This window comes from Hippocampus guttulatus, chromosome 1, assembly GCF_054856545.1.
Source record: "Hippocampus guttulatus isolate MCC_2025c chromosome 1, RoL_Hgut_1.0, whole genome shotgun sequence".
Classification (NCBI taxonomy): domain Eukaryota; kingdom Metazoa; phylum Chordata; class Actinopteri; order Syngnathiformes; family Syngnathidae; genus Hippocampus; species Hippocampus guttulatus.
Window position 1 is genome coordinate 4,285,121 of NC_141261.1, and position 283,427 is coordinate 4,568,547.

A 283,427-nucleotide genomic window follows, 5' to 3' on the forward strand; every position below is an offset into this window, starting at 1 on the left:
GTGTTTTGACCCCCCCCCCCCACTCACACACACAAACACACGCCTACCTCCTCCCATCACTCCGTTGCCCAGCTTCCATTACCTCCTCAGAAATTTATTTGCACATAAACTGAGACAATGCAGTGAGGTGCAAAAACACTAACGAGGGACTGATTGGGCATGTAATGGTTCTCATTACATCTGAATGGGCCGTTAAGGACCCACCGGAGTCCTGTGGGGGGTCTAGGCCGGAATACTTTTGTGAATGTTTGAATGGCACCCTGCAGTGAAAGCTCAGCTGTTGACCAAAGACAAATGAAGCTCAGATAAACGTGTGTGGTGGCCCCTTTGTGCACTACCAAAATGACTTCTTGAAGTTTCCCACATTGGGTCAATATCCCACTTCAGGAATTTGGTGACCCGAACAAGCAGCTGTGAGGACACTGGAGCTAACGCTCCTGCCAATAAATTTTAGGTTTTAGGATGTGAAGTTGTGGTGATGTTCTGAAGCGTGAGAATGGGGGTGGCGTTGACAGGTTGCGCTCCAAATCGCATGCTTTTATTCATGACACAACTTCACTTTTAATTCTCAAACGTGTTTAAAAAAGTGAGACCAGTTTAAAATCCTGTCTTTGTAACGGCTTTTTATATCCATTCATCCGATTACTGTACATTGGGAACACATTCACATTCTATTCCAAATCAAAACATCAAAAGGTGTTATTTTATGTCTCTATTTCTCTTTCTAAACATTGGTTCTGGAAACTGCTTCACATCCGTGTTGCATGAAATTGACCAACAGACACCTGTGAGCTCCTATTCCAGCCAACAGCAAATAACAAAATAATTAAAATGGGGGGGGGGGGAAATCATTGAAGAATGACATAAAATCAAAGAAAACTAACTGAAAACATGTTACGTTTAAGTAAACAACCACTGATGAACGTCACTGTGATGGTCAAATGGTCATTTGCAAATTGTGGTTTACCTTGCTTCAATTACACAACACAAAAAAAAAACAACTAAAACTAAAGCAAGGTCTAATTAAAGCATTTCCGAAAAAAATTAAACTATCAACTTGCTCTTAAAAAAAATCTCATTAAAACTAACTGATATTAAGCCATAAAAGTCAAAGCAAAAATAAAAACTGTGTTGAATAATTCCAAACTATTACAACCCTGCCTGGGAGTATCCATCGGAAATGCTAATGCATTCATCTGCCTGGAAAAACAGCTCATAATGAAGATTTTTAACTTGACTTGTAAGCACACTGCTATAAATTTTAATCTAACTTTTATAGTTGTCAATCCCAAAGCAGAATTGGACTGCAGTATTGTAGATTAATTTCCCAATGTGGGATGCAGGATGTGTGCGGCCAACGCTTTCGGATGTCTGCTGTAAAGATAAGATAAAAAGAAAAAAAAATCATCTCCAAACATGTCATGGCGACAGGAGGTGCAATCAAATGAGCAAACAAGGAACAAACCTTTGAACAGTTGACTGTTAAAACAATGAAAAGCAATTCCACACATAGGTGACAATAGTAGAAAGGAACTGTTAGCTACATTAGCGACTTAAAAATTTCCTGCCTCAAGGGTACAAAATCAATGGGAATGTTGCATCAAGTGTCATTAAGTAACATCCCTGAAGGATTTCACTGAAAATGAGAAATCAACAGGGTTCTTCTCCCTGCGCGATAGTCTCTGGATTATGAACAGCAGCTGAAACAACTGTCACCTGCCGAGAGATCAAAATGTGAAATTCTGAAGAGATGTCGGCCATCTTGTGTTGAGCACCATTGAAAATCAAAAGGGCCCTTGTTGAGAAATTAAACATTTCCTGACCCAATGGTGAGGCAGATGTGCCAAGTGCTACCATGCTACACTTGGTCTCAGTTATTGCTGCCCAGTCAGCAAAATTGGTCTGGCCCAGCTCTGGGGCAGACACGGCACGTACACTCGGCCCACATACCTCAATGAATGACGGTCCTGCAGTGGCCCACGTCTGGCATCCATGATGTGGGCCGCATTCGGCCCAGATCTGAGCCGCACTGTAAAACCATATCTGGCCCTACTCCGACGCGACGCTGGGCCAGAACAGGTTCCTGATATCAGCCTGAATTCAACCTCAACTAAGCCACATCTTTCATGAGCCATATTTGACCCACATTAAAAAAAAAGTCTCAAAAACGACTGTTATAAAAATATGTTTATTGTCATAATTTGTGAACCTCACATATAACTCCACATACACTGGAAAAATGCACTTTTCTTTATTTAACAGTGAACACAAAGTCCAAATTGGAATGCAGCTTACTCTTGAACGGTATTTTTCTGTCCGTCAAATTGTTGCGCTCTCCATGTCCTCTGTTCTTCTCATGCTCTCCTTCCTGTCACCGAAAAAAAACGACCATGTATAGTAAGGCGTTTTTAGCCGAAAAAAAACGACCATGTTTAGTAAGGTGTTTTTAGCCGAAAAAAAAACGACCATGGAAAGTAAGGCGTTTTAACCCAAAAAAACGACCATGTCTAGTAAGGCGTTTTTCAACGAAAAAAAACAACCATGTATAGTCAGGCGTTTTTAGCCGAAAAAAACAACCATGTATAGTCAGGCGTTTTTAGCCGAAAAAGATGACCATGTAAAGTACATAGTAAAGCGTTTTTAGCCGAAAAAAACGACCATGAATAGTAAGGTGTTTTGAGCCGAAAAACCCGACCATGAATAGTAAGGCGTTTTTAGCCGGAAAAAAACGACCATGAATAGTAAGGCGTTTTAACCCGAAAAAAACGACCATGTATAGTAAGGCGTTTTTAGCCGAAAAAAATGACCATGTTTAGTAAGGCGTTTTTAGCTGGAAAAAAACGACCATGGATAGTAAAGTGTTTTAACCCGAAAAAAACGACCATGTATAGTAAGGCGTTTTTAGCCGAAAAAAACGACCATGTTTAGTAAGGCGTTTTGAGCCGAAAAAAAAGGACCACATATAGTAAGGTGCTTTTAGCCGAAAAAAACGACCATGTATAGTAAGCCGTTTTAGCCCAAAAAAAACGACCATGGCGTTTTAACCCGAAAAAAACGACCATGTATAGTAAGGCGTTTTTAGCCGAAAAAACCGACCATGAATAGTAAGGCGTTTTAACAAAAAAAACGACCATGTATAGTAAGGTGTTTTTAGCTGAAAAAAAACGCCCATGTATAGTAAGGCGTTTTTAGCCGAAAAAAACCCGACCATGTATAGTAAGGCGTTTTTAATTGAAAAAAAACGACCATGTACAGTAAGGCGTTTTGAGCCGAAAAAAAGGACCACGTACAGTAAGGTGTTTTTAGCCGAAAAAAACGACCACGTATAGTAAGGTGCTTTTAGCCGAAAAAAATGACCATGTATAGTAAGGCGTTTTTAGCCGAAAAAAAAACGACCATGTATAGTAAGGCGTTTTTAGCCGAAAAAAACGACCATGTTTAGTAAGGCGTTTTGAGCCGAAAAAAAAGGACCACGTATAGTAAGGTGTTTTTAGCCGAAAAAAACGACCACGTATAGTAAGGTGCTTTTAGCCGAAAAAAATGACCATGTATAGTAAGCCGTTTTAGCCGAAAAAAACGACCATGTATTGTAAGGCGTTTTTAGCCGAAAAAAACGACCATGTATAGTAAGGCGTTTTTCAACGAAAAAAAACAACCGTGTGCAGTAAGGCGTTTTTAGCCGAAAAAAAGAACCATGTATAGTAAGGCGTTTTTAGCCGAAAAAAACGACCATGTATAGTAAGGTGTTTTTAGCCGAAAAAAATGACCATGTATAGGAAGGCGTTTTTAGCCGAAAAAAACGACCATGTTTAGAAAGGCGTTTTTAGCCGGAAAAAAAACGACCATGGATAGTAAGGAGTTTTAACCCGAAAAAACGACCATGTATAGTAAGGCGTTTTTCGACGAAAATAACGACCATGTACAGTATAATAAGGCGTTTTTAGCCGAAAAAAACCAACCGTGTGCAGTAAGGCGTTTTTAGCCGAAAAAAACGACCATGTATATATAGTAAGGTGTTTTTAGCCGAAAAAAAACGACCATGAATAGTCAGGCGTTTTTAGGCGAAAAAAAAGGACCATGTATAGTAAGGCGTTTTTAGACGAAAAAAAACAGAGAACGCCTTACTGTATATGGTCCTTTTTTTCCAGATAAAAACGCCTTACTACATTTGGTCATGATTTTCGGCTAAAAACGGCGAACTAGACATGGTCGTTTTTTTCGGCTAAAAAAGCCTTACTACACATGGTCATGATTTTTGGCTAAAAACGGCTGACTATATACATGGTCGTTTTTTTTTTCGGCTAAAAAGGCCTTACTCTATACTTTACATGGTCATCTTTTTCGGCTAAAAACGCCTTACAATACATGGTTGATTTTTTTTCGGCTAAAAACGCCTTACTATACATGGTAGTTTTTTTTTGGCTAAAAACGCCTTACTATACATGGTCGTTTTTTTCCATCTAAAAAATGCCTTACTATATACATGGTCGGGGTTTTTTTCGGCTAAAAACGCCTTACTATATATACATTGTCGTTTTTTCAGCTAAAAACGGCATATGAGACATGGTCTTTTTTTTCGGCTAAAAACGCCTGACTATGCGTGGTCGTTTTTTTTCGGCTAAAAACACCTGACTATATGTGGTCGTTTTTTTCAGCTAAAAATGCCTTACTATACATGGTCGTTTTTTTTCGGCTAAAAACGCCTTACTATACATGGTCGTTTTTTTTGTCTAAAAACGCCTTACTATACATGGTCGTTTTTTCGGCTAAAGACGCCTTACTATTCATGGTCGTTTTTTTTTCGGCCAAAAACGCCTTACTATTATTCATGGTCGTTTTTTTCGGCTAAAAACGCCTTATTGCACATGGTTGGTTCTCTTCGGCTAAAAACGCCTTCTTATACATGGTCGTTATTTTCATCGAAAAACGCCTTACTATACATGGTCGTTTTTTTGGGTTAAAACACCTTACTATACATGGTCGTTTTTTTCGGGTTAAAAACGCCTTCCTAAACATGGTCGGGGTTTTTTCGGCTAAAAACGCCTTACTCTACATGGTCGTTTTTTTTTCGGCTAAAAACGCCTTACTGCACACGGTTGGTTTTTTTCCGGCTAAAAACGCCTTATTATACAAGGTCGTTATTTTCGTCAAAAACGCCTTACTATATATACATGGTCGTTTTTTTCGGGTTAAAAACGCCTTCCTATACATGGTCGGGGGGGGTTTCGGCTAAAAACGCCTTACTCTACATGGTCGTTTTTTTTCGGCTAAAAACGCCTTACTGCACACGGTTGTTTTTTTCCGGCTAAAAATGCCTTATTATACATGGTCGTTATTTTCGTCGAAAAACGCCTTACTATACATGGTGGTTTTTTTCGGCTAAAGACGCCTTACTATTCATGGTCGTTTTTTTTCGGCCAAAAACTCCTTACTATCCATGGCCGGGTTTTTTTCGGCTAAAAACGCCTTATTGCACATGGTTGGTTTTCTTCGGCTAAAAACGCCTTCTTATACATGGTCGTTATTTTCATCAAAAAACGCCTTATTAGACATGGTCATTTTTTTCGGCTGAAAACGGCTTCATATACATGGTCGGGGGGGGTTTCGGCTAAAAACGCCTTACTCTACATGGTCGTTTTTTTTCGGCTAAAAACGCCTTACTGCACACGGTTGTTTTTTTCCGGCTAAAAACGCCTTACTGTTCCTGGTCCTTTTTTTCGGCTAAAAATGCCTTACTACATGGTTGTTTTTTTTCGGCTAAAAATGCCTTACTGTTCATGGTCCTTTTTTTCGGCTAAAAACGCCTTACTATACATTGTCGGGGGGGGGGGGTTTCGGCTAAAAACGCCTTACTACACATGGTCGTTTTTTTTTCATCGAAAAATGCCTTCCTCGATACATGGTGGTTTTTTTCGGCTAAAAACGCCTTACTAAACACGGTTGTTTTTTTGGGTTAAAACTCCTTACTATCCATGGCCGTTTTTTTTCGGCTAAAAACGTCTTACTAAACATGGTCGTTTTTTTCGGCTAAAAACGCGTTACTATTTATGGTCCTTTTTTTCGGCTAAAAACGCCTGACTATACATGGTCGGGGTTTTTTCCCGCTAAAAGCACCTTACTACACGTGGTCGTTTTTTTTCATCGAAAAATGCCTACCTAGATACATGGTCTTTTTTTCGGCTAAAAACGCCTTACTACACGTGGACGTTTTTTTTCATCGAAAAATGCCTACCTAGATACATGGTCTTTTTTTTCGGCTAAAAACGCCTTACTATATACATGGTCGTTTTTTTTGTCTAAAAACGGCTTACGAGACATGGTCTTTTTTTTCGGCTAAAAACGCCTGACTATGCGTGGTCGGCTTTTTTCGGCTAAAAACACCTTACTATACGTGGTCGTTTTTTTGGGCTAAAAACGCCTTACTGTACATGGTCGGGGGGGGGGGGGGGTTCGGCTAAAAACGCCTTACTATACATGGTCGTTTTTCTCGGCTAAAAACACCTTTCGATACATGGTCGTTTTTTTCGTCGAAAAACGCTTTACTACACATGGTCGTTTTTTTTCTGCTAAAAACGCCTTACTATACATGGTCGGGGTTTTTTCGGCTAAAAACACCTTTCTATACATGGTCGTTTTTTTCGTCGAAAAACGCCTTACTATACATGGTCGGGTTTTTTTCGGCTAAAAACGGCTTACTATACATGGTCGTTTTTTTCGGCTAAAAACGCCTTTCTGTACATGGTTGTTTTTTTCGGCTAAAAACGCCTTACTATACTCACTGGTGTCAAACTCATTTCACATGGTGGGCCACATACGGCCTCGGTAGATGTCAAGTGGGCCGGACCATTAAAATGATACCATACTTTGCTATAAACAACCACAACAATGTCTTTCCTTTGTTTTGGTATAAAGAAGCACAAGAACATTTGGAAAATGTTGAAATTTAATGAACGTATCTTTTACAAAACATTTCATGAAGCACCTTACATTTTCTTCATCAAATGTGCAATTTACTTTTATCATTCACATATATGCATTGCAACTGATCCCATTGATTGTACAAACTTTAACAAGTAATTGGTATTGAAAAATATAGTAATGCACTTTATGATTAAAGAAGATTTATAAAGAAAGGAAGTTTTAAACCATTTACACGTGCATATAAAATCTAAATGTAATCCCTGCCTACACCTTACAAACTAAGGAGAGTGCTATTAAATGTGTAAATGTGAGAGTGCTATTGATAGTGTCTGCTGTCATGGGTCTGTCTCAGTGACGGCCTGAGGCTGCTGTTGTCTTCTTCTCTGGTCAAAACAGTGTTCCCTAGCGGATCCTCAATGAATTGCACCTTATTAAAAATCTTAATTCTGTCTCTTTTATGCATTTTTTTCTTTTTTAAATTATCCTGCGGGCCTGATTGAACCTCGCGCGTTTGTGTGTGTGTGTGTGTGTGTGTGTGTGTGTGTGTGTGATGAATGGAATTCCGCATTGGTGTGCAATTGTAAAACAAGGCTGTGTGTTGAAAAAATAAATCTGAAACTGCATTTAAAGGTGGCTCAATACTGGCTGGCATATACTGGCTGGAGTTGTAAATTGATTTCTGGCCCAAATACTTCACTCCACAACTGGCCCTCATCTGGTTTGCCAGAGTCAAGCCAGTCCCTCCTTTGCCACTCCTGGGCCGTGTTCGGCCCACATGCATTATGCCAGTGCTGACTCAAGGCCAGCTGTGCCAGCTTCATGCCGAATCCGGGCCAGATGCCTTTGCTGACTGGGTGACTATTAAAAGGGTACGTTCTGACAAAAAAATTAATTTACTAAATTCTTCAGTAAAAACTTTGACGACGTTTCAAGCGCTAACATTAAAGGGTTGAAATGGAAGCTGCCTTTCACTGGAAAGCCTCGAGTAGACTTTTGGACACACAAGAGGAAAATGTAGTCCTGCTTCAGCTTGTTCGATGAACGCCAAGCGCGCTCGCTGATCAATGTCGTTCGCCGTCCACATGTGGAGTCACACATCTGTGTTTGATCCAGTAGACGCAATTGCAGCGCTAGCTTGTTTAGAAGATGTCAGGCAACTCAAGAAGAAGCAATGTTCCTTTGTGGACAACAACGTCCAAATTATTGGTAGGGAGGACTGCTGCTTTGAAACAGCTGGAAAAGGATACATGTCAAACTAAAAAAATAAAGTTGTCTTTAAATAGGAGAACATTTGGGACATACTGTACAATACAATACAATACATCCTGATTTATTTAGCGCTTTCACAACAGCTGCAGCTGTAACAAAACAGTTAAAGTAAAATAATAAAATGCCTATATTGTCTCCCTATAAGTCCTGACATCTCTCCCCCTGCGAGGATTGGCTCATTCAACTGCAAGAGTGTCCCTAACGAGCCGTTTCACTACCAAACGACTGACTCATTGGCATGCAGAATGGTCATTTCACTGACCGTATTGAGCAACAACAACAACAGCAACACTCTCTCGTTGACCACCACTCAAGAACACACCTACCAAAGTATTCTGTATTTTGAGGGACTTGACACCTACGATATTGAACTTGAGAAGCTTTCGGATTCAAGGTGAAATTTCTTCAGGAAACAACAACAATGCATTTGCCTTGATTCAACCTGTGCTGATTCGTAATCAGATGATCCAACTACAAATAGCCATACTACCATTAGGTGGGGGGGGGGGGGGGGGAAACACAATGGCAATGATGATTGTGGGCCATTTTTAACCTGAACTGGTTATGTGAGACTGCTCAACATGGGGAAGGTGTACAGATGGTGTTTGCATGTTATCAGGCAGGTTCCTCTTTTGTTTAACGTTTTTAGAATGTTTGAACACGCACACACATACACGCACGCACACACCAGGCATCGTGTAACTTTTTTTTCCCCCCACTGCACACACTTTTTGCTTAATGGGGTGATATGCAGGAAACATTCAAATTGTATCCATGAGGCACTCAATGTGCTCCACACACCCATGGGCACAACAACAACGAAGAAGCATTTCACAATAAAACAGCTAAAGGCTGTTCAATGTAAAGCACAGAAATTCAAAGTATCTTATTGAAATTAAAAGACTGATGACATTTTAACACCTTTACAAAATATTCAAAAGGGATTTAAAAGTAAAGAAATAAAAAGTCGCTTTCAAAAATGACATACAGTGAAATTGATTTAAATATGCTTAAAAGACCATTAGCTGAAGGCATGGACAAAAAAACATTTACACTTGTGGCGGACTTGACTTCTGTTGGCAGTTTATCCTATTTGCCTTCAGCATAACAGCTAAATGCCACTTCACCATGTCTACTTTGAAAAGCAAAACACACATGTGGAGTTAACCTTTCAGCTGCTCACTGAGATAAAGGCTGACATAATTTGCTGACATCACAAATGATGACCGTTTGAACTACAAGCAGTTTCGATGCATCATTTTAGCAAATGTTTGAACTCAGACTGTACCGCTTTCAAAATTTGGCAATTATAGCATGCTAGCTAGCGAACTGTATTCACTTTTTCTTTACTTAAAAGTGAGACATACGTGGTCATACACGACCGCAAAAAACATCCATATAAAAAACAATTTGCTATGTAAAGGTAATCGTGATATTTTTTAACCACATTTATGGAACTGTCTTGATTACTGAAGTGGTTGTACAGCTGCCGTTGCTAATATTTTGGTCAGCTCTCTTAGCTTCGTAACATCGTCCAAATATTAGACAATTATCTCAGTACGATACATTTAAGTTCGACAATGACGATGATAACCAACAATATGTTGATAGTGATACCTCAAAGCTGTTATTGACGTCAGAACCTGTATCGGATCTCATCATACTGTGCAAGTTTACCTATTCAAATGTCTAGTGAGCGTGGGAGATGTTATCACCAATGTCAACAGGCGAGTTTCGGAGGAACATCTGGAAGGTGATACTTTTGAGTTCTGTGTTGAGTGTGTAACGTGCATGTGTGTGTGTGCGCGCGTGCAAGCAAAAACACAAAGAGTCTTCAAAGACAATAGCAGGAAGTGTCATGGGGTCGAGTTGAAAATACAGCGGGCCCGCTTTGAACTATTTTCCCAAAGAAAGACAACAAAGTTAGCCGAGATGTCACTTGCTCAAATAGCATTACAGATGTTTATGATAATGTTTGCGACAGCGTGACACCCTTCTTTCTTCCCGGCTTCCTCCTGTCTTTAAAGGCAGGAAGCAGCGAGGATCAGCCCGTTCTCATCGGCGACGGAACGTACTCATTGTGCGTGAAAGTGAAGCACGTTGTCCTATTGTCCTGGCGTGTCCAGTCCCCGCAATTCATGAGTGCAAAATGAAATCAACATGGCAGGCCGAGGCCTTCAGGAATGTTGCGAGCTGCGGTGTTTATCCAGGAATCTACAGGATATTGAGTCACGGGCTCTCGGAAAAGGCGAGAGGATGGAGCCAGCCGAGATATATCCTCGTCCTTTTCCAAGAAACATTCAAAGAGTGTAGAGGAAACGTCATCTTTATGTCAACGTGGAGCTTCATCAAATACAGTAGTGTGCTAAGGGCTCAGTCCATTTTTTTTTTAGCAACAGTTGTATTGCACAACTTTTATAGGTCAAACTTAAAATAAAAAAATCCCTCAAAAATCTGATGTGCTGGACAAACATCAAGCTTTTTTAAAAAATCTGTGTCAAAAGTAATTAGGGTCACATATGTGTTATTTTTAATGCGGGAATTTTAAGTTGTTAGTGTATGCAATGCCGGTTAATTTATTTTGACACCTCAAAATTTAGATAAATCTGCAACGTGTTCTTTCTGCCTACATTCTTGCTGCTGGAGGCTGTAAATTTCCCCAGTGTGGGACTAATAAAGGATATCTTATCTTAACGTGAATTTGCTTTTTACCTCATTAAAGGAGACACATATTGCTCTGCAGTTTGTTTTTCCAAAAAGTTCCCATGTCTGTGACATTCTTCGGTCAACTCAAAGGATCAACTGATTTTGCATTTTCCATAGGCTATTTGTTGCCCTTTCTCACGCAAGTGAGACGGGCAGTTATGTAAATGAGCCTTACTGTTACATGACAGTGGGTCAAACGTGCAGAATGGCTCGCTCGCAAACGCCCTTTCAGAAATAGGCAGAAAACAAAACAATGACTTGGTTGTTTCTTTTCACGTTAATGGCTGAGTCAATTTTCAACATACCGTGCAGAGGTTCCTTTGACTTGCAAGTTTAATTTCTTCTGTGACCACGCCCGTAACGCAAACCGCAAAATCAACTCTCCTCGTGGTAATGAATGGAAATTCCATTCATCTGTTCACAACCTACCAAAAACCAACATTTTTTTTGTGGTTTTTCAGAAACAAAAAAAACCAACAAAAATTTGTAAAATATAGATGTAAACATTAATCAAAAAGAATGTCAAGAAATGATTTTATCAAGTATAATAAGGTCAAAAAGCCAGCTTCTTTATAACACAGCCAATTGCGCTTTTTACTTTCTTGGAAACCACACTGAGAGCTCATTTTTAGCGGGAATGATGTTTCCGCTTTAACACAAGTAAACGCTCTCTGTGGAAATCAGGAAGCACAGTCCATAAACCAAGGCAACGTTTGCCCAAAATGTTTGTAAACCGATTCGTTTGTGAACTGAAGTTCCACAATAACTGCTCAACAATTGCTTGACGTTACTTTTTTTTTTTTTTTACATTGGCATGACAGTTTATTAGGTCAAAATGTTACATAAGAAACCACTTATGAAAGGTTTGACGATGGAGCATGTTTTCCCAGGAGCATTCTCGTACTTTCTTTATTTCCTATGGGAAAATTATTTAGCGATTTGAATAAAACTGAGGTTGACCTCAAAGGTTTCACTGGAGAAGCTCGAAGGCCTGGACATTTTCCATAGTACCGTATGAAATGATATGAGCAAATCGTATTTGCTTGTTCGACTAGCGATGTCTGCCCACAGAGCACAGAGCATATACGGAGCATGCGCAGTCGTTCGGCACTAGCCCGGCAGTTCTACAGATGATGCTGTTACGTTCCCTCTCTGACCGCGATGGCAGTCCAAAATAAATAACCTCTACTTTCCAGAAGTTGTATTATTGAACGAACCCGCTTGGTTCGTCAGGAAACGTGCAGAGATTGCACGTTTGTGTGCAATCTTGCTTATCGTATGTGTCCTGCCTTTAACTGTTTTTACTTTGTCAACACAAATGCTGTAAAAAAAAAAAAAAAAGTCCTTAAAACAGCAACGTTAGAAGTGGACTAAAATCTTTGCACAGTTGCTATGAATTCGGTAGAAATTTAGGAATGGTTTCAAAGAAGAAGGAGCCATTCTCACTTTCCAGCTGAGTGGCAGCTGTGGTTGTCATGTTGGACATTTTCTTTTCCAGAACGCCACCAGTTTCTTCTAGTGTGGAAGAGGCAAAGCTTTGCATTGTTTTATGTTGTTGTTGTTTTTTGTTTGTTTGTTTTTGCTTTGTTTTTTGGGAGAGGGGGGTGACTTCACCCTTTTGGATAGTTTCCCTGCTCATCACAGTCCAGGAAACTTTGAGGCAATATCAAGTGTATGTGGAAAACAAGCCCCCCCCCCCCCCAAAAAAAAGCAACGAGGAAAAATGTGAAGTCGAAAAAGAAGGGGGGTGTTCAGAGGATAGCCAACATTTGTGAGTCAGCCATGGCGACTCTCCCAGGCAGGCCCGGAGTAGACACAGAACAAAAACAGTCTATCGGAGGCCTGCGAGGACACGCTGCAGTTTCCTGGACGTGTACTGTTCTGCCTTCAAGTGTTCACAAGGCTTCCGGATGCTTTTTCCTGTGGACTTTGGAGAACATTGCCCACCTTTGTCTGAGTTCTTTGCTCGTAAGCGATGAAAATCTGAGGCGGGAATCAATGCAAACGTATTCCAGCTCACACGTGGCTGTGATTGTTTGCTGTAAAGTTATGGAGAGTAACCGAGTACTCTACTTCTTGAAATAAATATGCCTCGATTTTGTTCCTTGGACCACATCTGTTTCCGCCCCCATCAAAACAGAATTTATTGGTAATGTAGTGATATCCAAGCCACGCACTCAGTTCCCACTCACTAACTGCCTGAATATGATACTGATTTGGGGCCTGAGAACAAAGGTGTCCAACTCAAGGCCCCGGGTTCAGACCACTTCATTTTATGTGGTCCACAAAAGCAAATCAAGCATGTCAATCTCCGTGATGTTTGCCAAAATCTGGACCGACATGTCCAATTGTCTTATGTAATAAATAACAATGTTGACATAAGACAAGGATTTTCTTGTTCTGTTTTTACAGGAAGTTGAGCAATAGTTGAACAAACTATTATATTTGATTTTAAAACTAGTCGTCCATCAGTTTGTTGTGTACTGGATATGTAATAATGCGAGGTGAATAAACATTTGTATGTTGTCAATCATAACGCCCCTCCAAGGGAAACTGTAACTACAATGTGGCCCATGAAAAAAAAAGTGTAATGCCCCTGCCATAGAAGCTCAGTCATCATAAAAATTCAACATGTATAAAAAGTCAATATGTATTTGTATACTGTAGCCCTTAATCATGAAAGGGTCTCAGAGGGCTTTACAAGCCCACATTTGACAAATATTACTGCTTCTTCCTTATTCACCAAGCAGAGTTATCATTTATCATTGTAACATTTCAAGATTTGTTTTGTCTCATCTACTCCACAGTCTCCAATATGCTGCACCAGGCCCTTTCTTAGCTGCCCACAGTCTCTTTCCCGTGGCTGGGAAGTAAATAGAGGCAACAGATGATTGTTCTCCACTATTGTTGTTGTTCACGTGTCTTGTTCCCACTGATGCGTTCAGTGCACCATGTTTCTAGGGTAGCTACTGCAAGGCGACCGGAACTCATGCAGTAGCACTGGTGGCCTCTGTGCGGCCCAGTGTGGAGGAATGTGCCAGTAGGAGGGTCTCAATAAAGGGGGGACATTCTTGTCATTCACACAGTAAAGACATTGTCCTCCCGAGTGACAACAAGGAGCGCGATGACAAAAGCTTCTTATTCAGCATGAGCGCAGTTCGGGGTGTCTGATGTCACCACGCAGGCCAGGTCACTTTTACGATGGTTCACCAGTGAAATGTACGTCACTGTGAATACTTGAATGCTGAATGGTATGACAGACAAATGAGCGGCTCACAAATAAACATTGAGAAAATGTCTCAGTGAAAGTCAAACCTTGTTTCCGTGGGCAGAAAAGATGCTGATACTTACATTTTAAATGCATGTTTAAAGGAGACTTTTTCTAATTATCTCAATTTTTTGGGGTGGGGGGTGTTATACAAATTATATATGACAAAAGCATGAACATTATTTACTTTGATTTCATATTTTGAAATGTATCTTCTGTGCGTATTTTCGAGGCGGCATATTTATTTTTATTTTTGATTTGAGTTATAACGATAATGCCTGAGAATTAAATGTTAAAATTAGGGAGAGGAAATAAAAGTATTTTTTATATAATCTGTGTTGTTACATTTTACTTTTAGAGAATCTGCAACCTGTGTGAGTGACGACGAAACTGTTCTGGGTTTACACAGGAGAAAAAAATGTTGAGAACCACTGTCATTGATTAAAAAAAATGTAAAAAGTGAAAACTAGGCTGAAGATGAACTAATTCCAGGAAAATCATTGGAACGTCGGCGTTTCCAGTCAGCCCAGTTGAACAGTCTTGTGGCTATACTGCCCTCTTGTGTTCAATGTTAGCTGACTTGTGTTTACTCTGAATTGACTGTTTCATCAGGAAATTGCAGGGGGCACTTTTGAACGGACGTCAAGTGACTTCTTGTCAAAGAGGAGAAGGATTACGAGGATAGAGACATTTTGGGTCTAATAATCGCAGTGGACGACTGGTTAGCACGCCCGCCTCACAGTGCAGAGGTGCACAGTTTGATTCAGTCTAGGGCCTTCTTATGTGGAGTTTGCGTGCCTACGTGGGTTTTCTCCGGGGACTCCCTTTTCCTCCCACGTTTCAAAAACATGCATGGCAGGTTAATGGAACACTCTAAATTGTCCCTAGGTGTGACTGTGAGTGCGAATGGTTGTTCATCGTCTGTCTACATGTGCCGGCAACCAGTTCAGAGTGTACCCCACCTATTGCCCGAGGACAACTGGGTTAGGTTGAATAATCGCAGGGATTACCTGGATTGACGTTTCACTGCTTTCCACTCATCCATCCATCCATTTTCCGATCCGCTTGTCCTCACAGGGGTTGCGGGGGTTGCTGGAGTCCATCCCAGCTGTCTTCGGGCAGTAGGCAGAGGACACCCTGAACCGGTTGCCAGCCAATCGCAGGGCACACATAGACAAAGAACCTTTTGAACTCACAACCATACTTAGGGACGATTTAGAGCAGGGGTAGGGAACTCCGGTTCCTCGAGAGCCATTTCCTGCCTGTTTTAGGTCCCTCCCTACTCCAACACACCTGATTCAAACGATCAGCTCATCAGCAAGCTCTGTCAAGGCCTGAACAATTGAATCAGGTGTGTAGAAGTCGAGAAGGACCTAAAGCAGGCAGGATATGGCTCTTGAGTTACTGGAGTTCCCTACCCCTGATTTAGAGTGTTCCCATTAACCTGCCATGCATGTTTTTGGAATGTGGGAGGAAATCGGAGTACCCGAAGAAAACCCACACAGGGCCGAGGAGAACATGCAAACTCCACACCGGGAGGCCGCAGCTGGAATTTAACCCGGTACATCTGCACTGTGAGGTTGACGTGCTAACCACCGGAACCCCGGGCCACGCTTTCCAGTAATCATGCATCATGTTTATTTGTGTGTTTGTTCATCTATTCATTTAAGGCAGCATGTTGGCCTACTGGTTAGCACGCCTGCCTCAGACTTGTGGGAGAAAATTTGAATCAATTGAGTTGTACATCTTACAGGTCACAGCAATGGTGAAACGACATTATTTTAGGTTTCAATAAGCTAGCACTTGAACGGGGGTGTTCTAACTTTTTATATTCAAGCGAAATCACAGGTGTCAAAATCCGGTCCTCAAGATCCAGTATTGTAGGTTGCAGATGTTTCCCTCCTCCAAAAACCTGATTCAAATGACCAGCTCATCAGTAATCTTTTCAGGCGCCAAATAAAGATCCTGATCATTTCAATCAGGTGTGTTGGAGGAGGAAAACGCTTAAAACTTGCAGGAGTGGCCCTCAAGGACTGGAGTTTGATACCTGTGCAGGTCTATCATTCAGCTGGATTCCACCCTGCCCACTGTCACAGTCCATCTCACTTAGAGTATTTGAGTCTCACTCGGCCATGGCCAAAACGCAACTGTATGTGGAATTGGGAGACACAAGTGCACAATGTCTTAAGAGTTGCCTGAATAGGTCAAATCTGGTCATTATAAAGAGTCACAAGTTCTTGTAGAATTAGCTGAATTTAATTGCTGCCCATTTCACTGAATTTGACTTGGATGATTGACTGGCATCCAGTCCAATTTATTTTTCACAAATGGTCACCTGGGATAGGTTCGAGCTCACCCTGAGCAGGACACGCAGCAGAAAAATGAATCACGATTTCGTTCTTTGGGCTCAGGCCCACCAGTAGGGGGAGCAGTAGACTTAAAAGTGAGCAGCAAGTCTACATGGTGAGATTGTCATATGAAGCTGATGTGGCATTTGTGGCTCCTGGTAGGAGTGAATTAATGCAACATTTAAGAATCACTCATGAAAACGAAACCACTTCACATGTTTTATTCCAAGTTTATGAACACGTCATACTTTGAACGACAAACATATTGGAATGCTTTTGAGAAATTTCCTGTATACCAATCGAGTGCCTTTTAATATTCTTCTCCTTCCTCCTCTCCTTCTCCCTCAACGGAGTCAACGCCAACCTCCTCGTAATCCTTCTCCAGAGCCGCCATGTCTTCTCTGGCCTCGGAGAACTCGCCCTCCTCCATGCCCTCGCCCACGTACCAGTGCACAAAGGCGCGCTTGGCGTACATCAGGTCAAACTTGTGGTCGAGGCGGGCCCAGGCCTCTGCGATGGCTGTGGTGTTGCTCAGCATGCACACGGCCCTCTGGACCTTGGCCAGGTCCCCACCGGGAACCACGGTGGGAGGCTGGTAGTTGATACCCACCTTGAAGCCAGTGGGGCACCAGTCCACAAATTGGATGCTGCGTTTTGTTTTGATAGCGGCGATGGCGGCGTTGACGTCTTTGGGCACCACATCGCCACGGTACAAGAGGCAGCAGGCCATGTACTTGCCGTGGCGAGGGTCACATTTGACCATCTGATTGGCGGGCTCGAAGCAGGCGTTGGTGATTTCTGCCACGGAGAGCTGCTCGTGGTATGCCTTCTCAGCAGAGATGACGGGAGCGTAGGTGGCCAGGGGGAAGTGGATGCGGGGGTAGGGCACCAAGTTGGTCTGGAACTCGGTCAGATCAACATTTAGAGCGCCGTCGAATCGAAGGGAGGCGGTGATGGAGGACACGATCTGGCCAATCAACCTGTTGAGGTTTGTGTACGAAGGACGCTCGATGTCAAGGTTCCTGCGGCAGATGTCGTAGATGGCCTCGTTGTCAACCATGAATGCGCAATCGGAGTGCTCGAGGGTGGTGTGAGTGGTCAGGATGGAGTTGTAGGGCTCCACCACAGCGGTGGAGACCTGAGGAGCCGGGTAAATGGAGAACTCCAGCTTGGACTTCTTGCCATAGTCTACGGACAGACGCTCCATCAACAGGGAAGTGAAACCTGAGCCGGTGCCACCTCCGAAGCTGTGGAACACCAAGAAGCCCTGGAGGCCAGTGCACTGGTCCGCCTAAGGACGCAAACGTAACAGACATGACATTAGAGAAAAGACAAGTGTATTCTGGCTTCCTCCCTCAGTCTAAGACTATCCATGCTAGTGACATAGAGTCATGTCAAGTGTTTGAAAAGGTACACACCAGTTTGCGGATCCTGTCCAGCACCAGGTCAATGATCTCCTTGCCGATGGTGTAATGTCCGCGGGCGTAGTTATTGGCGGCGTCCTCCTTGCCGGTGATCAGCTGCTCGGGGTGGAAAAGTTGGCGGTAGGTTCCAGTCCGCACCTCATCTGAAGAGATTTATTCAAATTATTTTTAAGGTATTTCACGAGGAGTATAAACTGATAATGCATCAGAGTTTTACCAATGACAGTGGGCTCCAAGTCCACAAACACAGCTCTGGGGACGTGTTTTCCAGCACCGGTCTCGCTGAAGAAGGTGTTGAAGGAATCATCCCCACCCCCAATTGTCTTGTCACTGGGCATCTGTCCGTTCGGCTGGATGCCGTGCTCCAGGCAGTACAGCTCCCAGCATGCATTGCCGATCTGGACGCCAGCTTGACCAACATGGATGGAGATACACTCACGCTGTGCAGTGGGGAATAGAATTTAAAATTGAGACTTCATGTAAAGTTGCTTACATTTAAGTAATTTCACCACAAATTGATTTTTTTAACTAACCAAAACATCAACTTTTCAGGAGCAGTCTACAATGTATCAAATTATTTGTAAGAACGCAACTTTAACATGACATTGCAGGTTGGTGGTGCTTGAACAACAGCTGACTGTTGATCAATGTTAAATTATTAGCATGCATTTTGAAGACCCTGCGACATGGTGATGGTTCGTTGCCTCATCACAAACCACCCCCACCCATCCATCCATCCATCCATCCATCCTCCTTCTCCTCCGCCTCTCCCGGGATTGGGTGACTCTGGGCGTAGGTCATGTAATGGCAAACTATGTGCTCACCATCACCCATCCGAATGCGCAACTCTTTAATTCGGGCCTGCATAATGTTTGGATTCTGAAGGAATTTTGAAGAAAATGGCGGGTCGGTCTTTTGACATTTTTTTCGACTCCATCTCTTACCCGAGAGCAATGTGACACAAAGACGCCCACTACAGTCAGCAACTCGTGGAAGTTTTTAAAACCACTCTTACCATTTTGCTTCTCTTGAGCGGCCAGTCGAGGAAGTTACAAGAAAGTCCGTTGAGAATGTCTCACAATGCGACTGTAACGCGGTCGATGTAAGACGTTATGGCGATCGCCGGGACTCTCTACAGTATTTATACTCACGCCGCCGCCTGCTCTGTCTCCATTGGCTGATAGCAGGCGCGGCGACTTCAAGTGCTCTCCTATTATTGGGTAGTTTCCTATCAGTCAGCTAGACGCAGGCGATTTGCGGCTTTCTATTGGCTGGTCTCAACCGCGGTCACACAAACGGCCTCCCTGACCCCACCCGGCATTGTGCCGCAAGCATGGCTCACTGAGAGGAAAATGCTGCGTAATTTCAGCGTGATGCTCATGCTACCAGCCAGGCAGGCCCCAGACAATTAGTTGGAAACACAACGTTGAATTAAGTCGTGTCAGGCAAACCAATTGAAAACTGTTTTAGTATTTATTCCATAGCTTGAGGACCCTATACTAGTAACACTGTACTAGTTAGAATCCAGTGAGCTTCTTGGGCAACAGAACTATTGTCTTACTTGTGATTTTCAATATTTCCTGTCTGGGTGTTGCCAGAGAAGGTCACTCAAATGATTTGTTTGGCACAGTTGTTAGGCTGAATGTTCTTCCCCATGAAACTAAGGCCTATCCATTATTTTATTTTTTTTAATCAAGGCTTGTGCTTTGGTATTGGCGTGCTGGCCACAAATCAAACCCATATCTGGTTGAAAGGCAGCAGAAGGTACTACTTAGTACTCCTTTATCAAGGATGTGGAATAAACGCTGTTTGGAAAGTACCAATTTCCTAAGTAACACAACAAGGTCCAACTAGTAGTACAAGAGTATGTATCATGCCCTTGTAGGCTCCTCATCAAGGATATTGAATAGATGCTCAAACGGCTTTCCATAAAGCCATTTGCGGATTCATTTGATATCCATGACAAGTCCATGAAGTGGTATGCTGTTAATTGTCCACACGAGTAAGAAGATTCACCACACAAGTACAATGACTAGGGTGTGAAAGTAGAACAATTGTGTCCTACTTGGAACAATTTTTTCCACTACCAGCATCACTTTTGGCCTACTAGTATACAGTTGAATCTAGCTAGTAAACTACTGTGCCGTGCTTAGTATTAGATGCACAGGCAGGCAACATTATGGATTTACTGACCCTCATGCATAATGCATGTAATTGACCCACTAAGGCAATATCCATTTGGCTGTACAATTGACCCATCCTCCCAAAAAAGTTGTCCTGCATTATTGGCCATTGGAATTGGTGGCACTTAGCAAATAGCTGATGAGCTGATTAGCTTTCTACTCTCCGAGTGACAAGAGCTAGACAAGTTTACAAGGTCCCATTGTAGGTGGTCCCTGTTTATCAAGTAAACAACACATCTTTTTCTAGGTCCCAGACTGATTTTGTGCCCAATCTTTGTATCCAAAGGGTTTAGCTGACAAATGAGGTCATCCTGTCCAGTCAATGTACAAGCACAGATGGCCCAACCCCCATTCCTCCTCCCAAGATTTAACGGTTGCTAGGGAATGAATAGCACCGTTGCCTGGATACAGACCCAGTATCTGCATAAGACCGCCTTTATCTGCTTATCACGTGACCCGGCTTAAATAGCAGCAGCCCTGCAGCAGCTGCCCTGTGAGGCTGAGGCTGAGGCTGCTTCCTGACAACTTCACGTTGATGTCCTCAACTTGAAAATGCTTGCACTTATTCAGCTTTTTAGAACAGTGTTCAATACATTGCGGTGAGCATATACAACAGGATGTGTTAAACAGTTATAAAGATCAATACTATTGAACAGCTTAGCACCTCGGTTCCTAACACGACAAAAGAAATTCTTTGATTATTTGCCCAAAGGCGTGAAATTTTCTGCCTTTGAATCTGATGTGGCTTAAAATAGATATTCAAGACTGTACCAGATCAGCTCGTTTGGCCCCCTCCTTTTATATCTCAACATCAACTGACTCACTTTAGTAAATTACTGTACTTATGTCAGAATTCTTATAAAACTTGTGTTGTTTTACTTATGCTATAATGACCTTATATACTGTAGTGCGGGACTCTGCCAAGGTTGTTTTTAGGGCATGTTTTTTTCTAACTGCAACTGGGGTCTTAAGTCAAGGTGGAGGGAATAAAAAGCACTTGCAAATACCAGTTAGAGTTAGAACATCACCTTCACGTTTCTGCTGGAAAGCAAAGAAAAAAAAATCAAGAAAATCTTACGAGAACATGTAAACTTAATTTTGAGTTAATAAGAAGCCTTTTACATGGTGACATGTGTGCTGACACCCATCTGACACACGTTTGAACGTGATTGGTTAATTCAGAACACAGGCGTTGTTTTAACTCACATTTTAATGGAGAAAAAGGGTTGTCATTTTATTTATCACAAAAACCTGGTATTAGACTAGGGGTGCGTAGACTTTTTTTTGTAATCCACAGTAAAATGTCTTTAATTGTTTACATACAGATAAGTGGGTATTTGGGGTGTCAGCTCATCCATCAAATGTGAAATTAAACAACCAAGCGACTCTATTTCTAAAAATGTGTTTTTGAGGGACTTGTTCTGAATTTCGCAAATTCAGCTAATTTGCATTTTTTTTCCCCCATCCCTGCCTTTATAAAAATTTGACTGTCGTGCCTTTGTCTGAAAACCATTCATTTGGTGTCCAGTCGTCTCTGATTAGGCCACACAAAAAAGAATCATGAAATTTGTTGCTGTCGCTTTTTGAAAAATTGCCAGGGGGAGTCAGAAAAGCGGTCAGAAAAACGAGTTGGCAACACTAAGTAGTCGCTTGCTTTGTCACATGGCCTAGTTCTGTCCCTTGTCATCCTAACAAAAAACTGTAATGTGTGTTTGCGTGAGATAGAACCACCCCACAGAATGGAATGATTTGAACAAGTGACAAGTGCGCTGTAATTCTATTTCCTTTCAACAGTGTGACTGAAGAATGTCATAGAGTATTTATTAAGACACCTGGGAGCTGTTTTATATTGTATTTATTAAATGCAGAATTCGTCTCCTTTAACAGCGGGTTGATCGACTGTATTTTGACACTCATATGAAAAATGTTACTTCAAATATTGTTTGTACAGTAAATAATTCCCATCATTCCAATGTGGAAATGTTTTTTTTCCATTCCAAACAAAGTCAAGGTAGTATTGTGTTTCCTTCACCTTAGAGGAGTAACTGTAAATATGCCACGAGGTAGTTTTTTTTTCTGATACACTTGAAGAAAGCACTACATGACAAAAATCATCCTAAATTGGCTGCTGCAATGCAAAAATGGGATGAATATAGTTGTGCTGCGCTCAATGGAAAACATGCTCTGTCATTGGGGAATGGTGTCGTGTTCTCTTCGCACGATGCAGCCCAGTCGCTTTGGTGCCAGGAGAGGACCACTCCCATCTTTTCAGAATTCTACTCTCGGAGTGCAGCTGCTTCAACTCTCCCTTGCCACAGCTGCTGACATAGAAGAGAAGGAGGAGGAGGAGGAGAGAATGTTCTCGAGGCTTCACTTCCTGTGTGTCTGCCCAGCCGTCTGGCCTTCCATTCATCTATAGCCATCTATCCATCTTACTACTTACTGTTCCTTCCATAAGCACTTCAGGGTGTTCTCTTAAGCAAACGGTGCTATCTTGGCCTTATGCTGGCAAAAGAAGAAAAGGTCTGTGAAACTAAACACTGCCACATCTCATTGCTTCGCGCATCACAACAATCCGCAGCAGTCATTTTCGGTTCGCAGAGAGGTTAGAAAGTGAGGAAACACCCCAAAACCACAGAGTGAGTGACTGAGTGACGTGGAGGTCATGTGATCGGCCCACTGGATGACATCATTGCAGAAAACGAGGGCACAAAAGAGGGTGAAGAGGAAGGTGGGCAGCCATGATGGCGAGCCTATGCAACCATGGTAGCCACAATTTAGTCATTACATCAGACACGTAAATGAAAAAAAAAAGATCAGCTCCATGCTACGTTTGTTGTTTCTGCAATGCTATTTTAACCATTTCCCATGCAGTCTCATTATTGGAATAAAAAATTGAACACAATAATAATAATTATGACAAATATGATAATAGATGTGATGATGAATGAATGATGAGTACATATGACACATTGTGATAAAATCTGAAAATAAAATAGATGGATGGACAGAGAGAGAGAGAGAGAGACAGACAGACAGACAGATAGATAGATAGATAGATAGATAGATAAAATACAATACATCCTGACTTATATAGCGCTTTCACAACAGATGCAGCTGTAACAAAGCGCTTAACAAAACAGTTAACATAAAGTAAAATAACAAACACAGCACATAACATAAAACATGGACAGTCGTGCAATCCTAACCACTTTTTCCCCTCATACGCTTTGTTGTTTAAAGCAGTTTGAGATGAAAGAGGAGATAGATAGATAGAAGCTGCGGTAACCAAACCGTACAATAAAGGCACATAGAGGCACAAAATCACATTAGAGATACATAATGGCAAGCTAAAATTGTGACTGTTGCAAAATCCAAACTGAAAATGTCCAGCAACACAACACAAAGCGCAGATCACATCCATGTGCGTCATGCTGCTCTCTATTGATTGCTAAATGCCACGCCTTAAGAACTGCACGCATGGTAGGGTTTGTCCATGTCTCTGCAAGATGACAAGCGGCCATCACATTCTGGTTAAGTACAATGAAGCATGATTGCATACAAGTAGCAAAATTCATGACAACTATTTGCAATTTAACCTTAATACAGTCATAGCGGATTTTGAGCACGGCGGGTAAACGTAATGCACACACCGGCTAAATTCATACATCCCTAAAAACATATATAAATGTAACCAACAAGGGGCAGTAGAGTGGTCTTTTCGCTCTGCCCCAATGCCGCCGTGCGTGTATAAATGTGCTAGCACCGCCCTCCCATTCAGCAGTTGTTGCATCGACCCCGTTGGGTACAACACGCAACGCAAACGTCTTCAAAAAAAGACAAAAAAAAAAAAAGAAAACCAACAAAAAAATCTTTTTCTTCCTTCTCTCTCCTGCTTTGAGCCCTAGACGAAAACATGGTGAGTTCATCTTTTGCACAATGGTGTTTTTTTTTTTTTGGACAGAGGTTCTTTGGGGGGGATAAAAAGATGATTGTCGGGTCGGCTCCTTCCAGCACGCCGCCGTATAGGCTCTGTTATGTAATGTGATCTAATTTACAACATGTAAGCCAATTGTATTGTTAACACTTGATATATTTAACGAAGTCATTAAGGACTATCAATTTGATTTGCCCTATATCGACTGTAGCAGGTTGCGATGCCCTACGTGTGTGTGTGTTGTGTGTGTGTTTGTGTAGATGCGAACAATGACTGGTGGTACTGAGGTGGGAGAAGCTCAAAGCGACAAAAAACATCTCAATATTTAGTTTAATTTTCTATCCCAAATTTGGGACTACGAACTAACAAAAAATATTTACAAATAAATGTGGCACCTTGCAAACGACGTCGGATGACAGGGAGGGGCTCGGCTGTGTGGAGATGCATAAATGATTTTCTATTGCAGCTCATTTTTCATTTATAAATTAGTTTTTATTAATTCATAATTCATCACTGAATATATTTAAAGTGTGGTATAACATATGCATCGAAAACCGTGCTTCATTTGAATAAACTGGGAAATGTGTTTTTCCCCCCGAATGAATTCATGTGGATTCTCCTCTCTTTTCCCATTACGGAATTTCCAGTACGTAGAGTTTAACCGAGCATCGGATTTGGAACCCTTTTTTTTACCAGTACAACGCCGTGATTGTGCATCCTCGGTGGAGGAAAGCAAGTGGAATATTCCAGACCTTGTGTGCACGCGCATGCGCATCTCATTTGCATTTCCTTGTCAAAAGAGGAGAGTGATGCAGGAAACACAAGAGAAGAGAAGGAGTAAAAAAAAGAAGACAGCTCATAACAAAAGGACGTTTTATTCTTCTGTGGGTGGGGTGGGGTGTGTGTGGGAGATGTGTGTGTGTGGGGGGGACAGCAGCGATTTGGTGTGGGTTGTCATGCCGCAGGGTGGCGTCTCATGCTGCAATGCGTGCAGCAAACGATAGAGGCGCAGTAGACGAGTTCAACGTTAACGTTTGGTTTTATTTTTAGGTACAGCAATGACACTCGAAGTACAAAGTCATTTTAATTAACTTGAATATTTTTTTTCCTCGCACAGCGCGAATGTATCTCCATCCACGTTGGTCAGGCCGGTGTCCAGATCGGCAATGCATGCTGGGAGCTGTACTGCCTGGAGCACGGCATCCAGCCGGACGGACAGATGCCCAGCGACAAGACACTGGGCGGTGGAGATGATTCATTCAACACTTTTTTCAGTGAGACTGGAGCTGGAAAACACGTCCCCAGAGCTGTCTTTGTGGACCTGGAGCCCACTGTCATTGGTAAAACTCTCATACAAATCAGTTTGTTCTCCTCTTGAAAAAAATCAAAAAACAATTTTTATTGAATCTCTTCAGATGAGGTGCGGACTGGAACCTACCGCCAACTTTTCCACCCCGAGCAGCTGATCACCGGCAAGGAGGACGCAGCCAACAACTACGCCCGCGGACATTACACCATCGGCAAGGAGATCATTGACCTGGTGCTGGACAGGATCCGCAAACTGGTGTGTAACTTTCCAAACACTTGACATGACTCTATGTCACTAGCATGGATAGTCTTAGACTGAGGGAGGAAGCCAGAATACACTTGTCTTTTCTCTAATGTCATGTCTGTTACGTTTGCGTCCTTAGGCGGACCAGTGCACTGGCCTCCAGGGCTTCTTGGTGTTCCACAGCTTCGGAGGTGGCACCGGCTCAGGTTTCACTTCCCTGTTGATGGAGCGTCTGTCCGTAGACTATGGCAAGAAGTCCAAGCTGGAGTTCTCCATTTACCCGGCTCCTCAGGTGTCCACCGCTGTGGTGGAGCCCTACAACTCCATCCTGACCACTCACACCACCCTCGAGCACTCCGATTGCGCTTTCATGGTTGACAACGAGGCCATCTACGACATCTGCCGCAGGAACCTTGACATCGAACGTCCTACTTACACCAACCTGAACAGGTTGATCAGTCAGATCGTGTCCTCCATCACCGCCTCCCTTCGATTCGATGGTGCCCTCAATGTTGATCTGACCGAGTTCCAGACCAACTTGGTGCCCTACCCCCGCATCCACTTCCCCCTGGCCACCTACGCTCCCGTCATCTCTGCTGAGAAGGCATACCACGAGCAGCTCTCCGTGGCAGAAATCACCAACGCCTGCTTCGAGCCCGCCAATCAGATGGTCAAATGTGACCCTCGCCACGGCAAGTACATGGCCTGCTGCTTGCTCTTCCGTGGCGATGTGGTACCCAAAGACGTCAACGCCGCCATCGCCACCATCAAAACAAAGCGCACCATTCAGTTTGTGGACTGGTGCCCCACTGGTTTCAAGGTGGGTATCAACTACCAGCCTCCCACCGTGGTTCCCGGTGGGGACCTGGCCAAGGTCCAGAGGGCCGTGTGCATGCTGAGCAACACCACAGCCATCGCAGAGGCCTGGGCCCGCCTCGACCACAAGTTTGACCTGATGTACGCCAAGCGCGCCTTTGTGCACTGGTACGTGGGCGAGGGCATGGAGGAGGGCGAGTTCTCCGAGGCCAGAGAAGACATGGCGGCTCTGGAGAAGGATTACGAGGAGGTTGGCGTCGACTCCATTGAGGGTGAAGGAGAGGAGGAAGGAGAAGAATATTAAAAGGCATAAGAAATAGGGAATTGAATTGCTATGTGTTCTTGAAGGCATTCCAGACAAGTGTCAGTCAGTTTCCAGATTGGGTGTTTAAAATTCTTCAAAATGTTCGTCCGGGCTCCAAATAAAATCCTGTGACAAGTGACTTTGTCTTGTGTTTCATTTTAGACTTCATGATTCCATATGATGAAATGTTTGAAAGTAGAATACATTGATTTTTCACTTTGATTGCTCACAGAGCCAAGCTACACCATCTGTGCAGCTAATAGTTGAGGTTGAAAGGAAAGAGGACATAAATGCTCCAAGCAAAGTTTAATGGAAAAACATCAACTCAGTGGTGATTCAATACTTTGATTTGATTGGCAACATTTCTTTATCAAGGACAAAAAATTGGCATAATTCAGTGACATGTTTTGATTCACAAGAAGCTGATACATTTGTTTATTGTTAAAAAAAAGTACAAAAAGGGAGCGGTGAGGAGAATTTGCTACGTCGTCGAGATGCTGGTGGGGGCCTCATTCACACTACTCTGTCCTGCAGCAGAGGGCGTTGATCGACCACTCCTCGCCTGTTGAGCAACTTCCCCAGCATTGTTGTTGAGGAACCACTGTGACACAAGCCAGCCCGAGGGTCCTCGGCCCCCCTGATGTCTTGCTTCAGCTGGTGGTAGGACTTCAGGCGCCTATTGAGACAACCACATATCTTAAGTACAGTACTGTAAAAGTTGGTCTATTGAAGTCGTACCCATTAAATTTAACAAAAATGTGATGGTTTTTTCTCATACATAAATCTGATCACATTTAGTAGGCCTACAATGCAAATTAATTATCATCAGCTATTAATACCTTACTTTCTTTTGTAAGTGCAAGGAATCGAAAGTAAAGATATTTGTGTGTAACTCTATGGCTGGTGTGCCCAAGTCTGGTTCTCCAGAGCTCCTATCTAGCCTGTTTTAGATGTCTCACTCCTCCAAACACACCAGCTTCCATTGATCAGCTCCTGATCATATTTTGATACACCAAGTTGGTCTGAAAATGATTCGCTTCTGATCATTTGAATCAGGTGTGTTGGAGAAGGGAATCACGCAAAACAGACTAGATTGGGTCTCTCGAGGACCGAATTGGGTACACCTGATCTCAGGAATACAGGTCAAAAAAGTTTGGAGGTAAAGTGCACACCCTGCTGTCGGGCTGAAGTATTGCAGTTATGACTGAGTTTGCTGACCCTGTGTGGGATAACGAGATTTTGGTCGAAATGTTGGGATGATAAACAATAAATAACACTGATTTATTCTAATGAATTAAAAAGTAGTAATTCATCATTTTGTAATTTCAAGAAAAAGAAAAAAGGCAAAACTTTAGCCTACCCGAGCTAGCTAGCTCAATAGCTATCTAGCTAGGTAACTAGCTAGCGAGAGAGATCGATAATTTACAAAAATATTTACTTGTAAGAAAATGCCACTACTCCCAGAGACAAAGTAAGGAGCACCACACCCAGAACAGCGGCGATGATGCTGGAAGAGGACAGCCCCGAGCCTGAAACAAAGACAGGGGGTGTCAGTGAGCAGGTTTAAGGCAAAAGAACGAGTGAAATGGAGCCTAACTACACTTACCCATGTCAATGTTGACTTTGGCGCTGGTGACGGCCAAGCTGACGTCATTGGCCATGGACACGTTAATGCAGTAGACGCCGGAGTTGTTGAAGAAATGATGCAACACCAACTGGCACTCTTTGGAGGGCTCCACCATGTTGCATGTGGTGTGAATGGGCTTCAAGCACTCGGCATCCAGAATCACGCTGCACACCTGTTTGGGGAAGCTGAATGAACGAGAGAGACATCAACAGTAATCAATTCAAATTCAAATACCAAATGCATACATTTTGTGAAGTGGACTTGCGCTCAAAGCAGTACATCAACATATGCGTCAATTGCCATCAGGATAAACTAGACTGATTTACTGCGTTTACGTTTTACGGTCATAACACAGTGGTGTGAGTGGTTAGCGCATGTGTGTCTAGTTCTGAGGTTCTTCAAAAGATAACCAATGTTCGGAAACTGATTGATTAGATTCCACTGTAAAGTATTTATAGATCTGGGTGCATTCACCTCCCCTGGCAGGTTACAGTGAGATCAATAGCCTTGTTGTTCATTCCTGGTGTTGCTATGATGCTGTTGTCCATTTCGACAATTTCGACTTTCTTGACAGCCTCTGAAAAGCAAAGAGAACATTAACGACTGACACTGAAAATCAATTGGGAGAAATTTGATCAGAGGAGTGTTACTCAGTGATGACAAGGAACCCACCAACCACTTGAATTTCAGCGCAAAAGGAGCCATATCGATATGTCACACAGTCATCCTCTGTGGGGTTGTCCTTTGTTTCCCTTTTGGCAACGAGGACAACAGTGGCACGACCTGTCATTAACGATGGCCGCTTTAAACCTGCATCAAAAATAGAGTCAACACAGGGAGTCATTTGTGTCCCAATCATGACCATGGTCCTTCTTTAAGCGATTGTGACCTACACCAGTGTTTCCCAACTTTGTTTTAACCGCGGTTTCACAGCACACCATCCAAAAAAAATGTCCCCCAAAAATACTTGGAATTGACTCACAACTTGAACTAGTGTGAAATCTGGGCCTGTTTAATTTCACACAAGGCTGTTCTTGTTGTGTGAATGACACCACATGAATGCCGCAAATCAAAATACAATTTTCTAGGGCCCCAGTAAATCATGAATAGAATCATCATCACTTTTGTGCCACTGAGGGCACCTAATTTGGCAGCCATCTTTACCTTCCTTCACTGTATCGCTCCTCGCCTCCTCACTCAAAATGTTAGAGACAGGGTCAGCGTGTGCATCATAGTTGGTGGGGGAGGGAGTCTTGGCCGCTGGCGCGCCTTCCTGGACGGGCTGTGCGGTGGAGGTCTCGTCCTCACTGTTGTCTTCCTCTGCGTCCGAATGAATTGCGTTGGTCCTCAAACCAGTTGCTTTGCTGGAATCTAGAGGGGGGACTGCAGGTGCTATCACAGGTCACATGTTTAATAACAATTATGAGGCGAATCATGTCATGTCATCATGAACACGAGATGGTATACCCAAGCTTTCTTGCTCAATGGGCAGCGCGGGGGACTTGGTTGTGGTATCCACTGGAGGGTTGCAATCCTTGTCTGGTATCACCGCCTGGACCACCACGCGGGGCTTGAACGAGCCGGAGCTCACGTAGGTGTGGGTGACGGTCAGTTCTCTGGAAATGAGGGCCCCGCTGTCGTCCCCAAAGTCCCAGTTAAAGGTGATGTCGGCGTCGCTCAGGAACTGGCTGGGGTCATGCAGACTGACGCTAAAGGCAATGGCCCTGTTCAGGACAAAGCTCATGTCACCAGCCAGGATATCATCCACTTGGTCCAGGGAGACAGCAAATGGGATTTGATCTGCATTAAAAAAAAAAAAAAAAAAAGTTGTTCATACTATATTGATCGCCTTGGACGGAGATGGTCTTGAAACGGACCCAGATGCAAAGACAAATATACACAAACAGATGCATAAGGGATGCAAGCAACGTACAGCAGTGATGAAGGGCGGGATGCAGACAGAGGAGTTCGATTTCAAATCTAGGTGTTCAAAAAACATGAGGATCCTTGTTTGAGCCAACAAGGAATGATACTTGGTAAATTCAGTGGATATTATGTGAACCGCTGTTACATTTTACTTTGAATTCTTTCAGAAAATCAATGACAGTGAATCATGTCATCAATGTAGAATGCTTTATGTTTTGTTTTTTCCATGACTATATATCAAATAATGGTGTATCAGAATCACATGCTATTAGGAGGACAGCGACAATTCCCTCCTCTTCCCTTAACTGTTCCATGCAGGGTTCATATCCAAAATCCATCTGAATTTCCTACCGGTAATGGAAAATTGAGTGGAGGCGTAACCGAGAGGAATGAACTTTTCCTTGCTCCGGTAGTGGTAGATGACGATGTCCATGGTGAAGGACCCCAGTGGAATGTCGGCTGTGTCGATGGTCAGAGTGGACGAGGGACCATCTGCCACTTGCCAGTACTGACCTGCCCGGGGGCAAATAATAGCTTTTTTTTTTTTTTTTGTTCAACAAAATGTGAACAGCTCGATTAAATGACCTTTCAAATACAGTAATCCCTCGCTATTTCGCGGTTCGTTTATCGCGGCTTCAGTGCATCGCGGATTTTTTCAAACATATTCATAACTTTTTTTTTTATATATACATGGAGTACAGTACTGTATATGTTGCTCTATGTGACTCGCTGTTGTTTTGCAGCTTCTCGCGGACCGTTTGCGGACTTTTAGCGGACCCTTTTTTTCCCTGTTTATTGGTCGCTACTTCGTGGATTTTTGTTTATCGCGGGTGGTTTTGGTCCCCATTAACCGCGATAAACGAGGGATTACTGTACATCACCGATACCCTAGATGAGCTGCTAAATGTGAAATACATTGTAAGAAGACAGCTTCGGTTACCCCATGTCTTCCAGACAAACACATAGTTGGGCTTTTTGTCCTTTTTGATTGGTGTCCCATCAGGGAAAACTGCTTCCCAGTCTGTCTTCTGAGTTTGGAAAACAGTCTGAGACGCCAGGTATTTGGTTCCTGGATGAGAATGCGACATAAATCATGAAGAATATCAGCTCTCGGCAGTCACATCGTAAGGGGATTACAGTTTCAAGTCAGCTGCTCTTATGTGGGTTGTTAGTAGAAGTGGGTGTGCAATAAAAAGGTTGTGGGTGAAGTTCAATGGTGGTTCAAGCCATATTTGTTAGGAATACAAATCAAAATGATGTACCAAATAAGTGTGACATTCCGATGTTGTTGTAGCTCAGAGCGTATTAAATATTGTGTGTATGCACACATGTGTGTTACCATTAACAATGCAGTCTTGTGCCCAAACCACATTTCCATCAGCCTGAACTTTTTGATTGTGGGGGAATTCCAAGTCTATGGTGAAGGTCACTTTGGCTCCTGTCAGAGTTGGTGAGTCATTGGCGACATTGAATGTTACTTTTCCACCTGTTCAAAGAGCACACAGAAAACATGAAACCCTGAAGTGCCTGAACATCCACCTGTCCATTTTCTATGCCTTGATTATCCTCATTCGGTGAGTTTGAGCCTATATAACAGCTGACTTTGAGCAAAACACCCCGGGACTGGTTCAACGCCAGTCAAAGGGCGTGTGTCGTAACAAATATTTCAAAAGTACATTTTTGGTAGCCAAATACAAATATTTGAATCAATACCAACATGTTGAGATGCAAACCTTTCCAGGAGTCTGTGTAACGGAGGTCTCCATCTTTCCAGATTGGGTAAAGCTTGGTGTTCCAGGATGGATAGCGAATGAAGCGATTTCTGGACTCTAAAATGAATATTATTAAAAAAGAAGAAGGAAATTATTTAGTTCAGGAATTGCTTTGTTTGTGCTGGGTGGTGAGTGATGTTGAAGTCTTTGGTGGAAGTGCTAAATCATTTTATGAAAGATTTGGAGTTGGAACAAAGGTGGAAGCACTATCTTGGATGAATGCATAATATTTATCTAACAGTTATGTCACCCAGTATCACTGCTGGGGTTTTTTTTCATGATAAAACATGCAAATGTGTCCAACGGTGCTTGAATGTGTCCTCGCTTCCTTCAATCCTTCTCATGTGACCCTCAGCTGTGTGCGAGTTGAATGCAGATTAAAGAGTCACAGGTTTGAATTTGGATTAAAACAAACAAAAAAAAAAAAGAAAATGCCAGTTTTATTTCAAATCGTTTTAAAGTGTCATCCATGTAACTTTTGCTGCATTCAATATTATTATTATTTTTTTACATATACACGCGCAGTTCATACAAGGGTTGCAGACAACTTTTCTACCTGCTCTATCGACATCCAGATCTTATCAAAGATTACATTTGCTTAACTTTTATTCATATGTGGAGTAACTGACAGGCCACAGAAATGAAGTAAGCATACATGTTAGACTGGTGCAGTGATCATAAAATAAAATAATGTACAGTATATATTTCCTGGGGGGGGTGTTGCAGATTATAATTAACACTCATATTAATTTATGAGCATTTCAATAAAGTCATTAATATGTAAATATTATGCTACACGAGGAACGTGATTGTCATAAATTGCATGTCATGCTATTGCATTTGCCTTCGATTTTTCAATATTATAATAGCAGCAATTTCTAAAATTTTTTTTTTTTAAAAAGAACAAAAAAAAAAAGCACCTTCTCTACTTACTGGCCACAGCGTGCGAGGCGGCCACCAGCAGCACCAGCAGCCAAGCAGACGTCTTCATCATCTTCCTCCTTGTCAAAGATCCCTTTAGTGAGCAGCCAGCAATGGGAAAGAGGCTTTATAAACTCACGTTTGAGCGGGTGTCAGCAGACAAAGGAGGCCCTGCACACGCGCGCACACACACGCACACACACACACACACACACAGTAAGGGGAGGGGGGTCATCTGGACTGACACTGATTATGTAAAGTATAAATGCCCGTCTGGAATGAACATACAATATTGCGAACACATTTCGAAATGTGCACATGCATGTCGATCATGTGTGCAAAGATTCAGGTCGTCCCCACGCATGAACTCTGTGACTTCTCTAGCCTGTGAAATCTCTGATCTTGTAACTTGGAACACGGTTAGAGGCATATGATCTTAACTTTATCTTTTTGACTGTTAAAAGGTCAAAGAAGTAACGCAAAACATGAGCTCACTATTTGGCAAGCAGGAGGCCACTCTTGCTGCTCTAATCTAATGACTGAACTTTTTGGAAAACCAGTTAACTAACGAGCTAATGTGTTAACAAACCCTATATCAAGGATTCCCTTTTTGTAGTTTGTTTTTTAATATATTAGTTATCTTATTTAGAGACACAAGAGACCAAAACTAATAGAATAAGTCACCCCAGTATGATGCAGTGGAACTGTACGTGACATAGGCTACACCCTAGCAAACTACAAGCACAATGACAAACATATTGTTCAATTAAAACTTCAAAGATGAGCATTGGTATGTAAAGGAGGGTTGAAGGTGCGTGTAGGAGATACCAAGAGACAGGACACCTATGTGCAAGCTGAACCAGAGTAAAACACCACTGAGCCTCACAAATTGACCACCATCCTTTGAGCTTATTACTGCATGCATGTGTTAATACAAGCCAACAAAGAGTGGCTTTACAAGAAACCTGTAACCAAATCATTAAATTAGGGGTATTAGAAATTCAAGAACTCATGCGCTCTTAAAATGCCACACAAGTGCTTCACCTAAATCTTCTCAAGTCACCTGACCCATTTTGGGGGCTCATTATTACACCTTGTGTGCAGATTGCTGTGCTATGATAATGAACATCTGATGTCAGATCAGCAGGTCACACAAAACCTTTTAAACAATGAAAAACTGGAAATGTGTAAAAAAAAAAAAACCACAATACTTTGTATGTATGTTACTACAACAAAGGGTCACACATGACACAACGACAAGGTGGCGATTTGTTGGGGCGGGGGGGGGGGGGGAACTGGAGGAATGCAATGCTAAGGAGGATTATGGAAGCACTTGTGACTCCCTAAATTCATCCGGCTTTGTCATTCTCAACAGGCAACTATAAAGTCACTTTGTTATAAGCAGTTTTGTCTCCTTATCATGTGCATAACACTGACATGTACCGGTAGTTGCGTTCAAATAAAACGCCAACATGAATAAATAAACAGATAAATGACTAAACATATATACGGATAACTAAATCAATACATTGAAATACAAATAAAAATCAAAAATACAACGTCAGTATTCATAGTGTCGATCACTATATTGAAGCATCCATTCCAAAGGACACTGTTCAAACTCTTGATTTCTTTGCAATTTAAAGCATCAAAAGGTTACCGTCAGTAACGTTTTATTGGAAATAATTCTACATGCTCTGTTTTTAAAAAAGCATTTTAACATCATCACCCTCTGTGATACAAGGTGAAGTATAAGATAACTGCAGTTAGAAGGCTCATTAAGATTGTGTAGGCAAACACGAAAGGGGTCATTGACTGGTTTGTTCTGTAACATATTCAGAAAATAGGCAAAAATGCTGATCATTGTTTTCCAAAGTAAAAGAGAAGCAAATGTCTTATTTTGAAAAAAAGATCAAGCTAATCAATCTGGTTTCATTGAACACTACAGAAATCAGAGAATATCTTTACTGTTGAAAGGCTGAAATTCGGAGGATTTGGGCAATAATAACTTTAACAACATAGCCAAACAATTGATCGATTGATCAATAAAAAAGAATTAATTAATTTGATAATCCATTAGTTATTGATTAATCTCTGCACCTCTCATAGATGCTGTTTAATGGCTCTTTGTGCTAAGATGTAAATAAAGTGAATAGCAAAGAAATAAAAGATTGATTCTTGAGAAATGAGGGTACAGTACAGTTTAGTAAACTGGAGGTACATATTATCAGTGAATACTGTATTATTTTTCGCTTTCTCTGGCACAGTTAAGTGTTGGTAATGGTCTCATTTGGGTCATCAAATATACCTCGACTGTACTATGTATGAGAATCAGAATCATCTTTATTGGCCAAGTATGTAGAACACACAAGGAATTTGACTCCGGTAGTACAGGCTACATGAGTATCATTATACTTTTCCCTGGTGGCCAAGGCACCAGAAGGCGCATGTTTATTGTGTTAAAGTATGAAATCATGGTGCAAACGCGTTTAAATCTTTAACTGTGTTATTGTTGTATGTTTTAATAAAGTATAGTACTATAGAGTGCTATTTTTCTTATTTTAAAAACAGTCGATGGGGTGCTTTTGTTGTTGTCGTTCTTGTTGTTGTTTGTGGGGCTGGAACGTATTCATTACATTTATATTAATTTCAGTGAGGAAAAGTGAGATGAGATAGTCGTGATTTGATTTGAGTCGTTATGTCCTTTCCCGAAACAAATCCCGTCCAGGCTTTTCCGCTGCGATCCTCCGCCACACTAGGGAGCAGCCTTTAGTCCAATCCGCCGGTTTGAACTGACAAGCAGAACAAGCCGTTTGTCCCACCGGCGTTTTGTGAGCGGCAGAAGGTCGTCTGGAGCTGACTAGTATTTGGCACCAAACGAGCGAAATAAATAGAGCCGACAATTCCGCCGTAGTCGATGACCAGGAACGATGTGAGAGTGCGAGTGATGTTTTGGCTTTATGTCGCGCTACGTCGGACTATTACGATACCTCACTAGCTGGCTAATGTTAGCTCGCACTTAGCTAGCATCACTTGGACTCGTTACGTCGTCAGCTAGTCATCGAATGCTTCATTTGGTGAACGACACGTCTTACCTCTAGGTGGGCTGAAAAGCGGGCCCTAGCCCCCGTCTTTTTTCCGGCCTCTCCAGTGTGCTCCACACAGGTGTTGTCATCTTGACACCGGGTGGCTGTTTTGATGGCAGCCGCGACCACCGCCCGGAGGTTGCCCATGGGTGTGCGGACTTTTAGCGACTATCTCCAGGTTGCCGTCGTGGGCTCTCCTCGGTCTTGCCGCCCAGCGGTGTCCCGAATGTGCACGCGACAAAATATCAGGTAAAAAAACACCGACAATAATAGTATGACTGTCAGCTTGAATTACAATATAACGCCGGTTACTGCGAGTCAATAGTACACGGCGTCCTCGGTTTCGAGGTTACGAGGCGCGCGAACAGCTAAGTTAAGCAGTGACGTCAAAAAACCCATTCAAGCAAGGGAATGACACGGAAATTACATATCAGAAGGCCAAAGGCGAAGTTTGAATCTAAAACGTCACAACTAGGAGGAAAATAAAATGAATGCATATGTGCAAAGTACTTTTCATTATTCATAATACATTTCTAAATGCATGCATCACAGAACCAGTCTTAATTACCAACGGCTTTAAACAATCCAAAAAAATTGCGACTGAAGTTATGATCCTACATACGGAGTTAGCATTATTGCCACTTGCAAATGAGACTGATCAAAAGGTGACACGACCGATGGCAGCTTCCATCCGGTGGCTGCTGGCTAGTTAGTAGCGACTACACTGTTAATGGTTACGTGGGCAGGCTGTTTAACTCGACTTGCATTTTTGGTACTTGTTGAAATGATTCAATAGGTTTCTGGCATCGCCTTGTTTTTGACGACATAGCAGGCACAACAGCTTCCTCGCCCACGTCGCTCTGGCGATACCTCCAGAGGAGGAACTGCTCTTGTCAAAATAGTTTCATCTTCGGAAGTCATGGCTAGCCAGCAGCTGCACGTTTAGCTGTACGTTTGGTTAATTTGTTCCTTGATTACTTTCTATTTACTTCTTCTTTCATTTATTGGCGGATTCTGTTTATTTCAACTAGCAAACCAAGGTTCGAAGGGGGATTCCGATTGGCTAGAGTCACGCACATTTCCGCCACATTTGATGAAGCAAATTTGCTCACAGCTCACAGGTCTGTCTCTGTGCGTCCTGGTCCCAAACAGGCCGACGCCCGGAACGAGTCCGCGGACTGGTGGTTGAGGACCACCGGTTTAGAGGACCTGACGTTCTTCTACCAAATGAATGTGTTTGTATGTCTTCCGTTATAATTTAAAGACATGCATTAAGAACAAATCAAAAAAATAAGGAGCAAAACAAGCCTAGTGGGATTTTACCATGAAGTCATTTGACTGAAAGGTGGTTTGCGTGTAACTGAAAAGCCAAAAGCCTTTTTCAAAACACCTGTGTCACTGAGGACAGAGCTGGCAGAGATATTTCTAGTCCCATCTTGGCTACCAGAAGCCACATTCCAACATCACATGTTGCTGGAGCAGTTATCACATATCAAATGAGAAAACGCCAGCAAGAGCGTGCCAACTTTGTGCGTCCCATTGTCACTCAGGCCGGAATTTACCCGTGGTCACCTGCTGCCTTTTCCACACTCACGGGATGTCTTTTGTCCCCTCGCAGACATTTGTCCTCATGTGGCATTTTGATGACCAGATCTCCCAAAGTGCTGTGCCTTCACGACTGGGACGCCATGGCGAGTGTTCCCCAGAGCAGGAACTTCATCAGCCTCACCAACAAGAGGAAGGAGTACTCGGAACGCAGGATACTCGGGTAACAAAATTGTAACAAACGAATTTTGTGGAGAAGACCACCTGCATGTAAATGAATGCAATACATATTAAATGATTCTTGGGAATGTAACTGCTGGGTGAGCCTAATTAATGAAAGGAGGGGGAGCGCTTAGCTATGCGGAATCACCTGTGCTGAGGCGGACGCTCGTCCCCCTCCCGCGCCCCTTGCTGAGCGCGTGGCCTCTTCCGGCAGGTACTCCATGCTGGAGATGTACGACGTGGTGGCCAATGTCGATGACTACAAGCTGTTCGTTCCGTGGTGCAAGAAGTCTCAGACCGTGGCCAAGCGGGCGGGCCACTGCAAGGCCCAGCTGGAGGTGGGCTTCCCGCCCGTCGTCGAGCGCTACACGTCCATGATCAGCTGTGTGCGGCCTCACCTGGTCAAAGTGAGTTCCCAGCAAGACTGGTTTTATTTCAGTTTCAGGTGGAGTTATTTGTAGCGCTGAACGTGAATGGAATTCAAATGTGCATTGCGATGTAGTAGAATGCCATTTTCAAATTGTAATGGTTGTGATTTAATTTTGGTTTGGTAGGCTCTTTTTTTTTTTTTTTTTTTTTAAAATGCATCATAGTTTTCAAAGTCCCACTTTTTTTTTCTTTTTTGGTGTGTTTGGCTGGTCCTGTGACTTATTCTGAGGCGCAACTGACTACATATTAAAATTAGAGCTCAGACTTGCACTCAAAATCTCTGCTCCATTAATCATGTTGATGGCAGTGAACAAGTTCCGGTTGGATTGGAAACTTCCGCTTCGAACTAATGGAAAAGTTTTTCTTTATGGAAGAGTTTTCCTTTTTAGTTTAATATGGCATGTATGCTTGTCCAAGCTACCCTTGTGAGGATAAAGCGGATCAGAAAATGGATGGATGGGCTTGTCCAAGCTACATTTTAATGTATAAAAGTCGCACCTGAATATTAGTCGCAGGACCAAGCAAACAATGGGAAAAAAAATGTAACTTATAAGTCCCCAAAAAAATATGGTACATTATTTTTCAAAATCGTTTTAAAGGTTTTCGATAACAAATAACCTCAGTTGCATTGTTCTCCTGCCACTCATTACCTTCAGGCCGTGTGCACGGACGGAAAGCTGTTCAACCACCTGGAGACTATTTGGCGTTTCAGTCCCGGCATTCCGGGCTACCCTCGCACCTGCACTGTTGACTTTTCCGTAAGCCCCCCTCCGCCATTTCTCTGTGATATCCACCATGCCCATTTTGTCATTTTACGTGAGCGTCCCCCTCCCCTCTCTTGCCTCCCCAGATATCCTTTGAGTTCCGTTCCCTGCTACACTCGCAGCTGGCCACCGTGTTTTTCGACGAGGTGGTCAAGCAGAACGTGGCCGCCTTCGAGCGCCGCGCCTGCAAGCTCTACGGCCCAGAGACTCGTATCCCCCGAGAGCTCATGTTCCACGAGGTCCACCAAACGTGATGTCCGTCCGCAAAACGCCCCCCCCCCCCCTGCATGAAGCTGCTGCTTAAGTTTCCCCGCCCGCCTCCCCATGCTCCCCCGTCTACCTTTTCCTGAGGGACATAGTCCAGCGAGTTCATGTACAAAACAAGTATCAAATACACCATCAAAGAATAGGTTTTTATTTCTTTTTTTAAAGGCGACCAATCCCGAGTGGGATTTTGAAGGGGAGCAAGTCCAATGTTTCACCGTGACTTTGAAAAACCAACTTTGAAAAAGGACGCGGATCCTTCACTTTTAAATCTTTTGACACACTACTCACAAAAAGTTTGGGATATTAGCTGAAATTTCAGGAAGAACCTGAAATGCTCCAAAATTAACTTAGTTCAACCTTTTCATAACTTTAAAATGTACACATCCAATGTCATTAGTCATTCAGTCCTTTTTTTTTTCTCCAACTGGCTGTTTTGTAACAAGAAGCTGAACAGCAAAATTCATATTTCCATATTTATTTTTATTTCCAGGGACAGCCACATATATATGCCTTTCGGCGATTCTTCCAGTCTCCCTTTTGTGACTTCCCGATGTCACCGTCGACACTCAGTTTAGCTTTTCCGATTTTTTTCGTACATTTTAGATTCATGCTGAAAATTTCCCCCAATGTCTCAAACTTTTCTGAGTAGTCTGTGTGATTTGCTGCATTATATTGAGCTTGGTGCTAAACACTTTCATTAATTTATGACTTAGGTATTTTTATTTTATTTTTTGATGGAGGCAGCGCATATGATGTGCCATGTTTGGGACAATAAGAGAGTGTCAACAGGTTTGATTAAAGGGTTCCACCTTTAGAGGTTTTCTTTCTGCACTTTGAATTGCCTGCCGTCATGTGTGACATTTGCATGCGTGTGCACAGATTTGGTAGCCCAGCGGTGTTACTTCCACCACATGCTTTGAGTCTGGTAGCCAGCGCTTTAGCTTTTTCTTTTTCTTCTTTTAATCATCTCGGGAAGATTCACACCATAAATTATTCATTCAAGGGTGATGTGAGATTACATCTTAATTCATTATCATAGCATGCATTTATTCTTGTGGGACCTAAAAAATCATTGAAAATAAACTAATAGGGGAAATTGCAGAAAAACTATCTGAACAAGCGGAATCAGCAGTTGAGAGGCTTGAATGTGCAGCGGTTCAAGTTCAATTATTTCAGATTTCCAATGTTATGCAGCACATCAATGCATGACAAGCACATACTGTTGGGCTATGAAATAAATCATATTTTTGTCTTATTTCTGCACATCTATGCATAAGGTGTAAGTTGTTTGTGTGCTGCTCACACATTGATTGTAAGACGTACAAAACATTAACTGACTATTGTTACCAAGGGTCTGTGAATTCTATTTTTGGATTACCTCACCTTCTTGGCCCGTGCAAGAAAAACAACCTATTCAATGTGGCAAAATCAACCGTTTGGCAGTGCTGGAGTTGAAGACTTGGTGTTGCTTTGCTGCATTGATGATTTCATATTGTCCATCCATCCATTTTCCGAACCGCTTGATCCTCACTAGGGTCGCGGGGGGTGCTGGAGCCTATCCCAGCCGTCTTCGGGCAGTAGGCGGGGGACACCCTGAACCGGTCGCCAGCCAAACGCAGGGCACACAGAGACGAACAACCATCCACGCTCACATTCACACCGAGGGGCAATTCAGAGCGTTCAATCAGCCTGCCATGCATGTTTTTGGAATGTGGGAGGAAACCGGAGTACCCGGAGAAAACCCACGCAGGCCCGGGGAGAACATGCAAACTCCACACAGGGAGGCCGGAGCTGGAATCGAACCCGGTACCTCTGCACTGTGAAGTCGACGTGCTAACCACTGGACTACCGGGCCGCCATTTCATATTGTCAAGCTTTTTTTTTTTTTAATCTGCAGGGAAAACACTTGCAAACAGAAGTAATTGTACATTAATGTGTTGTCCTTATGTTGTACAAAGGCCGAAGTGTACCTTTGGAGGTGTTACTGTAAATAAATAAAAGTTCCTTATTTTCAGTGCTTGCAGCTTATTCATCCGAGTAACAGAAAAGTCAATTAATTAGCCATTTCCTCAAAAATTTTAACCGTCTCAAGTTCCACCATGTGTAATGTTGAACCAAAATATCTTTAAGTGTGAATTCCTTCTTGTACAGAAGCTTACCTCATTTTCGATTGACACGTCACACATTCAAACGGAAGCAGAAGAGAAGGCCGAGTTGATCATTCAAGCCATTTACCCTTTTTTCACTGTGCCTTGGTGCAATCAGACAACAGCTCCATCTTTTGCACCCTGAAAGTGTGTCTGCCGTCATGATGCGACATCCAGAAGTGATTGTCCTTATTAGGGTTGCAAGCGAGCTGGAGCCGATCCTTGCTGATTTGTGATGAAAGGCGGGGTACATCCTGCCAATTGCAGACGGCTTCCTTGTCATTTTTTTAGGGAAAGCAAATCTGGGTGACGACATGCAGTCCGGTTATTAATATCCCAGCAAATACAGAAAGGAGGGCTCATGTGACTGAGGAAGGCCATAGTGCCATTTAGCGCCACGACGCACAACTCAGATCGTTAAAAAGACTTCAACTCAAGACGTTGATGAGATGGGCACATTCACTATACTTAACCACACGGATGGGAAAATTCACATTACTTTGTTGTAAGGATGGGCATATTCACAATTCTTTACGGTGGGGATAGGTATTTTTCTTGGTTGCACGCACAAAACAAATCTGGATAAAGAAACATTTAAGGAGATGTACCTGTATATTCTACTTGATAATAAAATCTGCATCCAGATCCATTTTTAAGTGCAATCACATAAAATAAAAGTGAGTAAATTCAACAAAAACCTTTTTCAGTGAGTTGATGAAGGCAACAAGTCACTAATACGCACTCCATCAGGTGATAACTGGTTGCTAAAAGCCGGAAACTCAGCAACTATTTGGTTTTCATCCCTCTCCAATATGTGGATAGAATTCACGTTATTTTTCGGACGCTTCATTCGTTTGAAAAAATTGTCAAACAACAAACTATTTTAATAACATTAAAAAAACATTAGTATTAAGGTCAATAGGTGCGACTGTGTGCCAACATTTCCTAAAAAAAGAAAAAAAAGACGAGGCATTGTTAATAAAAACCTTTATTTTTACTGTACTTTTTTTTTTTTTAAGAGTTGTTTTCCACTATTTCTTGCCCTGTCCGACCCATCCAGCCCCCTGAAGCGTATCTGATGAACCCACCTTACATTTCATTCTCATTTATCACATACATCCTCCTCTACGATCAAAATAATGCCACGAGACGACAGACAGGAGGAGCACAAACAAAGCCAAAAAAAAAGATTCTGAGTGACAAAAATGGAGTGTTGACAAACAATGCCACAGATGGGCAGGCTGTCTTGGCAACGGAGCTCAAGAACAAGCTTGAAAACACCCTGGGGGAGAAAAAAAGAAGACACAAACATGTATGTACAAGATAGCTGCGGTTTCTACCCGATAGACTGACCGTTGACAGTTGGTACTCGGTGTGGCTGTTATGAGCAGAACTTATACATATACATTTATATATAACCTATGTACACAAAGTATAAATAAAACCACATAACCCAACCATAACACCAGCAAGCTCAGGAAGAAGGGACACAATCAAGCAAGGGAGCGAGCGGTGGCGAGTTGGGGCCTCTGGTTTCAAAGGATGAGATCCAATCAATCAATCAAATGCTGATGTTGAAGCAATCCATATTGATAAAGCTCTCACGTGCGCAAAAACCAAAAAAAAAAAGCAACAAACAATTACAAGGACGAAGCCCACCTAGGATTCAAGCTTGCTCTTACGCGTCAATACGCTTGCCCCACTGTGTCAGTCACCGGGTTAAACTAGCGCCGGGCTGAAACAAAGACGGGTCGGTCATTTTGATCATAGAGGGAAGACTGGCCAGCACTAAAAACAACAAAAAGAAAGTTTTATGTTGAAAGCGGCTTTTGTTTTCTGCTTTGTGTTTTATGAACTGCTTGATCACGGTGAGAATGGTGAAAACTGGAGTGCTCATAAATGGGAGTGAAACGTTGCCAAAGGCAGGAGAGCGGCGGGGATGCATAGGAGAAACCAAAGTGACTTGTCAGCTGATTGATGGGGGACGTGGCCTTAGCCGCTGAAACAAATACAGAGGAAGTGCAGTTCACTCCCACAATTCCCTTTAAGTGTCACCCTTAATTCGTAGAGGATTTGTAGGGTAGCTTAAAAACAAAAAACAAGCAAACAAACAAAAAAAAAAAAACTAAAACAGGTGGGAGTCTCTTATGTGTGGAGGTTTCACCTCCTGAGGAGGTAACAGGACAACTAGCAGTGGTGGGAGGAGAGTCTTTTTGTGTGTAATGAAATTAAAAGTAAATTGTCTCTCTAAATCCGGTGGAATTCCAGGGATGGACCAGGGTAGGTCAGGGGGTAGTCAACTCGTCGTAATCCGTCACGTTTGCACCTTTTCCCCACCACTCAAACCCCTCACGCGGTCGGGGCTCAACCCGACTTGGAGCCCACCAAAGACATGAGTCCATCCGTGCTCATGGACTTGGGGCGCTCCAGCGGGAAGCCCAGGGCTCGACTCCACACCAGCTGGGCCAGCACGCCGAGAGCCCGCGACACGCCGAACAGCACCGTGTAGTAGTTCATCTCCGTCATTCCGTAGTACTGCGGACAGGGAAGTACAGGGGTGCAGTTAGGTTCGATCGCAAGGACCCACATTTGCCGTAATTATGATTTTTTTTTCTCTCTTTTACTGCAATCTGAACTACACAAATATGCATTTGTTCAAATAGTGGCCACCACGACTGTGATTCCCAACCGGTGTGCCATGAGAAATCAGGTGTGCCGTTATCCAACATCCCTAAATTGATGAGTAAACATTTATTGCTAAAACGTATGCCAGCTACATCCAGAAACAGTACAGTGAAGCCCTCCTATTTTGTTTCGGTACACGCCACATACATGGTGGTGTTGGCGTTTCAAGATCAAATCAGTTTTAAGTGCTTGCTGCCATCTTGTGGCATTTATCAATATTACACACCCCTTTTAGTGGGAGGGTTGGGGGTCAGGGTCAATGATTCCCCACAAATAGTGAGGGTCCACTGCTATGAAAAATTCATGACAACACGATCTCTGTACATTCTGATATAAAGTTTGATTGATATCTGTCTAGCTAAATAGTGTGACCACAGTCCATACTTGGTGATGTTAATGAGGTATGAGTGACTTTTACAGATCTCAAAGAGAAGCTGAAATATTTTGAAAAACTACTGTGTAAGATGCTCTTTTTGTGTATCATTGGTCCTTCTTCAAAGAATACAAAATCATCTTTAGGGAGCAACGTACTTCCCTGCAAATGACGGAATTCGTACTTTGAACGCATCTAAAATACTTCTGGCAAAGCCATCTTGAACACTGCTGCAAAGCAATATGGCGTCATTTCCAGTTAGTCTCTTAGTTGAATTAGTCTTGCCATATGTTGTAAACTAGAACACCGTTTACCCTGAATCTGATCTCAAAGTTATGTCGAGACAGGCCACGTCCGTAACGATAATGTTTCCAGTCAACAGGTAACCAACTTGTTTGTTTCTCTGAGCAGCAGCTGACCAGACAAACATCTTTGGCCACTATAACCACAGACATTTGGTCAGCCTCTTGAACCAAGAAATCCTGAAAAACTGCCATATCAGAGCGGTTGCAGACGATTCGGCATTGAAACGCCTGTTCCGTAGAACATAGCAAAATTAACAGTGACATGGCATACAGCCATCAGATAATGAGATGCGTGACATCAGCACAAGTGTCCGCTGTGACGTCTTAAACCCAAAGCCAATGTGTCGTTAGTTAAGTCTGAAACTCAAGTTACTTTTACAGCAATTCAATCTTGAAACGTTGAAATGAAGTGAAATTCCATTAATCCGTTCTAGCCCAGCCACCTCCATAACATTCTTTATTGTCTTTTGTCCTTTTAACATGGGTGCCATCTTACTTATGTTAATCCCGCCATAAAGCCATCAATTGAGACAACCGCTGTGGCGAGGTTAGGACTCACCTGCAGCAGAACGCCACTGTGGGCGTCCACATTGGGCCAAGGGTTTTTGGCCTTGCCCTGCTCCAGCAGCACATTGGGGACAATCTTGTACAGCTGAGCCACCATCTTGAACATGGGGTCGGTGGGCAGGTGCTTCAGGGCAAACTCGCGCTGGCAGGTGTACCGAGGGTCCGTCTTCCTCAGGACGGCGTGACCGTAGCCTGGCACCACCTGATACAAGGATTGGATCCAATGTTATTGACGACTACATCTGCAAGTTTTAGTTTTAGGGACTTTGAGCATTGTGACAGCTGGGAACAAATCCATTCAATTTCGTTGTTACTCTGCAGTACAAAGTGTTAGTCCACTACTGTTTTGGATTAATTCGTTTTTTCACAGCAGTCGCACTGTCAATATAGTAGGATTACAAAAAATAAAAATAAATCAACACTTGCTCAACAACTCTTAATTGTGACACTACTATAAACCATTTGGTGTAAAACCAGCCCTAGAAGCTGCCTATCATTTACTTTCTATTCCATGGAAAGAAGTGGCGGTATTTACCCTTCCGGACTTGAGCGTGTTCCAGATGTAATCCCTCATCTTCTCATCTGAGACCTCCCCTCCGAGCTCCTTCTGCAGCGCGGTCAGCCACACTAGCACCTCCTGGGAGACAAAGAGAAGCAGAAGACATGTCAGCATAAACAAACCATGAATTTAAATAGGTGTTCTGGCTGTGTATACGTCCGTCAATGACCTTACCTGGTTTGCCAGGCCGTGAAGAGGACCGGCCAGGCCGTTCATGGCGGCGCTGAAGGACAAGTAGGGGTCTGACAGGGCGCTGCCCACCAAGTGGCTGGTGTGCGCACTGACATTGCCTCCTTCATGGTCACTGTCACATGACACAAACTTTAGCTTCTCTTAGACATGCAGTATAGATCAATTCAAATTACCATAAGTAGGATTGGGGCAAATCCCTTTACCCAACTCACATCCCACAAAAGAGATTTCCTTTTTTTTTTTTTTAGCTTCCGCTTATGCAAAAAAAGCAGATGACAGTGATATTATTCGAAAATATGCTGCTTTTTGGGGTTTTGTTTCCCCGATGCTGGGATTTGGTTTAGTTTTAATCAAACTAAACAAGCTTTGATATATACAGATTTTGAATGAAAACATTTAATCATCTTGAATGGAAAACGATTCTGGATCAAATCCAACCGATAGGCAATGGAAGACTCGCAGCTGTTAAGTATCAACAACACACAAAGCCAATTCTAAATGATCACACACAGTTTGACCAATTTAAAACAAAAAAAATGTGTAACGTGTTGTAGACATGTATATTTTGCTTGTGGAGTTCATGAACAGAGTTGCTGCACCTTAAATGGTTTGTTACTTTAACTTAAAAACCCTGAAGTGTTCTAACTGGACATGGAGTTCACTGACAGCATTTACTTTATTTTCCTCATTTCGTTCAGGCAAATATAAGACATCTTTGACCCAAGGGCAGTGTGTATATTACCTGTGAATAGTGAGGTAGAGTCTCATAAGCTCGGTGAACTGGGCATTGCTGTAACCCAGCATGTTGGTAAAATTATGAGACCAGTCTAAGTTGGAGTCGATGGCTCCGATGCTGCTGCCTTCACGGTAGAGGTTGCGGTAGATCTTGGCCGCAATGCACGGCAGCTTGGCGATCAGGTCCATGGAGTCTTCATAGACATACTGAGAAAGAGGTGAGAGGGTTTGAAAGACTCATTGCAAGTGATGTCGCATCAGTTTCTGCTAGTGTGTTATTCAGGCTAGTATGCTAGCTAACACTTATCGATGAGCCTCAAGGTAGAGATTCTTTGTGTTGAATAACTTAACTCTTGGTTGAGTATCGTGCTTTATGTAACATGGATGAAATGACTATAGATGCTCAATGCATAGAGTTGATGCTTTCTTATCGTCTAGATTTTAAGCGTTTCACCACCATCAAGGTTTATCTATAAGCAATTACAAACCCTTTTAGGGAGGGCGTCAGTTATTCGGATTTTCACTACTTGTGGCAATGCTCGGTGCCTATCTGTTGCAAATAGTGGTGGTTCACTGTATTTTTGTCTTCCGTACACATGCAAACTGTGTTTTAGGCAACTCGTTTGAGGATAAGGGTGAACCCATGCGGTGTTTTTCCATAGATGGAAAACTACTTTAATTGTACAATGGCATTAATTCATTGTGTTACTATTTTATTTTCATTTGTCTGTAAAGGGGAAATTGTGCTTTAGAGAGAGACAGAGAGAGAGAGACTTTTCCTTTCTACAAAGATGTTTAAACATTAATTTAAAACAGGACACATGAACAGGCGGAATGCCAATGCAAGCGTAACAACTCACCTCCCAGTACTTGGACTTGTGCACACCCTCAGAGTAGGCTCGCGCGAAGCTGCTCTCACTGTTAAGGGCCGTGATGGCAGCGCTAAACTGGGACATGGGGTGCAGATTCGTGGGGAAGTTGTCCAACATGGTGACAACGTGTGACGGGAGTGCCGCCCTCTTTGCCCACTCTTTCGATACCCAGTTCACCTGCCAATCAGGAGTGTACGTGGTTACACACATATTTTAGGCACATCTGTCTTACATATAACTTGACTGACATGGACTGTCAAGATGGTTTTTCTCTCCCAGCGCGTGTGGACACACGCTTATCAGTCTAGTCTGCCTCTTCCGTACCGGCAATAATGGCAATAAAATGAATTTTTTCTCCAGCAATAAATTTGTCAGACTGATTTCAGTCATAAATAATTTCAAGATGTTGCACAGCGACTTAATGTTTACAACTAAGTTTTTATGTTGTTTTACAACTGTTTGTAGTCACGTACTGTACACTGTGTCCCTAATGTGCATTTTACACTGCATTTTTAGTGCCCAGTCCATTTGTCTATTGTCTAGTGATCTGTAGGCCCATCAAAAAGAAATTTCAACTGCTCTGAAATGGGCAATGTTTAGATTCTGACCATCTCCCGTCTCTTCCTGGGAGACTAAAACGAATAAAGTAGAACATAGAAGAGTTTTCTGTGGCTCCAATACTCCACCCCGACTCTCACCTGCTCCTCAGTGGGCACCTGTCCTGTGACCAGCAGCCAGAAGAGGCCTTCGGGCAGCGGCTCCTCACCTCCTTCAGCTTTGGGCAATAACTTCTGACATTCAGGGATGCTATAGCCTCGGAAGCGGATGCCCTGTATGGAAACAGAAAAAGTCAAGCTAGCAAGAAAATTTACAAATATTTGTTTTCTTATTGTTTTGTCTTTTATTCATATAATTGTGAATCCTGCTACTGTGACAATCCAATTTCCCTCAGGGTATTAATCGATCCATGTATCAATCTATCTATCAAGGCATCCATTTATCTGTGTATATAGCAATGTATCAATCTTTATTATTATTTTTCGAACCAGGCAGAATCATGAGAAATGCACCGTCACAGATGCCAACAACGGATTTTTGGTCCATGATTGAGTTATTGTATGGTTGAAAACACATTTCAAATAAATACCAAGATAAAAGCATCACTGGAAAAACAGTGACAAAAATCAATGAGCTTTCTTTGAACATGGGTGTAAGGTGCAGTATTCAGGAAAGGTATGCCAAAACAGGAGCGGTCACCACTGACCTCATCAGGATCCAGCACAGAGGTCTCATATACCAGACCCTTCATTCCCCTCATCCCTCCATACACCTGGAGATGAAAACACAAGTGCATGTTAAAAATAAATAAATACACAAATGTCTTTCAGTTGCACTCCACCTCCAAAGGGGGGGGGGGGGGATTCTTTTGGGTGTTCGATGATATTGTCGGTGAGGCAGGTTACTTCATATATGAGAAGGGTACCAACGAACAATTTAAACAATAAAAGAATGTGATAAGCATTTAAATAACGTGCCAACCAAACACATTCGGTCTTTTTCATACCCTCAAAACTGCTCAAAGTCTTCCTCGCCCTCCGCCACAACATTTTGACAACACATCTGCCGGCATGGCTGCTGGTGCAAGTGTGTGGGTTAGATCTTGAGTGGTAATAAAAACTAACAGTGAAATGAAATATTTCCATTTGGCAGATTATATATCTGCATGCTTAAATACTTTATATGTGGTGAATTGAATGAGCAAGCCGCCACAGGTAACCAAAATGGACCAATCTGCTGTTGCTCTTCACCTGTTATACTTGTACAACACTTGAAACCACTCCCTGTCATACGAACAAAAGACTGTTTCTCAATACAGTATCTCTTGCCAGTACCTGTGTGAACGTTTGACTCATGACGCGCCAGGCAAGTAGCGCAAGTACTTATCAAATACCAAAGTCCATTCTTGGGCTACGATTTGTTGGTGCATTGCATCAGGTTGTCAAACGCTCCGTTTTAAAAGATGAGCACCCCCCCCCCCCCAAAAAAAGTCAGTGTGACATCGTGCACCCTTGTGTTGCAGTTATTAGCTGGCACAGAGCGAGTAATTCATTTAATCTGTAATATCAGCAGATTTACAATTTTGGGGGCTCATTCAGGATTGGGTTGTGAGGATTTTTCTGGTGTTCTGTGATTTGGTTAGTTTTAGTCTCACTGGTAGGACAACAATAGGGGCATACCGGTAGAATACTTTTTTTGCCGCACTGCATACTGATTTATATGCATGGGAGTAGGAGAGTACCTGGCTGTGGTTTAAATACCTGAAAAAGCACAGGACTGTGAAAAGCATATTGCTGTCGAAAGCGAACTTGAAATAATCAGCACAAAACAATTACATCAGTGACTATTCTAGATTTTCTGGTAAGTAGTGAAGTTTTTTTTTACCCCCCCCCATCACATAAAAACAACATTGGATATACTTTGCTAAACCTGTGGAAAAAATGAAGTTGATGGAGAGTTAGAGGTCTGCTCACCATATCCACAGTAATCTGCCCGATGTTGGTTTTGCCATACTGCTGCTTAAAGCTCTTGATCCTGCTCTGTTCTTTTGGGATGAGGTCTGACAGAACATCCTTCAGATTCTGGATTTGAAAAGAAGCCAAACAAACACACTTGAAGAAGGCACAAATAAACACCTCGTCCCAAAATGTCACACAGCTAAAATACAATGAGGGATTAGCTCAAAAGACCAATCGTAAACAAAATCAGCACAAAAATGTAATTTTCCTGAGCAGAATACTGCTTGGAGCAGTTGGAGGTCTGTGCGGACATACCCGACCATCTCATAGTTGACCAGGGCTCTAAATTAACTTTCGGAATGGTAGTAGTAATTGGTGAGACCAACTTTTTCAGTTGATCACACCAGCAAAATATTTGCTTCTTTGTTGGCAACAAGCAGCGGCAGACAAAACAGGTCAGGTATTTTATACAACTTTATAAGACAAAAATAAATAAATAATAATACTCTGGTTAAAAACTTAAAACAACAGTAAAAAGTAGTGAAATAATAGCCGACAGCTAAAAAACTTAATTTGTTATATTTATATTTGCCCGAGAAAACAGAAAAATACTAATTTCAATGCTTTAAAAAAACGAAACTGCTGATTTCAAGCCTTGCATGGAGTTGTCAACACAGGATTTACTGATCTTTACTCTAGCACAGCAAACTGAAGTGATTGCTCCCGCTGGCAGAAATGACGAGTGGATGCTTCACCCACATTGCTGTTATTTGAGACAATCGATGTGGAGGTCAAAGGGACTTACTGTTGGAGAAGCGCTGGCGTTTCTAGCAGCTGTAATGAAGTAGGTAGCATTCTGTGGGACAAGAAATAAGCAATGTTATAATTGTGACGCATTGTCAAAGGAGGAAAACAGGTATAAAAAAAAAAGCAAGCTCGATCAATTAAAACAGTAAATTATTCTTCAAGAGCAATATTTTGTTTCAAATGAAACCGTCTTCTGCGGATTGAACTCATCTTTATTTAGAGAGCAGGTTAAAGTAACGACATCTGAAACAAAGTGCTGCATGTAAATAATGCTGAACAAATAATATAATCTAAAACGGATAGTTCAAAGTACTCATCATCATCAAGGACAAAAAAAAAAGCATGGAGCTTTTACTGCACACCACATCAATAAAAGAATCAATAAGGCATGTAAATTAATAACAAATCCCCACACAATTCTCATTAATAAATAATCTTTATTCCCTGAGCTGGCTTTTCATAGAAGCATTGACCAAGTGTGCCTGTGGGAAGGCCTATTTTCATTTGCAGTTACTGCTGTGGTCAAAATGTTTACATACACTCTTGATGGGCGTGAATGTCATTACTGGTGGAGCTTTTAATGGTTACTTTGAACAGTTCTTTTTCCATAGTGGAATGATACAATATACTGTATACCTTCAATTTAAAAAAAAGTGAGGGGGGGCCAAAAAAAGTGAAGGGGTGGGCATCGTGAACAGTATCACATGTCCATTCATTTACTGACACAATTTCTTTTTTTTTTCCTATTCCAGCAGCGTCACATGATCTAACAATTGACAATATAAATGGATTCAAAATTATTTACATCTGCATGACAAGCCATTTGGAATCACTCCCAGCCCTCACACCGCAGTATAAAAAGTTTGGCCTGCTGCATTATGCCAGTCAAAAATGACTTCTCTGTCAGGTCAAGTTAAATGAACGACTGGAGGAGAGTCTGGTTAAAGGTTTTAGGTCACTTGGCTCTAGTCCCGCTGATATGATGACTGACTAAGAAGTGGTTGGGGGGATGACTCATGAGGGTCAGCCAAAACAAAAAAGTAGGATCTTATATCAACACACATGGCTGATGCTTATGTAACGGGCCGGGGAGGGCTCAAATATGGAACATGAGTCATTGCCCACTTCCTGAGAGGAGCACAATGGGGACGGGCTTTTTTTACTAGCGCTTGTTAAAGTATTACAATACGTAGCGAATGTTCTCTATCGCTGTCTATAAATGAGAAACCGAGACCAGTTCTGCAAATCACAAAGATTGCTTGCTTCTGTGTAAAGTCGAGGGGAAATTACAGACACGTTTCCTCTACTCAAGTGGGCCCCAGTATACTCAATTCACCTGCTTGCAGCTTCCCCACCCCCATTGTATTTGAATTGTTTTGGGAGGAAACAACCCCCATTTTTTTGTGGGAAACGCATCTTGGATGTTTCTCAGCATTTTTTGAAGAATTTTTGGAGTTTACACCCACAAGAGAAAAAAAAAATCGTAATGCATTTTAAGACTCGCCGATTAAATGTGGAGTTTCGCTATTCACCGGCAAGCATGCATTTTGTCCAGAATTAAAATGGCATTTTTGACATACATTTCGTTTGGAAGTCAAATACTGCTGATTAAAAATTGTGGTCGCCTCCATCATTTAAGTTGCCCATCCTTACCGTAGATAGTTGCCCAACATGTTGCAGCACAGCTAAGTATTACACTAAGTACGCTCAGCTGTGAATCCGGACTTGCCTGTTTCAAATTAAATAATATCTTTTATGAAAACCAGACCTGGAACTTTTGTGACACACCTCGTAATTTGCAGTATCTATTATTTCCTTGACACTGGTGGGTTAGGTTTATCTACCAAAGCCTTCTTTCCAACATTTCACCAAATTTCTTTCACCCCATCAGTGAGAATTTACTTATCAGTGGATGCGAGAATGATTTTGCCCCCTTTTCTTTAGGTTACTGCTGAAATATCCAATTATTTTTACTCCAGAATTCTTTGCACTCACTCTTTAAACCCCGCTTTAACTTCACAAATGGAATTTCTGCTGCGCGGGCAATGTGTGTTATGGTAATGACATCAAATGTGACTGGGTGGTGTCATGTTACTGTAAACAGGTAATTACAGCCCACTCTTGGCACCGCCCGTTACTCATTTCATGAGGGAAACCACAGAGGTATCTTTATCAGGTGTGTAATTTATTTTAGAGGACAAACCCTTCAATAAATTTGCATTGCTTGAGAAATTATGCAATTATAAATGAATATGTGGTCTTTGAGCAGAGAGGAAAAAAGCGGTGCATGAAGGACACCATTAATATATCCTACTTTCAACCTTGAGAAAAGCTCCTCTCCGAGTACGGGTTCACTTACAACTGCAAAAAAACAACCGTGTGAAGCTCCAGGTGTTCTGTCAGTCACTTTTGAGATTTTACAATCTTACAGGCTTGTTATACAAGAACAACAATAAAAAGAGCCAAACAGGGCAAAGCCTGACCCAAGAAAGAGGAAAGAGGTGAGTGTGACAGAGGTTATCTAGGAAACGAAGCCTGATAACCAATGCAGTTTGTACAGCATTATAAATACAGACTATCAGGTTTTAATGCAGTTTTACCTGATATGAGGTAATTTAGTGGAAGTCAGTGGAGTAAAGCAGTAGGTTGCAAGATGGTTGCAATCAGTGAAGACAGGCAATGTGCTTGATAATCTCAGGAGCAAATGCATTATACAACCTCCAGTGATTCAAGCTCAATGTAAAGTAATGTAAAGTTAAACCACGACTACATTACCCTTTGTCAAATGTAAAACACTGCAGATTGGCTTTATATTGGAAATTCGCACTGCAGAAAATCCAAGGAAGAAGTTTCTAATATACTAATAAAAAAGCCTTTCGAGGATTTTCTCACAGAACTAGTTTAAGTAATGGGACATTTTTTTAGTGAAGGTCAAACATGGTGGTGGAGAATTCTTCAGTGTCACAACACTGAAAATCTAAATTACAACACGAGTTAGATTCAGACAGCATTGCAGATTTAAAAAGTGAAGGGATTTGTTAATCCCTTTCTCAGTCTGCTCTTACACATCTTCAATTAACAAACATGTCCAGATATGATTTTTCACAAAGAGACATCGACATGGTTATTACTTGTTTACGCAATTGGAAAACAACGATAACTGCGTTAATACATCAAATCAAACGTTCGGGGTTAGATGAGTCACTATGCAGTATTTAATCCATACCACGACCACAGTTGTCCCACAATGTGGCCGTCGGAGCTAACGTTAGCTACCTTGCCGTTAGCCGGCTAACTTGACGGTTTAAGGAATTGTGATAAAAGTAACACGGAGGACGCGCGCCGTCTTCTTACCTTTGAATTGAGGAGTTTAGGCGCTAACCTGCTGACAGTCAGGAACGACATCGTGTCTGTGTTGAAGTGTTAGTCTGCCGTGTTCCAGGAGATCGAAAAGCCGCTAGCAGTGCACCTCGGAGCCGCTTGAAGGTGCCCCTCTAAAGAACAGAAGGTTGACGAGGGATTCGGGCCCGCAAGTAGCATCGATGTTGATTGGACGATGGATCGGAAACGTGGTGTTGCGTCGAGGGCTGTGATTGGCTAGAACCGGTTAGAGAACTGGCTAGAGAACCGCTGCACTTATGCTCATTTGACGGCATCAATGGCGCTATCCGAACATAACTGTGCACTCAAATTTGACTGTCAAAACTTGAACTTTACCTTAATTCCTGACAGGTCTGATAAAGATGACACAGAGTCAAGCGTGTGTTTAAAAAAAAAAAACTACAGCCACTACCATCGTTAACATTTACCAAATTTATCCATTCATTTTCTGATCCGTATTGTTCTCACAAGGGTCGCGGGTCGTGCTGGAGCCTATCACAGCTGTCTTCGGGCAGTAGGCGGGGGACACCCTGAACCGGTTGCCAGCCAATTGCAGGACACACAGCGATGAACAACCATCCGCGCTCACACTTACGCGCAGGGACAATTTGGAGTGTTCAATCAGCCTCTCATGCATGTTTTTGGAATGTGGGTGGAAACCGGAGCACCCTGAGAAAACCCACACAGTGTCCTGACTGACAGCTCGAATAAGCTCCAGCATGCCCCGCGACCATTGTGATGATAAAGTGGTTCAGAAAATGGATGGATGGATATTTATTTATTGTTTTTTTTTTTGTTGTCAATACAGTAAATAGTTTTTCATCCAAATAAGTGACAGTGGATAAATTCCCACAACAGACCCGATGACCTTTCACGGCACACTGGTTGGGACTTACTGACCTAGTCTCCAACGCGGGTACACGGGCATACCAATCACCTCAAATGGTTCATTTGAAACACAATGACAAACGAAATAAACGACCACAAAGAAATACGATTTTGCTGTAAAATAAGGTTTTAATTGTCAAGGTTTTGCTTAAAAACAAATGCTTGATGTGGCAAATCGGGGGCATGCAATCGTTTAGTTTGATGGGCTGAATCACTGTCTTTGGCCAGTAAATTCAGTTACGTCTCATGCATTAAGAGAGACTCATTTACGGTTGCATATCAAAACATGAAGGTGATCTGTTTCCACTGCGGTCTTTGAGTCTGGGCTTGTTGTTGAATTGATGTAATTGACAACTGCATTGTTAAATACATTAATTCACATTGTCACAGCAGTCCATTTGATGGACGTATTTTGGTACATATGCTCTGTACTATTTAAGTGGTGTAAGAAAATAGTTGTCACAATAACTCTAACCTTAAAAGGAATGTGGATTCTTTCCAACCAGCCTGCAAGCAAAATGACTCATGAAGAATGTGAGCTTCATTTTGAAATTTAGTCCTGCTGCACTCTGAACATGAAACCTGTAAAGTCTCTTTGTCTCAGAATGGAATATTATACTTCAAACCATGATGACAAAACACAGAAAATGCAATCTACTTGACATCATGCAGTCTTTAGGTACACTTTAAAACCTGTAAACATTTGGCACAATCATCAGCGTACATCATCATACATATACAGTGGATATAGAAAGTCAGTTAGAGCAGTCAACTCCAACCATCGGGCCACACAGATAGATTGGAGAAAAAAAAACTATTTTTTTTGTAGGAGAGCATATTGGCTCCCCTAGACCCGCCCGCCAGCAATTAGTTTTCCGATCGGGATTATACGTCTGCACCCCCACCCCGGTGTTGACGAATGGTTTCTGGTCCATGAAAAATCTGTCCCTGGTGGAAAAAAGGTTGAGAACCACTGTATTAGAGAGAGAATACAAAGCATGCATAGTCAGCAGCCATTTTTGGTGGAAGTCGATCAGCACAGCATGTCTCGACTTGAAAATAATCGCACACTCCAAAAGCACTCCAAATGGGACAGATGGCAAGGGCAATGCCTCCTTCAGGTCACTCCACACATTTTGAATTGTTTTACTTCAGCTTTCAGGCAGACATCAAAAGGATTTGCACCAAACTGGACAGATATTTGGAACTGTTCCATGGTGGCTGATGGCCTAGTTGCAGATAAAGAAAATCAAGGTATCATCACCAGAGGAATGGTGTTCTTCCAAAGATGCACAGTGTTGTTTTTGTGCCAACTATGTTCATCAGATAGCTCCATCCGTAACTCATTTTTCTCTCGTTTTTAAGACCTGATGATTTTTTGGGGGGAGGGGGTGGGGGTGGGGCAAATTTAGTGAAAAGGTGCAAAAACAACACAAGGGTGTGTTCACTTTCTATACCCACTATATTTTATAAACAAACGGGGTCCCGAGCAGACAGTAAACATCAGAAACAATTGTGTGCAATAGGTGGTGAGTAGCTGCTTCATTTCCCAAAAGTTGTAGGAGCTGATTTGCTTGGCTGGTAGTGTTTGGTCCGCACTCCTGAACTTAACATCACACTCACCGCCAAGGCGTAAAAACCTACGATAATCCTTCCAGAGGTGAGGGCAGTCAGTCATCCTCCTCCTCCTCGTCGTCATCCTCCTCAACTGTATCCAAGAGGATGCTGTGCTTGAAGCAGTTGTGAAGGTAGTTGACCACCGTGCGCTGGAAATGCTGGACGCTGCGCGGTTCCCGCAATGTGTGGCCTTCGTCTGGATAGAGCTGCAGGGAATAGTTGGCCTCCACCCTCACCAATCGGCTCAGAAGCTCCGCGCTGTGCTGAAAGTGTACCCTCGCTGTGGTGAAACGCACAATGCACTTTGCCTGTTAGGATTCGGGAAGGATAACACGCTGCTGATGATTTCAATAAGGATAGGAACCAGTACCATCCGCGGTTCCGTGTAGAATAAGAAAGTTGTCATCTTTCAGTTTGCTGACCTCCTCCAGCAGAGAGGCAGTCTGCAAAAAATACATTGGAATGAACTCAACAATAGCATAACCTACCGTTTGGAGGCAAAAAAATAACACAGTGTATCATTTCAAAATTAAACTTGCCTCTTGGGTGTAAATAATTAATTGACCCAAAAGTTTTTGGAATTGTACTTTGTAAGAATACTGTGGGCTCACCCACAACAAAATCTCACAGGGAATCCCACAACACATACGACAACAGAATGATTCCAATAAAAAGGGAAAAATTGTTGTGCACTGGTGTTTGCTGGCAATATTGCAGTACGTTTATTTGCTAACCCCATCCCTGCAATAGAACCCAGGAATAAACCTGAACAGCCCAGTTCAGAACAATGTGACTTCTCAACCTTACCGAGTAAACATGCTCCTCCTTTGTTGGAAAGCCAAGATACCGCTCGGAGAATGCAGCGCCTGAAATGGTACAATATACGTCAATATCTAGCTAACGATGCTATAGGGAGTCTGTAGGTAATTGTCTGATCAGTTTGTAGATAGGTCGACTGAGTGTTAGGTAGGCAAGTTGCAAAAATATACTGGCCCCGTGGATGGGTTGTTAGGAAGGAAGGATAGGTACATACGTTAAGTCTAGATTATAATAATATTCGTGAGGGTAATAATGACAATAACTTACTGTAAAGCCTAAAATCCGTTATTGGGGCCAGAGCAGCTGAGCATTGAAAGAGCTTCTCTGTTGCAGTTAACATTTTCAGTGTTAAGTGTCCACCAAATGCCTGTTTGGAAAACAAATAAATTTGAGTGCAAACAGAACATTTTGGAGTGCTACTGTAACTATTTAAAACAAAAAAAACCAAAACCTTTTACCTTGCCATAGAGAGCCATGCGGCGATCGTCAATATACGGCAACTTCATCAACAACCTGCAAAGTAGCCATTTATTCAGTCAGTGTGACCGGCATCATTGCTAGGTTTGCTGTTGCTACTGTGTGGCACCCACTCAACAACTTCCAAATGATCTTTGACGTGAAGTGAACCAAGCTTCCGTGAGTCTGTGGCAGCGGTCTTCTGTCCACGTCCCACCCTGCGCTGGCCATCCATCCAGACCAATGCCACATTGTGTGAGCTACAGAGGACCTGAGGCCAGCCAAGAGCAAACTCCTCCGTCACTGACTGACTGCCGGGAGAGCTGTCTCTGAATGATGACATCAGCAAGAAGACATTTGAAAGCCGAAAACTTGAAGGGCGTGGGTGGGTGCAAAACAGGGGAAGAATGCCAGCAGATGTGTTTACTTACACAATAATGAGCAAAGGGTGTAGGTTAACCTCGTAACCTTGAGGCAAAGATAATTTCAGGTGCACATCTAAGGAAAGACAAGAGGAAATTAATTTCTAACTAATGCATCTCAGGTCAACTAGTTGTTTGTTGTTGCGCAATTATTCTTCATATGAGTGTAATGCGGCGAACAAAATTTTTGCAAAATGTCAACGTTATTTATTACACGTGACAACTTGACATTTTGGTACATATTATAGCAAGGATCATGGGAGTTAACACCCATGATTTGTTTTTGCGGGCCACATAAAATGTCATGACGGGCCAGATCTGGCCCCCGGGCCTTGACTTTGACACCTGTGCTCTAAAATGATTAATTGATTGCTCGTGACTCACTGTCATTGAGCAGTCAGTTCGGATAGGCTTTAGCCCCCATGTGACCCGATCAGGGTAAGCGCAATTGAAAACGGATGAATAATTTTAAACTCAATATTTTAACTTTGAATTAAACAAAAGCAGGACTAAATACATTGTCAAAGTGAATCACGCTCATTTCCTCATCAAGAGCAAATGCGGTAAGAAATTGGCCAAGAGACCCACAATCAGTCATCAAATACTGTAATTGTTATGAATGCTGTCTTACCAAGGTTGTCAGTTGAAAGTGTCCTGAAAAGAGTCTCAGGAAGGCGCTTGTCTTCCAAGGCTTTGGACAGAGCACTGTTGTCCTCCAAGACAACGTATCCTCCAAAAGATAATAGAATATTTATTTCATCGGAACATGGAAAAGAATCCTGAAGAATCAGACCTACATCCATTTACAGTATGGGAATTCAGTGCAAGTGCAACACCAATAATTTAAAATAATTTTCGCTAGCTAGGAGCAACAGCAACACCAAGATTTTGTATTTTACAATCAGGGAGAGCCACAGGACAGACAGAGGCAATACTGGACCAAAATCAAACAAAATCAGACTTCAGGAGCACAGACGTTTTTTGACGCAGTGGTGCGCTTTGGTGATGTTTCCAGTGTAGTACATGAAGTGCTGCCACCAAAAGTAAAATGCTTTCATTGTCAAAGTTTTTTTTTGTTTGTTTATTTTTTTTACTCTAGGCTCTGCTTTCACAAAAGAAGCTGCTGTAGCAGAGGTCTGCCCCCCATCATCATTTTAACCAAAGCTGGACTCGCCATTGGCCCAGCAGTGTACGGGTGTGGTATATTGTTGCGAGCTTGTGCGAGGCCGAGTGAATCCCTTAAAATGGGCTAATTTCAGCAAGACAAAGACTAAGATGTCTTAACTATCCTATTATGTGTTTTTGTATTTTGACATGTTCTTAAAACACCCAGAAACTACTTAAAATTCTGGTAAAATGATCAAAAACCCTCCTTATCACTGCTCATGTGGCTCTTATACAAAATGAACCTTTGCATGTTTTTGTGTTCATGCAAAAGTGAAACTCACTGGAGGGATCCTTTAAGTTATGGACTGTCACTTTTGGAATTCCTGGACCTGGAGAATGTTTCAGAGGACAAACATTTTCAAACCATGATGAAATTTGATTTAAAAAAAAAAAAATCAACTTTTTTAAGTTAAACCGCTGGGTTGTACAATTGGAATGTGACCGAAATTATCAGGATAAATATTTCTCAAAAGACATTGGAGATTAGCAGCAGTATATACTGTAACTAGAGATGAGCAACAACTTGGCATAGAGCTCATTTAGTTGGGTTTTGCTTGCTTTTTCTCAATGCTTTTTAAAGGCCCCATTCAGAGCCATTCAAGAGAAGAAGTGAAGAAGAAGAATATACACACGAATTTATGGATTTATTGTATCTTCAGCCTCATTGGTTGTCAGTTGTTATCAAAGTTCAGATTGTGTTTTATTGATTCTACCGTATGAACAAAGCTTAATTTATTTACACACACAGGGCCACTGAAATGTCATGTACATGAAGTTCTCAGTTTGACCCTGGAATGGATTATTTCTATCCTGATTTCCCACCGAGGTTTAAAATAAATCCATTGTACTGAAATATGACCAAAACAGAGGACAACCAACTTTTTATTGTGTTTGACATTGCAGGTTCCATGACGACTATGCGTCTCACACTCACCCAGGCAGCGGAGAGTGAAGTGCGTGAAGTTGGGACTGAAATCGGCTTGAAAAAAGTGGCAGCCCTCGAGGAGTTTACATGTGATGCACTGCCGTTGAAATGCTCCTTCCACGTGCACACTTTTAAACAAGAAGAAAAGCATTCAGACTCACACGGTCACTCCAACTATACACACATTCAGATTGCTCTAGTATTGTACGTAGCCCTGCTTTGACATTTGAACATGCTTTTGTTTACATCTTAACACTGTGGCGCGGCAGGAAATAAATCTGGAAGTAAACTGAGACACGACATGAGTTCAGGCAACACTGTATACTTCCTGTGACATATTTTGCTTGGCGGTGTGCTGTGATATTTCACTTATATAAGATACGTGCCTTGGTTCAACGAAACATTTCTCTATGACACTGCGACTGTGTTTCCTGACGCCTAAAGCCAAGTGAAATTTATTTAGCAGCACAAGGAATTCTTGTCATTCTGACCATGTGTCAGGACGCCCCCGGCTACAGCACACCACGTGAACTTGAAATTCTTATAATGGGTGAAGATATGAAGTTGATAATGAGCAGCATTCCGTCAGAGTGAGCTGCATTGACAGTACATGGGGCGAGACGTTGACTGTCCTTTTGGAACATCAAATTCTGCCCAAATTTTAGCTGTCTGGCGTTTGAAGTATATTTGAAGCAAGCCAATGTATTGCTGTGTATGCTGTGTAATTACACTCCCCGTGAAAAATAATGGTTCACTTCACTCATTATAAAGCCCCAGTTTAATACAACATTAATGCCCATAAAGGCTGTGGGCTTTTCACTTCTAGCTACGCAACTCCACATTGCTGCTTCTTGGTGATGGCCTGGAGTTTGTAAATTGGACTTTGAGCTGCATCCCACCATACATTTCCTTGCGACAAGTTAGAAATGTTGACTTGCCAGTTTTCTGGAATGCAGCATTAATCTTGAAGAAAAATTCGTGCAATTTACCTGTAGAGGTGTCTGCCTTGTCTGGATTCCTCTGTACTCAGGAAATAGCTGAAGACCCACAAAAATAATACAAGCTAGTTATGCAAGAAGAAGAAGAACAACAGCAGTAATCTTCAGCTTTTCATGAAGGGCCACATAAAATGATGTCACGGGGTAGATCTAGCCACCGGGCTTTGAATTTAACACCTCTGGCATAGAAGATAATTGCCGTTTGTCCTGACCGGGATTTTCACCAAGGTCCCCGTTACCAAAGTCATCACTGTTACCAGTTTAGTCATCCAGCCATCCTAGCAGCAGCAGTAGCCCAACTCGGGAACGACCTCCAAGGTGTGCCTTCGGGCTACAAACAGTTCCCAATCGACAACCAACAACTGGATTTTTAGGTACCCGGGACGCAGCGGCTTTCGAAGTAACTATGAGGCCCAGTTGGAAGTTGCTCAACAACAACAACAACAACAAAAGCAGCAGCAGTAGTGGTAGTAGTAATAGTAGTAATAGTAACAACAGCCGTCATGTCAGTCTTTGTTTTTGTTCCAGCACGAGCTGGAGTGAAGGGTGTTTCCCACCAGCAGGCACACCCGTTCCTCGTTCCCAATCAAAGCCTTACCTAGTATTTAAGGACTGCCAAATAGCCCACTATGTGTCAGATTATTGACCTTGCTTGTGGTTGATGCTCAAGTGTTGTTTTCTAGACCTCTCGATGTCGTTCAGAGTTGTTTTGTAAGTATTGGTATGATTTAGGCTTTTTGATCTTGTTGTTTTTCGTGTGAATTAGACTCTTGTCATTTCATTGTATTCTCGGTGTTAACTTTAGCTTGCCTTTTGCAAGCGCTTTTTGTTCATGCCTTGTTTTTCTCCTTGTGACCACCGATTTCTGTTTGTACTCTGTCAGTGCATTTTTCTGTCAATAAATCTTTTTGTTATCGCAGTTTGCCTGAGACTGCATTTCTGGGATCCTGAAACATTATTCGGTTTGGTTTCGAACTGAACAACAACAATAATATTAATAATAATTTGTAATAAAATCCATTCCTCTCGACTGTGAGGCAGACATGGTAATTGCTACGTATTACCGGTAATTGAAATACAAAGCATCATCATAACAGTTTCAAACACTTTAATTATGAACTACCTGTACTTTTTTTTAATAGTTTGATTTCTTTAATTCAGTGATGGCAAATAAATATTCAGCACAGTATTGTGTGCCAGAGTCTTGACAGATTGGAACAAAAACGGGGAATAAGTAGTGAAGTGATGTACAGTATTTGTCCATCTGTGTATGAACAGACACTCCCTGGTTGACAAGAAAAATAAGCAAACTGAAGCTAGCATTATGAGTTTGAGGGGATGATGATGATGGCAAAGTGACACCAATACAAAAAATATAATAAATAAAAATCCATACTCTTATCCAGATCCTCCCTATAATGCACTGACTTCCTTGGCCCAGATTCCAGCCTTTTTTGTGCGTTATTGTGTAATCCCGCTCATTTTATGGGTCCGGCTATTTACTGTTTTGCTATGTCAAAATAGAATCTAATTGTGACACATTAACATTTGTGCAATCAGATTTAGCCCTCTGTGGGATTAAAGTCTCTTTTAATTTATCGCTAATCAGCGATTCTTGGACTGTGATCCATTTTTGCTTGAGGGCTTTCTTCACACAGCTGGATCATGACAGAATTACGCAATCATTTTTCTCAAGAATGAGCAAGTAATCACAAGCTCTAACATATTGCTTGATGTGCGAAAAGGTGAAGAAATACACTTGGTCCTGGTGTAGTGATCATTGAAAGAAAACGGGCAACGCCACTTACATCTTTCCAGCCTTCTCGTCCAGGGCGCAGAGCGAGGTGACATCCCAGCTCCCCGATGTCAAAAACCGAGGAGGGCTGGATGGACCGGTGGGCTGGGTGGACATAACGGAATAATCATAATAACAGGTGTAGGAATATATTATTTGTGAGTAACGAAGAGAGATTAAATTAACACTCAGGGAGAAGATCCCTCAATTGCATCTTAATAGGAAGGGCTCACCTAATGGCACATTCACATAAGTGTTAATGAGAAATGACAAACAGGAAATAAGGTCCATCTGTATCATTTCCGAAAGCACCATTGCTCTTTTTTTAATTTGCCCTGCCTGGGTGAAGATTAAATGAAGCGACCCAGCAAAGCATTACGTCGTGACTTGATCATGATTTATCTGTACTGAGGGAGAGAGTGCAGTAAATACAAACGAGAAGCCCTGCTTTAGTTTGCCCTCGCTGAAGTGTTAATGGCCAATTAGGAGGTGATGTATGCGAGTGAGCCTCAGATGGACGGACCTGGGCTGACAGAGCGGCGATGTGACGGAACTCTCCGCGGGCGCCCTGCTTGGCTGGCAGGATGGCGTAGAATATGGAGCCGTCATCTGAAAACAGTGGCACATCCTGCTGAGATAAATAAATAACCATCAGACACAAGTCAGGAGAAGCACAGTTGTGATACATATGGGGAAGGTTGCACAACAAAATACTGCATTAAGGTAGGGATACCATCATTTTAGTTTCGGCGAGATTCAGGTTTGTTTTTGAAGTAATATTGGTCGGCCACAAAAATAAATAAATAAATAAAAATCCCCAACTAGTTTTGCTTAATTTATGGTGCATTTTTATTTATTATTACTTGATCGGTTTCAAGTTAGTTCAGTGACCATTGTGGTGTTTGTGTCTTTAACTCATTCAGTACCAGCCAATTCTGGACCAAGTCTGAAAAGACGTTTAAAAACGTCTTTGGGAGTGAACGAGTTAAAAGAAGGATACCATCATTTGTACCCACGTGTGTAAGCGAAGAGGATTCATTGCAGTGCTTCATACCTGCCATTGGCTTTGCATTACGTCCATGGTCATCTTGTGTTTCTTTGGAGGAGAATAAATCAGAAATATTAGTGCATTCAAAATACAATGCATTGGTTTGGATCATTTTAAATTATGTGGCTTAAAGCCATGCATAATACACCAGAGTTCTATGCATGTGTTTCGTGTGTGGCATGAGGTACACGTGCAGCATGTCAAAGGTGCAACAGATGTGGAAAATTGCCGACCAAAAGTTTCGTTTTTAGGAAAATTTAACACCTGAGAATACCTGTCCACACACCACTGCGCTGAAATCAATTGTCGCTAGCATGCTGACATCACCACACTTCAAACTGTCTCAATTAGGTAATCTGCAACTGCGGAAAGCAAGCAGAGTTGGCCGTTGCTGTGCAGAAGCCAAATCAGAACTTTTTCCATTCGGGCCTTGAGAGGTGCTCGCATGTCATCGTTTATCATACCATTCACCTCACCTCTGAGCACGCCCCCGTGGTGGCCTCGCACACGCAAAGTACAGATTCGTTCTGAGCCCGGTTGAGCCAACGAACCGCCAGGCGGGTGCTGCTGGTCCAGGTTACCATGGAGATGTAGCCTTCTCTATCGGGAATCACACAGGTGTTATGGAAAGAGACATTTAGACAATTACTCTACAAATTGCACAGGTTAGGTAAACACTGAGGATTTTAAAATGGATTTAAACGACAGTTTTGAGTGCCCAATTGCCTGCAATATAATCATCTATTTGCATATATTTTCAAATGAAACAATCCCATGCATAGACATCCAAAATGCATGTAACCAAATGTCAATTTGGGCAGCGACAACATGGAAGTACTGTGAAAGAAATAATCCATGTTTCATACCATTTAGTTGGACTAAATTGAGTCATTTCCCAATAGGGGTAAATGGAGGGAACCTATGTTTTTCCTTCCTTAATTTCATAGTCTGTGAATCTTAAATGTAACCTTTTAATACACTTTACGCTCTGCCTGGATGTTTAAAAAAACAACAACATATGCACATATCCTATTTGTGTTGTTTCAGTGGAGGTGAGTCTGTTCATTGTCATTCAGAGGGCTGGTCGATCAAACGATTTTGCTGGGAATGCTGATTGTTTATTTATTAATTAATCAGATTTCTCCTCGCTGCTTCCATAGTTTGCATCCATGCTGGCCCTCACTGCTTGCACAAACAACATGTCTGCAATCAGAGATGAGCTACTACTTTACAAAAGCACAGTAAAGTAGCATAAGAGGTATTCACTGTTGAATATTTATGTTCATTTATTAACAATTGTGCTGATTTGAATGTTGTGACAAAGAGGACAATTTTCAAGGCGGAAGTGCTTACTTTAACATTACAGTGAAAGAAAAAATATTTCTTCATATTATTTCTGTGGATGGTGCAAGTTATTGCTGTGGGGGGGAAACTAATGTCATTGTGATTTGATTTATTTTCAATAAATACAGGGGGGAATTTTTAAATTGAAAATGGAATTTTTGTGGAGAAAAAAAATTACGATCAAGGCTTACTTCAAGGCTATATTGCCCAGCCCTAATGTAAAGCAGTTCGATGCCGTCAACCTCAAATTGATGAGGTAGATCCAAAGTCTCTCCTTTTTTATTGCCTTGACCCAGCTCCGAATCCGACCATTTTGGCATTACATATCAGAATTATTACTGGGCCCATGCACTGCAAACCCAGCATCATGTTCACTTTATTGTGGTATTGCGTAATGGGTACAACAGTCCGCCACATAAAATGGCACCATTGTAAAGTTTTATGATATCGTCCATGAACAAGGAAGGGGCCTTCAAACACACAAGCACGTACAATTAATTGTGTTTTGTCCTTTTCATTATTAGTGACTGTCTGCTGAGAGCTTCTTGGAAGAAGTATTAAAAAGAAATATTGTAAAGGGGTGGAAAACGTGCCAATTGAAAGGTTGTTAGATTTTAGATTCGAATAAACAAAATATATTTTCACTTTCTACCGTTACAATCCGCTCGCACTGGATCCAAGCGTCACAGTGACCAATCAGATCCACCAGATGGCGCTACACCCACAGGAATTGAGTGGAACAGCGCGGCCTTGCATATCATGATTTGTGACAAAAAAAGTCTCGGCCTCAGTGCAGCTATATTCCCTTCATTTTTCAAAAAGTGTTGGCCTACCTGGCACTGAGTGAGTCGGGGGGCATCATCTGCACCGTGTGAGCCGGGCCATACAGGTTCACGACAAACAGGCTGACTGATGGGATATTGGAGCCCGCCTATGAGCACAATCAGTGAAACGTGCATTGATGACCAGCTTCATGTTATACAGTGATCCCTCGCTATTTCGCGGTTCGTTTATCGCGGCTTCAGTGCATCGCGGATTTTTTCAAACATATTCATTAAAAAAAAAAACCTGTATAGGTTAATTGGTCGCTACTTCACGGATTTTCATTTATCACGGGTGGTTTTGGTCCCAATTAACCGCGATAAACGAGGCATTACTGTATTACAAAGTCACATTTATACGTTCTGCGTTACGTTTGAGTTACTGTTCTTTCACCAAAAATAACTGTGGGCTGTGGGAGTCACACACCTGTTTCTATTAGTTTTCAACTAAATAAGCCAATGGTTCACACAAAGTACCGGTAATCAGATTTGTGAGTAAACGGAGAAAAGATAATTTCAAAATACATCCTTTTGGTGACATTTCTTTTTAAGCAGTGATGTGAATGAGAGTATGTATGTCACTATGAGTTTTACATTTCTTTGATTGTAGACACAAACTTGGTATTGTATTGCGGCCCATTGTATATGCACTATACAACCACAATAAAGGCTTTCTATTGTATTCTATATATTCCTTGGCTCAGTGAGGGTTAGAAAACACTGGTCTAAGGAGACCTGCTTGTGTGTCTGGGTTTCTTGCGATGACAACACAGTTCAATATATACAACCCACCTTGGGGTAGGGAAAAATCAAATTGGAGGGGTACAGGCCACCCAAAAACTGAGGTAGTTCCACAAGGGGTGTGGCAGAGTTGTTGATGCTCAGGTATGCTAGCCGGGCGCCGTCCAAGGACCACCAGTGGGCAGCATAAGACAGTAGCACCTCTTCTGTTTGGTTTCAAAACACGTATACAATAAACATGCATAATAATACATTGACATACCTGTGCATACAAAGGCTTTTATAAGAATGACATCTTGATGTGCTAGCCGGAATGTGTAAATCCCACCCTCATAGGTCCAGTCCGAGAGCCCGTTCACCACACTGTGCCGGTCGCCGGTGGATGTGAGACGCACGGCTTGGCTGGTCACACTGGGCTTGTAGTAGATGTCTCCATCAAATACAAAAGCCTGGCAATGATACACACAAACAAAATCCTTTCTCTAAGACGGTACAGTTACAGGTTTTGTAGCTGGCTGCGGGAACAAAGGAGGGAGCGGAACAACATCCAAGAGGGAATGAAGCACTTGGCAGCACACATGCGGTTAGTTCCAGTCAATACATCTTTACTTGCCACGGTGAACATGATGAGTGTGACTCGCTCCATTACAGCAAAGTAGCTATTTTAAACATACAACAAGGCGTATGTAGGAATAGTTGTTACGATTGTATACTTGTCAGTGTTTTTATGTGATGTATTCTGTTGTATTATTGTTTTATATTAAATGTTTGTTACGGCTGCAGCTGTTGTGAACACGCCATACAAGTAAAGATGTATGCTTGTATGTATAAACTTGAGTTCATGGCGGCTTTACTTTAGGATATTTCATACACAAGGTAACTCAATGTACGTCACTTAATTCAAAGTACCGGTACAACATTTAAAAGCAGTTGTAAACCAAAGTGTTGAGGACATTTAAAAGCAAAGGAAAGGAATAAAAAGCAGCTTACGAAAATGACTCAGAACTTACAATGCAACAAGATAATTTAAAAAATGCTTTGAATGACCTTCGTTGTAGACATGGGAAAAGAGCATTTTTAAACCTGGATTTAAAAGCATTTACACATTATTCACTCATATTTTTCACTCATATAATAAAGGGTAGCAGCAAGTCAACTGCTTTTATGGGTGATTTTGTGGGGGGTGAACGATATAATCGTATAATTACAATAGTGGGGACAATTTGACCTGAGAACAGATTTCTATTCCCATGATTTATTTCTGGTGCTTGAAAAATGCGATTGTGTTAAGAATTGTTTGACACTGCAGTCAGTCACATTGCCAGAAATTCCATTGATATCGGACAACTGAGGCCTGATTAGGTTTTTCTCTTTTCTACTGCTCACGGAGCAATAACATATCGCCAAATTCTGAGACACGGAAGGAAAACTAATCATCAGCCTTGTAGTGTAAAGTCAGCCTGAGGTGATGCAAATGACAGAATCAGTGCCTGCCTCACCAGTTGGTTCCCCTGAGGCCCCCAGGAAGCGTACTGCAACCCATCCTTCTCCTTCACGGGTGGCCTAAGTTCCAGCAGATCCCTGCAACACACAAGAAACATCGCACATGATGCATCCACGAGGGACCAGTATGCTTTAGAAAAGACCTCCATGGTTCGTTTGCACCCTGGTCTGGAAGATGCTGTTATGCCTAAGCAAGATGCAGAGAGGGGGAAACAAAAAGAGAGAGAATGGCGTTGGTTCATGCAGGGTTGCAACATCTCCGATCCTTTTTTTTTTTTTTTGGCTTCACTGCCTTCAGGACAAGCCTCCCCAGTATCACTGGGCGATGATCTGCTTCACAGCTCCTCCTTGAGTCCTTTCCAGAACAGTTCCCCTGGAGGACCACCTGCCCCTTTTTACTCACATTATGGTGAAAATGATGCTCAGGCAGTGGAATCTGAGGAGAGAACACTAATGAATGAATGTATGTCTGACGCAAGCACGAGGCTCTGATCGGATGAGAGGAGTTGCTCAGTCTGCACGTCCGCCGGCATGCAGCCCATGCATTAGCATTCAGGATTCCACCTACCCAGTGGCCACACTGTAGATAGCATAGGTGGCTGTGAAGGACTGAGAGAACACCTGAAAGAGGTAGAGCATATCATGCATATGTACTGTATGTGGGGAGGCTGCGCATATCACCCCCCCCCAAAAAAACCCCCACAAACCAGCAAATGGAAAATAATGTCATTCAGCAGACACGTTTGATTTTCTTCTGATTAGAAACTGATAATAGAAATGCAGCACAGCAGTATCCATCCATAATCCGCTTATCCTCACGAGGATCGTGGGGGTGCTGAAGTCTATCCTAGCAGTCTTCGGGCAGTAGGAGGGTACATACTGAACTGGTTTCCAGCCAATCGCAGGACACATATAGACGAACAACCATTCACGCTCACAATCACACCCTAGGAACAATTTAGAGGGTTCCATTAAACTGCCATGCGTATTTTTGGAATGTGGGAGGAAACCAGAGTACCCGGAGAAAACCCACGCAGGCATGGAGAGAACATGCAAATTAAGGCCGGAACCGAAATCTAACCCAACACCTCCGTACTGTGAGGCAGACATGCTCACCAGTCAACTACAGTGCCGCCAATTGCATGCAGCAATATTATTTGTTATTGCTCTAGAGTAGACAGATGTTAACACCAGGGCATTTGAGAGTTGAAAGTTAGTCTACTGGTACATTGATTTACATCAACTGATATCTGACAGCAGATATGCAAAATTACATTATTTTTCAATTGTAATATCACAGTAAGATTCATAAGGATTTCACTAAAACACTGTACTGTATCGTACATTGCCTTGACAGTCAGAGGTAGCTAGCTAGCTAACTGCATGTCGCAGATGTACTGCTAAACACTGATGCGAACGAGGGCATTCAAGTTTGGAGGAAAGACACTCATGCCAGAGTCAAAGTGTGTGTGTGTTTTAATCAAGCCCCCAAAAAACAGGAAACATTCCATTTTTATCCATGTGTCTTGTTTTCCAAACCTATACTGTGCCCCTTCCTTATACAAATGTGGGGATTATTTGGGAATTTTTTTTAATCCTTATTTTTTCGTTTTCACCCCCCCCCCCCCCCCCCAAAAAGAATCGGAGCGCTGTCTGGCAATCTGTCAGGCTTCCAGTTCTGTCTCCCACTGTCATTGCTTTTTAATGTCTCTTGGACAGGTTGTAGTTAGTAAGTGAATTTTGTTGCTCTGTACTCATGGCATGTGAAATGACAAGAAATTTGACTCTATTCCATTGTAGAAAAACAGTTTCATATCTCTCTTCACACTATCCAGTGGGTCATAGTTCTCTGTCTTTGCAGGTTTTCAGCAGTTATCTTCAAAGAGATACGATGCCTTTGGAAAAAAAATCTCTGTATTGTCTTTACACGGTTAGTAAAGTGAAATTCCAAAAAACAAAGCAGTAAAAACGAATTATCACGACATACTTTGGTCTCATTGTTACTATTCTATTGTTCTGAGGTTGTTAGGTTTGAAAAGAAGAACATATACAAGACTTGATTTAGATTCATTAGGCGAAGTTTCATCCTCATTACATCACGATGGAAATCAGGTCTGAATATAAAAACATTGTATCACAGGAGTACTCTGCGGTACAAATGAGAAATAAAGTGGTGATAATAAAAAAAAAGAACACAGAAAAAAAAAGGTATTTGTCCACACTGCAGCCAACAATCTTCACAGTGAAATCTGTGGTAGCTGGCAGTGACGTTTTATTTGTGTGTGTGTGTGTGTGTGTGTGTGTGTGTGTGTGTGTGTGTGTGTGTCTGTCTGTCTGTTTTGGACTGTCTGTGTGGATGTGCAGGCTGCAATTGATCACAGCATCACCTGATGAATTTGAGGTGACACATAGATTCTTACAAACCTTTTTCCCACAAGGTTGAAAGGAGACAAATTGCCCTCTGGCATTTGAAAGCTTTCTGGAAAAAAAGTTCCGAAAGAAATGAAACGTCTCATCCTTTACAAAGCACTCTTTAAGAAAGGATATTGGTTTTGTCCCTTTGTCGACGGGTGTGGACTGACGCAGGGTGAAAGCGGCAGGGATAAAGGAAGGTCAATTCTGAAGCTCGTGAGGGGAACTTGGAAAAGAATTGAGCTAACGTAAACAAGCATGAGGTGGTCCGGCTGGACATCAAAATCAAACGAAACCAAAACGAAGAAAGTGCACTGAGAAACGTGGACTGCACCATCGCGTCCAAATATTTGAACAGTCAAAATTCGTGGATGTGGTCTTGAATTGGGTGAGGACTTGTGCGGCATTTTATGAATTACTCTAGTCATTGCATTTCTATTCCTTTTATTATATCTCAATATTAGAATACATTGAACTTGAGGTTCACAAGGTTACTGTGCATCGGCACGTAACTGCTCCAGTTTGGAGACCTAAGGGCCACATATCCAGGGATCTTCTTGTTCTGTCAGCACACACTGTCTATCTATAAGAAGGATTGTTTGAACTCACATCAACTCAATATGGATGATATGGCCTTAATAGAGAATGTGTAGCTATTCTGTCACCCAAACAACAGGAATGAAAAGCTGTATAAATTGTCGCCTGTGATTCAAACGGGCTCTCATACTGGCCAGGCTGCGTGCTTATTCATAACTGTCTGTATTTTATATTTTTGCTTCGCTCCTAAAATAAAGTCAAGGAAAGTAAAAATCGTTCTTGATGTAGCTATTTCTCCATATTGTGAATTCCACAACAGCAACATACAGTATTTCTGAATGAATAATAATACATGTTTTATTAGGGCCCAAGCACCATGAGGTAACAAAGGCCCTCTTGGAATTGTTGTTTATTATTATTTATTCATACTTAGCCGTGACCCTGGTGATAAGCCATTAGGAGAATTGATGTATGAATGGATTTTAGTACTTATGAATGGACCACAATACTGAAAACTAGCGCCGCAGGATTATTCCAATTGTAATCCTGATCACGATTTTACCTGCCATGATTAGATTAACATAATCATTGACGAGATTTGCATTTCAAATGTGGGCTCTGCTGCATATTTAATCAAGCACTTTCTCAACCAGTGGTCAGCCAACCACACAAGGTTCAACAGATGTTTAAGGCTTCATTAGCTGCCTAAATAAGCGAGCGCACCCTGCAGGGGAAGCCGAAAATCACTCAGTGGCCTGATGAGAGTGAGTTCCACTATATCGTCTTGTGATAAAACTGACCGTGGCTGCTATGTGTATTGTTATAAGCTTTGCATGCTTAAAAAAAAAAACAACACAAAAAAAATTAACAAATAAAATGGCACCTCTCCCGGTGCTGTTCAACCCTTTCATAAATCAGTGGTCTGAGACCTCTTCATGATGACTGTTAAATCAATTGAAGTGCAGCCCGGTAAGGCTGAGTAAATGCAAGGGAGCAAACACTCCATGGTTCAGTGGAACTAGATTGAAAAAGAAATCGGGCGGGAGGGAGGTCAGGCGTTTACCTTAACTCCAGATCAAGGTAGCAGCGTTGCCTGGCTGAAAGTGCTTGTATAAGGGTGGACATTCCTCTGTGATGAACGGTCAATACATTTCGGGTATCTATGCATTTTGTACCGCTTATCCTGTTGACAGGCATGGGTGAGCTGGAGTACCCCAGCAGACTTTGGGCGAGAGGCAGGGTACACCCTGGATTAGTCGTCAGTCAATCGCAGGGCATATATGGACAAAGAAGCGTTCACACCAATGGACTTGACTGACTTAACTTCAATGTGTGATCTTGAAACACAGCAGAGATTGTATCCTTTTAGCTATTCATCATTCTTAAACACCCCCCCCCCCCCCCCCCCCCGGGCATCTGCAGCAGAGTAGCACAGCTCCTTTAGAATCAATTCATCCCAAAGGTCCTTGTGCTCAGCTGTGCGTAAGAGTCCCAGAACCCCCCATCCCACCCCCTCCTGACCCTCTTTTTAACTTTGTATTTGATTTTCATCTCATTTTCAAATTCTCTTTCCTCCCTCCAACCTCTTTTGAAGGTATTTTTCTCCAATGATTCCTCCCCAATTCCCACGTGGCTGAATCTCTTTGACTGGCTTCCAAAATCTATTTATTGCTCCCCAGCAGGCATCTCTGACAGCCTAATAGAAAAAGGGACTTTCCACACGGCTTCTTCAATTGTTTCTCTCTGCTGCAGTGCAACTCAGTGAGAACCTCTTTTCAAACGATAATCTCTGTGATGGATTTTAACCGGCCGGTGTATCTAGTCACGGAATCTCATTTCCTCCAAGCCAATCAGCACTGCCACAACCTCCCCAATTCCTCCACCGCGACTTACTCTCTCCTCTTGCTCACGGCAGGGCTGCTGCAAACTGCACCAGTCAGCATAAATTGCCCTGAGATAGAAAGAAAAGAAAAAGTGAGTGAGGGAGATGAAGCAGTGGCGAAAGGAATCGGATTGTGCGGGAGTTGTGGTTTGTGAAAAGACCACCATGAACCATGGTTTCATGGTCTTTCATCCCTTCTCACTAGCCTGCCATGTGTTGGCAGGGTGGGCTCATGTGATGCCAGGGTGGGCTCATGCTCTAAGTCATGAATGCATGATTGACGTTTGGCAGGTCAGCGACCCCCATCCCATCTTTGATCATCTTACAATGGAGCCATATGCAAATGAGCGTGGCCTGAGCCGGACAATATCAAAGAATGTCTGCATCCAAATCCATTTTCAACCGTGTTTGTCCTCATTAGGGTCGCAGGTGAGCACTTTGGGCGAGAGATGGCAGAGGTCAGACAAAGCAAAGGTGTAAAAGCACCCAAATCTATTTAGATTCAAAATAGACTCAAAATCTTAGTCGGCGGCCCGGTGGTCCAGTGGTTAGCGCGTCGACGTCACAGTGCAAAGGTTCAATTCCAGCTCCAGCCTCTCTGTGTGGAGTTTGCATGTTCTCCCCGTGCCTGCGTGGGTTTTCTCCGGGTACTCCGGTTTCCTCCCACATTCCAAAAACATGCATGGCAGGCTGATTGAACACGCTAAATTGTCCCTAGGTGTGAGTGTGAGTGTGAATGGTTGTTCGTCTGTGTGTGCCCTGCGATTGGCTGGCAACCGGTTCAGGGTGTCCCCCGCCTACTGCCCGAAGACGGCTGGGATAGGCTCCAGCACCCTCCGCGACCCTTCGGAGGATAAAGTGGCTCGGAAAATGGATGGAAGGATGGAAATTTTAGTCTTTAATATTGACGTCGCTAAGTATTCCCCAATAAATCACAAAACAACCTTCACATTCACAATCACCCATACTAATCACAAACCTATGGACAATTTGGAGTCTCAGTGAACCTAACATGTGGGAGAACGCCCACACATGCACAGGGAAAAGAGCTGAACTCCCAAAATTTGAAACCTCAGATCTTGGAGGCAGATTGATGAACCAATAATCCACCATGGTGCCATTTATGAACATACCATTGTCTGAATAAGTAATTTGCAAAGGGTGGTATGATGAGCACTGGAGGCTCATTACATGTACAAATAAAGAGAATATGAAACAGTAGCAGAATCAATGGGAAACCCACACAGAGGTAATAGCACTCAAGTCTCGGTTTCGGTAAAAACGCACAAAGAAGTTCGTGCTGGCATTCGTTCCCTCCAAATTTATTTTTATTTGCTTGTAAATTACAGCTTGTCTGTCGATTGAGGAACACATCAGGCAGTTCGCAAAGATACTTAAATATAGATCGGTGCTGCCAACCCCCCCATGTTCATCTGAGACTACAGACCCAGACCCATGCCATTCAAAGCAGCTTTTCATTTGGACCTCCCCACTGAAACAGACGGCCAGTTCCATTGCCTTCATCTCCTTTATACCCCCTCCTGCTCACCCCTTCCCAACAGCTTTCTCCCCACCCCCCCAAAAAAAAAAAAATCTTTCATCCCTTCTCACTAGCCTGCCATGTGTTGGCTTAAATATTGAGCTCCCCGCGTGCTCGCCTAGTCAGTCACTTGGTGTCGGTTTTATTGAGCCAAAGAGCGATGCAGTATGGCTGGAGCACTTCTTTTGTGCTCACACCATCTCAATCGTCTTTTAAGATGTCAGCATCTATTGCAGGAATGGAGAACCTGTTTGATGTGCCTCACCCTGCTAGTCTTAAAGTAAATAAAAGCTTAGAGCAACTGTGATAAAAAAGCCCCAAAACAATTAATGTACTCTGAAATGCTCATATAATATACAGTGAAATAATAAACATTAGTTTGTGTACAGGACCTTGGGTACTAAAATGGCCTCTGATCAGAATAAGGTTCCCAAATGATTCACAGTCACAAATTGCCTGCATTTTATGTGTGCTGGTGAAAAATGCCTGCCATTTAGACACAAACGCAACTCTGTTGCACACTCTGGAAAGTAAGAAAAATGTAGTCACCGACGCTTGAATCACCATTTGACACAAAACGATACAGTGCATGAGTAGTTCAAATACATACCAGACAGATGGCCAATGCTAATTTGCTGAAAATCTCCGTCTTCGTTATATTGCGTTGGCACAGCATGGTTGAGAATTATGGCAACTCGACAAAAACAAGAAACTCTAATTTAACTTCACAAGAGCATGGCCAAATGTCCTATCTGCAATTAAGTTCCTGCCCCGAAGATATTCATCGGCAAATGTTCTGAATTAGTCACAGTGCCAACTAGTGGTGACAAGTAATGCATAACATATACATCGATTGTACCGGGGCTCACCGACTCTGGTCCTCGAGGCCCCCTAGCGTACATGTTTTTTGATGTTTCCCCCCAAAAGAAGCTGATTGAAATGATCAGCTCATCAAAAATCTCTGCAGAAGCTGGATAACGATCCTGATCATTTCAATCTGGTGTGTTGGAAGAGGGAGACATCTAAAACATTAAGTATAGGGTCCCTTGAGGAGCGGAGTTGGTGATCCGTGTGTTTCCAGTACAGTACAAGGATCTACAGGGGGTCCTTGGTTTACAAGGGCCTTGCGTTGCGTTTCTACTTGACCTGAATTTGTGCATAATTTGGAACACAAATAGATTATTGTTATCCTACCCCAGAGCAGAGGTGGATTTATAGTTATAGTAAATACTCTATTTGGATGAAAAACAGTTTGAGGACATGACATACAAAGCAATTAAATGAATAACATCAAGTACGGCAATAACTGAATATGCCTTCTTGCTTCGCATGGCGACGTATTCTAAGCCGGGGTACGCATGTTGATTTTAAATAGTGGAACATATTTTAACATGTGTGATACACATGATGAGGGAAAAAAATGTGAGGTGTGTGTTTACTCTTCTACCACAGTATCTCTTCCAACAAGTGAGTTCCTTCTCCCAAGTGAGAAATCTGTCGTTGTACCAAGAGCGACCTGTGAGAGGCAGCATGGTGCCACACCGCATCCAAACGGCCATAAAATACAAAAATGAAGAAGAAATAGAAGCTAGGCTAACTGTTAGCTTACCTAGTAACTACCTTAAAATTCAAACTCTTCTGCTTGTCATTTTCATTGCATTGAATGACATATTCAAACACTCAACACAACCAGTTTCTCGCCTATTTGTTTTTGTCAAAGTCACTCTTCGAACACCCCACACCGCAGGATCATCGCTCATCTATTAAAGAGCTTGACGAGGGAGCAAAAAAACTCAAATTGTTGTCCGACTGTCCTGCTGTGGGAACCCTGCTTTTATGCTACTGCATAAACTCGTTCATTGCACGAATTTCATAAAGTCGTCGTAAACCGAGGACCCTCTGGATTGGGTTTTTTCAATTCAGGTGGATGGAAAATGACTGTTAAGACTAGCTTGTGACTATCAACATTAAATTGTCCTAACTTTCCAAGAGGTAAGATAGCCATAAAATGTGTGGTGCGATCGTGTCAAGCTTTGCAACCGCCTGCATGTTCACAATTATTCAATGGTGTCCACCAAAATAGAATTTTACAAACTTCAGAGGGATCACTTTCCTTCTAGTCCTTTAAACGCACTCCTCCTACTGTACAGCCCAAATTTTGCAAGCTTCGACAGACGTGGGGATGAAAGGGCTCATTCGCTCCTTGCTGCTTTAACTCACCGGCTTAATGTTGTAAGCCAGGAGCACAAAGCTCCTGTCTGCAGAAACTTGGAATTTGGTGGTAGTCAGGTCCTGAAAAACATACATACACACAGAAATAAACAACACACAAATGATTTATGAGAAAAGTAGGATTCTATCGTTGAGATGAATGATTTGGTCCCATTTATTGCAGTGGTGCAGCTCCCCTCGGCTGAGTCCTTTTGTTTTCTTTTCAAGTGTTGACTGTTTTCTTTTATTCATGCAGTGGTTATCTATGTTTGGAGGGAGCTGTGGTTCAAGTGAATTGTGTAACTTTTAAATTGCCAATATTTGTTTTTAGGCTACCAGAATACAGTGCCTATTATAGCAGACATTTTGATTAATAATCTATGATTGAGGAACATTTGCAATATTGCTTTACCGGTATATGTGTTGTTTTGTTTTGACTTTTGCAAATATCATAAGAATTCCTCTTTACAATAACTCATGTGCACATTAACTCATTCAATCCCAGCCATTTTCACTGGAGCAACCCCCTCAATCCCAGCGTTTTACTGGATTTTGACTGATCTTGCAAGGCCCACAGAATATTTGGTTTTAATGCTATATAAACATACCAAAATAAAGTTTGGACTTTCTTCTTTCAGCAGAGAAAAAAAATTGTTTCTATCTTTTTCCATTCATCAGCAATCGGCATTACAAAATGGCTAAGTTTCATGAAAATGGCGATTCCTGGGCAAAAATACGGAGAAAAAGAGCTTTTTGTAAAAGCATGCATTTCAAGCACGTGAGGCACCACTGCCACCTACTGGTCGCTTTTTTTTACATGATTTACAATGCAAACGGCTTATTCTCATTCACAGATTGCATCAGACCCTCCTCCTCTCTATGATGCAAAAGAAAAAGAAAAAAAAAGGCTTAGACGTACAAGTACGTCTTTGGTAGGCTGGGCCTAATTTTAAAAAGACGTACAAGTACGTCTTTGGTAGGCGGGGCCTAATTTTAAAAAGACGTACAGTACGTCTTGTGGAATGAAAGAGTTAATGATTCCAAAATATTGTGGGCAGTCTATTTTATATATCTAAAACAAATATATATGTTTTTGTTTTGTTTCATCATCAATTTCTATGACTTTTAGTGTCTCTGCTACAGTTCTCTGTCAAAGTCCACCATTAGCTTTGTTGTCTTAATAACATCTTTCACAGCGGTCATTTTGATGCAGGAAAACAGCAAACAGTAAGCCATTACACCGGTGTGGTTGTCGTGTAGCTTGAGATACTTTTAAGCCTATTTTGTGTTTACTGGTTGCACTGAATCATCATTAAACCTTCTCAAAACAACACATCTAATGGTGGCCCTTGTGCTCAATACTTTGTTTTCATTTATTTGGGGAGACCCAATTACACCTCTTGGTGCATACCATATCCCAACACACTTCATCTTGAGCCTGACAACGGCAGCCTGCAGTGACCCACATACTGTGAGGATGCGTGTGTCGCACGCAGGCGGCTAGGAGTGATGATGCCCATGCCGGGGGGGAAAAAAATTCTCTTTGAAATAACAGAGTAGAAAAAGGAGCTATATTCTGTCACGCCGCCATATTATGCTCTGACTGCAAGGGTGTAACATCAGTGATTAGGCATATGCAGAGTTAGAGACAATCAAATGACCGGGTTTGTCTGACATAAATTGAACTTTTAAGACCCACAAACCGAACTCAATGGTGTTTGTCATTGTCGAGCAAACGCATCTCGATGAGCTTTTGGCCCACAGTATCCCATAGTTCTTATTTGTCTTCATAAAGCACATTTTGTCGTGAAATAGATTTGTTTTTATGTCATTTGTAATTGAAGTTAAGTGTATGACATTTATCAAAAGTTCAGTGCCTTGACGCTGGTCAAATCACAGTTAGCCTTTACACACATTACATCCAGTTTTCCTTCATCTGACAGTCAAGACAAATGTGTGCACTCACCAGTGAAGTGTTGTCCAGCAGGGTGGTCATCAGGTTGTTGTTGAGGCTGAATGACAGGACGTGTCCCTCTCTGGTGCGCAGGACAACTTCGTTTTCTGCCAATATTACAGGGGTCATATTAGGGGAAATTTACTTTTTAGTTACTTGTGAGTTGTATACAAATAGTTGAGTCTATGCTGTAGCTGTAGCAACTGTGAAATACAAAATGGAAGTCAAGTCAAAAATGTTCTTTACAATAATACAGTATGTGTTATGAGGCCCCATTAGTTTAAACACAGTATTCTTATTAATATTACTTTTGTAGAATATGAATTAATCGGCACAATCCACCCGTTTTTTTATCCATCTCAGGGGGCGGCCAATTTGGCTCTTGCTCTCAACTAAAAATGATGTCACACTTGCTCAGGGGTAATAAAGTCCGGTCTCATTCTTGATGCTTGAGATGTTTGGACAAAAGCATGTCACAGGTTTGTTATCAAGACACCATTAAAAAAAAAAAAAAAAAAAAAGCATAATAAGTCCCCCTCAAAGACAGTTTGAAGAAAGGTACAAAGCCTACATTTATGTGCAAGTCATCTTCAGGTTATTGATCTCTCTCTCTCTCTCTCTCTCTGTGTCTCTCTCTCTCTCTGTCTCACTCTCCAGGGAAAAAAAAAAGAATGAGTTATGAATCCAGCGACCTCTGCAATTTTGTGTTGATACCATTCAAAATCAATAGGAGACGAGTCAACTCACTTTAGCTCAAGACAACAAAGGTCCCAAAATAACTAATCAATATAGTACTTTAGTGACCCAAGAACACTTACAGGGTGCCGAAGAGTGGACCTGGATCCAGTTCAATAGGAAGGAGACAAATATGTCCTGTGCTGTTCTTTCCTTTTGTTGACTTCACATGTGACTTCACATTTGATTTCTTGCTAGTGATGTGGCTGATCCAACAATCCGCACTGTGCGCCGGATTGAAAGGAAACGCACTGTCGAAAAGAAAGACAGATCCTTACCCGTTAACCAGGCCACGCAGGGGTCGTGACCTTTGAACTCTTCCCTCTCCAGGTCTTCCAGAGTGAAAAAGGAGCGGCGTAACAAGTAAGATTCATCTGAGGATGGAAGCCGGAAAGAAGAATTAGTCCAAGTGCATTGTTTATTTTATAGTTAATGGTAAACATTTTTTTTTAGACTTGTGTGATAATGAAGACTGTCAGAAAACTAGATCAGTGAGGGGAATCACCAAGAATTGTGTAGCATGTATGTTTTAAAATACACTTATTTTAAACCAATGTGTCCAAGTCAAGGCCCGGGGGGCCAGATCTGGCCCGCCACATCATTATTTTGGCCCGTGAAAGCAATTCAAGCATGTCAACTTCGATGATGCATGCAAAATCCCTTTGAAGTCAAGATGGCGCCCGAGTAGGCAGCCGTCGGCAAGTGCTCTCATGAGCCTTGCTTTTTTTGTTGTTTTTGTGTTTGTTTTGTAACTTTGTGTTTGTTGTTACGTCGTGTGGACCTGATGTGGACTTTGTTCAGCATTTTTTTGGCCATGACATTCATCAAGGAGGAGACTCTGTGCTTGGTGGTTGCGCCTTCTCGGCAGCATGGGTATACCAGCACTGTTTTTGACTGGGAGGAATGTCGGCGCCATTTGACTGTCGTTGCTGGACAGTCCCGGGGCGCTTGTGTCTTGCGCCTGTAATGGGCAGCATTTTTCACAGCCCCGCTTTGTTCAGCGGACGGATCGGTGCTGTTGAACGGTCTGCGGCTGGATGGATGTAAGGCTTGAGGAGCCGACGATGAGAAGAAAGGAGCGTTAGCGCGGAGCGCCAATGCGGATTTGGAACTGGGAGTCGCGGCTTGGAGTTTGAAGCGGATTACGTGGGACAGGAGAAGTGAACTAATCTCTTTTCGTCAATGGACGCTACAGCTTCGTGTTTGCTTTCAAAACTTAGCTTGTAGCAGACGTGTGCACATTTTGGGCATGATGTCTCTGATCTACTCCGCTCCTCTTTCATCTATAACTGCTTCAGACAACAAAATGTATGCAGAAAAGTGGTGAAGATTGCACGACTGTCTGTGTCCTACGTGTTGTGTTGTGTTATTTTTGTTATTTTGACTTCAAAATGGCGCTGCAAGAGTGGCTGCCTTTCCAGCAGCTCCTATATTTTGTTGTTCTACTTCTTCCTTTCATAACTTTGCTGCTGTGAATTGGGAATTTCTCCACTGCGAAACTAATAAAGGTTTTCTTATCTTATCTTAAAGTCTGAACCAAAATTTCAAACTCTCATACATAATGTCATAATTACAATGTTTGAACAATCCATTATTCTTGACCGATGATTCTTTACTTCTAATGTCAAAACTAGTTACCCATCTATTCGAAGCTCGCCGAGTTTGGAATATGTGGGGGTGGTTCAACATTTATATGGTTTCACAAAATTCACAGTCTTAATGGCCCTCCAAGGGAAACCGAAACTACAATTGGCCCATGACAAAAATAAGTTTGACACCCCCGTTTTAAATGTGAAAAAAACTACCGGTACTCCAAACCTTCAGTTTTAACTGGTGACAGTTTGATGCTGGAAACACAATTTCATTATTTCCTTTGCATCTTTCTTACCAGGGGTGAGGACGATGACGGAGAGAATGACTAAAGACATGACAGCCAGGATCACCATCATGGCGATTCCGATGCCCTTCCAATTCCGCGGCGGCCCATCTGAGCTCCCCAGCTCCTGTCCCGAAAAAGGATGACAAGCAATGAATGTGCCCGTTTATACGGCTTCACTTTCACATTGGAGTAACAATGTCTTCTTTCAAATCAATTCCATGTCCATATCAAAGATGAATTCCCCTGTTATGAGATCAGACTTTCAAATGCTGCTGCAGCTGCTTTTTTGGTCGGAGCGATCACTTTCAATCACAGTGCACTTCATTTAGCTTAACTGACTGATGGGCAAAGTGGTGCAGCTTAAAACAAAGTGTGACGTGTGCGGCGTGCTAGGAATTTTGATGAAGCTGCATTTATTAAACCCCGTTCCCCCCGGATATTGCTCGGGAATGCTGAGTGATGCTGTTGCCTTGAGGACTGGAACACATGGTTAAACATGGCAGCACATCAATCCCATGAGATGCTTTGGGTAAAGGCAATTGACTGAAGTTTCTCGATAGGGAAGTTTTAAGATCAATGAATAAAATGACATGTACTGTAATTGGTTTCTGAGATGATAGAGAATATCAAGGATTACCCCCCCCCCCCCCCCCCAGGGAATCATCTAACAAGATTTGTTTTGAAGGGGGCATATTATAGAAAAACATTATTTAATGTTTTCGACACATGTAGCTGTGATTTTGGAATGCCTGCCCACCAAACATATGCCAAATTCAACAACCAATTAAATATTTTGTAATCGTCTTATTTCTTAAAATGTGTCTGTGAGCGAGTCATTCAGCCCCATTACTGTATCATCAAATTGTGGTGCACATTTACCTATAGTTACTCTATCGCTTTGATGTTGGCACTCGCGCCATTGAGTGAACATGTCATTCCCAGTCGACATCATTTGACAAAATGCTCCCCCCGCCCCCATTGAGATGGATGAAAACGTGTGGATTTTCACCTAATTCATATTCCACAAACGCAATATTAATCAGAATGCTATGTTTAGACTAGTGGGTGTGCACAAAACATTGTAAAGAGACTTTTTGACTTGACTTCCCCGTTAAATGGCCAAGTGAGACGTCTCGTTTCTCAGCAAAAGCCAATAAAGCTAAAAGGAGAGCACATCTCACATCTCTACAAGGTTGCAGTCGTCACATCTAAGCTGCTTGCTAGTCATCATTAGTCACAATTAAAGACAATGGTGCGCCGTAGGCAGGCGCTGTTGCATTTTATCACAATGAATGGCTGACACTGCTGGCTGGAGTTCAATCATCCGGTGGCCGTTAAACTCAGCATTCATCACGCCTCACCCACCCTCGCCGCTCAGTGCCGGCAAAGTGTACAGCCAGGCCGGAAACAAAGAGTAAAACAGACTGCCACCCCTCCTCGCTCTTTGGGGTGCACCAGCTCTATTTTTGAATCACGAATAATGACCACATGAGCATAAATAGTGCCAACGAAGGTGCTTCCAAGGAATATAACACTTCATTAACATACAATTACATCAAGAAGCACACTGCACAGTCATCACATGATAATCATAATGCTTATTCAGCACCGTGTGCATGACTGGCGCCAGAATTGAATCCAGTTAGAAGCATAAAATTGCCCAAAATGTTCTGATAACATGAAGACTTAAGATTCTGGGACAACTATGGATTGTATATGGTTGATTTTTTTTTTTGGTAAATGTTTTAACCCTTTCAGGGACAGCGGTTAGTACAGTGGACAGCTTTTCATGTTATCAGGTTACGGGGTGCATGAAAGCTTTGATATTTGCCTTTAGTGCGTGCTGTCTTTAAGAGTATTGACAATTTTACATTTAACATTTAGAGTTGCTCATACTGTATGAATGAAGACCGATTGCACTGCTATGGCTGAAGCACAAATCCAAAAATCTACTCCACAACTCCACTGATGCATGTGAGAAGATTTTAGGGGCCCTCAAAAGTAGAAAAAGATCCATCCATCCATCGCTCACATTTGCCCTCATTTGGGCCATTTGACTTTGCATAAGAGAAAAGAACAATGAACTTAAAGAGACATGCTTTTGGAATGTGGGAGGCACATACTCTGAGATTATGAGGAGAACCACGAACCTCCAGAAAGAAAGTAGAAGTAAATCCCACCTGTGAAATGTTTCCGCGCGACTGAGTTGCACTTTCACGCTCAACCTCCAATTACTCAATATAAAGGCTGAAGCATGTTCCCACATGCACACCCCCCTGCCCCCACCCATCACACATAGGCACATACATGAAATTAAGGATACGTCATAATTAAAACATCCTTACGGGTACAGACTATAGTCTGTCACCTGGGGGAAAACACGTGGATTTGGACGAGCAGGAAATGAACCCCCAGAGTGAAGAGAGATTTTGTGGCCACCTTGGCATACGTAAGATAAATGTGTCATGAAAAGTGCTGGCTCAAGCTGTACGTGACAATTGAGCGAAGGGAGGATCTTAATCAAAATGCTGATGCACCAACTAGTTCCGGTGAGAGCTTCAACACGCAGACCTACTACGAATAGAAGGAACTAGTTTACATTTCTTATTAGGTGTTTTCATTTCATTAGACATTTAAAGGACAAGTCTTTTGTTTTTATGCAGAGCAACATAGTTTTTAAAATTATATTTCCTGGACATATCCCTTCTTGCTCGGCCAAATTTGAAGGAAACAATCATTGATGTTGAGTCTTCACGCTTGTGTCACAAGTGTGTGTTCTAAGAGTTGTACAATCCTGAATTAAATCGTAAAGTTCAACTCTTGGCTTAGGCCCTCATATGTAAATTTCCTCCTACATTCCACAAAAAAGCCAGTTAAGTCCACTCAAGGCTCTAAATTGCCCATAATTGTGAATGAAATTAATCTTAAGTGCCTTGCTCTTGACTGGCGACCATTCCAGTCAAGTTTAGCTGGGATTGGTTCCAGCTCACTAGCGACTCTGAGAACAACGGTTGTAGAAAATGGAGGGATGGATGGAAGAATCTCTTGCTAAGGGTTTTTGCGAAGCAGAATTGGGTGGGCACAATGAATTAGCATGCCCTATGATGTTTCCATGGAGACGGGTAAGAAGGAAGCAAATAGAGAGCTGGCAATAACAACAAGAAAGTCACTAACGGGCGGCCCGGTAGTCCAGTGGTTAGCACGTCGGCTTCACAGTGCAGAGGTACCGGGTTCGATTCCAGCTCCGCCCTCCCTGTGTGGAGTTTGCATTTTCTCCCCGGGCCTGCGTGGGTTTTCTCCGGGTGCTCCGTTTTCCTCCCACATTCCAAAAAACATGCATGGCAGGCTGATTGGACGCTCTAAATTGTCCCTAGGTGTGAGTGTGGGCGTGATTGGTTGTTCGTCTCTGTGTGCCCTGCGATTGGCTGGCAACTGATTCAGGGTGTCCCCCGCCTACTGCCCGATGATGGCTGGGATAGGCTCCAGCACCCCCCGCGACCCTAGTGAGGATCAAGCGGTTCGGAAAATGGATGGATGGAAAGTCACTAACAGACCGCTAATGGATTGAGTACAAAATGAAATTTCACAATTGCATCACAAGCACTGGATCGCATGTAAAAGTAGCAATGCCATACACAAGATGTTGCTGTTTCAAAAGTTCACTTTACGAACACAATTCCAGCTAATCTTTTCCCTTAAACAATTCATCCAACAATTCAGATTGTATTGATCGTGCACAGACTCCCATCCGCACTTAAGCGCTACAAAGCAGACCATGCACGATTCAGGCACTGTGAAGATTTCATAAATTAGACTCAAGAGACCTTCTTTAACTCCATCTTCTGTGCCTTTGAGGCATCGTGACTCTGCCGATAAATCACATGAAGAGGAGTGGTGCAGGCAGTTGGGGGATACTGGTTTTGGATTTGCATATGCACCAAAAAAAAAAAAAAATCCTTCTCCACATCAGTCAAAGATGTTAGATAAGTTATTTAAGAAGGATGCCTACATCAGGGCTTCCGTGGCAGATATGCAGCCCACGGTATTTCCTACATGGCCCTGACTTTAATGATGCACTCTAATTGCACACAAGGGAAAGCTGTAGATTAGCAAGTAGCCCACGTATGTATCACCTTGTCAATATCTTGCTCAGCGCAGAGGTCGTCATTCAAACAGGCTGTAAGTTTGTACCAGTTGGGATAACCCAAGCCCCTCACTTAATGAGATACAGCAGCGGCGTCAGATTGATTCAGATCTCTGCAAGTCTTTAATTATATCGACAAGACCGTCACTCTGTGTTGTAACAGTCACCGAGAAACAGAGTACCACTAACTTGGCTGATTGTATTTTTTGCGGGTCCTAGAGGTTTTTTTATTTTTTATTTTTACGCAACAGTGGTTCTCACAAGCTGATGTTCTTTTGCTACATTCTTTATTAACAATATTACTGGGGAATACTTTCCAGACTACATCAGCGGCAACCGATACAGCAAAAGCAACATAAAGTAGAGCGCAGACCTCTGTCACAGCCAAAGAGTCTGAAACGTGGCATCCGGGCACATTTGATGAAAATAATCTTGAGACAGGGCAGGCCTCTCACACAGGCTAATTTCAACAGGACACAAAATAAGGTGTGTAAAGTTTATCAGAATTCTCTAACCTTGGAGTACTTTGACAGACGTGTTATCAAGATATCTAAGAAATGTTTGAAATGGAGGTGATGAAAAGCATGTCTCCTTTATAAAGGTAATTATTGCAACGTCACCTTGTTCGATGAGGAGATAAGTGACATTTTATAACCCAGTGACGCGACCTTTGTCGAAAAAACATGCATTCATATTGACAGCGGCTGGCTGTGGTGCGAAATGTCGCAACTTCTGCCAACTATGTGCTGTCAGTGAGCCCGGTGAGAGATAATAAAGCAGCAGAACTATTCCTCGGGTGTTGCACTCGAGTTTGCCTGAGATGTCATCACATCAAAGTAAAAGCACACAAAGTTCTCGTGTGACTTCGCAACAGACCTCGCTGGGCTCTGCATGGCATTACATTTCATTGTTTCAAAACCCTTTTCTCCACTGGGACCACTCTGCACTGATCTCACCAGCAGAAGGGAAAGAGTATGCTTGATCATACAGAATGTGGTAATTAGTCCACTCCGTGAGCTTTAGCATTTATGCACTTGCAGCATTAGAAAATTGAGCTTTGCAATGCATTACATTTTTATCCTTTGTTAATCAATTTACAGGAAATTAACCAAACTTTGGCAAGTCCTTAAATACAGCCACTGTGATGTCATAAATAAAAAACGTTATTATGATGTTATAATTACAAAGTGTATTTTTTTGTTTGAGCTAGTTAGTTAGGTAGGTAGGTAGTAACCAATTTACACACACAAAAAAAATCTATGTGGTGGATTAAAAAAAATGATACTGTTCCAATCTGCGTACATTAGTGCCGAATGGGGCAGTGATCATCTAGCAAATCAAAGCTGCGGTTGGAAAAAAAAAAAACGTGTGTAGCAGATGACATCCACTGTAATGTGCAATGTCTGCAGGAGGCCACTCTGGCTATGAATTGCGTTGAAATCAGCCATCAATATAATTACTCCGGTCTAAGAGTTTAGCACAAACATGAGTGACCTTTGGTGCATAGCACTGCAGCGTTAATGAGCCTTCGTGAATGTTATCAAGAACTACAAGAAGAGACCAGCATCACGAGGAGCTTTTATGGAGTCACTTTAAATTTCAGCTCCGAGCTAACTGTGTGTAACGGTTTTGAAGAGAAATGAAGAATTTCAAAGTGAATTCAATCAGGCAAAAATGATTTTTAAACGTCTCTCTGTCTCTCAGAAAACACACACACGCATACACACACAGAACTGCAAGTAAATAACCATCATTTGACCCCCCCCCCCCCTCAAGAACTTGATTTACTATCTTACCTTCTTTTTTAAAATTAGTATTCATGGATAACTTTTTTTATTTCAGAATGAAAAATATGATTTTGGTGAGAGTTTTTAAATGCCATCATTTTGTATGTCTTGTCCAAACATTTTAGTAACTTCCAGAGATGCTGCAACAGGGCAAACAACCCAGGCAATTTCCTGGGATCCTGAGCCGCAGGAGGCCCCGAGAGACTGCTGACATTTACCTCGATCAATTACAAAGCACTGCAATACAATGTGTCACTGTTGGGAATCGAGTTGTTGCGAGTAAGAGAGATGGTGCTGGAGATTCTATTGGTCTAAATCGGTGACAAAATTGCACTGTAAAAAACACAACTTGTATTTTGGGGGGCTAAAATGTCATCTAAATTGGGACAACTTTAAAATATGAATGATTGACATTTTCAGCAACAATGTTAGTTAGCACAACAAAGCGAGCAAGTTGTTGCTCCAAAACTATTACTGTAGCTGCATAGTTTTTTCCATATATTTTTAAGTTGGGGGAAACAGTTTACCACATTCTAATCATATGCAACCAATGGATTGGATTTGGATACAACTTTATTGTCAAATGTTTTTCCAGCCTAGATTTTATAACTAATTTTACAAATCTTCACAAATGTTCAATATGCGTTTCACTGTCTCCAAGCATGTTTTGACGAACACACAAAATGCATTTAGTTTTTATTGCAAATGAACGTCACTGTTCACCCTGTGAAATAGTAAAACAATTCAGTAAGTAAAACATGAGTATGCTGTAATATCAAAAATATCAATAAACGTAGTTATTGACAACTACACAATGATGTATCATATTCACATTGTAATATATGCTTTTTTAATAAATGAACGCCATTATTCGTTGTACAGTAATGATGTAATAACTATTTGCACATTTTTAAAAAAAATGCTGGCCCTAAATGAATGGCTACTTTCAGCAGTTGAGCAAATAACGGTTTTCAGTCGCAGAGGAGCGGATATTTAAAATCTTTGCAGTAAGAGAGACAAATTAATAAATAGGGCACACAGACACCATTCAAGGTACCAATGAGGGGATTCGTTTACTCCACCAAAGCAAAAACGGCTGTTATCGATGCAAATAAAAACGACATGAGCACATCGTCTGCACCACAGGCAGTGTGTGGAAAAGGATCACGTTGATTGCAACAAAGTCTGATTCGATACTCATCCTCTTGTGGTCATTCACGAGGAACTATCGAGCGCACAACCGAGGTCGGAAGATTTCACACTCGCAAGCACACAAATAAAGACACGTACCAGCTCGGTGGTCATGTTTTGTTGAGTTGTGGCAATCATCGTGTTGTCGTAATCCAACAAAGATCTGCAGCCTCTCTGTGTTTGTGCGCGTGTTCGCAAAAACCGCCGAGCATCTGCACTGTCTCCGCTTTTTGCAAGTTTGTGATCATCGGGTTGGTGGTGCTACCCGCTTCGCCCCTCCTTAGTCTCCCCACCTCCCTTATGCGGTTGACTGTCATGGTTTTGTTCTGTCCGTGTTTTGTTTTCCGCACCAGTTGGAGTGGAGGGCGTGCCTCTTCAACGATGCACCTGTTTCTCGTAACCTATCAAATTTCCACGTGCGCCCGGTGGGCCAGCGGTTAGCGCGTCGACCTCACAGTGCAGAGGTCGTGGGTTTGATCCCGGCTGGAGTTTGCATGTTCTCCCTGGGTTTTCTCCGGGTACTCCGGTTTCCTCCCACATTCCAAAAACATGCATGACGGGCTGATTGAACACTCTCACTCTGAATCGCCCCTAAGTGTGAGTGTGAGCTCGGATGGTTGTTCGTCTCTGTGTGCCCCGCGATTGGCTGGAAAACCGGTTCAGGTTGTCCCCCGCCTACTGCCTGAAGACAGCTGGGGTAGGTTCCAGCACCCCCAGCGACCCTTGTGAGGATAAAGCGGATCGGAAAATGAATGAATGAATCAAATTTCCACGCTACCGTCGGATTATTCACCTTACTTGCTGTTATGATCGAGATATTTTCGAGATTTCATGTTCATAGTCACCCCTTTTCTGTTAGTTGCTTGTTTTTAAAGTATCGTCTTCCAATTATTCTGGTTTGATTTAAGGTTCTTGTGTTTGGGCTTTTGCCGTTTGGTGTATTTTCAGTTGTCAAATTTTTCAGATTCAGATTCAGAAAACTTTATTCATCCCCGTGGGGCAATTTGAGTTGTGTGAGAGTGGCTTATTAAAGAGACAGTCAGAGCAAAGGAAATACAAAGGCTTAGCACTTGAGGTCATGGTTCCAGCAACAAAACAGTATTGCACATCGAGCAGTATTGCACAGTAAGGACACAGTAAAGACATTATTGCACAGTGAAAACCGTATAATTGCACGTCAAAAGTATTGCACAGTAAAACCGTATTGCACGATGGGGGTGTGCGAGTCTGTGTGGTGTTGGTGTCAGGGTTCCTTGGAATAAGAGTTTAAGAGGAGAACAGCCTGGGGAAACGAAGGTGGATCTCCTCTTCGCTGTCCTGCAAGCTGGGAAACGCAGCCTGCGGCCGGAAGGCAGCCATTCGAACGCGGGGAAGAGAAATTTGCCGTTTGCGAGCGCTTTATGTTCACAGTTGGTTTTCCTGGCTCTTTGTCGCCAATGATTTCTACTTATACTTTGTCAGTCCTAAATTGTTCTATAAATATATTTCGTAGTTTGTCTGTGTCTGCGTTTGTGGGATCCGCGTTTTCAAACTGTCAGACTCTTGAGTTTCCACAATCCAATGAAAGACTTGATCGGCACAAAGATTAATCATGGAGGGGTCAGTTGTATTTTGAAACCAGACAGTTGAGTGACAGTCTCATAGCCAATAATGACATCCATTTTTAGTCTAACTGTGGAGTATTGATGTAATATTTACTCATTTTGACAACAGGATATCATCAGTGTGTGAGGGGTCCTCGTTTTATGACGCCGTTCCCGCAACATAGCCTACAAATTTGGGTTACTGGAATGCGCCATAGGCTATCCCCTCACTAACCCAAGCAGTAGAAAATGAACATTACGGTAAATATTTGCATGAAAAACACTTTAAGGTACAAAACAAATAAAAGGACTATGACAGTAAGTGAGAGTGCCTTCTTGTGCCACGTGACAGACACAGTCGATCACTAATGTACGCTAATGCACTCCGAAAGGCAGAACTACAGTAAATATTCATAACACCTTGAAGCCGCACATATAAAACATCCAAATAAAAGGCAGTAAGTAAGGCAGAAAATGAGCTTGCCTTACGCTGCTGCTGCACAAATGAGCTCATTGCCGTCATGAGGTGCATGATGACGGAGGACCAAAAAAAGCAGGGAGGCAGGGTGTACTGAACAAAATGTATCAACAAAAACATTTACAGGGGCACACTAGACAAGCTAAATCAATAAAAAAAAGTCCTGAAAAACACAAAAGCTCAGGACAGTCACACAAAAATAGGACCTCGAGTGGTCGGCGTGGCAGTTTTTTCAGTTAAAAGAACTAATGACCAACAGGTATGACGCTGGAGGAGAAGCCCTTCCATGCCACCTGATGGTCACAAACTGAACAAAACCATGACAGTAAACTACAAAACAAAGCCTAATCTAAACAGAATCATGACAGTACCCCTCCCCAAAGGGACAGATCCCAGACATCCCAAAGTCACACAGTGGTGTTTGCAGGATGTGCGGCGCCAGAACTGAGATGGGCCATGCACCACCTAAACAAGAAATGGCTTTGGCCGCAGGCTGTGCACCGCCTGAACAGGAACAGGTGGCGGCCACAGGATGTGCGACACAGGAATGGGTGGCACCTGCAGTCCATGCGCCACACGAACAGGTGGCGGCTGCAGGCCATGCAGCGCCGGAACAAAGATTAGTGGTGGCTGCAGGCCATGTGCCGCCGGAACAGGTATGGGTGGCAGCCGCAGGATGTGCGCCGCCTGAATGGGGACGGATGGTGGCCGCAGGACATGTGCCAATGGGATCTGGTCCTGCAGGGTCCATTTTTGGTCAGAATCTTCTGTCATGAGTTCCGAAGGCAGTGGACCAAAAAAGAAGGGAGGCAGGAGAAGCAGGGTGTACTTGAACAAAATACATTCAGAAACACTCACAGGGGCACACTGGAAAAACTCAATCCATAACAAAGTCATGAAAAGCCCAAACTCAAAATAACAAAAAACAATCCCATGACAGTAACACAACAATGCGACCCAGAGCGGTCGGCGTAGCGATCCTTTTAACTGAAAAGAACTAATGACATGATGACCAACAGATGCGAGTTCTGCCATCTGTTGGTCACAAACGGAACAAAACAGTAAGCTATGGAATAAAACCAAATCCACCTATTCATACATTTTCTCCACCGCATATCAGGGTCACCGGGGGTGCTGATGCCTATCTCAGCTGACTTCGGGTGGAAGGCAGACTACACTTGGGACTAGTCGCCAGTCAGTCGCAGAGCACATATAGAGACAAACATTCATATCCAGAGCGATCCCACGCTTCACAGTCACAAGTCAGGCAAGTGTACCACGACACCATCAGCGACTACAAATCCAAATGTAATCTAAACAAAAACATAAATATGACAATTGTGCGTCGTTTGTATCTTTGGAATGTCATAATTGCAGTCAATATTTTCATCAACCAAACATGCAGCGTATAAATATAAAACAATCAAATGAAAAATTGTTGTTGCATCTGCAACTGAATGGTCCTCCTTAACTCCTTCATGGTGTCCCGTTCATCACTTTAAACTGTGTGGGGCTATAATTGACAATTATTTTAGTGATTGATTAGTCTGTATGGTGACGTTTGCCCACATCAATGACAAAACAATGGTACTGCTACTGCTTTCGGAATCCCCCTCTCGGGGCCCCTTACAAGATGTTGCTGGTGTGTGGCTAGGTAGGCGATATCAAGAGACGGCTGACACACCTGGAAACTCTTGCAATGACATGTCAGGATCCAGGAATCTTATTCAAAGAGCCCCTTGCTATATCAGGCTTGTTGTCAAACAAATAGACAAGAAAATGAAGCAAGTTTGAGCTCTGTTACTTTAGCCAGCGTAGCTGCCAATCATTAGCTGAGAAACTACACGTGTGGATAATATCGTTGGGGGTGAGAAGTGTGAAACAGGTAGCTCACAGACATTTTCAGAAATATGCAGAAAACTAAAGATTTACTTGCGTTTATAATTTCACACGTGAATGGGTGGGTAGGTTCTTACGGAACTCCAGAGATTCAACCATTTGTATGCAAATAATGAAAAACACAATTTTCCGTAATACAGTACAAGGTGTTTCTCGCTTTAATCATTCGTTGTCATACACATACTATTTTCGAAAACACGATTACAATCACCATTCAATGAAATTTCCCTGTTTTCCTACCTACCTTGTTCAAATTATATTGGGGGGGTTCACTCGTGGTGCTATCGTGGGGGCGGTTGTCAATCGTCTTTTGACTTTAAATTTGAAGGCTTCAAATGAAACCGTTATGTGATTTATTTTCCGGCCGTGACGTAGACAACCCGTGGGGCGGTGCGCTTTGCTCATTGGCTAGCGACGAATTTTTACACGCCGTTGCGGTCCGAGGCGAACTGAACAGCGAACTGGTGGCTGGTCGGTTGGTAAAAACTCGAAGCACGCCGCGCTGGTGCGATTACAACATCGCTGGTGCGAGTTTGTCGCCGGATATTTCACCAACCCTACTCAGAAAACGGTAAGTAAATAATTGCACTCGCTGGTTTACTCTTATTTGTTTGCGTATATTTGAGCGTCTGGCAACACTCCGTTGCGAGCGTCTCCTTCCCGGCTCACTATCGTAACCGTCATTCACTTCATCCATTCTTTGAATTATATGTAACGTTGGGACGAAAAACTAAACGTGAATTTAGTCGATCTAAATAAGTAGCCAAATTATTTTCTTGTTTCCTAGACTGCACAGCAGCAAGGTTACTGTTTTTTTTTTAATTTCGGTTGCTGTAATTTCACAGGCAACCCGAAGCCAACGTGATATATATATTAAAATAATCACGATTCAAAGGCATGAAGTGGAACAACAAATGTATTAGTACGCCAGTCTTCTTACGGATCGCTTGACTTTTTCTTTGTTCGGTTTGAAAAAAAATAATGCAGGCAGTTTAAGTGTCACAAAAGGGAACCTGACAGAGGCAAGAAACAGACATTAACTCAGAGGTCGTCAACATACTGCTCGCGGGCACCACATAGCATCAAACTAACATTTTTTTTTTTGTGAGCCGTACAAAAAAAACCTCACCAGAGATGGGACATTGTGACTTAGAACTCGTAAGCCAGTGCGCTCATCTTTCAAGCATTGATGATGTGTGGTTGCTGGTTCCAGAGCAGGATGCCCATTATTTACACACGCGTGTTTTTTTAACTTGTGTAAATATTTGTTTATAATTTATTCAGAGGATCTATAAACATGATCCGTGCCTTACTGTCATCATTTACTTTGGTGGATATAATTCCCATTATTATTACTAACAAAGTATAGGTAATTTAAACAGATTTCTTTCAAAGGAGTATGTTAAACTGGAAGTCCTTCATTCTAAACAGTACCCAAAAAGTATCAGTAATGATCAAAAAGTTTGATGACCCTGCTCTAAATTAACCATAACAGACATTTTCACACACTCATTCATAATATGTTTTTGCAACGGAGTAACTGCCCTATTTTAACAAATAAACTAGAAAGAAATTGCTAACATAGCTACGTTTCGATGGTGGCAACATCAGGGTCCAACAATAATCACTCATCTCTCTCTCTCTCTCTCTCTCTCTGTCTCTCTGTCTCTCTGTCTCTCTGTCTCTCTGTCTCTCTGTCTCTCTGTCTCTCTCTCTCTCTCTCTCTCTCTCTCTCTCTCTCTCTCTCTCTCTCTCTCTCTCTCTCTCTCTCTCTCTCTCTCTTCCAGTTACCTCAAAGACACCATGGAGACCGCCGTGCTGAGCCTCCAGAATTTGTATGAGAAGATGCGCTCTCAGGTTGAACTTCTCAGCGAGGGCGTAGAACCCAGTGAGTTGTACTTTTCTTCTTGAGCTTTGCAGTCTATTACCATAGAAATCTGACATGAGACAAAATTCAATGCAGCTTCCTTTATACAATACATGCTGATTTTTATAGCACTGTAAAAAAAAAAACTGTAGCTGTAGCTAATTTCAGAGATAATGATAAATGTTATTTTCCAATTAAAATACACAATAAAAGCTCCCTTCACATTGGTATTTGGCATACAGGAGGTCCAGAAATTTATTTCAACATGTTGCACAGTCTACACGTTGTAAGAAGTTGTTCGTTGATGAGAGAGAAAGTACCTGATTGAAGTCTCCATTGACCACCACGAGGATGCCTGGATGCTGAAATTGTAATGTTGTGATGGTAGCTAGTATGACGTCACTCGCCATAGCAGCAAGCTTCACTTTGAATATAAACAAACATCTGCTGTTTGCCAACAGCTGGTAGCTCATTTGTTGGCAAGGGACATACAAGGAGAAGGAGTGGTTCAGATCCCATGTCCTATTTAGTTCAAGCTCTCCCTCCTTACTTTATTTCCACGCTTGTCCCACTTCACATCTGCTCAACTGGGTGCTTTGAAGTAGATGTCCATGTTAAAGCGTCAAAGACAAATAGTATTCTCTGCCTCAAAAATCACTGCTAAAACACATTAATAGTGCGAACGGTACAAATGGAGGAGAACGTTTTCAGAGCTGCTTTATCAAAGAATGTCACAGCTAAACTGCTGGAAGTAATTCAAGGTTAGCATAATGCAAATTGAACACTAAATGGTGGAAAAGTCCAAATGAAGGAATAAACTTGGCAGCGCTTTTATAACAGGCTGTTGACTTAAAGCCACCTCTTTGACGTTCAAAGATGTTTTAAAAAAAAAAAACAACAACTTCATGTCTTGCCACCAGGCTTCATTCTCATGGCTCAGAACTTTGAAGACTGCCGACGCAAGTGGCTGGTGGCGGAGGAGAGTCTCACCTCCTGCAAGGAGGTTCTCACAAAAACCGAGACCGAGAGGTCTTCTTTGGAGGTCAAATTGAAGCATGCCCGCAACCAAGTGGACGTGGAGATTCGGCGCAGGCAGAAGGCTGAGGCTGACTGCGATAAGCTGGTGTGTGTGTGTGTGGACTGTGGAGCGTTTGTTTGCAATGGCCTGCTCTTTCTGTTTGTCTCGGAATGTATTTGAACAGTGTTTCTTTCTCCATCTACAATCTCTGTTGGCCACAGGACCGGCAGATTCAGTTGATCCGGGATCTTCTAACAAGCGAGGGCTCTTCCAACAGCATCCAGCTGAGTGCGGAGCAGCGCTCGGCACTGGCCTTCCTAAACACACGCGGCCAGGGAGTGGCCACTGTGAATACCAGTCAAAGGTGACGATCGCATGTACACAGCAAAGTCTTGAACTTTGTTTGCAAGTCGGAGCGTCCTGACGCCTCGAGCTCAGACGTGATCCGCTTGCATTTGCTCACAGTTGCGTCTCAAACCAAGTGTCTTCCCCTCTTCCTCAGTTCACCAATGCCACCGTTTTTCCCTTTTTACTTAAACCATTTTATAGGCTGACCACCATAGACGAATCGGTCTCCATTATGTCAGATATCAGCTATGACAAAACTGATGACTCTCTTGTAAGTTACTTTTGTAGAATGTTTCAACTCACTTTTTTTTTTTTTTTTTTGTCATCATCAACAATCAAGTCGCAAGTTAATCGTGCTTGACATGTTATTAGGATTGGGACTCGTCTACAGTGAGGCCAGTGCGACTCAGGAAGCGACAAAAGAGGGTATGTGAAGTGCTTGGGTGCCTCCGTTTGAAATGTGCTCCTCTGTGGAGTCCATGACATAATTTTCATATGCATTTCAGCGCTCGTCTAGACATCATGTTGATGGCCCTGCGGGGGTTTCGAAAAGAACTCGATCAACAGCTGTCACGCAGGAGGGGGTAAGAACTTGTTGTTAATTGCAATAGAACCATCGTGTGATCCTGAACATGATCTGCAAAACTCAATTGAGTGCCATTCATCAAAAAAAAAACAACAACCCCTGTGCTCATCAGTAACTCGGCTTTTATGTTGTTTGAAATGGAATTAGGTTTATATTGATTGTCTGACAGGTAAATGAGAGCCTCGTGACCACCACTACAACCGTGACTGTTCCGGTGGACGGCGGACCCGTTGAGGCAGTTGCTACCATCGAGACGATTCCTTACTGGACTCGTAGCAGGAGGAAGACTGGTAAATAAGCTGCGACAGTTTACTGTGGCGCTATATCCATAAATATAACCAACCGTATTCACTCATCCGGATGCCCCTCCCTCTCTGCAATGAACACACGCACCCCACTCTGCACTCTTTGGGTTGAGTCTGCTACTATGCAGACATCATCGCTCATCAGATTTGTTTCTGGCTCAGCTGCCATGGAGTGGGAGTCGCAGTCTGTCACGTCGGAAGATGTTTTTAAGCAGCCCGTCAACCCAGAGGCGGAGAAAAAAAATGAGGCCGGCACGCCGCAGAAACACAAAGGTGTGCGTCAGCATGAGTTTGTCTCCAAAACGGTAAGAATACAGTATTTGCTTTGTTCAAACTTTTGGAACAATGAAATTGTTCACCCGTCTTAGTTTGTGATTGTTACATCGGCGTAATTGACTTAAAGAATCTCTCTGGAGCTCTAATGTTGTTAAACTGTTAGTCAAGCGAAAAAAATCTCCCGCTCACTCATAGTCGCGGTTTGGAATTGAAGCGGATTTCCATGGGACAGGAGATGAGCCAATCTCTTTTTTTCATCGAGGGAGGCTACAGCTTCTTGTCTGCTTTCAAGCTTAGCTTGTAGCAGACGCACATTTTCAGAATGATGTCTCTGATCCACTGGTGAAAGGATGCTTTGATTCACTCCTCTTTCATCTATAGCTGCTTCAAATAATAAAGAGTATGCAGAAAAGTGGTTAAGATTGAATAACTGTGTCTTATGTGTTGTATTTTATTATTGCGTTGTTATGACTTCAAGTTGACGCCGCGAGAATGGCTCCCTTTACAGCAGCTCCTATACTTTTTGTTCTTCTACTTTCTTCCTTTCATAACTTTGCTGCTGTAAATTGGGAGTTTCTCCATTGTGAGACAAATAAAGGTTTTCTGATCATATCTTATATCATTTGGCTTTTCCAGGTCATCAAACCCGAGTCCTGCGTGCCTTGTGGAAAGAGGATTAAATTTGGCAAGATTGCATTGAGGTGCTGCGACTGCCGAGTAGTTTCCCACCCAGAATGTCGGGACCGATGCCCTCTGCCGTGCATCCCCAATATGGGCAATACACCAGTGAAAATCGGGGAGGTGAGCCAAGTCAATGTATGGGGGTGTCATGCTTGGCTTTCCGTGCAACTTTTTTTTTTTCTTCCCAGGATACAACCATGTAATTTTATGTTGGGGTAATATTGTGGTTTACACCTTGTCTTTGACTTTTTCTTATCTGCTTGGGTGATTGACAATGAGGTGACACATTGTGATGAAACTCATGTGACCCAGTCTGGCTCAAGAGTCCGCCTGTCGCAAGGTCTACTTTTGAGTAATTGCCAATACAGCGGATGGTTAAATTTTTCGATTCCGAGATTTCTCCAAAAATGCCCGCCTTAAAGTCTCTCATTTCATTTCCCAGCAGCCCAGAAGTTAAAACTGTAGTCAAACTGCATCAAAATAACTGATTAGTGAACCGCGAATATCATTGGCATCTATTTATTTAGCGAATCTTTTCTTCTTCCGCTAACAGTGGGGATTTGTGATCCTTTGAAACGTCACATTTGAAATGTTTTTGTTTGTGTCCAGGGCGTGCTTGCAGACTATGTCCCAGACATTTCACCAAAGATTCCACCTCTCGTGGTCCACTGCATCGGTGAAATTGAGCAACGCGGCCTGCATGAGGTATGGGGCATTTTCTCTGCTCATGATATTCTGTATTCAAGCTTCATATGCCCGTTGCTCTTATGTAACATATCTGCTAAAGCATCTATTATATACTACCGGTATATCCTCATTTTCAATTCACCTCCCAATTGCCGTACTCTTTTTATTTGTCTAAAAGTATGTACCGGTATGGTTGTGAATCATCATTCACAACCCGTGACCACTTTTAGGCTGGACTGTACCGACTGTCCGGTGCTGATCGCACAGTGAAGGAGCTAAAGGAGAAGTTCCTTCGCAGCAAAACTGTTCCTGTGCTGAGCAAAGTGGACGACATTCACGCCATCACTGGCCTCCTCAAGGACTTCCTGCGCAACCTCAAGGACCCTCTCCTCACCTTCCACCTGAACCGTCAATTCATGGAAGCCGCCGGTAAAATAGCTAGCCAAATCTTAGAGAAGACATTGGTTGTTGTTTTTTTGTTGTTGTTGTTTTTTTCCCCCCACAATGTAATTCTTGACTCGATTGCATCAAACACAAATTAATGTACAATTGCACATGAATTGTAATTTCATCTGTTAAATCTGCCAGCCTGAGTAATGCCATAATTACACAAATCAGATGATACCTGCCTTGAGATACTAGCGTCTGTGTTTGCAATTGTTTCCTTCAAGTGAAAGTAACACTCGCTTTGGGTGCATTTCTCATTACAGAGGCTCCAGATGATGACAACAGCATAGCCTTGATGTACCAAACCGTCAGTGTTCTGCCACATGCTAATCGAGACACTCTGGCCTTCTTGATCCTTCACCTTCAGAGGTTAGAGGATGCCATCTGCCAAGACATGAGATTTTGTTTCCCATGTGTTTCATCAACAACTTTCGCTGTCTGTGATAACATCTCAGAGTGGCTGAGAGTTCGGACACAAAGATGGGCATCAGTAACCTTGCGCGGGTGTTTGGTCCCACAATCGTGGGTCATGCCGTTCCCAGCCCGGACCCCATGACCATTCTGCAGGACACCAAACGGCAGCCAAAGGTACGGAATGGTTGCATTGTCAGCTCAGCTCAACTTGCATGGGAATTCTGTGTGGAACATTTTGAGCTAGACATGGCATGGACCACGAGTTTTTACAATCAACCATTTCCGTTGAGATTAAGTTTTCGTTAAGGACAACCATTTACAGTGAACCCGCACGATTTGCAGGGGGTTAGGCCGGTACGCACAGTAGGATTTAATTTTTTATCTTAGAGGATTTTTCATCTTTGTCAGGGTCCTCCATATAAAGACAAAAAAATCCAGCCATTTAACAGTTTTGGTTGTATTTTGCGAGGGGTGCTCGGGTAATCTCAACACAGCTACCCACGCACAAAAAGACTCTTCCACCACCGGTCAAGAATACAGACCTCCGAGGGAGAGCTCTTGTGTGATCACATGTGACTTGATAAACACAAAGATGACCGCAAGAGAAGGGAGGCCCACAATCCTTGGCCATGGTACTCAACCCCCTCTGCTCAGGTTGTGGAGCGTCTGCTGAACATGCCGGCGAGTTACTGGGCCCAGTACGTGAAGTCCGAAAACGAGCAGCCACACCCGGACCACCTGATCATCCAAAACTCAAACTACTACACTCCTGATCGAGGTGAGCATTCATCAGGAAGGTCCCCATCCTGTCCAAAGGAGCGGATGGTCCCACGTCCTACTCTTAACTGTTGCTCCCGTCCGCCCCAGTGACTTTGCTCGGCCCGCTGACGACTCCGGAGCAGCAGCTGAATAAAACGCCGTCCTCCAGCTCGCTGTCGCAGCGCTTTAAGTCCTCTCTGACACCTCGGTAAGAACCAGATCCAGCAGATTTTAACATTTTTAGCGATTGTTTTCTGCTCCAAATTACTTGATTGGGTTTTTAAACGCGGTCCATTACCCTCCACAACAAACCATATGACATCGTGAGGCTGTCTATTTCCACCTTTCACATAATCGATATGGCTACCAAAGGTCACAATGTTATATTTGGGATTTTCGAATTTACACACATATTTGTATAAATAGATTAAATGCGTGTATTGAAATTCTGTCCGAAGACGCCAACAATAAAGAAAATGCCATTTTAGGAAGTTCATCTTAAAACTCTCGACTCATTATGCTAGTTACTTTGTCGTACGTAGGAAGTCCGCTCACCTATTTCCCAGGTTTGGTGACGTGACTTCTGCATAAGAGTGCATTGCAATTATCCTTATAATTGACACACCTCTAATTTTGTAGCATATTTACATCATAGTATTGCGAGTCTCTGGTTACATTTTTTTTTTTTAGGTTGCTATTTAATTTGTTCATTTGAATTGTCACTTGAGCCAAACTGAAAATCAAGCTTTGTCAGCCTGAGACCATGAATTTTCGTGTGGAGGTGGGCCAAAAGGTGCCATCTCCCCTATCCCTGTTTTTAAGAATTTATGGAGTGCCCCCCCCCCCCCCCGCCCCCTCTAACTTACTGCCATCATATCATCAATTAAATTGGAAATTTGGTTTTCTTTGAGCTGACCTTCTTGTCACTGTGTCATGATTGTGTGTCTGTTTTAAAGATTTGGAAGCAAGAGCAAGTCTGCAGCAGCACTTCCTCAAGGGAGGTTCTTTCAATCTCCACTTCTCAAGTAATCCAGATGATATCACCCAAACCCCTTGCATTATTTGTTTATGTCTCGCGTCACAAAAAGATGTTCTTTCGTTGTTTGACCTGTTTTCGAAACTCCCTCTACACCCCCCCCCCCCCAGTCAGACTGAATGACAATGTTCTGTACACGTTTGACATATGTGCATGTTTGAAAGATGGATAGCAAGCTATACCAACCTGCCATGTTATGACCACTTACATAGTATGTCATATGCATGAGCTGCATCACACATTTGGCCTATTTCAATCTTGAGTTTTGATTGCCACTGTCAGAGGTATTTGTTTTACATTTAATATTGTGACCGGAAGTTGCATTTTGGGTGAGCTCTTTCTCATATCTTGACTGTCATTTAGCTGATGTACCAGTTAACAAATATAGATTCAGTTGTGTTTGTGACAGTCGATGAAGAACATATTTGTTAAGGCAGTTACAACTCTTAAATAATGCACAAGTGGTCCCAATGTCACAGCTGGTTTGTGAATCTCCCCATTCAACCATTTCTTGAGACAGCTTTTCAACTCATGTGTCACTCAGAAGTTGAAGAGTGCATTTCATTATGATAGGTACACCTGCCTGTTTTTACGTTTACTGCAGTTGAATTTTGTATACTTTTACAGAACTGTTTGTCATCTTTTACTTAGTTAGTTCAAATATACTATTTCAAAAACGTACGCTTCTCGTGTCATCTATGCTGAATGTACCTGTGTGTATTGTACTGGATGGGCAGTTCGTCAGATGCCCACCAAACATTGAATTCAAGCCACACTACATACTGCATATTGTTTCTGGTGCAAATTTCTCAATGTTTATTAATATTATTATGCCGGGCCTATTTATTGCACACGAACAACACTTTCAAGAAGCTCGATCATCAAGCTAATGACATTATTCCCATTAAGAAGTGTCAAAGGCTATTGCAGAAGGGATGTCATTTATTACATTGTTTTCCATGGAATTATATCATCATACAGCAACATGTCAAAACCTTGGCCATGGCCACAGTAGAGGCGTGTTCCTGAGGTATTCCTGGAAGCCTGGGTCTGACCCCCACTTTTTCAAGGCCTGCCTTTCCAGGATGGGAATGCCGCTGACGTAGCGCAGCAAAAACCAGACAAAAAGTGGCGATGCCACACTTATGTACTGAGGACCTTGCATCACTGATGAGGCTGAGAGCCATAAACCCGACCACTGCAGTATCTCTCCAAAATAGTTGGGGTGTCTGCTGTAACCCCACAGCCCGCTCTGAATGAACTTACCCTGAGGGCAGGGAACGCAAAATGTTAGTAAGCGCAAACAAGATGCTGTGTCATGCCTATGTTAAACAGGTTTACTTACAACATTATCTGGGTCGCCTTTGAAAATCCATTTTTGCTGGTCGGCGATGGCTTCTGTGGCAAATCCGATGCCCCAAAGGGTCCAGCCAACATAATCCCTCATTCCCAGAGGAGTGTTGCGCTTTTCACTGTTGAGCATGAGGGTGGGCAGCAGGGTCATAAACACCCACACAGCTGGAAAAAAAAAAAATTATTTTTGTTTTTGTTTTTTTACAGTCCATGGCCCCACTATCACAGACGTTTAAGTGATCTTGATTTTGTTTTTAAAGTAATCTTGCTGTCAAGGGACCGTGTGAGAATAAAGGGTCACAAAAGGAGTAGTAGGGAGGAAAAAAAGCAGTATGTGATGTACGCACAACTGCGGATGTAAGTTGTCAGAACTGGCGTTTCTGAGTAATGAACCTAATGTCAAGATGCAAGTTTACCGTTTCATATGGATAAACACCCCCAAATTTAAGACCACTTGTCTTATTTTTAAAATATTTTGTGATTATTGTTGGCTACGATTGTAATTAGCCAATATTGTAATTTTGTCTGTTTTTCACATTGTAGGTTGTGGTGCTTATTGTATTATATCTGACTTTCGGGTTGAGTGAACGCTGGCGCGTTTTGGCTGCCGCTGCTCAACCCGTATTGTTTTGTGTTTTTTGTTATTGTAAAGTGTCCTTGGGTGTCTTGAAAGGCGCTTATAAATAAAATCTATTATATTATTATTATTATATCATATTTTTATTAACTTTGAATTTTTTTTTGAGAAATATTCTTAACTGTCAAACACACGTGTAGGTTTGAGTTAAACACTTGTACGAGCTCAGTGGCTGCGTTCTGAACTCTGGTTGCAGGTGACGGGAGAATGTGAGACCAGCTTTGCTGTTTGACCACTCGTTATAAATACAGCAATTCCTGTGTGTTTACATGTTAACCTTGAATGTCATTGAATGCATTGGCACACCAGCAAGATGGCAGCCTTCATGTCCATACATAGAGATCCTCTCTGCCCAATTTCAGATCTTTTGATTAAGTACAGTGATCCCTCGCTACTTCGCGGTTCGTTTATCGCGGGTTCAGTGCATCGCGGATTTTTTCAAACATTAAAAAAAAAAAAAAAAATTTTTTTTTACATATACATGGAGTACAGTACTGTATATGTTGCTCTATGTGACTCGCTGTTGTTTTGCAGCTTCTCGCGGACCGTTTGCGGACTTTAAACTTTTTACCTGTTTATGTTAATTGGGGTAATATTGTGGTTTAAACCTTATTACCTAAGTAGCCTTTGCGGATTTTCATTTATCGTGGATGGTTTTGGTCCCATTAACCGCGATAAACGAGGGATTGCTGTACATATGTAGTTTATGGGTGATATTTGTTAGATTTTTTTTAAAAACTATTTAATAGAGATCACCCAATCTGAGTTAAGTACCTTGAATAGTCCAGTACACAAAAAAAGTGCCCGGGCTGCCTCGGACATCGTTAAACCTTCGATCATGTCCGTCCTTCAAGATTCGCATGAAGAGGAATGTGCCCAACCTGCGGGAAAAAGTTTTGTTAACCGCCAGTCGCATTAACCAAGGCATTACTCATTAACCCGACTTTCGGGTTTCTCCGTTGACCTCAGCGGCCCGGCTGAAATTTCATTCTCCTTGTGTTGGGACTCAGTAAGAGTGAGGTGTCTGTGATTAAAACCAGCATCCTGCGTGCCCATTCAGAGGAATTTGATCACATTGGCTTTATTTTATTATCTCCCCCCCCCCCCCCCCCCCCTGCCCTCATGAAAAACTAACCCGACCCAAACGAACATACCTGAGCCCCCACGCCGTCACCAGCCCAGTCTGAACATTCTGGCGAAGATGGGCGGCCCCTCCCCACAGACGGCTCAGGTGGGCGAGCAGTATAAATGTGCCAGATCCTGAAAAGGACCAATAGACAGAATCACACGTTGGCTGGCTCGCGGCCGAATAAGGCGTGTGTTCATCAATCTTTTACCCAGGAAACGGCAGGTAATTGGTTCCAAAGTTCAAGGGTGATACCGCCCAGAAGCACAGTAGAAGAGCGACAAGTGACAGGAACGGGTGACACTGAAGTGTCAAGGTGAAATCGGACGGCCTCATTGAAAGGTAAGCCAAGTGATTAACTCGTAACAATGAACTGAAGCAGCGGTTCTGAAATGTCAAAACCAATTTTGGGGCAACAATTAAAATGTACCGTTCATTAATAGCCTCTGAAAACATGTCAATCGCCTGTGTCAACAGTGCACATTCTTAGTGTACATGTTCCAAGTGTCTTTCAGATATAGTACAATTAAATCTCTGAGGTGTAGAAAATGTCACTACATCTTGGCACTGATCACTTTTGAGGAAACTCCCTTACCCAATATTTGAGAACTCGGCATGGCAGAGTAACAACTGTTCAAGTAATAACATTTATGACATGTTTCCAAATTTTATTTTTCATAAAAATATTCAGCCTGGGATGCATTTTACAGTGATGAAGTATTCAGAATTCGTGCGCTCGTTCGAACATGACGTCGTCTATCCCTAACCTACACTATGCATTAGTCAGAACCACACACACATACTGTACATATATATATATATATATATATATATGTATTCAATCCAGTGAAAAATAGTAGGTTCTAACTGAGAATGCCTTCTTGTGTCGCCCATATTCAAACTTGTTCATTACGCGTCGTTCGGAAAACGAGGCCACCCTGTCATTTTTTACAGTAACTTTCTAGATCCATCATGTGACGATCGATGGACGAAAGAGATAACATGTATTTTTTTAATAACCTCACATTTTCTTTCTTTCATTAGTACGTTTAAAGGCTGATGAAATTATGTAAATGAAAATTGAACCACCAAGATTCTTTGTTAATTTTCCAACTCAATAACATAGTCATTTATAATGTCTTTATTCATTTATTTGATGGTGATTGATTGTGACATAATGCTGATCACATGCGCCCTTTCTATCTCGCAAACCACTGAGAAGGTTGTTTCACAACAAGGTTGTTTGTTTCACAACAACCTTCTTAGTTTTTTTGTAATACGATTAACACGAAGACGCATTTGCAATGTTACGGAATCTAAAGACAAATCATATGAAAAAGAGCCATTTCAATAATGAACCCAGCGACAGTTTATCTTGCAAGGTCGGGCAGGGAGAGAGGCAATGGGAGAAAAGGTTTAGGTTTCGTTTTTACCTGCCAAGTCGTAGAACTTCTCGGTTTTGAGCGCCGCCGCCACTGCCCAGCCGGCCCACTGGATGCCGAGGTCGGTGACAGCACATTTGGCCACAGTGCTTCCCATGATAAAGTCACTCAGATCGGCCAGCAGCTGCGAAGCTGGAGACGTTGTCATGAAGCCACTCCTCTTCCGTAGTTGGTGGAATAAAAACTCATAAATTTACCGGTCATAGTTCGGAGCCGCCATGTTGTTGGTGGGACGCTCTTTGTCGCAAGGGGTTGTGGGTAACGTAGTCATTACAGCCCCACAAATAGTGAACATAATTGACGTAATTGGCATAATTGACGCCGAGTGAAATGCATTGCAGAGAGGAAAAAAAAGCAAACCCAAATTATTCTATAAATTTGAATACATTTCCAGTGTACATTTCCACCCCCATAAAAATATTGAATCTTTTTTTTTTTTTTACATAGACACAAAGAAGTGAATTTAAAAGAAATAAATGAGTGTGTCCTGAACCCTGAATACTTGGTGATCGACTGTAGTCGAAGATATAGATTTTTTTTTGTTTTTGTGACATTAATCAAGAGTCCATTCAGAGTGTTTGGTTTGGTTTGTTTATTGAACATAAAACATATATACAGTAATAATTTGACAGAAAATAAGGTAGATAAAAAAAGAAAGAAATCAATCTTCATACAACACAGTTATTATGTTCAAGGGAGTAGGAAGAAGTAAAAAACTTATCTAGTCCTACCCCGTTATGTATGCCGAGAGTGTGATTGCGGACCGCCGGAATGTGGGCTGTATCAGTTGACTCATTCCGGTCATGGTTAACTGGAGCCTAAAGCAGCTGACTTTGGCCGCCAGGCGGGACGTTTTGGGAAAGTGAGGGAGAAACCAGGCCACCTGAAGAAAATCCATGCAAAGAATAATCAATAGAGATTTGAACCTGTATTTCCTCATTGTGAGATAGATGTGGTAACAATGCCGACCCTTCAAAATTACATGAAGTGTCAAACATAAACCGTAATAAAAGTAAAAGAAATTACTATTAGTATGAATGTTATGATGATGATGATGATCCATCCATCCATTATCTGAACCGCTTCTCCTCTCGAGGGTCATGGGCGTGCTGGAGCCTATCTCTGCTGTCTTCGGGCAGTAGACGGGGGACACCTTGAACTGGGTGCCAGCCAATCGCAGGGCACACATAGACAAACAACCATTCGTGCTGACAGTCACACCTAGGCCATGTATGTTTTTGAAATGTGGGGGGAAACTGGAGTACCCGGAAAAACCCACACAGCCACTGGGAGAACATGTAAACTCCACACAGGAAGGCCGGAGACGGAATCGAACCATGCACTGTGAGGTGGACGTGCTAACCAGTTGAGCATCGTGCCGCCTGATGATGATGATGATGATGATGATGATGATTATTTTTATGTCATACTCAGACGAGACTAACAATGGCAGACCGCACAAGTCCTAAAGGCAGCACCGGAGACTTTGCCAAAAAAGTCCAAAGACAGCTGACCAGAGGCAAAGAAAAGGTACAAATTACAGATCTCAAATGGTGGCATTTAAACATGACACATATTGCCTGTTGTCTATTTTTACTTGTTTTTTTCTTGCAGGTACTGCAGAAGCTTGGGAAGTCAGAAGAGACCAGGGACGATCAATTTGAACAATATGTGCTACAGTTCAGTGACCAACAGGTAACAGTATAAATAAATGGTCATTCCGTGAATTGCTGGATTTATTTTGGATATAAAACAAACGACGAGAGGCACAATACTTGACATTCATGCTCACTTCTTGTCTGTTGGCAGTATGATGGCAACAGAATGTACAAAGACCTGAGGAACTACGTAGAAGCAGTCAGAGGTGACTCCCTTTGTGTTTTACTGAATCACGATGCTAGATAATGTGTGTTTTTGTCTGACATTGCCACTTCTGCTCCCTCCAGACATGCGAGAAGCCTCAAGACGCCTCGCGCAGTCTTTGTTCGATGTTTACGAAAGCGACTGGGTGGGACAAGAAGACATTGGAGCCATAGTGGAGGTCATACCTGACACTAGCCACGTTCAAACTAGAGCTGTTAGCATTAACCTCAAGAGAACCGCTTAGCATTCACATATATTAACCCTTTCATGTACCCTGTAACCTGATAACACGATAAGCTGTCCACTGTAGTAACCGCTGTCCCTGAAAGGGTTCAGATGATACTCCGTGGTTAGGTTTGAAATCACACGACCATACTCTTCTCCACACCTTTTCGGTGCAGTTTTTTTTTTCCCAGCATTGTCATTCTATCCAGCAGGCCAAGCAATGCAGCCTCTTTCCATTTTGCCGTTAGCCTAATATTCAATACATGATGAGCCAACAAATAGAGCTCTTGGAAAAATTGTGTCATCTGCAGTGTTGAAGCACGTTGTTGTTGTTGTTGTTGCTGGTTTTGAAACAACATTTATTTTTTGGGCAGCATGGAGGAACAGTGCCTGCTTCACAGATGCGATCAATCTTTTATTTTATTGTTTTTTTTTATTGAGTCTGACTGTTCGTTTTTAAAATTAGCCCTAATCTGTAAATGACAGGATTTTTTTTCCAGAGTTGAGCTGAGGAAATAAAGCAATCCCAGCCATATTTTTGGAGTTTTACTTCCCGTATCTCATTTTATATATCATGAATCTCTTTAAGGGGGAGGATCTTCTCTGGAATGACCACGAGGTGAAGCTATTGGACCAAGCCGTTCGGACCATGGAGTCCTATGTGGGTCAGTTCCCAGATGTCAGAGTAGGTTCACGCAAGACAAATGACACTACACAACAACTGTACATATAATCAGCTCCTTCACAAAAGCCGTGTCATAGATTCTACCTTCAAAAAGACAATCACGATCAATTTTCATGTCATTGTCAGAGAGGTATTCCTTCCGAATGAGTAATTGTGGTCAGTTTCTTATGACAAACGGTACATATATACTGTACTGATAAATCAATATATTTTTGACAGTGTGAATCCAAACTCAACATTTTTATATTTGTAAAGGCAGAAATGAGATGCACGTTTGATTATGTCGGTGTGTGCCGAATGAAGTGGCCATTGCGTGGATATTTGCATGTGACTTTTTAGGAGAAAGTCTCCAAGAGGGCGAGGAAACTGGTGGACTACGACTCATCCCGTCACCACCTGGAGGCCCTGCAGATGGCGAAGAAACGAGATGACATCAAGATCAGCAAGGTTCTCCGAAATACTCAAGACTTAGTGTAAATTGTCCAAACTTTTTCGGAAAAATAAAATAAAATCACAACTTCTTTTGTAGGCTGAAGAGGTGACGAACGGTGCCAAACGTATCTATGAAAGAATCAATAACGAGCTCAAAGAGGAGCTCCCTGTGCTGCACGAAAGGTCTTTTTTTAGATTTATGTTCAAAGACATCTTGCTATAGCAGCCTTTTCCCCTCCGAGCACATCATGTTAATTGCTTTTTTGTATCGCAGCCGCATCGGATGTTACGTGACGGTCTTCTCTGCTGTGTCAAGTTTACGAGACATCTTCTACAAGGAAATGAGAACGGTGTGCTGTATGAGCGCTGACAAATGACAGCAGCAACAAAAAGAGAAAAGATTTCTTTTCAAACCAAACATTCTCTCTTTTAGCTCAACATAGATCTGCACAATGTGGTGAAGGAACTGCAGGCCCAGCATCCAGACAAAGTGTTTGCAATCAAGGGAATTCAAAGGTGAGACACTTTTTTTTTCTCCTTTTCATTAGGCTTCATTTTTTTTTATTTGGGTCAAAGTCTTCATTGAAACTTTGCTATCTAAACATTTACAAATACATAATTGGTATATGACAAAAAGCATAAACATTCATATGATAGAAGAAAACAAATAAGCAACACACCAAAAGGTGCAACAACCGCAATTACCTCAGTCCATAATGCAGAGCGGGATCTTTTCAAGTAAGTAAGCCATTTTAAGCTAAAAAGTAAAACTTTTTGATGTTTTAGTCGTCAAAATAGTAGCAGGTAGCCACGAGCGTACTGCCTGCCGCTGTATATTCCGATTCAATAAATTACGTTTGCAAATTTGGACACCCACGTATCATAGAAATACAGCAAATACTATAAGTGCACTCCATTTACCATTTTAATCAAATTGAAAGTGCAAAATGCAAATAATTTCGAGCATCACTCACTGATGTTTACACAAACGGCAAGTGGAGAATTTGGGTGCGAGTCCAAGCTCAAATTTTGATTGAAATCTTTGTCTTTGTTTAAGGTATGGCTCCTTGAGGAGACGAACCCTAATGTCCCCCAAGGCTTGGAAGAGCAGTTTCTCCGAGTTCCACAGGAGCTACAGTCCAAAAGGTGGCCAGAGATTTAGCTTCAGGTCCCCGGACAAACCTCGCCACAGCACTCTGTCCAGAGAGAGCAGCGCCGTCGCAGTCTCACCGCTGTCACCTCCTCCGGAGAGCACCACTGAGTCGAGGGGGTCGAGCCGCATTGAGATCCATGACCCTTGCGTGCAAGAGGATGCTGAGAAGAAGCCCGAGTCAGTAAAAGAAAACACAAATCTGGATGATGAGGAGGAGGGTTTGAAGACAGAAGAGTCGGAAGCGAAGAGTTCCGCACAAGTGGATAAGAAGCAAGAAGACGCTTCGCCGAGCGAGAGCAGCGGTGAGCTGAATAACTCGTGCGACTCTGACAGTTTGGAGCTCCAGCTGACCGGAGGAGACGACGGTTCACTGCATGTTGACGACGTGGGGAACAGCCACGACGCTCCGAAGGCCAACGGACTAGAGAATGGGGACGTTCCGGCATTGAACACTGAGGAAGTGGACAAGGTTTGACTTTTACTCTACCCGCTTTGGAGTCCATACGAGCCGTATCCCAAGTGAGAAGCTGTTCCTTTGGGCTGCATTTGAAGGCTCAAGGATATTCCAATATAAATTCAAATATACCATAGCCTTCTTTTTTTAAGTTGATTGGAACACTATTAAAGTTCCTGTGAAAATGTAAATATGTCTTGTCATTTTGACAGAACACACTGAAGAGTGCTTTTAAGTCCTGACAAATTTGAATGGACAAATAGTTATGAAATATGGCTTCAAAATTGTGCAATATCAAGTTCTTGTGTCTGCTCTCAAACACTGATAAACAATCATGCTCTGGTGGTAATGTACTGTACATTTGGGGCATTCATGCTGTACGAAAGGGATGGGCAACTGGCGACTTGCTAGCTGTACACTTTGAGGAGCCCCATGATTCATTTTCAAAAATATATAATTAAAAAATTAATTAAAGGGTTTTTTAAAAATTAAAAATGTTTTAAATTGTAAAATAAAAAATTACAACCCCCCCCCCGAAAAAACATTCAAGTTTTTCCCTAAAAAATGTGAAAAATCCCAAATATGAAAAATTATTTAAAAATTTAAAAAAAAGAAAAAAAATAGACAAAAAAAATCAGCGAATATGCGATTCTGTTGGCGGCAAACTCTGAATAAGAGTGCGTCGGCTGTAGTTTTAAATGATAGTATGAACAATCACCACTGGATGTCAATATGCGTTCTTGCAGTAATTTTTGTAAGCTACTGTTGTTTTCTTTGTTTAGCTGCTGAATCTAGATGACTGATGTCTTTGTTAATGTTTTTAGGTTTTGTGTCTTTGCTTCTGTGAAACACATTGAGTTGTATGAAATGTACTATCTAAAACCACCTTGCGTTGCCTTGTTGAGATGGCAGACATGTCTTGGTTGCCCTTACACTGGGTCTTAGACTGCCTTTTACTGCACCGTGAGTAAGCCTAATAATTGTTTACGTATTTGGAATGATATGCAGGACAAAAATTGTAGGCCCAACATCAATAATATAAAATTTTTGAGTGAGTTGTGAATAAAATGTTAAACTTTTTTTCATTTTTAAATTTCCTTTTTAAATTTGTGGACCTTTTAATTCCTCTTAGAAACCTCTAGCGTTGTTTCCCTCCTAGGTGACTTCTGCAGACTCCAAGAGTACGGATGTCTAACAAATCCATTCTCTGTGCCTCAAGGTTTGTGCTTTCTTCATGCAGCAAACTTTTTGACTTTTGCCCATTTTGTCTGTGCTTGACTTTTCCTTCATGTCATGTGTTGAATTGAACAGCTCAAGGGGATGGAAGACGGAAGCCAGCAGCTGCAGAGGAGGGAGGAACAAGACTGCATGCATCTGTTGTTGTCCAACACCTTCCCCCATTCTCAGCATATTTTTAATTATTTTTTTTTTTGTCCACTTTTATATACAAAGCGCATGGACACAATCAGGACGTGTAATATTTTAGTACGAAGGCATTCGTTAATGCATAATTCCACACATACTTAAGTAGTTTATTGTGAAATGAAATCTGCCAATTTTCATTTATGGCCATAGGGATGGGCATAATAATCGCTGAATTGTATAATTGAAATGAGGCATGAATTGAGGCAAAATGGAATGTACTATGGCAGTAGGGTGACATTGAGCGGTCAGCATGTCTGCCTCACGGTAGGGGTGTCATCGGTTCAAATTTCATCTCTGGGCATCTGTGTGCGTTTGTACATTCACTCCGTGCTTGTGTGGGCATTCTCCAAGTTCTTCAGCTTCCTCCCAAGTATGAACAATTAGTTATCAATTAGTCATAATTATTTATTAAGTTGAATGCCTACCTCTGTTATAATTATCTTAACAATGTATCATCTACTTTCCCTTTGTCGTAACACACATTAGATTAGATTGAAAGAATTTATTGTGGCCAAAAAGCAATTCACGTACTGTCAAAATAGCTCTGATTGCGTAATAAATCAGCATTAAACTCGTTGTCAGTGTGATGATTTTTATTCTGCCTCAAGTAAAAGATTAAAAGACTATTCTGATGTGATGGGACGCATTCATTTCACATTTTCACTTATTTATAACGGTCACTATACTTCAGAAGAAGTCCAGTCAAAATAAAATGGAAAAATATACAATATTCAATATGCACACGAAATGCGCACTAAAACCGGTAGCCATTCCAATAGTTTATTTCCTCATGCACACTAAATTCTTAAACAGTTGACTTAGAATTCCATAATGACTTTTTAAGATACAGTATTTTAAAAACGTCACCACGTAACAGACGCCGGCACGCTCAGTTACCTCCGCACTTTGTTTATCGTTTGTTGTCTATTTAATGTGTTTGAAGTGTTTGTCATACCAAAATGTAGTGTAATTGCGACGTTACGACGGCGGTCGCGTAAATAAGTGATGCGTCACGTCGCGTTCCGACCTACATATGCTTTTCGGGTTACGTCGCCGCCGTTAGTACGAACTTAGTCGTCGATCAATGAATGGCCCAAAATAGTCTGCCTCACATCGAAGTGGTAATCATTTGGACACACGATCTTCGCCCGTCAGGGCTGAGAGGGGCTTGTAGGCGCTCACTACGAGAATGTATCGGCTCCACGTTTTAACTCTATAGTGGTGCACTTCGACGTCGACGATCTTTGCATATAGGATAGGGCGGGGCTGAGGACGCTCGTGCACGGTGCGCTCATTGTGAAAGTCACGAGCGCTTTGAAAACGAGTTCGACAGCACTAAAATATTTCCAAGACGACACTTTTAACGCAGTCAGCTCAACTGTTGTTGACGCTTGACAAGATTTTATGTAGTTTGGGCTTGAGTGAATCTCACTTTTCTCCCCTGTCGAAGTTTGCAAACTCCAGGAAACCGCCGACCAGCTTGCTTGTTGGTGGCACGCGCCCAGGTAAGCTCTTCAGACGTGCAGCTGTGCTGAATGAAGCGCTCAATAATGAACCGACTTGACACCTAGATCCCAATGGGTGCATTTCAAGTCACTTTTGTGTCTGATTATCTAATTTTATATTAATTCAAAGATAATTGAAATATCTTTGACCTAACATCAAACGAAAACGACAGGGAAAGTCAGCCGAAATTGGCGAATGGCGTCGCTAAACGGAAATGGCGATGTTGACGATTTCTCTTGCTTGTTTTGCGACCGACTTCTGTTCTGGTTCAGCGTATTTCACAAAACGTGAGTTAAGATTACAACGTTAGACTAGGATCAATAGTTGCCAAACATATAGTTTTCAGAATAAGAGTATAAGAACTTGGTGAACTTAAACCAAAAAATCGATCCTATTACTCAGTGAATATGGACATGCTTTTGCCCATCAACATATAATAAATGAATAAATACGTATACACGTACTTGCTTACTACTAGAGGTGCATCAACCAATCTACAGCTAATCGCTTATCATTAATTGCTAATTATTTTTGATAATCAAGTCATTGATTAGAGATCTTATTTAACTTGCACATGTCAACATTTTCTGAATTTCTGCATCTCATTAGTACATATCCGATTTCTTTAATGCTGAAAGCAGACCGATTACACTGTTCAACAGCAAATTTTATTCTGAGATGGTTTCATGTGTCCCTTAATGTATTTTAGATGCAGATTTTTGCGATTACAGTATTTTAATTCGTTGTTTGACCTATAAAAGCTTGCGTAATAGGCATTTTGGCATGCGCTGTAATTTGTAGCAATTATGTTTCAGAAAAAAACCCCACCTCTTGTTGAACCTAACCCTTAATTCATAAATATGAATATCTTCTTCTCCTTTCGGCTTGTCCCTTTTCAGGGGTTGCCACAGCGAGTCATTAATTTCCATCTTTCCCTGTTCTCCGCATCCTCTATATGACTCCAACGACCTGCATGTCTTCCCTCACGGCATCCATGAATCTCCTCTTTGGCCTTCCTCTCTGTCTCCTACCTGGTAGCTCCATCTCTAACATTCTCCTACCAATGTATCCACTGTCCCTCCTCTGTACATGTCCAAACCATCTCAGTCTGGCCTCTCTAACTTTTTCTCCAAACTTTCCTGTCTGAGTTGTCCCTCCGATGACCTCGTTTCTGATCCTGTCCATCCTTGTCACTCCTAAGGAGAATCTCAGCATCTTTAACTCAGCCACCTCCAACTCTGCCTCCTGTCTTTTGCCAATTGCTATTATTCAAACATTATATGCTAGAGAAAAAAAACAAGGGCAGTTTTCGAGTATACCGAGATATGTATCAAATTGTCTTTTATTGGTGTGAAGGTTTGAAAAAAAAATGTGCAAAGCAATGAGCTTGAATTCCGAGCAGAATTAAGATTTGGTTTTAGTTTAAACAATTCTATTGGGCTCTGTGGTGTAGAAAATGCTCGGGTGGATACATTTCTGTAAAATGTTGATGACATTTGCGGTGTCGCAAGTCTTAGGTGGCATCCTTCTTGCTTATTAAACGGGCAACTTTTAATTTTGTCTTTCAGCTTTCGACATGGCGACACAATCTCCTTACACTAACACAACGGAAAATAGTAAGATGACTTTGGTACTCTTACTAATCTTGATTTCTTTATTTTGTTGCCCTCTTGCTTGCATCAGGCCACACGATTGCTGCTCCTCAAATGTGTTGTTGGGTTTCACACCACCCCTTATGGAATCATCATATGACTTGATCAATTTAGATGTAATTGGATATACAGCTCCCTCTAAAAAAGAATTGGAAGGGCAAGGTCAATTCCATCATATTTGTTGCATACTAAAGACATTTGTGTTTCAGATCAAAACATGAATATGGGACGAAAGTTCAAAATTCCAGCTTTTATTTCATGGTAGTTACTTATGTTAGAGCCATTGTATAAATGTACATCGACAATTCAATTTGGAATGTCCTGAAAAAGAAACTCCCGGTGTACTGAGCGACAGACTTCGAACCAGAGTATCAACAGCTGTTGACGGAAGCAAACATTGCGTGAGATGCGAAGAAACACCCAAATCAATTCAGAGGTTGACAAAACCATCAGACTGGCCAAGTCAGTCACAAGACCTTAACCCAAGAGAGCATGCATTTCATCTCCTGAAGACAAGGCTGAAGGAAGAAACCGGCAGAAACGAACAACAACTGAAAGAGGCTGCACTAAAGGCCTGGGAAAGCATTTCAAATGATGAATGCAACTGCCTGGTGAAGTCAACTGGCCACAGGCTTGATGCCGTGATTGCACGTAAGGCGTATGCCAGCAAATATTAAACGTTATTTACTTCAAGTGACATTGAAAAATGTCTGTTCCGATACTTTTTGCTCACTTTTCAAGCAGAAAGGCTTCAAACAAAAAGGTGCTCTGTCCTGAGTTGTCCAACTCATCTGGATATAAATACCATAAAATAAAAAACTGGAATTCTGAACTTGTCTCACTTTCACATTTTGATCTTCAACTAATTGTCTCCACAATACAATAAAAAAAAAAACCCAAAGGAATTGATCTTGCCATTTTCATACTTTTGGAGAGCATTGTTAAAACAAGTTATAAAATACCGCACAATAATCACCTTACTCTTAAAGGGTAACTCACCCCTTACCAGACTCTTGCTCCACCCCTCACTAATATTTTGAAAACGGCACCCAACGGGAGCGTTGCCCGGAGTACTTTTGGGCTTGGAGGGTGAAGACGTCTGGGTGTGGTCTGCCTGTGAATGACAGCAGCAGATGACCCAAATATTTGCTCGACTGTCAAGTCAAGTACAACTTTTTTTTGTCAAATATACTGCAACAAGCAATGCTAAATAAATTACCCAAATAAATCACTAGCCTGTAAGTGGATATCAAGATGTTTGCAAACGCTCCCATTTCAACTCCCAACTTGCTACGGAGGCGTGTCGGCGACCGAGACGCATTTTATAACCCACCGTGGCAGGGTGACTACAAAAAGATTCCGAAATTGATGTGAGGATTCCCCGCTAGTTCAATCAGGGGACAGAAAGCCAAATTCACACGCAGTGTGGTGTTTAACCTGAACATGGTGTCCCAAATTCAAGATTCTAACAAACATGCAAACTGTTTCTATAGTTTATCAGCAAACAAAACAAAAATGTTTTGGGGGCCGAGTACCCCTTTAATAAACTACCGATGACTCTGCATTTGCCACAATATGCTAATCATGGCCATCATTAGCTGTCCTGCATGTTGAGAACACAAATGAAAGAAGCGCTCATGGTCTTGTTTCTTTATAGTTACAGCGGTGACATCTACAGTCCACTTCAAACCAGACACCACAGTTATTGCAGGTAAATATATATATACAGTATATACACTATATATATATATGTATACTGTATATATTTTTATTTTATCACTGTTGTGATCTGAGGTCAGTGGCAGCGATTGAAATCGTGTCTGAATCCCTCTCGTGTGCCCGCACCTCCAGTGGTAGCGACGCTCATCGTGCTGACGGCAATCCTGCTGAGCGTCTTGCTGTATCACTACATGTGCAACAACAAGGGGGACTACAGGACCACGGGGGAGCTGGCCCCCGGCGAGGACCTCGACGAGGATGCCGGTAACCAGGCCGCCGGCGAAAAGAAGGAATACTTCATTTGAGAGACTGAAGGCCACTCAAAGCAGGAGTCGGAAGGCGGACCGCACACCAGCAGAATGTCTATCTGAAGAAAATCTTGCGGGTGCATGAAACCAAAGAAGAATTATTTTTGTGTGTGTGTGTTGTATTTTGGGACGTGTGGCATGTGGCAGACATGCATGAAAGCTGTTAAAACATTACTTTTTGATTATATATTATTGTGTGCTACAATATTTATCAAACATGCCTCTTGGGGTAAGAGACTCCATGTTTTTAGCTGTTACCATTTAAAAAAAAGAAATTTGTATGCTTCCTGTCATACTTCAGTTTGTCATCCATTTTTGACATAAATATGGAAGGCAATAAAGATGTTTTGGAAAATGGATTGTTCATTTTGTGACAGAAGTGGAAAACGTTTTAAGTTTAAAGTTTGAAAATTATTTTTAATGAGCGCAAACAATCACTACTACAAGTTTCCTCTGATTTGACACAAAATGTCCTGTGGTCAGATCCAAATTCTTTGCAGATTATACTGAGGTTGTCTACAACGGTGCATTTTGAGTTTGAACTGTTTTGATTGGAACCTGATTTTGCTGAGCAACTTTTGATATTTACTCAAACGGTATCAAACACAATGCTGCAGTAGTTCCCGACCACTGCTCCCTGGCCCAGTTTGGTACTGGGCCACACAAACGGATTATCCAACTCTGCATGCATCATTTGAAGCGCTCATCGTCACGAGGGTCGCGGGTGTGCTGGAACCTATTTTCGGGGAGTAGGCGGGGTGCGCACCCTGAACTGGTTTCCAGCCAATCGCAAATATCGAAGTACTTTTTGGGTTGTAGCGGAGCATAAACTTCATGATTGGGAACGCATGTCATCATCCTCCCTCTGCATTTAGTTTGCGGTTGGGAATATGCATCAGTAATTGAGAAAAAAAATCAGGAACCGATTCGTGGCAGAAAAAAAGGTTGTTGACTAGTAACCACTGAAATAGGCTTCACTTCTAATTGCCCCACGGGTATAAATAAAGTTTTCTGAATTGAATCACTTCCCACTCAATGACTGTTTGACCAGGTTGTAGTGTGCCTTATCATGCGGTTCTAAGTGAAGTTGTAAAAATGTAACCTTGTGAGTAATTTGGCAGCACTTGTTCACTCTGAAATGAAAAAAAGGACAAGACATTCATATTCTCATCACATTACAAAAAAAAACAAACCCAAATGTCCTTTATTTAGCAGTATGCCCCATTTGAATACATATGTGAATAAATTTAAACAAACTTCTCAAATCTCCAAAATAACATTGATTCTAAACTTACACTTTTAAATCTTAAGTTTAGTATAAAAAAGTTAAGTGCACCTAAGTCGTTGACACTCATCTCCTTTAGTCATTTGAAGACAGAACATGTGCATAAGAAGTCCGTTGTCGGTTTAGCGCTGCGGCTCTCTTTTTCCTATCTCTCTCTTTTTTTTTTTCAAACATCGGAAAGAGAATCCCTGAATCAGGAATGTCCATGATCCTTTACCAGAGAGGAAGCCTGTCGGGTTGTGGTTGGCATGACTGCTGTACTCGTACAGGAAGTACTTCATATTGCTGGCACCGCCGTCACAAAAAAAAACAAAAAAACTAAACGGGGCCGTTCAAGTTTTGGAAGCTGTGCCCTGCTTTTCTTCAGGAGCTTTTGCCTGAATGACCCTTTCCACAACCGCATCACCGTTACAAGAACCAGGAGATGTTTTTTCTTTTTTTGCTTCCCTGTGGCGACAGCCTCCAAAACGTGAACACGGTTCGTCGGATACCCAGTGAGGAATATATGCAAACAGCAAATTCTTGTTCAAATAATGTAGTTAAAAAAAAAAGAAAAAAAAAAGCACAAGTCACAGCATACAGAGAGAGAAAAAAAGGAACATTTTGGTTCAACTCTGGAAACAAACGTGAGTGCTGTAAACCAGCAATTATCTACCCTCGGATGTCATGGAAATTGTTTTGAATAGACTCACCCAACCATGTAGTATTTTACTGATGAGTGTGTGGAGATGTGGTAAATTTTCGGGTAGAGGGCAACATGAAAAATAAAAGCATCTGAGGGGGTTTCATCATCTTATCGTGCAGCGTATATATATTTTTTTGCAACCGCGGATACAGCCTGGTGATTGGCTAAGCTCAGTCACGTGCCTCCATTTGGTAACAAATCCCCACCGTTGCCCCTAATTTCACCTCAAATTTGTCGAGCTATACAGTTACAAGAAAAAGGATATGAGCCCTTTGGAATGACCTGGATTTTGTGTATAATTTGGTTATGAAATGTGTTCTGATCTTCATCCAAGTCACAACAACTAATACGACACAAACAATATGTTCATGTAATTTTGTTGGACACACCATGTAAACATTCATCATGCGTGGTGGAAAAAGTAAGTGAACCCTTGGATTTAATAACTGGTTGACCCTCCTTTGACAGCGATAATGTCAACCAAACGTTTCCTGTAGTTGCAGATCAGACCTGCACAATGGGCAGGAGGAATTTTTACACAACCGTTTCAGTTCAGAAATGTTCTTGGGATGTCTGGTGTGAATCGCTCTCTTGAGGTCATGTCACAGCATCTCTATCGGGTTGAGGTCAGGACTCTGGCTGGGCCACTCCAGAAGGTGTATTTTCTTCTGTTGAAGCCATGCTGTTGCTGTTTTCCTTCTGTGCTTTGGGTCATTGTCCTGTTGCATCACCCATCTTCTGTTGAGCTTCAATTGGTGGACTTCAGCTCTTCTTCAAAATATCTTAGTAAACTTGGGAATTCGTTTTTCCTTCGATGATAGCAATCTGTCCAGGCTCTGAGTGAGCAAAGCATCCCCAACCCACGATGCCTCCTCCAGCTTACTTCACAGTTGGGATGAGGTTTTGATTTTGGTGTGCTGTGCCTTTTTTTTCTCCACACTTCTTGTTGTGTGTTCATTCCAAACAACTCTCAGTTTTGATTTCATCTGTCCACAGAATATTTTACAAGTAGTGCCGTGGAACATCCATGTGATCCTTTGCAAACTTCAAACATGCAGCATTGTTTTTTTTTGGGACAGCAGTGGCTTCCTCCGTGGTGTCCTCCCATGAACTCCCTTCTTGTTCAGTGTTTTGCGTATTGTAGATTCGTCTACAGAGATGTTGCCGTGTACCAGAAGTCTTTAGCTGCCACGCTAGGATTCTTCACCTTTCCGAGTATTCTGCATTGTGCTCTTACAGTCATCGTTACAGGACGGCTACTTGTAGTTAATAGCAACGGTGCTGAACTTTTTCCCATTTTTAGACAATTTGTCTCACCGTGGACTGATGAACACCAAGGCTTTTAGAGTTGCTTTTGTAACCCTTCCGAGCTTTATGCATGTCGACAATCCTTCATCGTAGGTCTTCTGAGAGCTCTTTTGTGCGAGGCATGGTTCATATCAGACAATGGTGTCTTGAGAATAGCAAACTCTAAAGTGGTGTGGGTTTTATAAGGCAGGGCAGCTTTACCCAACCACTTCAATCTGGCTAATTGATTGGACTCCAGGTGGCTCACTTGTATTATCTTATTACAGGGGTGTCAAACTCATTTTAGTCGCGGGCCAATTTGGAGTTACGTCTTCCCTCGGAGGGCCGTGATGACAATGAAACCACAAAATGATTACTTGTACACAACAAATTAATAGTTTACTAGTTTTGAAATCACTCAAGTCGATAAAAATTGTTTGATCAATTGTTGTTCAAATGAGGGTATGCAGGCTCACAAAATTATTGCAAAATCTCAACGTTATTTACGACACATGACAATTTAATATTTCAGAACAGATTTTAGCAATTTGACACACATGATTTGCTTTCGCGTGCTATGTAAAATGACCTGGTCGGCCGGATCTGGCCCCCGGGCCTTAAGTTTGACACCTGTGGTTTATTAGCTTAAGGGTTCACATACTTTTTCCCACCCCGCACTGTGAATATTTACATGGTGTTTAAAAAAAAAACGAGAACATAAAATTGTGTGCTATTGGTTCAAGCAGACTGTGTTTGTCTGTTGTTGTGATTTAGACAAAGATCAGAACACTATTTTATGAGCAATTGATGCAGAAATCCAGGTAATTCCAAATGGTTCACATACTTTTCTTGCAACTGTATCATCCTTCCCAACCCTTACACGGCCTGTACGCTAACTTTGCATTACAATATTAAAGCAAGACATGAAATAGTCAAACATAAAGCTAGTACTTGTTTTCTGATTGGAGCTTGTTAAATAAACGCATTCACGCAATATTTCACAGTTTTCTGCAAAAAATAACCACCAACACCCTTTCTGGAATTTGTCATTTTAGTTTAGCAGTGCATGTCGGGTTTCATTAAATTAGCAGTAATGTGCAAATTAAAGATGATGAAACTCACAATATTGTTTGAACAATTGTGCAAAAGCCCATAACTGGTTATTGGATAATATAAAACGTCCTTGTTTTCTTTGGTAAAACTGACTTGAACTGTTGTTTTTTTTTTTGCTGTTTTAAACAAAAAATTGAATGAGCCTCACTAATGGAAACCAAGGAACCTATTCAAACGTGCCAGATTGAAAAAGGGGTGGGGGGGCTTTTCCTCAAAAGTAAATTAATACCAAATTAAACAACAGACATACTTTGACCGATAAGCACGCTTCAGACATTTAGTGTATAAACTCTAGGTATCCGACAACAAAACAAAAAAAAGAAAATTAACAAGCTACAAATGTTATACCAACCAGCCTGTCCCAGTCAACTCATTTGGATTGAGAAAATCTTGTTCCATTTTCTTTTGAACGTTTTGTTTCTTTAAACGGGGACAATCCCCCAGTGCTCTTTGGCACTTGACTATGTTAAATCTACACGTTGCCCCACAAGGTACAGTAAACCACTTTTTCTGCAAGTGCATTTTTACATTTCTTGACTTTCAGTTCTTTAAATGCGACTTGCTTTTTAATGTTTTTTTAAAACATCGAGGACAACAAATTCAATCTAGCTCGATGCACGTTTTTTTTCTTGAGAATTTCTTGTGATAGTCATACTGATATTTACATGTAAATACAACATCCAAAAGTTTAACTACACTAAAAGGTTTTGAAAGGAAAAAAAAAGACGACTGGGGATTTTTTTTCCCTTGCGTTCAACTTTGCAATTGTGTTTCACTTTCACTGAAGCAGCTTGACTATCATAAACGACATAAATTGCCTATTGCCTAATTTCTTTTCGATAGATGCAGAATTAAGTGTGATATTTTGGTCTCCAGACGAGTCATTTTCAACTGGGTGTCAAAAATAATTTTAAAAAGACATTTAATGGCCAGTTGCACACCTTAAGAAACAGAGCAGCTTAGCATCTTGACTTCAGATTTGTGCTGCCGTCTTTGTGTATTTGAATATTTTATCATATTTATCCACTTTTAATTTGTGGCCTTATCGTGTGGTGTTGATGATCAGTTTAACTTGACTCCTCAGTTCCCCGTAATGCGCTCTGATACGTTTTCACACAACAATTTGGTTTGATATCTGATAGAATGGCCAAAAGGAAAAACGAGTGAGACCAGTTGAGAATCTCTGGTGCAGACTTGATCAAAGACTTTTTATATGATTTTATTTTGAGCCAAGGTGATGATGTTATTTATTGGTTTTTGGTTATTGGTTATTGATGCTGTTTTCCAAATGTTGATCTCTTAAACGGGAAGTCAAGTCACACGGTATCCTGATTCAAGTGACGTGTGTGGAATAAAAATTCACCCGTTTTTATCCAGCTCAGGTGGCAGCCATTTTATCTTGTACATCACAGCGCCGAAGAGCTCAGCTGGCAAATGTCACCAAATGACCAAAACCAGAAAACGGGTGAGCCATGACGGTCGTTACCAGAGCAAAATGGCCTCTCCTTGAGATGGACAAAAATGGATGGATTTTCCGCTCAATTTATATTCCACACACGCAATATGAATCCGACTACAGTGCTTAGAATAGTGGAGGACACCAAACATATTGTTGTCAAGAAAAATATTGACTTGACTTTCCCTCTAAGTTGACTTTATGGCGTTACCGTAGAGAGCCTAACCCTTGCAAAATCTATCAAGTTTAGCTACCTGGCTAACCTACTTAACAACGAGTGTCAAAGCACAGGCCACCATCTGCATGAACCTGGAATGACCTAAACTAAAACCAAAGCAAGACGCAATGAAATATGATGGGATGGATTCGAGTAAAATACTTGCGTTGGTCATTTGATCGCTAGGTTACAAGTGGAGTACTGTACCTTTCACAAGGGCTCAAAAACATTACATTCCATTAGGTGATTTCAGTATTGTGGCTAAGCAGCCTAAGGAGGCGATGGGGAGGGACGTGATGTTGGGGAAGAGGGTGGGCGCTGGATTGGGTGTAAGCGCGAGGGAGCAGCTGCTGTTACCAGATGGTGTAACCTCCGTTGGAGCCGCCCAAGAAGAAGTTGTTCTTGCGCTGCGTCATGACCATGTTGGCGCCCTGCATGGCCGCCAGTTGGGCCGCATTTGGGGCATGCCCCGGGGGTGGGGGCTGAGGGGAAATAGAATTGACCATCAATTCAATCACTCCCCAAGTCCCCAAAGAAAAATTCTCAGGGAGTTATTAGCTTAATTTTTGCACTTTTGTTCATTTTTATAATACAAATGAATCGTAAATTCAGAGTGAGTTGTGTTAAATTTTATACTTAAGTTCTCTCTTTCAGTCACCAATCTTACTGAAATCATTTAAAATGATCTGTCATTGGTTTAACAGAATTTTATCAAAAGTACTAGTGGAATCGGTTATGAGGAATTGAATAATCTTGCTAATATTATTCTGAAAAAAAGTGGTATTGAACATCCCTAAATACAAACAAATAAAATAAAAATTCTCTCATTTATGATTTTCGACTGCATCACATTCACCGACCTACCAACCTATAAACATTCACTTCCTCAACCTTTTTTCTGAATTTTCATCTTTTTACAATTTTGTCAGGGAGATTACCACAGGACTGCGCGGGAGTGTTTTATATACTTAGCAGTGACAGTTCAATAATGCCCACGCACACATTTATCAATAAAGGCAGAACCCTAAATATTTTGGTGATAATGGCCCAAGTGAAGACATTAACAAGGACCAAAATCAAAACATAGCTACACTTCAACAAGCCACGGCCGTGTGTATTCCATTGAGTATTAATTACTATTGTGAGAGTAGGACGCAGTGCAGTGTCCGAATGTTTCAGAACCACTTTTCCTCACTCGGGTGGCGAGCATACAATAAAATCGGCGTTAGTCATAGTCTGCGGCTCTGAGCATTATTGGACATATTAATCTGGTGATAAAGTTTCACTTTGTGCCGTGGTTCAAGTACAATTGCATTGAAGCATGGGGAATCAGAGCGTGCAGCCAGGTTTCTGTTACCGGTAATTAATAAAAAGCTACGGTCCCAAACGGTGATTTCCTGCTAGCTGTTGTTCCAGATCACCCGTGCTGTGTATTATCTGGCGTTGACAAGGTAGAGAGACTCGAGAGCGGAGTTTGAGTAGTTAAGATCTAACTTAGCGTAGCTGTAGTCCATCTTGTAGCACCACCTTTGTGTATGTTACCTCCACCGCAGATGCCGCTTGCCAGACCGATTTCATTTCACGCAAGTTCTGCTTTCTCATAAGGGATGTTGCACACGTGGGGAAAGTTCGATAGCATGGGTCAATTTGTCATGTAATCTAATGTTGATTAGGTCTATACGATTGTCTTATCCAGCTGTGAAGGTAAATGTATAGTTAAAAAGGAAAAGCCACAGCTCGGTCATCAGCATTCTCCAGGGGTTTCCCGAACCCGCCACCCCCGAGTTGGGGCCACTACCGTCGGACCCGGGGGCCACCGAGGCTCCGAACTGCGACGCTCATTTGAAGTGAATGGGACACAGACAGTCAGTGCCCCCCACAAAAAAAAATTCCCCAAGCTTCAAATTAATATGTATTTTCGAGCCGAGGCGACATTGGCTGATTGTACTTGTAGAACCTATCATATTTTTTCAGTTGCCACATCGCAAAATTCAGGCGCGCACAGAGCCCTGCAATGGTATGTCAACATGCTGACGGCTAACACTCACCGGGATGGAAACGCTGCTGCCAGCGGTAAAGCGAGCGCCAGCATCGAAGCCACCCTCAACCATCACTGTGGAACCAGGGGGGTACACGGCTCCCATGGGATAGTAAGCCAGGGGGACGTTCTGGGCCATCGCCCCGACGGGCATCTGCGGCTGCATGGGCATGTAGACCTGAGTACCCACATAAGGGGAGGTCATCTGAGGTACCTGGCCGGTTACCTGAGGGGGAAGCACATATCTGGGCTGGTAGATCTGTGGAAACACACAGAAGAAGTTGTTAAAGATTTTTACAATCTGGCTCATCGCCACCATCTCTACGGTTACCTCAGAGTATGCGGGTGGCGTGTCCGTGTAAGGAGGCGCCTGAGGAGAGATTTGCATAGCATGGGGGTAAACAGGGCCGGTGCTCTGCTGAGGGTAAACACTCTGCTGTGGATATGAGCCTGCAAGAAAAAACATAACTTTAACAAATATACACATACTGGAAAACTCAAACAAGAATGCTGAAAAAGTGATGGATTTTTCTTTTGTCGTCTTCCATGGCCATAGAAAATGCCCATCTGGCATTTCTATGAGGACACCTGTTTGGTCGAATTTTCTTAAGTTGTCATAGTGAATGCTGAAAAGACTGCAAGTCAAAGTGTTTGATAAGTTAATAACTCAAATTTAAGTAGATATTTTAAAAAAGTATTTAATATTGATTCATAGTATATCTGCCTTTGTTTTAACACAAGCCTAACATATGAAAACCAAAACATGTATTATTGTATTTGTATGTAATTCTGAGTTGTAATACAGATAAATTGTTGCTTGAGTTTGTTTAAAAAAAAATTAGGACAAAAGAACGTACCGTGGCCTATGTCAATGTGTTAATGTGAGCAAGCTATAATAGTGACTATTAATATAACTGAGCCGTACAGACATCAACTCTTACTCTTCCTGGGAAAATGAAACCAAAAACAGCTCGTCCAAAACTGACTACATTACATGATCGCCTGATAATAATCAATGCGACATGATCTGACCACACATTCCTTCGTTTGAACTAAATCGTGTTTTAATTTTTAATCTGACATTATAAAACGCTAAATTCAACGTGTTTCTCAGAAATTCCGACGGCCACCGTCAGCGTATTGTTAAGTAGCCCAACTCGGTTGTCCAAAACAACTAGCATTGCTACCTTTAGCGTTAGCGACGCATAGCAAGCAGCTGACGGGGGAAAAGACTCAGTATGTGCGGATAAAATACCTTTGTTGTTCATTGTTACGATCTGGTTCGAAGTTCAGAGGATATCAGTGTATATCTGGAGACTCTGCAAGTCTTGTCACAGAGTCGCTAAAACGAACAGAATCACGACGTTGAATGGCAATAATCTACTTCCTTGTTTTTCTGCCTCTTGTTGTTGTGGACAGTGGTGACGTCACCTGCTCTCTTTCGGCGGGCAAGCGCGGCTGGTTGGTTATTTCGTGGCGCGCCGCCTACCGGTCAATGGTGGAGCTGACGAGTGAATGGCAGGAGTCAATTGTTGGGCCGTGATAGATAGATAGATAGATAGATAGATAGATAGATAGATAGATAGATAGATAGATAGATAGATAGATAGATAGATAGATAGATAGATAGATAGATAGATAGATAGATTTTGGGCTAAATTCGAAGTACCCATGAATGCTCTCCAGTCAAACTGCAAGGGCACATGTAGACAAACAGCCATTCAAATTTACGCTTAAACCCAAGGAACTTTAGAGTAGGCGTCACCTATCTTGTTTTGAAACGAAGAGCAACTTCTTGTGTGCTAATTCGTGAAAAGGGCTACCAGTTTGATACACACTTCTGAAATAACTCGTTTGCGCAATATACCTTCATGTATATTATTAATGATGATGGTGACGTTCATCTATGTAAAGACCCTGACCAAGTGACCATTGCACTGTATGTTATGTATTTAACAAGGTAGGAAACAGATAAATACTGAAACAATATACAGCATTTAATTTCTATCAATCACTGCAAGTGTTTTCATCTTCAAATATTATTTATTTTTATTTCACCTTAATTTAATGACCAGGAATGTCCCAGTAAGATTAAAAAAAAACTTTTCTCAAGGGAGTGCTGGCCAAGAGGTCAAATTACAAAAAGCGCAATGACAAAAAGTTACAGCTTCAACACAATTTAAAATGACATCCAAATGAGATAAAACAGTTGCAGGTTAATGAGACTGTCTCAAGTGCTCTCGGCCTGGATTCAAGTCATTTCATGAGATAAATTCCTTTAGTTTTCAGTCCTTTTGCAACCGTTTCCATGTTGAAGGGGCAGAAAGGACCCAATTCAGTGCATGCAAATTGAACAATTAGCAACAACATTGATATTTGAAAGCAATGAATCAACACTTCTATGTGTGAACAAGTTACATTTGCAAAGGGCAGTAGTCCAAAAATGGCCTCGTAAATAAAAGTGAACTTGTTTCCAGCCCATCTCATATTTTACAGGTCTTCATAATCTAACATGGGTGAAAAAAAAGTTGTAGTTCAAATTCAAGGCGATTGTTAAAGCAGATTTGTAACCCCCGATTTCATTTTCTCGTAACATGCATGAATGTTTCTATCAGCACATAATGAGGGGGGGGGGGGGGGGTCAAAGCGCCCCTAAAATTTAAGATATTATCTGGTTATTTATTTAAAATACACGTCCTTTTAAAACAAGAGAGAGGTGTGTGTTTACATCCAGTACAATGTTGAAACTTAATATTTTCACAACAAAATTAAAACATCGCTCCCACGCCTCAGAAATAGCATATCTTCTTGTTGCTGAATTTCATTGTTGCTCACTGTTTATGTTGTTGGGTAAGAGTTAACTGACACTTTTTACCTAGCCAGGAAACATTTCAGGTGGTCAGAGATGGCACCACTGTCCTTTGTTTACTACTGAGAAGATAAGTGGTTGGATGTCCATGACCAATAAGTGCTATGCTTCTCTCTCATAAATGTGGGAATTAAATTGCATTCAAATGTACAAAATGTTTAAATGTCCAGGGGCTCGGCACCCCTAAACCTCTGACCCCAAAATTGCCCCTGCTAATGAATGGTTGAAAGGTTTTTGATTGTGGAAGGAAAAGGAATACCTACACATGCACAAAAAGAGCATGCCAGCTCCACACAGGAATGCCAGAGCCAAGAGGCAAAACTCTAACCTCACAACTTTGATACAGAGGTAACCACTGCACTGACTGTCCTGTCTCGATGTTGTGTAAGATTAATTGTAAGATATTAATATTCAAAAACTAAAATGTAAACCCCAAATGTGACCCTAGTTATTGCCTGTATTTTCTTGCATCACCTCTGCTGTGATAAATGTCGCAAAACAAAAATAAAAAGTGAAGTATACCTTCGTACTTGAAACTAAAGTGAAACAGGGAAGAGTCCCGGTAAGTGAGTTGATGGTAACATTACGCACACTTGCAAGCGCCCGTGTCTGGACCATATTCGCTGTGCTGGCCCTTTAAGAGCGCCACGGCGCCTCTCAACTCGCGGCAGACATTTTCAATGCAAGATTTTTTTCTTGCATAAATTATGTTCATGACGTAGTGGCGAAAAGGGCACATTTCTGGCGATTCCCACCGACTTTGTGCCTCACATGGGAGCTTGTGAGGCGCCCGAAGGCTTTTTTTGGAGGGTGGGAGGGATGAGCCGAAGTGTTGGCATCGCGGCGAGGCGACGCAAGAGGCCAGATTCCCCAAAACATTGCAGCCCTCCTTCTTATCAATGCAAATGGCTTTTGTGTGTCCAGCCACTGCGCCTGTCTGGGAGCTGAGATGCATTTTTAATTAGCTGCGACTGAACCAAACTGTGACAAGGATCTTCTAGAACCGGTAAGTTTTCTGTTTACAAATGACAAAAGAAAAAATAATCATAAAAAGCACGACTCTTGTCAACTCGTTCGCGCGCAGCAGTTAAACTGCGACAGGAAATGAGTTTGGGTTAATATGCAATGCTCGCAATTAGCATAATTTATATATTTATGATAAAGAGAGACCGATTCATAACGGCGAATATGGCAGTCTAGTGGTGATGTCCTAAAGTGACCGACGAGACTTTTATTGGTTCGAACGGAGGGGTGGCGCATGGCGGCGAGACCATTAACACCCGCTCAACTTTTGGCACATCCGCATGTCTGAACTGCACCTCGGTGGCAGCGAAAGCGTCACCCCGATTTTCGTTTTGGCTTTCAATTTTTGCATTCACCTCATGCCCGTTATCAGTGGAAGTCCTCCAGCCCCCCATCTCCTCTGCAGCCAAGTGCAACACAGTGGGGCCTGTTTATAGGTCCCTCTAAATAGTCTGCCCCACAAATAGCCAAGAATACCAAACGTTCCATGTGTTTCCATTTAAATGAGTATCTTCAAAGAGACATATTTGACTGTTTATTTGCAACCCAGGAGGATAGAGGTGTTACAGCCAAGCAATGAAGCCCCAGGACCGTCCTGTCAGAGATGCTCCGCTTGCTGTCAACGAGCAGGTAACTCACTTTCCAAAGACCTTCTACTTCTGCAGACACTTGAGATATACATGCAGAACGCATACAGAATTTGGAATGAAATTCCAATAGTGTAATTTCCTAAATGTGCACTTTTCACTCGGCGAAGGACACTTTAATTCGCTCCTCTTTCATCTATAACAGCTTCAGACAACAAAGTGTATGCAGGAAAGTGGTTCAGATTGCACGATTGTCTGTGTCTTATGTGTTGTCTTGTATTATTTTGCTATTTTCTTTTGATGGCGTCTCCGCTTGTTGCATGTTGTCTTGGGAGGGAAGAAATTTCATCTGTGCTGTACAGCACATTTGACAATAAAGTTGTACTTGACTTGACTTGACTAACAGCACAAGCTTCAGGTTGCTTCCTACCTGGCGATTCTTCCGTCTGATGTCACGGAGTCAGTGATTGGCCAAACTCTGTTTACCACACGCATAAAGATATGTGATTGTAAATATTACAAAAGTTTGCCATTTACAATTGTTGTCTCTGACAGTTTTCTGAGCCGATTGCGGTCAAAAAATAATTTTTAACACACACCACACTTGGGCTGCAGAATATTTTGGTATGTGGATATCCTACTCAACTGAATCAAGAAACAAACAGGACAATATTTTTAAACATTTAAATGAAACATTTTAAACATGATAAATGTTCATATAAATACAGTAAATCAATTATCATTTACATACTGTATATGTTTTCCATATTTAAACAAATGTCTTGAGACAAAATGACATCAGTGCCATGAGCGATTTTGCTGGCTAAAACAACACGCTGGAGTCGGCCAGGTTTGTTAAACAGTGATCCGTAGGAATGGCCACTGTGTCGAGCTGTTAGCATCAAAATGCGGTGTCACTTAGCTCAATTAAAACTGCCTTTGAATAGTAATCAGACACCTCTTGCTAGCTGCTAGTGGCTAACCCTGTTATCGGCTATTGCTGGCAACAGGCGCCGTACAATACAGTCTCAGCGTAATTATGTCTTTTTATTTTATTTTTTAGTGCCCTTAATTAGTGATTGAACATAATTTCAGCACGATGTTGTGTTGTTGACATCGATAGCAACAGTTTGTGACAGCCCAGAGTCTGGAAGATGAGTCAAGTCAGCCATTACACCTTGACACACTAGCGTGAACAACTTCAAGATAAAAGCGCACCAAGGGAGTGATGCCCATATAGTATTAATTGGGAAGGTAAAGTTTATTTTGAGGTTGGCTCTTCTTACCCCCATCTCCGGCCTTCCTCTCTGGAGTTTGCATGTTCTCCCCTTGCCTGCGTGGGTTTTCTCCGGGTACTCTGGTTTCCTCCCACATTCCAAAAACATGCATGGCAGGCTGATTGAACACTCCAAATTGGTCCTAGGTGTGAGTGTGAGCGCGGATGGTTGTTTGTCTCTGTGTGCCCGGCGATTGACTGGCAACCGGTTCAGGGTGTCCCCCACCTACTACCCGAAGACAGCCGGGATAGGCTCCAGCACACCCCGCGACCCTCGTTCGGATAAAGCTGTTCAGAAAATGGATGGATGAATGGATGGCCTTCCTGCGTTGGCCGTAAATTACTCTTGAGCATAGCATGAACTATTGTTGCTATGGTTAGGTGAATAAGCTGGCACTCGAGGAAAAAAAAGATGAACTCTACCAAATTGAGACGTGGGAGGTTCCGGCCCACCCCCAGAAATGTTTTTGTAACAAATGTGTGTCATTGACATACAGTGACAGGTAGAGCAATATAATGCTCTCCCATTCGATGGAAAGAGGTGGAATTAACCTGTTTATCCGAATTTTTGTTTGGTGGTGTGCTGTGGGATGTGGATACCCACCTCAGGCGGATATCCGGTGCAGATATGGGGAGGGGGGGATATATATGTTAGTTAGTTAGTTAGTTAGTTAGTTAGCTAACTAACTAACATATATATATATGTATACATATATATATATGTATACATATAAAATTGCCTCAAATATGTTAATCTGATAGCTGAATGAATTAAAAGTGTTGGTTTTGGAAAAGTGGTCCTTCCTCCTGTTTGTTTTTCTTGAAAGAAAGAGTTTGGACAACCCCGCTTTCAAGTTTACATAGATATCTCTTTTGCAAAATTGTGAGAAAAAAAATGGCATCGTCATTGACTCCCTGTCCTACTTTGTATGCTTTATGTATGATAAATTCCACCCTGCAGCACTTTGCTTTTTTCATGGTCTAAAAACAGCTGTTGTGTGTGGATGGGAAGGATTGCTCTGTACTGGTGTGCCAAGGGATGTTTGAAAGAAAACACTGCTTGAGCTGGTTGTTGGCTGGTGCTTACCAATGTTTGTTCATGTTGCTGTACTCATGCTCTCCTCATTTGTATTTTAACATGCTCGGCATCTTTGTCCTCCTTTAGCTGTTCACTGTCTGAGCGCAGAAGTCTTTTTTCAGCCATTTAAACCCTGCCATTTGAAATTCCCTGCCAGAGGCAACCAGGTATGCATGCCCTTTTCTCTCTCTCTCTCGCTCTGACACCCTCTCTCTCTCTCTCTCTCTCTCTCTCCCCACCTTGTTCTCCATTCATCTCACATCTCAACCTTTCACATTTGTGTTTCCTTGAAATCAAATTCGTGGTTTAGTCTGAATGCAACTTCTCAGAAGAAAACACAGCCCAAATTGTATCAAATCAAGTTTCGCAAAGTCAGACGGAGTGCTGTTGTTGTAAATTAAGTTCAGCATCAGACAAATGCGGCCCAATTCCTCCCTGTCGGTTTTACACACTTGGAAAACAGTGATGGGCATCATAGTCAATTGATGGAGTGACTGATTGTTAATCATTCTAAATTGCTACAAAATCACTGCATTAAGTTTTACTTGTTCAGTTCCACGATGACGGTGAGATTTGAGAGGCTTATTTCCTCCCCCAAATTTCTCCCAACGCTGAGTTGTATGGCAGCTGAAAATTTGCCTTGAGCAGTCCACTGCTTGCTGTCGTTGTCATCCATTTATCTTCAACTGGAATCCTTTCAGGTTAAGCCTTGTAAGCTCCAAGTGTGATACTTGCGACTTTCCAGCCTCTCTTGAATGCAGCATAATGGTCTCACGTGGGTGCTAACTGTGAATGAGCTTTGTAGTTTGTCCGTCTCCGAATTTTGAAAGATCAGTGGAACAGACTAAAATGTGCATCAGTCTTCTGTTTCATACTAGATCGTCCCTTCATCTTCAGGTCATCGTGATGTCTGGCCATGAGACTTTACGTGTGCTAGAGGTTGAGGTTGATGCGTCTTTGCCTTCATCGGTACAAGAAGGGAAGAGAAGTGAGAGCAAAAGAGAGGAAGCAGGGGCCCAAGCTGAGGGTAGCCGGCCACGAGATGACCATGCCGGACCCCAGAACACAGGGGGAGTTGGTAAGCTGAAGCCACACTTTTGATTTTCAATTCGCGCGTCAATGTGATACGGCAGCCTTGCCACCTCACCCGCTGTGCTCCTGCAGTAGCTGGCAAACAGCAGGCGGCATCAGGAGAGGCGCCATCCGATGCCGTCCAAAGCCTCAGTCCGACTGTACCCATCAGCGTGTCCTTGGCGCAGCCTCCCGCGGCCACCGTGCCCGTCACTGTGCAAGCTTGTCCGCAGGTACGGCTTTAGACGTTCACAATTTACAAATTTTTAACATGGTTAAGAAATTATTAAGGAAAGGTTGATCCCGAACATAACTGCACGCATACACATGCGCATACAATTGTTCCAACTCGGATTACTTTTTAGCCCCCAAATTTACACACTATGTATTTTTTTACAGTGTGCAGGGCTTAAGGAGTATCCTGACATCATCTGAGTTATTGTGCTATTTTACCACACAGGTTTTGTCACAAGAAAATCTGGCCACCCTGATGACTGGCATGTTGGCCCAGACAGGCTCCCTGGGCCAGCCCCTGCTCATCCCCATCAGTATGGCAGGCTCCATCGGTGGTCAGGGGGGTCTGGCTGTTCTCACCCTGCCTACCACCAATGTGGCCACTCTGTCTGGACTTGCCGCCGCCGCCACCCAGCCGGCAAACCTCCTTAAGCTGCCCTTTGCTGGGCTTCAAGGTAATGATCATCATGAGTCATGACGGTCGACAATGATAATGTTGCCAACTGAGATTTGAATGGTGCATGTGGGTCAACACCAACTCTGATGCTTTGATGTTGTGGGCCAAGTTTCATTTTGCCCTGAAAAGTGTGAACATATTGTTTGTTGGAAAGTAGTAGTAGTAGTAGTAGTAGTCCAGTGAAACTCCTCTACAACGAAATCATGTTTGCAGCAAGACATTTTTCACAACAGGGGACTTTTCACTGTAGCAAATTTGATCTCAGACGTAAACACGAACATACACAAAAAACGTGTATGTGTAGTTTTTATTTTTATTCCAATAGTGCATAAGAATGAGCATAGACTTATTTGACACTTTATATAGCCAGCGTAGAAAGAAAAAAAGGGAAGGACATTTACGATCAGCATTTACTTTCACTGACATCAATTTCTTGCATAATGTCTTTTATTTTACTTCCTCCATCTTTCATTTTTATTACCTTTATCCTGTCTTCCAGCGTGAAAGCTTTTCTTTTCTTAACTCCTATGCAAAGGTCCGTTTGGTCGCCATTTTAGCAATGCGACGTTCATGCTGTATCTCAAACAAATACTTCCTATACTACTGCGCATGTGTAAACCAGTGGGGTGGTTGCTGTTGCCGTTTCAGAACAAAGCAGTAGAGGTCGCTGTGGCATGCTGAGGTTGGATTAGACTTTTGCAGAAGGCTTGTTTTCGTTGTAGTGAATCTCGTTGCGAGGCAAGAGCAGAGAAAAAGATTTCGCAAAACGGAACAGGGGGACTTTTCGTTGTAGGGGGAGCAGAAAAGTGGGAATGGCTTTCATGCATGAAATTTTTTTCACACTAGGAGGTATTTTCGCCCATGTAGGTTTCGTTGTCGAGGAGTTTCACTGTACTAGATATTTTACAGAACATGATGAATACCGGCAATTATCATGATTACAATATGGACCTAAATAATTGTGATCATCATTTTGGCGATAATCTTTTTGACTTACCTCTTGGTCATTTTCCCCCACAGCTGCGACGGTTCTCAATTCAGTTCAGCCTCCGCTACAAACCAGCACGCAGGCGGTGTTCCAGCATCCAGCAGGTGCCATTCAGCCGGTGCAAACAGCCTTGCAGCAACCTTGCATTGGCTTGACGTCTCAGTCGACACCAGCCGCGATCATTTCGGCTGCTCAAGAGGTCATGGCTCAAGCCACGCCACCCTCAGGTGTGCCCTGCCAGTCCAACATTTCGGCGGCTGCGCTGCAGACGGCAGGACTCGCGATCAATCCCGCACTTGTATGGAAGCCGAAACTGAGATTTACCTCTGACTATTGCGCGTACCTTTACTTTTCAGTTGTTCATTCAAAACATCATGTTCTTCTGCTCAGATCAACGCTGCATCGCTGGGAGCGCATACCCAGTTTCTGAGTTCCCTCACCTCCAGTCCCATTATCACCAATGCCATGTCCAACATGGCAGGCATCACCAGTCAGATCCTGACCACCACACAAGGACAGGTTGGTCTGGACCTCAATCAGGGGATACAGTTTTTAAGTGGCCAAACTTTATTCATGTTTCCACCACATTTTAGCGTTCCCAGGTGTCTTAGCAATGGGCCACTGACGTTCATCTGTAATAGTACACAAAGGATAAAGAATTGCAGCAAACTTAATATCCACCTCTTTTTTAGTCACTCAGTTTTAAGTGGGCAGTTCAAATTCCATTGTATTTTCACGAGTGGTAGCAGCATTTATTTGCCAACCTCAGAATTAAACCTTTGCATGACCACATCATGTACCAATGACATTGCCATATGTAATATACAATACATTTTTATTTCTATGGCGCTTTCACAACATCTGCAGCTGACATGTAATAAAACCACTTGGAGCTATTTTAACACCTTGAAGAATTGACTGACACTGACTTCTTCACACTAGGCAATTCATACTGTGGGACAGCGGGCATGATGTTACAGGGCGCAGTTAGCATGCATCCTCATTCTGGAAAAGAGAAGTGTGCTGTGGCCACAATGACGAATACTAGCCAATCTTTTCCCATCCTGAAGCACTGTCTGCTGTCCAGGCCCCAGTTCAGATGGCCGAGTATATTTCGGCATGGCACGATTTCTTGTGCATAAGCACATGCTTAGGGATGCGTGTCATCAGTTCGACCACTGACGGACAAACTTGCCAAACAATGTCACAGTTGTCTCTCGACGGCGTCGCCTAATGGATAAGGTGTATGACTTTGGATCAAAAGTTCGAGTCTCTTTTTTGATGCGCGTCTTTAATTCCCTTAAAATACTGTAATGAGCTGATTAATTTACTTAAGACAGGTATTAATTAGCAGTGATATCATGCGTTTTGTTTCGTTAATAGCCGTGCAATAGCGCGGTGGTGGTTGTGTTGGCACAGTGGGATGTATAATGGGAGATTTGGACATGTTCCTGACAAACCCCATGGCAATTATGTGCCGTCTGTCGTAATGGATAAGGTGTCTGACCTTTTGTCAGCAAATCGCGCTTCAAGTCTCTTTGTGGTCATGTTAAGTCATTTTCCTAAAATGAAGAGTTAAGTCCGAATATCTGGTGGAAAATTCCACAATACAGCTCCATCAACATGTTGTCCTTCTTAAAATAATTGAATTCTCTGTTAAAGGATGGATCAAATACATAAGTATAGAACATTTTAGTGGTACACATTGTGGTCATCTTTGCAGTTTATTCAGTGGTATGACTCTTTTTCTTTTGTGCCTTGATATAAATCTATAAATGGTAGTATCATCTTTGTGACTGGTAGAGCCCTGAAAAATACCTTTTCAGTCTCACTCAAAATCCAATTTTGACAGTTTCTCTAATGCGTGCTAATCAGAAGGTTGTTGTTGTTTTTTTTTTTTTTTGCTTAAGTTCGACCCATGAGACATCTTCTTACACTGTTCCCAGGTTATCGGAACTCTTCCTTTGCTGGTGAACCCAGCCTCCCTGGCTGGGGGGGCCGCCACTTCGACCCTCCCCCTCCAGGGTCTGCAGGTCCAGACGGTCACTCCGCAGTTACTCCTGAACACCCAGGGTCAGATTTTTGCCGCGGTTGGGAACGGAGCCGCCGCGGTAGCAGCTTCTGCTGCTGTTCTTCCCAAACCCGCTGTCACACCCACACCTTCCAAACCAACCACCCAGGTACACGGGATTCTGTGTCTTCCTTACCGGTGCTTTGCATCTTTGCCTTGCAAAATGTTTCAGATTTTTCCTGTTTGTACATGATCCCTCGCAAGGCACCGGCAACAGCTGCCACCCAATTGCCGATTGTCATAGCCCCACAGCCGTCGATACTCAAGAGCACCACCTCGCCATCCTCATCGCTCCCCATCACCTGTGGCGATATGGCAAAAGTGGGCCAGCTTGTCAGCAGTACGTCCATCTGCTCCTTTGATGCAAACATAAAATCAGTACTATGTACATTTCAGTTTTATGTACCATATGTATTCCTCCCACTCTGACAGAGACCCATCAGCCCGCTAGCAGTGAGGAGGGCATCAATCTGGAAGAAATACGAGAGTTTGCCAAGAATTTCAAAATCCGTCGGCTCTCGTTGGGACTGACACAGACTCAAGTGGGACAGGCTCTGACTGCTACAGAGGGCCCGGCCTACAGCCAATCTGCCATTTGCAGGTGAATTCTCATCTTTTTTTGCAAACAGGGAAGAGCATTTAACACTTTTTTATTGGTAAGGAAAATTGACAGTTAAATCCTCCCAAGGTACCAAAGTCATTCATCAACCTGGTAAAACTTTCACAACGGTCTGTGTTGTTCATCTAGTATGTAATTGTAACAGCATGCTTTGTTGAGCTCATGCTTTGGGTTCTACGCAACTTAATGTTGCGAAAATTGTAGTTGTTGTAGCGCAAGTCATTTCAAACATTTTCTTTGCGATCATAGTTTTGATGTGCCCCCACGAATCTTAACATGGTATTCTGAATAATGTTGCCTAAGTGGGGTTGCCTGAAATCGACGTCACGTGTCCTTCAGGCTTGCCTTCACGAATGTCATGTGACCAAACCCAGAATAAAGGTGAGCTGCAACGTGACAGCCTCATGGAGAAAATGTATTTCTGATCATTAGATTGAGGTTTCAAGTCTCTTCGTAGGTGTGTTTCTTTAACTTCCCTAAAATTAAGAGTAAATCTCGTATGGAATAGTCAAACCACATTAAAAATGTATCACCTGTTGTTGGGCAGATGCAGAAACAAGTGGGATAGGCTCTGACCATGAGGTATTCACCAATATTTTCATAGAATTTCATCACTATTTTTTAAAAATAGTAACCCTGAACATGTTCATTTGAGCAAATTTCATAGGGTCAACATTTTTTATCTAAATGTTAAAAAAAAAATCACGGCTTTCATGTTTGTAACAATACAGTACTGCTGTCTTTTCATCATCTAGGGTTACGTCACAGTGACTTTTGGCACTGACTGTATCATAAAATTGTGAATAATAAATTATAATTATTATAAAACCTATTAAATACTGTATGTATTCATTTTTAAAATATTAAATATCAAGTCACACAAGGACACAGAGGATCATTTTTGTCATTCGTCCTTCCTACAGCAACGTTAATGCAAATGTTGTAATTTTTCCTAAAAAAGGTCTGTGTTGATTTGTTGAATGAAAAATCTGTCTGCTGCAGATTTGAAAAGCTGGACATCACCCCGAAGAGTGCTCAGAAGTTGAAGCCAGTGTTGGAGAAATGGCTTGCCGAGGCCGAGCACTGGAATCAGAAGGGCCAGCAGAACCTGATGGAATTTGTTGGCGGCGAGCCGTCGAAGAAACGCAAGCGGCGCACCAGTTTTACGCCTCAAGCAATCGAAGTCCTCAACTCCTACTTTGAGAAGAACTCACTGCCGACAGGCCAGGAGATCACGGAAATCGCAAAGGAGCTGAACTACGACCGAGAGGTGGTGCGGGTTTGGTTCTGCAACCGGCGACAGACGCTGAAAAACACGAGCAAGATCAACATTTTCCAGGTCCAGTAGAAAATGGAATCTTGCAAATTTGGCTGTTAATATAAGAACGTGAAGTTACATATAATCTAAGATTCAGTGCAAATAGAGTACTAAAGTGAGTCTTTGGGGTCTAAGACTGAGTGTATGTGTGCATGGTCCTCCTATTCATGATAACACACAGGTAAGTTCCATAAATATGTTTAGTGGCATTATCGTTCATATTTGAGTACAGTGAAACCTCTAATGTGGAAGATACCAATGTTCTTTTTAGGAAAACCACCTGCAAGAGTTGCACAAAATATCAAAGTCGGAATGCGAGATGACTGCGAAGAACCCTGGGGTCAGCTTGTAACATGAGAAGAGCTGTGGGGCGTATTTAGCTTTTTCTTTAGCTGTTTGTGGTCATTTTGAGATCAGACTCCACTGTCAACACCACATTTGACATCACTCGGTGTCAAAAGTAGGACTGTTGTTTTACAGTGACTAAATTATTTTACACTTGTATAACAGTTAAGAATGTGAAACGGTTCCTTTGCCGATGCCGTTGACAATGGTATTTTTATGGTGACAGTTTAACCATGGCATGGGCAAAAATACTCCAACTCCGAGTGACTTCAGAGGTTCCACTGTATCAAGTTTATAGCCGATTCCATTCGCGGCTTGTCAGTGCAGCCACAACACAATCCTGCAACCAGTCAGGGACAATCATCTGTTTGGTATTTTTGATAATCATAAAAACTGAAGTCAACTGTGTTGATTATTATTATTTTTTTAAAATAAGTACTTTCATACTCGTTGTTGATGTTTGACGTTGCTGCGTTAATTTTTGGCGTTTGCATACATGACCACTGATTCAAATTTAAGTACAGTTTGCCATTAACTTGAATGATTTCGTCACAATGTATTGCTGGTTTTTGTGCCTTCGCTGTCTTTTTTTCAGTGATAACAAACCATGCTCTTCATCTCAAGTCAGATGTGTTCTTTGTTTTATAAAAACAATTATTAACAATTTAACTTTCAAAACCGCCCTACACCTTCATATTTTAGATAAATACAATGGTTCCAGTATAAATTAAGTCGATGGAATTGCGTACGAGTTATGTGTAATGTAAACTTGAGTGAGTGTGTTGCATGTAATGGAGGATTTTGTCCCCACTTCTAACTGACAGTTATGTTTAACTTGTATATTAATTGTCAAGGATTCTTTGCACTTTATTAACACCTGAGGGGGTTACAACATTTTATGAATTATTTTGTACTGCAAAAATGACAGCCATGTTGAGGGGCTTTATGTATTTCTGACTTTACAGTATTTCGATATTGAAATGTAGCAACACTCTCAACACAGAGCAGTTACTGTTATGCAGATTAAATATGAATCATGGTAGATCTGAAGATGAAAACAAAATGCCATACAATAGGCAAGTTTTGTTTTTTGCTATTCTGAGATCATACGTCTATTAGATGCTAAATAAGCTTCATTTTGCTTGCGGTGTGCTTTATAGAAAGATGAAATGTTGTTAAATAACATCAAACTAAATTATAAAAAAAAACTAAATATGAAAAATATGGTATCTATAACTTCTTTTGCTTGACTGGAATGGCAAGCCTTTGCAAGAAGTGAGGATTTGTTTTTGTTTTTTTGTAAAATGTAAATAAACTGTCTTTACTAATTAATGATTGTTGTTTTGTGGTTATACATTTTCAGGTTTGTGCCAACTGATCTCTGTGGAGGTGATGGTTTTATTTGGATTGATTCTGACTGGAGCAGGTGCAGAAAAACTTGCTCGAGGGCCACGTTTGATTTTTCAACCAGACAGATGGGCCACATCTTTTGTAGATGACGTTAAAAGAAGTTAAATTGTGTAAAATATTATTTAATAATAGAATATTGCGTGTTAATTCTCTGTTATTGATTGTAATTAATAAAAGTCTAACATAGTTTAATGAGATAAATTGATAAAGCAATATTAAGAAAGACATTATAATTAACAAATTTGGTGGGGTAAAAGCAAAATTCTAGCAAAAAAAAACCCCAATACCCAATAAAATAGTTCTTGTAATTCTAATGAGGTAAATTAACTGATTAAAAAATACATGTCGTCAAATAATCATTCACACGCATATTCAACCCAATGAAAAATGTTGAAACTTCAGTGAATTTAGCATGCACGTTTTAGGAATGTGGAAAGAATCCGGAGAAAATATACGCAAGTACAGATAGACCATGCAAACTCCACACAGGATCTTTCCTGTGCGGAAATGTTTTTAAAAAATGTTTCCTTGTCGGTAGGCAGCAGCATTGTGCTTTTAAAAAAAATAACGAAGAAGAGCCATGCACGGAAATTACGGCAGTTCCGTTTCCCAAACTAGATAAATAAACAAAAGGAACATAAAATTCGACCATTTTGGCTCATTCACGGTTAAAGAAATGCTTGTTGTGAATTATGTAATTTTGCCGCGAGACCTCATGTCCGGAGCTTAGGCCGAGGAGCACTAATTGTCAGGATCGCTGTTGCTAGCTGGTTAGCATGACGAGCTCGACATGTTTATTTTAGTACCGAAGCGACGGCACACGACATGATGGCATGATAACCTCACACTATTAGCAAGCAGCTGCGCTCCGCTTCGCTGTAAGGTAACCCGTGCAGACCGCGAAACCGGTAAAATTAAAATAATTTGCTAAGTGGCTCACAGTGTTGTGTGATGCATTGTTTTCCAGCTGGGCGAAAGTTCAATGCACCACTAATATTCCCGTTAGAACTTTTCTTTTTCGCCATGATTACCTATTCTTGCCTCTTTAGAAAAATAATTTCTACAGTTATGTGGAAATTTAATTTAATGTTCTTCGCCGAAGGTTGAAACTTGATCGAAGGCGCTATCAGGACCGAACCCCATTGAGATTTACACACAGTCATCATGGCATGGGCTCTGAAGTTGCCACTCTCCGATGAAGTCATTGAGTCCGGACTGGTCCAGGACTTTGATGCCAGCCTGTCGGGCATCGGTCAGGAGCTCGGTGCTGGCGCATATAGCATGAGGTACGGAAGCTGTATTAACTCAACAGGACATTGATCCTAAAACTGTTATTATGCAGTCATAACTGTTGTCACAATAATATTTCTGGGGATGCCAATCACTTTGTCATTGGACGATGAGGTTATCAATGGACGTGTCCTTAAAGCCAGCCACACACGAGGCAACGTGACCGGGGGGCACTAAACATTAAGTTGCGCTGCGGCATGTGCATGGTTGTGCAACTATTTGTTATCACTTGCGAACCATCCGCAACTAGCTTGGCTGCAATTCCGACCCTTCGAGTGAATGGCGTTGCACCGGCACAGACAGTTACGGCCAATCACAATGCTTGGATATATCATGTGATCTTGCAAAAAAATTACGGTGGTTGGTGTGCGTGGTATCATTGTTGCCCAGTTCGTCGTACAGTACTCCAGACTGCCCTTAATGGTGGCATTTTGCCACTTAAATAGAGCGCAAAAACAATTTTAATTTACTTGCACCAGTGCAACCAGTATATTTGCTGATTTTTTTTTCCATAGTTACAATTCTTGAATGTGTTTTGCTGCTGACACATTTCTGCTCCACAGTTCGGCCAAATTATCAGTAATATAGGGAAAATGAACTTTGCAAGTCAATTTACAGTGTGTGCCCCTAAATCTAGTTAGTCTGCAGCCCTGAAATTTACGGAACTTGCTACACCCCCACCCCCTCCCCCCAAAACAAACAAACAAAAAAAAACTACACCCTGAAAATTTTCCAAATTTTTTTTTTTACACTACATGCTATTTTAATATTTTTATTAATTATTGAGCTACTTTTTTTCACTTTGCTTTTAAATGTGTCACTGTTTTTTTTGGAAATGCTTTTAAATATTGAATTCTTTAATTATGTGAAGCAGCTTGTGTCTGAAATGCGCTATATAGATAAAGCTGGTCTGGCCTCATCTTTCTTACAGAGACATATTCTGCCCTCCGTTTCATTGTCAAGCTGCTCTGCTTCATGATCTACTGTTTGGGTTGTAAATTGCTGTGTTGAGAAGAGAGGTGCCTGGATACTTTGGTATTTGCTAGCGTTGGCTTGATTTTGATTAATGAACTGCAGTAGGGAATGTCCCATAGGGAATAAAAGGTTCCACGCTTGAATTCGTTGCACTCCTGTAAATGTACTAACAGTTGTTGTGTGTTTGTCTGACTTGTAGCGATGTACTCGCCCTGCCCATCTTCAAACAGGAGGAGTCCAACCTAACTCCGGACACTGACAACAAGGTCCTACCCTTCCAGTATGTTCTGTGTGCCGCTACCTCGCCAGCTGTTAAACTGCATGATGAAACACTCACCTACCTCAATCAAGGTCAGCACATGGGTATCGGCGGTTGTAGTTAATACATTACATAATGGTAACTCCGATTTGTAAAGTGCTGAATCACCACAAAGTGTGACTGATAGCTCCAGTATGTTGGATAACAGTAGAATCTCCGTTGTTGCCCAGGGTGGTGGAATTTGGACTGAAGCCAAAGTTTCATGAAAGAAAAAAAATAATATTCAAAGCAAAGTCACACAAAAAAATTTGGCAACTCTTAGGAGACTAACAGTTCTCCAAATGACAGGCAAAATGTTCGCGCTCCAAGCTCTTCATTTGTTTGTTGATTAAATCTTCATTTAAAATACCTTCAACATAGTATCATTGCATTTTGCGTCAGTTAAATAGAAATCACATATTCATTTTTCACAAAGTAATTGTACCATACAGTTGATAACAAACTTACGGTAACTACTGGAAGCATTATGACTTAACACTAGGGTTGTGCATCTCTCCAACACAAGATGATTCCATATGTGGACCAAACAAATTCCTTTCAGGGTTTTGAAATTAGAGCAATTTGGAAGTCAACCAATGTCACAGAATAGATAGTTTCAGACATTGGATGTCCCCCTGAAGTAGTTAAGATCAGAAAGTGCAGTGGTTTTCTTTGTTGACCATGTGTTATTAATACCCTGTGTACTTGTCATTACAGGGCAGTCCTATGAAATTATCATGCTTGATAATCGAAAAATTGGTGAACTTCCGGAAATCTCTGGTAAAATGGTTAAGGTGTGTTCCTAAGGCGCCTGTGCACAATTTATTTGATGTTTGTTATTTTTAGCTTATCAAAACTTATGTTTGCCTAAAACGACTTTAAAAAAAAGACTAGATTGATATACTGATGGAAATGTGGCATTATTTTTTTTACCTTTTTTCACTTTCTCTGGTCCAAATCATTTGATGGTTTTGTAATCTTAGATTATGATAACCAAACTTTCGTCAAGATTTTTTTTTGAGGGTAGTCCAGTGGTTAGCACGTCGGCTTCACAGTGCAGAGGTACCGGGTTCGATTCCAGCTCCGGCCTCCCTGTGTGGAGTTTGCATGTTCTCCCCAGGCCTGCGTGGGTTTTCTCCGGGTACTCCGGTTTCCTCCCACATTCCAAAAAACATGCATGGCAGGCTGATTGGACGCTCTAAATTGTCCCTAGGTGTGAGTGTGGGCGTGGATGGTTGTTCGTCTCTGTGTGCCCTGCGATTGGCTGGCAACTGATTCAGGGTGTCCCCCGCCTACTGCCCGAAGACGGCTGGGATAGGCTCCAGCACCCCCCGCGACCCTAGTGAGGATCAAGCGGTTCAGAAAATGGATGGATGGATGGGTGACAAATATAGATATTACGTCATTGGGAGCTGGACAAATTAAAATAGTTTTCCTTAATCACTGAATTCCTTTTCCCACCTTTTCAGCAACATTAACGCGACTCTCCGTCGTAATGCAAATGTCTCTCATACACAGAGCATCATTCGCGTGGTGTTTCACGACCGCCGACTTCAGTACACGGAGCATCAGCAGCTGGAGGGCTGGCGCTGGAACAGGCCCGGGGATCGCATTCTGGACCTGGGTGAGTGTCTTAGAAAGGTAGAAGGCTCATTGACGGTTGCTGTTACCGACTGCTTTTGTATATTTAATGAAAGCGGTGTTATTGGAACAGATTGTTCATTTCCTTTTGGGAAACGCTGAGCATTTTTAGATGTTAAAAAAAAAAAAGCGCAACCATTAACAAAAGCTTTGAGCCAGTGAAACAGAAACTTAGGACATTGGTACAAAGTATTTCCACACTCACTGTTGTTTTGAAACTACCGCCTAATATTTGCAACCGCAGCGGATAAAGTATTGCCTTGCTTTTGGTTAAAAGCTTGTTGTGCATTGATCTGTTGCAGATATCCCCATGTCAGTTGGCATGATCGACCCACGGGCTAACCCTACTCAGCTTAACACTGTGGAGTTCCTCTGGGAACCGTCAAAAAGAACCTCTGTTTTTATCCAGGTAGCATGAGCGCCCTGATTGACTCCCTCTTCTTGATATCGTTGCAACACATATTTCATCTATGCTGCATCAAGCATATTTGACAATAAAGATGACCTTGACATATGGCACAGTTGTCAAACTCAAGGCCCGGGGGGCTTGATGTGGCCCGCGAAAACAAATCAAACTTGTCGACTTCCATGATGCTTGCTACAATGTCTACCAAAATTTAAAATGTTCTTATGTCATAAATAAGAGACACATTGTAAGCATTTTCTTGTAACCAAACCACTCTAATTGCCCCACGGGGATAAATAAAGTTTTCTGAATCTGAATCTCAGTTCAGTAACTTAAACAATAGTTGAATAAACAGTTATTATTGATTTTTTTTTTGGTGGGAGGGAGCTTCAGTTATAATGGCCCTCCAAGGGAAACGGTAACTAAAATGTGGCCCACGATAAAAATGAGTTTGACACCCGTGACATATAGGAAGATTATTCAGGTCAATTGGTAAATCTGAGTGCTCTACGGGAAAAAAAAAACGTTTTCAAAGAATTGTTGACCTTGAGATATAAATTCATGAACCTTGATGATTGTACATCTGGATGTGTTGAACAACTCAGGAGAGCGCTAGTCAAGTTCAATGGCAGTTAACGTGGCAATTGACTGTACACAACTAAGTGTAATGATTTGTCACGCTTATGTCTCATTTCTGCATCAAATCATCTGTCTGGTTTTCAAGGTTCACTGCATCAGCACAGAATTTACCATGCGCAAACACGGCGGGGAAAAGGGGGTTCCCTTCCGCATCCAGATCGACACCTTCAAAGAGAACGAGAGCAGCGAGTATACCGAGCACCTCCACTCCGCCTCCTGCCAGGTCAAAGTTTTCAAGGTGATGAGTAGAATGACGAGAACCCCGATGAGACAAAATTCAGTCGTTTGCCGGTTTATGTGGATGTGCAGTCAGGTCAGTGACTCGATTGTCACCTCCTTCAGCCTAAAGGTGCGGACAGAAAGCAGAAGACCGACAGGGAAAAGATGGAGAAGAGGGCACCACAGGAGAAGGAAAAATATCAGCCCTCGTATGAAACTACGATCCTCACAGAGGTTAGTGTATTAATAACCTTGTTTTGATCTTCATGAAAATAAATCAAAGCTTTATTTAGAGCGGCACAGAAATGTGTCCTGATCAAATGTAATGGGAGTATTGTTGTTGCCAAAATGATTCCAACGAGTGCTCTGTGTACTCACCTCTTGTTCCAAGTCAGCTATTTGCAAAATGTAGCGAATAAACCACTTTAGTAATTCTTTTGTCAAGTCATTTCTGAACAGGAAATCTTAAGTCTGTGAACAACTCCCTAAATGCCTCCTTAACCTTCCTTGTTCTGTTGGACCAGCTGCCTTGGCCCCACAATGCACAACAGGCCCACTTGATGCATTAACAGAACCTTTGGACTCTTGACAGTGTTCCCCCTGGCCCGAGGTCACCTACGCCAACAACTCCCCATCACCGGGTTTCAACAGCACACAGAACAGTTTCCCAGTCACAGAAGGGTGAAAAGTCTTCTTGGTGCCATCTCGTGCCCCGTGGCTCCTTCTTATTTCCTAACACACTCTTTGCAATTTTTTTTTTTTAATCCTTTTTTTAGAAATGGATCACCAACTCACCAGCCTGAGCCTGTTGTTCAAGTAGCTGACGTAAGTTCAAGTGACGTGAGAGCATTGCCAGGATAAATACATGCGTCGTGATTAAAGCCTTAAAATAATTGCAGTTCCACTTCTCTTCAAAATGTGTAAGAGAGAAATATTAAAAATATAGCACATGAAAGGGTGCAGGAATTTGGCTCACGTGGATCAACACTAGCTGGGTTTACATGGAGACTTTCTTTTTGATAAGAAAAAACCTTTATTAGTCTCGCAATGGAGAAATTCCCAATTCACAGCAGCAAAGTTATGAAAGGAAGAAGTAGAACAACAAAATATAGGAGCTGCTGGAAAGGCAGCCACTCTCGCGGCGCCATTTTGAAGTCAAAATAACAAAAATAACACAACACAACACATAGGGCACAGTCGTGCAATCTTTTGGATTTCCTATTAAAATCATTCCGAATGATGATCCCGGGACACTTTTATTTTTTTTTTTTTTACATGTTATGTGATCTTTTCTGATCTCCTGTTTGTTTGCCTCGTTAATCAAGATCGGCTATGTGACATGTGATTTGTCAAGATGGAGTTCATTCATCTGTTTAGCGCAGTAGTTGTGATTAACACTTTTGTTAAAGCAACATATTGATTCAAAATGAATCACAATTACTTTAAAACAAGTTCTCCCGTCGCAGAAGAGCTCGTTGGTGCCGCTTTCAAGTGCGTATCTGACAAAGTCGCAGTGCATTGACCTTAACAGAGCATGCGCAGACTGGATGCAGCTTGGCTATTCCGATTGGGCTGTTTACGTGACACCCGTTTGGATCAGCAAAAGGAATATACCAAGATAGCAATAATATGATCATAAACCCAACTTTTAGCAAACTTTACATTGTATTTAGTGTGTATCAGCATTTTTTAAAAACTATTTTTTGGGCTGAAATTACTTTTTTTTTTCCAAAGTGGTGTCACTTATATGTGGATTTTCGCAATTTTTGGGCTGGATTGGTCCCTCTCCCCTGCGAATCGCAGAGTTCGACTGTCCAGTACCGTAAAAACACAAGTTGTTTAAATAGATATATCGCTCCATCTTCCGGGTCACGCAGAGATCACAGAATACATGAACCAAACACAAGTATAGGAAAGAGCAAGCGAAAAAGAATAGGTTCAAGGTTAGTAAATATCATGTTGGCTAACATGAAAATAATCTACCGTCATGAAAATACAAAGCAGTGTGATAAATTATACGAATAATAAAGTTTCGTTTACACCTGCCAACCTGCTGTAGATGTTTCATAGAAGCACCAAATTGCAAACTTGTCCACTTCCTGCGTAATATATTTTGCATTATTCCTTCAGATATTAGAGAGACAAATGCAGTGTCGAGGCAAATAATAAGAGTGGCAATTTGAATTCCGCTGCAGACTGACTGCTCTCAAAGTGCCCCGAGCAAAGTAATAAAACTCAGTTCAGGAGTGCAGTCACCATTAGCGCATACCATTCATCCTTTAGTGTGTGGCGTGCATCAAAAATATACAATGAAGGAATAAATACTCTTGACAAGATAGTTGATTAAGAAGTGATAAATGCTCATTGGGCAACATACAGTGACCTCTTTGGGGGTTGGTGGTGTGAAAAAAAAGATGCCCGTTTACTTGTTGAGGCTGATAAAGTGACTTTATTTCTCTTTTAAGAATTTGTTACCTGCGGCGACGCCACAAGATGCACAACAGTGGCTTCTCCGAAACCGCTTCTCGCCCTTCTCTCGTCTCTTCACCAACTTCTCAGGTACAAACTCATTGACCGCTGTGGATCGCAGCAAGAATTGTGTTGTGTGGAAAACAAATGGGCTCCAAAAGGTCCACAACCATCAAAATAATCATCGAGTTTACCGACCCGTTTTTAGTATATTAAGTTTTGATTTGTAATCACCAGGGGCAGACCTGTTGAAGCTGACCAGGGAGGATGTCATTCAGATCTGTGGCCCAGCAGACGGCATACGACTATTCAATGCACTAAAGGGACGGTGAGCACTTTTAGACACCGTGGCAGTCTTGCGCTCGGTAATTGGGAGAACGGAGGTCACGGAAAATGGGCCTTTTAATTGTTCTGCTGTATGTGTTGCGCACAGGGTGGTCCGTCCCAGGTTAACCATCTACGTGTGCCAGGAATCGCAGCAGGCCCGCGATCAGCAGATCAAACATGAGAATGGAGATGCTGCAAACATCACTTTCTTTAGTCAGTGCACATTACCTTGTTTCCGACTGTAAAAAAAAAAAGAAAGTGCAGTAAGAACGTAGGAGCTTTCGATGGGAAGATTTTTCCAAAATTGAGAATGAAAGACTATTAAAGATGATTTGACAATTTATTCTGCTCGTTTGTTGTATCAGACAGTCCTTTACCCAAGACAGCATGTATTTCCACTGTATGTTGTGTATTCCTAGAAAGAATTATTGCTTGACACTGTTTGTATATCCTGCTTGCAGTATATCATGCAATCTACCTGGAGGAGCTAACTGCTACCGAGCTGACCGAGAAGATCGCTCAGCTGTTCAACATCTCGCCCCGACAGATCAACCAGATCTTTAAACAGGGCCCGACTGGCATCCACGTGCTCGTCAGTGATGAGGTGAGCTCCTGGCTGTTCACTGTCGTCCACCCCGTGTCAGATATTCTATACTCTTCTTTCGCTTTGACAAAGCTGTGCAGTAATCATCGGAATATTTGGTCAAGCGGTGACAACGTACTGATCAGATTTGTTTTTTTTTTACCTTAGCTACTCCCTCCCACCATCTGTCCTATGTAATAGAAAAGTAATCATCAGAATATGTACAAAGATGAAAACAAACACTCATTTGTTCATTTGTTTTCTAAATTCGGTCATGTGATGTGATTGGTCGGGAGACCTGAGCAACTGTGATGGCTGCCCTATGAGATGGATAAAAACGGGTGGATTTTGCTGCGTAATTCCACAAATGCAATATGAATCAGAATACTGAGTTTCGACTAGTGGGAGTGTGAAGAACATATTATTGTAACTATATTATTTTCCAAGTCGAGCGACTTACCCTTTAAATAGTCAAATGTTAATTTCCGCACTTCATTGGTGAGCAAAGACCCCACTATTTATGTCCAAACGATTAAAAACGCTCTATTCCATAATGGGCGCCTTTTAAAAAGTGCAATAGAGGCTACAAATATGAACGCATTTAATCTTTGGCTACTTTAGCCACCGTCTGTGCCATTCAATCAAAGGCAGGAGAGTTCTATTTTTTGACACACGATTTAAAGGTCGCATTGCCAGTAGATGTGTCCTGATTTGTTCCCAATCTGCCCTCATTCAAAATCCTGAATGATGGTTGATGAAAGTGGTGCCATATGGACAGTATTTGGAAGTATTTGCATTCATTAGTTTCTTTTGTCATCTGCCTGCATGCGTTGGTGCACTTGCTGTGACACGTGAGTAATCTACCTGCCCTTCTGCATTTTGAACTCTCTTCTTGTATTTTATTATTTTTTAGATGATTCAGAATTTCCAGGATGAAGTTTGTTTTGTTCTGGATACGATGAAAGGTATTTGACCTGTTAACATTTTCTCAGTTCGTTTTTTTTCTCTTTCCTCCTGTGACTGTCATTGTTTTTGTTGCAGACGACTCAAATGACGGCTACCACATCATCCTGAAGTGAACCCGATCCAGTCGGCCCTTTCTTCTATCCAGCTTCACCCACCTTACGCTCTCCCGGATCACATGGAGACACCGCAGGAAGCCTCTTGAGGCTGCTTGGCAGAACATGAACCACCTGTCCTCTTCATGTCTTACTTGGGAGGGAGTGACTCTGTTACCCCGGTGACGAAGTGTAGCTCCGGTTCTCAACCTGCCGTTCTCTCCCCAACGTGGCTGCATTTTCCTCCTCCTTTGCGTATGTCTCCGGAATGAGTTTGGCTGGTGTGACTGCCGCATCTGATGTGCAAAAGGTCGGCGCCTCAGAATCACAATTTTCTTTCTTTTAACAAAACAAAACAAAAAAATCCTTACCTGGAACTCAAATCAGTCCGAAGTGAATACGCTGTGCTTAGACTGGGATTGAGTTGAAAGACCAGCTAACAGCCAATTCTTTCAGGGGTTTTAAGGGGAAATGGAATCCAGCTATTAAAATTTCTAGCATCTACTAGCTAGTTGTTGCACTAATTCTGATTCTCTGAATAGTGACTAAAAACTTGGTGCGTGCAAATGATCGAGTTATTCAGCACAAAAAGCATTTTAAGTAGTCTTTCTTCAACATTACATTTCAATAGATTTTTATGTTCAAGCAGTTTCCCAACAAAGCCCCCACTACTTTCAGCATTTTTTAAGTCTTTATTTGTATCCATCCAAATGCTCGCAGTACAGGTAACATGGAGCACACCAAAGTCATGGGGGAGAGTTTTTACGTTTAGTCCTTGCTTTCAATTTGATGTTTTACATATTCTTCCATCTCGTCGGCATTGATGCGCACATCCATGTTACAATTCACCACATGTTGTGTATTAAATACCAGCAAAAATAAACAGATTTTCTTAAAAAAAATAAACAACAACAACAAATACCTTTGTCAGTTATTGTAGTATGTGGTCCTCTTTGCACTTAAATGCCCTGAGACACCAATTTGAGAAATCTGAGTTGTAACAAGATTAGGTTATAAATGTACATCCATTCAGGTAAATATGCCCCTCAAAAACGGAAATCACTGTTCAAACCATCATGACATATTTTTTGTACAAGAAGTCCTCCTATTAAACACAACTCACTCAAATAAACATCTAGTACTCTGCAGTGTAGGAAATTAACATGCTCTTCTGCACTATTTGAGCAAATACACTATACATGTATTGAGTTACGTGTTGTACGTATCTGTAGGTACAGTTGCTGTTGTGACTTTGAAGTAATATAAGGTTTACTGCAGGCTTATAAGGAAACTGTCAGTGGCCTGTTTTTCCATTTCAACTTTTTGAGCTGAGCTGGTCAGACATTTGTTCATTTTACTCCCATTTTTAATTGCCAATTTCAATGGAAAAAAAAGAATAAGACGTATCCCCCCCCACACACTCATTTTCCCGGCATCCCTTGGCGCAGAAGCTCCATATGACGTCACTGAGAGTACATATATCCGTCCGCCGGGAGGAATTTCGGCCTGCCATTGTTACGCTCTCAACACCGGGACCGGGACCGGTTGCGGGGCGAAATAGACTCCAAGCCCGTCTTCTCGCCCAAAGACGGCCGCGACATTGACACCGCAACCGCGCGACGAGCGAGAAGACTCAGCTCGGCCCTGCGGACCGCTCCCGGCCGGGTGAGGATGTTGTAGAGGTGGCGAGCGAGGAGGGGTGGCTAAAGATGTCAGCGGGCTTCTCCATTTTAAAAGCCCCCGTCAAGAACAGGAAAATACTGAAGATTTAAAAAGCAGTAGCTTCATAAAGCGCACTGGTAACGTGAAGCCCCCCTTGATGTCCTTTTTAAACTACATGTTAAGTCGACTGCGGTGTCCCCCCCCCCCCCCCCCCCGTTCTTCAGAACAATGAGTATAGAGCCCAAGTAGCCTCCTCCAGCCACTGAAGAAGTGGTACGCATAGACAATCACTTGCAAAGGCATCGCTGCTGGTTCCCGCACCAAAAAGGCGTCTTAACAGGGTGTTTAACATAATCCATGAACAGAGAACAACAGACAAGAGCAACGAGCTGGTTGCATTCAAGTTCCTCGTTTGTGAACCAGGTAAGAAAAAAAGCTACTTTGTCATTGTGAGCGTGCCTAACACCACTGCAGTGTAGACGTGAAAACTATTTTTGCATATCGATACAATCACTAAATGCTCTCGTAAATCGAGTGCCCGTTCGAGCTACAGAGCACAGTGATGCTCCTGTTTAAGATTCTGTAAACTGCACCGTCATCAGCAACTTCTATCTCGACTATTCATCCTTTATTGATTGGTTATTAATCTTTATTCTACAGTTGCGTATTTTGTTGACAAGCCACACAAAGAAAATTACGTACAAATAGGCAATCCATATTTCCAACTGATAGGTTTTTTTTTAAAACTTTGAGCTTCTAATTGGATGGAAAAGGTTGACAGAAGACAATCCACTTCCAAATCCAATGAATGATTACTGCGCACATCCAGACAGCTTCTCCAGACGATTTAAATGCGGTAAGATTGCTGCAATACAAGGTCACTTTATTTGGTTTGCTAGTTAAAAATAACAGCATCAATCAGGAGATGCAGCATTGTCCAAACGGATGGCCCAGCATCCCCTATTTGTATTGGGTCAGATTAAATGCTCTGCAGTATCTTCAAGTAGGCGTACACTGTAATTTCCTGGTAAAAGCTCTTTATGATTTGCGTCTGTCAGTAACCATTAGTAGATTGATGGGAAGGCCAAAACTTGATACCCCGGAAGCTCTCCAGTGGGACACGTTCTGTTCAAAAATGCTGGTTGACATCAGATTTGTTCCCATGGGAAATGATCAAAACAGAAATAATCCACTCCAAGGTCAACTGTCGCCATCATAAAACTATTTTTGTATACGAGGATGCTCAAGGGGCTGTCGGTATTGTCATTGTGACGCAGCCATGATATTTCATAATCAGAATCATCTTAATTGGCCAAATATGATCAGGGACTTTGCCCAGTAGTTGCAGCCACTCTGGTACCACTACAGATCGGTCACCATGACAAAATGTACATTTAAGACGATACATAAACACAAATATCATCATTAAATGATATAAAGTGTCCAGTTGTGCGGTGATGCTGATGCAACCACAAATTTGCAAAGACCGCAGAGTTAATACAGGTTATTAAGGTTATTTATCTACTTCATTTAGTGTTGTTAGCTTACTAAGTTGGTGCTTCGACTTGCAGTCTTTTAAGCATTCACTATGACAACTTCACAAAATTCTACCAAAACAAGTGTGACGTAAAGATAAGTCAGTAAGTCATAAATCAGAATGGATTACAACAATAATGGAAACAAATATGTGGCTTCGAAAGGTTAGCACCTCCGCCTCACATTGCAGGGGTGCAGGGTTCGATTCCGGCTCCGGACTTCCCGTGTGGAGTTTGCATGTTTTCTCCGTGGCCGTGTGGCTTTTCTCTGGGTACTCTGTTTTCCGCCAACATTCCAAAAACATGAATGGCAGGTTAATGGAACACCCTAAATTGTCCCTGGGTGTGATTGTGAGTCTGAATGATTGTTTGTCTACGTCTGTGTGTACCTTGCTATTGGCTGGTAACCAGTTCAGGGTGTCCCTCGCCTACTGCCCGAAGGCTGCTGGGATAGGCTCCAGCACGCCCCGTGGCCCTTGTGAGGATAAGCGGATGAGAAAATGGATGGATGGATGAATAAAATATGTATTAAAAAACAAAGGCTATTGACAGAAATGGAGCAGAGTTCACCCCACCAAGAAAATTACAGCCTTTGCGCTTTTAATAGTTGTATTCTACTGCACTGCACTGTCGATTTGAATACCATTGCCGGCAATTGTTCAGCCCCAGTAGGAATCCTTGGTGCGTGCAGCGGCATGGCAATTATGTCCATAGCCCTGGTACAGTGATTACGATTTCTGCGCAAGAAAGAAGGCGTCCGATAGCCGAGCCCGAGGTGCCACGCAAAACTTCAACTTTCACAAGAAAATAACAAGGAAACAATGAGCTGGTTTTCGACTTAAATGTGGGTCTTCTAAAATCTGCTGAAAAGCCTCAATTTACTTCAGAGTATGCCCCCCCCCCCCCTTTATTTCCTTGCATTATTTTGCAGGCCCGAGCTATTAAAAAAGTGCCAATGTTCAGACCATGAGAGAGACCCTTTAAGCAGTATGAAGTGTTCAGTAGTGTGGTAATTCTGACAACCGTAATTGTCAACATCATCATAGCATACCGTATTTGCTCTGCCCACTGCATTATCTCAGTCAAAATAAGAGAAACCGGTCTTTTTAGGATGCTTTTTGAGCACAACCTCTTTTCTTCATGGGCTGATGATGAAGTAGGCCCTTTGGGGTCCTCACATCTTGGTTATGTGACCATGGTAACAGTTGTGCTGTCTCTCGCCATCTCAAGGCTTGTGTGAAGAAATGTGAAACTTGGCCTGGTTCAAAATGCGCAGTCAATCATCAATTTTGGTGAAAGGTAATTGAAATGCTTCATCAAAGCACAAGGATGAGCTTTAAAGGAAGGATCATTTTCATTTAATATAATCATTTAACTCTCGGCTTTGATGGATTTTACATGAGTTTAAATGGTGCGCTGTCATGTCAACACTGAGGTTGAATTTGAAATGCAATTCCACTTTAGTTCATTGGCATAGCGATGTTTTCAGACAAAATTAGTCTGAAAACCAAAGTTTGAAAAAAAAAGGTTCAGTTACACAAAGCTAACTTTTACCTCTGTCTTTCTGTCTAGTGTCATTTGTTGATTTTGTTCAGATAATTCATATTACCGAATATAATCCATCCATCCATTTTGAACACCGCGTATCCTGAAGAGGGTTGCGGGGAATTGCTGGAGCCTGTCCCAGCTGACTTTGGGCGGAAGGAAGACCGCAACCTGAACTGGTCGCCTGCCAATCCCAGGGCACATATGGGCACAAACGACCATTAACACCCACATCCACACCGCCACTGAGTGGGAACCGATCTCACGCACACAAGTCAGGCGAGTGTAAACGTTGGAAAACGTTAAGAATGTTTGTGTCATGTTTTTCCTCCTACAGGAACTACATTAAAAAAAAAATACAGTATATATATTTCCCTCCCCCATCTTTTTCCATTTTTGAAAATTTTTGAAAAAGCTCCAGGGAGCCGCTAGGGTGGTGCTAAAGAGCCGCATGCCGCTCTGGAGCCACGGGTTGCCGACCCCCGTATTACACCATCAGCGACTGCTATTACTGAATATCTGTTGTAAATTAAAGTCCTCACTTGGGAAATTTTGTTTACAAAATACAGTTTATATTTTGCAGATAAACAAAAGGTTGGTCATCTTCTATTGGTCTCTTCATTAATTTTCTCTAAATTGCCCTTAGGTGTGAGTGTGAATGGCTAGTTTGGCCTGCAACCAGTCCAGGGTCGACTCCAGCTCACTTGCCATTTTCATATGCTGCAAATGGCTCGACGGCTGGATTAATATTCACCATGGTTGATTATGGAAATTTTGCTCAATGGCCCATCCCTTGTCTAGACATCTAGCTACAGTTTGTGAGTCGACCATTTTTTCACCCTAAAACTGTATGGATTCTGTGAGGGTTTTTTATTTTTTTATTATTATTATTATTGCCTTGGTGATAACTGGAGCTGCCCTGTACCCTCAGACACAGTTTCCATGGAGGCAGGTTCATCCCTCAGCCTCAAACGACGATATGAAGAGGTGGACAACGGCTCTCTCTTTTCTACACCCAAAGACTCTGACGATGATATCTCAAGCAGTGACAGTGCTGACAGCTGTGACAGCCTCAACCCCCCCTCCAGGACAGAATTCACTCGTAAGGAACAAAAGAAAAAAAAAAGGAGCAAATATAGCGAATAAGCATTCACTTCCATACTGAATGTCTCTTGTCCCCCAGCCACCTCAATCCTCAGACAACACAAACTGTCGCCGGGAGGCAAGCGGGTGCGTTTCGACGCGGTGACAGTGTATTATTTCCCCCGGAGGCAGGGCTTCACTAGCGTACCCAGCCAGGGAGGCAGCTCGCTGGGCATGGCTCATAACCACTCGTCCATCCGACGTTACACGCTGGGGGAGTTTGCTCGGGAGCAGGAGAGCAGTCACCGACACACCTTACGCCAACACCTGCGGCAGGAAAAGCTCAATGCCCGCAAGCTGAAGGTAAGACGTTGACGCAAGCCTCGAAATGGCCACTTAATTAGGTACATTAGAAACCAGTCTGCATCAAGTTTTTTTGTTTTTGTTTTTAATCAGCCCTACCAAGCATGTACATTACAGAATATTATGGAGTTATATTACAAGAGTCTTTTGTTGTTTATATTTGTTTTATTTGCCCAGTAAAATTGGTCGATTAAATGTTGAAGAACTCATGGGATAGCTTCGTAGAAGCAGGGTTCCCACAGGTCCTTAAGGTTCATAAAAATCCATAACAAATAAGTTGTAAAAGGATGTTCTTAATTGTCCTTAATTTTCAAGGAAAGCTTCTAAAATCAATAAAAATCCGTAAAAATATATTTGAATTCGAAAATGAATTGAAGTTTTATATTTTCTAAATTTAAATTTTTCTTGGTGTACTTTATTTGAGAATGAATTCAAGTTTCTTTCATTTTCCTGTAAGGTAGGAAAATTAAAATTTGACATAGTATGTCAAATAAAGGGTTAGTTGATTGCCCCTAAAAATAAAGATGTGCCCTTCCTTTGGCAGCAATGATTTGAACACCAGCTCAGTGATATGAGGCTTTCTGTTCAGCCCACATATTGCTGAGTGGGCATTAAATCCACCGTGATTCCCTTGCTGAATGGAGAAAAAGTCCTTAAAAAAGGGCTAAATTAGCCCTCAAAAGTCCGTAAAAGGTCCATAAATAAAAAGCAAGTGGAAGAGTGGGAACCCTGTGAATGTGTGGACTCTGGGGGATCTCATCAGAATGTATTTGGGAGGAGGAATCCTACTGGCATATGTGAGAGTGCCCCTTTGAGTCTCCTCGATGCAGCACCTCCTCCCCCCACGGCTCGTAGGGGTTTCTGTAATGGAGCATAAAAAGGTTGAGGAACAGACAAAAAAAATAGGGCTGAAATCCTACGGCAACTACTTTTCGGGCAGAGGGGTTCAGCAGTTGATTCTCTGGGGGAGGCATCTGCTCAAGCAGTGTTTTCCCAACCTTTATCGAGCCAAGGCACATATTTCACATCAGTATCAATATTTGTTTTTCCTCCACACTTTATTTACTTTAGCTGGATTGATTGTTATACACAGCTGACCAGGAACGGCACAGTGGAGTGCGCCCAAGCCGAACTGCTGACTCTGGATGACGTTTCGGACGAGGACCTCGACGTGGACGCCGTGGAGGTGGACGACTGCTTCTTTCTACAGCCGCTGCCCACTAAGCGTCGTAGAGCTCTTCTACGAGCCTCCGGAATTGCTCGCATCGACGCCCGGGAGAAAACGGAGCTGCGAGCCATCCGCCTATCCCGGGAAGAATGTGGCTGTGACTGCCGTCTGTACTGCGACCCTCGACACTGTGGCTGCAGCCAGGCTGGCATCAAGTGCCAGGTAGGATGGTCACCTCTTGAATTTGAAGTTTTTGTCAGTCCTGTCAAGATGTCGCTGATGGGAAGAAGTTGGATTTATACTGCACTGTTGAAGTAACACATTTCCAATTTGTTTTTGCTCTCAAGTGGCACAACTGGGATATGCGTCATCCAAGTATAAAAATTGAAAATAAACAACTAACTTAAGTCAAACTTTACTTCAGAATCAGGCCCCTTCCAAATGTGGAAAATTATTCACTTCATATTGGGCAGCTGACAGTGCAGACTTGAAGTCATCAAAATGCATGGATTGCTGACATTCACCTGTGTTTGTTTCAAACAGTACAATAAAAAAGGTGAAAGACCATTTGCTGTGAATCTGAACCAAAGCAAAAGCATAGACAAACAATACATTGGAGGTGAGTTTTCAGGAGGAGGGTGTTTTATACTCTTGGAAATTATGGTAAATAATGTTTAAAAGTGCTCGCGATAGTGCCTTGATTTAAAGAGCTGGAATTGGAAATGACAAAATTAGAAAAAAAAAAGTCTCCGCCCATGAGAAACATTTGCATTAACACATCTTAAAAAATCATTAAAAAAAAAAAAGAACGCAAGATGGCCACAATTGGCCTGTATCAAACCCAGGAGGTTAATATTTATATTAATGATGTAATAGTGTTTTGCTCTGATTCACTGATGGTTTAGTGGTACACTCGCCTGACTTGTGAGCGGGCAGCGTGGGATCGGTTCCCACTCACTGATGGTGTGGATGTGGGTGCGAATGGTTATTCGTCTATCTATGTCTTGCGACTGACAAGTGACCAGTTCAGGCTGTCGTCCACCTTTCACCCGAAGTTAACTGGAATAGGCTCCAGGATGTTTAGTTCTGTGTCAATTGTGCCTGCAGTTGACATTGGTGGAGTTCCGAATGCGCAAGTTGGGCTTCTGCATGCACGTGTCGGTTCGTGTGTTCTGTGTAAACCCGGACCTGTCGTGTAAATCCAGTTTAAGAGGGGTTGAAGACAAAAGATAATAAATCGCGAGACCTGGTTTCTCCTCCAGGTGGACAGAATGTCCTTCCCGTGTGGATGCTCCAGAGATGGTTGTGGCAACTTAGCGGGCCGCGTCGAGTTCAACCCTCTTCGTGTCCGAACACACTACCTGCACACTATCATGAAGTTGGACCTGGAGAAGAGGAGCGTGCTGCTACAAGTGCCCGGGGAGAAGTACGCCGAGTCGGACCCTGTGTGCTCTCCGTTCTCCAATTGCCCCGCATCCCCGGGCCCGGATGAGAGCGGTGTGCGTGCATGTCTCTTGGAGGCAGAGGAGGACATCCTTGAGCGGGAGAATGAGACCGCCGTGTTGCACCTGCAGAGCGCCGTGGAGCAGGAGAGGCGGGCAGAAGAGCCGCAGGTGGAGGAGGTTCTTCTGCAGGGGCCTTTCCCAACCGGGACCGCCGTGCTCTGCATCAACCAAGATGAGGAGAGTCCCACAGACCTTCTCAGAGACTCCGCCCCTCTCCACTACTACCAACTCAGCTCCATCGAGCCGCCCATCCTGGAGCCGACAGAAGAGGAGGTTCAGGAGGCAACAGGAGACGCTTGTTTAGGCAGCCGGTTCCAAAGTGATCACTCGAAGCTCCACCATCGTGAAGAGTGTCTAGAAGAAAGCGCGAAAGCAGCGGTGGCGACACACCCTCTTCCTCCTGACGTTTAGGCCCAGCTTCTCTGCAGATATTTTGCACAAATAAAACAACATTTCGCGTCGAACTCAGTTGCATTTGTAGAGGCTGGAGCACTTGGAGATCAGGAGTCATACTTTACGGTATATGCAGTCATGTGACTTTCATTGTGAATTGTGTTGGGGGTAGTAAACACAGCCTTATGCAAAAAAAAAAAAAAAAAAAAATGCAGGTGAACGTCCTGCTTGCTAACTTCGGAGACATCCAAGAGAAAAAGCGAGTGACTTCACTAACACTTTGAATCGCAGCAGATGTGTCTGAGCTGCAGCCCGGCCAAATGATGGCATAAACTGACCTAATAATCCTGGAAATACTTGTTTTCTTGTGTACTGTACAAGTGTTTGTGTGATTGCGAGGCCGAGCCGCCGGTGTTTGCGCACACGCTGAGCTCGTCTGCGCCGGCCTTTGCTCATCTTTCACAAACGCGATCCTTGTGTCGTCGTTGCAACGCCTGTGATATTATGACATCTTTGTGTGATGGATCTCTTGTGGATGAGGTGCGACTGGAAAATTGTCAACTTTCACCCACCTGGAGTTGTGCTAGAATGGTAGTTTTGTTACGCCGATTTCCGCATTAGGTTCACAACGCTGCTTAAATTCAATGTGATCTCATAATGTTTACAAACGGATCACTGATAGCCACTCTGGACCACTTCTGAATAGACAGACAGACATCGTTGCACTTTGTACTGTATTCTTCTTCGGGAAATAAAAGATTGGTCTCGACTGCAAGCTATGCCGGCTGGAGAGAGCAATGATAGGCCTGTTGCCCGACTGGACCTGTTCCAGTGTGTCCTCAAACAACCCCTAGAGTACATTACCCACAGCCCTGTTGTAGCCCTATTTTAACACTAGACCTGTCCTGGTGTGTAACCGTGGGCCTGCTCTAGAGTGTAATGTCCGTCACTCGAGTGCAACTTTGAATGATTCTAAGTAGGGGTATGCCAGTAACGATATCAATGTGCGAGTGTGTGCGTGTAGAGTAAGTCCTCCTCAGCAGTTGTTGGCACTACAGTATACTGCAGCAGTTTGACACATCAGCAAATCCTCCTTTGCGTCAAAGAAAGGTCTTTGTTCAATTTGTTGTCATTGTGTTGAGTGAAATTTTATGTCCAAAGTACTGGAGGTATCGCTACTCCTTTATTGGTGATATTGCTCTTAAAAAAAGATGTTGTTGAACGTCCCTAATTCTAATAATCTCTATCGAGAGTCAAACCTGTATTTTAGAGTCGAACCTAAAACGCTCCCTTGAGTGTGTCATGTCAGGCCTGTTCTTGATTTTAACTCCACAGCCAGTAAATTGTCACCTAACCTTGCTCAAGCATGTTGTACGCCTTTTATTCGACTACCTGGTGGCCCTTCTTTAGTTTAACCTCCAACCCACGGTGTACTGTCCGACCAGATGTTCTAGAATGTAACCGTGGATATGTTCTAGAACACAGGTGTCAAAGTCTAGGCCCGGGGGCCAGATCTGGCCCGCCACATCATTTTATGTGGCCCGCGAAAGCGAATCAAGCATGTCAAGTTCCATGATGCTTGCTAAAGTCTGAACCAAAATTTCAAATTGCCGTATGTAATCCACAATGACAGTCATTATTCTTGTCCTTCTGATTTTAAAACTAGTTATCCATCGATTTGTTGCGCGCTGTGTATGTAATATGTGGAGGTGATTGAACATATATGGTTTCCCAAAATTCATAACGGCCCTCCAAGGGAAACCGTAACTACAATGTGGCCCGCGACAAAATGAGTTTGACACCCCTGTTCTAGAGGATAAAATCAGGGCCTGTCCAAGCCTATCCTCAAACCAAATCTCGAGAGTTTTAGACTGGAACTATTATGCATAGACGTTAAATTTCCCTTTAGACTCCGACCATAACTTGAGTCTGACAAAGGTTAAGTTCCAGAATGTAACCTGGACCTGTTCCAGAGGCTTGACTCTTAACCAGCCCTTGAGTGTAGCTCCAGATATGTACTAGAGTTTAACAAAATGCCTGTAGGCCTGGCAAGTAAATGTCAGCCTGCTCTGGAGTGAATGTCCTGTCCTAGAATGTCTGGCCTGTTCTAACTGGGTAGACGGCGATCTTTTCTTTTCAGTCCAACCTTTTCACAAGTACAGGTTTGACTCTGTTTAAGGGTGTATTTGTAGTGTGATCCTTGGCCAGACCTAGAATTCCAAATAAAATCTGCGGGAGTGTGTCAGGAGTGTGACAAGTCCTTTTAACCGTTCTAGAGTCACACCTCAACTGGTTCAAGATGGTTATCTGGCCCTTCTGATATTCTGTAATGATCCCTCTGGCCAGCTTTGGGACTTTTCAAGAACCCCAAGGCTCTCATACAGAATACCATTAGGCATGTTTTACAAACTTGGTCCTACACAGAGCCTGTACGCCAAACTATGCTAAACCAATTCTAGAATATAGCCTGGGCCTGCTCCAGAGTGTTAGGGCTTATTTGTTCTGAAAAGTTCCCCCGACCTGTTCTAAAGCGTAGCATTGGATCTGTTCAAGAGGGTACCTCAGTCCTGTTGCTGTTAATGTTTCCACAAGTCTGGCAAATCCAACCCGTTCTAGGGTACCAGGCCAGGTCTAGTCTAGAGTGTAACTGCAGGCCTGTTGTACAGTGTATGGTGAGTCCTACAACATTTTTCAATATCCCTCACATGAATGATGAAGTATACTGTATGTATTGATGCGTCAAGTGTAACAGCAGATTTTTGCACCGTCGCCTCTGAACAAGAGATGTCTCACATGAAGAAAAGAACGTTTAAAGAAAAATATGATATTGTGTGGTGCAGCTTGATAAGTGTGTGTGTGTGTGGGTGTGTGTGTGTCCACAGATGTACTGTATTTAGGGGGCTTGGGAAGCATAACAATGAGGAAATCCTGTGTTTTGCAAAGGTGCTTTTTTTCCTGTAACGCTTCATGCAGGAGGTCAAGGAAGGCGATTGCTGCTTTACTGTGACACATTCTTGTGCTTATGTCAAAATCGTGTCTGTGATGTTTTCACTTTTATGCTATTTAAATGTCATTTAAAAAACAACAACACTAAACCATCTTTTTCAATGTGCTGACATGTATGAGATGTTGATGTCATTATTTGCCTTTTATTGTTTTGTCTTAATCCAAGTGTGCTTCACCAAAGCAGTGGTCTTCACTGTCCTGAGAGGATGACTCTGTAGTTGTGGCCTGCCCTTGATCACGCTTGGCTGTTTGCGATCACTCTCAGTATAAATGTGTGTGCGTGTGCGTGCCCGCGAAGGATAAGTGTGATTGTTGGAATGCCGGAAAGACTTGTGGAGCTGTGGAGAGCCGCTCTCCGGAATCTGTTCCCTAAAAGTGGACAAAATAAGGTCTTTTTCTATATAAAAATAAATAAAGTGCACATTTAAGACAGGTGTCTGGTGTTGTCAGTTTTAAATTTACTCACATACTTTGTGATTCTCAATGTTTGCTATTCTCAAATTAGTGATTTTAAAAACACTGCTAAGTGAATTTTGACAAAGGAAACATCAGTAAATCAGTGATTGCTTTTCTCAGATTGCCTCAAAAACGTCACTATACACATGAAAAGTCACCCAAAATATTTTGCTGTATTTTTTTTCATACTTGTTCTATTGTGGATGCATTTATTAAAATGTATTGCATACAGTACACTTTTCATTTAGGTTTTCATGTTCCAAAAAGTTATTTTATGCTTTTGTAGTTACCGCTTTTAACCCCTGAAGCAGGGGTGCCCAATCAGTCGATCGATTGCGATCAACTGGTCCCAAGTCGATCTAGGGGAAAATAGAAAAAAAGATGTGTGTGTCTGTGTGCGTGTTATTAATATTTTATATTTTTGTGTTAGTGCACACTAACTAAGCGTCCGCTTAGTTTCACTTTCACAAAAATATTTAAAAAAATAAAAGCGACTCACCTTTAACCGACGGCGGCGCGTGACGTGCATCACCGGAAGTTGTTTGCGGTTAGCGGTCTGCATTGGCTGCTTGCGATTAGACCTGTCGCCATATATCTTTTTTTTTTTAAATTCTCATTCAAAGTTTGTTTCATGTACAATTCACCGATGGCATTGGCAAAGAATGGGAATCTGAAGTGCCAGGAGACAAAAATGTAAACGATACACGTGAGCTACTATAGTTACGTTGTTGCACTGAAGACGCTGCCAAAGTGCGTCCCATGACGCCGCGTCGGGTCTCGACTAAGGTAGGCACTGATTCCTTTTTCGAATTCACAAGCTCTTATATCCACTTTATTTTATCTTTGCTGTTTCGCTCGTGTTCGGTGCTCTTATGGCTGTTACTCATCGTGGCATGCGTGCACGTGCGGTAGCGGGTCGATCACGGGAGGTCGGTTGCTTGAAAAGTCGATTCTCTGTCAAAAAAGGTTGGATACCTCTGCCCTGAAGTATTTTGTCCCCATTGGCTTTATTGGGTGTCCTACATTTAATGGCCAGCGGAGGGCAGCACTGATTCACTGCATGGCTGCAATCTCGTCGAGCGACGTCACAACTTTGGCCCGTTGAGTGCTTGACAGGAAACCTCCTCAGACGGAGGTCAAGTCGGCCCGTCACACTGTCTATGCGTTTTTACCATTACCATCCACCATTCATTGATTCCAAAAAGTGAAATAAGTGAAAGAATAGCTTCCAGGTCTGGAATTAAATCCATCCCATTAGCTCAGTGTCTGGCCCTGTGCCGAGCTTTGTTCATGGTGGAAGTTTCATCGAATGCACTCACAGTGGGGCCTTTGTGCATTAAACAGCAGTGGGCAATATAATGTAAACGTGCTTGATGGTGGAAAAAGATGACGCCATCTCTTTGGTATCCAAACTGTACATTCTTCCTGATGAACCTGGCAGGGCGCTCTAATATGAAAACCTTTGATGTGTATTTTTTTTTGGTACTTGTACCCCCCCTGGACATTTTGAGTTAGATTCCCAGATGGCTTTCAACATGGCTCCAAGGGTCAATGTTTGAATTGGGATATCATATTCCTTGTTGGGTGTCTATTAAATTCTGTTGTCATTAGGGTGGGGGCAGTGTTTCCACAGTTGCCCTTTTTTCTTTTGAAGACAGTGTTATTGAAGCTAGAAAACACTTTGTCAACAGCACATTCTGTTAATAATATCTTATATGGTATGGACACATACGTCGTCAATGTCTTCAAATTGTGACACGACTCTTACATAATGTTAGATGCAAGTTGAAGTGATGGGAAGTTGAAGTCTCCCACAATGGCAGAGTTTCCATTTCTAACGCATTCCACAATCTCCAGTTATTTGTTGAATACCTTTAGTGAGTACCCTGTTGTTAGGAATCGGGTGTTTTCCTGTATTTTATTATTCATTAACTATTAGTTTTGTTGAATGTAAATTCACAGGGCATATTATCAATAAACAACTATTTACCACAAACCTATGGCAAATTAGGAGCCTTAAAAGAACATGCATGTTTTTGGAAGCTGGTGGAAAGCAAGTGCACAAAGTATTATTTGTCCTGTGACCTTAAATGACAACAAGGGGTATTTGAAAAAAATATTTTAGATTACGGTAGTAGTAGAAAAAAAGACACATTCTTGAATCTGGGAAAGGAAGTGTAATGACTTCCTGTCCATGTGTCTTATTCCCTGAAGCACACATTGAGTGAATCATGTAAAAATTCCCTAACCACCATCTTGTCACTTTTCAACATGAATACCATATCCCTGACAATCCATGTTGTTTATCTCTTGCTGGCATAACAGGCCACGTTCCCAGCATGCTGTGCAAACAAAAACATGTTCCCATTCGACCTCATTTCCTGTTACACACATGGATCCACTGCTGTACCTGTAAAAACAGATGTGGGTGTGGAGTGAGTGTTTCCATGTTGTCATGGGAACATGAATGCAGCAGAGTTAGTTTGATGACAAAAACAAAGAGATTCAAACTTTCTTGAGTAGCATGTTAGGCATTCCCCCCCCCCCCCCCCCCCCAATTTACAACGATTCTCATATGTCTCAATGACACGTCTGCGACAGGCCTTTGTCTATATATTCCAAGCATAAAGGATTATTGTATACTTCCCACACCCTATTTCTCATATTGCTGAAATTAGTCCACTGGACACTTGGCCCCATGTCGAACTGGGCCAATGGTGACTACACATGTCGTTACCATATATATCTCCAATGAAAGCATTTTGAGTCATGAAATCAGCACATCATACACTACACTGGGTGTATGCGGCCGCATCAACAAACACAAATAGAGACATAATAAATCGCATGTGTGGTGTTTATTCAGAAGATAGCACTGCTCGTAAACACCAATGTATGCATCCCCAAAAAAAAAAAAAAAAAAAACCCTCACCGGGAGCTAGTCAGCTATGCTTACATTTTTGGTTTGAAAACCACCGGATATGTTTGATAGAATGTATCATGTTGTGTGTCGCTTAGGTTGTTATCTTTGCTGAAAAATAGTATGAACAAAATGAGAGCTTTCTGTTGCACACTAAGGGCCATTCCCACCTCAGTCAAATGTCCGCATTTATAATCTCACAGTCAATTTGGGCTGGGAATCTCAAATCCAGGCTCGGGTTGCAGTTTGGACTAAAGGCACAGCGTGGGACCAACAGGTGATGGCCTTAGAAAGGCCTGGGCACAACGCAGGCATGGCAAGAAAACCACTTCTGGAAATTAATTACACATCCCAGATGACTTGAGAGGGTTATTTATGGTCCATCTTGAGGGATTTTACTGAAAGAGGATCTCCTCGTGCTCCTTGTGAGGGACTGGAAATGTCAATGTAGAACACATTTGGTCCTGCTTGCCTCATTGGGCGTTTTTGCTCATCTGTGAGCTGATGTCAACGTTTGTAAGTATTTGGAAATGTTTAATAGATAACAGATCATTTTAAGCAAGAGCCTCTTTAAGGCTTTGGAATGTTAAATGCGTTTCTGTTTACACTTTTCCCCACTGTCCAGCTGCATCAACATTCAACATTTACTTGCACGACAGAAAACGTGCAAGTAAAAGTTGTTTAAAAAACAAAAATCTTCACAAAATGTATTTAACTTTTTAAACACATGTAGAACAGTTTTTTTTTTGTTTTTTTTTTCATCTTCACCAATTTTAAAAATGTGAGCAACCCTACAAAAGCTGATGAGAAATTTGGTATGTTTTTTTACGGACCTGTGATCTTAATGAGGATAAGTGGACTAAAAATTGAATGGATACATTAGATGTGTTCACGAGCCTGCTCCCCCAAACCGGATGTGTAGTGTAGTACCAACACTGACCTGTGAGAGGCAGCACTTTTCCACAGAGCCTCCAGACTGCTGTAAGAGTAGCAGAAGAACAAAATAGAAGAAGCTAGGCTAACTGCTTATGTGGTAACTACGTTGTGGCAAGCTCTTTGACTTTTAAGATATCATACCAGTATGTTACACAACCACTACAGTAGTTTTCTATTTAGCTATCACGTTTTATATCACATTGACAGACTGATAAAATCGGATAAAAAAAAAATCACCATTTTCCAAGCCATACGCAGAGTTGCCAAACCCCGCGGTACAGAACAAAAGTCCAACACTTTATTCTCTGTGCTTCAATGAAATTAATGATGCATTTGAGTTTTTGTTGTGTGTAGTCTTTGATGTGTTTTGTTCTTTTTAAAAGGTAATTATGGTTAAACAATGTGCTTCGGGTACTGCACATTATTTGGAGAGGTTCAAGGGAATTTGTGTGTGTGCGCGTGTGTGTGTGTGTGTGTGTGTGTGTGTGTGTGTGTGTGTGTTTGGCTTCAAAAACCCAAACTGAAACCAGATAAATGCAGACACTGAACAAATCTATGGGATTGTCTGTATAAATTATTGAAATCCCTCTGAAAAAAATATACCTTGACCTGCTCCACTATAAGCAATGTATACTTGTATTATTTATTGTAAAACAGTAGTATTCTGTTTTTTCCCTCGCTAACCAAAATATGAGCATGACAGCCTAACACTCATGTGAGAGATAATTACTATCTGTGATGCCAGCTAAGCAATCCGAACATGCAGTAACCAAATTTGGTTCCTTGTCAGTAATGCGCCATATGATGTAGCTCCCCACAGGAGTCATGTGATTCTTTTTTTTTTTTTTTTGTCTTTTTGTCTTACCTGAGCCTTACAAATCAGTGGACATGGAGATTATGTATTAGGAGCCAAGAGGTCAACACTGGATTCATCCCACGCTCCAGCTGCTCCCAGGGAAAACATTATGGTTGAGCGCTTCCGTGACATATGCTACTTTTCCCAGCACACATCCACGGGGCTCACACAGAAGCGGGATTTGGTTTGGTTTGAACAATCCCAGACAGCATCCCGTTGGTAGATCTGATATTAACTAACAAAAAGGGCAGTGAGTTTTTTTGAATGAATGTTCATGGGGTAAAATAATTTGCTTGAAGCAAGACCATTTCAGCAATTCTTAGCTATTTGTCGAACAAACAATTGAGTGTTTAGAGATAAGAAAAACTGAACCAGAGCACAATAAACCTAACCCTAAACCTAACCCAAAATCCTAATGCTAAACCCCAACCGAACATCTCACCCTAACCCTAAATGCTAACCTCAAACCCTAACCCTAACTCTAAACTTAAACGCTAACCCTAGCCCCTAAAACCGAACCTGAAGCCTAAACCTGAACCCTAACCCTAACTCTAACCCCTAACACTAATCCTGAAACCCAAACCTACACCTAACCCCTAACCCTAAACCTAACCCCAACCCTAACTCTAACCCCTAAACCTAACCCTAACACCCTACCCTAACCTCTGACTCTAACCCTAACCCCAACCCTACTCCTTACCATTACCCTTAACCTAACCCGAACCCTAAACCCTAACCCCTAACCCTTATCGTTACCGGAACCCTAACCCTTTTGTTTAGCTAAACAAAAAGGACATTCTTCCAAAATTCACATTGAATCGTTGATAAATATTAATATCCACCAAGTCAATAACCGTCATCGTGAAGGCTCATAGATATAATGTTAAATTTGGTAAATGTTGAACAAACATGAATATCCTCACAGAAAATTCTAATTAATGTGTTCTGTCAGGCCCAGGGGGAAAGTCGTCATTTAACATCCACACTAAACGGGAATACTTCTAATTCATCTTTTCAATAGTGATTAAATCGTATGGAGAAATGATACATGCACGATGGGCTGTAGTCAAGTTACTCTAACAACTTGAGTTGAGATACGGCAAGTAATTGGCTGCCCCCCAACCTAACTGCTGGTCTCAGTTGATTAGAGAGCACCGTAGTGTGTCAGCATGTGACTCCGTTCTCGGGCTCCATCATCAGGCCCCTGCAGAGTGTGACCACTCACCCAGGGAGGAGAGGTCACCCCTCTGCCCCCTAAACAGACTAATCACAGACTAAACTACCGAGCTCCACCTCTTGGCCGGCGGCCGGCAGGTGGATCAACGCACTCTTTGTAGAATCACCTAAGGGTCTCCTTTCTTGTTTGTTTGCCGATGATGGCTTTAGAGCAACACACACGCCTTTTATGATGAGTTTGGTGCCGCAGCTGCTTCTGTTTGTTACGTGAATGCTGAGCGACAAGCATCTGTACGTGACACTTTTTTTTCTTTTAACCGAAAAGTGTATTGTTTTGGCTCTGTTTACATACGGTAAAAAATACAGCTTCTACTTTTGGGTTTAAAATGGTATTGAAGTTCTCCTGAGAAATTGCAAGTGAATGATGAAGGGTACTTGCACGTGTTTATAAGTGTACCTTGCCAGGCAACCGGGAAAATTCCGGGAAGGATCAAGTGGAAATGGAGTTTTGCAAGGAGGAAAAATAGGATAAAGGAGATTGATGTTGCATGAAAATGTGATAAGTGAGCACTGAGGAACATTTGCAGGAGGGGGCACCCCCATTTGAAATATCTATCTATCAGAGGCGATTGCTCTAAGACTACAAGGGAAGCTCAGCTTCCCCTAAAATGTCAAAAAGTAAGTGATCAAATATATGTGTGTACATACAATTGTGTGTACATGTCATGGACTAAATATGCGCTACAACACGCTCAACTTTTGTTCCGAATCAGCTTCTTATTACTGGCAACCACGCGACTCTCTTCTCATTCATTCCTGCAGCTTCACTGTGCTTTAAACCGTGTGGACGCTGAGCGTCTGCAGCGCGGACGCTCAGCGTCTCGAGAGTTCACAGTAGGTTGTCCCAATGCATTGAAACGAGACGAGTCATTGGATAAATTCTGCTTTTGTCCAGTCCGTCGGACGCTCAGCGTCTCTGGGAGTCTATGGACAGTGGGCGTGTATCGGCCCGCCCGGACGCTGAGCTTTTCTGCATGATGATTGGATGAACTGTCTGAGGCTGAATCTCTTTTTGATTGACAACGAAATGAGCCGATCACCGATCTTTTGGTGTAGGCATCCATGGGAGCATTTTTCAATTCTCATTCTGTTCTGAGTTGAACTGGAGACTTCTTCTAATCATTTTAGCGACACTCTCTTTGTTGAAAGCGACTAGCGACAAATTTATCTTTTATTTCTGGTGGGTTTTATTGTAGTTGCTTGTGTTCGCAGACTGACTTATATCACCACAGGGTCACAGCTCATTTTCTTGAAAAGGAACGGAGAGTAAAATTCACGTATAAATAAACGGACACATTTTGTGATGTAGGCCGAAATTGAGCTTCCCCTCCTTGACAGACTAGCATCCGCCACTGCTCTCTAGCCATCTCCCACACCAGTAAAAAAAAAAAAGCAAAGCATATAAAAGCATTCTTCAAATGGTCTTCATATCTTAAAAACAAATAAAATAAAATCCGATTTTATTTCGCCATTAGCTGAGTGCAGTAAACTGGTCCAAATCCCCTTTATGGCTCCAAGTGGAAAATCCAATGATACGGTGGAGTCATACTGAACATACCTTCTCTAGTTGCGGGAGTGTGTAAGTGCAAGAGAAATACTGGGCATGCTTGAAGTTTTTCACGGAAAGAGATGAGTTCTGGTTAGTTCTGTTGATGTGAAAATGACAAGCGTCCTAATTAGTTGCTGGGAGTCTTATATACAGAAGGAAAATAAACACCTCCCTCAAATTGACACCTTTTTTTCTCTTCAGAAAAAATTGCAGTCAACCCCCTAATTATCTCACTTCAAAGATGGATAGATAGATAGATAGAACACCAAAAACGAGGAAAAGAAGGGAAAAAAGCCAAAGCTTGTGAAGAACAAAGCAAAGCCTCCGTCATCCAAACACACAGCACTTCATCCTGATGTCATCAGTATGGACGCCTCCTTCAATGGACTGAGCCAGTAAAGCACCCCACCCAGCTGAGCCCGAGCCTGTCCTCCACCTGGGCCTTAACATCATCAGTATGGCTCGCAGCCCAACTTGCAGTCATGGAAGCAATTACAGACATGACAACACGCCGCGCCGTGGTGGTGGAGCATCAGGGGAAAGTAACTTTATGACACATTTGGCTCTGTATCTCGGTACGAGGATGTCGTCACATGGATTATTCTCATCACTGGGGAGGACCGTAACTTCGAAAGTGATAACTTCCAGAACTTCCCTGGAAGCTTTCAAGGCTTTGGCATGAAATATTACTGATTGACTTATCTCAACTCTTGCCTCGGTCAGTGTACATTTTTCCGTGGAATGTCAGGAGTGGCGATAAAGGCAGGAAGGAAGCCATTAAGTGTGACAAAAGACAAAAAAGTTACTGCAAAGACGATGCCAAATTGGGTTTCAAATACGCATGAGTATTAACATAGTACCCAATTTTGACTGTAATCCGAACAATTCCAGAAAACTCTTACTAATTTTTCACCATTTGGACATTTATTATTATCCTTTGTATTTGAATACAAACACTTAAAAATCTATATTTTTGATGATGCTGTAGTTCCTCTTCCGCACACATGAGAATTAGTTGTGGGTTCGCATGGGACGGAGAGAAGAATGGCGACTGTTTTGTAAAAAATGGAAGCCTTTATTTGCAGCAGAACACGAGCCCAAGCTGATGCCAATGGCTAACAGAAAGCAGACGTGTTCGAGGAGCGAGGCTGAAGCTGACACGCAGATGAGTGAGTGTGAACTCCCATTTGGGAATCTGAGCCTTTGCCCATGCACCAAGAGCAGCACATGAGTGATAAGAGAGGTGCCAGAATAGAAGAAGCATCACACTCGGATGAGATTATTCTCGAAAGCTGACAGAGAAAAAGCAGCTGCCATGTTAAAAGACAAAGAACGTGATCATATGCGTATTCTCATTAACGTCCTTTTGAAGTAATACAATACAGTAGTGTCTAAACGTGAATTCTCAAGGAAGCACTAACCTGAAGCAGTGTGCACACACATTGATAGTCCGCCCGAATTTGAGCATTTATCCTCTCTACCGATCAGTCAGTAAAAGCTTGATTTCGTGATAAATCACTAAAACAGCGATCCGCTTCGATTAGCCTTGGTACATTAAAGTGCCATGAGAGGATAGGTATGCAGCGAAAAAGTATCTAGTTTCACTTGAATGGTCAGAAAATGTGCATTTCTTTTTATAAGAAAAGAAAACCTTTATTAGTCTCGCAATGGAGAAATTCCCAATTCACAGCAGCAAAGTTATGAAAGGAAGAAGTAGAACAACAAAATATAGGAGCTGCTGGAAAGGCATCCACTCACGCGGCGCCATTTTGAAGTCAAAATAACAAAAATAACACAACACAACAGATAGGACACAGACAGTCGTGCAATCTTCACCAATTTTCTGCATACACTTTGTTGTCTGAAGCAGTTATAGATGAAAGAGGAGAGGATCAAAGTGTCCTTTCACCAGTGGATCAGAGACATGCTGAAAATGTGCACACGTCTGCTACAAGCTAAGTTTTGAAAGCAAACACGAAGCTGTAGCGTCCATTGACGAAAAGATCCTGCTAAATGTGAGTCAATTGAGACCAGATCGTCATCATTTCAGCATGCATTATAGTAGATACACTTTTGTGACATTTCCGCTTAAAAATAAGTTCTTTGGCTCAATAAAACCTTTGGTGTGAGTGACAAGAGTGATTTTTCCGTTTGTGGTCCGAACCAGCAATCTTAAATGCCGAAACCGTTACTGTTACTAATAACTGTTACTGTTACTAATACTATCACAAACCACTGCGATTGGCTGGCAACCAGTTCAAGGTATTCCTCCCCTACTGACAGCTGGGCTAGGCTCCAGCACACCCGCGACCCTCGTGAGGATAAACGGATTAGAAAATGGATGGATGGATGGTTCACAAACCCGTTATAAATATGGTTGAAATTTAAAACGGATTAGCCATGGACTCTGTGACTGTCACAGACTAATTGAACGAGACTTCACAAAATATCCCTGCACTTTGGCCAATGGCTGGACTCTGGCTGGCAGAGTGATGATGTCGATGGAGACTCCTTCCGGGTACCATCAACTCCACCACATTGAGGTTGTTTCCTTTCTGACTGTTGAAACTGTCAGGAATAGAGAAAGCAAACCTCTTGCTGTCCTGAAACAACCTCCGGTAGCAATCCTGATTTGATGGAGAGACTGTTGGCTATGCTGGGCTCTGTTGAGCCCTCATTCCTGTTTCTACACAATTTCCTGCACCAGCTTCTGTGCTAGCCATTTGCCTCTCTCCTCAAGAGAGATTCACGGTAATCCTCCATAGACAGGATTTTCTTCATTTACCAACAACAGTTTTCCATGAACCGAACTACTTACTCCTCTACCTACGGTGAATATAAACTGAATGAGTCCGACTTTTGTGGCCATTCGCACATGCGCGTGCCATAAACTACAAGAGCAAGCCCGGTTTACCATGTTTGGAAATTTGGCAGACTGTGCTGCGCTTGCGACACACCGAGAATGTTTTCTATTACACGCTTCCGGTGCACCAGACAATTCAGCGACAGAAAATCGACTCGACTTTAGACCAAGTAAAAGCAGGTCTAAGTTGTGACATAATGTGATTTTGGTGGTTTTGATTCAGGCGCAGGGAGACAGATTCTGCGCTCCGCTGATATGTGTTAGTCATTGATTTTGATTGATGTCATTGATCAATGACATTGATGTCATTGATTTTCATTCATAAATGATTGGCTGGGAATCAAGTCAGCTCCCACAAACCACAAATGTCCATTTCTAACTGCCTGTCAAAAAAACAAACAAACAAACAAACAAAAAAAACCAAACCATGTGCACAGTTAGATTGCACTTTTAGCTAGACTTGCGCTCTGCATGAAAATAGGGTCCAATGTCTTAACAGACTTGGCATTTCAAGCGACATTTAGGGTACAGCATCTGAATCATTTGAGTGCTGTTTCTTTAAGGTACAAAAACACAATCTTGCTTTATAAGTGTCTTCCCCCCCCCCAGCACGTTCATTCAGGAAACATGAGCGTTAGCTGGTATTGTGATTCATCTCTGCCACCCGGAGACGAAATGTCTCACTTGCGAGAGCCGCTGACCATTCATGGTAATACCTGTCGAGCGTGGACACCAACACTAAATGTTTGCTCTCTCATACTGATTCATTTCCTCTAATGAACGCACCCCCACACCATCCCCCTGTACTTTGTGACTCAAAGCTGTCTCCCAGTGTTCCTCTAAAAAAGTCAGCCTCTTCTGTTGCTCACGTCATCTCAAATGCACAGCGTTTGCACTTTTTGAACAGGAGACTCAAGCCAAGCCTCTTTTTCCCACTCTTCCAGGGTCTCACACATGACTGGCTGGGTCTGCAAACATCTTATTCCCAAAAAAATGTGCACTATGAATCATCTGATTTCATGTCTCAATGTCCCAGATTGCACAAAATAGCCCTATCTTCCGCAGCAGTTTGATTTGAAAAATAACTGGAAATTGCTCTGAAACTACAGTGCTGGAAAATGCTCTCAGGCTCTCTATCATCGTCATCATGACAAATTTGCTCATACTTTGAGGGTATAAAGTCTCTCTTTTTGGGCGGTTTGATGCACTTTTTCTCCTACTGACACCTCAGTTGTGCGGGGTGAAGTTAAATTAGACGAGAGACACAGGTGAGTGGATGTTGTTTGGTCGATGAAAATGTGAAAAAAAAAAGCCTCAGCATAGAGCAACAACATGTAACAAGTGCATTTAAAATGCACAGTTTTTCGACTAAGAATAGCAATTTCACCAATGCCACCGTGCTACCACATCAGCTGCCTTTGCCTGGATTCCAACAGTATGATTAGTTTTCTTTTGCAGTGGCAAAATTTGAATGTGTCATAGCAGCGTAAAATGATTTTTTTTAAAAATACGTGGCAATGCATATCTTCATGTAAGAGTCGGGCCTCTTCAAAAAGTGCATACACATTTGAAACATAAGCCAATGCAATGCACATATCGGATATATCCTTACATCACGGTTTGGCATTTACAAAATCACTTAATTGTTTGGGAATGTTTCCTCCGTTCTTCGCTGAAAAACTCATCTTTTTGCTGTTTTTATACTCAAAACCATGTTTCATTAAAAAAGTATTGCTTTGGTGCCATCTTACGGCTTCTTGAGGCCAAAGTCCTATGTTGATGTGAGTGGAGGACTTCCAATGGGTCAGGCCATAGCCTTATCTAATGAAAAGAAAATGATTATCCACCATCTTGTGGTTTCTATATCACTTACAAAGCGTTTGGCGTGGGAATCAATTATTCGCAGTTATCCGCTATTCATAGCAGAGCTCCGTCTCCCCTTTCCTGTGAATAGTTGGCGTTCCCTGTACACCTTTCAAAATCATCTTGAAGTTCTGCGTCTGCACAAACTACACTAATAAACACGTTAAAATAAACACCCACTGCAAACCTAAACTCCAGTGAGAGCATAGACAATTATCTAGAGAGGTGCGTTGTGAAATAAGGACCTCCAGTTTATTCCAGTCTGCCTTGGATTAGAAGCGGCACGCTGGACTGGTTTTCAGCCAACTAACGGGCACAACTTAACATGCATGTTTTTGGACTACGGGCGAAAATACTGCACCAGAGCTGTAGCCGAGATTCAAACCCCGAGCTTCAGACCAGCATGCTGTCTTCAGTATTTACACATGTGAGGTTGCCAAACATTCTTGTTACGACATACGGTTGGTGTGTCCATGTACTCTATGTTTAGGTGTATTACAGCCATCATGATTTTACTGTTGAAGGAAGTGAAAGCTAACTGCAGCTTCTCCCTTCCCATTTTTTTAGCCGTCAGGCACAGTGACATCTGAGGTCACATGACTGCATTTGGCTTATTGTAGCAACTCCGTTTCAATCCCCAGCAGGATAATGTCCTCCAAACCTCCACTGTTCTGTTGTAGTTTCATACAAAGGTCTCCACTGGTGAGCTCATTTTTCCCAAGGTTTGTTGTTGACTGTATATTTTATCACTCTTCCAACCCCAAAAGAAGACTTACTGTCGATGTAAAGTGAAGAAGATCACTCCCGAATAATCAGTTTAATATGACACAACGGGTTTAATGCAATTCATACCGTGACCGTAATTGGGCTTTGCTGTTGCATGCGCACATTTCAACACGTTCAACAACATACAGCTGTTGTTAAGTCATGTAAAAGACTCGTTTTATCTTGCGACATTCTGTATTCTCATCAGCGGCATACAACACAACATTCCTAAACACAAACACAGGAACTCTGGGATTGTTTGACCCTCCGAAGAACACCGTGCCTGCGGAATACAAAGCTGCTCAGCCCACCTTACAAGCCAGCACAAAATGTATCATGCCGTAGCTATTTATAGTCCACAACTGGCTCTTGGAAGAAAGGATTCCTTGCGGCCTGGAGAGGAGTCATATAAACTGCAGCAGATTGACTATTAAGGACAGTCCCGAAAGCAAAGCGCCTCATTGGAAACATTTTCCAAGACGATCCCTGAACTCCATTCAGCTGCAATAAAAATTCTTGCCTGCTTCCTTTTATTTTTTTTCTTCCCTGCAGACTATTGTTTTTAGTTCCTCTAATGACTGCAAAATACATGATCACGTTATGGATATGTAACAGCGAAAGCAAACTTTTGGCATTCTTATTTAAAAAGATATGCTCGCCCCACATTTTAATCGTCACCTGCAGGATCGAGGGCGGCCCGGAGGTCGAGTGGTTAGCACGTCGACCTGACAGTGCAAAGTTACCGGGTTCGACAGCCCAGAGTCTGGAAGATGAGTCAAGTCAGCCATTACACCGTGACACACTAGCGTGAACAACTTCAAAATAAAAGCGCACCAAGGGAGTGATACACAGATAGTATTAATTGGTAAGGTAAAGTTTATTTTGAGGTTGCCTCTTCTTACCCCCATCTCCAGCCTTCCTGTGTGGAGTTTGCATGTTCTCCCCGTGCCTGCGTGGGTTTTCTCCGGGTACTCTGGTTTCCTCCCACATTCCAAAAACATGCATGGCAGGCTGATTGAAAACTCCAAATTGGTCCTAGGTGTGAGTGTGAGTGCGGATGGTCGTTTGTCTCTGTGTGCCTTGCGAATGACTGGCAACCGGTTCAGGGTGTCCCCCGCCCACTGCCCGAAGATGGCTGGAATAGGCTCCAGCACGCCCTGCGACCCTTTGTTAGGATAAAGCGGATTGGAAAATGGATGGATGGACCTGCAGGATCTAAGTCCTAGGTAGTTCAGATAGATTAATTTGCTGACCAATTAGAAACCAATTCAATTTTCTTGTCCTCATTAGGCTCGCGGATGAGCAGTAGCCTATCCCAGGTGACATTGGGTGAAAGGTGGGTTACACCCTGGATTGGTACTTCGTTTACTCAACTCACTGGGCACTCTGAATAACCGAACGGCACATTTGAACAAAGTTCTGAGTTTCTGAACAGCCTGAGTGAAGCAGTGTGCTCGGAGCGTATTTCCAAATCCACTCATGATAAGAGAACGGGCATTTTGGGGGTGACAACCTCTAATGTTCATAGTCTTGGATTTGTAAAACCAATACCTCCTCCCCCAAAATAGACATTTTCTGACTGGTCTAACTTAGAAGGAAGAAAAACAGCAAGAAAACTTAACATATAGCGAGGTAAACCCGCAATCGATGAAGTTATGCTCAGGATCATTATCAGGCTTCTGCAGAGCTTGAATGTCAGAGGAGGGCAATATCAAAAACATGCAGGATAGGGGCCCTTGAAAAGTTGGTGACCCCCGTGTTAATTAATGTTATTTTCACCCTAACTTTGTTTTATGAAGCCTTTTCCACAAGAAAATGATTCTATGAAGAAATTCAGATTTTGGTGAGGAACTGGATCAATAAATACCCGAGTGAATGAATTAAAATGTATCCGTTTAAACATTTTTGGCGTTTTTCCTTCCTCGACCAGCTGGGCCAGTGTTTCTAAACCTGGGTTCAGTGAATCGGTCTCAGGGGTTCAACAGAGCTTCTGCCATGGAGGTTAAGACACACCACACTCAGCGTGTCAATTAGTTGACATGCCCACTTAACCATCACTGGCTGGTTCATTTCGTGCACAATTAAAAAAAAAACTTTATACTTATCCTAATTGTGTTTACTTAGTTTTTAATAAATGTGTTTTTTATGTCTTGAATTTGTTTTTAAAAAAAATCATATTTTTATTTTTCTCTCATGAAGGGTTCGATGAATGTGCATATGCACTGGTTGGGTTCGGTACCTCGAACAAGTTTAAGAACCACTGAGCTGGGCTAATATTGGAACAGACCACCCCACTGCTGATGTGACCAGAGAATAACCAGACATAATAAGCATACACAACCACTGCGCATTGAAAACATACACTTTGGCTGGTTATAAAAATGGGCCGAGGGGGCTCTCATATTAACCAGACTGTTGAACAAATAACTGCACGGTTCAGTGAGGTAAACGGGGGGCCAGAGAACAGGTGTAGAATATACATAAGGATGTGTCACATTTCAGAAAATCTGCGTCGGAACGATAATAACACTGTTGACCTCGCAGCCTTTCATTAGAAGACACCTCACTTCCCCGTCTGTTTCGACTCGTTCGTTCTCATGGCTTCAACTCTGTTTGGCTAGAAACCCAATCCCGACTGAGGACGCGACATTCGCCGAGGCTCCTTAATGAATCTGCTGACATTGCACTGTCAATCACTTTGCGTCCTCTGATGTCCTTGGTGGGACATCAGGACATCGTATTGTGTATTGTGATAGACCTCCCACTTGCACTGGATTTAACCCCGAACACGAGGCAGTACAAGCCTGATCGTAAGCTCGCTGGTGACGTCTATATAAGGCAAGCCTACCTAGGATAGCACGTGAACATAAACAACTGGCATAAAAGGAAGCCGGGAGGTGTCGCAGTGTAAAGGCCGTTGTGGACTCACCCGGCACGTGACATTTATTTGAATGTGACACTGCTTGCGAGCATGCGGCATTCTTATGAGACCTCCGCTAAGTTCAACGGCGGTTTGCCTTTTGCAGTCTAGACAAGGACATGCATCAGGAAGTCCTCCAGCGAGATTTCAGAGCACCGTGACGTAGATGTACATCATATTCTAGTCTTTTTACACACCTGTTGAACTTGGTGGTCACTGAAGTGCACAGGTGTTAAATGCCAGGCTTGGAGTTGATATACATTTTTTTTTCGTATAATTTTGACAGAAAATTCCGTCAATATTGTCAACCAATATTCGGTTGTTTCTTTTCAAAATGTGAGTCTGACGGGTTGTCTGTCTCCACGTGTGTTAAAACTATACGGTATGGAGTATAATTACAATGGAATTTTCTCGAGGCATTAATATGAAGAGAAAGAATACATTCATTTGATTTCCAGACTCATGACTGTCCCTGAGGGGGAAAAAAAAAACATGCTGTGGATGATACTAAGTTAGACACTCCTGAGTCGTGGTTAACTCGCTTGTCTTTTGGTGCAGGCAGTGTGGATTTAGTTCCCGCTCAGTGCGAACGGTTGTCTGACTTTACGGGCCTTGTTTTCATCCCCAGCGCACAAGTCGAGCACAAATCGCAGTTGAACAATGAGCACGAGTGGAGTTTTCTTTCTTTTGGTATTTTAGTAGTCTTGTGCAGATAGATGAGGGCGTTTGCGCCATTCTGGGAGGGAAATCAGGCGACTCTGGGCCGATTGAAGCGGCTCCCAGCTCATTCCCTTTTCAATTCAGCTAAGAGAGAGGCCATGCAGGAGATCGGTCTACATTTCCAGCGAAATGAACTGCGATAAGATCTTCACTTGCGGAAGAAGTCAAGTTGGCCGCTGTGGATGGGCACTTGGAAACCGCCTTTCACCCCCGTGTGTGAATAAATGCATTGTGACAATGTTGAATGTTATACATGTGTTGTTTGGGCAGAATTTTGTATTTGCTTCTTTGCTTCTGGCCTCATCCTAATTTGAAGTCTCGCTCCACGTCAGAGGTGTCTAGAAAAAAGAAATTGCAGCAGACGAGGGGTGGGCCTCTGTTGTCGTACGCTATCTAACATCCCAGGCAGAGGTGGCATTTCCCCGACATTGTTAATTTTTGTGTAAACAAGCAGTGCGGCCGAGGAACTTACAGAAGTAGAGGCAAAACATGTCGGCATGCGGCCGATTAATTGCGGCGGAGTTACGACATTACCGGCGCTGTTTTCATTGGCGCTCTGAAGTGGTCACTGTGACACCAGCTTTAAGGCCTTCTACTGGGTGAAGAACCATATTTGGTAACTGGGAGAGAGATCTCAAATTGGAAGTGCCATGACTTAATGTGATGATTTTGTCCCTCCCAAATTTCCTTTCTGTTACATTTATTTCCTGTGGGCATATGTGAGTCAACTGGATGCCCAGATGTGACAAAAAAGAACAACGATAGACAACGATGATGAAAATGCTATATAAGGTATGTTTGTGTTTGCGTCTGAACGCATAAGAGGTTCAACCTTTAGGGAAAGTGGGCCGGCTATTTCCATGTGCACTGTGTCAAACATATTTTGGTAGTGGGTGTGAGTGGGTGTTGGAACAAATTGGAGGGAATATGTGAATGGTTATACATGTGTGAGTGCGTGTGATCATGTGTGTGTATGTCTGTGTGATGGAAACAACATCCAGAGGCTGTACACACATATACACGCATTTTACAGCCACTTTTCATAAAATGACCACAAAAGAAACACAAGAGGGGGTACCTGGGAGTACATCATTACACGGAGAGACAAATCGTCCATCTAAATAGAACATGACACAACCTGGATGCAAACTTAGGTTGGTGCATGTGCGTCTTGTCCCGCATGGTGGTGTTTATGGTTTCATTGTCAGTAAAACCTGCTGGCATTCAGGTTTTTACGTATAGCATACGTGTTACATTTCAAATTGCTGTGTGAAAGTGCGGGCACTCGAGTGTCTTTACACTCCAAACCAATAGTATATTCCAGCATTTCCTTTGGACTCATTAAAGTAGCTACAGTCATACCTCGGTTTTCGACCATAATCCGTTCCAGAAGGCTGTTCGAAAACCGATTTGTTCGAAAACCAAAACCACACTCTTTTAAAAAAATATATATTTTTGAACATGTCTGTTCACCATGGAACGCTAAACGAGGAAGCGTCACTTCCTCGTGGAAGGAAGGCGAGAGGAGTCAAGTGACGCATTCAAGTGCGCTCAGTTTGTTCGAGAACCGAAATTCGGTCGTCATCCGAGGCATAAAAAACTCGAAATTTTTGGTCGAAAACCGATTTGGTTGAGAACAGAGACGTTCGAAAACCGAGGTTTGAGTGTACAAGGAAATCACATGACTACCCATGTAGCAATGGTGCCAATATTTGTGATGGTGACCCCAATGGAGGTAAAATGAAGCTGGAATACAGCATTTTGAGTGGCACACGCTTCTCTGTTTGGTTGCTCAGTACAATATGGTTAAATCAACAATAAGTTGACAAGAAATAATTAGGCAGCGTGGTGGGTTCAAGCCACAGAGAACAAAGTCTGGACTGAAAGGATTGTAATCACGGCACTTTTTTGCATGTTGTCCCCATGCCTGCTTGGGTTTTTCTCCAGGTACTAAGGTTTCCAAAAACATCCACGGTAGGTTAATCGAACACTCTTAATTGTCCTTGGGTGTAAATATTGTGAGTCTGAATCGTTGTTTGTCTGTGTGCCCTGCGATTGGCTGGCAACCGGTTCATGGTGTAACCCGTCTGCTACCCAAAGTCAGCTGGGATAGGCACCAGCACGTCTGCGACCCTCATGAGGATAAAGCGGTTCAGATAATGGATTGATGGATGAGGCCATTGACCATGCCACAGCATGAAAGCCACTCAGGCCCCCCTCATACCTTTTAGTGCATGCACAGTACATTGTGTTCATTTTAACGCTACGACTGCCGGCACTACAATGATTGAACTAAAGAGCCTCTGGGAGGATTTCTTCATCTATGAGAATCACATTGCGTCTCGTTGCTAAGCGCGTGTGTTGAAAACAAAGGGCGGGCCGCTCTGCAACCGGGGCCAGCTCATGACTTCCGTCGCTTCATGACTCATCTGTCATCCAACGTGCCATATCGCTCAGTCTGGAACAATCAGTACCACTCTGGGGAGATGGGAGACCAAAGGAATTGAGAGTTTGTGTGGACCAGAGTGACCAAGAACAAGAACTTCATGAAACAGGAAGCCAGAACGGGCTTTTACACCCGAGGAATTTCCTGTCTGCTCCATGTGTGCTGCTCCAGCTGAGGAGAGACATGAGGAAACAGGAGGAGGAAGGAAAATGAATATGTGTTTTGAAGGAAGACAAGCTTAGATTTTGGATCACGAGTGGGCTTACTCTTGAGCCAAAGAGTCCATTTGAACCAGAAGCTCACTTTCTCTCAGTGGTGTGGATGTCTCCCCTTTCCCTCAAGAACCACATTTTCCATCATCACATCCAATGCCCTTACTTGACAGCATCAGATTCAAAAGGAGAAGGGAAATGGCCCCAAGGAACAAACGAATTGCGTACAAACCGCAAAGCTACCGCTTGTGGCTTTTATTTGCTGTCTGTACTCGAGTGGTAAAATTGTATTTATTCTGTGACTTAACAGATGCCTAATGTCTGGCCTCAGGGTGTCTCTAGACCCCCCACCCCATCAGTGTCAGCCCACCTAAGAGGGTTAAATGAGGGTGGGAGTAAGCTGCTGTCCTAGAGTATCTAAAAGTCTGTCATTAAGTGCATTTGAGTGGATGGCCACTATGTCCCAACAAGACTGTGACACCAGCAAGGAGTTTTCAGAGTGACTCCCCTTTTCACACTGCATTTTGCTTATCGTCTCAAAGGGGTTGTGTGGCAGGGCAGAAAGTCGATGGAGACATTCTCTCTCTGTGCCAAGATCAAATCCACCAAAATCACATTACACCACCTGTGCCACAATTTAGACCTTCTTTCACATGGTCTAAAGTCGAGCCTACTTTCTGTCAAAGAAATGTCACGTGCACCAGGTGTTTGTAATAGAAAAAAATCTTTGGTCTGCCAGAACACCCACCGACGTGTAGCATGGTCTGCCAAATTCCCAAACACGGGAAACATAGAAATAAAATGAAGATGCACTCGTTTTTATCCTGAGCCCACATGCGCCTGTGTATGAAAATAGGGCTGCGAGAGTTTAATCTCATTCGCGGGGTGCAATTCGACCAGGCCCGTTTTGAGGTATATTTCAGGCTGAGCGGGGATCAGTGTCTTTTTAAACACATCATTGTATGTAATCGCTCATGTGTCCCAAAGATCGGTATACTGAGACACGACATTTACCTTGTGAAGCACAGTGTGGTAAATGGGCTGTCACTCATAGCGCTTTTCTACCTCAGGTACTCAAAGCGCTTTACACTCTTCACCTACGGATGATGTAGCATCAGGAGCAATGGGGGGGTTTCAGTATCTTGCTCAAGGACACTTTGACATGGTCGCAATGGCCGGGGATCAAAAAACCCAATGCTGGATTGGAAAACGACCACTCTCCCACTGAGCCATGTGAAAAGGGCTTAAACTTTTGGAGTGGAATTAAAGGGAAATGACATGGTAAGCCTCTAGGGTGGGTGAAGGTGTCAAAATGATTTGACTGAGCATTTCCTGCCATGGTAAAAAAAAGAAACAAGCCTTATGCAGCCAAATAATTTCAACGCAAGATAACCCACACTGCAAAAAAGACAATTGAAGTTTGAAGTCTACAAGGAACCTGTGGATCCTTAAAACGTTATCTATGATGGATGATGGCAGCGTAACCCCAATGATCAGAAAAGTCCATCCATCCATCCATCTTCTACCGCTTATCCGGGGCCGGGTCGCGGGGGCAACAGCTTTAGCAGGGAAGCCCAGACTTCCCTCTCCCTAGCTACTTCTTCCAGCTCTCCCCGGGGGATCCCGAGGCGTTCCCAGGCCAGCTGGGTGACATAGTCACTCCAGCGTGTCCTGGGTCTTCCTCGGGGTCTCCTCCCGGTGGGACATGCCCGGAACACCTCACCAGGGAGGCGTTCAGGAGGCATCCGAATCAGATGCCCAAGCCACCTCATCTGGCTCCTCTCGATGTGGAGGAGAAGCGGCTCGACTCTGAGCCCCTCCCGGATGACCGAGCTTCTCACCTTATCTCTAAGGGAGAGCCCGGACACCCTGCGGAGAAAACTCATTTCGGTCGCTTGTATCCGGGATCTCGTTCTTTCGGTCACGACCCATAGCTCGTGACCATAGATGAGGGTTGGAACGTAGATCGACCGGTAAATTGAGAGCTTCGCCCTTTGGCTCAGCTCCTTTTTCACCACGACAGACCGATACAACGTCCGCATCACAGCAGACGCTGCACCGATCCGCCTGTCGATCTCTCGCTCCCTCCTGCCCTCACTCGTGAACAAGACCCCAAGATACTTAAACTCCTCCACTTGGGGCAAGATCTCTCCCCCGACCCGGAGGGGGCACTCCACCCTTTTCCGACTGAGGACCATGGTTTCAGATTTGGAGGTGCTGATTTTCATCCCAACCGCTTCACACTCGGCTGCGAAACGCTCCAGTGAGAGTTGGAGAGCCCCGTTTGAAGGAGCCAACAGCAGCACATCATCTGCAAAAAGCAGGGATGCAATACTGAGGCCACCAAAACGGACGCCCTCAACGCTTCGGCTGCGCCTAGAAATTCTGTCCATAAAGATTACGAACAGAATCGGCGACAAAGGGCAGCCTTGGCGGAGTCCTACCCTCACTGGAAACGATTCCGACTTACTGCCGGCAATGCGAACCAAACTCTGACATCGGTGGTATAGTGACCGAATAGCCCGTATCAGGGGGTTCGGTACCCCATACCCACGAAGCACCCGCCACAGAACTCCCCGAGGGACACGGTCAAACGCCTTCTCCAAGTCCACAAAACACATGTAGACTGGTTGGGCGAATTCCCACATACACGAAAACCACACTGCTCCTCCTCAATCTGAGGCTCGACTTCCTGACGGACCCTCCTCTCCAGCACCCCTGAATAGACCTTACCAGGGAGGCTGAGGAGTGTGATCCCTCTGTAGTTGGAACACACCCTCCAGTCCCCCTTTTTAAAAAGAGGGACTGCCACCCCGGTCTGCCAATCCAGAGGCTCTCTCCCCGTTGACCACGCGATGTTGCAGAGGCGTGTCAACCAGGACAGCCCCACAACATCCAGAGCCTTGAGGAACTCCGGGCGGATCTCATCCACCCCTGGGGCCCTGCCACCGAGGAGCTTTTTAACCACATCGGTGACTTCAACCACAGAGATAGGAGAGCCCACCTCAGGGTCCTCAGACTCTGCTTCCTCCAAGGAAGACGTGTTGGTGGAGTTGAGGAGGTCTTCGAAGTACTCTGCCCACCGGTTCACAACGTCCCGAGTCGAAGTCAGCAGTGCCCCATCCCCACTGTACACAGTGTTAGTGGTGCACTGCTTCCCCCTCCTGAGACGTCGGATGGTGGACCAGAATTTCCTCGAAGCCGTCCGGAAGTCGGCTTCCATGGCCTCACCGAACTCTTCCCACGCTCGGGTTTTTGCCTCGGCGACCACCGAAGCTGCGTTCCGCTTGGCCAGTCGATACCCGTCAGCTGCCTCTGGGGTCCCACAGGCCATAAAGGCTCGATAGGACTCCTTCTTCAGCTTGACGGCATCCCTTACTGCTGGTGTCCACCAGCGAGTACGAGGGTTGCCGCCACGACAGGCACCAACCACCTTACGGCCACAACTCAGATTGGCCGCCTCAACAATAGAGGCACGGAACATGGTCCACTCGGACTCAATGTCCCCCGTCTCCCCCGGAACATGGGAAAAGCTCTGTCGGAGGTGGGAGTTGAAACTCCTTCTGACAGGGGATTCCGCCAGACGCTCCCAACAAACCCTCACAATACGTTTGGGTCTGCCAGGACGGACCGGCATCTTCCCCCACCATCGGAGCCTACTCACCACCAGGTGGTGATCAGTTGACAGCTCCGCCCCTCTCTTCACCCGAGTGTCCAAAACATGCGGCCGCAAATCCGATGATACAACCACAAGGTCGATCATCGAACTACGGCCCAGGGTGTCCTGGTGCCAAGTGCACATATGGACACCCTTATGTTTGAACAAGGTGTTCGTTATGGACAGTCCGTGACGAGCACAGAAGTCCAATAACAAAACACCACTCGAGTTCTGATCGAGGGGGCCGTTCCTCCCAATCACGCCCCTCCAGGTCTCACTGTCATTGCCCACGTGAGCATTGAAGTCCCCCAGCAGAACAAGGGAGTCCCCAGCAGGAGTACTCTCCAGCACACCCTCCAAGGACTCCAAAAAGGGTGGGTATGCTGAGCTGCCGTTTGGTGCATATGCACAAACAACAGTCAGGACCCGTCCCCCCACCCGAAGGCGGAGGGAAGCAACCCTCTCGTCTACCGGTGTGAACCCCAATGTACAGGCACTGAGCCGGGGGGCAATGAGTATGCCCACACCTGCTCTGCGCCTCTCACCATGAGCAACTCCAGAGTGGAAGAGAGTCCAACCCCTCTCGAGAGAACTAGTACCAGAACCCAGGCTGTGTGTGGAGGCAAGTCCGACTATATCCAGTCAGAACTTCTCTACCTCACACACCAGCTCGGGCTCCTTCCCTGCCAGAGAGGTGACATTCCATGTCCCAAGAGCTAGCTTCTGCAGCCGAGGATCGGACCGCCAGGGTCCCCGCCTTTGGCTGCCGCCCAGCTCACATTGCACCCGACCCCTTTGACCCCTCCCACGGGTGGTGAGACCATGAGAAGGGGGACCCACGTTGCCTCTTCGGGCTGAGCCCGGCCGGGCCCCATGGGTGTAGGCCCGGCCACCAGGCGCTTGCCAACGAGCCCCACCTCCAGGCCTGGCTCCAGAGGGTGGCCCCGGTGACCCGCGTCCGGGCAAGGGAAACTGATTTTATCTATCATAAGGGGCTTTGTGAGCCGTGCTTTGTCTGGTCCCTCACCTAGGACCTGTTTGCCATGGGTGACCCTGCCAGGGGCATAAAGCCCCAGACAACTTAGCTCCTAGGATCATTGGGACACACAAACCCCTCCACCACGGTAAGGTGACGGCTCACGGAGAGGTGATCAGAAAAGTCATTTTTGTTTTGTGTTTTTAATGGTCTTCCAGAAAGAAAGAAATACAACATATTGTGTATTACATGTGACTACTTAGAAAAAAACTGCATTTGCCTTCTAATATGTAAACAGTATAAGAATTAAGTACATTAATTACAATTAGTACAAATTTCCCATTTAGAAACAAAAATGCCATTGTTCAAAAAAAAACTTTCACTTTGAGACATGAGCTATGTATCATTTTTGTTTCTTATTTTCTAAACTTACTTAGATTAATTTCCATTAAATAATGGGAGGAAAAAAAGTGTTAAAAAACAGTTAATGGCACTTTCTATTTCTGTTGTCAAGGTAAAATTGAACTTTTGGACATATTTAGGCATACAAGATACATCTGTATACGTTGTGACATAACATATCCCCAAATACATATTCAGATACACCCAAACAATAACATACTATACATATCTAACACAGTATACATCCATCCACATACACCACGCATGTATGACCGCAAACATTAACGACTAAAAAAAAAAAAAAAGTCCTATGTTTTGTATCTCAGAAACACTATCGTCACATAGCCCGGCGGCCATTTTTCATCACACATCATTCAAAAACCTTCGGTGTATTTGTTCTTGCAAAGGAAAAAGCAGCCAACAAAATGATTGGTGGAAACCACCTTGAACCTTTAGTTTGGACACGTTCATCGTTATCGTCCAGTGACACTTTTATATCACACTTGTGGCGATATGACCTACTTGTTGAACTATTAATATGTTGACCTCTCCCATTATATCGCGAACATTCATTCACACTTGAAGAGTCAGTCAATACGTGCCTGACATGACTGCCTATCCTGTACATATAATCGCTAGGCCTATTTTTAAAGCATTCTGTCAGCTGTGTCGAGTCGTGTGAATTGCCCTGCAAGCGTGCGTGTGTGTGTTATAGCTGTGTTGCCATGGCGGCCGCGCGGTGATGCCAAAGCTGAGGCGCTGAAATAAAACCACGCCCCCTTTTTTCATCACACTTGGAGCGAGATGGAAAATACTGCTCACTTAGTCAAAGCCAATTATTACGCCGAACTGACGGCAGCACGGTGGATATCGTGGTAAGCACGTCTGCCTCATAGCTCTGAGGTACAGGGTACGAACCTTGGCTGCACCCTTCCTGTGTGGAGTTTGTATGTTCAAAATGGATATTTAATTCACTTGTATACAAAGTGTTGGGTCTCTGGAGTCTCTGCCCAGCCATCAAGTGTCAAATTAAACAAGCAAGTTAAAAGTAGTGCCTAGTTTTGAAAATGTGTTGCTTTAGCAACGTTTCTCCCATCAACAACTTGGCAACTCGGTTGGTTAAAGTAACAGAGCAAAAGAACCACACTGAAGTGGCATGCAGAGGTCATAAGCCATTTACAAAAGCATGTTATTAGGACACCAGGGAACTGTGGTTAATTTTTGAAAGTATATTCATAACATCGCTTTAAAACATGTCTGCAGGTTTGATTGTGTTTTTTATGGCAACAGCTGAACCTGGAATTTCCATCATTTAGTATGATAAATATCTATAACTGCTTCAAACAACAAAGTGTATGCAGGAAAAGTGGTTAAGATCGCACGACTGTCTGTGTCTAATGCGTTGTGTTGTATTATTTTGTCATTTTGTGTTAACTGTTCTTTTGATGGCGGCACAGGCACCCGCAGCGGCTCCTCTTGTTGTCTGGTTGAGAGGGAAGAAATTTCATCTGTGTTGTATGTTACACAGAGAGCACATTTGACAATAAACTTGTAATTCAATTCAATTGAATAGAAATCGGCGGCGAGACAACATCCCGCAACGGATTGTCGTCAACCACTGTATTTGTCCTTATCCTTTAAAAGGTCAAAAAGGTAAAGGCTGTATGAAGATAAGAAGTGTAAGGTAGCAGACAGCCACTTAGAAAGACAATTAGGAACGTAAACAAAATAATCTGCTTGTTTAGACTAAGGTCACAATGGAGAGGCGATGACGGGATACCCACAAGCCATGAGTTAAAACGTCAACAAACTTTTATTTTTTTCACTTTTGAGCAGCCAAGCTCGTACTTGTGAGCACTTCTGCTTCACAAACCGGGGATTTGGGCTTCGGCTTTCCTCTGTGGAGTTTGGATGTTCCTCCCACGCTCCAAAAACATGCATTGCGGTCTAACTCATTCATGGTTGCGAATTTGAATAAGTACAATTGTTCGTCTATATGTGCAACTGATTAACCACGAGTCTCCTGCGATAAGATACAGCTCAACCTAATGAGAGCACGATATATCGAGAATAAATGGGTGGACCATTCAATCTCCTATACAGTATTTGTTATTTACGAAACAGAACAAAACATTAGAGTTAATGGTCGTTAACACAAAATAGATGTCAAAACAGCATTTTAGAGCTTTTAAAACATTGTTTATCCACAAACCTTTTGAAAAATCCCGATGGATAACATGATAGTTATGAGAGCACTAAAACCATCTTCAATTCACCTAAAACGCATGTTTTTGGAATGGAGATGGAGAAAACATGCAAACTGTACACATGAGGCCCTGAGATGAAATCTGAACCCAGAACCTTTCGACTGTGTGGCAGATGTGCTAACCACTAACGTCTGTCCTAAACATGTTACAAAAAAAAGTATACACATACATTTGGAGTGTTGTGGCTTTGAAACGCTGGTGTCATGTAATCGAATGTTCTCAACCGCAGCAGTTGCTCAGCTTGATCAATCAGTCTGTATTTTTCATTGAGAAAAGCATTTGACGTGGAAGGTTAGACCCTTTAGGGGGCCACCCCAGCAGCTGCAAAAAGGCTCTCCAGACATGGCGGATTACTGCCGTCACTCAGTTCGCTACCCATGTTGGGGTGCTCCGCCTATAAATACGATAATGGATAGGAGAGTTCATATTGCTGTTACCACGTGACCAAATTTGGGCCCACAGTTCTATCTCTGAAGCCGTCCAGTGAATCAGCTGAAGCAACAGTAACTCACTCCAGGCGCTGTTGTTCAGGGTCTCTCTTTGGTGAGTCGTTTCTACCAACGTCACAAAAGTGTTCCTCCAGTCTTGCGTGTGAGTCAGTACCAGAAGTCCCCCCCCCCCCACTCCACAAATCTCCATTAGACAACATCAGTCCCAATTCTGTCTAATGAGGTCATCATACAAATATGGACTGACTTCATATCTTCCACACAGGTTATAAATCGTACATTTGGAACCTGATTTGGGGCATTAAAAGGGAAGTTTGTTGATTTGGATAAAATTGGCCTTATGTTTCGAGAAATAAACAATAAATATGTATACTGCTGATATGCTGGTTCCTTGAGATATGAAATACCCGATTTAAGAGTTTTTCAAGATCTGAGCCATTGTTCTGAGGCGCCTTTTGTGCTTTAACTTGCGAGCAAAACATTTTCAGATGCGAACGTTATATGGTGGCATAAAACTCAACTTATATCCCAACAAACAGTATTTGTCAGTGAACGATTTTTAGAAAACAAGGCTTCAAGCTGTTTTAAGTTTATTGTCAAACTAAACATAAAGCAAAGAGAATTACACTTGTGTATTTACAACAGCCACGTAGCGTAGCCTTTAAGAATGCTAATATAATAATTTATAATACTAAATGCTGACACCTACAAATTTTTTGAAAATAGGAAAAAATGCACTGATTACAAAGAGTATCAGTGTGGTATAGAGACAAATGATTACCTGCTATTCTACTTGATGGCAGAAGGTACAATTAACCTTTATTATTACAGTATTATTATTCATTCATTCATTCATTTTCCAATCCGCTCTATCCTCACAAGGGTGGCGGGGGGTGCTGGAGCCAATCCCAGCTGTCTTCGGGCAGTAGGCGGGGGACACCCTGAACCGGTTGCCAACCAAACGCAGGGCACACGGAGACGAACAACCATCCACACTCACACCGAGGGACAATTTTGAGTGTTTAATCAGCCTGCCATGCATGTTTTGGGAGTACCTGTTTTGGGAAAACCCACATAGGCCCGGTGAGAACATGCAAACTCCACACAGCTGGAATCGAACCTGGTATCTCTGCACTGTGAGGTCGACGCGCTGACCACTGGACCACCGGGCTGCCTATTATTATTATTATTGTTATTATTATTAAATTATGTGCAAGAAAAAAAACAATGATTTATTTTTTAAAAGCGGCATCCAAAATACGTCTAAGCGACACGTGAAGTTATCTCTGATTAAAATTTGCTGTTGACCAATACAATTGAACGTGTGGCGATATAAAGTATTGTGATAAAAAGCCTTGCGTTTAAAAGGGTGATCAAAAGGAGCACTGTCCAGCCGGTTAATCATCGTCAAATCCCCGAGATAGGTATGTGCCACAAAAGTGCGAACGGTATCACATTTTGAACACAGAGGCAAACAAAGATTAGTGGATGAACTGTGAAAACTTTTCGCAGGGTATCACAGGCTCCTCCTTCACCCCCTCTTCCAAACTTTTGGTTCCCGGCTGTGGGAACTCCCTGCTGTAAGTTTGATTATTAGAGGAAGCCAAGGAGGCGCGGGTCTTGGAGCTCAGTAACGAAGAGGCGTGAGTTTGGAGCGCCCACAAGAGCTGACGCTGCGTTCGCGACTCGAGTGCGAGTGCTTTGCTTCGATCCAAGTCGTGGGGATGCAGTTGTAGTTTTTTTCCCCTCCTTTTTCTTTGAATCCACAAATTCCTTCAGGAGCGCAAGACGTACCCCGTTTTTACCACTTTCCCCCTCCTCGCTTTCCGTCAAAATGTGCTTGGGGCGAGTTCGCTCAAAGATACCGGGGAGAGACGCTCTCGTGGTCCGCTCGCTGCTGTGCCTCGCCGGGGTGCTGCTCGTTCCTCCTACTGGATGTGGAGCCTTCAACCTGGACGTGGACAACCCGACGGTTTACAGCGGGGACAACGGTAGTTACTTTGGATACGCGGTCGACTTTTATTTGGCTGATTCTGCCAGGTGAGTTCATAAAAGATCACAACACAATTTTTAAAAAATCTTTTAGCATCTATCTTTTAGTGTATTTATGGTCTTAATGGTTACTATGACCCCAGATTGTGTCCCCCCCCCCCCCCCCAACCACCCTTGAAAGCAATTAAACAACCTCAATTTAATCCATTTTGCTAACCCATTGTTCCCTCATAGTTCCACTTTCATCTTAATAGAAGCCCGTTAAGTGTGTACTCTGATCCTGGTTGTGATGCTGTCCAGCTCAGCTGATCCCTCTGTTGGAATTCTTCCAACTTGTATAGTAAGAGAGTAGACTTTACACAAATGTGATCAGTTGGATAGGATTGGCAGACATTTGGAATTATTTCATGCAAAATGGGTCATCGGTGTACTGCCATAAGTTGCAGATTGATCAACGACAACATTGATCGGATCTGCAAAAAATGACCTGAAAGCAAACAGTCTGATTCACTCCAGGGACAATGTGCGCTGACGTCGTTTGTAATGTTTTTCAGCGTATACATGAATTTTAAAAAATAATCAAATGTTTTAAAATAATGTGTTTGGCACACACATTTCCGGTGTTTTGGCTATTCGTGGGCTGGGCTGTAGTGGGGCGGACTGTACAGTAAGTAAACCAGTTGTTTAAATAGATTGGTCCATGTTCTGATCAGATCAGTGATCGGCTATCTTTTTTTTCTTTTTTTTTTAAACTCACTGATAGGTAATCAGCTCCAAAATTCTGATTCTGTAAAACCTAGTCGAGAGACTCCGTGGTCTGACACTTTCAGGTTTCATTTTTTTATTAGGTGTTGCAAATGGCAAATAGGAAAGAATGGCTTCACATATTTGCTGACTGATGTTTTTTTGTTTTTTTGGGGTGTGCTGCTCTGGTAGTAAAGTTCAATGAGCCTTGGATGTAAACTCCTGCAATTGTAATCATCATTAGCCGCCAAAATGTTACACTCAGGAATAATCTGACTCCCTGCTTGAAAGTGTCCAACAGCTAAATTTCACTTTTCCTCGTCCTTCTCCGAATACCCAGGCATGAGGCGGAAGCCTCCCCACCCCCAGTATCCCACCCTCATCCCACTACTCATCTCCTGGTCCTGCCTGTCTCTTTAAAAGCACCGCTATCCGTCTGCCTGGGAAGATTTGATGATTTAAGACATGAAACTTGCCTCGCTGCAATGTCTCCCCACTCCCTCCACCCCCTTACGACCTCATAGGCTGATGTCATTCGGCAGGGCTTTTTAATTCACCCACCCTACAGACCCCCCCCCCCCACACACACTCTGTCTGGCCTCCCCATCATCTCTCTTCACCTCATTAAGGATGAGGAGACGTCATCTTATTGATGATTGAACTTTTAATGCAGCGTGAAACTCTGCCTGAGGGGGGAGATGAAACAAAGAGGCTTACTAGAGAATTTACTCCAGAGTAAGTGAGCAGATTAGGGTACGTTTGTACGACAGCAAGCAATTTTTTTTCCTGGGGATTTTTGAAAAGTTTCATTATTGGACAGCAATAGTCTCGTACTATGTGAATGGATCATAAAAAAATTAACTTTAATATGCATGCCAGGGGAGTAGTTGTCAGAGTGTCCACGCATGTGCACACAGTGGAGCCAATACCGGCTTTGCAATACATATTTTTAATATACGTACTGTCCTTATAGCAAGTGACCCTCTAAAGTCAAACACAATTCATTCCAAATGTTTTTGTTGAGATTTCCAAGTCAATGTCCCTAAAGAAAGTCATGGAAAGAGAAATAACAGGACCATCATAAAACCTCTACCTAGTAGCTATACTTAACTCTCACATGTGAGTTACAAGAAGTTAATCACTGTCAGTGTAAAATGAAAAAAAAAAAGTCACAGCTGAACTTTGATAACAAGTGAAGATGAAATGTCACTTCTTTTAATGCAATTCTGCTTATTTGCTCCGGAATTTTGTGCTACTTTCGATGCATATTCCTGAAAATTTCAGTCCGATTATGAATAGAAGTCAGGGGTGGGCAATTTTTGCAAAGGGGCTACGTGAAAAACTGGAAGGCTTGCCGAGGGCCAAGCCAACATGCAAATCTCAACCCTCGTCAATATTAATTTCATCCGATTCACTGCGAGCCAATTTCAGACCCTCCTTTACCTACCATGATGAGTGGGAAGTCTAATTTTATTCACAATCATGTATATTAATACAGTGATGACTTATAATACAGCCACTATGTACAGTATATGAAACTGTAGCGTTGCGTACGATGTTATCAGGCCAACTCTTCTTGGCCCTCTTCCTTTCATCATGCACGAAATAAGAATGTTGCTTGCATTAGGACCGTTGTTGTCATTTCTTCGAGTCTCTTTTTAGGAAAGATTTATTGCTAGAGGGGGACAGAAAAGTAGCGAAATAGAGCAAAAATGTATCGCAGCTCTTACCCACTAACTCGTCACTTTTTACTTCTCCTACTCCCTTGAACATAATAACTGTGTTGAATGAAGACTAATTTCTCTTTGCTTTTTACTATTTTACTTACCTTACTTTCTGTCAAATGATTACTGTATATGTTTTATGTTCAATAAACAAACGAAACAAAACAAAAACAAAAAAAAAACCCACTCACGTCCACACGGGTGCTCATAAAAAGCACAACTTTCAAAATCGTGTTACTTTGACATCATGGTCACTGTGAGGGCCAGAGACTGTGGACGGGCGGGAATTGACCCCCGGGCCGCACTTTGCCCATGTCTGAGCTAAGTAATGTAGTCGTGTTGGCTTCAGTAACTGCAAAGGAAATCTGCACTTTGATGTAGGGAAGTAATACGTATATTGAGCAGCACAAACACAGCATGGTCCATCATTGCTGTTTTGGTTGCGATATATCGACACCGAACACTTGTCGGGTTGTTTTTAAAGACACTCATTTTCATGGTGCTTTCTCTTTGAGACCCGTTTGAAAATGTTTACGTTCTCAGGCTTCAATATAGGCTCACTGAAGGTGTATAGTGATACATTCGCCTAACTTGGGTCTAGGCAACATCTATTCAGTTGCCACTCAGTGACAGTAAGTGTGAATGGTCATCTGTCTTCTGTGTTTCCTGAGACTGACTGGCGACCAGACTTTACGCTTAGAAATTTAAGATCTGAAGAAGCCATTTGGATGAAAAGTGAAAAGGATTCAACAAACGAGTCTCGTCGCGCGCGTTTAAACTTTGGGGATTACATGTCATACAAGTTGTGAAATCGCCTTTTTCCTTCGCCCTTCTCGCCAGTTCTGTGGCGACATAGCGAGTGGGGGAGTCGCTGAAATCCCAAGCCGGGGTCAATCGAGGGTTGCGTGTGGAGGAGTCTCTCCCTGTCAGGATGAGTTGAACGGCTCTGGCTCCAACCTTGGCAATAGAAATATGTCTATGTTTGACAAATTGCCAGATGTGTGTATCCAAATGTGCCTGTTGTGGTTGGCGTCTCGAGCCTATCCATAAATGGGACGCCAGGTCCGCAAACACAAAGGCGTACTTTCTCCCACTTTGAGACTGACAATAAGTTTATGTATGCAGTGCTTGTCATGCCCTTTGGCTTTACGTAATAAAATTCAATTGGGAGGCTGGCAGGCGGCCCACCAAGGAAGAAGGCCTCGGGAAAATGTCTAGAGAATGGGAACCCCAAGTTGGCAAATGTGTGTCTCACATACACTATGGAGAGGAAAGTATAAGGAGGCATTTCTACCATAAGAAGTAAAACTGGACAAAAATGTCAAGTTGCCCCCTGCCCCTCGCATTTATATCGGCTGCCAGTGCCCTTGAACGATTTTCCACAAGATATTAGAGTGTGTCTTTGGGAGTTTTGCTCCTTTTATAAGGTCAGGAGCCACTGATGGGGCTGCTGAGCTGCTGGCTCTGCTCCAATCTTTGCTCTCGTCCATCTAAAGGTATTTTATGGACCTGTTGCCTCCACACCGACCTCATCTAAACATGATCTTTTGGACCTTGTTTTGTGCGTTGGAAGGAAAAATGCCTCCCCAAAGAAAGTGAAAAACAGACGTATCCAAAAAGAATTGTAAACAAAGGACCCCAGTCCAACACAACGTACGTAATAGTACGAAAAAGGACAACATCTGTCATTGACTCTGGTGACAGACTGAGGATTAGGGAGTGCTTCATGCTGAGGTGGTTGTTGTAGGGGGTGGCGAGGTCAGGGGCTGTAAAAAAGAAATAAATTAAATAACAGACCTAGCTGGGAGTGTATGAAAAATGATGTTGCTCTTGCGTTTACACAAGACTCGGGCTGTGCACCAATCGGTAGAGGTGCGAATTGTGATTTGAGTGGGTGTGAAAAAGCGAATAGCAAATTAGAATTTTCGGTCTTGAGTCAGTATGAATCTTAGCATACCGAATTTAATGGGGAGCTCAGTTTGTGTGACGTATAGGTGTGGAGAATGAGTGTGAAGAAGCGCTTCGCTTTGGAGTGAGAGGGCCACGGTAGTAGTTAGCCGGCTACTGAACATTAAATTAAACAGGTAGGCAGTACTGCCAATCAAGCTCATATCTGCAATGTATCAATACCTCTTTCTTTACTTTGCCGCCAGTCTCTCACTCTTTCATGACAACAAATGAAGTGAGATGCCACTTCCCCTGGAGAGACGTATGCCCAGCTAGCAAGCTTAGCTTTATGATACAGCTGTGGGTGTTTAAAAGATGGTCTCGGAAGACCAGGAACAACAGTTTGCGAACAAGTTACTATTACCAGCTAACTTGACCAAATACTGGCCTGACAAGCACATTACATGTTTTCAAAAAAATTTTTGCAGGTCCATTAAAATGTTTTGACAGTGTTGTTAACGCTTTTATATATCATTAGGTCATCATCGGGTAAATACTCCGACATATGTGTCTCACTTCCACGTCACGAATGTCTGACCAAAACATTTTGAGGTCATCAGTTTCACCAGGTCCCTCTTTGCCAAAATTGACCTTTGCAGACAGGTTTAGTTAAGCCAATATTGACATGCAGACCAAGGTCCATTGAGCCCACTAAAATGGTCATGTTTTTCCACAAGGGTGAGTGCTCTTGCGAACTTTATTGCTATCATTGCTGTACTTTGTCTATACGCGTGTGTTTCCAAATTAATTCTGTTTACGTCTACGCACACACACAAAGACACACGCACACCTACACACAATGGGTGCTTTGTTTTTACTGCCTCCCGTGAGAGGAAACTTTTCAACGTGACTTTTTCTTCCTTAAATCAGTGCTGAAAACCAGTTTTAAATGTCAAACTTTGCTACACCGCTTTTTCGATACCGCCAAAGTGTGTTATTCCTGCCGCCACACTGCTGCGTTTGTTTCACACACAAAGCGCCTGTGTCGTGACATACGGTATGAACTGTGGAAAGTGGTCTTATCGATAGAATGAGCCTGTGTTTGACATGTAAGCAGGGTGACGCTGTGAGTTTAAAAAAAAAAAAAAAAACATTTTTAAATGGCTGCCATCACGTTTGAGTTTGGGAATGCCCCCAGGACGTCATGTCTGCTTTGGGAGTTGGCTGCTAGTCAGGAGGGCCGACTCGACTCATATGGTACATTTAATCTGCTGCTGCCAGGAGCCTGACCCCCCACACACCGCCTCAATGACTCACTCATCATTGATGGTAATCCGATATGGGCTGTCCTTTATTTAGCATTAAGATGGCATGGTCATCGTTTGGCTATATTTGACATGGAGATGAGCCACTGTGGCAATGACGTGAATGTTTGTGTGTGTTTGGGGGTGTTTCAACAGCTGCTTCCCCTGCCCCCACCTTGTTTAATACAACAGCCTCTCTATGCTGAGGTGAGACACGGACCCCCTGACGTGGTCATTGTGGTGAGGTGTGAACTACCAGCACTGCAGGAGTTTTTTAGGGGCCCATGAGAGAATTGATGGTGGGGGTGGGGGGTATTTTAAGAGGTGGGGGCGGGCAAGGACAACAGTTTGCTATGCAGTCATAGGCAACCCGACAAATCATTGTAGTGTTTTTCCTCTCGTCGCTTATTAACATAGTCATTGGTTTTCACAAAACAGCTGCCAGGTTGAATGCAAGACTACTGCAGAGTCAAACGTGCGTTTTTGAGGTTTTTGTGTAATGGCTGCAAAAAGCTACAGAAAGTTGAGTGAGTGTGACCCGACCAAGCATAGTTTTTTTTTTTTTTGTAAACGCTCCATTAACACCTTTAATTGAACTACTTGTAACAAGCCAATGTACATTCATGCGAGGGAGATCAATTTATTGTCAGAAGTACAGTACATCCACCTCCTTTACCTTAGGTGCCGCAAAATTGGTTTTTTTCCCCATTTCTTTGTATTCATTATTTAAATGTTCAATTATTTACAGAAATTCTTATTATCTTTATGAATGTAATCTACCATATTTTCTGCACTACAAGGCGCTTCGGAGTATAAGGCGCACCTTCAATGAATGGCCTATTTTAAAACAGTTTTCATATATAGGGCGCACCGCGTTATAAGGTGCATAGAATGAATAGAAGCTACAGTAGTGGCTGAGGTTGTGTTATGCATCCACTGTATGGAGTTACGCTAAAGGGAATACAATACAATACAATACGGCTTTATTTATATTGCCTTTTCACAACCACTGCAGCTGTAACAAAACGATTCCAGAACATTTAATATACTATGTCCAAGAAATCAGAATATTGATCCATATATAAGGCGCATTGGATTATAACATTGAATACCTTTGGGTGCGTCTTGGAGTGCAAAAAATACGGTAATTATTTCGGAATCCATTTTGTACCCAAAGATGTCACATGAATTTCAAACATGGACATGTGTGAAGTAATTCTGATCAATCAGAAGTGTTCTTTCGGTGTTTGCCAAGCAACACGGAAGTTTTGTTTGCAGCACGAAGGCCTCTTGTTGGTTCAGATGTGAAATGACGACGTCGATTTAAACTAAGTCTGCGGCTGCAAAGAACCGCAAGCTTTCTATTGAGACCAGCCACGATGTGGTTTTCTTTGTTTTGTCCGTGGCAGCAGCCAATTAGCTGCCTTTCAAACATTTGTCACGACCATCCCATTACTTCAACTATCGGCAAATTTCTGTGAATCATTGGCAGTCCCAAAAAGTGATTACACAATGTACGGCACATATACTACGCGCATACACGGCAACACTTCTGAAGTTGCGAAAGATTTACTGTAGTGGTGTAATTCCGTGTTAACCAATGTTCTGAGAGATTGACTGCACCGCAAAGTAGATGAGTTAGAGTACATTGATGGTGCTGACGCTGCTAGGTTGGCCTGTGTTGGTGGGAAACGGCACTGCTTTGCCGGCTGCTGGCCTGACGTGAGAATTATTGCTTGAGTGGCTAGACTTAGCTGTTAGAGATGTGACCGGAAGAGAAAGTGTGTGTTGACGGAACTTCTGCACACCTAAACAACAGAGTGGTTGAGTAGGCAACTATTTTGGTATGGTTTCAGCAGAAAGGACCAATTGTCTCAATTAGAGATGTTAACAATATAACAAATGTCATATTTACCGTACTGTATTTTGCCATGATAGAAACAATGTTTTGGCCACTTTATAGTCCGTAATTAGGTAATTTTGTGGATGCCAAACAGTGAATATGATGCGTTTTGATTCTTTGGCTCTTTCCAGACCACAGAGCGTTTATCTAATCAAGATGTCAGGCGTAATGCCTCAGATCTGTCGTGATGTCCAAAATTGAAAAAGAAGATTTCCAACTTGTCATTTATCGGCAAGTCGCGGGCCAATCTGACAGACGTGAAATGTGGGTTGTGCGCGGCACAGTGGACTCTCTGTAGTCTGCACACGCCATCCCGCCAGTCACTGCTACTCTCATCAGCTACAATGTGTATACGTGTGTGTCTGCGTGTCCCCTTATGGCAGCGTGACGACTTGAGCAGCTTCTATCTGGCCTCTACCCTGACAGGACTGAAGGCATTCGTCTAACTACACAGGCTAAAGCTCGCGTATCCGCCATTTGGCTTCAGATACCACTTTTGCACGTGGCGAACAATGTTGTATGAACCCCAATTGTTGACAACTGTCCACTTCTGTTTTTCAACTCTCCTTTCAGTGATCTTGCAGCGAAAGTGGAACAAAATCTGATCTGCGATGCTAGTTGACCTCTGATTTAGCAAATTGTCCCAAATAGCAAGCGCTAAGTTGTTCGAACTGACACATTGTGTGCGCTGTTGGTGGGCGTGTTTGTTGCAAGTGATTGGGACCTTTTTAGTAAGATCAGAAATAGTATGTTCATTCATTTCAACAGATTGTTCGCGATGTTGGCAACAGGTGTAAAAGTGGTGAAAAGGGAGTTTTGTTATCTGACTTGTTTGATTTCATCCACCCCGAGTGTATGTCAATTTGGTGTGGATGAATGTCTCCATCTTGTGTAACATCGTGTTTCAAACTTGTTCCGGCAAACCTGGAAAACTGCCCAGCGATAGGTCAGCATCGATTGTCACCAAGGTTATTCTAGTTTACAAAAAGGAACAAAATAATTGACAACACTCAATGAAATAAAAACCAAAATACTTTGAAGAAAACAAAAGTCAACTGAAATTGAGTAAAATCAACTACACTTACAGTGAAAATGTCCTTCGTTTTTGTCTTTGTCACTATAGATGAGCTTTCGGGGTTCATTTGAAATATATTTATTTTGGTACTGTGGAATGTCAAAAAGTTGTTGAGAATTGGACTTTATTACACGATACCTCCTTCTTTTTTATTTATTTATTTATTTTTGCTCTCGACAAATACTATATAATATATTAAGAACAATTTAAACTACCGGGAATACAAAATAAATCAACACTAGACCTAAAACAAAGTATTTCCAAAACAATCTCTTCTTCTACAAATTAATTAAAACTAACTGAATTTAAAAAAAACAGAAGTCAGAATAAATAAAAAAAAGAAACTATAATGAATCATCAAAACTATAACTATAAATATCAGTGTATTTTTTAACATTATCCTAACCGTCAAACAAGTTCGGCAAAAACAAAACAGTCTCCCATGACTTAGTGAGATCTAGGAGAGCTGCAGTCTGACTGTTACCGGTTACTTGCAGGAGGCAACATTCTGCAACAGACTAAACTGCGCTCGCTCGTCAGCTTGGGCTTCTCCGTTGTTTGAGCATGTGGCGATAGCTCACTGAGAGCATGCTTGAGTAGAAAGTCGACTTAATTGCTTTTGAACGCAACTGGCCCTCATTTGTGCTCCTCTCTTAAAGTGATGGTTAGGGTGATGTCAGCTTTCCAGCTGGGTGGGAGACAATTATATTTTTGGGGGAGTGAGTCAATGCCATGGTCCACTTCAGTTCACCAAAGTTCTCTAAGGACTACTCCTCGCGCGCGCGCGTGTGTGTGAGAGCTATATAAAAGACATGGCATCCAAGCGTGGTGGCACAGTGTCATCAGTTGCTAATTAAAATAAGAGAGGCCACACAGTCAACAATGGCTGTCATCTTTCTTTTTGATGTGTCTTCAATACAAGAGGACAACCTTTAATTTTTGTTTTTCGCCCCTTCTGGCGGTGAATAATCTCCATCAAGCTCTGCACTCGAGCTCGAAGCACTGCATCGAGCTCAGCCATGCCATTTTTCCTGCTGCACTTACTCTAGGTACCAGAAAGTGGAACTACCAGTTCTTCTGGTAATTTTTTTTCAAGGCTTTTTAAACGTTTCTCACTCTTCCTTGGTAGTAATACTTTCCTGTCCGAAATTTGTTACACAACTGTAAAATGAACTACTGTCCTTGCAAGCACATTACACCGTTGTCTTGAAGCTTTGGCTCAGTGTGCACAGGAATTGTCTTTACGAAGCTGGGTGAAGAAAAAAAAAAGTTTGTTTTTATCTTGATGGTTGTCATGGAGAAACAGACCTGAAACCATGCTGAGACGCTGAGATAAAAGCGAGATCCCATCTCTGTTGGTCTAGACCTGCCCCGTCCACTGGTGAGCATTCGAATGGCCATGGGTCAAGTCTTTGGCCCCCAGTGGGTGCCGCATATTTGCATAGCTCAGGAACTGTGGCGACGCCCCTCACTTGCACCAAAGGAATTTGTGATGCAGACAGTTGCATTAAATGCTAATCATACCAAAGCTCTACTTGTTGACAACAATAGATAATTGAAGGAAAGGGGTGGGAACACCCGAAAAGCTATACGCATCCCGAGAAGATAACAAGTCAGTAAATGTTAAATCTTCATATACTGTAAAGTACTTGTAGATGACTATCACGTTGTGCTAAATGGCGGCTTGGCCCCGTGTGAAATTCCTTCTTAGCGTCCGATTTGATGATTAAAGCGGCTCGCTCTTTTCCTGCGTCCTTCCTTTTTGAAAAAGCTCCTCAGCGAGTTTGCTAAGTTGACAAAAGGTGCTTGCAACTTATTCCCGCACAATAACAGATGATATCATCAAAACGGTTCGTATAAACTTCCAGTCTGCTGCCTTGCCGCTGAAAACCGATAAGGAAAACCAGCAATGTTTGTATTCGAGTTTATTGTGTTTTCTTGAGGTAGCTAGATTAGCAGGAAACCTACTTTCCAGGTTTCCATAAAACTTTTTATTGAGGGCCGTGTTTTACAATTTTGGGTGCTCATGTGAAACCAAGATTTCTTTTCACGTCTTTCATGTTGCCTAGCAACTGCAGGGAGTGCCTTGGAGAGAAAAAAACTGTTTAGTTTTAAATGCTTGTGTTGTGTCAAAATTATTTGATTTCTGTCGGACTTTTTGGAAGGTTGGGGTACGGACCACCACACCCTGGATGCTTGGCAGTCAATTGCAGGGTAAATATAGAGAAAAAGCACATTTCACACTGTCATAGAGTGGGAACTGAACCCTCACTGCCTGCACGGGAGCACTGAACCACTACACCATCAGCTACTCAATAAAGAGTAACTTGCACTGTATTTTGAACACAATTCAAACTTCACATTCAGGGTTTTTCCTTTTGTCAATATTGAAAAAAGAAAATAATGGCATGGGTATCTGAGAAAGCTTTACAGTTTAGTGCTCATCCAGTGCCGGATTTTTCGGCCTTGACGGTGGTCTTCTGCAGTTGTAGTCTCCAATAAACCTTGGAACACATGTGTGTGATTTGAATTGATACTGACTGCTGGCCAATTGGTGTGTGAGTTTGGATAACAAAAAAGTCGCCCTCCAGGAAGTGCCTGCGAAGTAGATTATTGCACAGGTGCTGAGGTCATCATAAATGATAGGAGCGTGTTCCTTTGACTGGTGGCTTTCCTTCCGTCTCTTTTTAAAAAAGTGTGACTTTAAACTCCATACTATGACGAAGACATTCCCCAGAGGGACTGATCTGTCGAGATGACGAGGTCACTGTTGCATGAAGAGGAAGCCTCCAGGGGACTACGTTTGGTCAAAAAAATGTAAATGCTGGTGCGAGTGTGGAAGACTGGGGGCAGGAAAGAGCGCACTATTCCTGTTGTGGAAGTCCCTCGAAACTGTCTGCCCTAAGCACTCTCATGCCTGCTTGAACCACTTCAACGCTGGTGATGCTTGTCAGGTCAAGTGGGTCCACATTGAAGTACCGGTAATGGCTGTGGAAAGTGGATCGAGTGTATCAAGGGATTTGCTTCCTACATTAACATGTTAATTCTACACAGAAAGACTGTCTACTACTGACCTGTAGACATTCATTACACAAAGTGGGAGTAGTATTTTGAATTTGTATTTTATTTTTTGCTTTCTTTGTGAGCTATATTACGCAAAAAAACCCCTCAACCAATTGCCGTACAATGTTAAACAAAAACAACCTGTTAAATGACAACAATCCATAAAAATGAATGTTAGGGAACATTATTTTCACTTTTTTGTCATTTGAGTTAGAGTAGAACAGTCAACCTTGCAACAGAACGCAAATGGTGTGGTTCATCCATCCAGTTTCGACTGCTTACACTGTTCAGGGTCAGAACTGGAGATAATCTCGGCAGGTTACGACTTGGACTGGTCAAGACAAAGAACCATTCTTGACAAATTAAGATCTTAATCTTCATATCTTCTGGTGTGCGCCATAAACCAGAAAGTAGACTGCAAAATCACATTTTGAAGTAGTTCAGAAAAAAATTATAAATTGGAGTGCAGTATATGGCTGTGGCCAGCAGAGGTGCTGTTGATTCAGTCTCAAGTACCGTAGTTTGCTGTCGAAGGAAAGGTAACATTGTCACGTCATCTGTGAAGTAGAACTACTTCCGCATAAACATCCATTTAATCACTCTCATAATGCTCGGCAGAATTTTGTTTTCTCTTGCACAGAAAACAATATTTAAAAAAAAAAATGGACTCAATTCTGAATTTTCTACAGAGTTGATCAAATGCCTAACCATATATGGACAGACCACCCAAGGGTCAGAAATGTGACGGCCCAATTGTCCTGCGTGGAGCATAGGTTACATATGGAATTGTTGAGTCGGGCTTGTTCGTTGCTCACTGGTGTTGTGTTTTAATGACAGGATTTTAGTGAAGCAATATCCACTGCACAGTTCCTATCAGAGCACATGATACTAATTCGATTGCAGAACGCCACCAAAAAAGTCTTTGCTAGTCTTTTAGCCCTTCATTCATGCAAATGTGCTGTGTCACAGCTGTGGGAACAAGAGCATGACTCCACTTAACCCATCCATCCCTTTTATTTTTTTTCCCCCGTCCGCTATTCCCCGACGGGTGCAATGGTTTCTACTTGTGAGTCTGATTTCACACGAACCAGTATATGAGTCAGAGAGCGTCGCATTTGGGAGCCACAGCAGCCACAAGCAGTGATGAAATGTGTTTGCTTAGTTTGCTTACAAAATAGTCAACTCTGGTGTTAGATATTCCATCAGTCATAGAAAATTGATTTTACAAACCACGCCAACCGTATTGTCCCCAAAAATCAACCACATCTTTCTTGTGGTCTCCAAACCCCATTACTGCAAACATTCTACAATTTGCCGCTTTGGTGCCGTAAATGATATAGCTGTTAAAACTGCAAGCTGCAACTCTTCTGCAACAATGACTATTGTCCCACCAGGCAACTGTATGAATTTTGTTTCCAATTACTCCAAAGCATTGACAAAATGATGCTAATAATATCTCTCCATCTGTTTTTTTTTTTTAAATCTCGACTCCTACAGTTACCAAAACAAAAAAAAATTGTAGGAAGCAGGGAGCTTTTAGGTCAAGGTTATATAGCTGCTACATGTTCGTAAACTTCTTACCATTTGATTGATTTGCTTGTACTGTGTCCCGTTTAGCGCCAGTGTGGTGGTGGGCGCTCCCAAGGCTCACACGAAGCAATTCGACATTGTTGAGGGAGGCTCCGTCTCCTACTGTCCGTGGAGCCTCGGCCAATCCGATTGTCACACCATCGAATTTGACACACGTGGTAAGTGTCATGACAGACATGCACGTTTACTTCTACGACGGTCTCAAGATGAGATATAGCAGAATAAAACGGGTCACCAAAAGTGGAATTGTAAAGCATGTATTTCCTGTCGTCCAACTGAAATCCCTGCAAAGGATGTTACTCATAGTCTGCTAACCGACGTCATGGTTGTGATTAGCACATCTGCGTCATAGTCAAAAGGTTCTAGTTTTGAGTTCTCAGGCTGTCCTGTGTGGGTTTTGTTCTTGGGTACTTCCATGGATTCATGTGATTGTAACTCGAGACTCTAAATCAGGGGTAGGGAACTCTGGTTCCTCGAGAGCCATATCCTGCCTGTTTTCGATCCCTTCCTACTCCAACACACCTGATTCAATTGTTCATGATCGTTTCAGGCCTCTACAGGGCTTGCCGATGAGCTGATGATTTGAATCAGGTGTGTTGGAGTAGGGTGGGATTTAAAACAGGCAGGATATGGCTCTCGAGGAACTGGAGTTCCCTACCCCTGCTCTAAATTGTCCATGGGGGGGCCTTCCGATTCACTGCGACAGTCGAGTTTGTCGTCTTGATTGAGATCACCATGTGGGCCAAAAGGTATCAGTGATACCTTTTCAATTTTAATGGCGTTTTGATGCCATTTGTTACCCATCGATTCAAGGACATTGAAAAGACAGCAACCAATGCCACTATCATTGCAATTGGAAGAACTTTTATTGTACCTTTACACTATTATAAACAATTCGGGAATAACAAGATATAGAGGACAGACCTCTCAACATACTAGACACAATTTGTACAAAACAAACCTTCCGCGGATTTGTAATATATGCTAAACAAAGCACTTGACATATTTTTGGGGATACTAAATCCAAGATGTGGACTGAGCTGTCACATCCTGTTTTCCTAGTATTTGGTATACTGCTCGTAATAATAGACTTTACCTGCCTTTGTGTAGACTTGGTTTGTGGAGTCTTTCGTTCAGCACTAGGACGTGGTGGGGCGTCTTTTTTCCACTCTGCTGGATTCTTATCGGCTTTGTCAGTTCCTGAACAAGAAATAAGTGATTTCTATCCTGTTTATGTCTGAAAAAGGCTAATTGGTTGTCGAGGAAAGGCTTTTGAAGGATGCTCTTTCCTTCCTTCCTCCAAGTCATGTTTGGGGGAGGTTGAGAGAGATAAGAAGGGAATCAACAAATAAGTGAGACAAAGCCATGTTTGCAGGACAGGTGAACATGATACCGGGAATCTTGACAAAAGACCTGCAGGTGAGCTAAAAGGATGACATAAGGTGATTTAATGAATGGGCTTCTCTTTTGGGCGGTTGATAGAAGACCCGTCAGGCTTTTTTTGTTCAAAGTGAAGACAGGAACAGTCAAAGGGAACACAAACTCCTTCGCAGTTACTCTTCAAATCTGAGCACTGCGGTTCAGCTAAACTTTATAGTCTGTTTTGAATAATCGGCGTAATATTCCAGTAAGTGTTTCACAAGACCATTTAACGACAGTCCTTTATTGGCTCTCAAGACTTTTTGCCACATTTTTTTCCTCATGTGTTAAATGTGTTGGACATCCATGGCATATGGCCGCAGGCTGTCGTGAGTGATGTCATTACAAGGTCTAATGACAAAGACGAGTCGACGCGCTCCACCGGGGCAATCTGAGGGTGAAGGTACTTGTTAACCATGATCCGAGCCCGTTCTAACATGCAGAGCTGCGCTTCTGTGGAAGAATTCTGAAAACATCTGCATGAGACTTTTCGCCTAGCGGCTGTTGCATAGATGACTTTCAATGGTGCGATTCCTTTTGACTGTAGCTGTGAGCACACTTTGTGTGCCAGCTTCAACAATCCAAGGAGTGATCCACAAGGATGACGGCGAGTGTTCCTGGTCAGCATTTCGGATGCTTGACTTTTTCAGGAGGATGCTTAAAAGTCATGTCGTTTTGGCAGGTGCACAATTTTCAGCCTTAGATTAAGAAAACGTGGAACTACTGAATTTTTTCATCCGTCGATCCATCCATTTTATACACTGCTTATCCTGAACAGGATGACGGAGAGTCGCTGGAGCCTATCCCAGCTGACTTATAGTGGAAGGCAGACTTCATGAACTGGTTTCCATTCAGTCACAGGGCACAAAAAGAGACAAACAGCAATTCACAGCGACATCCACACCGTCAATGAGTGGTAACAGATTCCAGGCGGACCGCACACAAGTTAGGCCAGTGGACCACTGCACCATCAGCGACTGACTAAATTCTTGTCTTCAGTAATTTATACTCAGCACACAGCAATGTACCGTTTCACATGTATCTTTGCCTCCCACTTCATGTCTGGAGAGAATGTGATTCCTAGGAACTGGAAGGTATCAACACAAGTCAGTTGGATCATATGAGGGACATCTGTGACGAAGGATGTTTCTTAAATTCCACGATCATCTCTACCGTCTTGAGCGTGTTCAGCTCCAGGTTGCGTTACACGCCAGCTGCTCCACTTCTTGTCGGTGCTCAGTCTTTGATGAGGCCAATGACGGTGGTGTCGGCTGCGAACGTTGTTTGACGGCTGGGTGCATTGAGGTGCAGTTGTTCGTGTAGAGGGAGAACAGCAGCGGAGAGAGGACGCATCCCTGGGGAGCCCCAGCGCTGATTGTGCGTATTGACTGCAAACTAGTTGAGACTGAATCATCAGCACCTTCGCTGGTTGCGGTTGAGTACTGCACGCCGTTTTACTTCAAATGTTGCTCCAAGACACAGTCATCAAACAGGTCAGCAGAATTGTTGATGATCGATTAATTGACTATTATGCCCATCCGTAATGTAAAAATACGCTACCAAAAAAAGGGTTCTGACATTTTTGTGTATCTACTTCAGTGCTGGTATGTAAATGCTCGGTGAGTTTGAGCTCTGACCCACAGGCCAACGACCCTCTTAATTAGTCAAACTAATTGGGTCAAAGTGACACCCCCCCCTCCCCCCATCCACTTCCTTTCCCATTGAGATAAGAGCCAGACTTTGGATGGGAGAGGAGGTGTGGTGGGTGAATCCACCAAGGAGGCCACGAGAGGATCCCATTCAGGATGGGAGGAAAGGAAGAAGAAAAGGGGAAGCGGCCCCCTCTAAACACAGGGCATGTGATGAGTGAATTTGACCATTTGTCTTCTAACCCCCAGACACACAAACACACTCACACAGTCAAAGGCTACACACCCATCTAATGGCTAGGAGCTGGTCTGTGTGTGCACTGCTCACACCCCCACACAGCAGGTCCTGTCCCGGGAGAGGCTTGGTTGAGCACCAAGCAGCACCCCTCAGAAGGGCTCTGGTGACGTCATGTTATGAATGACCAGTTTGCCCGCTATCTCCCTTTAGAATCTCGACTCTTTTCATCCGATTGTTTGCCACGTGACTCTCGCTCGCCGCGTCAAGACAAACAGAACGTCTCATTACCGGTTACAGTGACACCAGCTCCTCCTTGAGTTAGCCCGATTGAAATCCAAGGCTTCTATAAAAATCATCCAGCCCCACAATTCAAAACATAAGCATCTCTCACCTCCCCCTTCCTTCCTTCATGTTCGGTAATGGTGATGCATTAATGTGTCCCTTCTGTGAGTAATGTCAGTAATGAGCTCAAATCCATTAGGCAAGCCAGAGCATTTACATCTTTGACTATTAGGTCCATTCTAAGTAGAAAATCAATCACATTTTGTTCCCATTTTACTGATGATTTATCACAAGGCATGAGTTATCGCACGTATCTCAATATCTTTATGGCCCCTTCAATGCACATTCAAGGATCACACGATATATCATCCGGATTTCCCTCACAAGTATTATCAGTGTACGCCTATGACTTTATTGAATGAAGTTTTATGTCAGAGAAAACAAACTATGTTGATGCGCTTCTTCTTCCTTGGGGGTCAACAAATCACTAAGTGGAATGGAGGTACAAGAGCACACGCTTGATATTAAGTACCGTACATTTGCGGGGAGATGACTAAACTGGACCTGGAAAGCTCTTTTGTGTTCATGTCAGAAAAAAACTGTGAAGACAATACCATGATTTGGTGTCTATGAATACCCCGATAAATGCAATACTGCTACCTAGTGGACCATTGATACCAAAACCGATGACAAAGTAGGATATTTTGGGGACAGACTTGAAGGCTCATGTAACTGAAAAGAAACTGTATGCATGCGTGCGACTCACTATTACTAAAATTGGTGATTTAACAAAGCCTAGTGTCACGTCAGTGCTATTACTAAGTGATAGTGATTTATGATATACAGTGGTACCTCTACTTATGAAATTAATTGGTTCTGGAAGAAATTTCTTCAGTGGAAAATTTTGTAAGTAGAGACGCGTTTTCCATGTAAATGCCCTAATCCGTTCCAAGCTCCCCAAAATTCTGACATAAATGTTTCCTAAACCATAAAAATGCATCAAAATATGTAACAAATACATGTTAAAATTTGATTCTTGCACAACAAATTAGAGTTGTGCATAGTGTAAAAAAACAAAAAAAATTCATCTGAAGAGACGTTCATAAGTAGAGGTACCACTGTACAGTATATTCTCAAGGAAATTGCGAACTTGAAAGTTCATATAAGAGATAATTAACTGCACTTGTTGGGTAATATTGGTGTTTTTGTGCGCATCGACACATCTGTTGCCATACACTAGGTCGATGCGCACTCCAAAACGTCACATAGATAGCACTCAAGAGTCCTGAATCTCGGCTTTTTGAGGTGACTGTAAATTATCTGAAGGGACTTTCATGATTACCGTATTTTCACGACCATTCGGCGCACCGTATTGTTGGGCGCAGTCTCAGTAACGGGTGCTATTTCTGTATTTGACACATACACAAAACACACTGTATTATTGGGCGCAGCCAGGCATGTTAAGACATATGCCAGCTTAAACATACGGCATGCATGCACACACGTTAAAAACACGTTAGCTTGAAGCATACGGTAGCATGCATGCATGCTAAAACATACCAGGTATGTTTGCTTAAAGCATACATTAGCAGCTAAGACATACGGACACACGTCCTCTTACACGCCCACCCTTCACTCATTGGCGACTGGTAGCTGCTAGGGACGTGCCTTTAGCGTCCTCTTACACGCCCACCCTTCACTCAATGGCGGACTTCCGCATACCTGTCGTCACTCACGTCCGCCTTTTCTCTGTATAAACAGCGTGTCGGCCAGAAGTGCTCTCAGTCAGGCTTTGGAACTCGGCGCATACACCTAGACGCTCCGCATGATAAGGCGTCCTGTCCATTTTGGAGAAAATTTAAGACTTTTAATAGCGCCTTATAGTTGTGAAAATACGGTAGTCTAGAGGTTAACATTTGTCTTCAAAACCGCACAGAACTCAAAAAGGCAAAAACAATGCAAGAATGCCTCCTCTAGTACCCCGGTTGACTTAGTAAAAGGACAGCGAATGGATATTCGCTGAAGTAACAAGCTTCCAAGGAGCATTTTGAAGCATTGATCTTGTTCTATGATTGCCTTTGTGACCTAAGTGCTTTGGTGCATCTCAGGAAACCTAAACACTGAGAGAAAAAAATGAGAAAAAGATTACCAATGGGACGTTACAATGAATATTGTTGTTTTGATTGAGGTTAATGGTGGGGATCCTCTTGGGAAAATGCTACATAGGAAACTGAATTGTGCAATTAGTTGGAATGGACGTAGGAGTGAATTGAACTGGGATAGAAAATGGAGAGCTTGAGGCAAAAGTTTGTTGAAACAAAGAATGATGACCACGTTGCTGTGAGGGCGTCGGTCCAAAGAGTGATTGTTTTGCTTGGACCGGTCCGTCGTACAAAGTGGATGGAACAGAGCTCCACTTTTCGGTTGCCGAGTTGGCTGTTGCGCACATCCACACGCGTCGTGACTAGACCACGCACTTAGTTCTGACATCTTTCAAGGCTTTGAGACAAAGCGGTTCCTGGATCACCTGCTTGAGAGTCTCAAATATGCGTTCTTCCCTTCCTAATCAATTTTGTTTGCATTGCTCTGTGGCTGCAGCGCAGATGCGGCATCTGTCTGCCAGTGACTTTGCAAAGTTTAAACCTGACTCCGGCGACCATCTGTCATCTTTCACTTGCTTGCTGGTGGAGGTTCGAAGTGGCAGAGCAGTGGCCAGGTGGTCAAACATAGTCGAAGGTCATTAGGGTTAAGCTCGGTCCTGTCCAAACTCAGTCAGGTACTCTGAATGACACACATCACCCTGTTGGATTGTCTCCCTCTTCATCGTGACCTTCTGGATTGTCGATGTCATGTCTCAATTCACTTTGTGTAAAATCTATTTCTTGAGGCACGGTTAGCTTTTGACTGGATGCTAATTTCACTGTAAGAAGGAGTAACTACAACCTGAGAGGGTCCAAAAAAACGGAGAATTGTTGCATCAAATTATCATTTTTTTCTCTAAAAGTCCAGTTACTATGGTCATGGTGTCAATGAAGTGTGTCTGCCACAGGGGATCGTTTCGTCTCTATCAACAACACGGCACATCAGCTCGAGTTCAAGTCGCACCAATGGTTCGGCGCCACCGTGCGTTCCCACGGTGACACCATTTTGGTAAGTTTACCCTGGCAAAAGATTGCTGCATAAATAAGGGATCATATAGCTACAACACACACACTTGGTGAAACGTGAATAGAGTTAGATTCCTCAGGCTGGTAAAGTTAGCGTGCCAATATGTCTGCATTACCATCAATTATATGAAGTAACTGCGGAACATTTTACTGCCATTGGCCGTGTATGAAAAAATTAGAAACATCGCGGGAGCGAAGAGAATGGAGTGAAGTTCCCCAAACTCCGTTCTCTTGCATCCCTATCAAATCTGGGTGGAACATTCCCGGTTATGTACTGGAATTGTTTGCTAACTGTTGTTAAGCGCACTTTATCATTTCCACACCCAACATATCGCAAATAAATGTCTCTTCCACCAAACTGTGACGTCAGAGTTGAGCCGGCCGTCATTTGGTCCAGCAGGGGTCATGACCTGGGTTGGGTTTTGTGGTTACCCCGCTCCAGATGTACTGACATCCTCAGCTGGCGTCCCCCTCTTAGATCACTGTTGTAGCAACAGGAAAAACATCGTCCACCGAATCCAAAAAAACTTGTTTGCCTTGTCCACCCACCCCATTTCTTCCATACTGACCCTAGCATATTCTTTCCCCTTAATTCTTACAGGCCTGCGCACCTCTCTACTCGTGGAGGACAGAAAAGGACATCCCGCGGTCTGATGCCACTGGGACTTGCTATCTCTCTGTTCAGAATTTCACCAAATTTGTGGAGTACGCACCTTGTCGAACAGGTGACTGTCATCTTCATCTTAGCTTAACTCATTCACTCCCAAAGACGTTTTTAAACGTCTTTTCAGACTGGGTCCAGAATTAGCTGGTATTGAATGAGTTAAGAGTGTCACACAAGTTCACCGCACTTCACCCAAAGTCAGTAACAAAACTTACAACACAAATAGCTAGAGTAGCATTAGCATTATTATTGTTGTCTGTAATTGTGCTTGTTTATGAAATATGTAAGAAATAAATGACCTCTGAGTACGTTCCTTTTTTTATGTATTGATTTCTCATATTGTCACGGATCTGTCTTGTGTAGAAATCAGCGATGAGGGTGGACAAGGCTACTGCCAAGGCGGATTTAGTGCCGACTTCACCACGGTATGCACCCCGTTTTGCACCAGAGTTTGTCCACTTCCTTTCTCAGTGGAGTAACACTCGTTTTTTGTTGTTGTTGTTTTTTTTAGGATGGTCGAGTTGTCTTGGGTGGGCCGGGCAGCTACTTCTGGCAGGGTATGCCAGACACATTATCCAGCCCAATGCTGCTCCCCCTACACACCGGGCTAAAAATAAATAAATATTTATACCTGGTTTTCATCTTTGCTCATATCTTAGGCCAGTTGATCTCAGCAGATAAAGAGGACATCATTAAGTCTTATTACCCGGGTTACTTCATGCAGTCTGTGGGTGGTCAGATCCAGACAAAACAGGTCCAGGCTAAACATGATGACAGCTATCAAGGTAAGTTGATTTTGCCCTCCCGCCCTTGTTTATTAGTTTTCCATGAAAGTTAAGTTTCGATGTTATGCCCTGCAAGGTTACTCTGTGACTGTGGGGGAGTTCAGTGGAGATCAAGTTGAAGGTAAAGTCAGTTCACTAATTACTGCAGGGCCAGTAGTTGGCGACATATAAAATTGCAGTAGACCAGAGAGAACATGAAGCTCGGCCAGCCGTATATGATTTTGGACCTGGATGCGTTCTGCTAAATTTCTTCTTTCTGTAAAGGTCTGCATTATTTCCCGCAGATTTTGTGGCCGGTGTTCCAAAAGGAGTTATGCTTTATGGTTTGGTAAGAAAGTGCTCTATTTTGTCAGTCTTGCTTGGTGCTATGAAACTGTCTGTATCTTAAGACAAAATACAAGGGGAAAAATTCAAAGATGACACTTTTGGAAGCATCTTTGACTGCTGTTTTGCAGGTGTCCATTCTGAATGGAACTGACTTGAAGACAATGATTAATTACACGGGCGAGCAGGTGAGTCAGAACGGTCAAACCACCTTCGTTCCTTTGATATGTTCATTTAACGGTGCTGTTGAATGCTGATATATGAAACCAGTGTTGGTAAAAGCATTTCCTTGATTTCCATCTGGATATGTTATTTTATTTTGTTACTATGCAATGACCCAAATCGACTATTACTTATCAATGAAAAGGTTACAGTAAAGTGTAGGTTTTTGGTTGCATTTATTGTCTTTAGGCAGTTTCACAATTTTGAGACCGAATTTCATGACAGACAAAACCATTGCACTTTTCTCTCCAGATGGGATCATATTTTGGCTATGCAGTGGCCGCCACTGATGTCAACAGCGATGGGTGAGTTTTCTCCAACCCAAAAATAACTCTTGGGACAGAATTGGAGGCCACCAGCTCGTCATTACACCTCTGGCGCCAACGTGTCTGAACCTAAATGACTAATTTTATCTCCTTTTTTTTTTTTTTTTTTGTCCGCAGAATGGTCGACCTACTGGTGGGCGCACCCATGTTCATGACGCGAGGCTCCGACGGCCGGCTGGAAGAAATGGGCCGAATCTACGTCTACCTGCAGCGTGCTCCGTTGAGCCTGGAGCTCAGCCTACTTCACCTGACAGGCTCTCAGGTGTTTGGCAGATTTGGCAGCACCATCGCACCATTGGGAGATTTGAACCAGGATGGATTCAACGGTGAGAAGAAGCAACTGTGTTGTAATATGGTACTCTGTGATGTGGATATTTATACTGTAATCTCACCCTGGACAGACGTGGCTGTGAGCTGTCCGTTTGGTGGGGAGGAGCAGCAGGGTTTGGTCTACATCTTCAACGGCTTCCACCAAGGCCTCCGAGAGAAGCCATCGCAGGTGATTGCAGGCCAGTGGGCAGCAGGTTCCATCCCCGCCAGTTTTGGCTTCGCACTCAGAGGGGCCAAGGACCTCGATTGGAATGGTTACCCAGGTCAGTGACATTAAAAACATGTCGAGTACTTATGAAGCTTTTATGTGTTTTCTAATCTTTTCCTCCTCATCTTCTCAGATCTTATTGTTGGTGCCTTTGGAGTTGATAAGGCAGTTCTCTACAGGTATGTTCTTTTAACGCTTTTTAAAGGGGATTAAAATCCTCAAAATGTTCATTTTTTTTCTTGTCTTTGTAAGTTTCTAAAGTGCCTGTATTTTTATGCTGTAATTATGGGATGCTTTACTAGTCCTTTTAAAACTCAAGTAAGACCTTGACCAAAAAAAATGGCCAAATTATGAACCCAACAGAAAATAGACTGTGCTGTTTTGGCATTCTCATTGTACGTTTATTTGAAAAATGACATCCTTATTTTTCTGAGCCACTTCAGCTGCACTTCAGTCCTCACAATGGCAAACAAGCCAACTAAATTTGTTCATTTTGTTTGTGACAGCCTTACTCCAGTTCTGAAGTCCACCAAGCTGACTTTCTGAGCTGACCTTTTGCCACTTTCACATCATACTAAACAAAATCAAAAGTCAATACATTTTGCATTGAGACATTCGTGCCACTGCATTGTTATATTGAGGGGATCGTAAATGTCTGTTATGTAGCCCGCTCACAATATTGTCAGCATTTTTCAATCCTCTGGTTGGTCACAGCTAGCCACGAATGACTGGCAAAACATGTTTGCAGCAATATGATTACATTAATATATTAAATAACCGACATCTGGTGAAAATGATGTTTTACTTAAATATTTTATGTTTTTGCCATGTTATTAGCTAGATATTGATTCCGAACTAAGCCGGCACACTTGTGCGCTGCTAAATTGCATTTTTCTGTCGCATTGATGGTTTGTACTATTGCCAAGTCATACTGTTGCTTTTAAGAGGTGGATCGATGCAGGTAAGTCCCCAAATGTGACCCGTCTGTGCTGATCTCTCACAGATCGCGTCCCATCGTCAACACCAGCGCCTCATTGACGATTTACCCCACCATGATCAACCCCGAAGAGAAGAACTGCATGATCACGAACGGGAACACAAGCATTTCCGTTTCCTGGTGAGTAACCAGAACTCTATTTCTGTAAACACTTCTATCCTGTGTGATAAGAAATACGGATGCCGTCAGCGTTTAGGCGAGCGCTTCTCTCATGTGACGCGTGTTTTTGTATCCCGCGTTTGAGCGACGTGTTCAATAGCTGCATTGTTGGCCATTGTGGCTCCCTACAAATGTGCACACTATTCCCTTCCAGAGGGGAGGAAACAGACGGCGGTCACTGGATTTTCAACATGGTTGACACCGTGCCCGTGTGCGCCCCTCCACCCCTATTCTATGAAGGAAACTCTTGTATACACATGTGTCTTGATTACACTGCCGCGTTGCTGTGGTGATGATGAGTTTTCAGAGGGGATAATGGCAAGGAGAGCCAGAGGGGAGGGGCTTCAAGTCCCCCCCCCCCCTCCTCTTCCTTGCAGTCGCTTTGAATGCGATATTGTTTGGTAGTGGAACACAGCTGGGAAACATCAGGACACGTAGACTCGCAGTAGTGCTGGAGCATGCACACACGGGAGCTTGGATAAAGATATTAGTGCTCCTCAATAGAGGTCCTTGTACTTTGATTTGTCTCTTTCTGTGCTTTTTGGATAAGGGGAAATAAATAAAGAACAGATTTACAAAGCAGTTCATTCACATGATAGCTCATCGGAATATTTTGCCAACGATGCGGGTGATTGTGCGAATTGCTATCAGCCCACTACCGAGATGCTATAATTATCACACTGAAGAGGAAGAATGTCATAGAAACATAGAAACCCTTCTTAATTAAAATAGGTCCATGTGTATGTGAAGAAAATGTTTTTTTTTTTTTATTGTTGAATGATTAGCATCGAACTTAGATACATGTTCAATACAATAATCACAAAGACACCGTAGCACCACGATGACTGTTTGAATGCGAGAAGACACTCTTCTTTGAGGGCGCTTATTATAATAGAAATGCTAAATATACAAAAGTAAGCTAAATGCAAAATTGAACAACTCCTACAATGACACCGACAAACTTTGTCAACTTTCATGCTTTAATCTTTTTTGCTAATTGGTTAGATCAAATCCTGTTGTCTCATATTCATGTGGGGGCCGTTTGTCACAATGTAAATTCAAGTGACCCCCTACTGAAATACAGGTGAAGAATATCCACTTTGCTTGTAAACGTTGGCAAATCAAATCGGAATACCTGCAAATTGTGTCTTACTCTTGCGTAAGCGGCACAACAGAGCCAGCTAGAGGAAACGTCGCAGTATCCTTTCCTGGTTTTCGTCGCCTCAAAAATGATTTGATGGCGGTGGGCTGTTCAGACATCAGCAGCGTGTTATGCCGTTGATGTCATGGGAGACGACTTCCATGGGTAACCTTTGGGCGGCCAGTGCTGAAACTCGAGTGCTTGCCCAATTTCACCCTTCTTAACTTGGCTACTCCTTTTTTACATGCATCAATTTATCAGCCGGCCCGGGTGAAAGCTGGCTTCCAAACATTCCCAGCATGTTAGTCATTGGATTTGTTACATTACACTGAAAAGGGGAAGCATGTCAGGAATGAACTTGTGATTTGTGTATTATATTAACTATCGAACCTCTGTCCAACACAGTGTCAATTTGAGTTTCTGCATATCCACTGATGGGAAGCACCTACCAGATGTTCTCGGTGAGACAATATTCCACATCTCAATAAGTCCCCGTTGTCAAAGTTTACAAATCTGTGTTTGGCATTGAAAGTTTTGTCACATGATTGTTTGATTTTTTTTCATTGTACTATACAGTATTTACATTGTCTTAAATGATCCAAAAAAACCCCCAATTTATTTTTACTTTAAAATATTACTTAAATGGCATATGAACTCTGAGGATATCTGATTCCATGTATCATCCCCCCCCCCCCCCCCCCCCGCCATGATGTATATCAAAATCGGGTTGTTTATTGGGCAAATAAGTTTGAATATTTAATCACTTGAACCATGTAGTGTAAATCCAGCATTGGTCGGATCATCAGTCGTGTTGACATTTCATACATCTGCTTGACAATGTGAATCCCTTGAATGTGCATTTCAGACTTCCAGGTGGAGGTGCAGCTCGACAGTCAGAAATTCAAGCAGAAAGGAGCAGTGAAAAGAGCTCTTTTCCTGGACACCCAGCAGCCTTTGCTGCAGAAGAACTTAAGGGTGCGCCATGGCGAGCGTGTTTGCAAGCACACCAAGATCTACCTGAGAGTATGTCCTTTTGCACAGCCATATATAAGTCTACCGTTCTTTACCATGACCGGTCAGTTTTCTTCAACTGCATATCCTATGTAATTATTTTTGGCTGTAGGATGAAAAGGACTTCCGGGATAAACTCTCCTCCATCTTGGTGGCATTGAACTTTAGCCTGGATACCAAAGCTCCCGTAGACCAGCAGGGTCTGCGACCTATTCTCAACTATCAATCTGCCAACATGATAGAGCAGAAGGTACTTTAAAACTTTCTTTCCACGTCACAAGTACAAGGCGACAAAACGCAAAGGGCATCTGACCAGAAGTGCATGAATGAAATTAAGTACCATATACTGTACGGTGCAAGACGTGATAACATAGATACACATCATGACAGCCGAAACGGCTACACTGGGGAACACAATTTTTGTTGAGCTAAGTCTGACAGCTGTTTTTAACTAATTTTGGGACCCGGAATCCTGAATTTATCTCAGTTTTTCTCACGTCAAGTTTTTGGGCGAAAGGATCCGCGTTTTCTTAAAAAAATATTAAACAACAATGTATGCATGTAAATAAAATACTAAGATAGAATAGTTTTAGGCTTTGAAAAGCAAAAAAACTAAAACAAAAGAAAAAAAACCCCAGCATGAAACTAAAGTGAACGTACAAGGTTAGGAGAAAAGCCAGCACTAATCCTCTGAATTCCTACTCTGTTAACTTTCGGTTTGCAGATATTGATAGTACTGACCTATTGGGAGCCTCACACACCTCTCACTGCCGTGTCTCAACTGTGACAATAGCACAAACAAGTTGTTGTAGCTGTAAATTAGTCCAATTGTTAGAAACTGGCAACTCCTACTGCAGCTAATCAGTGGAATTTTGTTATCTGGTAAGATGTGGAGAAAAAAACTTAACATGCTAGAAAAGAAATGACAACCATTTTGAAATCAGCATGCCGATATTAGTTTTAATCGGCATGAAAATGGAACTCAACAGATTTTTTTTTTTTAACTTTTACTCATTGTTTTCCAATGGCGAGAATTGAGGAACTACACTGCAAGGAAAAGATGTGGGTGATTTAAAATGGGATTTTATCAATCTGAAAATGTGAAGAAATTCCTCAAATGCAGCCCAAGGTGGACAAAAGTTAGGTGTGGAGATGGAGTATGTGGACAAAAGGAATGGACTCATTTTGAACTCTTCTGGCAAGACGTTCTGTGTGATTTGTGGAATGTGTTTGTGGTTATTGTTTTCCATTTGTGAGTTGCTTGCTCCTGGCTCATCGTCTCCATTGGAATTCTTCCCAAAGGTGTTCGATGGGCTTGTTGCACACACATTGACACGTTGGCTTTGGGCCAAAGAAAAAGGGCCTTCCCCAAAACATTATTGTCAGTGTACCGAGAACTGTGCATTCTGTCTTCTTAATATCCGGGCTATGACCCGGTGAGCACCCATCCCCAGTTTGGTTAACGGTTCTTTGTGTGTCTCTCACTGTCATGTAGCTTTTCTCCTTAGCTGGATCAACGCTGCTGTCTTTAACATAACACAGCTTGCGTGCCTCTCAGAGATGTGGTGCCCTGCCAAGAACCAAAGACCTTGAGCTAAAATATCAAACTTAAATCTGGCAAAGCGCCTCTTTTGGATAATCCTGAAATGCACCATACTCATGTGTCGATTGAGGGGCGGGAGTAGTGTTGAGGAGATTTAATTTCATACACAGCGGTGCTTATTGTGATAACGCAGCCCCGACCTCCACCAGACTGTGAGACTGTGTGGCAGCAACTTTTCATCGAGTCTGGATATGTCTCAAAACCCGCTCACGCTCTCATCCGTAACATATTCCGTATGTTCTGGCAGGATTTATGGTCTCATGCTGGATCTATTAATGGGCGTCACGCTGGCATCATTTGCATGACTCTCAGCTGTTGTTCTCCTTCGGAGCTTGGAAGTGTGCAACAAGGCCCTCATTGTCCTTCACGACTTTGATTAATGAAACGCTCTCGCGTGTTTTGCACCCTGCAGAGGACGCTGGTTTTCAAATACAGTTGAACGGAACCTGTTGTACGAGAATCAATTTTTGTAACAACTCATAATGGAAATAGCAATCGTGTGACAGTCGACAAAGACCTACAGAGAGCCTCAAGACGTTTTTGGGAGGTCAAATTCCAAATTGTTTGACCTGTAATACCTCATAAATCCCACATAATCCGTTTTATTTGGAGCATGTTAGACAAAAGGGTTGATCAAATTGTGATTGAAAGTGACCACAACCTTGCATTGTTTTGATTACATGCATTGCATTTCTTGTGTGTGTCTTTTAAAGGCGAATAATCTGTTCCTGGAATTTGATCACACTTTGATTTGTTGTAATTCATATTTTTAAGAAACAAAAAAGACATATTGGTGGTAATATATAAAAACACGGGCGGCCCGGTAGTCCAGTGGTTTGCACGTCGGCTTCATAGTGCAGAGGTACCGGGTTCAATTCCAGCTCCGGCCTCCCTGTGTGGAGTTTGCATGTTCTCCCCGGGCCTGCGTGGGTTTTCTCCGGGTGCTCCGGTTTCCTCCCACATTCCAAAAACATGCATGGCAGGCTGATTGGACGCTCTAAATTGTCCCTAGGTGTGAGTGTGGGCGTGAATGGTTGTTCGTCTCTGTGTGCCCTGCGATTGGCTGGCAACTGATTCGGGGTGTCCCCGCCTACTGCCCGAAGACGGCTGGGATAGGCTCCAGCACCCCCCGCGACCCTAGTGAGGATCAAGCGGTTCGGAAAATGGATGGATGGATGGATATATAAAAACAATATCATTTGTCCGTAAAGACAAAGCAGCTTTATTTTACTCTCCAGTAGCATTTTAATATTCTTAACTGCCCTTCAAGTCTTAAAAATAATTGACTGGCATTAGTAGAATTAAAAAATGTAAAAATTAGTACTAGGAGATATGGCGCTAGGTTTTTCTCTTGGCATTGAAAAGACATTTTTCTTAAATTTATAACCATCTTTTTTGACAAAAATGTGTATTTTAGATATTTCACTCTATATTTCCCCGATTTGATTAGCTGGTAGAAAAGAAATCATGTGGTTCGACAACCTTAAAAAAACGACTTGTAATCCTTCTCTTGTGTGCTCTGGTTTGCCTGATAATGGCCTACTGAATATGTTTGCCATCATAATACTTTAAATGTTTGTCAGAGTTGTTGTGAAGCTCCTAGCATCACATGTGTGACCCACACAGGTCCAAAGAAACATATGCGTAGTTAACATGGCGGCATCCCTTGGTGTCCATAATTAGAGCCTGGTGTCCGTGTAATAACAGAGGGGGTGGAGGCGGGCACGTTTCGCTCTCTAATCTCCTACTTCTATTTATTATCCTCATCATCAACAACATCATGACACTGACTGTCGCAGCCTGATGCAATTTAGCTTGCCGCATGTTCAACATTGATCTAGCAGAAGCACTTTCTGTTCCTTTCCTGCCTGGAAAGAGCCAATTTATTGAGTGTAGGGGTTTTCAATGGCCGTGTGTAATGTTCCAGAAAACGGAGACATCTGAATTTCTCATTTACAGCTAAGGAATTTGCACCGGAATGTCGCTTGATGTTGAAGTTGTCACTCGCTTTGCAAATTGATTTCCTCTGACTGAAATGAGAACAATGGTGACTCTGGAAAGTTTTAAAATGTTTACAAATGATACGACAGTCTCAGTCAAGTCTTGATCTGATCTCGTACTAGAATCTGAGCTATTAGATGAAATACAACCAGAAAGCTAGGCGAGCTGGTGTCTTACCTGTTAGACTCGTATAGGCACAACCTAGCTCCGCTAGCCTCGCTCGAGTAAACGTCAAAGGGGACCTGTAGGGAACGTTAAACATCTATGATGTCTTTTTTTGAAACACGTCACCACAGAGCTACATAAGATGACAATAAACGATGGTTAGGGTTTCGTTCGTGTTTACTTATGTATTTAACTTTTGTCTAAATATACCAGCGATAAAGAATGTATTTATTTACCAAATTTCTAACCGTGTCATTATGGGTACTCCGGTTTTCCTTCCGCATTCCAAAAACATGCATGGCAAGTTATTGGAACACTCTAAATCACGTGTCAAACACAAGGTCCAGGGGCCAGATCTGGCCCGCCACATCCTTTTATGTGGCCCGTGAAAGCAAATCAAAGACGTCAACTTTCATGTTGCGCGCTAAAATCTCTACGAAAATTTCAAATTCTCATTTGTAATACCGTATTGGCCCGAATATAATACGGCCCTGATTATAAGACGACCTCCTCTTTTTCAAGGCTCAAGTTTGAAAAAAGACTTTTGAACACCAAATTAATTTTTATACAGAAAATAATTAGAGTACATCTGAAACAAATGATTATAACAATATATTTGAGAGAAAAAGCATGTTATTTTGCCTCATTCAAATCTAAAGTGCAATCACATTCGTGAATGAATGGCTTCTGGTTTTTGAAATGTAAATGACATCATAACTTCTCCTCAGCTGCCGGTTAACCTGGCCGATCTTCGACCCACTTTTTTCCAGATTGTCACTACGTTTCTCCATTTTCTGTTATGTCTTCTATTATTTTCTTCCATTTTCCTTCCTACCGCTATTTTTTATTTTTCTTCTTCGTGCTACCGCTATTTTTATTTCTATTCTTCGTGGCAGGGGTTCACTTTGGCCTGGGGAGTCAAGTTCAGCATTCGCTTCAATTATATCTGGCGCCATCTAGCGTCGTGAATGGGTATAATGTCTAGACCCCGAATATAAGACGACCCCCACTTTTTCAGTCTTATTTCAATGCATAAAACACCGTCTTATATTCGGGACAATACGGTAAATAAGAGTGACACTAAGAATTTACCAAATCCCTCATTACAGTAACTTAAACATTAGGTGAATAAACCATTATTCTTGACTTCTTTATATGGGTTCAGTCATAAATTAGGATTAGAAAATGGCTGGATGGATATTTAGCAAGTTCAAACAATGGTGTCATGAACCTGTTGTCTTGTGAGTTATTGCGCCATACATCGGAAGCAAGTGTAGCACATCCCACTGTTTTGGTGTTGCCAACTCTTCTCCTTGTCATTTCTTTTACGACTTATAGGACCCATTCTAACCCGAGTCAGGTTGCTTCGTGATTGGCATTTGTGAGTCTTCTGTGTTGACCATACTCAACAGGAGTTTTGACTGAACATTTCTGATTTTCTGCTCTGGCAACAGTTCGAAACGATTATTACCGCCGTCGACAGAACTTCAGTGGAAGAGTATGAATTACATCACAGGCGATTTACACGTGCAGTGGGAGTTGGCGTTTTAAAGACAGCGCTAGAATAATGTGGCGTATGCCCGCTTAAACTCTTTTTTACATTTTAACGACGCTTCCTCTCTAGTTTCAATGGGGTGGCATAGCGTGTGGGGAAAGTGTGGCCCGCCACAGAGTGCTGTGATGTGGGACGGCGGCGAGATCGGTGAGCTTGCAGCCACATGCTTCATGCCGCAAGTGTGTATCCTTCCCTTCGGACGGACTCATCGTTTCCTCCTGTGACGTCGCAAACACAAAACATATGAGTGCCGGCACAGCTGGCTGAGGAGCGTGTGTCTGCTCGTCTGCTCCTATCATTAACTCACTAGGTCGTCCCATTGAGCCACTACGGTGTTTGCGATCATCCGTCTGTAACCCTATAAATAAAAGAGAGGGGGCTGTGATCCAGGTGTGTGTCGGAATGTCATCAGTCATTGCACGGGTTGCGTCATGCTACACTCATCCTCATGTCGGCCTTCAACACATGTGATTTATTATCCCAGCATTTCAAAATAGAAGTGTCGAGCCTTTACGTTAATTTTTGGGGTGTTTAAATAAATGTGTTTTTCAGGCTCAGATTCTGCTGGATTGCGGAGAAGACAACATCTGCGTCCCCGATTTGAAGCTGGCAGTCCACGGGTGAGTCTTTCATTTCCTCTCACATTGCTCGGAATCCATACGTGATTGATGGGGAAATACACTAGATGCCCCCCCCCCCCAAAAAAAAATACTAAGTTGGAATGAATGCTGTTTGAATTCTCAATTAAGGACAAAGTGCAATGATATGAAACTTAGCTTTTTGCGGTTTTGTGGCACAAAATGCCCTCCTGTTCAAATAGGAAAATTGTGCTTGTGTGGCACTGGTATCAAAGAAGTATGTTGAAGTATTCCAGCTTGATTGAAAGATTTGCCACATTTGTATGTACAGGTTTTTTTCTGGTGCATTTATTTCAAAGGCAAATGATTTGTAAAACATTATTCGGCCTCAGATAGTGCTTGCAAACAAGAGAGGAGCATCGACCACATCAAAGCATATACCCGTATTTTCTTCACCATAAGGCGATTTAGGGTATAAGGCGCACCTTCATTGAATTCCCTATTTTAAAACTGTATTCATACACAGGGTGTATCGCATTATAAGGCGCATAGAATAGAAGCTACAATAGTGGCTGCGGTTACGTTTTACACCCACTAGATGGAGCTCCGCTAAAGGGAATACGATACAATACAGCTTTATTCATATAAAGCTTTCACAACCACCGCAGCTGTAGCAAAGCGCTTTACAAAACATTAAAAATGTCCAAGAAATCAGAAGATTGATCCATATATCAGGCGCATCGGATTAGAAGACTTTTTAGAAAACTGAATGCCTTTTGTTGCGCCTTATAGTGCTGAAAATACGGTGTATATGACATCAATATCAAGTGTACATTTACCACATTTTAAAGATGACAAAGAGGAATCAAAAGATAGTTATGGATCAGACGGGTTTTCTAGGTCATTGTGTAAACTCACTATGCAACACGCTGATATTACTTGGCTCCTGGTGGATGGAACACACACAAGCTTGGTCCAATCCCCCACCAAGTGTTTATTTAGAAGAGCACGCCCTATTCCAAAACACTTTCTCTTTCCCCATATTATATATTAATTTTATTAATATTAATATTAATATTAAAAATAAGCACATCCTCAAAAATGAGCAGAATTCTCCACAAACTGTGAATGGCTTTGACATATACAGCATACCCTTCGTCTATTTGTATTAACTTACAAAATCCAGTTGAAAGTGGGCTCAAAGGGAAGGGCAATTAGTAAAAGGTTAGATAGAAATTAACCCTCGGCACTCAAACCTGCATCTGTTTTTGTTGCATGGCTGCCTGCTTAAACGTACCAAAGAAAGGTCAAGCGTCAGCATTTCAGTGTGAGTTGCGGGTGCACGGCGGCCTTTGCAAACAGCAAGCGCGTTCGCTATACGGGTGCCACGAACAAACAGGAGACAGGCAAATTGTCGGGAAACGTGAGCGCCGCGTGCCAAAAGTCCAAAGGTCCCGCCTGATGCAGAGTTTGCCACACGCTGCTCCGAGAAATCTGTTTGCATTTTCCTCCTCCCTGATACTCCCTTCTCCGCTCTGTCATTTTGATTTCACATTCCTATATTTATCTGCCATCTGCATGTATGGGCGACCCCTTGCATATGGAGTAACCTGCTGCGGGTGCATTGAAAGTACAACTCCAGCAAAGTGTGATTAGTGCAATCAGGAACATGTCCGAATATTTTGAGCCTGCTGTGTTTGTGCTAAGCGCAAATGTGATGGACATGATTTTTGTGGAATTTCAGCCAAATGCAAAAAAAAAAAAGAAAAAGGAAAAAGAGGCCATAATTCCTGCTGTGTTGTTTCTTGCATCGGGCTGCCAAAGCACACAACCTGTTGGAGGAAGGGGTCCCTCAGGGAGGCTTCACAGTGTTGTGGCCTTTTACTAATTTGGAGGCCTTGTTTGGTTTAAAAAAAAAAAAGTGTCCCGCCAGCGAGAAGGTAACTACAGCTGACCTACAGGAGGACTGCTCGCCAGCTCTCCCTTTATGAGAACAGACGCTAATTAGAAGCATGTGCGTGACCCTCAGTATGGAATTCTTCATTGTTCCATGGGAATGGGAGGAAGCAGAAATGGAGCGGCGTTGTTCTCCGGTCCCTACGTGTGCAATGTAGCCTTTCCACAATCAGTATTTTGGAGCACTTAAAAAAAAAGATAAACGATCGCGATGCGTTCAGAAGATGGACCAATCAATCTGATCTAGTTTAACAACTTAGTCAACTCCCGCTATTCACGGGGGGTCGGGAACCACGAACAGCCAAAATTAGCGTATAATTGATGCTCTTTTAAAATGCATCGGGGAAAAACAAACAAAAAATAAAACAGCCTTAAAAATTCTCCCCAAATTGCTGAAAAGCATTAAATGAACGGAAAATTGGTTTTGCTGTAATTGGACTTATTTTGCACCTCCGATCAGTGACGCCAGTGATCGCTGTGCAAATAATCCATTACAACCGATGAGCGATTTTTGTACCACTGCGCCCCCACCAAAAACTGACCTTGCGTTGATATACGACAAGCTGACGGCTGTTCCACACATTTATTGGCCTGGTGACGCCATTTGACCCCAATTGGTAATCATTTATTCTCTTTGCTGGCTCCTCAGGGACAGGAAGGAAGTGTACCTTGGCGATGACAACGCCCTGACCTTGACTTTCAACGCCAGGAATGAGGGTGAGGGTGGCGCCTACGAGGCAGAGCTCTATGTGGTGCTGCCACCCGAGGCCGACTACAGCGGCATCGCTCGTAATAACGAGGTAAGCGCAGCTGCATTCCCCACCAATAAAAAGCGAAAAGCACTTTGAGGAATTTCTTTGGCATGCTCACACTTTCTCCTCCGCGGGTGGGCCCGGCAGAGCCTGACCCAGCTGACCTGCAGCTACGACACCGAGAACCAGACCCGATACCTCAGCTGCGATTTGGGAAACCCCATGAAGTCTGGCACCAGCGTAAGGGCGCCGTTCTCTCCCTCTCACTGGCATATTTTATGGCGATAAGTAAAATGACGTAACGGCTCGTATTTGCTCGCTGTGGTGGGAAAAGTCAAAATATCATCCGGAGACAAGCTACGCAGGAACAGTTTTGATTTGCCAGTTCTTCATTTTTTTTTTCTTTCAAGCCTTTTAAACACACTCATAGTGGAGCTATATTTTGGCTTCAAATTTATTTTCGCTATTCGAAATAGAGGGAATAGACTTTAACAGCATTTATCAAACATTAGTTCCTCTCGAAAGCGATGTGATAAGATGGAGGTGTCAAACAGCCGTAGGGCACATATAGAACACTTGAGTCACACTCACATTCACACCTACGGACGGAAGTCATCATAAATTGTATCTTCTAGTTGGAAAGGACAGAAGGCTTATGTGTCAAAAGACTTTGTGTTAACTGTGACGTTATCATTTTTATTAATACGGGCATGCCCAATTTTCGAAAGGTATTTTTGTTTATATGCTATTTAGTAAATAAGAAGTTACCTGGATCCTTTTGATCAGGGATATGATTTTGTATTTAAAAACAGTGGAAAGGGATGACTTTGTGTTTCCATTAATATTTGACTTCTCAGTCTTTTGCCTCTCTTGTTGATATGAATTCAGCAAACACAAATTCATTGTATTATATGGCTGGCCAATTAATCGAAATGTATTTGTGATTTCGATTTTCATTTCTCACCATCATGAAAACATCCCAATAGATGAAAAATGATCAGCAAGCGAGCTAGTTCCTGCGCTGCGGATGCACCTTGAAATTCGTTCAGGCTTACATTCTTCCTAATCTGTTTTATATCAATAAAGTGTTCTGCTTTCTTCTTCTACTCTTTTTTTTTTAATGTTCATATACTGTAAGTGAGGTTTTATGGTGCTGATGATGAATGTTCTCCTCAGCTTTGGGCGGGTCTTCGTTTCACGGTGCCTCGGCTGAAAGACACGCACAAAACGGTTCAGTTTGAGCTGCAGATTCGCAGGTATTACGCCGACAGAGGTCCAAAATGTCATCTTCCGGTCCTGAGGTGAGGTCAGTTGACAGCAATCTCTTTCTTGGCGTCCGCAGTAAGAACGAGAACAACTCCCACAGCGAGGTGGTGCCTTACAAGGTAGAGGTGGTTGTCCAAGCTGAGATCATCCTTCAAGGGTGAGGAGGAGTCCCTGGGCCTCCAGTTTTTGGTGCCTGACCAAACATGTTCTCACTCCCACCTTCTCTTTCTCTCGCTCTCTGTTTTTTTTTCCTTTTTTTTTTTTCAAAGGGTGTCTCGTCCAGATAAGGTCTTCTTCCCACCGGCCAACTGGAAGGTGACCAAGAACTACGAAATGGAACAGGAAGTGGGGCCAGCGGTGGAACACATCTATGAGGTAAGCACTTTTTTTCCCTAACTTCCCACCTCCTTGCGACACATCCAGACAAGCCTGTTTGCTCTCTTTCTAGTCGTCCTTTCCTTCTCCTTCGAAGCTTGTTTCGCTGAGCAGAAATAAATGACAAAAAAATTGATTGGATACAAGTTGGGTTCTCCGGGATTTTTTTTCTCAAACGCGCCGTGTACGTAATTTTTGCAAGCATGGCTCCTACTAGGTGGCGCATGCTAGTTTTTTTTTGAGGATGCTGTACTGGATTTCACAAGGTGGGTCAGGAAAGTTCCAGAACTGCTGTCACAAACGAAATCTTTCCAAGTACAACTCCAAGTTTTCCCCTTGAAAGTAATCCCCCCTGGAGTCAAATGCATTTTTATGCACACTGGGATGGATTCCTCCGGGAACCTTGCAGCTCCATTATCACAGCTGTCTCATTGTTATCCGCATCTTCAAAATGAATCCCCTCTCTGAACTTGGGAAAGAGGCCAAAAAAAAAATCACACAGATCCAGGTGGGCTGAGTATGTAACTTGCTCCAGCTTGGTAACGTTGTTCTTGGCCAGGGACTGTTAGATGCTGAAGGCACTGTGAGCACGTTCTCATGGTGAAGCAGCCACGAGTTGTCCTGCCACCATTCTCTCATCTCGTTGCACACTGATCGAAACAAACGCAGCAACATCCCGCTTGACGACGTGCCGGTTGATCGTCTTGTTCACAGTGAAATCGGGGATGAAATATGTCTTATGTGAGTTCTGAGACTTTTGCAACACCGCTCGTATAGCTTCCAATCATCAGTCTATCGGCTCTTTGTGATTTAGAAGGGTTTGAGGAATTACAGAGAAAATAATAATTAGGGCGTGGCTACTCTTAGTGGACTGTGGAAAAGTTGACTACACTTCATTTAGTTGATTTATCAGTGCTATGATGACATCAGATTTCTTCTCCTTTTTGATAACCACCAGGTCATCAAAGCTGGTGGCGCCCCAAGACGCAACACTGCACCGTACTCTGAGCATCAATTCCTGTCGCTCTTGTTGTTGACACTGTACTGGGTGTTGTTTTCCAGCTGGTGAACAATGGGCCCAGTCGGATCAGCCACACCCTGCTGGAGCTGCGCTGCCCCCTCGCCGCCCAGGGCCACAATCTGCTTTACCCGCTGGAGTTCTCCACCGAGGGCCCCGTCAACTGCACCTCTGACAGCAACATGAATCGCCTCCAGCTCAGAGTGAGTGCAAGCCACACGGATGCACATCTGCTCAGAATGTGACCTATCAGGGGCTCGCGCAACTTTTTAAGACCTCCTGCTGATTGCCGGCGGGATGTATGATTAAGTGTCCACCGGCCTGCCAGCCCCACCCAGGACGCTCACCCTACCAGCGCTTTGATGAACCACCTCAGTGGCAATAAACTCACTCATCTCTGACAACCGGCGGTGTGCGCCCTCCCTCCAAATATAAGGGAGTTGTTTGTGTTTACAGATGTTGGGCAGAGCTCATCATCTGCGTCTTGTTTTGGGGAGAGCCGGCTACGCTTCCATGCGTTTGATTAATGGCACGATGACATCGGGGCGTTCCGAGCGGGAGAACAGGGTGGCGTCAGGTCACCGTGGCAAATGTGTAATGCTTGTCTCTTCCTTGCAGCTCAAAGACACGGCAACAGAACCGCCTCATCTAGCTCTGAAGTCCCATGAACACCGCGTGGAAAAGAGGGATGCGCACAGGAACTCGCTCGCGCACTTGACAAACCTGGTAAGATGGCCCTACCTTCTCTGACAGGGTCTGACATTAAACCTGTTGGGCCACTACGGGCTAAGTTGTGGTGGCACGACCAATACCAGCATTGGCCCTGATTTAAAACAATACTAAAAACTAAGTTCATAATTATATACGTAGGCCTACATGTGGATGAAATCAAATGAACTCAACGACAGGAGAGCTGCTTTCGTGCAGTAGGAGTGGTACACCCCAAACTGGTTGCCAACCAATCGCAGGGCACACACAGACAAACAACCATTCTCACTCACAATCACACCGAGGGACAATTTAGAGTGTTACAAGAACCTGTCATGAATGTTTTTGGAATGTGAGAGGAAACCGGAGTACCCGGAGAAAACCCACGCAGGCACAGGGAGGACATGCAAACTCCACACAGGAAGGCCAGAGCCAGAATCAAACCCTGCACCTATGCACTGTGAGGCGGACGTGCTAACCAGTTGAACACCGTGCCGCAAATATAGAATAGCCAACATAAAAAAAAAAAAAAAAAAGTAAGAACGTGTTGATTTCAACATAATTATTGATGAAAATTGTACTGGTGGCCTGGTCGGGTTAGCAAAAGTGAACTGTGGGTGGCCCAACACTGTCAGGTGGAGGCCCCTGGCCATCAGGCCATCGTTAATGTCAAACCATGTCGAAATTAAGTCAAGTCATAGCCCTTAATGACAGAAAAGTCTCAAAGTGATCCACGTGCCTGCAGTTGACAAATATACAACATCCCGTGTTCTCAACCCCGAGGAGGACAAGAAAAAAAAAAGGGTTGGAAGCGTTCACATTTATGGGTTAGTCTTATTCAAGGAGACATTGTGCAATGCAATGGAAAACTGTTCCTGGGTATTTTAACATGTCTGCATATGTTTATATTGCTGGGCCAATGGCGGTAAAAAGGACGTATTGTCAGATTTGTCCTGTTGTCGTAACTAATAACTGTCTCAAGATGAAGGCCCCATACTCATTTAGTTCTGGGTGCATACAGCCACCATTGATGGCGCCAGCTGCATATTTCCATCTGTGGATGCCTGCCTCAAGTAAAGACATTTTTGTATGTGCGTTTGTGTGTGAGTGTATACATATGTATGTGTGTATGTACAGTCTGGCTTCGTAAACTATGCCTATCCAGAATGTCCGCATGCGATGTTCAACCTTCGATGCATCTTTGTCTCTCTAAAGAAACCACGTTGTTATTGAAAGTTCAGAAAAGGATGTGTCCTCTTTCAGAAGCTCACACTTGAATTCCAGAATTGGTCACACGGTTGAAGACATTTTTTGTTTTGTGCTTTGCACCAAATTTATTGACGGTGGTCAGGTCAAGGAAGACATATTTTCAACAGTTTTGTTTTATTTTCAAGAATCAGTCAAAGCCCAACAGTGGGAACCACATTCAATTCAACTTCAACCGCGTTGTCTCCTGCTGTTCTTTTTAATGACGTTTGGGGAACAACTTTTACATTGGCGGCCTTCACATCCTGACAACAGAAGCCCGCAAGCGAGGAGATGTTCATGCTCTAGATCTAGATAGATCTCTAGTTTTTTTTTGGGGGGGGGGGGGAAGGCCCTCTTGCCGTTGGCACCGAGGAGGTTTGGGCGGGAGGATGTGGCTCGATAGCCCGCCTGTCTGTTTGATTAGCTTGAATAAGTCTGTCTCACTTTGAGTCTCCTCCTGCTGTGTTTACCCTTGTCAGCCAAAGAGCTCCTGCCGGAAAACCGCAGAAATCTTTGCTTCTGGGGGTGGTCTGCCTCCATTGCATGGGGCCCACGTGTTGGGTACTAAGCTGATTTGCGGGAGCCTCATTAGACAATCTTGAGGCGAAATAGACTGGTTGGGCAGCAATGTAAAAAGGTTTCTTTTTTTTCCACCCCCCCACTCTTTTTTTTACAGTCAGATGACATTCCTTCCGATCTAATTTGAAGCAGGCATGGATAAGTGTTCTTAACATTGGACTCTCTTGTATTTATTTGACCTGCGGCATTAACATTTATTTTACTTGACTATTTTTTTTCTCTTCAAATTCTCTCTCGTGTGTCCTTCAACCTGTCAGCAGACAGAACAATTTTGTAGGTGGCCTTGAATTTACAGTGAGTTTACAGTCGTTGGCCGAACAAAATGAATTCCGGGGTGCTCGTTGACAGCTGATTTGTTGTGATGATTTTTTCCTGATGATTTGAGACATACGTAGAAATCGGTTCCAGGCTCAAACAGTCGCTTTTGACTGTTTTATCAACTGCGCATGTAATGTTTTTGTGAGTAACTAGCATTTTTAATTGGCAAACGTGTTACCTACAGTAACTGTAGATTAACTATAAAACATCGATTCGTTCAATCAAAGTCTTAACTTCACACAGCTCTGTTTTAAAAATGGTTTAACTGTCATTAACTCATTCACTCCCAAAGACGTTTTTAAACGTCTTTTCAGACTTGGTCTAGAATTGGCTGGTACTGAATGAGTTTTAAAAAAAACAACACTATTCTTAGGGGGAAAAAACAATGAAACACCCCTTTGTTGAGGCTATGTTTCGAGTTTTGTAAAACCGTGACTTGACTTTAGAGGCATAATGTCATATTGTACAAACTCAAGACAGTAAAGTGGCATTTAACTTTAGAGGTTCCACAAATCATCGCCAACTACTGGCATGGTATGCATATCAAAGTGTTTTAGTTGTTGCAGGTCTTTGAGAACACTGCCCTAGTATGTAAAACTTTTCAAAAATGCAAATTGTAGCCCAACACGGAGCACGTCTGCCTCACGGTTCAATATTGAACCCTTTGTGGTGCAGGTTTCGCCCTTGCTTATGTAGCTTCCTCCCACATTCCAAAAACATGCTGTTAAACTCGTTGATCAGTCTAAACTGTCCATAGATGTGTGCGGGAATGCTTGTTTGTTTGCCTCTTGCCCAATGTAAGTTTAGATGCGCTCCAACATCATCCATGACCTCCTGTAGACGTTGCACGTTATTATGAAAATTTGGTTTTTATCGTCAATGCAAATGGCACTCAGCATAAAATTTAAGTCATCAACTGTTAGAGAATAATTTGAATGTTTTCAAGCAAACCTCCCAATGAGAACTCTATTTATATATATCTAATTGTTATTTCGTGAATTTGCAGCATTTGGAGGTTGTCATTTGCTGGAATCAAAAAGCGCTAGATAGTTGTATCTACTGCGCTATAGTGTCAACTCGGAGTCAAACGAAATACATGTAATCGCCATGTGTCGCCTGTATTTTGTGTAGTCCTGCTCTAGTGTGGACTGCTGGGCCCTGCAGTGCCAAGTGGGTCTCCTGGAGAAAGGGACCACGGCCATCCTCAAAGTGCGCTCCCGCGTCTGGGCGGAGACCTTCATGGAGGTTAGTGGAGCTTTTTCTTTTTCTCCTTATTTTGTCTCAGACGAACCTGACCCATTACAGCGTGTTCAATTGCACACACAAAGATTGTGGATCGCAAAAAGGGGGCGCGGTGACTTTGTCTCTGTCTCCACCTATCGTTGGATAGTAATATTGCATCCACCTTCTGTTTCCCCTGCAGAGAGCATATAAGCAATTTGTGCTTGAGTGTCTGGCCAGATACAGTGTGAAGGCCATGCCCTACGCCATTCTGCCCAAACACGTGCCCAGCGGACACAAAAAGGTATGTAAGACGTTTAAACTGCACTGGATGGCACCATGCAAAAGCCACACTATCCTTGAGCGAATTCGGCCCTAAACGTGCTCATATGGTCCTCAGGTGGTGACGCCGGTGGTGTGGAACAAGCCTGACATTGAGAACTCAGTCCCGCTATGGATCATCATCTTGGCCATTCTGGCGGGTTTGCTGCTTCTGGCCTTGCTCATTTTCGTTCTGTACAAGGTCAGTGACACTGTGGAGATGAAAAGAACCTCTTCCAGGTCTGTCATCACTGAACTGTTGCTCCATGTCGTTCCGCAGTTCGGCTTCTTCAAGAGAACCCTCCCGTACGGCACCGCCATGGAGAAAGCCCAACTCAAACCGCAGGCTGCCTCGGAGGCCTGAGCGGCCCACGCGAGGCTCCCGCCAGCAGGGCCGCAGAACCACAGAACCAGGCCACATGATTGCAAGGGAGACACGCGACGGAGGAGGACAAAGGAGCAAAGAAACGAGACCACTGGAACTACAAGACTGGCCAGAAGACAATTCCAGACGTACTCTCAAACCAAATGAATGTTTTGTTTCATTTTGTATTTATGTTTGTTGGCAGGTTGGTTGGCAGGATAGATCATTGAGATCGACTCTTAGTTTATGGAGCTGACCTGTCCTTGATGCTCCCAGGATTGTCCCAAATGCATGCTGGATAATGTCTCCAGCACCCGGGACAGGTTAAGCGGGTATAGACAACCGCCAGGGCGGACGTTTCGAGTCCGTCCGTGGCGACGATCTCTCTGCCTCAGGTCGGAGGACGGTGCTGCATTGAGTTGTTTTTGCACTCAAAGAAAATCTACTGATTCACTTCCAAAGATGCCAAAGACTGACTCGCGCTCCATACGAGTTCTCGAGTTGCCTGCTACTGATCGCTTTGCTCGTACACCGGAATCCTCTGAATAGCTCGAGATGAGACTGGAACTGGACAACCTTGAAGCCTTGCTTTAAAAGTTCCACCAGAGAACGTTTTTGTACTCTGAAAAGTCACGATGCCTCGAACCAGAGCCCTGTACCTGACAATCAGCAGCATTGTAGCCCAGACCGATGGTTCATGTCAGGAACAGGCGTTACTATTTCTGCAAGTGTGAAGGAGCCTGTTTTCAGCTTGGCGTTACTGTGACATATTCTATTTATGACCCTTTTGACTAAAAAAGAAAGAAAAAAAAATCAGCCCACTACCAAAAGACTGCATGACTGAACTTGATCAAGACAAGCGTTGCGATTTTTTAAAAATGTAATTTTAATCTTGCTCTCGGACTTTGACATGCAAATACTTTCTGACTTGTGAGTGTGATATTGGACATGCATTTGTGTGAATGGTATATTTATGAATGTTAGTTTTATTGGATGAACTCCTCCAGCGTTCCCACCGATAAGTCCTGGTTAGCCATTTATTGTTGATGTTGACTTTCCACCCTGACGGCAAACATGTCAGCGCCATCCACATTTTACTATCAAAGCCTTGATACAAAAAAAATAATAAATTAGTGATATTCTTGTCACTGAGGGAAAAGTATTGCGATACTATTGTCATTCCGATTCTAATGTCATCAAATGTTTGGCCTCTTCAAAACAATCTATATACTTCCTGAGCTGTGACTCCATGGGGTCTAACCTAAACGTGTTGCTATCTTTCTGTGGGTCACTCCACCGTCCTAAGTAGTTTCAACTGGTTAAGGGTGCGGTCAGATAGAAAGATGCAGAATCAGGAGAAAGGTCACAGCAACACCACCAAGCTCAAGCCACCAATCTACTTATGTGCCAAAGTGTAAAAGTATTAATATTGTCATTGAGTTGAAGCATTGTGACACGATGGTCCAATTATATCATGGGCATTTTTTTTTTTTGTAGGAATATTGTCATGCATCCATCCGTGATCTGAACCGCTTTATCTTCACGAGGGTCGCGGGTGCGCCGGGCTACCCAAAATCCTTGTGTCAAACAACAGCGGTGTAACCCACTGAGCCTCATCGACCATATTGTCACTATGATCCAATTATATGATCAGTCATTGAGTTAGAAAAATCGCAATGCTGTCGTCAATTATGTAATAGTTTTTCGACGCTATTGTTAGTGATGTACAGGTATCGCAATACTCTTGTCATCAGTGGAGAAGTATTGCGATATCATACTGTCATCACAAAGGGGCCAACCAGGCACTGGGACCTTGTTTAGATGTGCAATATTTATATTCACACCTTTTTTTTTTCCAAGTCATTGTTTTTATGAGTTATAATTATGACAAGCCAGAGCTTTGAGATGCGATCTAAAGTAAGTTTTGTTTGTGATAAGCACATATGTCATTGTTCAGGTTCGTCTTTTGTTTTGAGTCCACGCTTTTTTTGAATGGATTTGTCACCACTTTGTTGCACGGATGCCGAACACCAATCTCGGAGAGTTGACATGGTGATGACTGCGCCGTATGGTTGCATCTGTCCAAACATGATTGTTTTACTAAACACGTGATTCACGTTTGTTTGCCTCATTCAATATCCGCCCCTCGCGTATAGAATAGCGATTTCAAATGGTCTACAAAACTCTTCCGAATATCAAGCCATTATTTATAAGAACAGGGCGTCACCTCCAGAGTCCCCCTGCGGTTACATCATGTGAAGGAACTGCACCCCTCGCCCCCTTTATTTTATTTTCAATTGTTGGCATGTCCCAGCCTTCTTTCTCTTCCAAAAAAAAAAAGAAAAAAGACGTTGTACATATTTATAACTAGTGGAGTATTTCCGAATCCAAATGGTAACTGGTGAATTTTCTCACCCCATATTGGGGATTTGTGTTTGATTTTTGTTAGAGGGGGAGGAGGGCGTCTCGGAGGTCAATTTGTTCCAAATTCTTGCATTTCTACCTTGTATGATTTGTATTTTAAATAAACTTGTTCCCCTTTTTAACAACTCCCCGGTGGTTTCACCAAATGCACATCTTTGGGAAAAAATAATTTATTAAGAAAAACAAATGTATAAAATATACGCCTATACATGTACTGATTTATAAAACATTTGTGCACAAAAGACTAACCGAATAGTGAAAGGCTGAATGTGTTCCTCCGGTGTTGAAATTGTGCTTGACTGCACTGTACGTGACGTGACAGAATATACGATAAATAATACAAACACGGCGGTGTGTGGGAAGGCCGTTCAGTTGGATTCTGGTTCAGCATGAAGTCGTTTTCTCTTCCTTGATTTGGTCTCCACGACAACCAGCCTAACAGCACCTCAAGAGATCGTCGTTGCTCCAACCAGAGCCGAGTATTTGTTCGCAGAGTTTTCGGGTTAGGTGTGGCTGCTAGCATTCGAGTGTCCTCGATAGCTGCGTTAGTTTGCGCTGGCTGTCGATCACATTCAAGTTCTGAATGTAGTGTCGGATGTTGCTGGGATTCCGCAGAGGGAGGGCGTGGTCGGAATCTGCAAAGATGGGAGAACAATGAAGCAAGAGAGTCAATGAGATTGTTCTTAATCTTAGTAGCTGATAAATCTAAAAATTGACGCTGTGAATTGCGGAAATCCCGTTTTCATTGTCTTTTTCTTCGAGAGCATGTCGCTATGTATCAACGGTTCTTTCGATTGGAAGAGGTGCAAAATGCACATTTTGAGTGGCACATCGCAATGCTAGCCCATCCAAAAGTATTGTAAATGCCTTTGTTTTTGTTGTCTATTGAGACATTTGGCTCTCAGATCAAAATCTGATACTAAAGTTCAGAAGTCCAGCTTTTATTTCATGGTAGTCAAAACAGAGGCCCTTTTGTGTGATGCTACCCACTTTTCAAGTGGGCAAAAGTATGAGAACGTGACTGATTGGTGTCCCTCCTTGCTCCGGAGTTGCCTTTTAGAACGACTGCTTAAACATTAGACAGTGGTTGTTTTTTTGGTTTTGGGTTTCTCCCGTGAAAACTGCATTCGCTTTTAAGCAACCAGGAAGACCAGAGAGCTCTCTATGGGAGAAAAGCAAACCATTTTGAAGCCGAGAGAAGAGGGAACATTGATCAAAGCTATTGCGCACACATTGAGCGTAGCCACGACAATCATTTGGAATGTCCTGAAAAAGAAACGACTGGTGTACTACTCAGCAACAGACACGGACCAGGTCGGCCGAGGATATCAACGGCAGTTGATGACGGGAACAATGCGAGCGCAGTGACGAAACACCCCAAACCTGCCAACCTTCACAGAGCAGCGGTCACAATATCACAATGAACTGTTCGAAGAAGACTAACAGGTAGAAGCTTCATCGTGCGATGAGACCATCTCCACCTAAACGTAATCTCTTACTTACATGTAGATATGCGAGTAGCAGGGCCTTCCAGAAACATTCTATCAGCGAGGCCCCGCTGTGGCGATGAAGGCACTGCGGAGGGAGTAGAAACGCGTCAGTTGATGTCATTCGGCACAGTTTTCCGCTACCGCCGGATCACAGATCGGTACTCTTTGTCCACATGAAAACTGTCAACAAGATTGACACTAACCGTGAGGCTGGCTCCGGCAACGTCGCACCATTTTCACAGTCTTGGCAATCATGCGCTTAAGGAAGAAGATTGAAGTGAGAAAACAAATGTCAGGAACTATACAACTCGGTAAGCGCAAGTCTGTCTTACCATCTTCTCAAAATTGACCAGTCGGTCCACTAAATTGGGGTTTCCCTCATGGATGAATGTCATGTCTGCCAAAAGACAGAACATGCAAGTCATTTTTTCGCCAGTGATGTCAACGCACTGTACCGTTACTGCACAGCGACGACAACCTTTGGTTACCTTTGAGTATGAGAGGCATGAAGGGAATGTAAGGGGGGCTGAGTTTGGCAACAGCCAGCCTGTAAGCTCGGTGGTTACGAGAAGGATCCTGGGCGCAAAACAGCATATTTTGCATTAGGGGGAGAGCGGCCACCAGGTGGCACCATTTTTCTTTCGATATTCCGTTTCCGTAGGAGACGTGACAGTGCTTTTTTTTTAACATTTTTGTCCCACGTGCCAATGTTGTTGTTCGGTGATGTGCCACATACACACCAAATGAGTCATAGGCATACCTGTCAACTCATACGGTTTAGCCATAGTTCATACGGATTTTGTGGTGAATCTTACGTATATGGTCGTGTCGCACTAATCATACGGATTCTGAAAATTTCCGTTTTTTGTCCCCCCCCCCCCCCCCCCCTAACAGGTAGTTCCGTTTGCTTTTGCCCAGAATGGTGCTAGTCTACTCGAATGCTTTCATTTACATTTCCAAAGTAAATATGAATGGATGCTGTAACTTCGAGCCGATGGGTCAGCATTTGGAGTTGGTGAAAAAAGTAACGCAGGAATACAACTCTGAACACAGTAATGCCACTAAGTAGATGATTAGACATTAACCAGACATCGTATTATGGAGATCTACAATAAATATCATTGAAAATTTCGTGGGGTTTTTTTCTGCCGTTATTTTGACATAAAATGCTTTGGTATGTTATAAGGATTTTTTTGGTAGTTTATACAGGTTGGCGCTCCGAAAAGTTGACAGGTATGCATAGGCATGCCACTGATGTTATTTAGACACCTGGAAACTGTGTGAAATAGTGAAAAAAATGTGCTTGGTGCGCAAAAAAAAAAAAAAAAACCAATGTTAAAAAGCACAATCTATTTTCAGTCCAACTTACCATTAACCTTTCGTAGGTGCAGTAGATTCTTTTTGTCTTACCGGGTATTCTCTACAAATAACAAATAAAGGCTGATGATGAGAAATAATGGTGACATTACGCACAGTCAAATGTCACACATGAAGTCGAAGTGTCACCTCCCAGGTCTTATAAAGCCGACGCACGGCGCTGTTGCTCAAACCGAACATCACGGCAAAGAAAGAATTGAGATTCTTCTGCTCTTTTAATCTGAAAGGACATAAAGCGAGTTGGTGAGGAGAAACGTATTTTGAACGTGAACGCTTTCAGTTGTCCGCCTCAGTTTGAGACCTTTCTATTCCGCAGAACAGATAAATGAGTTTTTTTTCCCTCATTTATCAGATTGAAATGCGTGAAAGACACCACAAGAGTTTTTATGCCATTAACAACAAACTTCCAAATGATATGTTGCACGATCATAGTTGCAATTTTTCTTCAGCGAGACTCTTACACTGCGGCAATCTTGACAAACTTCTTGAGCAGGATGGCTCGTTTGACCAGGTCTTCACAGAGGCAGAGCTCGCTCACCACCCAGTACTGGACCTCGTTGAAGCGGCGCACAAAGCGCTCCAGGTTGGCCGTTACGGCGCCCGGGAACTTTTGACGGCCAAAAACGTAATGGACAAGCTCTGCCTGGAGGAACAGGAAGAGGATTATCATCCTCGGTGTGGTGATGAAAATACGAGAAGAACCAATCTTCTAAAACAAAAAAAAAACTCAATCCTGCTATAAAATCCTCTAAATGGAAATGAACATTTGCTTTGCACTTGATGGAAAAAAAAATGACTGACCTCATGCATGGCTGTGAAGAGTTCCCAGTCGTAGTCGGTGAGTTCACCGGCGAGGTCCTTGGAGCACGTGTGCTCAAATGTGTTGGCACTTCCTTGCTCGGGACCCTGCTGCGCTTTCATGGGCGTCTGAGTGAAGAGAATCAGAGAGAGAGAGAAGATAGAAGATGAGGTCGAACCATATAAGGTGTGTCGGAAAAGTTCCAGGACTGGCATCTCAACAAAAATACCCCAAATGACAAATTTTGCCTTTCAATGTACTTTGTAGCTTAGAAAAGCAGCCAGCACATCGATTAAGTTGCCCCAAATATCAGTCCATGCATACAGTTTATGAAAGAAATGAATGTGTGCTCAGACGATGTTTTTTTTTTTTACCAGCAGCTTGTCCAATTACTTTTGCTTTTAAAACCACATTCAAAATATCCTCACCAGTTTTTCGACTTGGCTACTGGTGCAGAGAAAGAGTCTCTCGTTGAGTCCCAGCGCGGTGAACACGCCGGTGGCATCCAATTTTAACTCGGCTCTTTCTGTCAGGGTGTCAAACGGTAAAGAGTTGGTCAAGGTTTTTACGAGCATAGAAAGAAAAGCAGAAAATGTGTTTGTGATTTGCACCTCCTGCTGAGTTCATCTTGACCAGCACGTGATCTCCTCCGGGTTTGACCAATGACAGCAACACTTCCTGGACGGACATGTTGACCGGCAGCATCAGCGTGAGAGCTTGGTGGTCTGGCGTGTAAATCTCGTACAATACTGGACCCAAGAGCAGAGCGTCACCGCATTACTTTGTTGTTACTACATACGGCCGAGGCGACTTTTCCACGTTGTAGGCCAAAACAAGCCCAGTTTGGCTTTGTGAATACGGAATCTGTCTGATTAGATTGGAATGTTTTGACAGCTCACTTTTATCCTGCGCTCTCATTGGCTGTATCCGTCCAACAGGTTCCTCACTCTGAGGAAACCAGTCAAATGAGTTGTTCTGTTGAGAGGACATCGGAACAAAATAGCAACAACAGGGAATCAACACATTTGTATCACCATTTTGCACCTTTGCTTGAGTATTTATAAAGATATTCCTCAATTTAGCTAACACAATGTATGATTTATTTATACCATATCTTTTTCAGGATGCGAGGCAACCTGACAAGCTGATTTGCATTTTCATTTGGGAACAGTTTATTGCATCAGGTCACACGGTTGCCATCATAAAAGATTTATTCACTGTACCCGAAATATTTAAGTAACATTTGAACTGAGATTAAAGAAAAAGGAAACTTTCAAAACAAGAGTTATGAAGAAAATGATCACGATGACTGCTTCATTTATACATAGATTTATTTTTTTTGAATTTATAAAACATTGCCCATCGACTCTCATTAAAAATTGTAAATGAGCATCTTCAATATAAGAGATTGGACCATATTAAAGGGCATCTCTCTTGCGCCTTGAACTGAATACCGCTGACTCGTCTTATACCAACCCTCACACTATGGGTCCGACGTCGTAGCTGTCTGTCATAAAGTTATGCTAATGGACAAGTCGAGCCGCGGGAGTTGGAGATGATCGGATAGGGATGCAAAAAGGGGAAAGAGACATTTCATAATTCGGTTAAGTCAACTTAATACATCGCCTTTTAAGAGGAGAAATACTATATCACAGTCCAAAGACTTCTATCAGAGACTATGTATAGCTTTTGGATACATTTCAAATAGCATGGCTAATACTTTATTTTGCTTTCCTTGTCTCCTTTTTGAAAGATTGGGATCTGAACCAGCAGCATAAGAGAGGTACAGTAGACTGATTTAAAACATTTCAGAAAAGGCAAAGAAGCATGTACTGTACAAACAGGGATTCACACTGGAAATCCATTGCGACAAACCATGCCTGGAAAAATAAATACTCAAAGTCAGCTTGATGAAGACTAGAGGATATGAAACCAAAAGCACAATGTGGGGAGGGGGGGGGGTGAAAAAAACACGCACATCCTCTCTTGCTCTCAATATATATCCATCCATCCATCCATTTTCCAATCTGCTTATCCTCACAAGGGTCGCGGGGGATGCTGGAGCCTATCCCAGCCGTCTTCGGGCAGCAGGCGGGGGACACCCTGAACCGGTTGTCAGCCAATCGCAGGACACATAGAGGCGAACAATCATCCACGCTCACACTCACACCTAGGGACAATTTTGAGTGTTCAATCAGCCTGCCATGCAGGTTTTTGGAATGTGGCAGGAAACCGGAGTACCCGGAGAAAACCCACGCAGGCCTGGGGAGAACATGCAAACTCCACACAGGGTCGACGCGCTAACCACTGGCCCCACCGGGCCTCCCTAGTTGAATAATCGACACCCAAAATTAATCTCTCTCTCTCTCTCTCTCTCTCTCTCTCTCTCTCTCTCTCTCTCTCTCTCTCTCTCTCTCTCTCTCTCTCTCTCTCTCTCTCTCTCTCTCTCTCTCTCGATAGATAGATATCTATATTTAAAAATAGACATGAGTTCTGTGTTACATTTGAACTTGCTCATCTTGGCCACGGTCATGTTCTGTCTTGATTGAGTTCCAGCTGCAGCTGGAGTGAAGGGCGTTTCCCTCCAGCAGGTGCACCTGCGCCTCGTTACCCCATCAAGCTTGGCTGCGTATTTAAACTCCGACTTCTGCCACTCCTTATCAGATTATTGACCTTGCTTGTTGTTGTGCTTTAAGTGTGATTTGCTAGATCTCTCGATACTATTCAACGTTGCTCTTGTTTTGTTCATAGATCCTTGTTTAATTAGTACTTTTGTTACTCCAGTATTGCTCTTTGTTTTTGTGTTATTGGACTTTTAGATATTTTGTTTGGCTGTTCTCTGTGTTTTATCGAACCTTGTCTTTTGCAAGTGCTTTTGGTTTCATGTATTGTTTTTCCTGGCACCCCGTGACCAGCGATTTTCTTTAACAAATATTTTTGTAATCACACTTTGTCAGAGCCTGCATTTTTAGAATCCTAAAACATTATTCTGTTCGGTCAGTACCTAACAGACACAATGAAAGTGAGAGCTCAGAAAATTCAATTTTTTTTTAAAAGATGAGTGGATTCAACATCGATCCGGACTTTAACGCTGGAATCAGTGAGAAATTTGCTTCACTCAAAGAAACAACAAAATCCACAAACGAAAATTAAAACATGACATGACATTATGTTGCTTTTGGAGTTTTCTTTTAAGTAAATAGCCTACACTTGCTTTTGGTAGACTGTATGTCTATTGTGGATTCATAGAATCCCTGGAGAACATTCCTCCAGACAGATAACAGTAGATATGATAGCTATGATGATAGACAGCCAGGCAAACAAAGAATTACATCCCTTACCCTGCCCAATGAATGGTATCCATTCTCCAACCTGGTGAAGATGACAATATACTGCATTAGCTGCGTTTTAAGTCTTGAGGAGTGCTAGGATGTTTTAAGAGCATTACACTTTGGTTTTCCTTCTGTCCCGGAATTGATCTTTCAGCACGCCAGACAAATGATAATTAGCTGCAATGTCCTTCTTCAGCTTCTGTTTGAGAGCACACAAGAAATATACAAATACACACATACTTTTAAACGCTGTTTCTAAAAGATATAAATAAAAACATATTACAATGATTTGCAAATCTTTTTCAACCTATATCCAATCTAATACACAACAAAGACAATATATTTAATGACCAAACTAATAAACTTTGTTTTTCTGAAAATATTCACTCATTTTTAATTTGATGCCTGTGCCATATTCCAATAAAGCTGTGACAGGGGCATGTTTACCACGGTTATGCTAGATAATGCCCCATGCGTTTTCAATGACAGACAGGTCTGGACTGCTGGCAGGCCAGTCTCATATTCTCCCTCTTTTACTACAGATCTCTGCTGTTGTTACAAGTGCAGAATAATGCTTGGCATTGTCGTGCTGAAATAAAGGACGATCCTGAAAAAGACATAGTTTTGATAGTAGCATAATTATGTTGCTCCAAAACCTTTATGTACCTTTCAGTATAAATGGCACCTTCACATATGTGCAAGTTACTCATGGCATGGGCACTAATACACACCCATGGAATCACAGATGCTAGAATTTGAACTTTGTGCTGACATGTCTGGATGGTTATTTTCTTTTTTGGTCCACGGGACATCCATGATTTCCAAATACCATTTGAAATTAGGACTCGTCAGTCCACAAGACTCAATTGCATTTGGTGTCAGTTTATAACAGATAAGGTCGGGCCCAGGCAAGCCGGTGTCGTTTCTGGGTGTGATAGTTATATGGCTTTCACTTTGCATGGTAGAGTTTTAACGTGCAGTAGATGCAGTGTGTGAACTGTGGTTTTATATCCTTTACACACTGATGTTGGTTTTTGATACAGTGTCACCTGAGGGATTGAAGGTCACGGGCATTCAATTTTGGTTTACAGCCTTGCTGCTTAAGTGTAGTTCTGTCCAGATTTTCGGAATTTTTTGATGATATTAGGGACCGTAGATGATGAACCCCCTACATTCTTTGCAATTGTACATTGACAAATGTAAACTGTTGGGACTATTTGCTCACTCATTTGTTCACAAAGTGGTGGTCCTCATCTCATCCTTGCTTGTGAATAACAGAACCTTTGATGCTGCTTTTGTACCTAATTATGACTCTTACCTGTTTCAAGTTAACCTGTGAAATGTTGCAAACAGTTGTTTTTGAGCATCCTTCAAATTTCCCAGTCTTTTGTTGTCCCTTTCTTAGCTTTTTTTGGAACATGTTGCAGGCATCAAATTTGAAGAGAGAGAATACTGTATTTGAAAAAATGTTTTTACATTCATTATCATGTCCTTGGTGTGTATTCAATTGAATATTTGATTTGAGTTGAAAAGGATTTGTAAATAATTGTATTGTTCTTGTTATATTTCACACATCATAACTTCATTGGAATTGAGGTTCGTACAACTGATCTCCCGCCTCACCTCCAGAAAGGTTATGGCAATGGGGTCTTCTCGCAGCGGCAGACCATACAGCGCTACCCATTGGCCAACCAGCTTCACCACCTTCTGCTTCGTGTTGAGAACGTAGGCAGCCTTCTCTTGCTCGCATCCCTCAGAGAGCTCTGCCTGGTAGGTGCATCGCCAGTTAAGAAACAAAGCCAGTAACATAAAATCCAGTCAATTGAGCGTATTGGCACACAAGCATCCATCCATCCATTTTCCGAACCGCTTATTCTCACAAGGATGGTGGACGTGCCGGAGCCTATTCCGGCTGTCATGGGGCATTAGCCGGTGTACATCCTGAAATGGTCGCCAGACAATAGCAAGGCACACAGAGACCAACAATCGTTCACACTCATAATCACACCTAGGGACAATTTCAAGTGTTCAATCAACCCTTTCAGGGACAGTGGTTATTACAGTGGACATGAAAGGGTTAACCTAACATGGATGTTTTTGGGATTGTGGGAGGAAAACCGGAGTGGGTATACAAACAATACCCACTGAATTTAAACATTTATTTTCCCCAACATGTCAATGGAATTGGTTTGTAAGCCGCTCATGTACGTACACCTTAGCCTGCTAATGTCAGTCATGTGACACAAGTGGAGTTAATTGATGGTGTCAAAAAGGAGAGGATTATAGTAAATCCTCTGTTTGAGCCAGCCCTCATAATATGTGAAAATAATCCGCGATATAGAAATATCCGCTTTAAATACACTTTAGGCATGTTTTAATAGCATTGACGGCACTTGAAATGTTTTTTAGGGTCTATTGAATCCTTACCAACACATTTATTCACATTTAATAAGAGCGGAAGCGTAATGGATAACAAAAATATTGTTTGAACAGGAGAAAAAAGTAGATTTACAATTGCAAAAACCCTGCCAAAAAAACGACAGTGGTAGTGCAAAATCCGTAGTGGTGGTTTCCCGTAAAGCTAAAGCCAAACTTAAGACATTCTAATTATTTCACCAAAACGAAGTCAATATACAACTAGAAGTTTTGAAATTTGCGGCTTAATGAGGGAATTTAACAGTATATTCGATATTTAGAGCATAAAGATTTGAATAGATGTGATTTGAACACGAATGACTTAAGGATATTGATTCTGCAGTGCAGGACACAGTTGACTGGAGGGCATGAAGACTCTATGGGTGAGGAGGAAGTCGCTCACACATGAATCTAGCGGGCAGGAAAAAAAAACGTTGTGACACACCTGTGGTGCACATTATTTGTCAACCAAATAAGAAAAGACGAGAAAAAACTCTCACCGATTGCATCATTTCCGTTGGAGTCCAGCTTGACCGTTTCCAGGAGGTGTTCCAGGATTTTCTCTGGCGTTCCTGACATCACGGTGTACCTGCTCAGAACAAGAAATACATTATTTGTACTGTCGTATGTGTACATTGAGTATGTAAGGAGCAGTCAACAAGGTTTTTAAATTTTTGAATCTGTTTCTTGGTGTGATTCTGATTACCGTATTTTTCGGATTATACGTCGCTCTGGATTATAAATCGCATCAGCCAAAAAATGCATCATTAAGAAGGAAAAAACATATATAAGTCGCATTTTTTGGGGAAATTTATTTGATAAAATCCAACACCAAAAACATACATGTCATCTTGAAAGGCAATTTAAAATAACAATAAAATAGAGAACAACAGGCTGAATAAGTGTACGGTATACTAACGTTACATGACTGACATGCCTGGTAATGTCAGTAACGACGTAACATATATAGTTATTCAGATAACTCTAGCATAGAGAACATGCTAACAAGATTGCCAAACTATCAGTTTCACTCCAAATCACTAAATCCAATGAAATCTTCATCCTCTGTGTCACTTTTAAAAAACTCCCCCAACTCGGGAGGTAGACGACGCGCCGCTTCCTCTTCTACGTCGCTTACATCAGACTCATCGTCGATTTATCAACACGGGCCGAGAGCGCCCTCTTGTGGTTTAATGCGAAAATAACATGTGAAATGACATAATCATGTGTTAATAATTTCACTCAAAAGTCGCTCCAGAGTATAAGTCGCACGCCCAGCCAAACTATGAAAAAAACTGCGACTTATAGTCCGGAAAATATGGTAGCTGTTTGTCTATTTGTGCGCTGCGATTGGCTCGCAAACAGTTCAGGGTGTACCCCGCCAACTGCCCGAAGACAGCTGGGATGGCCCCCACACACCCGCGACCCTCATGAGGATAAGCGGCTCGGATGGATGGAAACATATCAATCGAACCGCATTTAAGGGATCCCTTACTTGTTTCCAGCTCCTCCCTGCTCAGCTGGGTCAGCACATTTTTCCAGCACCAGCACAGTTTTCCCATGCTCCTCCAGTCGCACCGTGTTAGCCTCTACATCCTGAAGTCAGAGAAATGCATGAATACAACGTTAACTATTGCACAACAACAAAACATGAGGATACAGTTAGCTGACCTTGAGAATTCGTATGAAGTCATGCTTGTCCACGCGCAAGAAGTGACAGTTATCCTCCCTCAGGATTATTGTGGCGGCGCGCGGGGCGTCATTCAGCAAGGCTAGCTGCCCAAAGTCCTCGCCCTCGTGCAATGTGGTCACCAGGCCCTGAATGCACACACCTCACATTGTCAATGTTGTTTTTAAATAGAAATAATGCGGCATCAACCTCTTTCAATGTTGATGAACCGGAAAATTTGTATTGGAAAGCCCCAGTTTAACCATTATGGCCTACACTTATTTGCAGATTTTTCCTGAGTCCAGAAATTTCAAGTTTGTGTTAACTAGTCGTGATTTTTATTTTTCAATTTCATTTAAATATGCATGCATTCAGTCAGGGATGGCCGACTTAAATGCTGGAGGGGCCAATAATGATATTTTCAATGTCATTATTGAAACTACATGTTTCTAATGATGTATAAAAGATCCGCTTTCCTAACCCAACAACAGAGGGTTTGAAGCCAAACAATAAAATAACCACATACTGCATTTTTTTTTCCCAGTACATAGGGCTCTCTTGCATAAAAAATCCATCCATCCATCCATTTTTCTATTCCATTTATTCTCACAAGGGTGACTGCTGAGCAAGAAACCAAAATGGAGTCGTAAAATGGGAAACGGAGTGCACTTACAGAGCTCTTTATCCACACCATATGGTGCTTGACAAAGCCTCACATTGACCCATTCACACGGACATTCATACACCAATGGGAGGCTGCAGCCTTCCATATTAGCAGTTCAACACCCATGGATTTGCATATCTGAGGATTTTTATTTCCTATGTATTTTTCCCAATATTTTTTTTCACATTTTGGATTTTCAACTGGGATCCCCCACCCCCCCCCCCCCATTTTACCCCGTTGTGATTGCAATTTTGTTGTGTGTTTATCAGCGTCAGGCAATTTACCTTCCCGTGCGTGATCACATTGACCGAGCCTTTCCAGATGATGTACCAGGAAGTGCCTTTGTCTCCCTGACTGAACACTTGAAAAACAACAAAAACCTCTCAGTGGAACATGTCACAAGTATGCATTGACACGTATCATCACATGTACAAAAAGGTTTATCATTTATGTCCACACATTGTGACTGAACCCTGACCGCAACTTTCATTCTTATGGTTCAAGGGCTCTTGAACGCCCCTGATTGTACACACACTTTATCGAAAGGTAGTGTTACGCTGAAAAGAGGATCTTCACAATGAGATGTGTATACGTGGATAAAAGTTGGCCAACTTACAGACGGTACCGGCCTTAGCATGTGATTCAAACACCAGCACAGCTGCCAGCTCCCTCCGCACCTACAGGCATAGCACGGATTTAAGTTGGCTTCAAAAATGAAAAATCCAACCATGAAACGCTGTTTCCTTCTAATAGAATATCTTATAACTAAATTGAAAAGTATTATTGTTGCATGAGGAGTGCTGGGAGTGGTTTAAAAAAAGATTCTTGATCATTTAATATTAAAAGGAATCAAATAAAAGCAGCACACTGTACAGTCATGGGTTAAAATGATGATAAAGAGATTTTCCGTTGATCCGATATTGGTTCTGAATTCTATCAAGGATGCTGATCACTGGAGAAATGGGTCAATAACCCAGACTGACCGAGGCGGAAAGATGAGCGGCGGCCTTGAGATGGAGAAGCTCCTCAAAAATGACCTCCAGGTCCTCAGCACTTCTTTGATTTGGACTAAACACAACAGACAAACATACAAATGGATCCATACAGACAAGAATAGGAATCGTCCATCCATGAGGTCATTCAGGGCGAATCCAAGATCACTTTCATCCCTCACAGACTGAGATATGTTTTAATATGAAAGGACAAATGCTTGCAAATGTTTGCAGTTAACGTGGTGCCTTGAGATTCAAGTGACCTGACTGAGTTGCACGTCTGATTTTATTATATATATTTGTTTACATGTTAAAAGCACATGATTTTATGATTTAGCCTAATGCTAACAAAAATGCAAAGCACCTTATACAGGTTAACAAATAGCATCGGTGTCAGGGTTTTATAACCTTTTAAGTCATAGTTAACAAAAGATATCGGAGTAACATAAAGACAATATAGCAATTTTCATGTGTTCTTTATCATTCGCGAACACTGTGTAGTACTGCACCTGAACGAGTCAGTAAAAGTCTTTTTTGTGTGTGTTTCTGTCTGTATTTTCATTGCCCCCACATAGCGCACATGAGAAGGAGCAACACAATGGCCACTAAACTGAAGCAAAAAATGTGGCAACAACTGTTTATTAAGTACATTATATTTCATTGTCATTACAGTGCGCTTTTAATAAAGTAAAATGTTATAAACTGCTATTTTATTTTTTTAAAAACATGTTTTTGTTTTTTTGGAGGAGGGGCTGGGGGCAAGGTGGAACTGATTAATGGCATTTCCATTGATTTAAATAAGGAAAAATGATTTGCAATACAAATATTTTGAGTTATGAGTGTGGTCACGGAACGAATTAAAGTCGTATCTCAAGGCCCCACTTGATGCATTTGTAAATGCAAAGTCAGATGTTTATATATGCACATGTGTAACGACGTCTATATGGGGGCTCAACTTTTCTATTTCAAAACATCTACATAATTAAAGATGAACAGAATACACCAAATGTTTTGTGTGAGTTAAATCAGCACTCCTTCAGTACATCACTGAATATTGGCTCCAATGTTTACTCTATCTACAGCCCCACATTAATTGTAATCACCGCATGAAGTGTCATCAGTTATTTGGTCCATTAAAATAAAGTAATATGAATGACATGTCATTTAAAATACGGCAAGCTAAACAATAATGACACATCGTGCCACGCGGCAGACGGAGAAGTTGAGACGGCCTGCAAATTCCTTGGAATCGCAAGGCGATTGAGCTTTGTAGGTCTTACTGGAAAAACAAACACAGCCGCAACCTCCCCAGGAACTGGATATAATATCTCACAACCTGTTCGGCTGTTTTGTATGGTCCGATGATTTGTGATGTGAATGTTGTGACTGGCCGGTGAAGTGTGTTCTTGAAGAGCCGTCGCACTGACCATTTGCGTAGGATCATCGTGAGCAGGGCGTCAGGGCCCAGCTGAGACAGCAACGACAGGCTTTCCTGCAGCTCGTCCTCCGAGTCCTTTGTTAGGTGGTTCAGTCCACACTCGGAATCCAGGAAGCGATAGAACTGCGTGTCTTTGTCGTGAAAGTTCGCTTCGTGTTTCACTTGGCGCGGCAAAGACAACGAAAACACGAGTGAACCAAATAAATGCGGCTTATTCGGTTGCAAGCGTGTGCAAATGAAATGAAAACATTGGATTAGGGGTTGCCATAGCAACAACTAAGGTTCTATTCTCCCCATTACAAGTTAGTGAGTGTACAGTATCCTTTATATGCGATTGACATCCATCCATCCATCCATCCATTTTCTGAACAGCTTCATCCTCACAAGGGTCGCGGGGCGTGCCGGAGCCTATTCCAGCCGTCTTTGGGCAGTAGGCGGGGGACACCCTGAACCGCTTGCCATCCAATCGCAGGGCACACAGAGACGAACTCTGCGCTTGACATGATTTATTGTAATTAGGGTTGCCACCTTTGAAATCCGGAAATAACAGACACTCCTCACGACGCTGCGGCAAAACCACGCGGGTGAAAGAAATTTGAGGATTTGGCTCTCCAAAACCCTGAAATGCATTAGAATCACATTTTTACGATTACATAATACGATAATAAAGATAACTATAATAAAATTTGTGTGAACCTAAATGAAAAGATTTTTAAAAAGTGCAAAACAATCAGGCAGCGGTATCGCGGCAGACAGAGGATTTGGCATAGAGTAGAGAACGCACCAGACGTATGCTACGCTCGGGGGTCCGCAGGAGGTCCTGCGTACCTCCCGCCTATACCACGTTGCTGTCTTTAACATTTCCTGTCTTTTATTTTGCTCCTTATTGTTAAATTCAGTGTTCACGTTTGTGTGTGACAGACGCATGGGACATGTTGTTTTGTTCGGAGTTCAATTCAGTGCTTGTGGAATGCCCATTATATGACTGAAAATCTGTGCAAATCTATTCCAAGTGACCCACTTCAGTGGATGATGGAGGGTGTCTCGCTTGATTGGACTTTTGTTTTCCAGCCAGACAACGCGCTTTCTCTTGTAGTTAGCGTATACTTGACTTGAGTGAATTTTGTGCATGCACGCTCAAGTTACCACATTTTAAGCCTCTCAAGCATGTCTGAGTGCTGCCCGTGATATTATTAGCTGAATATTTTAATGAATTAGCTGAATATTTGAAAAGAAATAGCAGTGAATAAGAATATCGTGAGCGGCATATTGAGCAACTGGTTTGCACATCCGCCTCACAGTGCAGGAGTGCAGGGCTCAATTCCGGCTTTGGCCTTCCTGTGTGGAGTTTGCATGTTCTCCCTGTGCCTGCGTGGGTTTCTCTGGGTACAAGTATCCCAAGGTGTGAGTGTGAGCGTGAATGGCTGTTCGTCAATATGTACCCTGCAATTGGCTAACTAGCAGTTCAGTACAGCATAGGCTCCGGCATGCCAGCAACCCTCGTGAGGAAAATCCGATTCGAAAATGGATGGATGGAAGAAGCTTGTTGTGACAGTGACTCAATGGCAATTTGACAGCACCATTTTGCTTCATTGATTTCTTCTCAGTGCGTGCTCATGGTAATCACCCTTCAACAGATCATATTTTCTTGAACCTTTCATTCATCTCAGCAAGAGCACGACATTCAGTTGATATTTGGTCACGTTTGTTTGGGGCAGCCAGGCTGAATTTGTTTTTCCTCATGTTTCTCTTCATTTTCAATATCAGTAATTCCTGGTGTCTGCTGAAGTGATTGAAATGTCTCAATGTCCTACCGTGAACCAGGATTCCTTCGTCCACCAGGACCTGCCACATTCCGACCGCCTGGCTTCTCAACTGCAGGCCTTCATTTTGTCCCATCAGCCAGTCGACAAGTTCCTTCCCAGAGCAACATTGTCTGTGGCAGCAATCACACATTTGAATTTGAATGTGAGTCGCAGAGGTTGTCATTTGCTATGGGCACAATTTTTCATAAATCCATATATTGGCTTGTTCTTAAAGATTGTCTAAATCACAGATGTCAAGGCCCAGGGGCAAGATCCGGCCCCCCACATCACTTTATGTGGCCCGCGGGAGCAAATCTTGTGTGTCAATTATCATGAGTCTTGCTGAAATCTGTACTGAAATGTCAAATTGTCATGGGTAATAAATAGCATTGAGATTTTGCACTGGCCCTCCGAGGGAAGCCGTAACTCCGAAGTGGCCCGCGACTAAAAATCAGTTTGACACCCCTGGTCTAAATGTTAGAGAAGCTAAATGTAGCATAGTGAGGTTAGTAATGGAGGCGTAACTGAGTTTGTCAGGTTGCAGCAGAAAGAAAAAGGCTTGATGAGTTGGTTTCTTTGAATGTTGCACACGATACAGCACAGCCTGGTGAAAGTATTGAGGTTCAGCACAGTAACGGAATGATGGGTATGTGTGTGCAGGTTCATGTCGAGACAGATGTTTGCACTGTCATCTAAAATTCTTTTTAAGCTATATAAGAAGTACATTACATCAGTAATTGATCATCAACTTGACCAAGTCAATTTCTAATACCCATCCCTTGTCGTCATACATTATAAAATGGAAGCAACCTTCATGTTACCTGTGAGTTTTGAGGTGATACTTTCGATCTCGGATCAAGCCGGGGTTCCTCACGACCATCACACTGTATACCGACCTTGCGGCCTTCACCACGCGATCCGAGAGGAACTTAAACACACAGACGGGGAGCAGTGAGTCATTAAGCACACAACGATATTTATATATGACATAAATGTGACATTTGGTTGTGTTTTATGATGCCGAGAAACAGGCTGAGAAAAAGCTGGGACACGCATGGTTTTGTGTATTCGGTCTCAGCGCATACGTATGTGTGAGCGAGTGAGCTAACATCAGGAGCACACATGAAGATCTTTGTAATTTGTGTTGAAAATGGTCTCGCAAGCTTGGATCTGACACGACCGGCGTCAGACAGTTCCCATTCAACATGCCATTTCATTCCTCGTCACTCTCCCTCGCATGCACGCAAGCCGTGCAGGTCCGAGACTTGAAAAGACCTTGCATGGCTGAAGCCCTGTTAGCCACTGGTGCAGAAACAAGTCTTATGTAACAAGAAAATGAGTCAATGTGGCTCCCCTCTTTTTCCATTTCTTGTTAACACACCAACAAAGTGCAATTTTAATTTTGCTTCACCCTCCTTGCCTCACCCTGTGCTCGGCCTTGTGATTCTACAAGTAGCTCAGATGATTGTCTGTTTGTGTTGCAGAGTTCCCACCAGGTATTGCTGTTGGTCCAAGGTGGTAACATTATCAAAAAAAAAAAAAACCTTGCGGAAAGCATGTTGTGCATGGTTTTGTACGTAGGTTGGCAAAATTCACTCACCCGACTCGCCACATGAATACAGTTTTGAAAAGGCCAAGCACTTAGTTTTGTTTGCTTCTATAAACACAGAAGACACTTGGGCTGGACTTACAACGCAGGTCCAAGTACCCAACTCCAATCTAATGCCGGTGTCAAATTTTTTAAAAAAAATAGATACAGTGATCCCTCGCTATTTCACGGTTCGTTTATTGCGGATTCGGTGCATCGTTGATTTTTTCAAACATATTCTTTAAAAAAAAAATCCATATACATGGAGTACAGTGCTGTATATGTTGCTCTATTGTGCTGTTGTTTTGCAGCTTTTCCCGGACTGTTTGCGGACTTAAAAAAAAACAACTTTTTTTTTTAAGTCAAGTCCGCAAACAGTCCGGACTTTTTTTACCTGTATGTTAATTGGTCGCTACGTCGCGAATTTTCGTTTATCGCGGGTGCTTTTGGTCCCCATTAACCGCGATAAACGAGGGATTACTGTATTTCAATTTTCATGCACATTTCAGTTGACTGATGAAAGACATGCCCGAATTGCACATAAGTAACTTACGTATTTTCTGCATTATAAGGTGCTTTGGAGTATAAGGCGTACCTTCAGTGAATGGCCTATTTTAAAACTGTTTTTATATATAGGGCATTATAAGGCACATAGAATAGTTATGCATCCGCGAGATGGAGTGAAGCTAAATGGAATACAATACAATACAGCTTTATTTACGTAGCGCTTTTACAACTGCTGCAGCTGTAACAAAGCGCTTTACAGAACATTTAAGTCACTACGTCCAACAAATCTGAATATCGAGCTACATATAAGGCGCATCGGATTATAAGGGGCACTGTCGGTTTTTAAGAAAATTCAACACTTCAAGGTGCGCCTTAAAGTGCGAAAAATACGGTACATCAGCATCAACACTGCACAATGACATGGCTATCTATATACGCACCAGGTAGCCCCCAAGGACCACATGAGTAGCCTGCAGGCCTGTTCAATATACAATTTTGATATTTTTTACAATGTGATTCCACGTGGGGGGCGGGGGGTTCTATTTATGCTGCCATGACACAGATCCCAATTGTGTACTTCAACAGCAAAATATCTGAACTGTGTCACTGTTAACCATGTGGTTAAATCCAGCCATAAAATCATCAATGAACAGAACAGTGGTTGTGTAAACGGTCCTCAAAAAACCCGACACACGTTTTCTTATCTGCTAAAGCCTACTTAGTCTTCAGTGAAACTAATGTACAGTAAAAGCGTTTTTTTTGCAAGCAGCCTAAAGTCTTCAATGAACCCGATGTACAGGTTTTAGTTTACATCAACAACTCTTTCGAGTCTTCTGTCACATTAATGTTTTCACAACACAAAAGTCAATTCTGAAGACTTCCATGAACCTGACGAACTGTACGGGTTTTCATGAACACCAGCAACTCTTTGGTCTTTTCTCACCCTTAACATATATATTTTTTCAAAACACCAAAGTCAACTAAAAGCCTATTTTTTTTATTTTACAATTTGAGATGCAACATGTTTAGTAGCATATTTCCGAACAGAAAATCCCAAAATATGCAAATAAAACAGAAATGGCCATATTGTAGAGTAAATGTTCTCTGTATGAATGAAAAACTCATGTACGATGGAGTGCAGTCTGAATTCACACAGCCTGCTATTATTAAGGTGGCGTATCAGTGGTGGTGAGATTAAGGAGACTGCGGCTTGTCTCCTGGCTCAGGGGGTGAGTTGTTGTCTCCCAATTCAAAGGTTGTGGTTCACTCCTGAGCCCTTGTGATCATATCGAAGCACGATACTGGACTACCAGTTGCGCCCTATGCTCTGTCAACAGTCGGTAGGTAAATCAGGAGACAGCCATAAAACTCATCGAGTATACAACTTGAAGATGGAAAAGTGCTGCACAAAATGAAAGCCAATTTATTTTGTACCAATAAGTGTGTGGGTCTAAATTATAGAAAATAACAGGCAACCTTAGTTGACATAAAAATAATATTTAGTCTTTGCTCTGTGATGAGAGCGGGTATCGTGACATGAATCTGTTCCACGCACTTCAACCAGCCTGTTCCCAGACTTGCGGTCCGCCCAAATAAATCCACCCTGGGTCCTGTCCTGTCTGACTGAAATGATGAAGTCATCAGCACAAGGTCCATTCGTGTTTCCCAGGGGCCCATTTCCCTTTTCGACCCCCACTGGGATATTCTCAGGGAGCAACTTATTTTTTTTTCCAGGCGACAAACTTTCCATTACCCAAGCAGGCTATTGCAAAAACACTATTAACAGTCATATTTTATTTTGACTGTCATACTGAATCATAAACGAATGCAACAAATTGATATAGTGACTCCGTCTGTTTACCTTCACATCTTACTCGGCCTCTCCAACTCAAATTCCCGGGCGGAATTTTGGGCCAGCTGCTGTATCCTCAGAAATTAGTGAGTGTCCCACTACACGCTTTATCTGTGAAGTGTTATTTCTTACATATGATTAGCATTTTATTATTATTATTTTTTTTTTACAAAATAATGTGTCGTTAAAATATTCTTTGTTAAGTGTGAATATAGACACAATCGTGACATGTGACTCGTGGCAAGCCACCCATTTTAGTGTTATGGACTAGGTCAGCCAGAAAAGCGCCTCCTAATTGGAGCGTATTGCCGATGAGCATTTCAGAAGGATACATACTTTGGTCAAAAAAGGGTAAAAGATATTACAGAACCATCACGATTTGCTATTCTAAAACCGCATTACATTAATTGGTTTGTCAGGTCCATGCTGTCATGCAGCGAGACGTTCATTCTCACACACGCTTGAAAGCATTTCATAGCCGGCCGGGTTGCTATTGTCTACACTTCTGCACCAACATGTTGCCTTTTTGCATTCCTTGAGTCATTAGTATTGTTGTGTGGACTGACTCCGCCCACCATGTCAACACTGTGTGATTTGACAGGCAGATTTGAAGGCACTGTGACGTTTGCAACGAGGAATGGCACACTTTTTCCAAGTAGCTGCTTTGAACAGTAGGCGTTAAGACTGGTGAAATGATGACTACAGGAGGGTGTGTGAACCCAACATATGGTCTTCATCTACCGTCACCCATAAGACAACATTTACATAATCATTTTATTACAGCCATATAATCATGTAATACATTAATAGGAGATTTGAAATTCTGTTCTGATATGTGGCTTAAATAAAAAGACTTCACCATAATACTTAATCATATTTACAATTTGGTATGTACATTTGGATGAATTAGTGAAGCTTGCGGTAAAAATGTATGCGAGCTGGATTCTGATTCAAATTGTCCGATTACAAATTAATTAGATTCTTAGCGCATTATCCAGGTGAGTAAGCATAAATATGAGAATTTCTATTTGCTACCGTTTCATTTGCGGTAACATTTGTGTAAATTCAGTGTAAATTCAAATTACCGGATTATTAATTGCAATAAATCCGTTTCCTATCATATTATTCTGTAAAATTATCTCAGATTTGAGAAGTTCCTTTTGCTACACTTTCAATTTCACTCAGGTCTCACACCAAATATTGCTCTGTCTAATAGAAGCTCCTCCACTGCCTTTAACATAGTTCATTGACACCAACATGACACCAATACACTCCTTTCACAAAAAACGCAAGTACGTGAGTTTTCAGTGAATAACAGAGCATAGGTTCCAAAAAAAAGGTGAATTCATGAGTCATGAATCTCAAATATGCGCTGCAACACTATTCTGAAAATACGATTTTGATATCAAGGCGACGGCAAACACAGATGACTTGAATTCTATTGTCATTTAGTGTCTAGACTCCAAATACTATTCTCCCACAGTGTCAAACCTTGTTTATCAGTGTGCCGCTGCTTCTCCTCCCCTTACCACATTAAGGCAAGCTGAGATAAAGGGGCCCAGACCAAGTTGTCAAGTGGGGGTAGGGGCGGTCAATTAGCAGTGAACACCCAAGTGCCCTTTATACTCCTTATGACTGCCTGCCTTGCCAGGAATGTGCATTTCAAGACTCGCATGGTCGATGGCACAGGATATTTTACACAACCGTAGAACAAATTCAGCACTTGAGAGGATGTAAGCACTGCACAGCTCCACCAGGAGGAAGACAAACTCCAAAAGGAACTTCTGTCTTTGGGCCATGCTTGGACTGTTGCTTCATATACACACCTGCTTCATTGTGTCCTTTGAGTCCAGCGCCTCTGGAAGTGGAGTCTATGAGAATGAGAAATAGAGGGAACAACGTTTAACCAAAGCCATGCAATCCATTTTTTGAATAAGCACAATGAGTATCACCTAAGTATGTCTGTTTGATTGTCTATCGATGCCTTAAACATATGAAAGTCCCCCCTAAATCCTAAAACTGTACACCTTGACATTCTGCCTGTGTGAATCATTCACTGCCTCTGCTAAAGATGGGCTAATTCCAGACAGCCTCAAGGGATTAACAGAGGACAAACAACAAATCACCTGAAGTTACCATGAAATAAGTGGACTCCCATTACAAATGGAAAAGACAATGGTGTCCACATACTTTTGTCCACTAGGAAGTGCCTCGTTATTATAATAGGAGGGGATGATTGCAAATAATCAGGTGGATGCCGGAGAAATAGTGTGACTGGTGTGGTGACCAGCTAGCTAGCTACCATGTTTGTCACCTTTGACCTGTGCATGTTATGCTTTAACATTTTACCTTCCGTTTGCCGTGGATTTCATTTTATTAGTGTGTGACAGGTAATGTATACAATGATATGATTCTTAACTCTGTAAGTGTGCTTGGATTATTCTTGGCTACCTTGAAGCGCTTATTTTCTAAATAAGAGGTGTGAAGAGAAGCATCGGAAATTACATGCCAAATTAGCAACATTGTCACCATATTTAGCAAGCTTTCCAGCGCCTCTAGTAACTTTTTTTTTTTGGGTGGTGGTGGTGGGGGGGGGGGGGGGGATTACTTGCGACTTTGATTGCTACTTAAAAATAGGTAACCAGAGTGGTACCATTTTACCTTGTGTCCCATAGGATTCGAGAAATCTTGGTTGAGGGCAATCGCACTGAACAATGCCAAAGGCATGCCCGTTTCTATTTTGCAAAAGCCTTTGTCAACCTGTCCAAAAAGGTTGATCCAAGTTATATGGGGGGGGGGGGGGGGGGGGGGTTGGTTAGTTTTTAGTTTTTTCTACACAGGAAGTGTGTTTGATTAAAAAAAAATCATAAATGCACTGCACTGACTACGTGTTGCACGTTATCACACATCAACGCCAGACTGATTGATGAGTCGCTCATCATGTCATATCTCCTGTGCATCTGTTAAATGTCACCTCTCCCGCATACACATTGTTGTATTTCCTCATGAGTCATGCCAGTCACACAGCGGTGCTGACAGCAGAGTAATGATCCTCATTTTTTTGCGCTTGGAAGACAAATAAGCTAGTCAGCTGCTAAGTCTGATGACATGCTGAAAAGACATAATGTACACTTTTATGTAATGGCGCTGTAAAACCACATCTGAGGACATTGTCTTCTTAGTTCAGACCTGAATCAAATGATGCATGAAGCATATGCAGGAAATGTGGAAGAACCAGTTTGACCCCATGGACGCACAGTTACCATCAAGAGACTGGGGAATGTTAAGCATTTTTGTCCGGTGTACCGAATGTGCCTGCAGGAAGGAAAGGTAGTGGCAATAATGATGTCTTACAACATGAAATATAGCGCTGGCCTTGGTCCAAAACCTCCTATGTCACACTTTAGTGTATTTCATAATTTTCCACAAATCTATCATATTGTTCTGCCCACAAGTGTGGGTCTTATCAAAATAATTGACCTGAAGTATGAAAAATGGCTTGGTCTCATTGACAATGCAATGTTGAAAAAACAGGCCGTTTGGGGGGGGGGGGGGGGGGGCTGAAAAGTGATTATTTTGGAGGTATGGGAATTCCGCCCAAAGCCCACATTCTCCTCTTCAAAAACAATGGAATAGTGGCGTCACTTTCTTTTGCTGTAGACTGAAAAAAATTGAGTTTGACATTAAAATATATCAACAGTCAGCTTTTATTTCCAGGTACACGTGAAGCCCTGCTATAGAGCGGTTAATTGATTTTACAGTATCCAGTGGACCTACTTGTGGTTTGGCATTTGCTGATTCTATTCACGGATTTAAAAAAAATATATACATTTGTAACAGGTTTTTTTCCATTTTAAATTTTGGGAGCTGGCAACTCTTTTTTGATGGAAAGCACTCACTGGCTTTATATCTGCGCTTATTCACAAAAAAATTGTCTTTCTCCAATTGATTTGAATGACCATAATTCAAAATCAAAAAGGTAAAAACTCAAAGCCATTGCAAAAACAAGAAATAAGCCATGGTGTCAGTTGCTGACGGATGGATTGACCATGGAACCAACACCAGTTGATGAGATAAAGATTTTCAGACAAGAAAAAGACCCAATGATAACTTGACATTGGCAACAATCACCAGAGGTCAACAGTGGAGGAATCCCAATCTAATATGAGCAGTATGGAAGCCACAAACCAATTATTAGCAAGAATAGGAAGGTTCGGCAGGAATTTGCCAAAAACGGCATGTAGACAGCCTCAAGAATTTTAGAACCACTTTTTGTGGACTTGTGAGACAAAGAACTTTTACTGAAGTCATGGAAAGGTTAAAATCTGTAGAAAATAAGGTTACAACTTTTCCCATATCTACACATATTTTACCCCGTGACTTCCACCAGGGGCGGCCCGGTAGTCCAGTGGTTAGCACGTCGGCTTCACAGTGCAGAGGTACCAGGTTCAATTCCAGCTCCGGCCTCCCTGTGTGGAGTTTGCATGTTCTCCCCGGGCCTGCGTGGGTTTTCTCCGGGTGCTCCGGTTTCCTCCCACATTCCAAAAACATGCATGGCAGGCTGATTGGGCGCTCTAAATTGTCCCTAGGTGTGAGTGTGGGCGTGAATGGTTGTTCGTCTCTGTGTGCCCTGCGATTGGCTGGCAACTGATTCAGGGTGTCCCCGCCTACTGCCCGAAGACGGCTGGGATAGGCTCCAGCACCCCCCGCGACCCTAGTGAGGATCAAGCGGTTCGGAAAATGGATGGATGGATGGATGGACTTCCACCAGCTAGGAAGTGGCCAACAAGCCACTCTTGCTTGTTGAACCACCACTAAATGAGAATCAGCGCTTTGGGACACAGACATTCTGTGGTTGGAGCAAAGACTGAAGTGACCCAAGTGCATGTAGGCAAAGCTGCAGTAAGTGTTGGCGACTGCACAGATGAACGTTTTCACCTTTCAAACATTGCCTGTACGATCAATGAAGGTCTTGATGGAACACAACAAACCAGTGCCCGGAAATGGATTGTGAGTAGCTTTTCCACCAGAAAAAAAGACATTGTCCTCAAGAATGAGAGTCTCCCAACAAGTTTTCTAAATTTGATATTGCTTGCTTGTGTGACTGCTGCTTGGTTGTGCGTATTCCTGATGTCAACTTGAAATACTCACATGAGCACATTGCATTCATGGTCTACTTTTACTAGCTCATTCCGCACCGGATTGTTCCAACCGACTTTCACGACATGCGTTGTATGTCTTTTTGACAGCTTTTTATTTCCGTCCCATCTCCTGCTGCTTTCTGAGGCTGGCCCTTTGCCCCCGTCTCTAACAGTGGGTGACTCGAGAAGACATCCTCCGTGGTGTCAGGTTTTCTTGTGTAATTTATTACATAAGATAACTTGAACAGACACAACATCCGTCTATTCAGAACAGCGCTGCTTGTAATAAAATTGCGTTACAAAAAAGCTGATTGAAGAAGAAAAAAGGATTGCAAGATGTAAACTTCAATCTGATCTTTGTATTAAAAGTAAAAGTAGAACAAGTGGGATCTCAATGTGAATGCTGTGTCTTCACGTGACCGGGAAACAACAAGCTGAATTCTGTACACTCTTCTACAGGCTCGTCAAAGAAAGGGAATGTGAAGGTGAACAATAAACAATACACTATTTATAACAGGAATTTCATTTAAAAAAAACTTGCTTTCATTCCCTTCCTGTATCCACGCGAATTCTGCACAAATCAGGGCGGCCACAGCAGTGCAATGCGGCCACAGCAGTGCAATGCCCGGGTGCCCTTGGAAGAAAATCCACCTCTTTTTTTCCCCAAAGTTCACCAACACCTCGGCGATTATGCGGCCGTCCAGCAACCATTCCCACGCCGACTGACCAGCCTTCGGCTGGTTCTCACGTTCATGGTGGCGTTACGCGACCTCACGGCCGCCCAGGCAGCACTCTGAGGCGGACTTACCAATGTGTAAAAAATAAATTTAAAAAATCTATTTTTATTTTGTGAAAGCTGACACTGATAAAGCCATTCTCCGCACAATTCTTGTTCCAAAATAATGAACTTCTCCAAAAATACATGGAAGCAGTTTAGTCCTCGAGTCCTTTGAGGTTGCAAGGTTTTAGTTTTGCACAAGTGTCGAATGTACTTCATAACACCAAATTCAAATATGCTCATTTGGCAGGCCTTTTTCTCTCAAAGGAAATTGCATGCAACCTATGTTTAACCGATGTTAAGGATAAAACAGTGGAGAAAAAAATTGATTTTGATGGCATGGGACCTTTCGGCAAAAGTGCATTATTTCAAATTGGCGGTGTTAAAAAAAACAACAACAACAACACATTGATCCAATGTAAAATATTTGCTTTCATGGAGGGCTGCAGATATCTCAGAATATTAACGTTCAAGAGGCCAGAATTCTAAGGATTTGAACAATAAACAAAACAAATTGTTTGTCAATAATCAATTAATGATCTATTAATCTGTCAAGAAATTCATTGTTGCATCTCTACCGACAAGTCACATTTAACTGCATAAGAGGGACATGCTTTCTGTGTTATCAAAAGTCGCAAAAAAAATTAATTTGATAGAACGACACACATCGTTCCATAAAAGATGAATGCACTGTAATTATGATGCATGGCTATCTAGATTCGAGTTATGTGATGACTTGCGTAAAACAGAGACATGTGTTATGACTCGTGTGTCATGACTCTTGTTGTCATGACTCTCGTCTCATCACCCCTTGGCGTGTAATTTGCGTGCCCGAATACAACAATGCGTCCTTTCAAAAAGTGCGGTGAGACGTGTACATACCCAGCTGATGCCGCGTATGGTCGGCGTGTCCACTGAGCTTCGGTCGGGGAATACTTGATACTTGTAACTCCTGCACAGATGCATCCTGTTTCACATCTGCACAGTGGACCAGAAGAAAATCGGGAAAGTTCCCCCAGTCACGCGACTTGCGCATGGGGCGCACACACCCTCATCAGACGATCATTCGGAGAAAAAAAAAATATGGGACCATGGTACCGCTCGCGGAGTTCGTATGCTCCAGCATCCCGAAGTTGGACTAGACTGTATTTCTCTGGGCCAAATCGTCGTGCTGCGTCACTGAGTCAATCCTGCACAGGAGTGGCGTGCATGCGCGCTCGTGCACGCTTCGCCATACACGTGACCTTCCTTGGTCTTTTTTACCTCACTCCTTATGTCTTCATGATTGAAGCAGTACGACGGATAACGTTTCATTTATCATAAAATTGACTTAAGATCAAAAAGCGCACTTGCAGTGATCACGTGACGATCACATTTACGGGGTGGGCCTCGTCGTCACATTTGTTTACAAACGGTGTGGTTATCCTCAAGGTCGCCAAATTAGGCGCACTCGGCGAGTTACCACATTATTACCATTTTTTTCTCGTTTTTTTTTTTGGGGCGCTACCCACACAGTGTTTTTATTCAAAGAGTGAATGTAAATATTAACTTGACCACAGTAATCATGGTAGAAAATAAAAATTAAGTACAAACACAGCAAAGGGTGGGCAACTGTTTGCACATCCGCCTCAGGTCAAAGTTCATGGGTTCTTAACACTCAAATCTCGGCTCAAGCTTTCCATTACGGAGTTTGCATGATTCTTCCTATGCTTGTGTGGGTTTTCTGCGGGTACTCAGTTTTCCTCCCATGTTCTGTAATCATGCATGTTAGGTTAATTGAAGACTCAAAATCAGGGGTGTCAAATTCGTTTGTCACAGACCACTTTGTAGTTATGATTTCCTTTGGACGGCTGTTATGACTGAATTCAAATGTTCAAATCAACTACATAAATCCTCATGAGGATCGCGGGCATGCCGGAGCCTACCAAAGCCCGTGCTCTGGGCAGGAGGCGGGGTATACCCTGAACTGGTTGCCAGCAAATCCCAGCATACACAAAGACAAACAACCATTCCGGCTCACAACCACACCTCCCGAGTACCCGGAGAAAACCCACACAGGCGCAAGGAGAACATGCAAACTCCACACAGGAACTCCGGGGTCAGAATCGAGCACCAATTCTTGAAACTGCCTGAAGTAACTGTTTTAAGATGATGAACAGCCTCACTCGTTATGCTTATGTTGTCCCAGCTTTGGGTTAGGGAAATATTTTGCTGGCTGTGGTGATGGCAAAGTTCTGGATATATGACAGTGTTCGTACGTCTCAGCTCAAGCTTAGGAGTTTTGGTTCACTTTTTCTCACCATCGTTTGCACTTTGCTCTGCCATTAAACTGACATCCCAGCTTTATGGATCCATAAAGCTGCCTTTTGTGCCACCACAAGCATTCCGAGTGTGCTACCTCAAATGTGTTTGAAGCACAGAAGCAGGTGAGGGAACACATTGCTGCTTAGCTCACGAGGTATTGCATCAATCATAATCGCAACACATGGTCAAATAAAAGTAATTTGAAAGAGATGGTTTTATGCATCCTTAAATGTATTTATGAGACTATAATGTAAAAGTTTGACCCATAAAAGCTTGTGCAATAGGGAGTTCACCACGCATTTTAATAGCTGACGTTTGAGATAAAAATTCCACCTGTTGCAATTAATTCATAAATATGACAAAGTATATTACTATCTTTTATGTATTATTGTCACGCTTGTCTTATGAAAATATGATGTCCGAGTGAAAAACCAATGGCAAATACGTAAAATGTCATTAAAATTTGTAGACAAGTGTAATTAAAAATTAATCTGGTGTGTTTTCTACCACTCCTTTCTTTTTCAACTGAAATCCTCAGTACCTGATCCACTTTGGCCTCGACAAGATACATGGCCAAGAGTGTTTAGCCTTGGCCATGTTGAAACAATAAAACATCTGCATGAAATGCGAATATGACTTTTTAAGTTCTGAATCTTTGTTTGGGCTCTCCTGTATGGAGTTGTATGTTTATTGATTGATGTATGGATTGAGTGATTTTTGTCAATTTCAAACAGGCAGCAGCAAGCAAAGAATTAATTTTTTTATAATTTAAAAAAATGACATCAATGTCGTCCGTCACTCGCTAGCTACACACATTAAACTGTGAGACAGAAGGGATGACACTACCAGACAAACTTTTCCACAAGTCCTTTTAACTGTGTTCACTTCCAGTAGATGTTCTTTTGTCCTTTCAGAAACGATGTGTCAGAAAGCCAATGGAAAACACAAAAACTTTGTTTTTTAGTGTGCTGTCTGCAATGAGGTCTAGTGAGGTGCACTGATGTCATGCATTGAATCTGATGTCTAACATTTTTAAACAGCATAGGGAAAATTTTAAAAGCTTTAATGTACCATTCAAGGTACCATTTTATAAGGCCTAACATACCACACAGCACACAGAGGCATAAGCTTAAAAGGCCTGAAGAAATAAAATCATTTAACGTCATGCTATTTGAATTCTCTTTTCTATTAGACCACTGAAGTTGCACTTAACTGTGCTTTACATTTCACGGGTTGCTGCCCTCTACTGTGGAGTTGAATAATAGCAACCTGCATTAAAATTAAAGGTCAAAGTACAAATAGTGTGAAGTAAGTTCAAGAGAGAAAGCAAAACCAGCAACACTAAAACATAACCAGTGGTGGCAAGTAGCAAAGTACAAATACTTCACCACAATACTTTCTGATGACCTTTTATTTTATATATCTGAAAACAGATAGGGCGGCACGGTGATTGACTGGTTAGCACGTCAGCCTGACACTGCAGAGGTGCAGGGTTCGATTCCGGCTCCGGCCTTCCTGTGTGGGGTTTGCATGTTCTCCCTGTGCCTGCGTGGGTTTTCTCCGGGTACTCCGGTTTGCTCCCAGATTCCAAAAACATGCGTGGCAGGTTCATGGAACACTCTAGACTGTTCCTAGGTGTGAGTGTGACAGCGTCTGGTTCATTGATTTGTACTCTGCGATTGGCTGGCAACCAGTTCAGGGTGAGGGCGGCCCGGTAGTCCAGTGGTTAGCACGTCGGCTTCACAGTGCAGAGGTACCGGGTTCGATTCCAGCTCCGGCCTCCCTGTGTGGAGTTTGCATGTTCTCCCCGGGCTTGCGTGGGTTTTCTCCGGGTGCTCCGGTTTCCTCCCACATTCCAAAAACATGCATGTCAGGCTGATTGGACGCTCTAAATTGTCCCTAGGTGTGAGTGTGGGCGTGGATGGCTGTTCGTCTCTGTGTGCCCTGCGATTGGCTGGCAACTGATTCAGGGTGTCCCCCCGCCTACTGCCCGGAGATGGCTGGGATAGGCTCCAGCACCCCCCGCGACCCTAGTGAGGATCAAGCGGTTCGGAAAATGGATGGATGGATGGACAGTTCAGGGTGTACTCCGCCTACTGCCTGAAGGCGGCTGGGATAGGCTCCAGCACGCCCGCCACCCTTGTGGGGATAAGAAAATGGATGGATGGATGAAGACAGATGTATTTTTTACTCCTTTGTCTTGTTGATTTTTCACAAGGCTATTTGCAATAGTCAAAGTAGGCCCTAGATGTTTTTCAAACATGTTGCTTTGCGCCAACCTAAATACAATCAGCTTCGGGTGTTGAAACATGTAGGAAAATTACTATAGTTAGTAACGTAGTGTTTACCGCTTTCCTCCCCTCCCCGTTGTACACAATTTTGGTATTAAATAAAATGTATTTTTTTTACTTGAACGTTGTTCTGTAAGTAACTATATTTTAGTGTTTGCGCTTCCAAGCACAGGAGTTGAATCTGTATCAAGTTTTTTTTCCCCCGCACGAACATACACTACAAAGTGGGGGGTTTTTTTCAACCGCTGTGAGCAAAACAAATGTTCATGTTGAAATCATGTTCAGAATTACTTTAATTAAGGGTGGGGTGTGTGGTTGGGTATTTATGGTCATTATGTAATTCGGTGGGTGTTTGTGATCAAGTCTGTCTTTTGTGTTTATTTACATCCATGCGTGTTTCTATTTGGATCCTTTGAGGAAGGGAGTGGGGTTTCCTGCGACTGATCTACGCCCATGGAATGTTTACTTTGCCAACTGTCTCTGGTGTGTGTCTTGTGACACACAAACACACCGGCACACATTTGTCAAGCTCTCTAAGTGAAGACAATTGGTTAAAGCCTTAATAACATCAGGATTATACTTATGTAACCATTTACTATTCCAACGACTAAACTAAACTAAACATGAACCCGAGCCAATCTTTGTCATACGGTATTGACCGAAACACACACACACAATAAAGTCTCCCTGCCAGGTCAGGAAAAGGAAGGAAAACGTGCGCACGGGTGTGTGTAGTCAGTACTGTTTGCCATCGACTGGCTCGTGCGTGTGCCTGTAAATGACATTACAGCTAATGGTGACACCAGCAAAAATTCACATATTGATAATAAAACACATGATGACAACAACATTAGCCATTAACACTCTTAAATTAACATTAAAAAACATAGTTGTCTACTACAACAGAGTTCAACTAAGTAATTCAAATGTAAAATGTATTTGTTTAGACAATGTGTGATATGCAAACGCAGCTAATGAACATTGCAACAGACAGCATGTAATATTAATCAGCTGAAAAATATGTTATTTGCAAACTGGCTCATATACAAAGCAAAAATTGGGAATGATAAATATTTGGGAGTTGATTTTAAATCCCATGTGCAATTATAACATCTTTAGATTTAAATGGTGTCCAGACTTGGTTATTATTTTGAATTGATCACATAAAGTTAGATTAACTCGGCAAGGATGTCATTAGTTCAGCTCTGCGTTCATACCTGCACTTCACTAGCTTGAGAAAGATGAGTCGCTCAGCTCACCTGTATTTTCACACGGTAAGTGAAATTAATTACTAGTTGCAAACAGCAAATTTGGCCATATCTGTACAGTAGCTAGCAGGCTATGGTAAAATTGACCTTGTTAGTGAAATGTTCATTCCAAAAGTAAAAGTAGTTGCAGCAGGAATAGTGAGTGAAAAAACAAAGTGCAGGACTGTTTGCCTTTAAAAATGTGTTGAATAATATGATTAAAACTCTTCGAAGTATTTTAAGAGTTACTTCTGTTTTTCAGAAACATTTCAACCACATTCAGAGCAACTCAGGCTTTCTCAAATGGAGGAAAAGCGAAAGGAAGTTCCTGACATGAATGGTGTATTTGAGCTCAATTCTTTTACTGAAACACTTTGTGTGTGTGTTTTCAATGTTATCTCCGAGGTGTGAAAAACAAAACAGTACAAAGTGTTGATATATTAAAATAAGACAATACAAAGTGTTGATAAATTTGAATAACACAGTACAAACTGTCTATAAACCAAAACAACACAATATGAAGTGTTAATTTAAATACAATACAAAAATGTGATTCAATTGAGTTTACAATGAATTTAGTGACTTCAATTTACCAGAGCCCACCTTCAACTACTGTACTGAGAAGAGTTTAAAAGGTCACCGCTAAGAGTTACTGTTCCTGAAACTTAGATGAGGTCGCGGTTGCATATGTACACCCACATTTAGTTGATTTGACCTCTCGCCGAGATGCAAATTTGCTGTGTATGACATAATTTAAAGTTACAGATTAATTTGCATCGAACATCACTCGCGTCATCTGTCAAGCAAGTACAAAGGAAGTGACTCACCGTGGGAGAGCTCGTGACATTCTTTTGCTTATCCATAACTTTGCAAATTGTTTGTCTTGCTTTTTTTTTTTTTTTTTGTTTTTTTTTTTGCATGTCTTTTTGTAACAGCTCTTCATCTGTTCCGTCCTATATGAAAGATAATTCTCAGGACAAACAAGGCTGTGTGATTTGCGAGCAGAGTTTTTGCAGATGGCCTCTCTCTGATTGGCTGTGGAGCATTGGCCTCAGGGGCATGAAGCATTTTCTTTCACATGGTGGCGACAAGTGGGCTTGTTGTGTAACTTGATTTAAAGCTAAGCTGGAAAAAAATACATGCATTAAACAGAACGGCACAATATTTGCGGAGAATAACTGATTCAAATCAGCACTTTTTCACCTCTTAATTGGCTTTCGTTCCATTTCACATCATAATTGTATAGTCTTGATTATGTTTCAGAGGTACTATTGTTCCTCAACTATGTCCTGTGCAGATCAGCTGAGGAAAAAAACCCACAAGATAAGATGTCAGAATATTTCATTAGACACATCCAATATCTGGGCCTCTGCCAAATTTGGTCAGAAGGAAGAGAAAGTTCAGGGAAAATTCAGAAATTTGACCCAATTATTGGTATTTATCAAGGGTTGAACAAGTAAAGATTTTGTGTCGTCGAAGTGAACGTAATAAAAGTTGGAAGTTGATTCCTGGATGACTTCCGAGTGATATTCTTTCAATACAGTACAGTGGTCCCCGCCGTTTTTGGGTCATGGGCCAGTTCATAGGAAAACATTTTGATGCACCGGCATAGAAACGAATAAATCCATCCATCCAATTTAACAAGATAGAAATAGATAAAAATCATTATGATTTACTGATGATGCTGATTTATTTCTGGAAAGTTCTCAAGTATTTACATTTTCACTTCCACAACGTTCCAAGGAAACCACAATGTTCCATTTTCACTCGCCACTAACAATGACAGACTGAGCTATTTTTGAAATCACTGGCCCATGAGTTACTCATGTGGTCTTGTGGGGCGACCTGGTGCCCACGGGCACACTATTGGTGACCACTGATTTATAGTGATGGGACACATTTTTTTTAAACCTAGACCTAGCTCGCTAATATTAACATGACTTGATATCAAGGAATTTGGCTCCACTGGCTTTGCTAACCTCACAAATTTCAGTCACAAATACTTTTAAAATTTTTATTTGTTCCATGCTTTTTCAGATGAGACAGAGATTCTGCGGTCATTCCGTACCAAATCTGCCAGTGGGTTTAACCAAGCAGATTTTGATCATGAAGTTGTGACCATTAATTTGACCTTGAAATTCAACTTATGGATGACTCATTTTTGCCGCTAAACAAACCACTTGTCAAAAATAAATACCGAAGAACAGATATCCGCGTACCTGATACTCTTTCCTCCTGGCTCGATCTTATTGCAACGCAGTAGCATAAGTCCACGTTATTAATTTGTTTTTTTTATTGTTTATTGTTGTTTATGTGATATTTGCTCTATCACTTTCTATACAGCGGTCATTGTTTTAAAGTGCTCTATAAATACAGTTGACCTGAGTTCAGAGGAGTGATGTGAGGACAGACGGCTAAAAAGTTCAGAGTAGTGATGTGAAGACAGACGGCAAACAGTTAATGTTGATTTTGCCTTTTCATGTTGCAACACTGCGGGGAGGATTTCTCTCTTGCTGTTAGTGTGTCGTCTTTGTGGCGGCAAGAGCGAATCCGTCAGCTGTCTATCTCGCTGCGGTGTTGTTGATATTATATCTTCTTTTCATATTCGATGTTTTTACACGAAATTCCAAGGCGCTCTTTTGGTGTATAATTCGATCGCTCTCTTCGTTGACCGCAACAAAGCTTTGACCCTCTGCGGTTGTTCTCACAAGGCCGTGTTCATCTTATTTACCGATACCCGTCGTTAGCATCGAGGCTATCGACTTACGTAATGTTGCGATAAGGTAAACTGGCGAAGGATGGAGCTGGTTTAGCAGCGTGTTTTTTAGAAGTAAACAGTGCGTTCCCTGTTCACACACGCGTCCGAGGCGGTCGTTCGACTTCGATATGGCATACAGAAGGATATATATCAGCATAGGCTACGCTAGTTTTGGTGCCTTGGTTGGACTTTCGGCGTTTTTGGTGTGGAATATCGTTTATCATCAGCCATGGACGGCGGCTATGGGAGGCCTCTCAGGTACGTAAACGCGATTGTACTTGACAGACTAACCCTATCACCTTGTTTTCTTTACCTATTTCAAACAACAAACCAAGACATGTGTTAACAAAACTGTAACTTCCTTAAAATGTGTCTTCGCGGAAGTAGTGTTGTACAATGGTTAATAGTTTGCTCGCAATCAGGCCTTCTGGCCTTGTTGCATTCCTCACAGCATGACTTTTGCACCGTGGTTGTATTGCACAATTACGATTTACCATAACAGGAGATACAATATGAATATTCTTCACATTTAAAACAGTTCATAGGTGTCTGTTGTGTTTACTAATCTCCCTTAAATTGCATGCTATTTAGGTGCAGGCACCGTTACAAATTATTTTGTAAAACGTGAGTGTTTCCTTTAAGAGTTGATGTGGAATTTATTCAACGTTTCATAATACTACTGATGCATTCCGTTGTTTGTGGCCTCAATATATACACTATTTCCTCTTGTAGAAGCCTCTGCTGTAGTAATTGCCGTGCCTGTACAAATTGCCCTCCATGTCATCCTGTTTTATAAAAAGCAGGGCAAAAATCCCAAAATAAACTACTCTGGTTTTCCTCACATGGTGATGCGAAATGTCCGGCAATATCTCTATTATGGCTTCTTATCCCATCATCATTGCACAACGGTTGCAAACTTGGCAAGGTTTCAGTGGCGTTTACACCAAAGTTGGTTTGTCTTTGGGGGAAGTTGTCCTTTTTTGTGTGTGAAAGTTTTTGGTCAAAGGCCTCAATGAGGAACTAAAAATTACGAAAAATTACAAGTATAATACCGTTTGTCATGTGAAACTAGACCTTAAAAGGAAATAAGACATTCTATTTTACAGGAAAGACATATAATTGGTAAGAATCGAGGAAGACTGGGTTGGATATAAATTGCCTAACTCCCCAAAGCTGATGGCTTCCAGCTTTTTTTTTTTTGGTCACTCCCAGTTGAAGACAACTGTAAAACAAAACAAAATCATTCAATCAAGTTATTCAACCAAACCATATTTAGTCAAACGAAAGTCCCCTTGTGTTATGAGAAACACTTGAGGTGGCCTGATGTGAAATTCGCATAAATATTACAGAATTGTACTACCTTGAACACACACGGAGCAGCAACACAAAGTACAGAACAATACAGTACTCACAGGCAGATATTCTGTTGTGTGGGAACAGCAAATATTAACGACTGCACTAAGAGTACACAAGTGTTAAGTTGAACACACTTGTGAACGAAAAAAAAACAAAACATAAATGGTTGCTTTAAAATAAATCCGCTAAATGGTTTGACCATGATTAATAAAACTATATATAGCGGGGGTTCACTGTTGTGGTGAAATAACAATACAAACCCAATTCCATTGAGTTTTAATATGCGCTGTTGTGTGTTTGACAGGCGTGTTGGCACTTTGGGCTTTGGTCACACACATCATGTACCTTCAGGACTACTGGCGCACATGGCTCAAAGGCCTCAAGCTCTTCATCTGCGTCGGCTTGCTCTTCGGTGTCCTCTCCATGACAGCCCTCATCACCTTCTTGACGCTGGCCATTACACAGAAGCAATGTAAGAGCCTCCCATGCCACGACTTGTTTACGGCAAAGAAGCCGAGCAATAATATTTGTTTGTGTACCGCAGCTCTGACTGATCCGAGGAGTCTGTATCTGTCGTCCGTTTGGAGCTTCATGACCCTCAAGTGGTCCTCCCTCTTGGTCTTGTACTCGTTTCGATATCGGCAGGAGTTTGCAGACATCAGCATCCTCAGTGATTTTTAGATGGCTGTGACAGACTCTGAGGATTCTCCGGCTTGGGCTCAAAGACTTTTTATCACAACCGAAGGATTTGTGTAGGTCAAATAGCCACTGACTTTGACCATCAAGACGTGCAGTCGTGTCATTGTATTTATGTTGTGGCTAACAATCTTTTCTTGTACTTGAATGCATGTCTCAACTTCAAGGCTACTTTCTGTTACGTTTTTTTAATCACCATCTTTGCTAGTTTTTAAACAAATCCTGTTTGCTCCGTTCCAGGAAAAAGTCAGGCTGTTTATAATGAGGCCAAAAACGGAACAAAAATTCAAACAGGCAGGCCAACCAGAGACCCAACTATTTGGACACAAGCAATTAATAAGTCAACTTTCCACAATATGTCCTCTTAAAATGTCTACTGTAGACCAGCAGTTCAAAACAACTATGACAGAACTTTCAGAACGTGCTTCTTCCAGTGACATCATCTTCTCTGTGCAGCGCTGTTTTCAGAAAACATTGACAGCTCTGGGGGTTTTTTTTCTTCCCAAACAAGAGAATTTGAAAACAGTTAATGCCAGTGTGTTAGCTAAAATGGCAATGGAGCACCACAAGGATGATTTGTTTTTAAAAAACTACTAATGTATTTGGACTAGAAACTGCTAATGTGGTTCAAGTGACGCGACTGCAATTATATTTTGGGGGGTTTCAACTGGCAAAATTATATCATGATAAATGTCACAAAAACACGCTCGGAATCAAATATACATTTTAGATATAACTGACACCTGCTGAAATACATTTGGGGATGGTTTTTTTTTTTGTTAATCCTCAAAAATCTTTAAAAATAACGTGTCTATCAATATTTTCCAAGAAAAATGGTCAGGGGCTGGGGGGTTTAACACAAAACACATTCAATAACTCGCGCTAAAGCATAGATCATAAAATATGGTTTAAATATGCCATATAGGAAGTGTGTCAATCATTAAATAAGGAAAGTAATTGCCAACAGCCGAACCATGCAATGTTTTACATATATGTCGTATGATTTATGAATGATGCTTTTGTGTTCACATTTTAAACCACGCTAGGTACTGATGAAAGGCTTGCACAATGTTGTATTTGATGAGCCCTGCAAGCACAAACAATTGGCGAGCATGTGTTTAGCCTTGCTTTACAAGGTGACATTGTCAACTACCGGCACTGTTTCTGGCATGCAGACACACATGTTGTTGATCTGTATGAACACAATCTTGGACTCTGCTCACAGGCTAGCAGTTTTCTTTGCTGTGCTTCATCTCAGTTGTAGCGCCGCACATGTTCAGTACTCTACTGTATGTCGTCGCAGAGCCATGCACATTTTGACCAATGTCACAAAAGAAGGCAGTGTAGAGGTAACAGATCCCGAGTTAGATATGTAGTACATAGTCTTTGCAAGAACACATCTGTTTTTAAGCATTAAGATAAATTATTGTGTTGGGTGATTATAGAAACATGAATTATAATCTTATTAACCTCTGTGCTCCTTTCTTATTCTATTCAAATGTGACCCCGGTCATCTTTCAGACACTTTAATGTATAATGCTTTGGACTATTGTTTACATTCTCCAAGATTCTACGTATGCTTTTGCGTGACCAGAGCAGCACTGTGCAAGTTGCTTTTCAGGTCCACCAGGGGGAGAACCGCCCCCACATTTCTCCTGTAGATGAACGCTCAATGCACTTTAATATCGACGCTGTTGTTGGCAAACACATTCCATCATATTTGTTGTTTTGCCTGCTATTCATGTGCGTGGCCATGTTGAAAATAAGAGGTGGAAGATGTATCATTTTAAAATATCTTGGAAGTGTTTTTGCGAATGTGTGCAGGAATCTCCGAAGTGTGCATTACTGAATTTCATGTATGTTGTCTCACCCTAATAATAAAGTGATTCAGCTACTCAACAAAGTTGAATGCGTTTTATTCAAGTCGGCCTACAACAGGGGTGTCCAAAGTCGGTCCTCAAGGGCCGCTGTCCTGCCTGTTTTCCAGCTCTCCAAGGAGCAACGCACCTGATTCAAATCATCAGGATCGTTCTAATGCCCTTTCAGAGCTGGCTGAGGAGCTGCTCATCTGAATCAGGTGTGTTGCAGCCGGGATAGATGGAAAACGGGCAGGACAGTCGCCCTCCAGGCCCAGAGCTGGACATGCATGGCCTACAAGGTCGTTTTCTTTAGTGGTTTAACGGAGAATGTGTCTTACTCGGGTCAGTGTGAAAATTGTTACTTTTACCAATTATACAATTGACCACCATTGACAATGTTAATTTTTTTTAAACACATACTTATATATAGCAATTTTAAAAACCCAGTAAACGATGTTATTTAATCACGTATTTTAATCACAGTCGTCGTCGTGTCGCTTGTTAACCGGCTATGAGTGGGCTTTATTTTGTTTGCGTGCACCTTCATATTGTGGCAGTTTGTTGACGTGTACAGTACTTCGTTATTGTCAAGAGCACGTAGTGGTTGTGCTATCATTTGCTCATATTTTCAAAATACAGTATGGTTAACTGTTACCTTGGTGGAAGTCTGCGCTTTACTCAGTGCCTTTCCAGTTAAGTCTTGTAATGCTTTTGCCGCTGTAATCTAGCAGCAGGTTTACAGGTTGCTGGACTTCCGGTGGATGTATGAGGCTATTAACAAATGATTTTAAAGTATTCTGGCAACATCTACTGCTGAACACCGCTTCTTCTCAGCAGAAAATTGGCACAAGTGATTACAGGGCTTGTGTCACCATCAGTTTGAATTTGGGTCGCCCGAGTCGTTCATTACTTTGCTGGACTTGCGAGCGTGTATTTAATTTAATCACTCGCAACTCTTTCTCTGAGCACTCATTTGTAGACACATCATTCACATCATATTAAGAAATATTGATATTGAAAAATGTCTTGTTTGTAATTAATGGTAGAGAAATATGGGAAGTTCTGCATCATTTTTAAGGCTAAATGTTCGGATCTGACCTTTAACAAGTGGATTACAGTATTCACTATGTCGTCTTCAACATCACTCCACATGTACTTACTGAGCTCCATTTTTTTTGTTTCACTGTAGTAACCCAACATAACCACAGGATGACACTGTGGGTTAATTGTAAAATCGTGGGTTCTTGAAGAAACTGAAATCTGAGTTTAACCCTCAAGGAAATCATGAAAGACAAAACTTTAAAGCAGCAACTGAAGCTATTTGAAAGCAAAAGGGGTTGTAAAAGTGTTGTGATCTATTTTCCTGTGATCCATATATATTGAGCAAAGGGAGGGTGGTTGCTGAGCTGGGACTGTTGCACCTCAGTGGCCTTACACATGAAGATGCAAATGAAAGGGGAGTGTGAAATTAAAACCTCCTGTTCCAGGAACACCCTTGAGGCTATGTCACACAGCACCCGATTTCTGCATTTCCAGGATTTACAGCCTTTCTCTATTTTTATCAAGATCCATGAAAATCTACACAACTCTGGAGAGGGTTTGACATGGAAATTGACAGATAGGCATGCATGTGCCATCTGCCAGTGTAAATGTCAATTCAGTGTCAGGTTCGATCTTTGATCATGCATGACATCAGCGACTGCTTCATCTTTACATGACAATAAGTCTGCCTCTTGTGGAGCTCGGCCTCCTTAATGACGCACCTGAAAGGAAGGCCTGGCAGCCACTTGTGTGTGAAAATGCTCACAGTTTCTGTGTTTCCAAAGTCCGATATTTTCATTGTCATGATCATCCAAGAGGAGCTTCCTGCTGGGCCCTCGGTTAGATTGAAGAACAAACTCATCATCCAGGCCTAGCGTGGCACCTGCGAGTCTTTGGAGCGCAGAGCTCATCATTCCCCATCGTTGAACCCATAGCACGTAAAAATATCATGGGATTATGAAAAATACAACTCACCATTCCACTTAGAGCTGTTGTGCCTGGTACTTGTTTCCCCTTCGATGAGCTAGTCCAATCTTGGGGTAATGGGATCCAGTGGCACAAGTGTGCTGCTTATGTCCAATCCTTGACGTACAAAGTAATTTTGTTTTGGGCGCTGTCATTGGGAGAAATTTCCACTTGACAAAGATAAGACTGTTGGAAATGGAAGAAAGGAATTCTGCGCTTCTTTGGCACTCTCTGGATATTTCTGCCCCCCCCCCCCCCCCAGATCACAACTCCATGTGTTAGGGGAGTTGTGAAGGATTCATTTCTTCATTTGCGAGCTGTCGCAGAGCGGGCTTGTTGCTTGAGAATCATCTGTAGTGATAACCCCATATTTTTAGGACAAATGTGTCAGTTTACTTTAAAATGCAGCTTTGATTTCGTTGGATGTTTAAAGTTATTTTTCTTTATCATTTTGGCATGACAAGAGTGATTTCATTAATTTAATTTAATTATATTTTATTTTATTTTATTATAATTTAATAATATCCATCCATCCATCCATTTTCCGAACCGCTTGATCCTCACTAGGGTCGCGGGGGGTGCTGGAGCCTATCCCAGCTGTCTTCGGGCAGTAGGCAGGGGACACCCTGAATCGGTTGCCAGCCAATCGCAGGGCACACAGAGACGAACAACCATCCACACTCACATTCACACCTAGGGACAATTTAGAGCGTTCAATCAGCCTGCCATGCATGTTTTTGGAATGTGGGAGGAAACCGGAGTACCCGGAGAAAACCCACGCAGGCCCGGGGAGAACATGCAAACTCCACACAGGGAGGCCGGAGCTGGAATCGAACCCGGTACCTCTGCACTGTGAAGTCGACGTGCTAACCACTGGACTACCGGGCCGCCCTAATTTAATAATAATTTAATTTAATTTAATAAAGGGGGATTTTTTCTAAGCTTGTGGGCTCACATTTTCATATACTGTGTCATGTGATTAGGATGATCAATGAAATATTTTTTGTTCAGTCTTGTGTTAGGTACCAAATGGCGCGCAGATGGGTTGGGAACTAGTCCACACAACACACCAATCAGTCATCGACCAAAATAGACTAATGTCCTAATATTATTCTTGGTAGACATAACTTGCGACATTTTGTAAATGTAATGTACAACAGTTCCCTTCCCACTCATGAAATTGATGTCATTGATAGTCATGCTGTACTTTAAGATGCTCATCTACGGTACACATGAACCCTTGCAGGGACAGAGTTTACTACAGTGGACGGCTTGTCATGTTATTAGGTTACAGGTTATCGTTATTGGTGCATGAAAGGGTTAAAAACATTGGGGCTCATTCGTGGATGATACACGTGTTCGATGTCATCCTGACAGATGCTGCCCATGGTCAGTAGGTTGTTTTCTGTAATTTATTGAGCGTGCATAGAAAAATGAAATAATGTGGTTTCACAAGTGTGCACACCTTCTTAGAACTGGTGATGTTTCTGTCTTCAAAAGTAACCAATCACATTCAAAATCTTTGCTCTAACAGTTCAAAGGACCATGTCACTATCGACAGGCTTGGCGCAAAGCAGGCTGCATAATTAGTTCTCTTCCATGCCAGACAGACACGAAGCCGGAACAACCTTTGGCGCCAGGGCCTAGTTCCAGTGCATCTGTCAGCCCCAAGTCACCAACCCATGGGTGAGCCAAAACGTTCAGCAGCCTTGCAATACACGGTGCAAAAAAAAACATGATTCCTGTTGGAAGTGCTTTATTTGCTCTGTTGAGTATTATAGTACATCACCAATTTTTTTCCAGTCACTCTCAAGTCAAGAATAGCCCAGTCTAATTTTCAGTTATTACCTCGTAACTGGGGAGGGAGCGAACCCTGGGACGACAACTCTTCTGGCTCCGGCGTGAGATACGCAAGACAATGTAGAGTGTGGAGATGGCGGCCAGCAAGGTTCCCCCGAAGCCCAACAGGATCCCATACAGAAGAGGGAGTGCCACGTCCAAAGGGCCCGTGGAGTACGGAGGGACTGGGGGTCGCTCCACAATCAGATCGAGGTCGCGCCAAGTCAAATCGGATGCTAACATATACCCACAAACATGCACATAATGAATAGTTAGGCACAAAGGCGTGAGATGTGTGGAGCAGCACCTTTTAGACAAACGCGTTCAAATTGTTTCCCAGGGGAATTGCCACATTAGACAGGTGATGATTACCTTGTTTCTTAATTCCTTGGAAATAGAGTAAAGTGTGTTGCAACTGCTCACACCAAATCTAATCCAGGACTGAAACACAGGCTATGTTCAGTTTTTTCCCCATATGTGACACACATCTGATTTATTCATGCAAAGTGAATAGTATAAAATCGACTTTTTTTTCCCCAAAACATTTCTACCTCCTCCCCCACTTACTCTTCAATGGCATTTTTGTTGGGGGGTGCTTCAATTTAACAGAAGACCGAGGAAGTTGCAAATAGAGAAATTAGAAGAGCCCTCCACACAGGACCACATTCGTTTCCATAAATACTTTACTACATGACAACTTGATTATGTGCATGCGTGTTACTTCAGATGCATTCCATTCACATTAGAAGTTGCATATTGTCGGGCAGAATCATTGTGCCACAAAAAGAATCACTTTTCAGAAGACCCCCCCCCAAAAACAACTTATGTCTGTTTGACTCCGTCAAAGACACGAAACCATTTTAGATTGGTCAAGAATTTGTAAAAATAACACACACACACACACAATCCGAATTGGGCATCTCACTGCAGTGTGAACCTAGCCTAAAGAAGAATACATTTTGGAGTCCAGTGAAACATATCGCTGTTTGTCATTTATGAAGGGAGGATTACACAGAAGCCCTTCTTTACACCCATATGGGCATGCTCGGATGGATTGTTCTCCAGCAATCAATTTAAGTTCACAGTGCAACTAATTAATGCAACTTTTTTGTTCCTCAGCCGACAAGTGGAAGATGGTATACTCAGAGTGTTTAAAAAACAGCCTCCATACCGGCGATGTGCTTCTTCAAACAAAGTTGTTCTGTTTCTTGGTAACATCATTTGATAATAATAATAATACTGTAATATTTATACTCTGGCATACTCCAGTCGTAATCACTATGCACAACACAGCTGAGAAAGGCAGTGAGCTGGCACGAATAAGAGCTGGAAATGGAAATGACCCCCCTCCCCCACACACACACGATATGGTTAAATTGGCTTCATTTTAACAAATCAAGAGGTCACCCCGCATGCCAAAATGAACTTGGTTCATCCTTGTAGGTTGCACTGCATTTATGCAGATTAATGTAAGCAACACACAACAATGTGATGTGCCGGTGAGGCATTGCTCCAACTTCTTTTAATGCCAAATCACTCACCTCTTTTCTGTCTTTTTGTTTTGCCTGTTTCTGGTTCTGCCTCTTCGAAGTTCATGGACTTGAAAAACTCATGATAGCCTTCAGCATAACGTTTTAGGTTTAAAATTTTATCCTGGTTGATGTTCTTGCCCAGCTCTGAGGAAAAAAAAAAAGCATGATGATTGAAATGCCAAAAAATGCGTCTAAAGAGGTACTTAATGCAACATTAAGGGCTCTATTTCACGTATGGCATAAACCATGCATGGTGCGTGGCGTAACTCCAGGCCGCAGGCGAATTAGACCCGGTGTTGGTCATTTGAAACATTGTTGCAGGTCAGCGGATCTGAGCGAGGTAGGTCTGCGCCACTGTTGGAGTGACCACAGCCCACTTCAATCATTTGCAATCCAAGCGGCTACTCTCATTTCGTTGTAATCTGGCGCACGCGTCTAACAGTGTCAACATGGTGGAGTGCAGAAAGGTTTTTTTGACATGGGCGAAGCTGCCACGTGCAGGTCCAAAAAATTTGAAGTGGGTACTGTTCATGTTCCCCAGGCCCCCATAGCTGCGCCAGCCAGTGGAGTGATTTAATAAATAATAACTTTGATGACAATATTGATAATAATTCATTCAGTTTGATGCCCACTTTACATATATTTATGAATTAAACACATCTGATATCCACCACATATCTCAGCAGAGCTCATTATCTACTTGGGACTCGATTGAACTTAAACCCAGCAGTCCATCCCTTGCTGGTACTTCGACACAGTCTGAGCACACTTAAGTTCAGATCAACATTCTGGCACCAAATTGTCACTTTACCGGGTACCCTCCAACTCCATCGCCTCGTCGACGCCAGCACACCCAGTTTGGCAGCGATTGGTGTTTGGTCTATGATCAGTGAGCCTTGCGCTGGCACAATAAAGATCTGCTGTGTATGAAAATAGAGCCCCATGTGTTGTAATTGTTGTCTTTTGGATGGTGCGCATTAATGTCGATATGAAAAGATCGTTTTGGACCAGAAATTGATGGTGTTTTGTATTTTGGTGCATTCTGCATCCGCCCCACATTTTTCATTAAAGATGCCACCATCTCCCTCGTGCCTCGCCTTGTCATCGCCTGCCTTTTGCTGATGAAAGGAGCAGATGGTTTCCTTGGTGGCTCGTGTCAACTCCAATGAGTCCTCCGTCAGATCATTTACACCTTCGTCTTGGCCACACTGGACGACAACACATGCCAGAAACTGGCAGCGTGCAAAAAAAAAAAAAAAAGCCACTTCTGAAGCTCCAATTAAAACCCATCATGACATAATAAAGCAATTATATGCCGGCGTTTAAAGTCTTCAAGGAGGCATTCTTGACTGGATTAAAGAAGCGCTTGTAAAAATACAACCGCCAAGCAGCCACATCGGGCTTTGTTCCAATTTGTGGTTGTCGAGGGACATGCTGTGATTTCCCCTTGTGAGGTTTGTTATCAACAGTTCGTTGTACAAACAAAGTCAAACCTTTTTATTTGAAGCTTATTACATCAGTAGGCTCCCCATAAAAGCAATCCCAAATGACACTATGAAACGTTACAGTGGCAAAGTACTCGTGAATAAAGGACTGCACGGCTCGGAAGGCAACAATGTTACAGCTCAGATCCTATCCTTGAGCGGCTAATCATCTGCTTCACTGTAAACTGTTATTATAAAATCCATTTTAAGGGAGGTAAGCTGTCATTCAAAACCAAGCATACTTAAGTATCGAACAATATTTTGTTTGAAAAGCATCAGTTGATAGAATCTTCCTTTTAGTTTGAAGATGATTCGTTGACAACCATGGCCCAATCGTCCATCCATCCATTTTCTGAACAGCTTTATCCTCACAAGGGTCGCAGGGCGTGCAAGAGCCTACCCCAGCCGTCATCGGGTAGTAGGCGGGGTACACCCTGAACCAGTTGCCAGCCAATCGCAGGGCACACAGAGACGAACAACCATCCGCACTCACACCGAAGGACAATTTTGAGTGTTCAGTCAGCCTGCCACGCATGTTTTTGGAATGTGGGAGGAAACCAGAGTACCCGGAGAAAACCCACGCAAGCACGGGGAGAACATGCAAACTCCGCACAGGAAAGCCGGAGCTGGAATCGAACCCGGTACTTCTTCACTGTGAGGTCAACATGCTAACCAGTGGACCACTGGGCCGCCCATGGCCCATCATATGACATTAAATCCTCCTTTTAATGTCATATGATGGGCCATTAAAGCAGACAGTTAATAGAGGTCAATTACAACTTTCTTCTTCTATTCTTCTTAACTCATTTTAAGCATGCACGGCACCACACTGCCCCAAAAAAGCCGCCACGCACACAGC

The 283,427-nt window shown here is 42.5% G+C and overlaps 18 protein-coding genes across 30 annotated transcripts in view; 10 read left to right on the plus strand and 8 right to left on the minus strand.

Annotated features, from left to right (window-relative positions):
* Nucleotides 1-16,718: 16,718 nt before the first annotated feature.
* LOC147210101 (tubulin alpha-1A chain-like) lies at nt 16,719-19,062 on the minus strand. The gene is made up of 4 exons (XM_086105049.1): nt 18,952-19,062; nt 18,154-18,376; nt 17,931-18,079; nt 16,719-17,803 (listed from the first exon to the last, which is right to left on the minus strand). The coding sequence occupies exons 1-4, from the start codon at nt 18,952-18,954 to the stop codon at nt 16,823-16,825; spliced, it is 1,356 nt and encodes a 451-aa protein (XP_085961175.1). The 5' UTR covers nt 18,955-19,062; the 3' UTR covers nt 16,719-16,822.
* A 4,820-nt stretch (nt 19,063-23,882) lies between these two features.
* On the plus strand, nt 23,883-26,867 carry LOC147210102 (tubulin alpha-1B chain). The gene is made up of 4 exons (XM_086105063.1): nt 23,883-24,038; nt 25,174-25,396; nt 25,472-25,620; nt 25,748-26,867. Exons 1-4 carry the CDS (start codon nt 24,036-24,038, stop codon nt 26,726-26,728), a joined length of 1,356 nt encoding a protein of 451 aa, XP_085961189.1. The 5' UTR covers nt 23,883-24,035; the 3' UTR covers nt 26,729-26,867.
* A 150-nt stretch (nt 26,868-27,017) lies between these two features.
* On the minus strand, nt 27,018-36,209 carry pmelb (premelanosome protein b). Of its 4 annotated transcripts, none has more exons than XM_086105084.1 (14): nt 36,070-36,209; nt 33,114-33,145; nt 32,987-33,051; nt 32,015-32,110; nt 31,621-31,767; nt 31,222-31,350; nt 30,633-30,794; nt 29,823-30,155; nt 29,520-29,747; nt 29,028-29,165; nt 28,830-28,932; nt 28,335-28,540; nt 28,167-28,257; nt 27,018-27,404 (listed from the first exon to the last, which is right to left on the minus strand). In XM_086105084.1, exons 1-14 carry the CDS (start codon nt 36,205-36,207, stop codon nt 27,242-27,244), a joined length of 2,031 nt encoding a protein of 676 aa, XP_085961210.1. In that variant the 5' UTR covers nt 36,208-36,209; the 3' UTR covers nt 27,018-27,241. The 4 variants fall into 4 exon arrangements, with proteins under 4 accessions (XP_085961210.1, XP_085961216.1, XP_085961202.1 ...); XM_086105090.1 differs by having other exon boundaries at nt 29,520-29,738; nt 32,987-33,054; XM_086105076.1 differs by having other exon boundaries at nt 32,987-33,054.
* On the plus strand, nt 36,160-41,301 carry coq10a (coenzyme Q10A). Of its 2 annotated transcripts, XM_086105119.1 has the most exons (6): nt 36,160-36,309; nt 37,213-37,299; nt 37,679-37,828; nt 38,042-38,234; nt 38,913-39,014; nt 39,107-41,301. In XM_086105119.1, the coding sequence occupies exons 2-6, from the start codon at nt 37,292-37,294 to the stop codon at nt 39,272-39,274; spliced, it is 621 nt and encodes a 206-aa protein (XP_085961245.1). In that variant the 5' UTR covers nt 36,160-36,309; nt 37,213-37,291; the 3' UTR covers nt 39,275-41,301. The 2 variants fall into 2 exon arrangements, with proteins under 2 accessions (XP_085961245.1, XP_085961237.1); XM_086105111.1 differs by lacking the exon at nt 37,213-37,299 and having other exon boundaries at nt 36,173-36,309.
* A 1,103-nt stretch (nt 41,302-42,404) lies between these two features.
* cs (citrate synthase) lies at nt 42,405-54,547 on the minus strand. The gene is made up of 11 exons (XM_086105134.1): nt 54,400-54,547; nt 51,044-51,094; nt 50,254-50,361; nt 48,987-49,052; nt 48,421-48,552; nt 47,711-47,899; nt 46,858-47,057; nt 46,098-46,227; nt 45,900-46,001; nt 45,357-45,566; nt 42,405-43,969 (listed from the first exon to the last, which is right to left on the minus strand). Exons 1-11 carry the CDS (start codon nt 54,448-54,450, stop codon nt 43,799-43,801), a joined length of 1,410 nt encoding a protein of 469 aa, XP_085961260.1. The 5' UTR covers nt 54,451-54,547; the 3' UTR covers nt 42,405-43,798.
* Nucleotides 54,548-55,423: 876 nt separating this feature from the next.
* Nucleotides 55,424-89,506, minus strand: LOC147210106 (inactive dipeptidyl peptidase 10). 3 transcript variants are annotated; one of them, XM_086105164.1, is made up of 25 exons: nt 89,342-89,506; nt 82,130-82,244; nt 80,520-80,615; nt 79,519-79,613; nt 77,562-77,633; nt 69,539-69,591; nt 68,967-69,048; nt 67,796-67,916; nt 67,519-67,673; nt 66,739-66,836; nt 65,038-65,161; nt 64,568-64,609; nt 64,037-64,141; nt 63,527-63,618; nt 61,710-61,757; nt 60,730-60,848; nt 60,077-60,124; nt 59,260-59,358; nt 58,638-58,704; nt 58,341-58,535; nt 58,209-58,263; nt 58,018-58,117; nt 57,739-57,797; nt 57,302-57,374; nt 55,424-57,211 (listed from the first exon to the last, which is right to left on the minus strand). In XM_086105164.1, exons 1-25 carry the CDS (start codon nt 89,378-89,380, stop codon nt 56,985-56,987), a joined length of 2,379 nt encoding a protein of 792 aa, XP_085961290.1. In that variant the 5' UTR covers nt 89,381-89,506; the 3' UTR covers nt 55,424-56,984. The 3 variants fall into 3 exon arrangements, with proteins under 3 accessions (XP_085961290.1, XP_085961281.1, XP_085961273.1); XM_086105155.1 differs by having other exon boundaries at nt 64,037-64,144; XM_086105147.1 differs by lacking the exons at nt 60,077-60,124; nt 77,562-77,633; nt 79,519-79,613; ... (1 more) ...; nt 82,130-82,244; nt 89,342-89,506 and having other exon boundaries at nt 64,037-64,144; nt 68,967-69,874.
* Nucleotides 89,507-93,651: 4,145 nt separating this feature from the next.
* Nucleotides 93,652-102,264, plus strand: racgap1 (Rac GTPase activating protein 1). The gene is made up of 17 exons (XM_086105175.1): nt 93,652-93,773; nt 94,990-95,090; nt 95,990-96,192; nt 96,309-96,451; nt 96,637-96,706; nt 96,808-96,861; nt 96,942-97,019; nt 97,191-97,311; nt 97,489-97,631; nt 98,239-98,403; nt 98,893-98,988; nt 99,201-99,399; nt 99,681-99,786; nt 99,873-100,005; nt 100,486-100,609; nt 100,699-100,798; nt 101,547-102,264. The coding sequence occupies exons 2-17, from the start codon at nt 95,006-95,008 to the stop codon at nt 101,617-101,619; spliced, it is 1,893 nt and encodes a 630-aa protein (XP_085961301.1). The 5' UTR covers nt 93,652-93,773; nt 94,990-95,005; the 3' UTR covers nt 101,620-102,264.
* A 284-nt stretch (nt 102,265-102,548) lies between these two features.
* LOC147210108 (uncharacterized) lies at nt 102,549-106,417 on the minus strand. The gene is made up of 5 exons (XM_086105202.1): nt 106,176-106,417; nt 104,771-104,876; nt 104,391-104,497; nt 102,972-103,144; nt 102,549-102,893 (listed from the first exon to the last, which is right to left on the minus strand). Exons 1-5 carry the CDS (start codon nt 106,330-106,332, stop codon nt 102,615-102,617), a joined length of 822 nt encoding a protein of 273 aa, XP_085961328.1. The 5' UTR covers nt 106,333-106,417; the 3' UTR covers nt 102,549-102,614.
* bin2a (bridging integrator 2a) lies at nt 104,912-112,990 on the plus strand. Its single transcript, XM_086105188.1, has 13 exons — nt 104,912-105,084; nt 107,619-107,714; nt 107,799-107,879; nt 107,994-108,048; nt 108,131-108,225; nt 108,862-108,957; nt 109,297-109,404; nt 109,487-109,572; nt 109,664-109,739; nt 109,823-109,905; nt 110,447-111,011; nt 112,156-112,215; nt 112,308-112,990. The coding sequence occupies exons 2-12, from the start codon at nt 107,631-107,633 to the stop codon at nt 112,189-112,191; spliced, it is 1,365 nt and encodes a 454-aa protein (XP_085961314.1). The 5' UTR covers nt 104,912-105,084; nt 107,619-107,630; the 3' UTR covers nt 112,192-112,215; nt 112,308-112,990.
* Nucleotides 112,991-113,687: 697 nt separating this feature from the next.
* Nucleotides 113,688-117,961, plus strand: LOC147210110 (uncharacterized). Of its 2 annotated transcripts, none has more exons than XM_086105217.1 (4): nt 113,688-113,926; nt 115,496-115,543; nt 117,237-117,290; nt 117,431-117,961. In XM_086105217.1, the coding sequence occupies exons 2-4, from the start codon at nt 115,504-115,506 to the stop codon at nt 117,601-117,603; spliced, it is 267 nt and encodes an 88-aa protein (XP_085961343.1). In that variant the 5' UTR covers nt 113,688-113,926; nt 115,496-115,503; the 3' UTR covers nt 117,604-117,961. The 2 variants fall into 2 exon arrangements, with proteins under 2 accessions (XP_085961343.1, XP_085961351.1); XM_086105225.1 differs by lacking the exon at nt 113,688-113,926 and adding an exon at nt 113,984-114,214.
* An 809-nt stretch (nt 117,962-118,770) lies between these two features.
* Nucleotides 118,771-127,113, minus strand: dazap2 (DAZ associated protein 2). The gene is made up of 4 exons (XM_086105238.1): nt 126,943-127,113; nt 126,019-126,137; nt 125,698-125,946; nt 118,771-124,131 (listed from the first exon to the last, which is right to left on the minus strand). The coding sequence occupies exons 1-4, from the start codon at nt 126,953-126,955 to the stop codon at nt 124,003-124,005; spliced, it is 510 nt and encodes a 169-aa protein (XP_085961364.1). The 5' UTR covers nt 126,956-127,113; the 3' UTR covers nt 118,771-124,002.
* Nucleotides 127,114-129,210: 2,097 nt separating this feature from the next.
* Nucleotides 129,211-140,955, plus strand: pou6f1 (POU class 6 homeobox 1). The gene is given in 13 exon segments (XM_086105251.1): nt 129,211-129,562; nt 130,130-130,209; nt 132,608-132,643; nt 132,645-132,687; nt 133,418-133,598; nt 133,685-133,824; nt 134,052-134,280; nt 135,303-135,568; nt 135,661-135,789; nt 137,217-137,450; nt 137,546-137,681; nt 137,774-137,942; nt 138,963-140,955. Coding segments are annotated over 12 exon segments (1,935 nt in total). The 5' UTR covers nt 129,211-129,562; nt 130,130-130,183; the 3' UTR covers nt 139,309-140,955.
* Nucleotides 140,956-141,614: 659 nt separating this feature from the next.
* tfcp2 (transcription factor CP2) lies at nt 141,615-151,857 on the plus strand. Of its 4 annotated transcripts, none has more exons than XM_086105272.1 (16): nt 141,615-141,941; nt 142,136-142,319; nt 143,498-143,649; nt 144,314-144,390; nt 145,115-145,220; nt 145,540-145,646; nt 146,368-146,520; nt 146,625-146,735; nt 147,094-147,182; nt 147,278-147,326; nt 148,967-149,060; nt 149,208-149,298; nt 149,404-149,510; nt 149,759-149,901; nt 150,794-150,845; nt 150,922-151,857. In XM_086105272.1, the coding sequence occupies exons 2-16, from the start codon at nt 142,198-142,200 to the stop codon at nt 150,957-150,959; spliced, it is 1,491 nt and encodes a 496-aa protein (XP_085961398.1). In that variant the 5' UTR covers nt 141,615-141,941; nt 142,136-142,197; the 3' UTR covers nt 150,960-151,857. The 4 variants fall into 4 exon arrangements, with proteins under 4 accessions (XP_085961398.1, XP_085961415.1, XP_085961406.1 ...); XM_086105289.1 differs by having other exon boundaries at nt 141,615-141,916; XM_086105280.1 differs by having other exon boundaries at nt 141,615-141,911.
* A 576-nt stretch (nt 151,858-152,433) lies between these two features.
* Nucleotides 152,434-163,630, plus strand: csrnp2 (cysteine-serine-rich nuclear protein 2). 2 transcript variants are annotated; one of them, XM_086105301.1, is made up of 6 exons: nt 152,434-153,023; nt 155,708-156,498; nt 156,612-156,782; nt 156,864-157,126; nt 158,220-158,516; nt 159,557-163,630. In XM_086105301.1, exons 2-6 carry the CDS (start codon nt 156,462-156,464, stop codon nt 160,208-160,210), a joined length of 1,422 nt encoding a protein of 473 aa, XP_085961427.1. In that variant the 5' UTR covers nt 152,434-153,023; nt 155,708-156,461; the 3' UTR covers nt 160,211-163,630. The 2 variants fall into 2 exon arrangements, with proteins under 2 accessions (XP_085961427.1, XP_085961437.1); XM_086105311.1 differs by lacking the exon at nt 155,708-156,498.
* A 28,669-nt stretch (nt 163,631-192,299) lies between these two features.
* On the plus strand, nt 192,300-237,475 carry itga5 (integrin, alpha 5 (fibronectin receptor, alpha polypeptide)). Its single transcript, XM_086105324.1, has 30 exons — nt 192,300-192,732; nt 206,002-206,132; nt 212,612-212,712; nt 213,331-213,454; nt 213,757-213,818; nt 213,905-213,950; nt 214,053-214,178; nt 214,255-214,299; nt 214,463-214,506; nt 214,634-214,690; nt 214,977-215,029; nt 215,168-215,376; nt 215,452-215,643; nt 215,722-215,767; nt 216,592-216,705; nt 218,291-218,346; nt 218,751-218,908; nt 219,009-219,146; nt 224,773-224,840; nt 227,404-227,554; nt 227,654-227,746; nt 228,683-228,762; nt 228,849-228,929; nt 229,042-229,147; nt 230,210-230,368; nt 230,784-230,891; nt 234,150-234,263; nt 234,442-234,543; nt 234,640-234,762; nt 234,841-237,475. The coding sequence occupies exons 1-30, from the start codon at nt 192,527-192,529 to the stop codon at nt 234,922-234,924; spliced, it is 3,177 nt and encodes a 1,058-aa protein (XP_085961450.1). The 5' UTR covers nt 192,300-192,526; the 3' UTR covers nt 234,925-237,475.
* A 27-nt stretch (nt 237,476-237,502) lies between these two features.
* Nucleotides 237,503-269,954, minus strand: rapgef3 (Rap guanine nucleotide exchange factor (GEF) 3). Of its 2 annotated transcripts, XM_086105334.1 has the most exons (28): nt 269,865-269,954; nt 264,078-264,173; nt 259,103-259,147; nt 254,151-254,257; nt 253,339-253,460; nt 251,514-251,685; nt 250,078-250,162; nt 249,711-249,771; nt 249,379-249,455; nt 248,433-248,579; nt 248,257-248,357; nt 247,262-247,350; nt 247,094-247,172; nt 245,970-246,120; nt 244,463-244,545; nt 244,356-244,386; nt 241,914-241,989; nt 241,626-241,763; nt 241,443-241,540; nt 241,017-241,142; nt 240,677-240,858; nt 240,345-240,435; nt 240,208-240,258; nt 239,327-239,414; nt 239,171-239,235; nt 239,042-239,096; nt 238,852-238,923; nt 237,503-237,983 (listed from the first exon to the last, which is right to left on the minus strand). In XM_086105334.1, the coding sequence occupies exons 2-28, from the start codon at nt 264,159-264,161 to the stop codon at nt 237,865-237,867; spliced, it is 2,595 nt and encodes an 864-aa protein (XP_085961460.1). In that variant the 5' UTR covers nt 264,162-264,173; nt 269,865-269,954; the 3' UTR covers nt 237,503-237,864. The 2 variants fall into 2 exon arrangements, with proteins under 2 accessions (XP_085961460.1, XP_085961471.1); XM_086105345.1 differs by lacking the exon at nt 264,078-264,173 and having other exon boundaries at nt 269,865-269,943.
* A 1,617-nt stretch (nt 269,955-271,571) lies between these two features.
* On the plus strand, nt 271,572-275,750 carry slc48a1a (solute carrier family 48 member 1a). The gene is made up of 3 exons (XM_086105358.1): nt 271,572-272,053; nt 273,456-273,623; nt 273,696-275,750. The coding sequence occupies exons 1-3, from the start codon at nt 271,924-271,926 to the stop codon at nt 273,830-273,832; spliced, it is 435 nt and encodes a 144-aa protein (XP_085961484.1). The 5' UTR covers nt 271,572-271,923; the 3' UTR covers nt 273,833-275,750.
* Nucleotides 275,751-279,472: 3,722 nt separating this feature from the next.
* Nucleotides 279,473-283,427, minus strand: part of tmdd1 (transmembrane and death domain 1) — a 5,369-nt gene continuing 1,414 nt past the window's right edge. The window contains exons 4-5 of the mRNA XM_086130056.1: nt 281,094-281,228; nt 279,473-279,788 (exon numbers count right to left, since the gene is read on the minus strand). Of these exons, the coding sequence (XP_085986182.1) occupies nt 279,544-279,788; nt 281,094-281,228 (380 nt within the window). The 3' untranslated portion in view covers nt 279,473-279,543. The remainder of the gene's footprint in view (nt 279,789-281,093; nt 281,229-283,427) is intronic.

What these genes read in the sequence shown, in the direction of transcription:
- LOC147210101 (XM_086105049.1), bottom strand. An exon ending in CTTGGAGCCCACTGTCATTG is followed by an intron (nt 18,080 to 18,153) that starts GTAAAACTCTGA and finishes AAATCTCTTCAG; the next exon opens with ATGAGGTGCGGACTGGAACC. An exon ending in TGGACAGGATCCGCAAACTG is followed by an intron (nt 17,804 to 17,930) that starts GTGTGTACCTTT and finishes TTGCGTCCTTAG; the next exon opens with GCGGACCAGTGCACTGGCCT.
- LOC147210102 (XM_086105063.1), top strand. An exon ending in CCTGGAGCCCACTGTCATTG is followed by an intron (nt 25,397 to 25,471) that starts GTAAAACTCTCA and finishes GAATCTCTTCAG; the next exon opens with ATGAGGTGCGGACTGGAACC. An exon ending in TGGACAGGATCCGCAAACTG is followed by an intron (nt 25,621 to 25,747) that starts GTGTGTAACTTT and finishes TTGCGTCCTTAG; the next exon opens with GCGGACCAGTGCACTGGCCT.
- coq10a (XM_086105111.1), top strand. Translation starts at nt 36,173, where the DNA reads ATGGCAGCCGCGACCACCGCCCGGAGGTTGCCCATGGGTGTGCGGACT. An exon ending in TGCACGCGACAAAATATCAG is followed by an intron (nt 36,310 to 37,678) that starts GTAAAAAAACAC and finishes GTCCCCTCGCAG; the next exon opens with ACATTTGTCCTCATGTGGCA. An exon ending in TCGGAACGCAGGATACTCGG is followed by an intron (nt 37,829 to 38,041) that starts GTAACAAAATTG and finishes CTCTTCCGGCAG; the next exon opens with GTACTCCATGCTGGAGATGT.
- pmelb (XM_086105076.1), bottom strand. Translation starts at nt 36,207, where the DNA reads ATGGGCAACCTCCGGGCGGTGGTCGCGGCTGCCATCAAAACAGCCACC. An exon ending in GAGCGATACAGTGAAGGAAG is followed by an intron (nt 29,166 to 29,519) that starts GTAAAGATGGCT and finishes TTTTTGATGCAG; the next exon opens with GTTTAAAGCGGCCATCGTTA. An exon ending in ACTGTAACCTGCCAGGGGAG is followed by an intron (nt 28,541 to 28,829) that starts GTGAATGCACCC and finishes TCGTTCATTCAG; the next exon opens with CTTCCCCAAACAGGTGTGCA.
- cs (XM_086105134.1), bottom strand. Translation starts at nt 54,450, where the DNA reads ATGTCGTTCCTGACTGTCAGCAGGTTAGCGCCTAAACTCCTCAATTCA. An exon ending in GGCAGATTACTGTGGATATG is followed by an intron (nt 49,053 to 50,253) that starts GTGAGCAGACCT and finishes TTTCATCTCCAG; the next exon opens with GTGTATGGAGGGATGAGGGG. An exon ending in ACAGTGGCGTTCTGCTGCAG is followed by an intron (nt 43,970 to 45,356) that starts GTGAGTCCTAAC and finishes CCCTGTCCGCAG; the next exon opens with TACTACGGAATGACGGAGAT.
- LOC147210106 (XM_086105155.1), bottom strand. Translation starts at nt 89,380, where the DNA reads ATGATTGCCACAACTCAACAAAACATGACCACCGAGCTG. An exon ending in ATCTACAGTGTGGCCACTGG is followed by an intron (nt 69,049 to 69,538) that starts GTAGGTGGAATC and finishes TGTGTGTTGCAG; the next exon opens with GGATCTGCTGGAACTTAGGC. An exon ending in TCTACACGGAACCGCGGATG is followed by an intron (nt 57,212 to 57,301) that starts GTACTGGTTCCT and finishes GTTTCACCACAG; the next exon opens with CGAGGGTACACTTTCAGCAC.
- racgap1 (XM_086105175.1), top strand. Translation starts at nt 95,006, where the DNA reads ATGGAGACCGCCGTGCTGAGCCTCCAGAATTTGTATGAGAAGATGCGC. An exon ending in CAGCGAGGGCGTAGAACCCA is followed by an intron (nt 95,091 to 95,989) that starts GTGAGTTGTACT and finishes TCTTGCCACCAG; the next exon opens with GCTTCATTCTCATGGCTCAG. An exon ending in ACAAAACTGATGACTCTCTT is followed by an intron (nt 96,707 to 96,807) that starts GTAAGTTACTTT and finishes ACATGTTATTAG; the next exon opens with GATTGGGACTCGTCTACAGT.
- LOC147210108 (XM_086105202.1), bottom strand. Translation starts at nt 106,332, where the DNA reads ATGACAACGTCTCCAGCTTCGCAGCTGCTGGCCGATCTGAGTGACTTT. An exon ending in GAAGTTCTACGACTTGGCAG is followed by an intron (nt 104,877 to 106,175) that starts GTAAAAACGAAA and finishes GGTCCTTTTCAG; the next exon opens with GATCTGGCACATTTATACTG. An exon ending in TGTGTACTGGACTATTCAAG is followed by an intron (nt 103,145 to 104,390) that starts GTACTTAACTCA and finishes TTTTTTTTCCAG; the next exon opens with CTGTGTGGGTGTTTATGACC.
- bin2a (XM_086105188.1), top strand. Translation starts at nt 107,631, where the DNA reads ATGGCAGACCGCACAAGTCCTAAAGGCAGCACCGGAGACTTTGCCAAA. An exon ending in TACAGTTCAGTGACCAACAG is followed by an intron (nt 107,880 to 107,993) that starts GTAACAGTATAA and finishes GTCTGTTGGCAG; the next exon opens with TATGATGGCAACAGAATGTA. An exon ending in CTCCCTGTGCTGCACGAAAG is followed by an intron (nt 109,573 to 109,663) that starts GTCTTTTTTTAG and finishes TTTGTATCGCAG; the next exon opens with CCGCATCGGATGTTACGTGA.
- LOC147210110 (XM_086105225.1), top strand. Translation starts at nt 114,142, where the DNA reads ATGGCGATGTTGACGATTTCTCTTGCTTGTTTTGCGACCGACTTCTGT. An exon ending in TTCAGCGTATTTCACAAAAC is followed by an intron (nt 114,215 to 115,495) that starts GTGAGTTAAGAT and finishes TTTGTCTTTCAG; the next exon opens with CTTTCGACATGGCGACACAA. An exon ending in CACTAACACAACGGAAAATA is followed by an intron (nt 115,544 to 117,236) that starts GTAAGATGACTT and finishes GTTTCTTTATAG; the next exon opens with TTACAGCGGTGACATCTACA.
- dazap2 (XM_086105238.1), bottom strand. An exon ending in CGCCACCCGCATACTCTGAG is followed by an intron (nt 125,947 to 126,018) that starts GTAACCGTAGAG and finishes GTGTTTCCACAG; the next exon opens with ATCTACCAGCCCAGATATGT. An exon ending in GCAGCAGCGTTTCCATCCCG is followed by an intron (nt 124,132 to 125,697) that starts GTGAGTGTTAGC and finishes ATTTCCCCTCAG; the next exon opens with CCCCCACCCCCGGGGCATGC.
- tfcp2 (XM_086105263.1), top strand. Translation starts at nt 142,198, where the DNA reads ATGGCATGGGCTCTGAAGTTGCCACTCTCCGATGAAGTCATTGAGTCC. An exon ending in ACTCACCTACCTCAATCAAG is followed by an intron (nt 143,650 to 144,313) that starts GTCAGCACATGG and finishes TTGTCATTACAG; the next exon opens with GGCAGTCCTATGAAATTATC. An exon ending in TCTCTGGTAAAATGGTTAAG is followed by an intron (nt 144,391 to 145,114) that starts GTGTGTTCCTAA and finishes TCTCATACACAG; the next exon opens with AGCATCATTCGCGTGGTGTT.
- csrnp2 (XM_086105301.1), top strand. Translation starts at nt 156,462, where the DNA reads ATGGCCCATCCCTTGTCTAGACATCTAGCTACAGTTT. An exon ending in TAGACATCTAGCTACAGTTT is followed by an intron (nt 156,499 to 156,611) that starts GTGAGTCGACCA and finishes CTGTACCCTCAG; the next exon opens with ACACAGTTTCCATGGAGGCA. An exon ending in AGGCTGGCATCAAGTGCCAG is followed by an intron (nt 158,517 to 159,556) that starts GTAGGATGGTCA and finishes TTTCTCCTCCAG; the next exon opens with GTGGACAGAATGTCCTTCCC.
- itga5 (XM_086105324.1), top strand. Translation starts at nt 192,527, where the DNA reads ATGTGCTTGGGGCGAGTTCGCTCAAAGATACCGGGGAGAGACGCTCTC. An exon ending in TATTTGGCTGATTCTGCCAG is followed by an intron (nt 192,733 to 206,001) that starts GTGAGTTCATAA and finishes TGTCCCGTTTAG; the next exon opens with CGCCAGTGTGGTGGTGGGCG. An exon ending in CCATGAAGTCTGGCACCAGC is followed by an intron (nt 227,747 to 228,682) that starts GTAAGGGCGCCG and finishes TGTTCTCCTCAG; the next exon opens with CTTTGGGCGGGTCTTCGTTT.
- rapgef3 (XM_086105334.1), bottom strand. Translation starts at nt 264,161, where the DNA reads ATGCATCTGTGCAGGAGTTACAAGTATCAAGTATTCCCCGACCGAAGC. An exon ending in ATGTGATCACGCACGGGAAG is followed by an intron (nt 248,580 to 249,378) that starts GTAAATTGCCTG and finishes GTGTGCATTCAG; the next exon opens with GGCCTGGTGACCACATTGCA. An exon ending in TCTTCACAGCCATGCATGAG is followed by an intron (nt 240,859 to 241,016) that starts GTCAGTCATTTT and finishes CTGTTCCTCCAG; the next exon opens with GCAGAGCTTGTCCATTACGT.
- slc48a1a (XM_086105358.1), top strand. Translation starts at nt 271,924, where the DNA reads ATGGCATACAGAAGGATATATATCAGCATAGGCTACGCTAGTTTTGGT. An exon ending in GGCTATGGGAGGCCTCTCAG is followed by an intron (nt 272,054 to 273,455) that starts GTACGTAAACGC and finishes TGTGTTTGACAG; the next exon opens with GCGTGTTGGCACTTTGGGCT. An exon ending in GGCCATTACACAGAAGCAAT is followed by an intron (nt 273,624 to 273,695) that starts GTAAGAGCCTCC and finishes TGTGTACCGCAG; the next exon opens with CTCTGACTGATCCGAGGAGT.